Source organism: Passer domesticus, chromosome 9, assembly GCF_036417665.1.
Source record: "Passer domesticus isolate bPasDom1 chromosome 9, bPasDom1.hap1, whole genome shotgun sequence".
Lineage (NCBI taxonomy): Eukaryota > Metazoa > Chordata > Aves > Passeriformes > Passeridae > Passer > Passer domesticus.
Window position 1 is genome coordinate 10780481 of NC_087482.1, and position 285964 is coordinate 11066444.

The following is a 285964-nucleotide window of genomic DNA, read 5'->3' on the forward strand; positions in this document are numbered from 1 at the left end:
GTGTGGCGAACCCAAATTCAGCACTGGCCTTTGCCCAACATCTGGATGCCAATGTCTGCACAGAGCAGCCCTGGCCAGGAATGCTGCAACTGCAGCAGCAGCTGGAGAAGCCCCTGGCAGTCATCTGGAAGAACAGCTGCGAGCGGAGGCTGTGCTGGACCATCTCTAGGGCTCCCTGCAGGAGCTGTGAAATGGAGTGGGCCTGCAGCAGGACTCTGACTGAGTGCTTCTGCCTGTCCAGGATACAGCACATGCCTACAGGAAGCAAAAGCTCAGCTTCCCGGCTGCCAGGGTTAACAGAGTGGGATATACTAACCAGATGGGGCTTCATGCAAGGCTGCCAGGAGCTCCTCTGGAACATCCGGCAATCCTTCAGGGAACTCTTCAGGAACCTTGTCATCCTTCATCCCTATTGTTAGATTTACAAAAGCACGTTAACCTATGACGGTATTTTTCTCGTGAATAAAACAGGGAAAAGGGGCGCTCCTTTTTGTGAAGGCAGGACAGACTGACTACTCACGCTTGAGGTACCAGCTCGGAGTCAGCACGGTATCTGCCCCTCGCTCAGGGGCTGAAAGAGCACTCTCTGTGTCCACAACTACAACCAAACACCCACAAGAAGTTACCATCACGTGCATAGCCCTCATGGGCACACCTCAAGGCCTGGATGTGGAAGGCACTGATAGGGCACGCTCAAGCAGGTCTGCATCCTCACAGCTGCAGGGGGGTCTGGCTGCCCTTGGGACACTGAGCTGGCAGCTCCCACATGAAGGGAAAAGCCGTGGCGTGCCCACATGATCTGTGTGCGGGTCAGCCCTGGAGCCGGGCCAGAAGGCTGGACACCCAGAGCGGAGGGACGGACAGCCACTGCTGAGTGATGGAGAACTGGTGCTGAGCTTCCGGGCCTGACCCGACCCTCCCCACATCCTTGCTCCTTAGGAAGCTCTCTCCATGCTGCACCCTAAAGCAGCTGCAGCCCCTCACACCTCCCCTGGAGCCTCTGCCCCTCTGCCTGCCCCGTGCTGCCTTCCTGGCTCAGCCATCCCTGCTCCCGGCCCCGCTGCTGCCAGCCAGGGCTGTGTGCTGGCCCCTGCCTGCCTACCTGCTCCCTGCCCAGCTGCTGGAGCACTCTGGGCATTCTGGGCTGGCAGGGCCATGAGAAAGAGCAGCAGGAGGTAGCGGCTCAGGACCATGATCCCCCCTGCTAGCAACACTCTGCTGCTGCTGCTGCTGCTGCAGTGTTGCCCAGAGCGAGCACTGAAGAGCACAGTGGGGCTCTGGAACCTGACATCAAACAGAGCTCTGTGACCTCAGAACAAAGTGATGGCTGTGAAGGCCCCAATGTACGCCCACGTTGCCTGTGAATTCCTGCACCTCCCCTCTACTGAATTTCCTTATTCTGCACAGGAATGGAAGGAGCCAAATGGAGAAGGGCTGGAGTATTTTGGAGGCAGCATTGTGCATGGGAATGCAGAGGCACTCATGTCTTATTCCTCAGAAATTCCCTAGAAGAAGACCTGGATGAAGGCTGCTGTAAAAAGCCCAAATTCAAGAGTGTTTCTTTGCTAGTATTTTTGTCTGAAAGAATTGTGGCAAAAACCTGCTTTTCCCATGACTTCTGCTACACTTTCATGACCTTTGATGGCAGCACTGCTTCCATCCTCCACTGTCACCCAAACATGGCTGTGCAGTGCTCACGCATCTCCCCCGTCAGCCTGGTTTACTCCCTTTATCACTTCCAATGCTACTTAAAGCTCTCTCAAGGAGCCCTGCTAACTCTGGAGCCAAGAGCCTTTTTCCCTTTCAGGCAGATGTAGCCCATGTGCCACCATCAGGCCTGCTGTCCTGTAGAGTAACCCACGGTCAAACTCCCACACTGTTGCTGGGAACACCGGGCTGCCGCCTATTCACCTCTAGAGCCTTCCTGGGTCTGGCTCACTGCACGTGGCAGAAGAAAATACCACATGCGCCCCAGATCCCTCAAGCAGTCATCCAGAGCCCCTGAGCTCCCTCTGCCTTGTCCTCGGACACCATCAGGCACCGCCACGGGACACACACAAATGTCTTGGTTGCTGCAGATATCAGGTAACACTGCTGGCCTTTTAGCCGAGCAGCTCTTCTGGCAAATAAATGTGCATGACTTATGTGTGCCAGGCAACCTACGCTCAGAAGCTCTTGGACAGCCTTCTAGAGCACCTTTGGTACGGTTGTCCCTGAAGCACCACTTAAGCCCCAGGTGTTTCCAGCTGCAAGCAAAGAGGCACTGACAGATTTCCACCCCTCGGGTCTCTCTCCAAGGCTCGTAAGAGTCCTATGCAGCTGACAAGCTGCAGAAACTCGGCGCATGGCATCCTCTGGAATCAAGCACACATCACTGCCCACCGTGAAGGCCGCAGCCCATAATGAGCAGAGGGCCAGAGCAGGCTGGAGGGTGTCTTGGTGACATCTCCTTCCTACGTAGGACCCAGGCAGGCTGCCCAGCTGCCTCGGCCTTGGCTCTGAGCGCCATCTCGGGCCCTCCATTCCTGCCCGAGGGGAGGCACCGATGAACACGGCCCTCCTTTGTTCCTTAAGGGGCCACACGCCCAGGCTCTCCCTTACCGCGCTCCGCGCCACTGTGCTGCTCGGCGGCCCGTCACCAGCTGTGGCACCTGAAATAAATGGGCAGGAGATCTTTCTCCTTTTTAATGCCTTTATTAAGAAGAATCAGCTCAGGTGGGGAGAAATCGACGGGTTGCGCCCTCGCCGCCGCTGCTCCCAGGCATGGCACGAAGCAGGAGGATGATGCAGTTTTGTCCGCTGGTCTGCAGACAGAGCTGGGGACTCTGTCCTCACGGGAGAGTCGTGGAGTCCTTGGTTTGTTTTGTTCACAAACCCGGGGGGTCTCTTTAATCAGTTTCTTTTGAGGTTAGGGTGAGAAAGTAAAAAGGTCCAAACAGGTACGGGACTATGCTCCCATTCTTAGACCACTTAAGTCACTTGCTGGCTCGTGATTTTAGGGGTTTTTTTCTTGTAAAAACTGTAAAACTGTAAAAACCCAGGGTGCACTGCATTTCTTATTTGCATGTTGTCTCTGGTGTCACTGCCCATTCTCTTTACCCTGGAGGGTTTCCCTTGGTATCTTCTTGGCATACGGCCAGCATCAGGGAAACGATCAGTTAATCACCTGCCATCAACGGGTGATAAAAGGCTTTTCTTCGGCAGCGAAACCAAAGGAGTCTGACTCCGTCTGGCTTGGTTTTTTTAACTCTGAAACTTAAAAAAAAATACAATTTTCTATTCATAACAGCACCAGTGTCCCCAGAGCTCCTGTGCTGCTGCTGAAGCCGCCCGCGGCGTGTGGCCCAGCGGGGCGGCAGCGCTGCCCGCAGCCCGCGGCCTCCTCGTCCCCTGCTGCCGCCATTGCGCACGGGGCTCTGAGGGGCGGGCACGGGGCTGCGGGGCTGTGCCGGCCCTGCTTGCCGGGCCTCAGCCCCAGCTGCTGCCGCTGGCTCGCAGCGACCACTGCAGCAGGAAAACACCTCGGGGTTTACTGGAGTGCATACAAAAACTGCCCCTGGGCTTCTCCTTGTGTGTTGCTCTAGCCACTTGCCAGTCCCTTGCTTGCCCGCTATAGCCCAGTTCTTTGCCACTCGCTCTCTATTTTGTTGTCCCTGCAAAGCTTCTTCAACAGTCTCCATCCCGCCCCAGCCCAGCGTTCGCTCTCTCCTGCTCCCTCCTGCTCATTCTGCGTCTCTTCCTCTGTCCCTGCTGCCCCTTCCCGCAGCTCCAGCCCCGTTCCCTGGCCCTCTTTTGCTCCCCTTGTCTCTCCGTTCTGCTTCCTGCCCCTGTCTCTTCGGTCTCTATTTCTCGGCTCCGCTCCCTGGGCCATGCTCGCTTCAGACTCCCAGGCGAACCGCCCCGGCAGCCGCTCTCTGCAGCCGGGACACGGCGGGGAGCTCTCCTGCGGCGGCACGACAGCGGCCAATGGGGCCCGGCACCGGCGCCTCGGCCCTCGCGCCGGAGCGGGGCCGCTCCGAGGCAGCGGCGGCAGCTGGAGCTGCGGCCCGGGAAGCGGGGCCAGCACAGCCCTACAGCCCCGGGCCCGCCCCTCCCGGCCCCAGTGGCAGAGAGCAGGGATGAGGTGGCAAACCAAGGCACTGGCCACTGGACAGAGCAACACACAAGGCAAATGCCAGGCACGCTTTTTGCCGGACCCCATTGAATCCAGAGCTCTTTTGCTCCTGCAGTGGCATGTCAGCTCCCTCAGAAGCAGCCGAGGCATTTCAGAAAGGGCACTGCAGGGCATGAGCATGCATATGTCCCACAGCTCTCAGTTGTGCATCTGGAAGGCTGCAAGTGTGGGTGTCTATATGAGAAGAGTTTGTGAGGCTTGCTTCAAGGCTTGAGGCACAGCTCTCTTCTGAACAGAGCCTTGGGCTGCCCTCTCAGGAGGTGGCTATCTCAGAGCTGCTGCTATCTCAGAGAGGCCCATGAGAGACGGCGCAGAGGCGCAGCTGGAGCTGCTGTGGAGAGCAGAGGAGAGGAACAAGGGTGAGGAGCTCAGTGGTTCCTCTTCATCACTTCAAAGGGAAGAGCATTGTCTTGGGACAGTCTTTACCGCCCGAGCAAGAAGTAGAAGGACCCCCCCAAAAGCCCACTGTCCAGAGATGCCTTCAAGCATCTCTCTGGCAATTGCTGCCGGCAATATCCTCCCCACACACTGCAGGCAACAGTCAGCCTCAACAGCAGCTGTGCTGCGTTCCTTGGACAGCAGCTTTGCTGCACTCACACCTCCAGCTTTGGCTGCAGATGGCCCAGCTGGAGCAGGCATGGGCAAAGGCCTGCAGGACCACCGTCAGTCGGACTCGTGAGCCCAGGACAGCAGTTCCCTGGCATGCTGGTTTCTTGCAGTGCCTCGCTTTCTTCATCTGAGACAGGCACTCCGTCACTTCTTTCCACCTGGAAGGCCTTCCTACATTCCATCACTTGAGAAATCCAGCAGGAAATACCCCCATCTATATTGCCTGAGTCTTAATCTCCCTGAACTAAAAGTTAAGTCAAGTCCAAAAACAGGAATAAAGGAGCCTGCATCTGCCACACTCGCTCAAGCAAAAGATCACATCAAAGTTTGTGGTAATCGGCGGAAGAAATGCGGCACTCAATATGAGTGATCAGCAAATCTCAAAACTTTATTGGTAGGCACATACATTTATATTGGTGTTAATGAGGCCAATACATATTGCAAAAGGTGAGCTCATTATTGGTTAGTTACTTATCAGCTAACTACGCCTACCTTAGCATTCTTGTGGCTACTATGTTGCAGCTGTCCACATCTTTTCTTCATATTTCTAACTAACCATCCTCTCCCCCATCCTGATGTTGCACCAAGGGCTCAGTGCCCTTGCCAGGTTTGGACACTGTCCGCTGACTCCTATCCTCATCTCCTTCTTGCTTAACTAACGGTATTATATCAGTGTGACCTTTGTCAACTAGCTAGCTGTTCACAAAATCCTCCACAAAAGTTCTCGGTTCTATTCCAGCTCTGGGCTTTTTTCCCATACTGCGTGCGACAAGACTGTAATTTTTATTATAATTATAGTCGCTGTTATCCATCTAATTTTTAAGAAGGCTCCTGTGATTGATAGGACATTCCTTCCCCTCTCACACAGCCCGGCTCCAGCTTTCTGCTCCTTGATTCTCCTCTCTTGAAGCTCTTCGGGGAGGGACTGCCACGACCTGAGTCACCATCTCGGGTCTCTTGATGTGCTCACTGCTGGACAGCCATCCCTCGCAGAACATCTTTCCCTCTCTGCCCAGACCTTCCTGATTCAGGGCAGCATCCCAAATGAGCTCCCAGAGAAGTTTCTGCATGTCACTGCTAGCCAGCGTGTCCCCGTGCTGGTGCAGGAAAGCTTTGTGAACGGCCACTGCTGGGAAAGCAGGCTGAGGTGGCACAAGCAGCTCCTGCACTGCAGTGCAAGTTTCTCAGAGCTCCTGTCACAGCCCCAGCCCTGCTCCCAGCTCTGTGCATTCTGCCCCAACAGAAACAGCCACACCAGGCAAGAACTTACTGCTTTTGGAAAAATATTTATTTATCAAGATCAAGAAAACAATAATTGTCTGCTAATACCAAGTATCACTATCACTAAATGTACCACTATCACAAAAACAATCACCATCCTCCAATATTAACTATCACTATCGCTAATACAATCATTGTCCTCTAATATCAAATAACGCTATCATTAAAACAATCACTATCCTCTAATATTAACTATCACTATCATTAAAACAACCACCACCCTCTAATATCAAGTATCCCTATCACTATCACTAAAAGAATCACTACCACTATCACTGTTTATGACTATCACTATCACTAATACAATCACCCTCCTCTAATATCAAGTAACGCTATCATTGAAACAATCACTATCCCCTAATATTAACTAACGCTATCATTAAAACCATCACTATCCTCTAATATTAACTATCACTATCATTAAAACAACCACCACCCTCTAATATCAAGTGTCCCTATCACTATCACTAAAAGAATCACTACCACTATCACTATTTATGGCTATCACTATCACTAACCATCTATCACTATCACTAATCTTCATCCTCTAACAGATAGTAGTCCTGCAGGTATTGGTAGGAGGGCCAAGAGGATGCTGTGGGCTGAGGTGACTCCAGGGAAATCCAGTGGTCCCGTGAAGAGGCGTTGTCAGCCAGAGCACAGAAGGAGCAGGTGGGCAGAGGTGACGGGTCTGCGCTCATGTTCTTGCACAGCTGGGCGAGCTCTGCTGCAAAGAGCTCAGGAAACAGGCGGCAGCTGTCCCTGAACCCGTTGCCTTGGGCTCTCTCGCTGCTTCCCGCTCCTTCTCCTGACTCTGCTTCACCTCTAGGCTGACCACAGCTTTCCCAGGAAGAGTCCCAGTCCTGTCCTGTTGCCTCTTTGTCCTCCTGGCTCCTCCTGTAGAAACAGATTTCCAAGAAGACTCCTCACAGATAGGAATTTGGAGCACAGTTTCCTCAGAGCCCTGCTAGGAGCCGCCTGGGCGCTCCTGCATGCTGCAAAGACTTCCTTGCCAATGGCAGCAATTAATAACTCACCTGTCTCTCTTCAGCAGCTGATGCATGACTAGATAGCCAGACACTGCCCCAAGCAGAAGCAAAGCTGAGGCTGCTACTGTCCCTACTAGGATGTAGTACTTGCTCGGGTCACAGTGTCCAGCAGTCTCGGCTTTTTGCCCACCGGATGACCCTGGCAGGAGAAGAGACAATGCAAGAGTCAGCGTTTGTGCTCTGCACTAGGCATAACCCCACAGTGTGCTTTAGCTGCCCAAGGACTGGCACTGCTAGTGGATCAGAACTGACATCTGATGTTGTCTTCAGAGATGGCTTCCTCTGGCTCTGGTGTCTTAGCATCAGGGACCAAGAGGGATCCCATCAAGCTCTCATGCACAAGAGCCCAGTGTGTGCCAGGGAGCAGCACTGCCCCATCTACTCCTCCGGGCTGCAGGCCCGGGCTGCGTGCTGGGCACCTGCAATTCACCCATGGAGAGCGCTGCAGGGATACAGCAGAAATGCTGCTCTTTGCCCAAGACAGCATCTAGCAAGCACTCACCTGAATATTCCTCAGGCTCAGCAAGTGTCCTGGTGTCCTCTATTGGTTCTCTTTTTTCATGTGAGCCTGGCACACTGTCACTTTCTTCCACAGCTAAGGTCTCCGGCACAGTCTCAGAATCTGTCTCTTCAGAAAAACAAAACATTGCACACATTAACCAGAAGCCACTGCCCCTCAGCACAAGCACGGTACCATGGCCTGGGCATTCCGGCAAGCGGCGCTGACGAGGCCGCTGTCCCCCCCAAGACAGGAGGAATCGACAGCTGGATTTTCTGCAGTGCAACAAGAAGTGCAGACCCAAACCAGCCAAGACTTAACCAAATGACCCACAGAAGGAGTACCTTCAGGTTCCCCCTCACCCTTGGACTCCAGCTTCAACCCGTCCCTGAGCCTGAGCTTTGCAAGGGGCAGCCAAGGCTTGCTCTGATGTCATTGCTGCCTCCATGCTGTGCTGAGCGTGTGGCGAACCCAAATTCAGCACTGGCCTTTGCCCAACATCTGGATGCCAATGTCTGCACAGAGCAGCCCTGGCCAGGAATGCTGCAACTGCAGCAGCAGCTGGAGAAGCCCCTGGCAGTCATCTGGAAGAACAGCTGCGAGCGGAGGCTGTGCTGGACCATCTCTAGGGCTCCCTGCAGGAGCTGTGAAATGGAGTGGGCCTGCAGCAGGACTCTGACTGAGTGCTTCTGCCTGTCCAGGATACAGCACATGCCTACAGGAAGCAAAAGCTCAGCTTCCCGGCTGCCAGGGTTAACAGAGTGGGATATACTAACCAGATGGGGCTTCATGCAAGGCTGCCAGGAGCTCCTCTGGAACATCCGGCAATCCTTCAGGGAACTCTTCAGGAACCTTGTCATCCTTCATCCCTATTGTTAGATTTACAAAAGCACGTTAACCTATGACGGTATTTTTCTCGTGAATAAAACAGGGAAAAGGGGCGCTCCTTTTTGTGAAGGCAGGACAGACTGACTACTCACGCTTGAGGTACCAGCTCGGAGTCAGCACGGTATCTGCCCCTCGCTCAGGGGCTGAAAGAGCACTCTCTGTGTCCACAACTACAACCAAACACCCACAAGAAGTTACCATCACGTGCATAGCCCTCATGGGCACACCTCAAGGCCTGGATGTGGAAGGCACTGATAGGGCACGCTCAAGCAGGTCTGCATCCTCACAGCTGCAGGGGGGTCTGGCTGCCCTTGGGACACTGAGCTGGCAGCTCCCACATGAAGGGAAAAGCCGTGGCGTGCCCACATGATCTGTGTGCGGGTCAGCCCTGGAGCCGGGCCAGAAGGCTGGACACCCAGAGCGGAGGGACGGACAGCCACTGCTGAGTGATGGAGAACTGGTGCTGAGCTTCCGGGCCTGACCCGACCCTCCCCACATCCTTGCTCCTTAGGAAGCTCTCTCCATGCTGCACCCTAAAGCAGCTGCAGCCCCTCACACCTCCCCTGGAGCCTCTGCCCCTCTGCCTGCCCCGTGCTGCCTTCCTGGCTCAGCCATCCCTGCTCCCGGCCCCGCTGCTGCCAGCCAGGGCTGTGTGCTGGCCCCTGCCTGCCTACCTGCTCCCTGCCCAGCTGCTGGAGCACTCTGGGCATTCTGGGCTGGCAGGGCCATGAGAAAGAGCAGCAGGAGGTAGCGGCTCAGGACCATGATCCCCCCTGCTAGCAACACTCTGCTGCTGCTGCTGCTGCTGCAGTGTTGCCCAGAGCGAGCACTGAAGAGCACAGTGGGGCTCTGGAACCTGACATCAAACAGAGCTCTGTGACCTCAGAACAAAGTGATGGCTGTGAAGGCCCCAATGTACGCCCACGTTGCCTGTGAATTCCTGCACCTCCCCTCTACTGAATTTCCTTATTCTGCACAGGAATGGAAGGAGCCAAATGGAGAAGGGCTGGAGTATTTTGGAGGCAGCATTGTGCATGGGAATGCAGAGGCACTCATGTCTTATTCCTCAGAAATTCCCTAGAAGAAGACCTGGATGAAGGCTGCTGTAAAAAGCCCAAATTCAAGAGTGTTTCTTTGCTAGTATTTTTGTCTGAAAGAATTGTGGCAAAAACCTGCTTTTCCCATGACTTCTGCTACACTTTCATGACCTTTGATGGCAGCACTGCTTCCATCCTCCACTGTCACCCAAACATGGCTGTGCAGTGCTCACGCATCTCCCCCGTCAGCCTGGTTTACTCCCTTTATCACTTCCAATGCTACTTAAAGCTCTCTCAAGGAGCCCTGCTAACTCTGGAGCCAAGAGCCTTTTTCCCTTTCAGGCAGATGTAGCCCATGTGCCACCATCAGGCCTGCTGTCCTGTAGAGTAACCCACGGTCAAACTCCCACACTGTTGCTGGGAACACCGGGCTGCCGCCTATTCACCTCTAGAGCCTTCCTGGGTCTGGCTCACTGCACGTGGCAGAAGAAAATACCACATGCGCCCCAGATCCCTCAAGCAGTCATCCAGAGCCCCTGAGCTCCCTCTGCCTTGTCCTCGGACACCATCAGGCACCGCCACGGGACACACACAAATGTCTTGGTTGCTGCAGATATCAGGTAACACTGCTGGCCTTTTAGCCGAGCAGCTCTTCTGGCAAATAAATGTGCATGACTTATGTGTGCCAGGCAACCTACGCTCAGAAGCTCTTGGACAGCCTTCTAGAGCACCTTTGGTACGGTTGTCCCTGAAGCACCACTTAAGCCCCAGGTGTTTCCAGCTGCAAGCAAAGAGGCACTGACAGATTTCCACCCCTCGGGTCTCTCTCCAAGGCTCGTAAGAGTCCTATGCAGCTGACAAGCTGCAGAAACTCGGCGCATGGCATCCTCTGGAATCAAGCACACATCACTGCCCACCGTGAAGGCCGCAGCCCATAATGAGCAGAGGGCCAGAGCAGGCTGGAGGGTGTCTTGGTGACATCTCCTTCCTACGTAGGACCCAGGCAGGCTGCCCAGCTGCCTCGGCCTTGGCTCTGAGCGCCATCTCGGGCCCTCCATTCCTGCCCGAGGGGAGGCACCGATGAACACGGCCCTCCTTTGTTCCTTAAGGGGCCACACGCCCAGGCTCTCCCTTACCGCGCTCCGCGCCACTGTGCTGCTCGGCGGCCCGTCACCAGCTGTGGCACCTGAAATAAATGGGCAGGAGATCTTTCTCCTTTTTAATGCCTTTATTAAGAAGAATCAGCTCAGGTGGGGAGAAATCGACGGGTTGCGCCCTCGCCGCCGCTGCTCCCAGGCATGGCACGAAGCAGGAGGATGATGCAGTTTTGTCCGCTGGTCTGCAGACAGAGCTGGGGACTCTGTCCTCACGGGAGAGTCGTGGAGTCCTTGGTTTGTTTTGTTCACAAACCCGGGGGGTCTCTTTAATCAGTTTCTTTTGAGGTTAGGGTGAGAAAGTAAAAAGGTCCAAACAGGTACGGGACTATGCTCCCATTCTTAGACCACTTAAGTCACTTGCTGGCTCGTGATTTTAGGGGTTTTTTTCTTGTAAAAACTGTAAAACTGTAAAAACCCAGGGTGCACTGCATTTCTTATTTGCATGTTGTCTCTGGTGTCACTGCCCATTCTCTTTACCCTGGAGGGTTTCCCTTGGTATCTTCTTGGCATACGGCCAGCATCAGGGAAACGATCAGTTAATCACCTGCCATCAACGGGTGATAAAAGGCTTTTCTTCGGCAGCGAAACCAAAGGAGTCTGACTCCGTCTGGCTTGGTTTTTTTAACTCTGAAACTTAAAAAAAAATACAATTTTCTATTCATAACAGCACCAGTGTCCCCAGAGCTCCTGTGCTGCTGCTGAAGCCGCCCGCGGCGTGTGGCCCAGCGGGGCGGCAGCGCTGCCCGCAGCCCGCGGCCTCCTCGTCCCCTGCTGCCGCCATTGCGCACGGGGCCCTGAGGGGCGGGCACGGGGCTGCGGGGCTGTGCCGGCCCTGCTTGCCGGGCCTCAGCCCCAGCTGCTGCCGCTGGCTCGCAGCGACCACTGCAGCAGGAAAACACCTCGGGGTTTACTGGAGTGCATACAAAAACTGCCCCTGGGCTTCTCCTTGTGTGTTGCTCTAGCCACTTGCCAGTCCCTTGCTTGCCCGCTATAGCCCAGTTCTTTGCCACTCGCTCTCTATTTTGTTGTCCCTGCAAAGCTTCTTCAACAGTCTCCATCCCGCCCCAGCCCAGCGTTCGCTCTCTCCTGCTCCCTCCTGCTCATTCTGCGTCTCTTCCTCTGTCCCTGCTGCCCCTTCCCGCAGCTCCAGCCCCGTTCCCTGGCCCTCTTTTGCTCCCCTTGTCTCTCCGTTCTGCTTCCTGCCCCTGTCTCTTCGGTCTCTATTTCTCGGCTCCGCTCCCTGGGCCATGCTCGCTTCAGACTCCCAGGCGAACCGCCCCGGCAGCCGCTCTCTGCAGCCGGGACACGGCGGGGAGCTCTCCTGCGGCGGCACGACAGCGGCCAATGGGGCCCGGCACCGGCGCCTCGGCCCTCGCGCCGGAGCGGGGCCGCTCCGAGGCAGCGGCGGCAGCTGGAGCTGCGGCCCGGGAAGCGGGGCCAGCACAGCCCTACAGCCCCGGGCCCGCCCCTCCCGGCCCCAGTGGCAGAGAGCAGGGATGAGGTGGCAAACCAAGGCACTGGCCACTGGACAGAGCAACACACAAGGCAAATGCCAGGCACGCTTTTTGCCGGACCCCATTGAATCCAGAGCTCTTTTGCTCCTGCAGTGGCATGTCAGCTCCCTCAGAAGCAGCCGAGGCATTTCAGAAAGGGCACTGCAGGGCATGAGCATGCATATGTCCCACAGCTCTCAGTTGTGCATCTGGAAGGCTGCAAGTGTGGGTGTCTATATGAGAAGAGTTTGTGAGGCTTGCTTCAAGGCTTGAGGCACAGCTCTCTTCTGAACAGAGCCTTGGGCTGCCCTCTCAGGAGGTGGCTATCTCAGAGCTGCTGCTATCTCAGAGAGGCCCATGAGAGACGGCGCAGAGGCGCAGCTGGAGCTGCTGTGGAGAGCAGAGGAGAGGAACAAGGGTGAGGAGCTCAGTGGTTCCTCTTCATCACTTCAAAGGGAAGAGCATTGTCTTGGGACAGTCTTTACCGCCCGAGCAAGAAGTAGAAGGACCCCCCCAAAAGCCCACTGTCCAGAGATGCCTTCAAGCATCTCTCTGGCAATTGCTGCCGGCAATATCCTCCCCACACACTGCAGGCAACAGTCAGCCTCAACAGCAGCTGTGCTGCGTTCCTTGGACAGCAGCTTTGCTGCACTCACACCTCCAGCTTTGGCTGCAGATGGCCCAGCTGGAGCAGGCATGGGCAAAGGCCTGCAGGACCACCGTCAGTCGGACTCGTGAGCCCAGGACAGCAGTTCCCTGGCATGCTGGTTTCTTGCAGTGCCTCGCTTTCTTCATCTGAGACAGGCACTCCGTCACTTCTTTCCACCTGGAAGGCCTTCCTACATTCCATCACTTGAGAAATCCAGCAGGAAATACCCCCATCTATATTGCCTGAGTCTTAATCTCCCTGAACTAAAAGTTAAGTCAAGTCCAAAAACAGGAATAAAGGAGCCTGCATCTGCCACACTCGCTCAAGCAAAAGATCACATCAAAGTTTGTGGTAATCGGCGGAAGAAATGCGGCACTCAATATGAGTGATCAGCAAATCTCAAAACTTTATTGGTAGGCACATACATTTATATTGGTGTTAATGAGGCCAATACATATTGCAAAAGGTGAGCTCATTATTGGTTAGTTACTTATCAGCTAACTACGCCTACCTTAGCATTCTTGTGGCTACTATGTTGCAGCTGTCCACATCTTTTCTTCATATTTCTAACTAACCATCCTCTCCCCCATCCTGATGTTGCACCAAGGGCTCAGTGCCCTTGCCAGGTTTGGACACTGTCCGCTGACTCCTATCCTCATCTCCTTCTTGCTTAACTAACGGTATTATATCAGTGTGACCTTTGTCAACTAGCTAGCTGTTCACAAAATCCTCCACAAAAGTTCTCGGTTCTATTCCAGCTCTGGGCTTTTTTCCCATACTGCGTGCGACAAGACTGTAATTTTTATTATAATTATAGTCGCTGTTATCCATCTAATTTTTAAGAAGGCTCCTGTGATTGATAGGACATTCCTTCCCCTCTCACACAGCCCGGCTCCAGCTTTCTGCTCCTTGATTCTCCTCTCTTGAAGCTCTTCGGGGAGGGACTGCCACGACCTGAGTCACCATCTCGGGTCTCTTGATGTGCTCACTGCTGGACAGCCATCCCTCGCAGAACATCTTTCCCTCTCTGCCCAGACCTTCCTGATTCAGGGCAGCATCCCAAATGAGCTCCCAGAGAAGTTTCTGCATGTCACTGCTAGCCAGCGTCTCCCCGTGCTGGTGCAGGAAAGCTTTGTGAACGGCCACTGCTGGGAAAGCAGGCTGAGGTGGCACAAGCAGCTCCTGCACTGCAGTGCAAGTTTCTCAGAGCTCCTGTCACAGCCCCAGCCCTGCTCCCAGCTCTGTGCATTCTGCCCCAACAGAAACAGCCACACCAGGCAAGAACTTACTGCTTTTGGAAAAATATTTATTTATCAAGATCAAGAAAACAATAATTGTCTGCTAATACCAAGTATCACTATCACTAAATGTACCACTATCACAAAAACAATCACCATCCTCCAATATTAACTATCACTATCGCTAATACAATCATTGTCCTCTAATATCAAATAACGCTATCATTAAAACAATCACTATCCTCTAATATTAACTATCACTATCATTAAAACAACCACCACCCTCTAATATCAAGTATCCCTATCACTATCACTAAAAGAATCACTACCACTATCACTGTTTATGACTATCACTATCACTAATACAATCACCCTCCTCTAATATCAAGTAACGCTATCATTGAAACAATCACTATCCCCTAATATTAACTAACGCTATCATTAAAACCATCACTATCCTCTAATATTAACTATCACTATCATTAAAACAACCACCACCCTCTAATATCAAGTGTCCCTATCACTATCACTAAAAGAATCACTACCACTATCACTATTTATGGCTATCACTATCACTAACCATCTATCACTATCACTAATCTTCATCCTCTAACAGATAGTAGTCCTGCAGGTATTGGTAGGAGGGCCAAGAGGATGCTGTGGGCTGAGGTGACTCCAGGGAAATCCAGTGGTCCCGTGAAGAGGCGTTGTCAGCCAGAGCACAGAAGGAGCAGGTGGGCAGAGGTGACGGGTCTGCGCTCATGTTCTTGCACAGCTGGGCGAGCTCTGCTGCAAAGAGCTCAGGAAACAGGCGGCAGCTGTCCCTGAACCCGTTGCCTTGGGCTCTCTCGCTGCTTCCCGCTCCTTCTCCTGACTCTGCTTCACCTCTAGGCTGACCACAGCTTTCCCAGGAAGAGTCCCAGTCCTGTCCTGTTGCCTCTTTGTCCTCCTGGCTCCTCCTGTAGAAACAGATTTCCAAGAAGACTCCTCACAGATAGGAATTTGGAGCACAGTTTCCTCAGAGCCCTGCTAGGAGCCGCCTGGGCGCTCCTGCATGCTGCAAAGACTTCCTTGCCAATGGCAGCAATTAATAACTCACCTGTCTCTCTTCAGCAGCTGATGCATGACTAGATAGCCAGACACTGCCCCAAGCAGAAGCAAAGCTGAGGCTGCTACTGTCCCTACTAGGATGTAGTACTTGCTCGGGTCACAGTGTCCAGCAGTCTCGGCTTTTTGCCCACCGGATGACCCTGGCAGGAGAAGAGACAATGCAAGAGTCAGCGTTTGTGCTCTGCACTAGGCATAACCCCACAGTGTGCTTTAGCTGCCCAAGGACTGGCACTGCTAGTGGATCAGAACTGACATCTGATGTTGTCTTCAGAGATGGCTTCCTCTGGCTCTGGTGTCTTAGCATCAGGGACCAAGAGGGATCCCATCAAGCTCTCATGCACAAGAGCCCAGTGTGTGCCAGGGAGCAGCACTGCCCCATCTACTCCTCCGGGCTGCAGGCCCGGGCTGCGTGCTGGGCACCTGCAATTCACCCATGGAGAGCGCTGCAGGGATACAGCAGAAATGCTGCTCTTTGCCCAAGACAGCATCTAGCAAGCACTCACCTGAATATTCCTCAGGCTCAGCAAGTGTCCTGGTGTCCTCTATTGGTTCTCTTTTTTCATGTGAGCCTGGCACACTGTCACTTTCTTCCACAGCTAAGGTCTCCGGCACAGTCTCAGAATCTGTCTCTTCAGAAAAACAAAACATTGCACACATTAACCAGAAGCCACTGCCCCTCAGCACAAGCACGGTACCATGGCCTGGGCATTCCGGCAAGCGGCGCTGACGAGGCCGCTGTCCTCCCCAAGACAGGAGGAATCGACAGCTGGATTTTCTGCAGTGCAACAAGAAGTGCAGACCCAAACCAGCCAAGACTTAACCAAATGACCCACAGAAGGAGTACCTTCAGGTTCCCCCTCACCCTTGGACTCCAGCTTCAACCCGTCCCTGAGCCTGAGCTTTGCAAGGGGCAGCCAAGGCTTGCTCTGATGTCATTGCTGCTTCCATGCTGTGCTGAGCATGTGGCGAACCCAAATTCAGCACTGGCCTTTGCCCAACATCTGGATGCCAATGTCTGCACAGAGCAGCCCTGGCCAGGAATGCTGCAACTGAAGCAGCAGCTGGAGAAGCCCCTGGCAGTCATCTGGAAGAACAGCTGCGAGCGGAGGCTGTGCTGGACCATCTCTAGGGCTCCCTGCAGGAGCTGTGAAATGGAGTGGGCCTGCAGCAGGACTCTGACTGAGTGCTTCTGCCTGTCCAGGACACAGCACATGCCTACAGGAAGCAAAAGCTCAGCTTCCCGGCTGCCAGGGTTAACAGAGTGGGATATACTAACCAGATGGGGCTTCATGCAAGGCTGCCAGGAGCTCCTCTGGAACATCCGGCAATCCTTCAGGGAACTCTTCAGGAACCATGTCATCCTTCATCCCTATTGTTAGATTTACAAAAGCACGTTAACCTATGACGGTATTTTTCTCGTGAATAAAACAGGGAAAAGGGGCGCTCCTTTTTGTGAAGGCAGGACAGACTGACTACTCACGCTTGAGGTACCAGCTCGGAGTCAGCACGGTATCTGCCCCTCGCTCAGGGGCTGAAAGAGCACTCTCTGTGTCCACAACTACAACCAAACACCCACAAGAAGTTACCATCACGTGCACTGCCCTCATGGGCACACCTCAAGGCCTGGATGTGGAAGGCACTGCTAGGGCACGCTCAAGCAGGTCTGCATCCTCACAGCTGCAGGGGGGTCTGGCTGCCCTTGGGACACTGAGCTGGCAGCTCCCACATGAAGGGAAAAGCCGTGGCGTGCCCACATGATCTGTGTGCAGGTCAGCCCTGGAGCCGGGCCAGAAGGCTGGACACCCAGAGCGGAGGGACGGACAGCCACTGCTGAGTGATGGAGAACTGGTGCTGAGCTTCCGGGCCTGGCCCGACCCTCCCCACATCCTTGCTCCTTAGGAAGCTCTCTCCATGCTGCACCCTAAAGCAGCTGCAGCCCCTCACACCTCCCCTGGAGCCTCTGCCCCTCTGCCTGCCCCGTGCTGCCTTCCTGGCTCAGCCATCCCTGCTCCCGGCCCCGCTGCTGCCAGCCAGGGCTGTGTGCTGGCCCCTGCCTGCCTACCTGCTCCCTGCCCAGCTGCTGGAGCACTCTGGGCATTCTGGGCTGGCAGGGCCACGAGAAAGAGCAGCAGGAGGTAGCGGCTCAGGACCATGATCCCCCCTGCTATCTGCTGCTGCTGCTGCTGCTGCAGTGTTGCCCAGAGCGAGCACTGAAGAGCACAGTGGGGCTCTGGAACCTGACATCAAACAGAGCTCTGTGACCTCAGAACAAAGTGATGGCTGTGAAGGCCCCAATGTACGCCCACGTTGCCTGTGAATTCCTGCACCTCCCCTCTACTGAATTTCCTTATTCTGCACAGGAATGGAAGGAGCCAAATGGAGAAGGGCTGGAGTATTTTGGAGGCAGCATTGTGCATGGGAATGCAGAGGCACTCATGTCTTATTCCTCAGAAATTCCCTAGAAGAAGACCTGGATGAAGGCTGCTGTAAAAAGCCCAAATTCAAGAGTGTTTCTTTGCTAGTATTTTTGTCTGAAAGAATTGTGGCAAAAACCTGCTTTTCCCATGACTTCTGCTACACTTTCATGACCTTTGATGGCAGCACTGCTTCCATCCTCCACTGTCACGCAAACATGGCTGTGCAGTGCTCACGCATCTCCCCCGTCAGCCTGGTTTACTCCCTTTATCACTTCCAATGCTACTTAAAGCTCTCTCAAGGAGCCCTGCTAACTCTGGAGCCAAGAGCCTTTTTCCCTTTCAGGCAGATGTAGCCCATGTGCCACCATCAGGCCTGCTGTCCTGTAGAGTAACCCACGGTCAAACTCCCACACTGTTGCTGGGAACACCGGGCTGCCGCCTATTCACCTCTAGAGCCTTCCTGGGTCTGGCTCACTGCACGTGGCAGAAGAAAATACCACATGCGCCCCAGATCCCTCAAGCAGTCATCCAGAGCCCCTGAGCTCCCTCTGCCTTGTCCTCGGACACCATCAGGCACTGCCACGGGACACACACAAATGTCTTGGTTGCTGCAGATATCAGGTAACACTGCTGGCCTTTTAGCCGAGCAGCTCTTCTGGCAAATAAATGTGCATGACTTATGTGTGCCAGGCAACCTACGCTCAGAAGCTCTTGGACAGCCTTCTAGAACACCTTTGGTACGGTTGTCCCTGAAGCACTACTTAAGCCCTAGGTGTTTCCAGCTGTAAGCAAAGAGGCACTGACAGATTTCCACCCCTCGGGTCTCTCTCCAAGGCTCGTAAGAGTCCTATGCAGCTGACAAGCTGCAGAAACTCGGCCCATGGCATCCTCTGGAATCAAGCACACATCACTGCCCACTGTGAAGGCCGCAGCCCAAAATGAGCAGAGGGCCAGAGCAGGCTGGAGGGTGTCTTGGTGACATCTCCTTCCTACGTAGGACCCAGGCAGGCTGCCCAGCTGCCTCGGCCTTGGCTCTGAGCGCCATCTCGGGCCCTCCATTCCTGCCCCAGGGGAGGCACCGATGAACACGGCCCTCCTTTTTTCCTTAAGGGGCCACACGCCCAGGCTCTCCCTTACCGCGCTCCGCGCCATTGTGCTGCTCGGCGGCCCGTCACCAGCTGCGGCACCAGTGTCCCCAGAGCTCCTGTGCTGCTGCTGAAGCCGCCCGCGGCGTGTGGCCCGGCGGGGCGGCAGCGCTGCTTGCAGCCCGCGGCCTCCTCGTCCCCTGCTGCCGCCATTGTGCACGGGGCCCTGAGGGGCGGGCACGGGGCTGCGGAGCTGTGCCGGCCCCGCTTGCCGGGCCTCAGCCCCAGCTGCTGCCGCTGGCTGGCAGCGACCACTGCAGCAGGAAAACACCTCGGGGTTTACTGGAGTGCATACAAAAACTGCCCCTGGGCTTCTCCTTGTGTGTTGCTCTAGCCACTTGCCAGTCCCTTGCTTGCCCGCTATAGCCCTGTTCTTTGCCACTCGCTCTCTATTTTGTTGTCCCTGCAAAGCTTCTTCAACAGTCTCCATCCCGCCCCAGCCCAGCGTTCGCTCTCTCCTGCTCCCTCCTGCTCATTCTGCGTCTCTTCCTCTGTCCCTGCTGCCCCTTCCCGCAGCTCCGGCCCCGTTCCCTGGCCCTCTTTTGCTCCCGTTGTCTCTCCGTTCTGCTTCCTGCCCCTGTCTCTTCGGTCTCTATTTCTCGGCTCCGCTCCCTGGGCCATGCTCGCTTCAGACTCCCAGGCGAACTGCCCCGGCAGCCGCTCTCTGCAGTCGGGACACGGCGGGGAGCTCTCCTGCGGCGGCACGACAGCGGCCAATGGGGCCCGACACCGGCGCCTCGGCCCTCGCGCCGGAGCGGGGCCGCTCCGAGGCAGCGGCGGCAGCTGGAGCTGCGGCCCGGGAAGCGGGGCCGGCACAGCCCCACAGCCCCGGGCCCGCCCCTCCCGGCCCCAGTGGCAGAGAGCAGGGATGAGGTGGCAAACCAAGGCACTGGCCACTGGACAGAGCAACACACAAGGCAAATGCCAGGCACGCTTTTTGCCGGACCCCATTGAATCCAGAGCTCTTTTGCTGCTGCAGTGGCATGTCAGCTCCCTCAGAAGCAGCCGAGGCATTTCAGAAAGGGCACTGCAGGGCATGAGCGTGCATATGTCCCACAGCTCTCAGTTGTGCATCTGGAAGGCTGCAAGTGTGGGTGTCTATATGAGAAGAGTTTGTGAGGCTTGCTTCAAGGCTTGAGGCACAGCTCTCTTCTGAACAGAGCCTTGGGCTGCCCTCTCAGGAGGTGGCTATCTCAGAGCTGCTGCTATCTCAGAGAGGCCCATGAGAGACGGCGCAGAGGCGCAGCTGGAGCTGCTGTAGAGAGCAGAGGAGAGGAACAAGGGTGAGGAGCTCAGTGGTTCCTCTTCATCACTTCAAAGGGAAGAGCATTGTCTTGGGACAGTCTTTACCGCCCGAGCAAGAAGTAGAAGGACCCCCCCAAAAGCCCACTGTCCAGAGATGCCTTCAAGCATCTCTCTGGCAATTGCTGCCGGCAATATCCTCCCCACACACTGCAGGCAACAGTCAGCCTCAACAGCAGCTGTGCTGCGTTCCTTGGACAGCAGCTTTGCTGCACTCACACCTCCAGCTTTGGCTGCAGATGGCCCAGCTGGAGCAGGCATGGGCAAAGGCCTGCAGGACCACCGTCAGTCGGACTCGTGAGCCCAGGACAGCAGTTCCCTGGCATGCTGGTTTCTTGCAGTGCCTCGCTTTCTTCATCTGAGACAGGCACTCCGTCACTTCTTTCCACCTGGAAGGCCTTCCTACATTCCATCACTTGAGAAATCCAGCAGGAAATACCCCCATCTATATTGCCTGAGTCTTAATCTCCCTGAACTAAAAGTTAAGTCAAGTCCAAAAACAGGAATAAATGAGCCTGCATCTGCCACACTCCCTCAAGCAAAAGATCACATCAAAGTTTGTGGTAATCGGCGGAAGAAATGCGGCACTCAATATGAGTGATCAGCAAATCTCAAAACTTTATTGGTAGGCACATACATTTATATTGGTGTTAATGAGGCCAATACATATTGCAAAAGGTGAGCTCATTATTGGTTAGTTACTTATCAGCTAACTACGCCTACCTTAGCATGCTTGTGGCTACTATGTTGCAGCTGTCCACATCTTTTCTTCATATTTCTAACTAACCATCCTCTCCCCCATCCTGATGTTGCACCAAGGGCTCAGTGCCCTTGCCAGGTTTGGACACTGTCCGCTGACTCCTATCCTCATCTCCTTCTTGCTTAACTAACGGTATTATATCAGTGTGACCTTTGTCAACTAGCTAGCTGTTCACAAAATCCTCCACAAAAGTTCTCTGTTCTATCCCAGCTCTGGGCTTTTTTCCCATACTGCGTGCGACAAGACTGTAATTTTTATTATAATTATAGTCGCTGTTATCCATCTAATTTTTAAGAAGGCTTCTGTGATTGATAGGACATTCCTTCCCCTCTCACACAGCCCGGCTCCAGCTTTCTGCTCCTTGATGCTCCTCTCTTGAAGCTCTTCGGGGAGGGACTGCCACGACCTAAGTCACCACCTCGGGTCTCTTGATGTGCTCACTGCTGGACAGCCATCCCTCGCAGAACATCTTTCCCTCTCTGCCCAGACCTTCCTGATTCAGGGCAGCATCCCAAATGAGCTCCCAGAGAAGTTTCTGCATGTCACTGCTAGCCAGCGTCTCCCCGTGCTGGTGCAGGAAAGCTTTGTGAACGGCCACTGCTGGGAAAGCAGGCTGAGGTGGCACAAGCAGCTCCTGCACTGCAGTGCAAGTTTCTCAGAGCTCCTGTCACAGCCCCAGCCCTGCTCCCAGCTCTGTGCATTCTACCCCAACAGAAACAGCCACACCAGGCAAGAACTTACTGCTTTTGGAAAAATATTTATTTATCAAGATCAAGAAAACAATAATTGTCTGCTAATACCAAGTATCACTATCACTAAATGTACCACTATCACAAAAACAATCACCATCCTCCAATATTAACTATCACTATCGCTAATACAATCATTGTCCTCTAATATCAAATAACGCTATCATTAAAACAATCACTATCCTCTAATATTAACTATCACTATCATTAAAACAACCACCACCCTCTAATATCAAGTATCCCTATCACTATCACTAAAAGAATCACTACCACTATCACTATTTATGACTATCACTATCACTAATACAATCACCCTCCTCTAATATCAAGTAACGCTATCATTGAAACAATCACTATCCCCTAATATTAACTAACGCTATCATTAAAACCATCACTATCCTCTAATATTAACTATCACTATCATTAAAACAACCACCACCCTCTAATATCAAGTGTCCCTATCACTATCACTAAAAGAATCACTACCGCTATCACTATTTATGGCTATCACTATCACTAACCATCTATCACTATCACTAATCTTCATCCTCTAACAGATAGTAGTCCTGCAGGTATTGGTAGGAGGGCCAAGAGGATGCTGTGGGCTGAGGTGACTCCAGGGAAATCCAGTGGTCCCGTGAAGAGGCGTTGTCAGCCAGAGCACAGAAGGAGCAGGTGGGCAGAGGTGACGGGTCTGCGCTCATGTTCTTGTACAGCTGGGCGAGCTCTGCTGCAAAGAGCTCAGGAAACAGGCGGCAGCTGTCCCTGAACCCGTTGCCTTGGGCTCTCTCGCTGCTTCCCGCTCCTTCTCCTGACTCTGCTTCACCTCTAGGCTGACCACAGCTTTCCCAGGAAGAGTCCCAGTCCTGTCCTGTTGCCTCTTTGTCCTCCTGGCTCCTCCTGTAGAAACAGATTTCCAAGAAGACTCCTCACAGATAGGAATTTGGAGCACAGTTTCCTCAGAGCCCTGCTAGGAGCCGCCTGGGCGCTCCTGCATGCTGCAAAGACTTCCTTGCCAATGGCAGCAATTAATAACTCACCTGTCTCTCTTCAGCAGCTGATGCATGACTAGATAGCCAGACACTGCCCCAAGCAGAAGCAAAGCTGAGGCTGCTACTGTCCCTACTAGGATGTAGTACTTGCTCGGGTCACAGTGTCCAGCAGTCTCGGCTTTTTGCCCACCGGATGACCCTGGCAGGAGAAGAGACAATGCAAGAGTCAGCGTTTGTGCTCTGCACTAGGCATAACCCCACAGTGTGCTTCAGCTGCCCAAGGACTGGCACTGCTAGTGGATCAGAACTGACATCTGATGTTGTCTTCAGAGATGGCTTCCTCTGGCTCTGGTGTCTTAGCATCAGGGACCAAGAGGGATCCCATCAAGCTCTCATGCACAAGAGCCCAGTGTGTGCCAGGGAGCAGCACTGCCCCATCTACTCCTCCGGGCTGCAGGCCCGGGCTGCGTGCTGGGCACCTGCAATTCACCCATGGAGAGCGCTGCAGGGATACAGCAGAAATGCTGCTCTTTGCCCAAGACAGCATCTAGCAAGCACTCACCTGAATATTCCTCAGGCTCAGCAAGTGTCCTGGTGTCCTCTATTGGTTCTCTTTTTTCATGTGAGCCTGGCACACTGTCACTTTCTTCCACAGCTAAGGTCTCCGGCACAGTCTCAGAATCTGTCTCTTCAGAAAAACAAAACATTGCACACATTAACCAGAAGCCACTGCCCCTCAGCACAAGCACGGTACCATGGCCTGGGCATTCCGGCAAGCGGCGCCGACGAGGCCGCTGTCCTCCCCAAGACAGGAGGAATCGACAGCTGGATTTTCTGCAGTGCAACAAGAAGTGCAGACCCAAACCAGCCAAGACTTAACCAAATGACCCACAGAAGGAGTACCTTCAGGTTCCCCCTCACCCTTGGACTCCAGCTTCAACCCGTCCCTGAGCCTGAGCTTTGCAAGGGGCAGCCAAGGCTTGCTCTGATGTCATTGCTGCCTCCATGCTGTGCTGAGCGTGTGGCGAACCCAAATTCAGCACTGGCCTTTGCCCAACATCTGGATGCCAATGTCTGCACAGAGCAGCCCTGGCCAGGAATGCTGCAACTGCAGCAGCAGCTGGAGAAGCCCCTGGCAGTCATCTGGAAGAACAGCTGCGAGCGGAGGCTGTGCTGGACCATCTCTAGGGCTCCCTGCAGGAGCTGTGAAATGGAGTGGGCCTGCAGCAGGACTCTGACTGAGTGCTTCTGCCTGTCCAGGATACAGCACATGCCTACAGGAAGCAAAAGCTCAGCTTCCCGGCTGCCAGGGTTAACAGAGTGGGATATACTAACCAGATGGGGCTTCATGCAAGGCTGCCAGGAGCTCCTCTGGAACATCCGGCAATCCTTCAGGGAACTCTTCAGGAACCTTGTCATCCTTCATCCCTATTGTTAGATTTACAAAAGCACGTTAACCTATGACGGTATTTTTCTCGTGAATAAAACAGGGAAAAGGGGCGCTCCTTTTTGTGAAGGCAGGACAGACTGACTACTCACGCTTGAGGTACCAGCTCGGAGTCAGCACGGTATCTGCCCCTCGCTCAGGGGCTGAAAGAGCACTCTCTGTGTCCACAACTACAACCAAACACCCACAAGAAGTTACCATCACGTGCATAGCCCTCATGGGCACACCTCAAGGCCTGGATGTGGAAGGCACTGATAGGGCACGCTCAAGCAGGTCTGCATCCTCACAGCTGCAGGGGGGTCTGGCTGCCCTTGGGACACTGAGCTGGCAGCTCCCACATGAAGGGAAAAGCCGTGGCGTGCCCACATGATCTGTGTGCGGGTCAGCCCTGGAGCCGGGCCAGAAGGCTGGACACCCAGAGCGGAGGGACGGACAGCCACTGCTGAGTGATGGAGAACTGGTGCTGAGCTTCCGGGCCTGACCCGACCCTCCCCACATCCTTGCTCCTTAGGAAGCTCTCTCCATGCTGCACCCTAAAGCAGCTGCAGCCCCTCACACCTCCCCTGGAGCCTCTGCCCCTCTGCCTGCCCCGTGCTGCCTTCCTGGCTCAGCCATCCCTGCTCCCGGCCCCGCTGCTGCCAGCCAGGGCTGTGTGCTGGCCCCTGCCTGCCTACCTGCTCCCTGCCCAGCTGCTGGAGCACTCTGGGCATTCTGGGCTGGCAGGGCCATGAGAAAGAGCAGCAGGAGGTAGCGGCTCAGGACCATGATCCCCCCTGCTAGCAACACTCTGCTGCTGCTGCTGCTGCTGCAGTGTTGCCCAGAGCGAGCACTGAAGAGCACAGTGGGGCTCTGGAACCTGACATCAAACAGAGCTCTGTGACCTCAGAACAAAGTGATGGCTGTGAAGGCCCCAATGTACGCCCACGTTGCCTGTGAATTCCTGCACCTCCCCTCTACTGAATTTCCTTATTCTGCACAGGAATGGAAGGAGCCAAATGGAGAAGGGCTGGAGTATTTTGGAGGCAGCATTGTGCATGGGAATGCAGAGGCACTCATGTCTTATTCCTCAGAAATTCCCTAGAAGAAGACCTGGATGAAGGCTGCTGTAAAAAGCCCAAATTCAAGAGTGTTTCTTTGCTAGTATTTTTGTCTGAAAGAATTGTGGCAAAAACCTGCTTTTCCCATGACTTCTGCTACACTTTCATGACCTTTGATGGCAGCACTGCTTCCATCCTCCACTGTCACCCAAACATGGCTGTGCAGTGCTCACGCATCTCCCCCGTCAGCCTGGTTTACTCCCTTTATCACTTCCAATGCTACTTAAAGCTCTCTCAAGGAGCCCTGCTAACTCTGGAGCCAAGAGCCTTTTTCCCTTTCAGGCAGATGTAGCCCATGTGCCACCATCAGGCCTGCTGTCCTGTAGAGTAACCCACGGTCAAACTCCCACACTGTTGCTGGGAACACCGGGCTGCCGCCTATTCACCTCTAGAGCCTTCCTGGGTCTGGCTCACTGCACGTGGCAGAAGAAAATACCACATGCGCCCCAGATCCCTCAAGCAGTCATCCAGAGCCCCTGAGCTCCCTCTGCCTTGTCCTCGGACACCATCAGGCACCGCCACGGGACACACACAAATGTCTTGGTTGCTGCAGATATCAGGTAACACTGCTGGCCTTTTAGCCGAGCAGCTCTTCTGGCAAATAAATGTGCATGACTTATGTGTGCCAGGCAACCTACGCTCAGAAGCTCTTGGACAGCCTTCTAGAGCACCTTTGGTACGGTTGTCCCTGAAGCACCACTTAAGCCCCAGGTGTTTCCAGCTGCAAGCAAAGAGGCACTGACAGATTTCCACCCCTCGGGTCTCTCTCCAAGGCTCGTAAGAGTCCTATGCAGCTGACAAGCTGCAGAAACTCGGCGCATGGCATCCTCTGGAATCAAGCACACATCACTGCCCACCGTGAAGGCCGCAGCCCATAATGAGCAGAGGGCCAGAGCAGGCTGGAGGGTGTCTTGGTGACATCTCCTTCCTACGTAGGACCCAGGCAGGCTGCCCAGCTGCCTCGGCCTTGGCTCTGAGCGCCATCTCGGGCCCTCCATTCCTGCCCGAGGGGAGGCACCGATGAACACGGCCCTCCTTTGTTCCTTAAGGGGCCACACGCCCAGGCTCTCCCTTACCGCGCTCCGCGCCACTGTGCTGCTCGGCGGCCCGTCACCAGCTGTGGCACCTGAAATAAATGGGCAGGAGATCTTTCTCCTTTTTAATGCCTTTATTAAGAAGAATCAGCTCAGGTGGGGAGAAATCGACGGGTTGCGCCCTCGCCGCCGCTGCTCCCAGGCATGGCACGAAGCAGGAGGATGATGCAGTTTTGTCCGCTGGTCTGCAGACAGAGCTGGGGACTCTGTCCTCACGGGAGAGTCGTGGAGTCCTTGGTTTGTTTTGTTCACAAACCCGGTGGGTCTCTTTAATCAGTTTCTTTTGAGGTTAGGGTGAGAAAGTAAAAAGGTCCAAACAGGTACGGGACTATGCTCCCATTCTTAGACCACTTAAGTCACTTGCTGGCTCGTGATTTTAGGGGTTTTTTTCTTGTAAAAACTGTAAAACTGTAAAAACCCAGGGTGCACTGCATTTCTTATTTGCATGTTGTCTCTGGTGTCACTGCCCATTCTCTTTACCCTGGAGGGTTTCCCTTGGTATCTTCTTGGCATACGGCCAGCATCAGGGAAACGATCAGTTAATCACCTGCCATCAACGGGTGATAAAAGGCTTTTCTTCGGCAGCGAAACCAAAGGAGTCTGACTCCGTCTGGCTTGGTTTTTTTAACTCTGAAACTTAAAAAAAAATACAATTTTCTATTCATAACAGCACCAGTGTCCCCAGAGCTCCTGTGCTGCTGCTGAAGCCGCCCGCGGCGTGTGGCCCAGCGGGGCGGCAGCGCTGCCCGCAGCCCGCGGCCTCCTCGTCCCCTGCTGCCGCCATTGCGCACGGGGCCCTGAGGGGCGGGCACGGGGCTGCGGGGCTGTGCCGGCCCTGCTTGCCGGGCCTCAGCCCCAGCTGCTGCCGCTGGCTCGCAGCGACCACTGCAGCAGGAAAACACCTCGGGGTTTACTGGAGTGCATACAAAAACTGCCCCTGGGCTTCTCCTTGTGTGTTGCTCTAGCCACTTGCCAGTCCCTTGCTTGCCCGCTATAGCCCAGTTCTTTGCCACTCGCTCTCTATTTTGTTGTCCCTGCAAAGCTTCTTCAACAGTCTCCATCCCGCCCCAGCCCAGCGTTCGCTCTCTCCTGCTCCCTCCTGCTCATTCTGCGTCTCTTCCTCTGTCCCTGCTGCCCCTTCCCGCAGCTCCAGCCCCGTTCCCTGGCCCTCTTTTGCTCCCCTTGTCTCTCCGTTCTGCTTCCTGCCCCTGTCTCTTCGGTCTCTATTTCTCGGCTCCGCTCCCTGGGCCATGCTCGCTTCAGACTCCCAGGCGAACCGCCCCGGCAGCCGCTCTCTGCAGCCGGGACACGGCGGGGAGCTCTCCTGCGGCGGCACGACAGCGGCCAATGGGGCCCGGCACCGGCGCCTCGGCCCTCGCGCCGGAGCGGGGCCGCTCCGAGGCAGCGGCGGCAGCTGGAGCTGCGGCCCGGGAAGCGGGGCCAGCACAGCCCTACAGCCCCGGGCCCGCCCCTCCCGGCCCCAGTGGCAGAGAGCAGGGATGAGGTGGCAAACCAAGGCACTGGCCACTGGACAGAGCAACACACAAGGCAAATGCCAGGCACGCTTTTTGCCGGACCCCATTGAATCCAGAGCTCTTTTGCTCCTGCAGTGGCATGTCAGCTCCCTCAGAAGCAGCCGAGGCATTTCAGAAAGGGCACTGCAGGGCATGAGCATGCATATGTCCCACAGCTCTCAGTTGTGCATCTGGAAGGCTGCAAGTGTGGGTGTCTATATGAGAAGAGTTTGTGAGGCTTGCTTCAAGGCTTGAGGCACAGCTCTCTTCTGAACAGAGCCTTGGGCTGCCCTCTCAGGAGGTGGCTATCTCAGAGCTGCTGCTATCTCAGAGAGGCCCATGAGAGACGGCGCAGAGGCGCAGCTGGAGCTGCTGTGGAGAGCAGAGGAGAGGAACAAGGGTGAGGAGCTCAGTGGTTCCTCTTCATCACTTCAAAGGGAAGAGCATTGTCTTGGGACAGTCTTTACCGCCCGAGCAAGAAGTAGAAGGACCCCCCCAAAAGCCCACTGTCCAGAGATGCCTTCAAGCATCTCTCTGGCAATTGCTGCCGGCAATATCCTCCCCACACACTGCAGGCAACAGTCAGCCTCAACAGCAGCTGTGCTGCGTTCCTTGGACAGCAGCTTTGCTGCACTCACACCTCCAGCTTTGGCTGCAGATGGCCCAGCTGGAGCAGGCATGGGCAAAGGCCTGCAGGACCACCGTCAGTCGGACTCGTGAGCCCAGGACAGCAGTTCCCTGGCATGCTGGTTTCTTGCAGTGCCTCGCTTTCTTCATCTGAGACAGGCACTCCGTCACTTCTTTCCACCTGGAAGGCCTTCCTACATTCCATCACTTGAGAAATCCAGCAGGAAATACCCCCATCTATATTGCCTGAGTCTTAATCTCCCTGAACTAAAAGTTAAGTCAAGTCCAAAAACAGGAATAAAGGAGCCTGCATCTGCCACACTCGCTCAAGCAAAAGATCACATCAAAGTTTGTGGTAATCGGCGGAAGAAATGCGGCACTCAATATGAGTGATCAGCAAATCTCAAAACTTTATTGGTAGGCACATACATTTATATTGGTGTTAATGAGGCCAATACATATTGCAAAAGGTGAGCTCATTATTGGTTAGTTACTTATCAGCTAACTACGCCTACCTTAGCATTCTTGTGGCTACTATGTTGCAGCTGTCCACATCTTTTCTTCATATTTCTAACTAACCATCCTCTCCCCCATCCTGATGTTGCACCAAGGGCTCAGTGCCCTTGCCAGGTTTGGACACTGTCCGCTGACTCCTATCCTCATCTCCTTCTTGCTTAACTAACGGTATTATATCAGTGTGACCTTTGTCAACTAGCTAGCTGTTCACAAAATCCTCCACAAAAGTTCTCGGTTCTATTCCAGCTCTGGGCTTTTTTCCCATACTGCGTGCGACAAGACTGTAATTTTTATTATAATTATAGTCGCTGTTATCCATCTAATTTTTAAGAAGGCTCCTGTGATTGATAGGACATTCCTTCCCCTCTCACACAGCCCGGCTCCAGCTTTCTGCTCCTTGATTCTCCTCTCTTGAAGCTCTTCGGGGAGGGACTGCCACGACCTGAGTCACCATCTCGGGTCTCTTGATGTGCTCACTGCTGGACAGCCATCCCTCGCAGAACATCTTTCCCTCTCTGCCCAGACCTTCCTGATTCAGGGCAGCATCCCAAATGAGCTCCCAGAGAAGTTTCTGCATGTCACTGCTAGCCAGCGTCTCCCCGTGCTGGTGCAGGAAAGCTTTGTGAACGGCCACTGCTGGGAAAGCAGGCTGAGGTGGCACAAGCAGCTCCTGCACTGCAGTGCAAGTTTCTCAGAGCTCCTGTCACAGCCCCAGCCCTGCTCCCAGCTCTGTGCATTCTGCCCCAACAGAAACAGCCACACCAGGCAAGAACTTACTGCTTTTGGAAAAATATTTATTTATCAAGATCAAGAAAACAATAATTGTCTGCTAATACCAAGTATCACTATCACTAAATGTACCACTATCACAAAAACAATCACCATCCTCCAATATTAACTATCACTATCGCTAATACAATCATTGTCCTCTAATATCAAATAACGCTATCATTAAAACAATCACTATCCTCTAATATTAACTATCACTATCATTAAAACAACCACCACCCTCTAATATCAAGTATCCCTATCACTATCACTAAAAGAATCACTACCACTATCACTATTTATGACTATCACTATCACTAATACAATCACCCTCCTCTAATATCAAGTAACGCTATCATTGAAACAATCACTATCCCCTAATATTAACTATCACTATCATTAAAACAACCACCACCCTCTAATATCAAGTGTCCCTATCACTATCACTAAAAGAATCACTACCACTATCACTATTTATGGCTATCACTATCACTAACCATCTATCACTATCACTAATCTTCATCCTCTAACAGATAGTAGTCCTGCAGGTATTGGTAGGAGGGCCAAGAGGATGCTGTGGGCTGAGGTGACTCCAGGGAAATCCAGTGGTCCCGTGAAGAGGCGTTGTCAGCCAGAGCACAGAAGGAGCAGGTGGGCAGAGGTGACGGGTCTGCGCTCATGTTCTTGTACAGCTGGGCGAGCTCTGCTGCAAAGAGCTCAGGAAACAGGCGGCAGCTGTCCCTGAACCCGTTGCCTTGGGCTCTCTCGCTGCTTCCCGCTCCTTCTCCTGACTCTGCTTCACCTCTAGGCTGACCACAGCTTTCCCAGGAAGAGTCCCAGTCCTGTCCTGTTGCCTCTTTGTCCTCCTGGCTCCTCCTGTAGAAACAGATTTCCAAGAAGACTCCTCACAGATAGGAATTTGGAGCACAGTTTCCTCAGAGCCCTGCTAGGAGCCGCCTGGGCGCTCCTGCATGCTGCAAAGACTTCCTTGCCAATGGCAGCAATTAATAACTCACCTGTCTCTCTTCAGCAGCTGATGCATGACTAGATAGCCAGACACTGCCCCAAGCAGAAGCAAAGCTGAGGCTGCTACTGTCCCTACTAGGATGTAGTACTTGCTCGGGTCACAGTGTCCAGCAGTCTCGGCTTTTTGCCCACCGGATGACCCTGGCAGGAGAAGAGACAATGCAAGAGTCAGCGTTTGTGCTCTGCACTAGGCATAACCCCACAGTGTGCTTCAGCTGCCCAAGGACTGGCACTGCTAGTGGATCAGAACTGACATCTGATGTTGTCTTCAGAGATGGCTTCCTCTGGCTCTGGTGTCTTAGCATCAGGGACCAAGAGGGATCCCATCAAGCTCTCATGCACAAGAGCCCAGTGTGTGCCAGGGAGCAGCACTGCCCCATCTACTCCTCCGGGCTGCAGGCCCGGGCTGCGTGCTGGGCACCTGCAATTCACCCATGGAGAGCGCTGCAGGGATACAGCAGAAATGCTGCTCTTTGCCCAAGACAGCATCTAGCAAGCACTCACCTGAATATTCCTCAGGCTCAGCAAGTGTCCTGGTGTCCTCTATTGGTTCTCTTTTTTCATGTGAGCCTGGCACACTGTCACTTTCTTCCACAGCTAAGGTCTCCGGCACAGTCTCAGAATCTGTCTCTTCAGAAAAACAAAACATTGCACACATTAACCAGAAGCCACTGCCCCTCAGCACAAGCACGGTACCATGGCCTGGGCATTCCGGCAAGCGGCGCTGACGAGGCCGCTGTCCTCCCCAAGACAGGAGGAATCGACAGCTGGATTTTCTGCAGTGCAACAAGAAGTGCAGACCCAAACCAGCCAAGACTTAACCAAATGACCCACAGAAGGAGTACCTTCAGGTTCCCCCTCACCCTTGGACTCCAGCTTCAACCCGTCCCTGAGCCTGAGCTTTGCAAGGGGCAGCCAAGGCTTGCTCTGATGTCATTGCTGCTTCCATGCTGTGCTGAGCATGTGGCGAACCCAAATTCAGCACTGGCCTTTGCCCAACATCTGGATGCCAATGTCTGCACAGAGCAGCCCTGGCCAGGAATGCTGCAACTGAAGCAGCAGCTGGAGAAGCCCCTGGCAGTCATCTGGAAGAACAGCTGCGAGCGGAGGCTGTGCTGGACCATCTCTAGGGCTCCCTGCAGGAGCTGTGAAATGGAGTGGGCCTGCAGCAGGACTCTGACTGAGTGCTTCTGCCTGTCCAGGACACAGCACATGCCTACAGGAAGCAAAAGCTCAGCTTCCCGGCTGCCAGGGTTAACAGAGTGGGATATACTAACCAGATGGGGCTTCATGCAAGGCTGCCAGGAGCTCCTCTGGAACATCCGGCAATCCTTCAGGGAACTCTTCAGGAACCATGTCATCCTTCATCCCTATTGTTAGATTTACAAAAGCACGTTAACCTATGACGGTATTTTTCTCGTGAATAAAACAGGGAAAAGGGGCGCTCCTTTTTGTGAAGGCAGGACAGACTGACTACTCACGCTTGAGGTACCAGCTCGGAGTCAGCACGGTATCTGCCCCTCGCTCAGGGGCTGAAAGAGCACTCTCTGTGTCCACAACTACAACCAAACACCCACAAGAAGTTACCATCACGTGCACTGCCCTCATGGGCACACCTCAAGGCCTGGATGTGGAAGGCACTGCTAGGGCACGCTCAAGCAGGTCTGCATCCTCACAGCTGCAGGGGGGTCTGGCTGCCCTTGGGACACTGAGCTGGCAGCTCCCACATGAAGGGAAAAGCCGTGGCGTGCCCACATGATCTGTGTGCAGGTCAGCCCTGGAGCCGGGCCAGAAGGCTGGACACCCAGAGCGGAGGGACGGACAGCCACTGCTGAGTGATGGAGAACTGGTGCTGAGCTTCCGGGCCTGGCCCGACCCTCCCCACATCCTTGCTCCTTAGGAAGCTCTCTCCATGCTGCACCCTAAAGCAGCTGCAGCCCCTCACACCTCCCCTGGAGCCTCTGCCCCTCTGCCTGCCCCGTGCTGCCTTCCTGGCTCAGCCATCCCTGCTCCCGGCCCCGCTGCTGCCAGCCAGGGCTGTGTGCTGGCCCCTGCCTGCCTACCTGCTCCCTGCCCAGCTGCTGGAGCACTCTGGGCATTCTGGGCTGGCAGGGCCACGAGAAAGAGCAGCAGGAGGTAGCGGCTCAGGACCATGATCCCCCCTGCTATCTGCTGCTGCTGCTGCTGCTGCAGTGTTGCCCAGAGCGAGCACTGAAGAGCACAGTGGGGCTCTGGAACCTGACATCAAACAGAGCTCTGTGACCTCAGAACAAAGTGATGGCTGTGAAGGCCCCAATGTACGCCCACGTTGCCTGTGAATTCCTGCACCTCCCCTCTACTGAATTTCCTTATTCTGCACAGGAATGGAAGGAGCCAAATGGAGAAGGGCTGGAGTATTTTGGAGGCAGCATTGTGCATGGGAATGCAGAGGCACTCATGTCTTATTCCTCAGAAATTCCCTAGAAGAAGACCTGGATGAAGGCTGCTGTAAAAAGCCCAAATTCAAGAGTGTTTCTTTGCTAGTATTTTTGTCTGAAAGAATTGTGGCAAAAACCTGCTTTTCCCATGACTTCTGCTACACTTTCATGACCTTTGATGGCAGCACTGCTTCCATCCTCCACTGTCACGCAAACATGGCTGTGCAGTGCTCACGCATCTCCCCCGTCAGCCTGGTTTACTCCCTTTATCACTTCCAATGCTACTTAAAGCTCTCTCAAGGAGCCCTGCTAACTCTGGAGCCAAGAGCCTTTTTCCCTTTCAGGCAGATGTAGCCCATGTGCCACCATCAGGCCTGCTGTCCTGTAGAGTAACCCACGGTCAAACTCCCACACTGTTGCTGGGAACACCGGGCTGCCGCCTATTCACCTCTAGAGCCTTCCTGGGTCTGGCTCACTGCACGTGGCAGAAGAAAATACCACATGCGCCCCAGATCCCTCAAGCAGTCATCCAGAGCCCCTGAGCTCCCTCTGCCTTGTCCTCGGACACCATCAGGCACTGCCACGGGACACACACAAATGTCTTGGTTGCTGCAGATATCAGGTAACACTGCTGGCCTTTTAGCCGAGCAGCTCTTCTGGCAAATAAATGTGCATGACTTATGTGTGCCAGGCAACCTACGCTCAGAAGCTCTTGGACAGCCTTCTAGAACACCTTTGGTACGGTTGTCCCTGAAGCACTACTTAAGCCCTAGGTGTTTCCAGCTGTAAGCAAAGAGGCACTGACAGATTTCCACCCCTCGGGTCTCTCTCCAAGGCTCGTAAGAGTCCTATGCAGCTGACAAGCTGCAGAAACTCGGCCCATGGCATCCTCTGGAATCAAGCACACATCACTGCCCACTGTGAAGGCCGCAGCCCAAAATGAGCAGAGGGCCAGAGCAGGCTGGAGGGTGTCTTGGTGACATCTCCTTCCTACGTAGGACCCAGGCAGGCTGCCCAGCTGCCTCGGCCTTGGCTCTGAGCGCCATCTCGGGCCCTCCATTCCTGCCCCAGGGGAGGCACCGATGAACACGGCCCTCCTTTTTTCCTTAAGGGGCCACACGCCCAGGCTCTCCCTTACCGCGCTCCGCGCCATTGTGCTGCTCGGCGGCCCGTCACCAGCTGCGGCACCAGTGTCCCCAGAGCTCCTGTGCTGCTGCTGAAGCCGCCCGCGGCGTGTGGCCCGGCGGGGCGGCAGCGCTGCTTGCAGCCCGCGGCCTCCTCGTCCCCTGCTGCCGCCATTGTGCACGGGGCCCTGAGGGGCGGGCACGGGGCTGCGGAGCTGTGCCGGCCCCGCTTGCCGGGCCTCAGCCCCAGCTGCTGCCGCTGGCTGGCAGCGACCACTGCAGCAGGAAAACACCTCGGGGTTTACTGGAGTGCATACAAAAACTGCCCCTGGGCTTCTCCTTGTGTGTTGCTCTAGCCACTTGCCAGTCCCTTGCTTGCCCGCTATAGCCCTGTTCTTTGCCACTCGCTCTCTATTTTGTTGTCCCTGCAAAGCTTCTTCAACAGTCTCCATCCCGCCCCAGCCCAGCGTTCGCTCTCTCCTGCTCCCTCCTGCTCATTCTGCGTCTCTTCCTCTGTCCCTGCTGCCCCTTCCCGCAGCTCCGGCCCCGTTCCCTGGCCCTCTTTTGCTCCCGTTGTCTCTCCGTTCTGCTTCCTGCCCCTGTCTCTTCGGTCTCTATTTCTCGGCTCCGCTCCCTGGGCCATGCTCGCTTCAGACTCCCAGGCGAACTGCCCCGGCAGCCGCTCTCTGCAGTCGGGACACGGCGGGGAGCTCTCCTGCGGCGGCACGACAGCGGCCAATGGGGCCCGACACCGGCGCCTCGGCCCTCGCGCCGGAGCGGGGCCGCTCCGAGGCAGCGGCGGCAGCTGGAGCTGCGGCCCGGGAAGCGGGGCCGGCACAGCCCCACAGCCCCGGGCCCGCCCCTCCCGGCCCCAGTGGCAGAGAGCAGGGATGAGGTGGCAAACCAAGGCACTGGCCACTGGACAGAGCAACACACAAGGCAAATGCCAGGCACGCTTTTTGCCGGACCCCATTGAATCCAGAGCTCTTTTGCTCCTGCAGTGGCATGTCAGCTCCCTCAGAAGCAGCCGAGGCATTTCAGAAAGGGCACTGCAGGGCATGAGCGTGCATATGTCCCACAGCTCTCAGTTGTGCATCTGGAAGGCTGCAAGTGTGGGTGTCTATATGAGAAGAGTTTGTGAGGCTTGCTTCAAGGCTTGAGGCACAGCTCTCTTCTGAACAGAGCCTTGGGCTGCCCTCTCAGGAGGTGGCTATCTCAGAGCTGCTGCTATCTCAGAGAGGCCCATGAGAGACGGCGCAGAGGCGCAGCTGGAGCTGCTGTAGAGAGCAGAGGAGAGGAACAAGGGTGAGGAGCTCAGTGGTTCCTCTTCATCACTTCAAAGGGAAGAGCATTGTCTTGGGACAGTCTTTACCGCCCGAGCAAGAAGTAGAAGGACCCCCCCAAAAGCCCACTGTCCAGAGATGCCTTCAAGCATCTCTCTGGCAATTGCTGCCGGCAATATCCTCCCCACACACTGCAGGCAACAGTCAGCCTCAACAGCAGCTGTGCTGCGTTCCTTGGACAGCAGCTTTGCTGCACTCACACCTCCAGCTTTGGCTGCAGATGGCCCAGCTGGAGCAGGCATGGGCAAAGGCCTGCAGGACCACCGTCAGTCGGACTCGTGAGCCCAGGACAGCAGTTCCCTGGCATGCTGGTTTCTTGCAGTGCCTCGCTTTCTTCATCTGAGACAGGCACTCCGTCACTTCTTTCCACCTGGAAGGCCTTCCTACATTCCATCACTTGAGAAATCCAGCAGGAAATACCCCCATCTATATTGCCTGAGTCTTAATCTCCCTGAACTAAAAGTTAAGTCAAGTCCAAAAACAGGAATAAATGAGCCTGCATCTGCCACACTCCCTCAAGCAAAAGATCACATCAAAGTTTGTGGTAATCGGCGGAAGAAATGCGGCACTCAATATGAGTGATCAGCAAATCTCAAAACTTTATTGGTAGGCACATACATTTATATTGGTGTTAATGAGGCCAATACATATTGCAAAAGGTGAGCTCATTATTGGTTAGTTACTTATCAGCTAACTACACCTACCTTAGCATGCTTGTGGCTACTATGTTGCAGCTGTCCACATCTTTTCTTCATATTTCTAACTAACCATCCTCTCCCCCATCCTGATGTTGCACCAAGGGCTCAGTGCCCTTGCCAGGTTTGGACACTGTCCGCTGACTCCTATCCTCATCTCCTTCTTGCTTAACTAACGGTATTATATCAGTGTGACCTTTGTCAACTAGCTAGCTGTTCACAAAATCCTCCACAAAAGTTCTCTGTTCTATCCCAGCTCTGGGCTTTTTTCCCATACTGCGTGCGACAAGACTGTAATTTTTATTATAATTATAGTCGCTGTTATCCATCTAATTTTTAAGAAGGCTTCTGTGATTGATAGGACATTCCTTCCCCTCTCACACAGCCCGGCTCCAGCTTTCTGCTCCTTGATGCTCCTCTCTTGAAGCTCTTCGGGGAGGGACTGCCACGACCTAAGTCACCACCTCGGGTCTCTTGATGTGCTCACTGCTGGACAGCCATCCCTCGCAGAACATCTTTCCCTCTCTGCCCAGACCTTCCTGATTCAGGGCAGCATCCCAAATGAGCTCCCAGAGAAGTTTCTGCATGTCACTGCTAGCCAGCGTGTCCCCGTGCTGGTGCAGGAAAGCTTTGTGAACGGCCACTGCTGGGAAAGCAGGCTGAGGTGGCACAAGCAGCTCCTGCACTGCAGTGCAAGTTTCTCAGAGCTCCTGTCACAGCCCCAGCCCTGCTCCCAGCTCTGTGCATTCTACCCCAACAGAAACAGCCACACCAGGCAAGAACTTACTGCTTTTGGAAAAATATTTATTTATCAAGATCAAGAAAACAATAATTGTCTGCTAATACCAAGTATCACTATCACTAAATGTACCACTATCACAAAAACAATCACCATCCTCCAATATTAACTATCACTATCGCTAATACAATCATTGTCCTCTAATATCAAATAACGCTATCATTAAAACAATCACTATCCTCTAATATTAACTATCACTATCATTAAAACAACCACCACCCTCTAATATCAAGTATCCCTATCACTATCACTAAAAGAATCACTACCACTATCACTATTTATGACTATCACTATCACTAATACAATCACCCTCCTCTAATATCAAGTAACGCTATCATTGAAACAATCACTATCCCCTAATATTAACTAACGCTATCATTAAAACCATCACTATCCTCTAATATTAACTATCACTATCATTAAAACAACCACCACCCTCTAATATCAAGTGTCCCTATCACTATCACTAAAAGAATCACTACCGCTATCACTATTTATGGCTATCACTATCACTAACCATCTATCACTATCACTAATCTTCATCCTCTAACAGATAGTAGTCCTGCAGGTATTGGTAGGAGGGCCAAGAGGATGCTGTGGGCTGAGGTGACTCCAGGGAAATCCAGTGGTCCCGTGAAGAGGCGTTGTCAGCCAGAGCACAGAAGGAGCAGGTGGGCAGAGGTGACGGGTCTGCGCTCATGTTCTTGTACAGCTGGGCGAGCTCTGCTGCAAAGAGCTCAGGAAACAGGCGGCAGCTGTCCCTGAACCCGTTGCCTTGGGCTCTCTCGCTGCTTCCCGCTCCTTCTCCTGACTCTGCTTCACCTCTAGGCTGACCACAGCTTTCCCAGGAAGAGTCCCAGTCCTGTCCTGTTGCCTCTTTGTCCTCCTGGCTCCTCCTGTAGAAACAGATTTCCAAGAAGACTCCTCACAGATAGGAATTTGGAGCACAGTTTCCTCAGAGCCCTGCTAGGAGCCGCCTGGGCGCTCCTGCATGCTGCAAAGACTTCCTTGCCAATGGCAGCAATTAATAACTCACCTGTCTCTCTTCAGCAGCTGATGCATGACTAGATAGCCAGACACTGCCCCAAGCAGAAGCAAAGCTGAGGCTGCTACTGTCCCTACTAGGATGTAGTACTTGCTCGGGTCACAGTGTCCAGCAGTCTCGGCTTTTTGCCCACCGGATGACCCTGGCAGGAGAAGAGACAATGCAAGAGTCAGCGTTTGTGCTCTGCACTAGGCATAACCCCACAGTGTGCTTCAGCTGCCCAAGGACTGGCACTGCTAGTGGATCAGAACTGACATCTGATGTTGTCTTCAGAGATGGCTTCCTCTGGCTCTGGTGTCTTAGCATCAGGGACCAAGAGGGATCCCATCAAGCTCTCATGCACAAGAGCCCAGTGTGTGCCAGGGAGCAGCACAGCCCCATCTACTCCTCCGGGCTGCAGGCCCGGGCTGCGTGCTGGGCACCTGCAATTCACCCATGGAGAGCGCTGCAGGGATACAGCAGAAATGCTGCTCTTTGCCCAAGACAGCATCTAGCAAGCACTCACCTGAATATTCCTCAGGCACAGCAAGTGTCCTGGTGTCCTCTATTGGTTCTCTTTTTTCATGTGAGCCTGGCACACTGTCACTTTCTTCCACAGCTAAGGTCTCCGGCACAGTCTCAGAATCTGTCTCTTCAGAAAAACAAAACATTGCACACATTAACCAGAAGCCACTGCCCCTCAGCACAAGCACGGTACCATGGCCTGGGCATTCCGGCAAGCGGCGCCGACGAGGCCGCTGTCCTCCCCAAGACAGGAGGAATCGACAGCTGGATTTTCTGCAGTGCAACAAGAAGTGCAGACCCAAACCAGCCAAGACTTAACCAAATGACCCACAGAAGGAGTACCTTCAGGTTCCCCCTCACCCTTGGACTCCAGCTTCAACCCGTCCCTGAGCCTGAGCTTTGCAAGGGGCAGCCAAGGCTTGCTCTGATGTCATTGCTGCCTCCATGCTGTGCTGAGCGTGTGGCGAACCCAAATTCAGCACTGGCCTTTGCCCAACATCTGGATGCCAATGTCTGCACAGAGCAGCCCTGGCCAGGAATGCTGCAACTGCAGCAGCAGCTGGAGAAGCCCCTGGCAGTCATCTGGAAGAACAGCTGCGAGCGGAGGCTGTGCTGGACCATCTCTAGGGCTCCCTGCAGGAGCTGTGAAATGGAGTGGGCCTGCAGCAGGACTCTGACTGAGTGCTTCTGCCTGTCCAGGATACAGCACATGCCTACAGGAAGCAAAAGCTCAGCTTCCCGGCTGCCAGGGTTAACAGAGTGGGATATACTAACCAGATGGGGCTTCATGCAAGGCTGCCAGGAGCTCCTCTGGAACATCCGGCAATCCTTCAGGGAACTCTTCAGGAACCTTGTCATCCTTCATCCCTATTGTTAGATTTACAAAAGCACGTTAACCTATGACGGTATTTTTCTCGTGAATAAAACAGGGAAAAGGGGCGCTCCTTTTTGTGAAGGCAGGACAGACTGACTACTCACGCTTGAGGTACCAGCTCGGAGTCAGCACGGTATCTGCCCCTCGCTCAGGGGCTGAAAGAGCACTCTCTGTGTCCACAACTACAACCAAACACCCACAAGAAGTTACCATCACGTGCATAGCCCTCATGGGCACACCTCAAGGCCTGGATGTGGAAGGCACTGATAGGGCACGCTCAAGCAGGTCTGCATCCTCACAGCTGCAGGGGGGTCTGGCTGCCCTTGGGACACTGAGCTGGCAGCTCCCACATGAAGGGAAAAGCCGTGGCGTGCCCACATGATCTGTGTGCGGGTCAGCCCTGGAGCCGGGCCAGAAGGCTGGACACCCAGAGCGGAGGGACGGACAGCCACTGCTGAGTGATGGAGAACTGGTGCTGAGCTTCCGGGCCTGACCCGACCCTCCCCACATCCTTGCTCCTTAGGAAGCTCTCTCCATGCTGCACCCTAAAGCAGCTGCAGCCCCTCACACCTCCCCTGGAGCCTCTGCCCCTCTGCCTGCCCCGTGCTGCCTTCCTGGCTCAGCCATCCCTGCTCCCGGCCCCGCTGCTGCCAGCCAGGGCTGTGTGCTGGCCCCTGCCTGCCTACCTGCTCCCTGCCCAGCTGCTGGAGCACTCTGGGCATTCTGGGCTGGCAGGGCCATGAGAAAGAGCAGCAGGAGGTAGCGGCTCAGGACCATGATCCCCCCTGCTAGCAACACTCTGCTGCTGCTGCTGCTGCTGCAGTGTTGCCCAGAGCGAGCACTGAAGAGCACAGTGGGGCTCTGGAACCTGACATCAAACAGAGCTCTGTGACCTCAGAACAAAGTGATGGCTGTGAAGGCCCCAATGTACGCCCACGTTGCCTGTGAATTCCTGCACCTCCCCTCTACTGAATTTCCTTATTCTGCACAGGAATGGAAGGAGCCAAATGGAGAAGGGCTGGAGTATTTTGGAGGCAGCATTGTGCATGGGAATGCAGAGGCACTCATGTCTTATTCCTCAGAAATTCCCTAGAAGAAGACCTGGATGAAGGCTGCTGTAAAAAGCCCAAATTCAAGAGTGTTTCTTTGCTAGTATTTTTGTCTGAAAGAATTGTGGCAAAAACCTGCTTTTCCCATGACTTCTGCTACACTTTCATGACCTTTGATGGCAGCACTGCTTCCATCCTCCACTGTCACCCAAACATGGCTGTGCAGTGCTCACGCATCTCCCCCGTCAGCCTGGTTTACTCCCTTTATCACTTCCAATGCTACTTAAAGCTCTCTCAAGGAGCCCTGCTAACTCTGGAGCCAAGAGCCTTTTTCCCTTTCAGGCAGATGTAGCCCATGTGCCACCATCAGGCCTGCTGTCCTGTAGAGTAACCCACGGTCAAACTCCCACACTGTTGCTGGGAACACCGGGCTGCCGCCTATTCACCTCTAGAGCCTTCCTGGGTCTGGCTCACTGCACGTGGGGGAAGAAAATACCACATGCGCCCCAGATCCCTCAAGCAGTCATCCAGAGCCCCTGAGCTCCCTCTGCCTTGTCCTCGGACACCATCAGGCACCGCCACGGGACACACACAAATGTCTTGGTTGCTGCAGATATCAGGTAACACTGCTGGCCTTTTAGCCGAGCAGCTCTTCTGGCAAATAAATGTGCATGACTTATGTGTGCCAGGCAACCTACGCTCAGAAGCTCTTGGACAGCCTTCTAGAGCACCTTTGGTACGGTTGTCCCTGAAGCACCACTTAAGCCCCAGGTGTTTCCAGCTGCAAGCAAAGAGGCACTGACAGATTTCCACCCCTCGGGTCTCTCTCCAAGGCTCGTAAGAGTCCTATGCAGCTGACAAGCTGCAGAAACTCGGCGCATGGCATCCTCTGGAATCAAGCACACATCACTGCCCACCGTGAAGGCCGCAGCCCATAATGAGCAGAGGGCCAGAGCAGGCTGGAGGGTGTCTTGGTGACATCTCCTTCCTACGTAGGACCCAGGCAGGCTGCCCAGCTGCCTCGGCCTTGGCTCTGAGCGCCATCTCGGGCCCTCCATTCCTGCCCGAGGGGAGGCACCGATGAACACGGCCCTCCTTTGTTCCTTAAGGGGCCACACGCCCAGGCTCTCCCTTACCGCGCTCCGCGCCACTGTGCTGCTCGGCGGCCCGTCACCAGCTGTGGCACCTGAAATAAATGGGCAGGAGATCTTTCTCCTTTTTAATGCCTTTATTAAGAAGAATCAGCTCAGGTGGGGAGAAATCGACGGGTTGCGCCCTCGCCGCCGCTGCTCCCAGGCATGGCACGAAGCAGGAGGATGATGCAGTTTTGTCCGCTGGTCTGCAGACAGAGCTGGGGACTCTGTCCTCACGGGAGAGTCGTGGAGTCCTTGGTTTGTTTTGTTCACAAACCCGGTGGGTCTCTTTAATCAGTTTCTTTTGAGGTTAGGGTGAGAAAGTAAAAAGGTCCAAACAGGTACGGGACTATGCTCCCATTCTTAGACCACTTAAGTCACTTGCTGGCTCGTGATTTTAGGGGTTTTTTTCTTGTAAAAACTGTAAAACTGTAAAAACCCAGGGTGCACTGCATTTCTTATTTGCATGTTGTCTCTGGTGTCACTGCCCATTCTCTTTACCCTGGAGGGTTTCCCTTGGTATCTTCTTGGCATACGGCCAGCATCAGGGAAACGATCAGTTAATCACCTGCCATCAACGGGTGATAAAAGGCTTTTCTTCGGCAGCGAAACCAAAGGAGTCTGACTCCGTCTGGCTTGGTTTTTTTAACTCTGAAACTTAAAAAAAAATACAATTTTCTATTCATAACAGCACCAGTGTCCCCAGAGCTCCTGTGCTGCTGCTGAAGCCGCCCGCGGCGTGTGGCCCGGCGGGGCGGCAGCGCTGCCCGCAGCCCGCGGCCTCCTCGTCCCCTGCTGCCGCCATTGTGCACGGGGCCCTGAGGGGCGGGCACGGGGCTGCGGAGCTGTGCCGGCCCCGCTTGCCGGGCCTCAGCCCCAGCTGCTGCCGCTGGCTGGCAGCGACCACTGCAGCAGGAAAACACCTCGGGGTTTACTGGAGTGCATACAAAAACTGCCCCTGGGCTTCTCCTTGTGTGTTGCTCTAGCCACTTGCCAGTCCCTTGCTTGCCCGCTATAGCCCTGTTCTTTGCCACTCGCTCTCTATTTTGTTGTCCCTGCAAAGCTTCTTCAACAGTCTCCATCCCGCCCCAGCCCAGCGTTCGCTCTCTCCTGCTCCCTCCTGCTCATTCTGCGTCTCTTCCTCTGTCCCTGCTGCCCCTTCCCGCAGCTCCGGCCCCGTTCCCTGGCCCTCTTTTGCTCCCGTTGTCTCTCCGTTCTGCTTCCTGCCCCTGTCTCTTCGGTCTCTATTTCTCGGCTCCGCTCCCTGGGCCATGCTCGCTTCAGACTCCCAGGCGAACTGCCCCGGCAGCCGCTCTCTGCAGTCGGGACACGGCGGGGAGCTCTCCTGCGGCGGCACGACAGCGGCCAATGGGGCCCGACACCGGCGCCTCGGCCCTCGCGCCGGAGCGGGGCCGCTCCGAGGCAGCGGCGGCAGCTGGAGCTGCGGCCCGGGAAGCGGGGCCGGCACAGCCCCACAGCCCCGGGCCCGCCCCTCCCGGCCCCAGTGGCAGAGAGCAGGGATGAGGTGGCAAACCAAGGCACTGGCCACTGGACAGAGCAACACACAAGGCAAATGCCAGGCACGCTTTTTGCCGGACCCCATTGAATCCAGAGCTCTTTTGCTGCTGCAGTGGCATGTCAGCTCCCTCAGAAGCAGCCGAGGCATTTCAGAAAGGGCACTGCAGGGCATGAGCGTGCATATGTCCCACAGCTCTCAGTTGTGCATCTGGAAGGCTGCAAGTGTGGGTGTCTATATGAGAAGAGTTTGTGAGGCTTGCTTCAAGGCTTGAGGCACAGCTCTCTTCTGAACAGAGCCTTGGGCTGCCCTCTCAGGAGGTGGCTATCTCAGAGCTGCTGCTATCTCAGAGAGGCCCATGAGAGACGGCGCAGAGGCGCAGCTGGAGCTGCTGTAGAGAGCAGAGGAGAGGAACAAGGGTGAGGAGCTCAGTGGTTCCTCTTCATCACTTCAAAGGGAAGAGCATTGTCTTGGGACAGTCTTTACCGCCCGAGCAAGAAGTAGAAGGACCCCCCCAAAAGCCCACTGTCCAGAGATGCCTTCAAGCATTTCTCTGGCAATTGCTGCCGGCAATATCCTCCCCACACACTGCAGGCAACAGTCAGCCTCAACAGCAGCTGTGCTGCGTTCCTTGGACAGCAGCTTTGCTGCACTCACACCTCCAGCTTTGGCTGCAGATGGCCCAGCTGGAGCAGGCATGGGCAAAGGCCTGCAGGACCACCGTCAGTCGGACTCGTGAGCCCAGGACAGCAGTTCCCTGGCATGCTGGTTTCTTGCAGTGCCTCGCTTTCTTCATCTGAGACAGGCACTCCGTCACTTCTTTCCACCTGGAAGGCCTTCCTACATTCCATCACTTGAGAAATCCAGCAGGAAATACCCCCATCTATATTGCCTGAGTCTTAATCTCCCTGAACTAAAAGTTAAGTCAAGTCCAAAAACAGGAATAAATGAGCCTGCATCTGCCACACTCCCTCAAGCAAAAGATCACATCAAAGTTTGTGGTAATCGGCGGAAGAAATGCGGCACTCAATATGAGTGATCAGCAAATCTCAAAACTTTATTGGTAGGCACATACATTTATATTGGTGTTAATGAGGCCAATACATATTGCAAAAGGTGAGCTCATTATTGGTTAGTTACTTATCAGCTAACTACACCTACCTTAGCATGCTTGTGGCTACTATGTTGCAGCTGTCCACATCTTTTCTTCATATTTCTAACTAACCATCCTCTCCCCCATCCTGATGTTGCACCAAGGGCTCAGTGCCCTTGCCAGGTTTGGACACTGTCCGCTGACTCCTATCCTCATCTCCTTCTTGCTTAACTAACGGTATTATATCAGTGTGACCTTTGTCAACTAGCTAGCTGTTCACAAAATCCTCCACAAAAGTTCTCTGTTCTATCCCAGCTCTGGGCTTTTTTCCCATACTGCGTGCGACAAGACTGTAATTTTTATTATAATTATAGTCGCTGTTATCCATCTAATTTTTAAGAAGGCTTCTGTGATTGATAGGACATTCCTTCCCCTCTCACACAGCCCGGCTCCAGCTTTCTGCTCCTTGATGCTCCTCTCTTGAAGCTCTTCGGGGAGGGACTGCCACGACCTAAGTCACCACCTCGGGTCTCTTGATGTGCTCACTGCTGGACAGCCATCCCTCGCAGAACATCTTTCCCTCTCTGCCCAGACCTTCCTGATTCAGGGCAGCATCCCAAATGAGCTCCCAGAGAAGTTTCTGCATGTCACTGCTAGCCAGCGTGTCCCCGTGCTGGTGCAGGAAAGCTTTGTGAACGGCCACTGCTGGGAAAGCAGGCTGAGGTGGCACAAGCAGCTCCTGCACTGCAGTGCAAGTTTCTCAGAGCTCCTGTCACAGCCCCAGCCCTGCTCCCAGCTCTGTGCATTCTACCCCAACAGAAACAGCCACACCAGGCAAGAACTTACTGCTTTTGGAAAAATATTTATTTATCAAGATCAAGAAAACAATAATTGTCTGCTAATACCAAGTATCACTATCACTAAATGTACCACTATCACAAAAACAATCACCATCCTCCAATATTAACTATCACTATCGCTAATACAATCATTGTCCTCTAATATCAAATAACGCTATCATTAAAACAATCACTATCCTCTAATATTAACTATCACTATCATTAAAACAACCACCACCCTCTAATATCAAGTATCCCTATCACTATCACTAAAAGAATCACTACCACTATCACTATTTATGACTATCACTATCACTAATACAATCACCCTCCTCTAATATCAAGTAACGCTATCATTGAAACAATCACTATCCCCTAATATTAACTAACGCTATCATTAAAACCATCACTATCCTCTAATATTAACTATCACTATCATTAAAACAACCACCACCCTCTAATATCAAGTGTCCCTATCACTATCACTAAAAGAATCACTACCGCTATCACTATTTATGGCTATCACTATCACTAACCATCTATCACTATCACTAATCTTCATCCTCTAACAGATAGTAGTCCTGCAGGTATTGGTAGGAGGGCCAAGAGGATGCTGTGGGCTGAGGTGACTCCAGGGAAATCCAGTGGTCCCGTGAAGAGGCGTTGTCAGCCAGAGCACAGAAGGAGCAGGTGGGCAGAGGTGACGGGTCTGCGCTCATGTTCTTGTACAGCTGGGCGAGCTCTGCTGCAAAGAGCTCAGGAAACAGGCGGCAGCTGTCCCTGAACCCGTTGCCTTGGGCTCTCTCGCTGCTTCCCGCTCCTTCTCCTGACTCTGCTTCACCTCTAGGCTGACCACAGCTTTCCCAGGAAGAGTCCCAGTCCTGTCCTGTTGCCTCTTTGTCCTCCTGGCTCCTCCTGTAGAAACAGATTTCCAAGAAGACTCCTCACAGATAGGAATTTGGAGCACAGTTTCCTCAGAGCCCTGCTAGGAGCCGCCTGGGCGCTCCTGCATGCTGCAAAGACTTCCTTGCCAATGGCAGCAATTAATAACTCACCTGTCTCTCTTCAGCAGCTGATGCATGACTAGATAGCCAGACACTGCCCCAAGCAGAAGCAAAGCTGAGGCTGCTACTGTCCCTACTAGGATGTAGTACTTGCTCGGGTCACAGTGTCCAGCAGTCTCGGCTTTTTGCCCACCGGATGACCCTGGCAGGAGAAGAGACAATGCAAGAGTCAGCGTTTGTGCTCTGCACTAGGCATAACCCCACAGTGTGCTTCAGCTGCCCAAGGACTGGCACTGCTAGTGGATCAGAACTGACATCTGATGTTGTCTTCAGAGATGGCTTCCTCTGGCTCTGGTGTCTTAGCATCAGGGACCAAGAGGGATCCCATCAAGCTCTCATGCACAAGAGCCCAGTGTGTGCCAGGGAGCAGCACAGCCCCATCTACTCCTCCGGGCTGCAGGCCCGGGCTGCGTGCTGGGCACCTGCAATTCACCCATGGAGAGCGCTGCAGGGATACAGCAGAAATGCTGCTCTTTGCCCAAGACAGCATCTAGCAAGCACTCACCTGAATATTCCTCAGGCTCAGCAAGTGTCCTGGTGTCCTCTATTGGTTCTCTTTTTTCATGTGAGCCTGGCACACTGTCACTTTCTTCCACAGCTAAGGTCTCCGGCACAGTCTCAGAATCTGTCTCTTCAGAAAAACAAAACATTGCACACATTAACCAGAAGCCACTGCCCCTCAGCACAAGCACGGTACCATGGCCTGGGCATTCCGGCAAGCGGCGCCGACGAGGCCGCTGTCCTCCCCAAGACAGGAGGAATCGACAGCTGGATTTTCTGCAGTGCAACAAGAAGTGCAGACCCAAACCAGCCAAGACTTAACCAAATGACCCACAGAAGGAGTACCTTCAGGTTCCCCCTCACCCTTGGACTCCAGCTTCAACCCGTCCCTGAGCCTGAGCTTTGCAAGGGGCAGCCAAGGCTTGCTCTGATGTCATTGCTGCCTCCATGCTGTGCTGAGCGTGTGGCGAACCCAAATTCAGCACTGGCCTTTGCCCAACATCTGGATGCCAATGTCTGCACAGAGCAGCCCTGGCCAGGAATGCTGCAACTGCAGCAGCAGCTGGAGAAGCCCCTGGCAGTCATCTGGAAGAACAGCTGCGAGCGGAGGCTGTGCTGGACCATCTCTAGGGCTCCCTGCAGGAGCTGTGAAATGGAGTGGGCCTGCAGCAGGACTCTGACTGAGTGCTTCTGCCTGTCCAGGATACAGCACATGCCTACAGGAAGCAAAAGCTCAGCTTCCCGGCTGCCAGGGTTAACAGAGTGGGATATACTAACCAGATGGGGCTTCATGCAAGGCTGCCAGGAGCTCCTCTGGAACATCCGGCAATCCTTCAGGGAACTCTTCAGGAACCTTGTCATCCTTCATCCCTATTGTTAGATTTACAAAAGCACGTTAACCTATGACGGTATTTTTCTCGTGAATAAAACAGGGAAAAGGGGCGCTCCTTTTTGTGAAGGCAGGACAGACTGACTACTCACGCTTGAGGTACCAGCTCGGAGTCAGCACGGTATCTGCCCCTCGCTCAGGGGCTGAAAGAGCACTCTCTGTGTCCACAACTACAACCAAACACCCACAAGAAGTTACCATCACGTGCATAGCCCTCATGGGCACACCTCAAGGCCTGGATGTGGAAGGCACTGATAGGGCACGCTCAAGCAGGTCTGCATCCTCACAGCTGCAGGGGGGTCTGGCTGCCCTTGGGACACTGAGCTGGCAGCTCCCACATGAAGGGAAAAGCCGTGGCGTGCCCACATGATCTGTGTGCGGGTCAGCCCTGGAGCCGGGCCAGAAGGCTGGACACCCAGAGCGGAGGGACGGACAGCCACTGCTGAGTGATGGAGAACTGGTGCTGAGCTTCCGGGCCTGACCCGACCCTCCCCACATCCTTGCTCCTTAGGAAGCTCTCTCCATGCTGCACCCTAAAGCAGCTGCAGCCCCTCACACCTCCCCTGGAGCCTCTGCCCCTCTGCCTGCCCCGTGCTGCCTTCCTGGCTCAGCCATCCCTGCTCCCGGCCCCGCTGCTGCCAGCCAGGGCTGTGTGCTGGCCCCTGCCTGCCTACCTGCTCCCTGCCCAGCTGCTGGAGCACTCTGGGCATTCTGGGCTGGCAGGGCCATGAGAAAGAGCAGCAGGAGGTAGCGGCTCAGGACCATGATCCCCCCTGCTAGCAACACTCTGCTGCTGCTGCTGCTGCTGCAGTGTTGCCCAGAGCGAGCACTGAAGAGCACAGTGGGGCTCTGGAACCTGACATCAAACAGAGCTCTGTGACCTCAGAACAAAGTGATGGCTGTGAAGGCCCCAATGTACGCCCACGTTGCCTGTGAATTCCTGCACCTCCCCTCTACTGAATTTCCTTATTCTGCACAGGAATGGAAGGAGCCAAATGGAGAAGGGCTGGAGTATTTTGGAGGCAGCATTGTGCATGGGAATGCAGAGGCACTCATGTCTTATTCCTCAGAAATTCCCTAGAAGAAGACCTGGATGAAGGCTGCTGTAAAAAGCCCAAATTCAAGAGTGTTTCTTTGCTAGTATTTTTGTCTGAAAGAATTGTGGCAAAAACCTGCTTTTCCCATGACTTCTGCTACACTTTCATGACCTTTGATGGCAGCACTGCTTCCATCCTCCACTGTCACCCAAACATGGCTGTGCAGTGCTCACGCATCTCCCCCGTCAGCCTGGTTTACTCCCTTTATCACTTCCAATGCTACTTAAAGCTCTCTCAAGGAGCCCTGCTAACTCTGGAGCCAAGAGCCTTTTTCCCTTTCAGGCAGATGTAGCCCATGTGCCACCATCAGGCCTGCTGTCCTGTAGAGTAACCCACGGTCAAACTCCCACACTGTTGCTGGGAACACCGGGCTGCCGCCTATTCACCTCTAGAGCCTTCCTGGGTCTGGCTCACTGCACGTGGCAGAAGAAAATACCACATGCGCCCCAGATCCCTCAAGCAGTCATCCAGAGCCCCTGAGCTCCCTCTGCCTTGTCCTCGGACACCATCAGGCACCGCCACGGGACACACACAAATGTCTTGGTTGCTGCAGATATCAGGTAACACTGCTGGCCTTTTAGCCGAGCAGCTCTTCTGGCAAATAAATGTGCATGACTTATGTGTGCCAGGCAACCTACGCTCAGAAGCTCTTGGACAGCCTTCTAGAGCACCTTTGGTACGGTTGTCCCTGAAGCACCACTTAAGCCCCAGGTGTTTCCAGCTGCAAGCAAAGAGGCACTGACAGATTTCCACCCCTCGGGTCTCTCTCCAAGGCTCGTAAGAGTCCTATGCAGCTGACAAGCTGCAGAAACTCGGCGCATGGCATCCTCTGGAATCAAGCACACATCACTGCCCACCGTGAAGGCCGCAGCCCATAATGAGCAGAGGGCCAGAGCAGGCTGGAGGGTGTCTTGGTGACATCTCCTTCCTACGTAGGACCCAGGCAGGCTGCCCAGCTGCCTCGGCCTTGGCTCTGAGCGCCATCTCGGGCCCTCCATTCCTGCCCGAGGGGAGGCACCGATGAACACGGCCCTCCTTTGTTCCTTAAGGGGCCACACGCCCAGGCTCTCCCTTACCGCGCTCCGCGCCACTGTGCTGCTCGGCGGCCCGTCACCAGCTGTGGCACCTGAAATAAATGGGCAGGAGATCTTTCTCCTTTTTAATGCCTTTATTAAGAAGAATCAGCTCAGGTGGGGAGAAATCGACGGGTTGCGCCCTCGCCGCCGCTGCTCCCAGGCATGGCACGAAGCAGGAGGATGATGCAGTTTTGTCCGCTGGTCTGCAGACAGAGCTGGGGACTCTGTCCTCACGGGAGAGTCGTGGAGTCCTTGGTTTGTTTTGTTCACAAACCCGGGGGGTCTCTTTAATCAGTTTCTTTTGAGGTTAGGGTGAGAAAGTAAAAAGGTCCAAACAGGTACGGGACTATGCTCCCATTCTTAGACCACTTAAGTCACTTGCTGGCTCGTGATTTTAGGGGTTTTTTTCTTGTAAAAACTGTAAAACTGTAAAAACCCAGGGTGCACTGCATTTCTTATTTGCATGTTGTCTCTGGTGTCACTGCCCATTCTCTTTACCCTGGAGGGTTTCCCTTGGTATCTTCTTGGCATACGGCCAGCATCAGGGAAACGATCAGTTAATCACCTGCCATCAACGGGTGATAAAAGGCTTTTCTTCGGCAGCGAAACCAAAGGAGTCTGACTCCGTCTGGCTTGGTTTTTTTAACTCTGAAACTTAAAAAAAAATACAATTTTCTATTCATAACAGCACCAGTGTCCCCAGAGCTCCTGTGCTGCTGCTGAAGCCGCCCGCGGCGTGTGGCCCGGCGGGGCGGCAGCGCTGCCCGCAGCCCGCGGCCTCCTCGTCCCCTGCTGCCGCCATTGCGCACGGGGCCCTGAGGGGCGGGCACGGGGCTGCGGGGCTGTGCCGGCCCTGCTTGCCGGGCCTCAGCCCCAGCTGCTGCCGCTGGCTCGCAGCGACCACTGCAGCAGGAAAACACCTCGGGGTTTACTGGAGTGCATACAAAAACTGCCCCTGGGCTTCTCCTTGTGTGTTGCTCTAGCCACTTGCCAGTCCCTTGCTTGCCCGCTATAGCCCAGTTCTTTGCCACTCGCTCTCTATTTTGTTGTCCCTGCAAAGCTTCTTCAACAGTCTCCATCCCGCCCCAGCCCAGCGTTCGCTCTCTCCTGCTCCCTCCTGCTCATTCTGCGTCTCTTCCTCTGTCCCTGCTGCCCCTTCCCGCAGCTCCAGCCCCGTTCCCTGGCCCTCTTTTGCTCCCCTTGTCTCTCCGTTCTGCTTCCTGCCCCTGTCTCTTCGGTCTCTATTTCTCGGCTCCGCTCCCTGGGCCATGCTCGCTTCAGACTCCCAGGCGAACCGCCCCGGCAGCCGCTCTCTGCAGCCGGGACACGGCGGGGAGCTCTCCTGCGGCGGCACGACAGCGGCCAATGGGGCCCGGCACCGGCGCCTCGGCCCTCGCGCCGGAGCGGGGCCGCTCCGAGGCAGCGGCGGCAGCTGGAGCTGCGGCCCGGGAAGTGGGGCCAGCACAGCCCTACAGCCCCGGGCCCGCCCCTCCCGGCCCCAGTGGCAGAGAGCAGGGATGAGGTGGCAAACCAAGGCACTGGCCACTGGACAGAGCAACACACAAGGCAAATGCCAGGCACGCTTTTTGCCGGACCCCATTGAATCCAGAGCTCTTTTGCTCCTGCAGTGGCATGTCAGCTCCCTCAGAAGCAGCCGAGGCATTTCAGAAAGGGCACTGCAGGGCATGAGCATGCATATGTCCCACAGCTCTCAGTTGTGCATCTGGAAGGCTGCAAGTGTGGGTGTCTATATGAGAAGAGTTTGTGAGGCTTGCTTCAAGGCTTGAGGCACAGCTCTTTTCTGAACAGAGCCTTGGGCTGCCCTCTCAGGAGGTGGCTATCTCAGAGCTGCTGCTATCTCAGAGAGGCCCATGAGAGACGGCGCAGAGGCGCAGCTGGAGCTGCTGTGGAGAGCAGAGGAGAGGAACAAGGGTGAGGAGCTCAGTGGTTCCTCTTCATCACTTCAAAGGGAAGAGCATTGTCTTGGGACAGTCTTTACCGCCCGAGCAAGAAGTAGAAGGACCCCCCCAAAAGCCCACTGTCCAGAGATGCCTTCAAGCATCTCTCTGGCAATTGCTGCCGGCAATATCCTCCCCACACACTGCAGGCAACAGTCAGCCTCAACAGCAGCTGTGCTGCGTTCCTTGGACAGCAGCTTTGCTGCACTCACACCTCCAGCTTTGGCTGCAGATGGCCCAGCTGGAGCAGGCATGGGCAAAGGCCTGCAGGACCACCGTCAGTCGGACTCGTGAGCCCAGGACAGCAGTTCCCTGGCATGCTGGTTTCTTGCAGTGCCTCGCTTTCTTCATCTGAGACAGGCACTCCGTCACTTCTTTCCACCTGGAAGGCCTTCCTACATTCCATCACTTGAGAAATCCAGCAGGAAATACCCCCATCTATATTGCCTGAGTCTTAATCTCCCTGAACTAAAAGTTAAGTCAAGTCCAAAAACAGGAATAAAGGAGCCTGCATCTGCCACACTCGCTCAAGCAAAAGATCACATCAAAGTTTGTGGTAATCGGCGGAAGAAATGCGGCACTCAATATGAGTGATCAGCAAATCTCAAAACTTTATTGGTAGGCACATACATTTATATTGGTGTTAATGAGGCCAATACATATTGCAAAAGGTGAGCTCATTATTGGTTAGTTACTTATCAGCTAACTACGCCTACCTTAGCATTCTTGTGGCTACTATGTTGCAGCTGTCCACATCTTTTCTTCATATTTCTAACTAACCATCCTCTCCCCCATCCTGATGTTGCACCAAGGGCTCAGTGCCCTTGCCAGGTTTGGACACTGTCCGCTGACTCCTATCCTCATCTCCTTCTTGCTTAACTAACGGTATTATATCAGTGTGACCTTTGTCAACTAGCTAGCTGTTCACAAAATCCTCCACAAAAGTTCTCTGTTCTATTCCAGCTCTGGGCTTTTTTCCCATACTGCGTGCGACAAGACTGTAATTTTTATTATAATTATAGTCGCTGTTATCCATCTAATTTTTAAGAAGGCTCCTGTGATTGATAGGACATTCCTTCCCCTCTCACACAGCCCGGCTCCAGCTTTCTGCTCCTTGATTCTCCTCTCTTGAAGCTCTTCGGGGAGGGACTGCCACGACCTGAGTCACCATCTCGGGTCTCTTGATGTGCTCACTGCTGGACAGCCATCCCTCGCAGAACATCTTTCCCTCTCTGCCCAGACCTTCCTGATTCAGGGCAGCATCCCAAATGAGCTCCCAGAGAAGTTTCTGCATGTCACTGCTAGCCAGCGTCTCCCCGTGCTGGTGCAGGAAAGCTTTGTGAACGGCCACTGCTGGGAAAGCAGGCTGAGGTGGCACAAGCAGCTCCTGCACTGCAGTGCAAGTTTCTCAGAGCTCCTGTCACAGCCCCAGCCCTGCTCCCAGCTCTGTGCATTCTGCCCCAACAGAAACAGCCACACCAGGCAAGAACTTACTGCTTTTGGAAAAATATTTATTTATCAAGATCAAGAAAACAATAATTGTCTGCTAATACCAAGTATCACTATCACTAAATGTACCACTATCACAAAAACAATCACCATCCTCCAATATTAACTATCACTATCGCTAATACAATCATTGTCCTCTAATATCAAATAACGCTATCATTAAAACAATCACTATCCTCTAATATTAACTATCACTATCATTAAAACAACCACCACCCTCTAATATCAAGTATCCCTATCACTATCACTAAAAGAATCACTACCACTATCACTGTTTATGACTATCACTATCACTAATACAATCACCCTCCTCTAATATCAAGTAACGCTATCATTGAAACAATCACTATCCCCTAATATTAACTAACGCTATCATTAAAACCATCACTATCCTCTAATATTAACTATCACTATCATTAAAACAACCACCACCCTCTAATATCAAGTGTCCCTATCACTATCACTAAAAGAATCACTACCACTATCACTATTTATGGCTATCACTATCACTAACCATCTATCACTATCACTAATCTTCATCCTCTAACAGATAGTAGTCCTGCAGGTATTGGTAGGAGGGCCAAGAGGATGCTGTGGGCTGAGGTGACTCCAGGGAAATCCAGTGGTCCCGTGAAGAGGCGTTGTCAGCCAGAGCACAGAAGGAGCAGGTGGGCAGAGGTGACGGGTCTGCGCTCATGTTCTTGCACAGCTGGGCGAGCTCTGCTGCAAAGAGCTCAGGAAACAGGCGGCAGCTGTCCCTGAACCCGTTGCCTTGGGCTCTCTCGCTGCTTCCCGCTCCTTCTCCTGACTCTGCTTCACCTCTAGGCTGACCACAGCTTTCCCAGGAAGAGTCCCAGTCCTGTCCTGTTGCCTCTTTGTCCTCCTGGCTCCTCCTGTAGAAACAGATTTCCAAGAAGACTCCTCACAGATAGGAATTTGGAGCACAGTTTCCTCAGAGCCCTGCTAGGAGCCGCCTGGGCGCTCCTGCATGCTGCAAAGACTTCCTTGCCAATGGCAGCAATTAATAACTCACCTGTCTCTCTTCAGCAGCTGATGCATGACTAGATAGCCAGACACTGCCCCAAGCAGAAGCAAAGCTGAGGCTGCTACTGTCCCTACTAGGATGTAGTACTTGCTCGGGTCACAGTGTCCAGCAGTCTCGGCTTTTTGCCCACCGGATGACCCTGGCAGGAGAAGAGACAATGCAAGAGTCAGCGTTTGTGCTCTGCACTAGGCATAACCCCACAGTGTGCTTTAGCTGCCCAAGGACTGGCACTGCTAGTGGATCAGAACTGACATCTGATGTTGTCTTCAGAGATGGCTTCCTCTGGCTCTGGTGTCTTAGCATCAGGGACCAAGAGGGATCCCATCAAGCTCTCATGCACAAGAGCCCAGTGTGTGCCAGGGAGCAGCACTGCCCCATCTACTCCTCCGGGCTGCAGGCCCGGGCTGCGTGCTGGGCACCTGCAATTCACCCATGGAGAGCGCTGCAGGGATACAGCAGAAATGCTGCTCTTTGCCCAAGACAGCATCTAGCAAGCACTCACCTGAATATTCCTCAGGCTCAGCAAGTGTCCTGGTGTCCTCTATTGGTTCTCTTTTTTCATGTGAGCCTGGCACACTGTCACTTTCTTCCACAGCTAAGGTCTCCGGCACAGTCTCAGAATCTGTCTCTTCAGAAAAACAAAACATTGCACACATTAACCAGAAGCCACTGCCCCTCAGCACAAGCACGGTACCATGGCCTGGGCATTCCGGCAAGCGGCGCTGACGAGGCCGCTGTCCCCCCCAAGACAGGAGGAATCGACAGCTGGATTTTCTGCAGTGCAACAAGAAGTGCAGACCCAAACCAGCCAAGACTTAACCAAATGACCCACAGAAGGAGTACCTTCAGGTTCCCCCTCACCCTTGGACTCCAGCTTCAACCCGTCCCTGAGCCTGAGCTTTGCAAGGGGCAGCCAAGGCTTGCTCTGATGTCATTGCTGCCTCCATGCTGTGCTGAGCGTGTGGCGAACCCAAATTCAGCACTGGCCTTTGCCCAACATCTGGATGCCAATGTCTGCACAGAGCAGCCCTGGCCAGGAATGCTGCAACTGCAGCAGCAGCTGGAGAAGCCCCTGGCAGTCATCTGGAAGAACAGCTGCGAGCGGAGGCTGTGCTGGACCATCTCTAGGGCTCCCTGCAGGAGCTGTGAAATGGAGTGGGCCTGCAGCAGGACTCTGACTGAGTGCTTCTGCCTGTCCAGGATACAGCACATGCCTACAGGAAGCAAAAGCTCAGCTTCCCGGCTGCCAGGGTTAACAGAGTGGGATATACTAACCAGATGGGGCTTCATGCAAGGCTGCCAGGAGCTCCTCTGGAACATCCGGCAATCCTTCAGGGAACTCTTCAGGAACCTTGTCATCCTTCATCCCTATTGTTAGATTTACAAAAGCACGTTAACCTATGACGGTATTTTTCTCGTGAATAAAACAGGGAAAAGGGGCGCTCCTTTTTGTGAAGGCAGGACAGACTGACTACTCACGCTTGAGGTACCAGCTCGGAGTCAGCACGGTATCTGCCCCTCGCTCAGGGGCTGAAAGAGCACTCTCTGTGTCCACAACTACAACCAAACACCCACAAGAAGTTACCATCACGTGCATAGCCCTCATGGGCACACCTCAAGGCCTGGATGTGGAAGGCACTGCTAGGGCACGCTCAAGCAGGTCTGCATCCTCACAGCTGCAGGGGGGTCTGGCTGCCCTTGGGACACTGAGCTGGCAGCTCCCACATGAAGGGAAAAGCCGTGGCGTGCCCACATGATCTGTGTGCGGGTCAGCCCTGGAGCCGGGCCAGAAGGCTGGACACCCAGAGCGGAGGGACGGACAGCCACTGCTGAGTGATGGAGAACTGGTGCTGAGCTTCCGGGCCTGACCCGACCCTCCCCACATCCTTGCTCCTTAGGAAGCTCTCTCCATGCTGCACCCTAAAGCAGCTGCAGCCCCTCACACCTCCCCTGGAGCCTCTGCCCCTCTGCCTGCCCCGTGCTGCCTTCCTGGCTCAGCCATCCCTGCTCCCGGCCCCGCTGCTGCCAGCCAGGGCTGTGTGCTGGCCCCTGCCTGCCTACCTGCTCCCTGCCCAGCTGCTGGAGCACTCTGGGCATTCTGGGCTGGCAGGGCCATGAGAAAGAGCAGCAGGAGGTAGCGGCTCAGGACCATGATCCCCCCTGCTAGCAACACTCTGCTGCTGCTGCTGCTGCTGCAGTGTTGCCCAGAGCGAGCACTGAAGAGCACAGTGGGGCTCTGGAACCTGACATCAAACAGAGCTCTGTGACCTCAGAACAAAGTGATGGCTGTGAAGGCCCCAATGTACGCCCACGTTGCCTGTGAATTCCTGCACCTCCCCTCTACTGAATTTCCTTATTCTGCACAGGAATGGAAGGAGCCAAATGGAGAAGGGCTGGAGTATTTTGGAGGCAGCATTGTGCATGGGAATGCAGAGGCACTCATGTCTTATTCCTCAGAAATTCCCTAGAAGAAGACCTGGATGAAGGCTGCTGTAAAAAGCCCAAATTCAAGAGTGTTTCTTTGCTAGTATTTTTGTCTGAAAGAATTGTGGCAAAAACCTGCTTTTCCCATGACTTCTGCTACACTTTCATGACCTTTGATGGCAGCACTGCTTCCATCCTCCACTGTCACCCAAACATGGCTGTGCAGTGCTCACGCATCTCCCCCGTCAGCCTGGTTTACTCCCTTTATCACTTCCAATGCTACTTAAAGCTCTCTCAAGGAGCCCTGCTAACTCTGGAGCCAAGAGCCTTTTTCCCTTTCAGGCAGATGTAGCCCATGTGCCACCATCAGGCCTGCTGTCCTGTAGAGTAACCCACGGTCAAACTCCCACACTGTTGCTGGGAACACCGGGCTGCCGCCTATTCACCTCTAGAGCCTTCCTGGGTCTGGCTCACTGCACGTGGCAGAAGAAAATACCACATGCGCCCCAGATCCCTCAAGCAGTCATCCAGAGCCCCTGAGCTCCCTCTGCCTTGTCCTCGGACACCATCAGGCACCGCCACGGGACACACACAAATGTCTTGGTTGCTGCAGATATCAGGTAACACTGCTGGCCTTTTAGCCGAGCAGCTCTTCTGGCAAATAAATGTGCATGACTTATGTGTGCCAGGCAACCTACGCTCAGAAGCTCTTGGACAGCCTTCTAGAGCACCTTTGGTACGGTTGTCCCTGAAGCACCACTTAAGCCCCAGGTGTTTCCAGCTGCAAGCAAAGAGGCACTGACAGATTTCCACCCCTCGGGTCTCTCTCCAAGGCTCGTAAGAGTCCTATGCAGCTGACAAGCTGCAGAAACTCGGCGCATGGCATCCTCTGGAATCAAGCACACATCACTGCCCACCGTGAAGGCCGCAGCCCATAATGAGCAGAGGGCCAGAGCAGGCTGGAGGGTGTCTTGGTGACATCTCCTTCCTACGTAGGACCCAGGCAGGCTGCCCAGCTGCCTCGGCCTTGGCTCTGAGCGCCATCTCGGGCCCTCCATTCCTGCCCGAGGGGAGGCACCGATGAACACGGCCCTCCTTTGTTCCTTAAGGGGCCACACGCCCAGGCTCTCCCTTACCGCGCTCCGCGCCACTGTGCTGCTCGGCGGCCCGTCACCAGCTGTGGCACCTGAAATAAATGGGCAGGAGATCTTTCTCCTTTTTAATGCCTTTATTAAGAAGAATCAGCTCAGGTGGGGAGAAATCGACGGGTTGCGCCCTCGCCGCCGCTGCTCCCAGGCATGGCACGAAGCAGGAGGATGATGCAGTTTTGTCCGCTGGTCTGCAGACAGAGCTGGGGACTCTGTCCTCACGGGAGAGTCGTGGAGTCCTTGGTTTGTTTTGTTCACAAACCCGGGGGGTCTCTTTAATCAGTTTCTTTTGAGGTTAGGGTGAGAAAGTAAAAAGGTCCAAACAGGTACGGGACTATGCTCCCATTCTTAGACCACTTAAGTCACTTGCTGGCTCGTGATTTTAGGGGTTTTTTTCTTGTAAAAACTGTAAAACTGTAAAAACCCAGGGTGCACTGCATTTCTTATTTGCATGTTGTCTCTGGTGTCACTGCCCATTCTCTTTACCCTGGAGGGTTTCCCTTGGTATCTTCTTGGCATACGGCCAGCATCAGGGAAACGATCAGTTAATCACCTGCCATCAACGGGTGATAAAAGGCTTTTCTTCGGCAGCGAAACCAAAGGAGTCTGACTCCGTCTGGCTTGGTTTTTTTAACTCTGAAACTTAAAAAAAAATACAATTTTCTATTCATAACAGCACCAGTGTCCCCAGAGCTCCTGTGCTGCTGCTGAAGCCGCCCGCGGCGTGTGGCCCAGCGGGGCGGCAGCGCTGCCCGCAGCCCGCGGCCTCCTCGTCCCCTGCTGCCGCCATTGCGCACGGGGCCCTGAGGGGCGGGCACGGGGCTGCGGGGCTGTGCCGGCCCCGCTTGCCGGGCCTCAGCCCCAGCTGCTGCCGCTGGCTGGCAGCGACCACTGCAGCAGGAAAACACCTCGGGGTTTACTGGAGTGCATACAAAAACTGCCCCTGGGCTTCTCCTTGTGTGTTGCTCTAGCCACTTGCCAGTCCCTTGCTTGCCCGCTATAGCCCAGTTCTTTGCCACTCGCTCTCTATTTTGTTGTCCCTGCAAAGCTTCTTCAACAGTCTCCATCCCGCCCCAGCCCAGCGTTCGCTCTCTCCTGCTCCCTCCTGCTCATTCTGCGTCTCTTCCTCTGTCCCTGCTGCCCCTTCCCGCAGCTCCAGCCCCGTTCCCTGGCCCTCTTTTGCTCCCCTTGTCTCTCCGTTCTGCTTCCTGCCCCTGTCTCTTCGGTCTCTATTTCTCGGCTCCGCTCCCTGGGCCATGCTCGCTTCAGACTCCCAGGCGAACCGCCCCGGCAGCCGCTCTCTGCAGCCGGGACACGGCGGGGAGCTCTCCTGCGGCGGCACGACAGCGGCCAATGGGGCCCGGCACCGGCGCCTCGGCCCTCGCGCCGGAGCGGGGCCGCTCCGAGGCAGCGGCGGCAGCTGGAGCTGCGGCCCGGGAAGCGGGGCCAGCACAGCCCTACAGCCCCGGGCCCGCCCCTCCCGGCCCCAGTGGCAGAGAGCAGGGATGAGGTGGCAAACCAAGGCACTGGCCACTGGACAGAGCAACACACAAGGCAAATGCCAGGCACGCTTTTTGCCGGACCCCATTGAATCCAGAGCTCTTTTGCTCCTGCAGTGGCATGTCAGCTCCCTCAGAAGCAGCCGAGGCATTTCAGAAAGGGCACTGCAGGGCATGAGCATGCATATGTCCCACAGCTCTCAGTTGTGCATCTGGAAGGCTGCAAGTGTGGGTGTCTATATGAGAAGAGTTTGTGAGGCTTGCTTCAAGGCTTGAGGCACAGCTCTCTTCTGAACAGAGCCTTGGGCTGCCCTCTCAGGAGGTGGCTATCTCAGAGCTGCTGCTATCTCAGAGAGGCCCATGAGAGACGGCGCAGAGGCGCAGCTGGAGCTGCTGTGGAGAGCAGAGGAGAGGAACAAGGGTGAGGAGCTCAGTGGTTCCTCTTCATCACTTCAAAGGGAAGAGCATTGTCTTGGGACAGTCTTTACCGCCCGAGCAAGAAGTAGAAGGACCCCCCCAAAAGCCCACTGTCCAGAGATGCCTTCAAGCATCTCTCTGGCAATTGCTGCCGGCAATATCCTCCCCACACACTGCAGGCAACAGTCAGCCTCAACAGCAGCTGTGCTGCGTTCCTTGGACAGCAGCTTTGCTGCACTCACACCTCCAGCTTTGGCTGCAGATGGCCCAGCTGGAGCAGGCATGGGCAAAGGCCTGCAGGACCACCGTCAGTCGGACTCGTGAGCCCAGGACAGCAGTTCCCTGGCATGCTGGTTTCTTGCAGTGCCTCGCTTTCTTCATCTGAGACAGGCACTCCGTCACTTCTTTCCACCTGGAAGGCCTTCCTACATTCCATCACTTGAGAAATCCAGCAGGAAATACCCCCATCTATATTGCCTGAGTCTTAATCTCCCTGAACTAAAAGTTAAGTCAAGTCCAAAAACAGGAATAAAGGAGCCTGCATCTGCCACACTCGCTCAAGCAAAAGATCACATCAAAGTTTGTGGTAATCGGCGGAAGAAATGCGGCACTCAATATGAGTGATCAGCAAATCTCAAAACTTTATTGGTAGGCACATACATTTATATTGGTGTTAATGAGGCCAATACATATTGCAAAAGGCGAGCTCATTATTGGTTAGTTACTTATCAGCTAACTACGCCTACCTTAGCATTCTTGTGGCTACTATGTTGCAGCTGTCCACATCTTTTCTTCATATTTCTAACTAACCATCCTCTCCCCCATCCTGATGTTGCACCAAGGGCTCAGTGCCCTTGCCAGGTTTGGACACTGTCCGCTGACTCCTATCCTCATCTCCTTCTTGCTTAACTAACGGTATTATATCAGTGTGACCTTTGTCAACTAGCTAGCTGTTCACAAAATCCTCCACAAAAGTTCTCGGTTCTATTCCAGCTCTGGGCTTTTTTCCCATACTGCGTGCGACAAGACTGTAATTTTTATTATAATTATAGTCGCTGTTATCCATCTAATTTTTAAGAAGGCTCCTGTGATTGATAGGACATTCCTTCCCCTCTCACACAGCCCGGCTCCAGCTTTCTGCTCCTTGATTCTCCTCTCTTGAAGCTCTTCGGGGAGGGACTGCCACGACCTGAGTCACCATCTCGGGTCTCTTGATGTGCTCACTGCTGGACAGCCATCCCTCGCAGAACATCTTTCCCTCTCTGCCCAGACCTTCCTGATTCAGGGCAGCATCCCAAATGAGCTCCCAGAGAAGTTTCTGCATGTCACTGCTAGCCAGCGTCTCCCCGTGCTGGTGCAGGAAAGCTTTGTGAACGGCCACTGCTGGGAAAGCAGGCTGAGGTGGCACAAGCAGCTCCTGCACTGCAGTGCAAGTTTCTCAGAGCTCCTGTCACAGCCCCAGCCCTGCTCCCAGCTCTGTGCATTCTGCCCCAACAGAAACAGCCACACCAGGCAAGAACTTACTGCTTTTGGAAAAATATTTATTTATCAAGATCAAGAAAACAATAATTGTCTGCTAATACCAAGTATCACTATCACTAAATGTACCACTATCACAAAAACAATCACCATCCTCCAATATTAACTATCACTATCGCTAATACAATCATTGTCCTCTAATATCAAATAACGCTATCATTAAAACAATCACTATCCTCTAATATTAACTATCACTATCATTAAAACAACCACCACCCTCTAATATCAAGTATCCCTATCACTATCACTAAAAGAATCACTACCACTATCACTGTTTATGACTATCACTATCACTAATACAATCACCCTCCTCTAATATCAAGTAACGCTATCATTGAAACAATCACTATCCCCTAATATTAACTAACGCTATCATTAAAACCATCACTATCCTCTAATATTAACTATCACTATCATTAAAACAACCACCACCCTCTAATATCAAGTGTCCCTATCACTATCACTAAAAGAATCACTACCACTATCACTATTTATGGCTATCACTATCACTAACCATCTATCACTATCACTAATCTTCATCCTCTAACAGATAGTAGTCCTGCAGGTATTGGTAGGAGGGCCAAGAGGATGCTGTGGGCTGAGGTGACTCCAGGGAAATCCAGTGGTCCCGTGAAGAGGCGTTGTCAGCCAGAGCACAGAAGGAGCAGGTGGGCAGAGGTGACGGGTCTGCGCTCATGTTCTTGCACAGCTGGGCGAGCTCTGCTGCAAAGAGCTCAGGAAACAGGCGGCAGCTGTCCCTGAACCCGTTGCCTTGGGCTCTCTCGCTGCTTCCCGCTCCTTCTCCTGACTCTGCTTCACCTCTAGGCTGACCACAGCTTTCCCAGGAAGAGTCCCAGTCCTGTCCTGTTGCCTCTTTGTCCTCCTGGCTCCTCCTGTAGAAACAGATTTCCAAGAAGACTCCTCACAGATAGGAATTTGGAGCACAGTTTCCTCAGAGCCCTGCTAGGAGCCGCCTGGGCGCTCCTGCATGCTGCAAAGACTTCCTTGCCAATGGCAGCAATTAATAACTCACCTGTCTCTCTTCAGCAGCTGATGCATGACTAGATAGCCAGACACTGCCCCAAGCAGAAGCAAAGCTGAGGCTGCTACTGTCCCTACTAGGATGTAGTACTTGCTCGGGTCACAGTGTCCAGCAGTCTCGGCTTTTTGCCCACCGGATGACCCTGGCAGGAGAAGAGACAATGCAAGAGTCAGCGTTTGTGCTCTGCACTAGGCATAACCCCACAGTGTGCTTTAGCTGCCCAAGGACTGGCACTGCTAGTGGATCAGAACTGACATCTGATGTTGTCTTCAGAGATGGCTTCCTCTGGCTCTGGTGTCTTAGCATCAGGGACCAAGAGGGATCCCATCAAGCTCTCATGCACAAGAGCCCAGTGTGTGCCAGGGAGCAGCACTGCCCCATCTACTCCTCCGGGCTGCAGGCCCGGGCTGCGTGCTGGGCACCTGCAATTCACCCATGGAGAGCGCTGCAGGGATACAGCAGAAATGCTGCTCTTTGCCCAAGACAGCATCTAGCAAGCACTCACCTGAATATTCCTCAGGCTCAGCAAGTGTCCTGGTGTCCTCTGTTGGTTCTCTTTTTTCATGTGAGCCTGGCACACTGTCACTTTCTTCCACAGCTAAGGTCTCCGGCACAGTCTCAGAATCTGTCTCTTCAGAAAAACAAAACATTGCACACATTAACCAGAAGCCACTGCCCCTCAGCACAAGCACGGTACCATGGCCTGGGCATTCCGGCAAGCGGCGCTGACGAGGCCGCTGTCCCCCCCAAGACAGGAGGAATCGACAGCTGGATTTTCTGCAGTGCAACAAGAAGTGCAGACCCAAACCAGCCAAGACTTAACCAAATGACCCACAGAAGGAGTACCTTCAGGTTCCCCCTCACCCTTGGACTCCAGCTTCAACCCGTCCCTGAGCCTGAGCTTTGCAAGGGGCAGCCAAGGCTTGCTCTGATGTCATTGCTGCCTCCATGCTGTGCTGAGCGTGTGGCGAACCCAAATTCAGCACTGGCCTTTGCCCAACATCTGGACGCCAATGTCTGCACAGAGCAGCCCTGGCCAGGAATGCTGCAACTGCAGCAGCAGCTGGAGAAGCCCCTGGCAGTCATCTGGAAGAACAGCTGCGAGCGGAGGCTGTGCTGGACCATCTCTAGGGCTCCCTGCAGGAGCTGTGAAATGGAGTGGGCCTGCAGCAGGACTCTGACTGAGTGCTTCTGCCTGTCCAGGATACAGCACATGCCTACAGGAAGCAAAAGCTCAGCTTCCCGGCTGCCAGGGTTAACAGAGTGGGATATACTAACCAGATGGGGCTTCATGCAAGGCTGCCAGGAGCTCCTCTGGAACATCCGGCAATCCTTCAGGGAACTCTTCAGGAACCTTGTCATCCTTCATCCCTATTGTTAGATTTACAAAAGCACGTTAACCTATGACGGTATTTTTCTCGTGAATAAAACAGGGAAAAGGGGCGCTCCTTTTTGTGAAGGCAGGACAGACTGACTACTCACGCTTGAGGTACCAGCTCGGAGTCAGCACGGTATCTGCCCCTCGCTCAGGGGCTGAAAGAGCACTCTCTGTGTCCACAACTACAAGCAAACACCCACAAGAAGTTACCATCACGTGCACTGCCCTCATGGGCACACCTCAAGGCCTGGATGTGGAAGGCACTGCTAGGGCACGCTCAAGCAGGTCTGCATCCTCACAGCTGCAGGGGGGTCTGGCTGCCCTTGGGACACTGAGCTGGCAGCTCCCACATGAAGGGAAAAGCCGTGGCGTGCCCACACGATCTGTGTGCGGGTCAGCCCTGGAGCCGGGCCAGAAGGCTGGACACCCAGAGCGGAGGGACGGACAGCCACTGCTGAGTGATGGAGAACTGGTGCTGAGCTTCCGGGCCTGGCCCGACCCTCCCCACATCCTTGCTCCTTAGGAAGCTCTCTCCATGCTGCACCCTAAAGCAGCTGCAGCCCCTCACACCTCCCCTGGAGCCTCTGCCCCTCTGCCTGCCCCGTGCTGCCTTCCTGGCTCAGCCATCCCTGCTCCCGGCCCCGCTGCTGCCAGCCAGGGCTGTGCGCTGGCCCCTGCCTGCCTACCTGCTCCCTGCCCAGCTGCTGGAGCACTCTGGGCATTCTGGGCTGGCAGGGCCACGAGAAAGAGCAGCAGGAGGTAGCGGCTCAGGACCATGATCCCCCCTGCTATCTGCTGCTGCTGCTGCTGCTGCTGCTGCTGCTGCTGCTGCTGCTGCTGCAGTGTTGCCCAGAGCGAGCACTGAAGAGCACAGTGGGGCTCTGGAACCTGACATCAAACAGAGCTCTGTGACCTCAGAACAAAGTGATGGCTGTGAAGGCCCCAATGTACGCCCACGTTGCCTGTGAATTCCTGCACCTCCCCTCTACTGAATTTCCTTATTCTGCACAGGAATGGAAGGAGCCAAATGGAGAAGGGCTGGAGTATTTTGGAGGCAGCATTGTGCATGGGAATGCAGAGGCACTCATGTCTTATTCCTCAGAAATTCCCTAGAAGAAGACCTGGATGAAGGCTGCTGTAAAAAGCCCAAATTCAAGAGTGTTTCTTTGCTAGTATTTTTGTCTGAAAGAATTGTGGCAAAAACCTGCTTTTCCCATGACTTCTGCTACACTTTCATGACCTTTGATGGCAGCACTGCTTCCATCCTCCACTGTCACCCAAACATGGCTGTGCAGTGCTCACGCATCTCCCCCGTCAGCCTGGTTTACTCCCTTTATCACTTCCAATGCTACTTAAAGCTCTCTCAAGGAGCCCTGCTAACTCTGGAGCCAAGAGCCTTTTTCCCTTTCAGGCAGATGTAGCCCATGTGCCACCATCAGGCCTGCTGTCCTGTAGAGTAACCCACGGTCAAACTCCCACACTGTTGCTGGGAACACCGGGCTGCCGCCTATTCACCTCTAGAGCCTTCCTGGGTCTGGCTCACTGCACGTGGGGGAAGAAAATACCACATGTGCCCCAGATCCCTCAAGCAGTCATCCAGAGCCCCTGAGCTCCCTCTGCCTTGTCCTCGGACACCATCAGGCACCGCCACGGGACACACACAAATGTCTTGGTTGCTGCAGATATCAGGTAACACTGCTGGCCTTTTAGCCGAGCAGCTCTTCTGGCAAATAAATATGCATGACTTATGTGTGCCAGGCAACCTACGCTCAGAAGCTCTTGGACAGCCTTCTAGAACACCTTTGGTACGGTTGTCCCTGAAGCACTACTTAAGCCCCAGGTGTTTCCAGCTGCAAGCAAAGAGGCACTGACAGATTTCCACCCCTCGGGTCTCTCTCCAAGGCTCGTAAGAGTCCTATGCAGCTGACAAGCTGCAGAAACTCGGCCCATGGCATCCTCTGGAATCAAGCACACATCACTGCCCACCGTGAAGGCCGCAGCCCATAATGAGCAGAGGGCCAGAGCAGGCTGGAGGGTGTCTTGGTGACATCTCCTTCCTACGTAGGACCCAGGCAGGCTGCCCAGCTGCCTCGGCCTTGGCTCTGAGCGCCATCTCGGGCCCTCCATTCCTGCCCCAGGGGAGGCACCGATGAACACGGCCCTCCTTTTTTCCTTAAGGGGCCACACGCCCAGGCTCTCCCTTACCGCGCTCCGCGCCACTGTGCTGCTCGGCGGCCCGTCACCAGCTGTGGCACCTGAAATAAATGGGCAGGAGATCTTTCTCCTTTTTAATGCCTTTATTAAGAAGAATCAGCTCAGGTGGGGAGAAATCGACGGGTTGCGCCCTCGCCGCCGCTGCTCCCAGGCGTGGCACGAAGGAGGAGGATGATGCAGTTTTGTCCACTGGTCTGCAGACAGATCTGGGGACTCTGTCCTCACGGGAGAGTCGTGGAGTCCTTGGTTTGTTTTGTTTACAAACCCGGTGGGTCTCTTTAATCAGTTTCTTTTGAGGTTAGGGTGAGAAAATAAAAAGGTCCAAACAGGTACGGGACTATGCTCCCATTCTTAGACCACTTAAGTCACTTGCTGGCTCGTGATTTTAGGGGTTTTTTTCCTGTAAAAACTGTAAAACTGTAAAAACCCAGGGTGCACTGCATTTCTTATTTGCATGTTGTCTCTGGTGTCACTGCCCATTCTCTTTACCCTGGAGGGTTTCCCTTGGTATCTTCTTGGCATACGGCCAGCATCAGGGAAACGATCAGTTAATCACCCCCCATCAACGGGTGATAAAAGGCTTTTCTTCGGCAGCGAAACCAAAGGAGTCTGACTCGGTCTGGCTTGGTTTTTTTAACTCTGAAACTTAAAAAAAAATAAAATTTTCTATTCATAACAAGCACCGGTGTCCCCAGAGCTCCTGTGCTGCTGCTGAAGCCGCCCGCGGCGTGTGGCCCGGCGGGGCGGCAGCGCTGCCCGCAGCCCGCGGCCTCCTCGTCCCCTGCTGCCGCCATTGCGCACGGGGCCCTGAGGGGCGGGCACGGGGCTGCGGAGCTGTGCCGGCCCCGCTTGCCGGGCCTCAGCCCCAGCTGCTGCCGCTGGCTGGCAGCGACCACTGCAGCAGGAAAACACCTCGGGGTTTACTGGAGTGCATACAAAAACTGCCCCTGGGCTTCTCCTTGTGTGTTGCTCTAGCCACTTGCCAGTCCCTTGCTTGCCCGCTATAGCCCTGTTCTTTGCCACTCGCTCTCTATTTTGTTGTCCCTGCAAAGCTTCTTCAACAGTCTCCATCCCGCCCCAGCCCAGCGTTCGCTCTCTCCTGCTCCCTCCTGCTCATTCTGCGTCTCTTCCTCTGTCCCTGCTGCCCCTTCCCGCAGCTCCGGCCCCGTTCCCTGGCCCTCTTTTGCTCCCGTTGTCTCTCCGTTCTGCTTCCTGCCCCTTTCTCTTCGGTCTCTATTTCTCGGCTCCGCTCCCTGGGCCATGCTGGCTTCAGACTCCCAGGCGAACCGCCCCGGCAGCCGCTCTCTGCAGCCGGGACACGGCGGGGAGCTCTCCTGCGGCGGCACGACAGCGGCCAATGGGGCCCGACACCGGCGCCTCGGCCCTCGCGCCGGAGCGGGGCCGCTCCGAGGCAGCGGCGGCAGCTGGAGCTGCGGCCCGGGAAGCGGGGCCGGCACAGCCCCACAGCCCCGGGCCCGCCCCTCCCGGCCCCAGTGGTAGAGAGCAGGGATGAGGTGGCAAACCAAGGCACTGGCCACTGGACAGAGCAACACACAAGGCAAATGCCAGGCACGCTTTTTGCCGGACCCCATTGAATCCAGAGCTCTTTTGCTGCTGCAGTGGCATGTCAGCTCCCTCAGAAGCAGCCGAGGCATTTCAGAAAGGGCACTGCAGGGCATGAGCGTGCATATGTCCCACAGCTCTCAGTTGTGCATCTGGAAGGCTGCAAGTGTGGGTGTCTATATGAGAAGAGTTTGTGAGGCTTGCTTCAAGGCTTGAGGCACAGCTCTCTTCTGAACAGAGCCTTGGGCTGCCCTCTCAGGAGGTGGCTATCTCAGAGCTGCTGCTATCTCAGAGAGGCCCATGAGAGACGGCGCAGAGGCGCAGCTGGAGCTGCTGTAGAGAGCAGAGGAGAGGAACAAGGGTGAGGAGCTCAGTGGTTCCTCTTCATCACTTCAAAGGGAAGAGCATTGTCTTGGGACAGTCTTTACCGCCCGAGCAAGAAGTAGAAGGACCCCCCCAAAAGCCCACTGTCCAGAGATGCCTTCAAGCATCTCTCTGGCAATTGCTGCCGGCCATATCCTCCCCACACACTGCAGGCAACAGTCAGCCTCAACAGCAGCTGTGCTGCGTTCCTTGGACAGCAGCTTTGCTGCACTCACACCTCCAGCTTTGGCTGCAGATGGCCCAGCTGGAGCAGGCATGGGCAAAGGCCTGCAGGACCACCGTCAGTCGGACTCGTGAGCCCAGGACAGCAGTTCCCTGGCATGCTGGTTTCTTGCAGTGCCTCGCTTTCTTCATCTGAGACAGGCACTCCGTCACTTCTTTCCACCTGGAAGGCCTTCCTACATTCCATCACTTGAGAAATCCAGCAGGAAATACCCCCATCTATATTGCCTGAGTCTTAATCTCCCTGAACTAAAAGTTAAGTCAAGTCCAAAAACAGGAATAAAGGAGCCTGCATCTGCCACACTCGCTCAAGCAAAAGATCACATCAAAGTTTGTGGTAATCGGCGGAAGAAATGCGGCACTCAATATGAGTGATCAGCAAATCTCAAAACTTTATTGGTAGGCACATACATTTATATTGGTGTTAATGAGGCCAATACATATTGCAAAAGGCGAGCTCATTATTGGTTAGTTACTTATCAGCTAACTACACCTACCTTAGCATTCTTGTGGCTACTATGTTGCAGCTGTCCACATCTTTTCTTCATATTTCTAACTAACCATCCTCTCCCCCATCCTGATGTTGCACCAAGGGCTCAGTGCCCTTGCCAGGTTTGGACACTGTCCGCTGACTCCTATCCTCATCTCCTTCTTGCTTAACTAACGGTATTATATCAGTGTGACCTTTGTCAACTAGCTAGCTGTTCACAAAATCCTCCACAAAAGTTCTCTGTTCTATTCCAGCTCTGGGCTTTTTTCCCATACTGCGTGCGACAAGACTGTAATTTTTATTATAATTATAGTCGCTGTTATCCATCTAATTTTTAAGAAGGCTCCTGTGATTGATAGGACATTCCTTCCCCTCTCACACAGCCCGGCTCCAGCTTTCTGCTCCTTGATGCTCCTCTCTTGAAGCTCTTCGGGGAGGGACTGCCACGACCTAAGTCACCACCTCGGGTCTCTTGATGTGCTCACTGCTGGACAGCCATCCCTCGCAGAACATCTTTCCCTCTCTGCCCAGACCTTCCTGATTCAGGGCAGCATCCCAAATGAGCTCCCAGAGAAGTTTCTGCATGTCACTGCTAGCCAGCGTGTCCCCGTGCTGGTGCAGGAAAGCTTTGTGAACGGCCACTGCTGGGAAAGCAGGCTGAGGTGGCACAAGCAGCTCCTGCACTGCAGTGCAAGTTTCTCAGAGCTCCTGTCACAGCCCCAGCCCTGCTCCCAGCTCTGTGCATTCTACCCCAACAGAAACAGCCACACCAGGCAAGAACTTACTGCTTTTGGAAAAATATTTATTTATCAAGATCAAGAAAACAATAATTGTCTGCTAATACCAAGTATCACTATCACTAAATGTACCACTATCACAAAAACAATCACCATCCTCCAATATTAACTATCACTATCGCTAATACAATCATTGTCCTCTAATATCAAATAACGCTATCATTAAAACAACCACCACCCTCTAATATCAAGTATCCCTATCACTATCACTAAAAGAATCACTACCACTATCACTATTTATGACTATCACTATCACTAATACAATCACCCTCCTCTAATATCAAGTAACGCTATCATTGAAACAATCACTATCCCCTAATATTAACTAACGCTATCATTAAAACCATCACTATCCTCTAATATTAACTATCACTATCATTAAAACAACCACCACCCTCTAATATCAAGTGTCCCTATCACTATCACTAAAAGAATCACTACCACTATCACTATTTATGGCTATCACTATCACTAACCATCTATCACTATCACTAATCTTCATCCTCTAACAGATAGTAGTCCTGCAGGTATTGGTAGGAGGGCCAAGAGGATGCTGTGGGCTGAGGTGACTCCAGGGAAATCCAGTGGTCCCGTGAAGAGGCGTTGTCAGCCAGAGCACAGAAGGAGCAGGTGGGCAGAGGTGACGGGTCTGCGCTCATGTTCTTGCACAGCTGGGCGAGCTCTGCTGCAAAGAGCTCAGGAAACAGGCGGCAGCTGTCCCTGTACCCCTTTGCCTTGGGCTCTCTCGCTGCTTCCCGCTCCTTCTCCTGACTCTGCTTCACCTCTAGGCTGACCACAGCTTTCCCAGGAAGAGTCCCAGTCCTGTCCTGTTGCCTCTTTGTCCTCCTGGCTCCTCCTGTAGAAACAGATTTCCAAGAAGACTCCTCACAGATAGGAATTTGGAGCACAGTTTCCTCAGAGCCCTGCTAGGAGCCGCCTGGGCGCTCCTGCATGCTGCAAAGACTTCCTTGCCAATGGCAGCAATTAATAACTCACCTGTCTCTCTTCAGCAGCTGATGCATGACTAGATAGCCAGACACTGCCCCAAGCAGAAGCAAAGCTGAGGCTGCTACTGTCCCTACTAGGATGTAGTACTTGCTCGGGTCACAGTGTCCAGCAGTCTCGGCTTTTTGCCCACCGGATGACCCTGGCAGGAGAAGAGACAATGCAAGAGTCAGCGTTTGTGCTCTGCACTAGGCATAACCCCACAGTGTGCTTCAGCTGCCCAAGGACTGGCACTGCTAGTGGATCAGAACTGACATCTGATGTTGTCTTCAGAGATGGCTTCCTCTGGCTCTGGTGTCTTAGCATCAGGGACCAAGAGGGATCCCATCAAGCTCTCATGCACAAGAGCCCAGTGTGTGCCAGGGAGCAGCACTGCCCCATCTACTCCTCCGGGCTGCAGGCCCGGGCTGCGTGCTGGGCACCTGCAATTCACCCATGGAGAGCGCTGCAGGGATACAGCAGAAATGCTGCTCTTTGCCCAAGACAGCATCTAGCAAGCACTCACCTGAATATTCCTCAGGCTCAGCAAGTGTCCTGGTGTCCTCTGTTGGTTCTCTTTTTTCATGTGAGCCTGGCACACTGTCACTTTCTTCCACAGCTAAGGTCTCCGGCACAGTCTCAGAATCTGTCTCTTCAGAAAAACAAAACATTGCACACATTAACCAGAAGCCACTGCCCCTCAGCACAAGCACGGTACCATGGCCTGGGCATTCCGGCAAGCGGCGCTGACGAGGCCGCTGTCCCCCCCAAGACAGGAGGAATCGACAGCTGGATTTTCTGCAGTGCAACAAGAAGTGCAGACCCAAACCAGCCAAGACTTAACCAAATGACCCACAGAAGGAGTACCTTCAGGTTCCCCCTCACCCTTGGACTCCAGCTTCAACCCGTCCCTGAGCCTGAGCTTTGCAAGGGGCAGCCAAGGCTTGCTCTGATGTCATTGCTGCCTCCATGCTGTGCTGAGCGTGTGGCGAACCCAAATTCAGCACTGGCCTTTGCCCAACATCTGGATGCCAATGTCTGCACAGAGCAGCCCTGGCCAGGAATGCTGCAACTGCAGCAGCAGCTGGAGAAGCCCCTGGCAGTCATCTGGAAGAACAGCTGCGAGCGGAGGCTGTGCTGGACCATCTCTAGGGCTCCCTGCAGGAGCTGTGAAATGGAGTGGGCCTGCAGCAGGACTCTGACTGAGTGCTTCTGCCTGTCCAGGATACAGCACATGCCTACAGGAAGCAAAAGCTCAGCTTCCCAGCTGCCAGGGTTAACAGAGTGGGATATACTAACCAGATGGGGCTTCATGCAAGGCTGCCAGGAGCTCCTCTGGAACATCCGGCAATCCTTCAGGGAACTCTTCAGGAACCTTGTCATCCTTCATCCCTATTGTTAGATTTACAAAAGCACGTTAACCTATGACGGTATTTTTCTCGTGAATAAAACAGGGAAAAGGGGCGCTCCTTTTTGTGAAGGCAGGACAGACTGACTACTCACGCTTGAGGTACCAGCTCGGAGTCAGCACGGTATCTGCCCCTCGCTCAGGGGCTGAAAGAGCACTCTCTGTGTCCACAACTACAAGCAAACACCCACAAGAAGTTACCATCACGTGCACTGCCCTCATGGGCACACCTCAAGGCCTGGATGTGGAAGGCACTGCTAGGGCACGCTCAAGCAGGTCTGCATCCTCACAGCTGCAGGGGGGTCTGGCTGCCCTTGGGACACTGAGCTGGCAGCTCCCACATGAAGGGAAAAGCCGTGGCGTGCCCACACGATCTGTGTGCGGGTCAGCCCTGGAGCCGGGCCAGAAGGCTGGACACCCAGAGCGGAGGGACGGACAGCCACTGCTGAGTGATGGAGAACTGGTGCTGAGCTTCCGGGCCTGGCCCGACCCTCCCCACATCCTTGCTCCTTAGGAAGCTCTCTCCATGCTGCACCCTAAAGCAGCTGCAGCCCCTCACACCTCCCCTGGAGCCTCTGCCCCTCTGCCTGCCCCGTGCTGCCTTCCTGGCTCAGCCATCCCTGCTCCCGGCCCCGCTGCTGCCAGCCAGGGCTGTGTGCTGGCCCCTGCCTGCCTACCTGCTCCCTGCCCAGCTGCTGGAGCACTCTGGGCATTCTGGGCTGGCAGGGCCACGAGAAAGAGCAGCAGGAGGTAGCGGCTCAGGACCATGATCCCCCCTGCTAGCAACACTCTGCTGCTGCTGCTGCTGCTGCTGCTGCTGCTGCTGCTGCTGCTGCTGCTGCTGCTGCAGTGTTGCCCAGAGCGAGCACTGAAGAGCACAGTGGGGCTCTGGAACCTGACATCAAACAGAGCTCTGTGACCTCAGAACAAAGTGATGGCTGTGAAGGCCCCAATGTACGCCCACGTTGCCTGTGAATTCCTGCACCTCCCCTCTACTGAATTTCCTTATTCTGCACAGGAATGGAAGGAGCCAAATGGAGAAGGGCTGGAGTATTTTGGAGGCAGCATTGTGCATGGGAATGCAGAGGCACTCAGAAAATTCCCTAGAAGAAGACCTGGATGAAGGCTGCTGTAAAAAGCCCAAATTCAAGAGTGTTTCTTTGGTAGTATTTTTGTCTGAAAGAATTGTGGCAAAAACCTGCTTTTCCCATGACTTCTGCTACACTTTCATGACCTTTGATGGCAGCACTGCTTCCATCCTCCACTGTCACCCAAACATGGCTGTGCAGTGCTGACGCATCTCCCCCGTCAGCCTGGTTTACTCCCTTTTCCACTTCCAATGCTACTTAAAGCTCTCTCAAGGAGCCCTGCTAACTCTGGAGCCAAGAGCCTTTTTCCCTTTCAGGCAGATGTAGCCCATGTGCCACCATCAGGCCTGCTGTCCTGTAGAGTAACCCACGGTCAAACTCCCACACTGTTGCTGGGAACACCGGGCTGCCGCCTATTCACCTCTAGAGCCTTCCTGGGTCTGGCTCACTGCACGTGGGGGAAGAAAATACCACATGCGCCCCAGATCCCTCAAGCAGTCATCCAGAGCCCCTGAGCTCCCTCTGCCTTGTCCTCGGACACCATCAGGCACCGCCACGGGACACACACAAATGTCTTGGTTGCTGCAGATATCAGGTAACACTGCTGGCCTTTTAGCCGAACAGCTCTTCTGGCAAATAAATATGCATGACTTATGTGTGCCAGGCAACCTACGCTCAGAAGCTCTTGGACAGCCTTCTAGAACACCTTTGGTACGGTTGTCCCTGAAGCACTACTTAAGCCCCAGGTGTTTCCAGCTGCAAGCAAAGAGGCACTGACAGATTTCCACCCCTCGGGTCTCTCTCCAAGGCTCGTAAGAGTCCTATGCAGCTGACAAGCTGCAGAAACTCGGCCCATGGCATCCTCTGGAATCAAGCACACATCACTGCCCACCGTGAAGGCCGCAGCCCATAATGAGCAGAGGGCCAGAGCAGGCTGGAGGGTGTCTTGGTGACATCTCCTTCCTACGTAGGACCCAGGCAGGCTGCCCAGCTGCCTCGGCCTTGGCTCTGAGCGCCATCTCGGGCCCTCCATTCCTGCCCCAGGGGAGGCACCGATGAACACGGCCCTCCTTTTTTCCTTAAGGGGCCACACGCCCAGGCTCTCCCTTACCGCGCTCCGCGCCACTGTGCTGCTCGGCGGCCCGTCACCAGCTGTGGCACCTGAAATAAATGGGCAGGAGATCTTTCTCCTTTTTAATGCCTTTATTAAGAAGAATCAGCTCAGGTGGGGAGAAATCGACGGGTTGCGCCCTCGCCGCCGCTGCTCCCAGGCGTGGCACGAAGGAGGAGGATGATGCAGTTTTGTCCGCTGGTCTGCAGACAGATCTGGGGACTCTGTCCTCACGGGAGAGTCGTGGAGTCCTTGGTTTGTTTTGTTTACAAACCCGGTGGGTCTCTTTAATCAGTTTCTTTTGAGGTTAGGGTGAGAAAATAAAAAGGTCCAAACAGGTACGGGACTATGCTCCCATTCTTAGACCACTTAAGTCACTTGCTGGCTCGTGATTTTAGGGGTTTTTTTCCTGTAAAAACTGTAAAACTGTAAAAACCCAGGGTGCACTGCATTTCTTATTTGCATGTTGTCTCTGGTGTCACTGCCCATTCTCTTTACCCTGGAGGGTTTCCCTTGGTATCTTCTTGGCATACGGCCAGCATCAGGGAAACGATCAGTTAATCACCTGCCATCAACGGGTGATAAAAGGCTTTTCTTCGGCAGCGAAACCAAAGGAGTCTGACTCGGTCTGGCTTGGTTTTTTTAACTCTGAAACTTAAAAAAAAATAAAATTTTCTATTCATAACAAGCACCGGTGTCCCCAGAGCTCCTGTGCTGCTGCTGAAGCCGCCCGCGGCGTGTGGCCCGGCGGGGCGGCAGCGCTGCCCGCAGCCCGCGGCCTCCTCGTCCCCTGCTGCCGCCATTGCGCACGGGGCCCTGAGGGGCGGGCACGGGGCTGCGGAGCTGTGCCGGCCCCGCTTGCCGGGCCTCAGCCCCAGCTGCTGCCGCTGGCTGGCAGCGACCACTGCAGCAGGAAAACACCTCGGGGTTTACTGGAGTGCATACAAAAACTGCCCCTGGGCTTCTCCTTGTGTGTTGCTCTAGCCACTTGCCAGTCCCTTGCTTGCCCGCTATAGCCCTGTTCTTTGCCACTCGCTCTCTATTTTGTTGTCCCTGCAAAGCTTCTTCAACAGTCTCCATCCCGCCCCAGCCCAGCGTTCGCTCTCTCCTGCTCCCTCCTGCTCATTCTGCGTCTCTTCCTCTGTCCCTGCTGCCCCTTCCCGCAGCTCCGGCCCCGTTCCCTGGCCCTCTTTTGCTCCCGTTGTCTCTCCGTTCTGCTTCCTGCCCCTTTCTCTTCGGTCTCTATTTCTCGGCTCCGCTCCCTGGGCCATGCTTGCTTCAGACTCCCAGGCGAACCGCCCCGGCAGCCGCTCTCTGCAGCCGGGACACGGCGGGGAGCTCTCCTGCGGCGGCACGACAGCGGCCAATGGGGCCCGACACCGGCGCCTCGGCCCTCGCGCCGGAGCGGGGCCGCTCCGAGGCAGCGGCGGCAGCTGGAGCTGCGGCCCGGGAAGCGGGGCCGGCACAGCCCCACAGCCCCGGGCCCGCCCCTCCCGGCCCCAGTGGTAGAGAGCAGGGATGAGGTGGCAAACCAAGGCACTGGCCACTGGACAGAGCAACACACAAGGCAAATGCCAGGCATGCTTTTTGCCGGACCCCATTGAATCCAGAGCTCTTTTGCTGCTGCAGTGGCATGTCAGCTCCCTCAGAAGCAGCCGAGGCATTTCAGAAAGGGCACTGCAGGGCATGAGCGTGCATATGTCCCACAGCTCTCAGTTGTGCATCTGGAAGGCTGCAAGTGTGGGTGTCTATATGAGAAGAGTTTGTGAGGCTTGCTTCAAGGCTTGAGGCACAGCTCTCTTCTGAACAGAGACTTGGGCTGCCCTCTCAGGAGGTGGCTATCTCAGAGCTGCTGCTATCTCAGAGAGGCCCATGAGAGACGGCGCAGAGGCGCAGCTGGAGCTGCTGTAGAGAGCAGAGGAGAGGAACAAGGGTGAGGAGCTCAGTGGTTCCTCTTCATCACTTCAAAGGGAAGAGCATTGTCTTGGGACAGTCTTTACCGCCCGAGCAAGAAGTAGAAGGACCCCCCCAAAAGCCCACTGTCCAGAGATGCCTTCAAGCATCTCTCTGGCAATTGCTGCCGGCAATATCCTCCCCACACACTGCAGGCAACAGTCAGCCTCAACAGCAGCTGTGCTGCGTTCCTTGGACAGCAGCTTTGCTGCACTCACACCTCCAGCTTTGGCTGCAGATGGCCCAGCTGGAGCAGGCATGGGCAAAGGCCTGCAGGACCACCGTCAGTCGGACTCGTGAGCCCAGGACAGCAGTTCCCTGGCATGCTGGTTTCTTGCAGTGCCTCGCTTTCTTCATCTGAGACAGGCACTCCGTCACTTCTTTCCACCTGGAAGGCCTTCCTACATTCCATCACTTGAGAAATCCAGCAGGAAATACCCCCATCTATATTGCCTGAGTCTTAATCTCCCTGAACTAAAAGTTAAGTCAAGTCCAAAAACAGGAATAAATGAGCCTGCATCTGCCACACTCCCTCAAGCAAAAGATCACATCAAAGTTTGTGGTAATCGGCGGAAGAAATGCGGCACTCAATATGAGTGATCAGCAAATCTCAAAACTTTATTGGTAGGCACATACATTTATATTGGTGTTAATGAGGCCAATACATATTGCAAAAGGCGAGCTCATTATTGGTTAGTTACTTATCAGCTAACTACACCTACCTTAGCATTCTTGTGGCTACTATGTTGCAGCTGTCCACATCTTTTCTTCATATTTCTAACTAACCATCCTCTCCCCCATCCTGATGTTGCACCAAGGGCTCAGTGCCCTTGCCAGGTTTGGACACTGTCCGCTGACTCCTATCCTCATCTCCTTCTTGCTTAACTAACGGTATTATATCAGTGTGACCTTTGTCAACTAGCTAGCTGTTCACAAAATCCTCCACAAAAGTTCTCTGTTCTATTCCAGCTCTGGGCTTTTTTCCCATACTGCGTGCGACAAGACTGTAATTTTTATTATAATTATAGTCGCTGTTATCCATCTAATTTTTAAGAAGGCTCCTGTGATTGATAGGACATTCCTTCCCCTCTCACACAGCCCGGCTCCAGCTTTCTGCTCCTTGATGCTCCTCTCTTGAAGCTCTTCAGGGAGGGACTGCCACGACCTAAGTCACCACCTCGGGTCTCTTGATGTGCTCACTGCTGGACAGCCATCCCTCGCAGAACATCTTTCCCTCTCTGCCCAGACCTTCCTGATTCAGGGCAGCATCCCAAATGAGCTCCCAGAGAAGTTTCTGCATGTCACTGCTAGCCAGCGTGTCCCCGCGCTGGTGCAGGAAAGCTTTGTGAACGGCCACTGCTGGGAAAGCAGGCTGAGGTGGCACAAGCAGCTCCTGCACTGCAGTGCAAGTTTCTCAGAGCTCCTGTCACAGCCCCAGCCCTGCTCCCAGCTCTGTGCATTCTACCCCAACAGAAACAGCCACACCAGGCAAGAACTTACTGCTTTTGGAAAAATATTTATTTATCAAGATCAAGAAAACAATAATTGTCTGCTAATACCAAGTATCACTATCACTAAATGTACCACTATCACAAAAACAATCACCATCCTCCAATATTAACTATCACTATCGCTAATACAATCATTGTCCTCTAATATCAAATAACGCTATCATTAAAACAACCACCACCCTCTAATATCAAGTATCCCTATCACTATCACTAAAAGAATCACTACCACTATCACTATTTATGACTATCACTATCACTAATACAATCACCCTCCTCTAATATCAAGTAACGCTATCATTGAAACAATCACTATCCCCTAATATTAACTAACGCTATCATTAAAACCATCACTATCCTCTAATATTAACTATCACTATCATTAAAACAACCACCACCCTCTAATATCAAGTGTCCCTATCACTATCACTAAAAGAATCACTACCGCTATCACTATTTATGGCTATCACTATCACTAACCATCTATCACTATCACTAATCTTCATCCTCTAACAGATAGTAGTCCTGCAGGTATTGGTAGGAGGGCCAAGAGGATGCTGTGGGCTGAGGTGACTCCAGGGAAATCCAGTGGTCCCGTGAAGAGGCGTTGTCAGCCAGAGCACAGAAGGAGCAGGTGGGCAGAGGTGACGGGTCTGCGCTCATGTTCTTGCACAGCTCGGCGAGCTCTGCTGCAAAGAGCTCAGGAAACAGGCGGCAGCTGTCCCTGAACCCGTTGCCTTGGGCTCTCTCGCTGCTTCCCGCTCCTTCTCCTGACTCTGCTTCACCTCTAGGCTGACCACAGCTTTCCCAGGAAGAGTCCCAGTCCTGTCCTGTTGCCTCTTTGTCCTCCTGGCTCCTCCTGTAGAAACAGATTTCCAAGAAGACTCCTCACAGATAGGAATTTGGAGCACAGTTTCCTCAGAGCCCTGCTAGGAGCCGCCTGGGCGCTCCTGCATGCTGCAAAGACTTCCTTGCCAATGGCAGCAATTAATAACTCACCTGTCTCTCTTCAGCAGCTGATGCATGACTAGATAGCCAGACACTGCCCCAAGCAGAAGCAAAGCTGAGGCTGCTACTGTCCCTACTAGGATGTAGTACTTGCTCGGGTCACAGTGTCCAGCAGTCTGGGCTTTTTGCCCACCGGATGACCCTGGCAGGAGAAGAGACAATGCAAGAGTCAGCGTTTGTGCTCTGCACTAGGCATAACCCCACAGTGTGCTTCAGCTGCCCAAGGACTGGCACTGCTAGTGGATCAGAACTGACATCTGATGTTGTCTTCAGAGATGGCTTCCTCTGGCTCTGGTGTCTTAGCATCAGGGACCAAGAGGGATCCCATCAAGCTCTCATGCACAAGAGCCCAGTGTGTGCCAGGGAGCAGCACTGCCCCATCTACTCCTCCGGGCTGCAGGCCCGGGCTGCGTGCTGGGCACCTGCAATTCACCCATGGAGAGCACTGCAGGGATACAGCAGAAATGCTGCTCTTTGCCCAAGACAGCATCTAGCAAGCACTCACCTGAATATTCCTCAGGCTCAGCAAGTGTCCTGGTGTCCTCTGTTGGTTCTCTTTTTTCATGTGAGCCTGGCACACTGTCACTTTCTTCCACAGCTAAGGTCTCCGGCACAGTCTCAGAATCTGTCTCTTCAGAAAAACAAAACATTGCACACATTAACCAGAAGCCACTGCCCCTCAGCACAAGCACGGTACCATGGCCTGGGCATTCCGGCAAGCGGCGCTGACGAGGCCGCTGTCCCCCCCAAGACAGGAGGAATCGACAGCTGGATTTTCTGCAGTGCAACAAGAAGTGCAGACCCAAACCAGCCAAGACTTAACCAAATGACCCACAGAAGGAGTACCTTCAGGTTCCCCCTCACCCTTGGACTCCAGCTTCAACCCGTCCCTGAGCCTGAGCTTTGCAAGGGGCAGCCAAGGCTTGCTCTGATGTCATTGCTGCCTCCATGCTGTGCTGAGCGTGTGGCGAACCCAAATTCAGCACTGGCCTTTGCCCAACATCTGGATGCCAATGTCTGCACAGAGCAGCCCTGGCCAGGAATGCTGCAACTGCAGCAGCAGCTGGAGAAGCCCCTGGCAGTCATCTGGAAGAACAGCTGCGAGCGGAGGCTGTGCTGGACCATCTCTAGGGCTCCCTGCAGGAGCTGTGAAATGGAGTGGGCCTGCAGCAGGACTCTGACTGAGTGCTTCTGCCTGTCCAGGATACAGCACATGCCTACAGGAAGCAAAAGCTCAGCTTCCCAGCTGCCAGGGTTAACAGAGTGGGATATACTAACCAGATGGGGCTTCATGCAAGGCTGCCAGGAGCTCCTCTGGAACATCCGGCAATCCTTCAGGGAACTCTTCAGGAACCTTGTCATCCTTCATCCCTATTGTTAGATTTACAAAAGCACGTTAACCTATGACGGTATTTTTCTCGTGAATAAAACAGGGAAAAGGGGCGCTCCTTTTTGTGAAGGCAGGACAGACTGACTACTCACGCTTGAGGTACCAGCTCGGAGTCAGCACGGTATCTGCCCCTCGCTCAGGGGCTGAAAGAGCACTCTCTGTGTCCACAACTACAAGCAAACACCCACAAGAAGTTACCATCACGTGCACTGCCCTCATGGGCACACCTCAAGGCCTGGATGTGGAAGGCACTGCTAGGGCACGCTCAAGCAGGTCTGCATCCTCACAGCTGCAGGGGGGTCTGGCTGCCCTTGGGACACTGAGCTGGCAGCTCCCACATGAAGGGAAAAGCCGTGGCGTGCCCACACGATCTGTGTGCGGGTCAGCCCTGGAGCCGGGCCAGAAGGCTGGACACCCAGAGCGGAGGGACGGACAGCCACTGCTGAGTGATGGAGAACTGGTGCTGAGCTTCCGGGCCTGGCCCGACCCTCCCCACATCCTTGCTCCTTAGGAAGCTCTCTCCATGCTGCACCCTAAAGCAGCTGCAGCCCCTCACACCTCCCCTGGAGCCTCTGCCCCTCTGCCTGCCCCGTGCTGCCTTCCTGGCTCAGCCATCCCTGCTCCCGGCCCCGCTGCTGCCAGCCAGGGCTGTGTGCTGGCCCCTGCCTGCCTACCTGCTCCCTGCCCAGCTGCTGGAGCACTCTGGGCATTCTGGGCTGGCAGGGCCACGAGAAAGAGCAGCAGGAGGTAGCGGCTCAGGACCATGATCCCCCCTGCTAGCAACACTCTGCTGCTGCTGCTGCTGCTGCTGCTGCTGCTGCTGCTGCTGCTGCTGCTGCTGCTGCTGCTGCTGCTGCAGTGTTGCCCAGAGCGAGCACTGAAGAGCACAGTGGGGCTCTGGAACCTGACATCAAACAGAGCTCTGTGACCTCAGAACAAAGTGATGGCTGTGAAGGCCCCAATGTACGCCCACGTTGCCTGTGAATTCCTGCACCTCCCCTCTACTGAATTTCCTTCTTCTGCACAGGAATGGAAGGAGCCAAATGGAGAAGGGCTGGAGTATTTTGGAGGCAGCATTGTGCATGGGAATGCAGAGGCACTCAGAAAATTCCCTAGAAGAAGACCTGGATGAAGGCTGCTGTAAAAAGCCCAAATTCAAGAGTGTTTCTTTGGTAGTATTTTTGTCTGAAAGAATTGTGGCAAAAACCTGCTTTTCCCATGACTTCTGCTACACTTTCATGACCTTTGATGGCAGCACTGCTTCCATCCTCCACTGTCACCCAAACATGGCTGTGCAGTGCTGACGCATCTCCCCCGTCAGCCTGGTTTACTCCCTTTTCCACTTCCAATGCTACTTAAAGCTCTCTCAAGGAGCCCTGCTAACTCTGGAGCCAAGAGCCTTTTTCCCTTTCAGGCAGATGTAGCCCATGTGCCACCATCAGGCCTGCTGTCCTGTAGAGTAACCCACGGTCAAACTCCCACACTGTTGCTGGGAACACCGGGCTGCCGCCTATTCACCTCTAGAGCCTTCCTGGGTCTGGCTCACTGCACGTGGGGGAAGAAAATACCACATGTGCCCCAGATCCCTCAAGCAGTCATCCAGAGCCCCTGAGCTCCCTCTGCCTTGTCCTCGGACACCATCAGGCACCGCCACGGGACACACACAAATGTCTTGGTTGCTGCAGATATCAGGTAACACTGCTGGCCTTTTAGCCGAGCAGCTCTTCTGGCAAATAAATATGCATGACTTATGTGTGCCAGGCAACCTACGCTCAGAAGCTCTTGGACAGCCTTCTAGAACACCTTTGGTACGGTTGTCCCTGAAGCACTACTTAAGCCCCAGGTGTTTCCAGCTGCAAGCAAAGAGGCACTGACAGATTTCCACCCCTCGGGTCTCTCTCCAAGGCTCGTAAGAGTCCTATGCAGCTGACAAGCTGCAGAAACTCGGCCCATGGCATCCTCTGGAATCAAGCACACATCACTGCCCACCGTGAAGGCCGCAGCCCATAATGAGCAGAGGGCCAGAGCAGGCTGGAGGGTGTCTTGGTGACATCTCCTTCCTACGTAGGACCCAGGCAGGCTGCCCAGCTGCCTCGGCCTTGGCTCTGAGCGCCATCTCGGGCCCTCCATTCCTGCCCGAGGGGAGGCACCGATGAACACGGCCCTCCTTTGTTCCTTAAGGGGCCACACGCCCAGGCTCTCCCTTACCGCGCTCCGCGCCACTGTGCTGCTCGGCGGCCCGTCACCAGCTGTGGCACCTGAAATAAATGGGCAGGAGATCTTTCTCCTTTTTAATGCCTTTATTAAGAAGAATCAGCTCAGGTGGGGAGAAATCGACGGGTTGCGCCCTCGCCGCCGCTGCTCCCAGGCGTGGCACGAAGGAGGAGGATGATGCAGTTTTGTCCGCTGGTCTGCAGACAGATCTGGGGACTCTGTCCTCACGGGAGAGTCGTGGAGTCCTTGGTTTGTTTTGTTTACAAACCCGGTGGGTCTCTTTAATCAGTTTCTTTTGAGGTTAGGGTGAGAAAATAAAAAGGTCCAAACAGGTACGGGCCTATGCTCCCATTCTTAGACCACTTAAGTCACTTGCTGGCTCGTGATTTAGGGGTTTTTTTCCTGTAAAAACTGTAAAACTGTAAAAACCCTGCATTTCTTATTTGCATGTTGTCTCTGGTGTCACTGCCCATTCTCTTTACCCTGGAGGGTTTCCCTTGGTATCTTCTTGGCATACGGCCAGCATCAGGGAAACGATCAGTTAATCACCTGCCATCAACGGGTGATAAAAGGCTTTTCTTCGGCAGCGAAACCAAAGGAGTCTGACTCGGTCTGGCTTGGTTTTTTTAACTCTGAAACTTAAAAAAAAATAAAATTTTCTATTCATAACAAGCACCGGTGTCCCCAGAGCTCCTGTGCTGCTGCTGAAGCCGCCCGCGGCGTGTGGCCCGGCGGGGCGGCAGCGCTGCCCGCAGCCCGCGGCCTCCTCGTCCCCTGCTGCCGCCATTGTGCACGGGGCCCTGAGGGGCGGGCACGGGGCTGCGGAGCTGTGCCGGCCCCGCTTGCCGGGCCTCAGCCCCAGCTGCTGCCGCTGGCTCGCAGCGACCACTGCAGCAGGAAAACACCTCGGGGTTTACTGGAGTGCATACAAAAACTGCCCCTGGGCTTCTCCTTGTGTGTTGCTCTAGCCACTTGCCAGTCCCTTGCTTGCCCGCTATAGCCCTGTTCTTTGCCACTCGCTCTCTATTTTGTTGTCCCTGCAAAGCTTCTTCAACAGTCTCCATCCCGCCCCAGCCCAGCGTTCGCTCTCTCCTGCTCCCTCCTGCTCATTCTGCATCTCTTCCTCTGTCCCTGCTGCCCCTTCCCGCAGCTCCAGCCCCGTTCCCTGGCCCTCTTTTGCTCCCGTTGTCTCTCCGTTCTGCTTCCTGCCCCTGTCTCTTCGGTCTCTATTTCTCGGCTCCGCTCCCTGGGCCATGCTCACTTCAGACTCCCAGGCGAACTGCCCCGGCAGCCGCTCTCTGCAGCCGGGACACGGCGGGGAGCTCTCCTGCGGCGGCACGACAGCGGCCAATGGGGCCCGACACCGGCGCCTCGGCCCTCACGCCGGAGCGGGGCCGCTCCCAGGCAGCGGCGGCAGCTGGAGCTGCGGCCCGGGAAGCGGGGCCGGCACAGCCCCACAGCCCCGGGCCCGCCCCTCCCGGCCCCAGTGGCAGAGAGCAGGGATGAGGTGGCAAACCAAGGCACTGGCCACTGGACAGAGCAACACACAAGGCAAATGCCAGGCACGCTTTTTGCCGGACCCCATTGAATCCAGAGCTCTTTTGCTGCTGCAGTGGCATGTCAGCTCCCTCAGAAGCAGCCGAGGCATTTCAGAAAGGGCACTGCAGGGCATGAGCGTGCATATGTCCCACAGCTCTCAGTTGTGCATCTGGAAGGCTGCAAGTGTGGGTGTCTATATGAGAAGAGTTTGTGAGGCTTGCTTCAAGGCTTGAGGCACAGCTCTCTTCTGAACAGAGCCTTGGGCTGCCCTCTCAGGAGGTGGCTATCTCAGAGCTGCTGCTATCTCAGAGAGGCCCATGAGAGACGGCGCAGAGGCGCAGCTGGAGCTGCTGTAGAGAGCAGAGGAGAGGAACAAGGGTGAGGAGCTCAGTGGTTCCTCTTCATCACTTCAAAGGGAAGAGCATTGTCTTGGGACAGTCTTTACCGCCCGAGCAAGAAGTAGAAGGACCCCCCCAAAAGCCCACTGTCCAGAGATGCCTTCAAGCATCTCTCGGGCAATTGCTGCCGGCAATATCCTCCCCACACACTGCAGGCAACAGTCAGCCTCAACAGCAGCTGTGCTGCGTTCCTTGGACAGCAGCTTTGCTGCACTCACACCTCCAGCTTTGGCTGCAGATGGCCCAGCTGGAGCAGGCATGGGCAAAGGCCTGCAGGACCACCGTCAGTCGGACTCGTGAGCCCAGGACAGCAGTTCCCTGGCATGCTGGTTTCTTGCAGTGCCTCGCTTTCTTCATCTGAGACAGGCACTCCGTCACTTCTTTCCACCTGGAAGGCCTTCCTACATTCCATCACTTGAGAAATCCAGCAGGAAATACCCCCATCTATATTGCCTGAGTCTTAATCTCCCTGAACTAAAAGTTAAGTCAAGTCCAAAAACAGGAATAAAGGAGCCTGCATCTGCCACACTCGCTCAAGCAAAAGATCACATCAAAGTTTGTGGTAATCGGCGGAAGAAATGCGGCACTCAATATGAGTGATCAGCAAATCTCAAAACTTTATTGGTAGGCACATACATTTATATTGGTGTTAATGAGGCCAATACGTATTGCAAAAGGCGAGCTCATTATTGGTTAGTTACTTATCAGCTAACTACACCTACCTTAGCATGCTTGTGGCTACTATGTTGCAGCTGTCCACATCTTTTCTTCATATTTCTAACTAACCATCCTCTCCCCCATCCTGATGTTGCACCAAGGGCTCAGTGCCCTTGCCAGGTTTGGACACTGTCCGCTGACTCCTATCCTCATCTCCTTCTTGCTTAACTAACGGTATTATATCAGTGTGACCTTTGTCAACTAGCTAGCTGTTCACAAAATCCTCCACAAAAGTTCTCTGTTCTATCCCAGCTCTGGGCTTTTTTCCCATACTGCGTGCGACAAGACTGTAATTTTTATTATAATTATAGTCGCTGTTATCCATCTAATTTTTAAGAAGGCTCCTGTGATTGATAGGACATTCCTTCCCCTCTCACACAGCCCGGCTCCAGCTTTCTGCTCCTTGATGCTCCCCTCTTGAAGCTCTTCAGGGAGGGACTGCCACGACCTAAGTCACCACCTCGGGTCTCTTGATGTGCTCACTGCTGGACAGCCATCCCTCGCAGAACATCTTTCCCTCTCTGCCCAGACCTTCCTGATTCAGGGCAGCATCCCAAATGAGCTCCCAGAGAAGTTTCTGCATGTCACTGCTAGCCAGCGTGTCCCCGTGCTGGTGCAGGAAAGCTTTGTGAACGGCCACTGCTGGGAAAGCAGGCTGAGGTGGCACAAGCAGCTCCTGCACTGCAGTGCAAGTTTCTCAGAGCTCCTGTCACAGCCCCAGCCCTGCTCCCAGCTCTGTGCATTCTACCCCAACAGAAACAGCCACACCAGGCAAGAACTTACTGCTTTTGGAAAAATATTTATTTATCAAGATCAAGAAAACAATAATTGTCTGCTAATACCAAGTATCACTATCACTAAATGTACCACTATCACAAAAACAATCACCATCCTCCAATATTAACTATCACTATCGCTAATACAATCATTGTCCTCTAATATCAAATAACGCTATCATTAAAACAATCACTATCCTCTAATATTAACTATCACTATCATTAAAACAACCACCACCCTCTAATATCAAGTATCCCTATCACTATCACTAAAAGAATCACTACCACTATCACTATTTATGACTATCACTATCACTAATACAATCACCCTCCTCTAATATCAAGTAATGCTATCATTGAAACAATCACTATCCCCTAATATTAACTAACGCTATCATTAAAACCATCACTATCCTCTAATATTAACTATCACTATCATTAAAACAACCACCACCCTCTAATATCAAGTGTCCCTATCACTATCACTAAAAGAATCACTACCGCTATCACTATTTATGGCTATCACTATCACTAACCATCTATCACTATCACTAATCTTCATCCTCTAACAGATAGTAGTCCTGCAGGTATTGGTAGGAGGGCCAAGAGGATGCTGTGGGCTGAGGTGACTCCAGGGAAATCCAGTGGTCCCGTGAAGAGGCGTTGTCAGCCAGAGCACAGAAGGAGCAGGTGGGCAGAGGTGACGGGTCTGCGCTCATGTTCTTGTACAGCTGGGCGAGCTCTGCTGCAAAGAGCTCAGGAAACAGGCGGCAGCTGTCCCTGAACCCGTTGCCTTGGGCTCTCTCGCTGCTTCCTGCTCCTTCTCCTGACTCTGCTTCACCTCTAGGCTGACCACAGCTTTCCCAGGAAGAGTCCCAGTCCTGTCCTGTTGCCTCTTTGTCCTCCTGGCTCCTCCTGTAGAAACAGATTTCCAAGAAGACTCCTCACAGATAGGAATTTGGAGCACAGTTTCCTCAGAGCCCTGCTAGGAGCCGCCTGGGCGCTCCTGCATGCTGCAAAGACTTCCTTGCCAATGGCAGCAATTAATAACTCACCTGTCTCTCTTCAGCAGCTGATGCATGACTAGATAGCCAGACACTGCCCCAAGCAGAAGCAAAGCTGAGGCTGCTACTGTCCCTACTAGGATGTAGTACTTGCTCGGGTCACAGTGTCCAGCAGTCTCGGCTTTTTGCCCACCGGATGACCCTGGCAGGAGAAGAGACAATGCAAGAGTCAGCGTTTGTGCTCTGCACTAGGCATAACCCCACAGTGTGCTTCAGCTGCCCAAGGACTGGCACTGCTAGTGGATCAGAACTGACATCTGATGTTGTCTTCAGAGATGGCTTCCTCTGGCTCTGGTGTCTTAGCATCAGGGACCAAGAGGGATCCCATCAAGCTCTCATGCACAAGAGCCCAGTGTGTGCCAGGGAGCAGCACTGCCCCATCTACTCCTCCGGGCTGCAGGCCCGGGCTGCGTGCTGGGCACCTGCAATTCACCCATGGAGAGCGCTGCAGGGATACAGCAGAAATGCTGCTCTTTGCCCAAGACAGCATCTAGCAAGCACTCACCTGAATATTCCTCAGGCTCAGCAAGTGTCCTGGTGTCCTCTGTTGGTTCTCTTTTTTCATGTGAGCCTGGCACACTGTCACTTTCTTCCACAGCTAAGGTCTCCGGCACAGTCTCAGAATCTGTCTCTTCAGAAAAACAAAACATTGCACACATTAACCAGAAGCCACTGCCCCTCAGCACAAGCACGGTACCATGGCCTGGGCATTCCGGCAAGCGGCGCTGACGAGGCCGCTGTCCCCCCCAAGACAGGAGGAATCGACAGCTGGATTTTCTGCAGTGCAACAAGAAGTGCAGACCCAAACCAGCCAAGACTTAACCAAATGACCCACAGAAGGAGTACCTTCAGGTTCCCCCTCACCCTTGGACTCCAGCTTCAACCCGTCCCTGAGCCTGAGCTTTGCAAGGGGCAGCCAAGGCTTGCTCTGATGTCATTGCTGCCTCCATGCTGTGCTGAGCGTGTGGCGAACCCAAATTCAGCACTGGCCTTTGCCCAACATCTGGATGCCAATGTCTGCACAGAGCAGCCCTGGCCAGGAATGCTGCAACTGCAGCAGCAGCTGGAGAAGCCCCTGGCAGTCATCTGGAAGAACAGCTGCGAGCGGAGGCTGTGCTGGACCATCTCTAGGGCTCCCTGCAGGAGCTGTGAAATGGAGTGGGCCTGCAGCAGGACTCTGACTGAGTGCTTCTGCCTGTCCAGGATACAGCACATGCCTACAGGAAGCAAAAGCTCAGCTTCCCAGCTGCCAGGGTTAACAGAGTGGGATATACTAACCAGATGGGGCTTCATGCAAGGCTGCCAGGAGCTCCTCTGGAACATCCGGCAATCCTTCAGGGAACTCTTCAGGAACCTTGTCATCCTTCATCCCTATTGTTAGATTTACAAAAGCACGTTAACCTATGACGGTATTTTTCTCGTGAATAAAACAGGGAAAAGGGGCGCTCCTTTTTGTGAAGGCAGGACAGACTGACTACTCACGCTTGAGGTACCAGCTCGGAGTCAGCACGGTATCTGCCCCTCGCTCAGGGGCTGAAAGAGCACTCTCTGTGTCCACAACTACAAGCAAACACCCACAAGAAGTTACCATCACGTGCACTGCCCTCATGGGCACACCTCAAGGCCTGGATGTGGAAGGCACTGCTAGGGCACGCTCAAGCAGGTCTGCATCCTCACAGCTGCAGGGGGGTCTGGCTGCCCTTGGGACACTGAGCTGGCAGCTCCCACATGAAGGGAAAAGCCGTGGCGTGCCCACACGATCTGTGTGCGGGTCAGCCCTGGAGCCGGGCCAGAAGGCTGGACACCCAGAGCGGAGGGACGGACAGCCACTGCTGAGTGATGGAGAACTGGTGCTGAGCTTCCGGGCCTGGCCCGACCCTCCCCACATCCTTGCTCCTTAGGAAGCTCTCTCCATGCTGCACCCTAAAGCAGCTGCAGCCCCTCACACCTCCCCTGGAGCCTCTGCCCCTCTGCCTGCCCCGTGCTGCCTTCCTGGCTCAGCCATCCCTGCTCCCGGCCCCGCTGCTGCCAGCCAGGGCTGTGTGCTGGCCCCTGCCTGCCTACCTGCTCCCTGCCCAGCTGCTGGAGCACTCTGGGCATTCTGGGCTGGCAGGGCCACGAGAAAGAGCAGCAGGAGGTAGCGGCTCAGGACCATGATCCCCCCTGCTAGCAACACTCTGCTGCTGCTGCTGCTGCTGCTGCTGCAGTGTTGCCCAGAGCGAGCACTGAAGAGCACAGTGGGGCTCTGGAACCTGACATCAAACAGAGCTCTGTGACCTCAGAACAAAGTGATGGCTGTGAAGGCCCCAATGTACGCCCACGTTGCCTGTGAATTCCTGCACCTCCCCTCTACTGAATTTCCTTATTCTGCACAGGAATGGAAGGAGCCAAATGGAGAAGGGCTGGAGTATTTTGGAGGCAGCATTGTGCATGGGAATGCAGAGGCACTCAGAAAATTCCCTAGAAGAAGACCTGGATGAAGGCTGCTGTAAAAAGCCCAAATTCAAGAGTGTTTCTTTGGTAGTATTTTTGTCTGAAAGAATTGTGGCAAAAACCTGCTTTTCCCATGACTTCTGCTACACTTTCATGACCTTTGATGGCAGCACTGCTTCCATCCTCCACTGTCACCCAAACATGGCTGTGCAGTGCTGACGCATCTCCCCCGTCAGCCTGGTTTACTCCCTTTTCCACTTCCAATGCTACTTAAAGCTCTCTCAAGGAGCCCTGCTAACTCTGGAGCCAAGAGCCTTTTTCCCTTTCAGGCAGATGTAGCCCATGTGCCACCATCAGGCCTGCTGTCCTGTAGAGTAACCCACGGTCAAACTCCCACACTGTTGCTGGGAACACCGGGCTGCCGCCTATTCACCTCTAGAGCCTTCCTGGGTCTGGCTCACTGCACGTGGGGGAAGAAAATACCACATGCGCCCCAGATCCCTCAAGCAGTCATCCAGAGCCCCTGAGCTCCCTCTGCCTTGTCCTCGGACACCATCAGGCACCGCCACGGGACACACACAAATGTCTTGGTTGCTGCAGATATCAGGTAACACTGCTGGCCTTTTAGCCGAACAGCTCTTCTGGCAAATAAATATGCATGACTTATGTGTGCCAGGCAACCTACGCTCAGAAGCTCTTGGACAGCCTTCTAGAACACCTTTGGTACGGTTGTCCCTGAAGCACTACTTAAGCCCCAGGTGTTTCCAGCTGCAAGCAAAGAGGCACTGACAGATTTCCACCCCTCGGGTCTCTCTCCAAGGCTCGTAAGAGTCCTATGCAGCTGACAAGCTGCAGAAACTCGGCCCATGGCATCCTCTGGAATCAAGCACACATCACTGCCCACCGTGAAGGCCGCAGCCCATAATGAGCAGAGGGCCAGAGCAGGCTGGAGGGTGTCTTGGTGACATCTCCTTCCTACGTAGGACCCAGGCAGGCTGCCCAGCTGCCTCGGCCTTGGCTCTGAGCGCCATCTCGGGCCCTCCATTCCTGCCCCAGGGGAGGCACCGATGAACACGGCCCTCCTTTTTTCCTTAAGGGGCCACACGCCCAGGCTCTCCCTTACCGCGCTCCGCGCCACTGTGCTGCTCGGCGGCCCGTCACCAGCTGTGGCACCTGAAATAAATGGGCAGGAGATCTTTCTCCTTTTTAATGCCTTTATTAAGAAGAATCAGCTCAGGTGGGGAGAAATCGACGGGTTGCGCCCTCGCCGCCGCTGCTCCCAGGCGTGGCACGAAGGAGGAGGATGATGCAGTTTTGTCCGCTGGTCTGCAGACAGATCTGGGGACTCTGTCCTCACGGGAGAGTCGTGGAGTCCTTGGTTTGTTTTGTTTACAAACCCGGTGGGTCTCTTTAATCAGTTTCTTTTGAGGTTAGGGTGAGAAAATAAAAAGGTCCAAACAGGTACGGGACTATGCTCCCATTCTTAGACCACTTAAGTCACTTGCTGGCTCGTGATTTTAGGGGTTTTTTTCCTGTAAAAACTGTAAAACTGTAAAAACCCAGGGTGCACTGCATTTCTTATTTGCATGTTGTCTCTGGTGTCACTGCCCATTCTCTTTACCCTGGAGGGTTTCCCTTGGTATCTTCTTGGCATACGGCCAGCATCAGGGAAACGATCAGTTAATCACCTGCCATCAACGGGTGATAAAAGGCTTTTCTTCGGCAGCGAAACCAAAGGAGTCTGACTCGGTCTGGCTTGGTTTTTTTAACTCTGAAACTTAAAAAAAAATAAAATTTTCTATTCATAACAAGCACCGGTGTCCCCAGAGCTCCTGTGCTGCTGCTGAAGCCGCCCGCGGCGTGTGGCCCGGCGGGGCGGCAGCGCTGCCCGCAGCCCGCGGCCTCCTCGTCCCCTGCTGCCGCCATTGTGCACGGGGCCCTGAGGGGCGGGCACGGGGCTGCGGAGCTGTGCCGGCCCCGCTTGCCGGGCCTCAGCCCCAGCTGCTGCCGCTGGCTGGCAGCGACCACTGCAGCAGGAAAACACCTCGGGGTTTACTGGAGTGCATACAAAAACTGCCCCTGGGCTTCTCCTTGTGTGTTGCTCTAGCCACTTGCCAGTCCCTTGCTTGCCCGCTATAGCCCTGTTCTTTGCCACTCGCTCTCTATTTTGTTGTCCCTGCAAAGCTTCTTCAACAGTCTCCATCCCGCCCCAGCCCAGCGTTCGCTCTCTCCTGCTCCCTCCTGCTCATTCTGCGTCTCTTCCTCTGTCCCTGCTGCCCCTTCCCGCAGCTCCGGCCCCGTTCCCTGGCCCTCTTTTGCTCCCGTTGTCTCTCCGTTCTGCTTCCTGCCCCTTTCTCTTCGGTCTCTATTTCTCGGCTCCGCTCCCTGGGCCATGCTTGCTTCAGACTCCCAGGCGAACCGCCCCGGCAGCCGCTCTCTGCAGCCGGGACACGGCGGGGAGCTCTCCTGCGGCGGCACGACAGCGGCCAATGGGGCCCGACACCGGCGCCTCGGCCCTCGCGCCGGAGCGGGGCCGCTCCGAGGCAGCGGCGGCAGCTGGAGCTGCGGCCCGGGAAGCGGGGCCGGCACAGCCCCACAGCCCCGGGCCCGCCCCTCCCGGCCCCAGTGGTAGAGAGCAGGGATGAGGTGGCAAACCAAGGCACTGGCCACTGGACAGAGCAACACACAAGGCAAATGCCAGGCATGCTTTTTGCCGGACCCCATTGAATCCAGAGCTCTTTTGCTGCTGCAGTGGCATGTCAGCTCCCTCAGAAGCAGCCGAGGCATTTCAGAAAGGGCACTGCAGGGCATGAGCGTGCATATGTCCCACAGCTCTCAGTTGTGCATCTGGAAGGCTGCAAGTGTGGGTGTCTATATGAGAAGAGTTTGTGAGGCTTGCTTCAAGGCTTGAGGCACAGCTCTCTTCTGAACAGAGACTTGGGCTGCCCTCTCAGGAGGTGGCTATCTCAGAGCTGCTGCTATCTCAGAGAGGCCCATGAGAGACGGCGCAGAGGCGCAGCTGGAGCTGCTGTAGAGAGCAGAGGAGAGGAACAAGGGTGAGGAGCTCAGTGGTTCCTCTTCATCACTTCAAAGGGAAGAGCATTGTCTTGGGACAGTCTTTACCGCCCGAGCAAGAAGTAGAAGGACCCCCCCAAAAGCCCACTGTCCAGAGATGCCTTCAAGCATCTCTCTGGCAATTGCTGCCGGCAATATCCTCCCCACACACTGCAGGCAACAGTCAGCCTCAACAGCAGCTGTGCTGCGTTCCTTGGACAGCAGCTTTGCTGCACTCACACCTCCAGCTTTGGCTGCAGATGGCCCAGCTGGAGCAGGCATGGGCAAAGGCCTGCAGGACCACCGTCAGTCGGACTCGTGAGCCCAGGACAGCAGTTCCCTGGCATGCTGGTTTCTTGCAGTGCCTCGCTTTCTTCATCTGAGACAGGCACTCCGTCACTTCTTTCCACCTGGAAGGCCTTCCTACATTCCATCACTTGAGAAATCCAGCAGGAAATACCCCCATCTATATTGCCTGAGTCTTAATCTCCCTGAACTAAAAGTTAAGTCAAGTCCAAAAACAGGAATAAATGAGCCTGCATCTGCCACACTCCCTCAAGCAAAAGATCACATCAAAGTTTGTGGTAATCGGCGGAAGAAATGCGGCACTCAATATGAGTGATCAGCAAATCTCAAAACTTTATTGGTAGGCACATACATTTATATTGGTGTTAATGAGGCCAATACATATTGCAAAAGGCGAGCTCATTATTGGTTAGTTACTTATCAGCTAACTACACCTACCTTAGCATTCTTGTGGCTACTATGTTGCAGCTGTCCACATCTTTTCTTCATATTTCTAACTAACCATCCTCTCCCCCATCCTGATGTTGCACCAAGGGCTCAGTGCCCTTGCCAGGTTTGGACACTGTCCGCTGACTCCTATCCTCATCTCCTTCTTGCTTAACTAACGGTATTATATCAGTGTGACCTTTGTCAACTAGCTAGCTGTTCACAAAATCCTCCACAAAAGTTCTCTGTTCTATTCCAGCTCTGGGCTTTTTTCCCATACTGCGTGCGACAAGACTGTAATTTTTATTATAATTATAGTCGCTGTTATCCATCTAATTTTTAAGAAGGCTCCTGTGATTGATAGGACATTCCTTCCCCTCTCACACAGCCCGGCTCCAGCTTTCTGCTCCTTGATGCTCCTCTCTTGAAGCTCTTCAGGGAGGGACTGCCACGACCTAAGTCACCACCTCGGGTCTCTTGATGTGCTCACTGCTGGACAGCCATCCCTCGCAGAACATCTTTCCCTCTCTGCCCAGACCTTCCTGATTCAGGGCAGCATCCCAAATGAGCTCCCAGAGAAGTTTCTGCATGTCACTGCTAGCCAGCGTGTCCCCGCGCTGGTGCAGGAAAGCTTTGTGAACGGCCACTGCTGGGAAAGCAGGCTGAGGTGGCACAAGCAGCTCCTGCACTGCAGTGCAAGTTTCTCAGAGCTCCTGTCACAGCCCCAGCCCTGCTCCCAGCTCTGTGCATTCTACCCCAACAGAAACAGCCACACCAGGCAAGAACTTACTGCTTTTGGAAAAATATTTATTTATCAAGATCAAGAAAACAATAATTGTCTGCTAATACCAAGTATCACTATCACTAAATGTACCACTATCACAAAAACAATCACCATCCTCCAATATTAACTATCACTATCGCTAATACAATCATTGTCCTCTAATATCAAATAACGCTATCATTAAAACAACCACCACCCTCTAATATCAAGTATCCCTATCACTATCACTAAAAGAATCACTACCACTATCACTATTTATGACTATCACTATCACTAATACAATCACCCTCCTCTAATATCAAGTAACGCTATCATTGAAACAATCACTATCCCCTAATATTAACTAACGCTATCATTAAAACCATCACTATCCTCTAATATTAACTATCACTATCATTAAAACAACCACCACCCTCTAATATCAAGTGTCCCTATCACTATCACTAAAAGAATCACTACCGCTATCACTATTTATGGCTATCACTATCACTAACCATCTATCACTATCACTAATCTTCATCCTCTAACAGATAGTAGTCCTGCAGGTATTGGTAGGAGGGCCAAGAGGATGCTGTGGGCTGAGGTGACTCCAGGGAAATCCAGTGGTCCCGTGAAGAGGCGTTGTCAGCCAGAGCACAGAAGGAGCAGGTGGGCAGAGGTGACGGGTCTGCGCTCATGTTCTTGCACAGCTGGGCGAGCTCTGCTGCAAAGAGCTCAGGAAACAGGCGGCAGCTGTCCCTGAACCCGTTGCCTTGGGCTCTCTCGCTGCTTCCCGCTCCTTCTCCTGACTCTGCTTCACCTCTAGGCTGACCACAGCTTTCCCAGGAAGAGTCCCAGTCCTGTCCTGTTGCCTCTTTGTCCTCCTGGCTCCTCCTGTAGAAACAGATTTCCAAGAAGACTCCTCACAGATAGGAATTTGGAGCACAGTTTCCTCAGAGCCCTGCTAGGAGCCGCCTGGGCGCTCCTGCATGCTGCAAAGACTTCCTTGCCAATGGCAGCAATTAATAACTCACCTGTCTCTCTTCAGCAGCTGATGCATGACTAGATAGCCAGACACTGCCCCAAGCAGAAGCAAAGCTGAGGCTGCTACTGTCCCTACTAGGATGTAGTACTTGCTCGGGTCACAGTGTCCAGCAGTCTGGGCTTTTTGCCCACCGGATGACCCTGGCAGGAGAAGAGACAATGCAAGAGTCAGCGTTTGTGCTCTGCACTAGGCATAACCCCACAGTGTGCTTCAGCTGCCCAAGGACTGGCACTGCTAGTGGATCAGAACTGACATCTGATGTTGTCTTCAGAGATGGCTTCCTCTGGCTCTGGTGTCTTAGCATCAGGGACCAAGAGGGATCCCATCAAGCTCTCATGCACAAGAGCCCAGTGTGTGCCAGGGAGCAGCACTGCCCCATCTACTCCTCCGGGCTGCAGGCCCGGGCTGCGTGCTGGGCACCTGCAATTCACCCATGGAGAGCACTGCAGGGATACAGCAGAAATGCTGCTCTTTGCCCAAGACAGCATCTAGCAAGCACTCACCTGAATATTCCTCAGGCTCAGCAAGTGTCCTGGTGTCCTCTGTTGGTTCTCTTTTTTCATGTGAGCCTGGCACACTGTCACTTTCTTCCACAGCTAAGGTCTCCGGCACAGTCTCAGAATCTGTCTCTTCAGAAAAACAAAACATTGCACACATTAACCAGAAGCCACTGCCCCTCAGCACAAGCACGGTACCATGGCCTGGGCATTCCGGCAAGCGGCGCTGACGAGGCCGCTGTCCCCCCCAAGACAGGAGGAATCGACAGCTGGATTTTCTGCAGTGCAACAAGAAGTGCAGACCCAAACCAGCCAAGACTTAACCAAATGACCCACAGAAGGAGTACCTTCAGGTTCCCCCTCACCCTTGGACTCCAGCTTCAACCCGTCCCTGAGCCTGAGCTTTGCAAGGGGCAGCCAAGGCTTGCTCTGATGTCATTGCTGCCTCCATGCTGTGCTGAGCGTGTGGCGAACCCAAATTCAGCACTGGCCTTTGCCCAACATCTGGATGCCAATGTCTGCACAGAGCAGCCCTGGCCAGGAATGCTGCAACTGCAGCAGCAGCTGGAGAAGCCCCTGGCAGTCATCTGGAAGAACAGCTGCGAGCGGAGGCTGTGCTGGACCATCTCTAGGGCTCCCTGCAGGAGCTGTGAAATGGAGTGGGCCTGCAGCAGGACTCTGACTGAGTGCTTCTGCCTGTCCAGGATACAGCACATGCCTACAGGAAGCAAAAGCTCAGCTTCCCAGCTGCCAGGGTTAACAGAGTGGGATATACTAACCAGATGGGGCTTCATGCAAGGCTGCCAGGAGCTCCTCTGGAACATCCGGCAATCCTTCAGGGAACTCTTCAGGAACCTTGTCATCCTTCATCCCTATTGTTAGATTTACAAAAGCACGTTAACCTATGACGGTATTTTTCTCGTGAATAAAACAGGGAAAAGGGGCGCTCCTTTTTGTGAAGGCAGGACAGACTGACTACTCACGCTTGAGGTACCAGCTCGGAGTCAGCACGGTATCTGCCCCTCGCTCAGGGGCTGAAAGAGCACTCTCTGTGTCCACAACTACAAGCAAACACCCACAAGAAGTTACCATCACGTGCACTGCCCTCATGGGCACACCTCAAGGCCTGGATGTGGAAGGCACTGCTAGGGCACGCTCAAGCAGGTCTGCATCCTCACAGCTGCAGGGGGGTCTGGCTGCCCTTGGGACACTGAGCTGGCAGCTCCCACATGAAGGGAAAAGCCGTGGCGTGCCCACACGATCTGTGTGCGGGTCAGCCCTGGAGCCGGGCCAGAAGGCTGGACACCCAGAGCGGAGGGACGGACAGCCACTGCTGAGTGATGGAGAACTGGTGCTGAGCTTCCGGGCCTGGCCCGACCCTCCCCACATCCTTGCTCCTTAGGAAGCTCTCTCCATGCTGCACCCTAAAGCAGCTGCAGCCCCTCACACCTCCCCTGGAGCCTCTGCCCCTCTGCCTGCCCCGTGCTGCCTTCCTGGCTCAGCCATCCCTGCTCCCGGCCCCGCTGCTGCCAGCCAGGGCTGTGTGCTGGCCCCTGCCTGCCTACCTGCTCCCTGCCCAGCTGCTGGAGCACTCTGGGCATTCTGGGCTGGCAGGGCCACGAGAAAGAGCAGCAGGAGGTAGCGGCTCAGGACCATGATCCCCCCTGCTAGCAACACTCTGCTGCTGCTGCTGCTGCTGCTGCTGCTGCTGCTGCTGCTGCTGCTGCTGCTGCTGCTGCTGCAGTGTTGCCCAGAGCGAGCACTGAAGAGCACAGTGGGGCTCTGGAACCTGACATCAAACAGAGCTCTGTGACCTCAGAACAAAGTGATGGCTGTGAAGGCCCCAATGTACGCCCACGTTGCCTGTGAATTCCTGCACCTCCCCTCTACTGAATTTCCTTATTCTGCACAGGAATGGAAGGAGCCAAATGGAGAAGGGCTGGAGTATTTTGGAGGCAGCATTGTGCATGGGAATGCAGAGGCACTCAGAAAATTCCCTAGAAGAAGACCTGGATGAAGGCTGCTGTAAAAAGCCCAAATTCAAGAGTGTTTCTTTGGTAGTATTTTTGTCTGAAAGAATTGTGGCAAAAACCTGCTTTTCCCATGACTTCTGCTACACTTTCATGACCTTTGATGGCAGCACTGCTTCCATCCTCCACTGTCACCCAAACATGGCTGTGCAGTGCTGACGCATCTCCCCCGTCAGCCTGGTTTACTCCCTTTTCCACTTCCAATGCTACTTAAAGCTCTCTCAAGGAGCCCTGCTAACTCTGGAGCCAAGAGCCTTTTTCCCTTTCAGGCAGATGTAGCCCATGTGCCACCATCAGGCCTGCTGTCCTGTAGAGTAACCCACGGTCAAACTCCCACACTGTTGCTGGGAACACCAGGCTGCCGCCTATTCACCTCTAGAGCCTTCCTGGGTCTGGCTCACTGCACGTGGGGGAAGAAAATACCACATGTGCCCCAGATCCCTCAAGCAGTCATCCAGAGCCCCTGAGCTCCCTCTGCCTTGTCCTCGGACACCATCAGGCACCGCCACGGGACACACACAAATGTCTTGGTTGCTGCAGATATCAGGTAACACTGCTGGCCTTTTAGCCGAGCAGCTCTTCTGGCAAATAAATATGCATGACTTATGTGTGCCAGGCAACCTACGCTCAGAAGCTCTTGGACAGCCTTCTAGAACACCTTTGGTACGGTTGTCCCTGAAGCACTACTTAAGCCCCAGGTGTTTCCAGCTGCAAGCAAAGAGGCACTGACAGATTTCCACCCCTCGGGTCTCTCTCCAAGGCTCGTAAGAGTCCTATGCAGCTGACAAGCTGCAGAAACTCGGCCCATGGCATCCTCTGGAATCAAGCACACATCACTGCCCACCGTGAAGGCCGCAGCCCATAATGAGCAGAGGGCCAGAGCAGGCTGGAGGGTGTCTTGGTGACATCTCCTTCCTACGTAGGACCCAGGCAGGCTGCCCAGCTGCCTCGGCCTTGGCTCTGAGCGCCATCTCGGGCCCTCCATTCCTGCCCCAGGGGAGGCACCGATGAACACGGCCCTCCTTTTTTCCTTAAGGGGCCACACGCCCAGGCTCTCCCTTACCGCGCTCCGCGCCACTGTGCTGCTCGGCGGCCCGTCACCAGCTGTGGCACCTGAAATAAATGGGCAGGAGATCTTTCTCCTTTTTAATGCCTTTATTAAGAAGAATCAGCTCAGGTGGGGAGAAATCGACGGGTTGCGCCCTCGCCGCCGCTGCTCCCAGGCGTGGCACGAAGGAGGAGGATGATGCAGTTTTGTCCGCTGGTCTGCAGACAGATCTGGGGACTCTGTCCTCACGGGAGAGTCGTGGAGTCCTTGGTTTGTTTTGTTTACAAACCCGGTGGGTCTCTTTAATCAGTTTCTTTTGAGGTTAGGGTGAGAAAATAAAAAGGTCCAAACAGGTACGGGCCTATGCTCCCATTCTTAGACCACTTAAGTCACTTGCTGGCTCGTGATTTAGGGGTTTTTTTCCTGTAAAAACTGTAAAACTGTAAAAACCCTGCATTTCTTATTTGCATGTTGTCTCTGGTGTCACTGCCCATTCTCTTTACCCTGGAGGGTTTCCCTTGGTATCTTCTTGGCATACGGCCAGCATCAGGGAAACGATCAGTTAATCACCTGCCATCAACGGGTGATAAAAGGCTTTTCTTCGGCAGCGAAACCAAAGGAGTCTGACTCGGTCTGGCTTGGTTTTTTTAACTCTGAAACTTAAAAAAAAATAAAATTTTCTATTCATAACAAGCACCGGTGTCCCCAGAGCTCCTGTGCTGCTGCTGAAGCCGCCCGCGGCGTGTGGCCCGGCGGGGCGGCAGCGCTGCCCGCAGCCCGCGGCCTCCTCGTCCCCTGCTGCCGCCATTGTGCACGGGGCCCTGAGGGGCGGGCACGGGGCTGCGGAGCTGTGCCGGCCCCGCTTGCCGGGCCTCAGCCCCAGCTGCTGCCGCTGGCTGGCAGCGACCACTGCAGCAGGAAAACACCTCGGGGTTTACTGGAGTGCATACAAAAACTGCCCCTGGGCTTCTCCTTGTGTGTTGCTCTAGCCACTTGCCAGTCCCTTGCTTGCCCGCTATAGCCCTGTTCTTTGCCACTCGCTCTCTATTTTGTTGTCCCTGCAAAGCTTCTTCAACAGTCTCCATCCCGCCCCAGCCCAGCGTTCGCTCTCTCCTGCTCCCTCCTGCTCATTCTGCATCTCTTCCTCTGTCCCTGCTGCCCCTTCCCGCAGCTCCGGCCCCATTCCCTGGCCCTCTTTTGCTCCCGTTGTCTCTCCGTTCTGCTTCCTGCCCCTGTCTCTTCGGTCTCTATTTCTCGGCTCCGCTCCCTGGGCCATGCTCACTTCAGACTCCCAGGCGAACTGCCCCGGCAGCCGCTCTCTGCAGCCGGGACACGGCGGGGAGCTCTCCTGTGGCGGCACGACAGCGGCCAATGGGGCCCGACACCGGCGCCTCGGCCCTCACGCCGGAGCGGGGCCGCTCCCAGGCAGCGGCGGCAGCTGGAGCTGCGGCCCGGGAAGCGGGGCCGGCACAGCCCCACAGCCCCGGGCCCGCCCCTCCCGGCCCCAGTGGCAGAGAGCAGGGATGAGGTGGCAAACCAAGGCACTGGCCACTGGACAGAGCAACACACAAGGCAAATGCCAGGCACGCTTTTTGCCGGACCCCATTGAATCCAGAGCTCTTTTGCTGCTGCAGTGGCATGTCAGCTCCCTCAGAAGCAGCCGAGGCATTTCAGAAAGGGCACTGCAGGGCATGAGCGTGCATATGTCCCACAGCTCTCAGTTGTGCATCTGGAAGGCTGCAAGTGTGGGTGTCTATATGAGAAGAGTTTGTGAGGCTTGCTTCAAGGCTTGAGGCACAGCTCTCTTCTGAACAGAGCCTTGGGCTGCCCTCTCAGGAGGTGGCTATCTCAGAGCTGCTGCTATCTCAGAGAGGCCCATGAGAGACGGCGCAGAGGCGCAGCTGGAGCTGCTGTAGAGAGCAGAGGAGAGGAACAAGGGTGAGGAGCTCAGTGGTTCCTCTTCATCACTTCAAAGGGAAGAGCATTGTCTTGGGACAGTCTTTACCGCCCGAGCAAGAAGTAGAAGGACCCCCCCAAAAGCCCACTGTCCAGAGATGCCTTCAAGCATCTCTCTGGCAATTGCTGCCGGCAATATCCTCCCCACACACTGCAGGCAACAGTCAGCCTCAACAGCAGCTGTGCTGCGTTCCTTGGACAGCAGCTTTGCTGCACTCACACCTCCAGCTTTGGCTGCAGATGGCCCAGCTGGAGCAGGCATGGGCAAAGGCCTGCAGGACCACCGTCAGTCGGACTCGTGAGCCCAGGACAGCAGTTCCCTGGCATGCTGGTTTCTTGCAGTGCCTCGCTTTCTTCATCTGAGACAGGCACTCCGTCACTTCTTTCCACCTGGAAGGCCTTCCTACATTCCATCACTTGAGAAATCCAGCAGGAAATACCCCCATCTATATTGCCTGAGTCTTAATCTCCCTGAACTAAAAGTTAAGTCAAGTCCAAAAACAGGAATAAAGGAGCCTGCATCTGCCACACTCGCTCAAGCAAAAGATCACATCAAAGTTTGTGGTAATCGGCGGAAGAAATGCGGCACTCAATATGAGTGATCAGCAAATCTCAAAACTTTATTGGTAGGCACATACATTTATATTGGTGTTAATGAGGCCAATACGTATTGCAAAAGGCGAGCTCATTATTGGTTAGTTACTTATCAGCTAACTACACCTACCTTAGCATGCTTGTGGCTACTATGTTGCAGCTGTCCACATCTTTTCTTCATATTTCTAACTAACCATCCTCTCCCCCATCCTGATGTTGCACCAAGGGCTCAGTGCCCTTGCCAGGTTTGGACACTGTCCGCTGACTCCTATCCTCATCTCCTTCTTGCTTAACTAACGGTATTATATCAGTGTGACCTTTGTCAACTAGCTAGCTGTTCACAAAATCCTCCACAAAAGTTCTCTGTTCTATCCCAGCTCTGGGCTTTTTTCCCATACTGCGTGCGACAAGACTGTAATTTTTATTATAATTATAGTCGCTGTTATCCATCTAATTTTTAAGAAGGCTCCTGTGATTGATAGGACATTCCTTCCCCTCTCACACAGCCCGGCTCCAGCTTTCTGCTCCTTGATGCTCCTCTCTTGAAGCTCTTCAGGGAGGGACTGCCACGACCTAAGTCACCACCTCGGGTCTCTTGATGTGCTCACTGCTGGACAGCCATCCCTCGCAGAACATCTTTCCCTCTCTGCCCAGACCTTCCTGATTCAGGGCAGCATCCCAAATGAGCTCCCAGAGAAGTTTCTGCATGTCACTGCTAGCCAGCGTGTCCCCGTGCTGGTGCAGGAAAGCTTTGTGAACGGCCACTGCTGGGAAAGCAGGCTGAGGTGGCACAAGCAGCTCCTGCACTGCAGTGCAAGTTTCTCAGAGCTCCTGTCACAGCCCCAGCCCTGCTCCCAGCTCTGTGCATTCTACCCCAACAGAAACAGCCACACCAGGCAAGAACTTACTGCTTTTGGAAAAATATTTATTTATCAAGATCAAGAAAACAATAATTGTCTGCTAATACCAAGTATCACTATCACTAAATGTACCACTATCACAAAAACAATCACCATCCTCCAATATTAACTATCACTATCGCTAATACAATCATTGTCCTCTAATATCAAATAACGCTATCATTAAAACAATCACTATCCTCTAATATTAACTATCACTATCATTAAAACAACCACCACCCTCTAATATCAAGTATCCCTATCACTATCACTAAAAGAATCACTACCACTATCACTATTTATGACTATCACTATCACTAATACAATCACCCTCCTCTAATATCAAGTAATGCTATCATTGAAACAATCACTATCCCCTAATATTAACTAACGCTATCATTAAAACCATCACTATCCTCTAATATTAACTATCACTATCATTAAAACAACCACCACCCTCTAATATCAAGTGTCCCTATCACTATCACTAAAAGAATCACTACCGCTATCACTATTTATGGCTATCACTATCACTAACCATCTATCACTATCACTAATCTTCATCCTCTAACAGATAGTAGTCCTGCAGGTATTGGTAGGAGGGCCAAGAGGATGCTGTGGGCTGAGGTGACTCCAGGGAAATCCAGTGGTCCCGTGAAGAGGCGTTGTCAGCCAGAGCACAGAAGGAGCAGGTGGGCAGAGGTGACGGGTCTGCGCTCATGTTCTTGTACAGCTGGGCGAGCTCTGCTGCAAAGAGCTCAGGAAACAGGCGGCAGCTGTCCCTGAACCCGTTGCCTTGGGCTCTCTCGCTGCTTCCTGCTCCTTCTCCTGACTCTGCTTCACCTCTAGGCTGACCACAGCTTTCCCAGGAAGAGTCCCAGTCCTGTCCTGTTGCCTCTTTGTCCTCCTGGCTCCTCCTGTAGAAACAGATTTCCAAGAAGACTCCTCACAGATAGGAATTTGGAGCACAGTTTCCTCAGAGCCCTGCTAGGAGCCGCCTGGGCGCTCCTGCATGCTGCAAAGACTTCCTTGCCAATGGCAGCAATTAATAACTCACCTGTCTCTCTTCAGCAGCTGATGCATGACTAGATAGCCAGACACTGCCCCAAGCAGAAGCAAAGCTGAGGCTGCTACTGTCCCTACTAGGATGTAGTACTTGCTCGGGTCACAGTGTCCAGCAGTCTGGGCTTTTTGCCCACCGGATGACCCTGGCAGGAGAAGAGACAATGCAAGAGTCAGCGTTTGTGCTCTGCACTAGGCATAACCCCACAGTGTGCTTCAGCTGCCCAAGGACTGGCACTGCTAGTGGATCAGAACTGACATCTGATGTTGTCTTCAGAGATGGCTTCCTCTGGCTCTGGTGTCTTAGCATCAGGGACCAAGAGGGATCCCATCAAGCTCTCATGCACAAGAGCCCAGTGTGTGCCAGGGAGCAGCACTGCCCCATCTACTCCTCCGGGCTGCAGGCCCGGGCTGCGTGCTGGGCACCTGCAATTCACCCATGGAGAGCACTGCAGGGATACAGCAGAAATGCTGCTCTTTGCCCAAGACAGCATCTAGCAAGCACTCACCTGAATATTCCTCAGGCTCAGCAAGTGTCCTGGTGTCCTCTGTTGGTTCTCTTTTTTCATGTGAGCCTGGCACACTGTCACTTTCTTCCACAGCTAAGGTCTCCGGCACAGTCTCAGAATCTGTCTCTTCAGAAAAACAAAACATTGCACACATTAACCAGAAGCCACTGCCCCTCAGCACAAGCACGGTACCATGGCCTGGGCATTCCGGCAAGCGGCGCTGACGAGGCCGCTGTCCCCCCCAAGACAGGAGGAATCGACAGCTGGATTTTCTGCAGTGCAACAAGAAGTGCAGACCCAAACCAGCCAAGACTTAACCAAATGACCCACAGAAGGAGTACCTTCAGGTTCCCCCTCACCCTTGGACTCCAGCTTCAACCCGTCCCTGAGCCTGAGCTTTGCAAGGGGCAGCCAAGGCTTGCTCTGATGTCATTGCTGCCTCCATGCTGTGCTGAGCGTGTGGCGAACCCAAATTCAGCACTGGCCTTTGCCCAACATCTGGATGCCAATGTCTGCACAGAGCAGCCCTGGCCAGGAATGCTGCAACTGCAGCAGCAGCTGGAGAAGCCCCTGGCAGTCATCTGGAAGAACAGCTGCGAGCGGAGGCTGTGCTGGACCATCTCTAGGGCTCCCTGCAGGAGCTGTGAAATGGAGTGGGCCTGCAGCAGGACTCTGACTGAGTGCTTCTGCCTGTCCAGGATACAGCACATGCCTACAGGAAGCAAAAGCTCAGCTTCCCAGCTGCCAGGGTTAACAGAGTGGGATATACTAACCAGATGGGGCTTCATGCAAGGCTGCCAGGAGCTCCTCTGGAACATCCGGCAATCCTTCAGGGAACTCTTCAGGAACCTTGTCATCCTTCATCCCTATTGTTAGATTTACAAAAGCACGTTAACCTATGACGGTATTTTTCTCGTGAATAAAACAGGGAAAAGGGGCGCTCCTTTTTGTGAAGGCAGGACAGACTGACTACTCACGCTTGAGGTACCAGCTCGGAGTCAGCACGGTATCTGCCCCTCGCTCAGGGGCTGAAAGAGCACTCTCTGTGTCCACAACTACAAGCAAACACCCACAAGAAGTTACCATCACGTGCACTGCCCTCATGGGCACACCTCAAGGCCTGGATGTGGAAGGCACTGCTAGGGCACGCTCAAGCAGGTCTGCATCCTCACAGCTGCAGGGGGGTCTGGCTGCCCTTGGGACACTGAGCTGGCAGCTCCCACATGAAGGGAAAAGCCGTGGCGTGCCCACACGATCTGTGTGCGGGTCAGCCCTGGAGCCGGGCCAGAAGGCTGGACACCCAGAGCGGAGGGACGGACAGCCACTGCTGAGTGATGGAGAACTGGTGCTGAGCTTCCGGGCCTGGCCCGACCCTCCCCACATCCTTGCTCCTTAGGAAGCTCTCTCCATGCTGCACCCTAAAGCAGCTGCAGCCCCTCACACCTCCCCTGGAGCCTCTGCCCCTCTGCCTGCCCCGTGCTGCCTTCCTGGCTCAGCCATCCCTGCTCCCGGCCCCGCTGCTGCCAGCCAGGGCTGTGTGCTGGCCCCTGCCTGCCTACCTGCTCCCTGCCCAGCTGCTGGAGCACTCTGGGCATTCTGGGCTGGCAGGGCCACGAGAAAGAGCAGCAGGAGGTAGCGGCTCAGGACCATGATCCCCCCTGCTAGCAACACTCTGCTGCTGCTGCTGCTGCTGCTGCTGCTGCTGCTGCTGCTGCTGCTGCAGTGTTGCCCAGAGCGAGCACTGAAGAGCACAGTGGGGCTCTGGAACCTGACATCAAACAGAGCTCTGTGACCTCAGAACAAAGTGATGGCTGTGAAGGCCCCAATGTACGCCCACGTTGCCTGTGAATTCCTGCACCTCCCCTCTACTGAATTTCCTTATTCTGCACAGGAATGGAAGGAGCCAAATGGAGAAGGGCTGGAGTATTTTGGAGGCAGCATTGTGCATGGGAATGCAGAGGCACTCATGTCTTATTCCTCAGAAATTCCCTAGAAGAAGACCTGGATGAAGGTTGCTGTAAAAAGCCCAAATTCAAGAGTGTTTCTTTGGTAGTATTTTTGTCTGAAAGAATTGTGGCAAAAACCTGCTTTTCCCATGACTTCTGCTACACTTTCATGACCTTTGATGGCAGCACTGCTTCCATCCTCCACTGTCACCCAAACATGGCTGTGCAGTGCTGACGCATCTCCCCCGTCAGCCTGGTTTACTCCCTTTTCCACTTCCAATGCTACTTAAAGCTCTCTCAAGGAGCCCTGCTAACTCTGGAGCCAAGAGCCTTTTTCCCTTTCAGGCAGATGTAGCCCATGTGCCACCATCAGGCCTGCTGTCCTGTAGAGTAACCCACGGTCAAACTCCCACACTGTTGCTGGGAACACCGGGCTGCCGCCTATTCACCTCTAGAGCCTTCCTGGGTCTGGCTCACTGCACGTGGCGGAAGTAAATACCACATGTGCCCCAGATCCCTCAAGCAGTCATCCAGAGCCCTTGAGCTCCCTCTGCCTTGTCCTCGGACACCATCAGGCACCGCCACGGGACACACACAAATGTCTTGGTTGCTGCAGATATCAGGTAACACTGCTGGCCTTTTAGCCGAGCAGCTCTTCTGGCAAATAAATATGCATGACTTATGTGTGCCAGGCAACCTACGCTCAGAAGCTCTTGGACAGCCTTCTAGAGCACCTTTGGTACGGTTGTCCCTGAAGCACCACTTAAGCCCCAGGTGTTTCCAGCTGCAAGCAAAGAGGCACTGACAGATTTCCACCCCTCGGGTCTCTCTCCAAGGCTCGTAAGAGTCCTATGCAGCTGACAAGCTGCAGAAACTCGGCCCATGGCATCCTCTGGAATCAAGCACACATCACTGCCCACCGTGAAGGCCGCAGCCCATAATGAGCAGAGGGCCAGAGCAGGCTGGAGGGTGTCTTGGTGACATCTCCTTCCTACGTAGGACCCAGGCAGGCTGCCCAGCTGCCTCGGCCTTGGCTCTGAGCGCCATCTCGGGCCCTCCATTCCTGCCCCAGGGGAGGCACCGATGAACACGGCCCTCCTTTTTTCCTTAAGGGGCCACACGCCCAGGCTCTCCCTTACCGCGCTCCGCGCCACTGTGCTGCTCGGCGGCCCGTCACCAGCTGTGGCACCTGAAATAAATGGGCAGGAGATCTTTCTCCATTTTAATGCCTTTATTAAGAAGAATCAGCTCAGGTGGGGAGAAATCGACGGGTTGCGCCCTCGCCGCCGCTGCTCCCAGGCGTGGCACGAAGGAGGAGGATGATGCAGTTTTGTCCGCTGGTCTGCAGACAGAGCTGGGGACTCTGTCCTCACGGGAGAGTCGTGGAGTCCTTGGTTTGTTTTGTTTACAAACCCGGGGGGTCTCTTTAATCAGTTTCTTTTGAGGTTAGGGTGAGAAAATAAAAAGGTCCAAACAGGTACGGGACTATGCTCCCATTCTTAGACCACTTAAGTCACTTGCTGGCTCGTGATTTTAGGGGTTTTTTTCCTGTAAAAACTGTAAAACTGTAAAAACCCAGGGTGCACTGCATTTCTTATTTGCATGTTGTCTCTGGTGTCACTGCCCATTCTCTTTACCCTGGAGGGTTTCCCTTGGTATCTTCTTGGCATACGGCCAGCATCAGGGAAACGATCAGTTAATCACCTGCCATCAACGGGTGATAAAAGGCTTTTCTTCGGCAGCGAAACCAAAGGAGTCTGACTCGGTCTGGCTTGGTTTTTTTAACTCTGAAACTTAAAAAAAAATAAAATTTTCTATTCATAACAAGCACCGGTGTCCCCAGAGCTCCTGTGCTGCTGCTGAAGCCGCCCGCGGCGTGTGGCCCGGCGGGGCGGCAGCGCTGCCCGCAGCCCGCGGCCTCCTCGTCCCCTGCTGCCGCCATTGCGCACGGGGCCCTGAGGGGCGGGCACGGGGCTGCGGGGCTGTGCCGGCCCCGCTTGCCGGGCCTCAGCCCCAGCTGCTGCCGCTGGCTGGCAGCGACCACTGCAGCAGGAAAACACCTCGGGGTTTACTGGAGTGCATACAAAAACTGCCCCTGGGCTTCTCCTTGTGTGTTGCTCTAGCCACTTGCCAGTCCCTTGCTTGCCCGCTATAGCCCTGTTCTTTGCCACTCGCTCTCTATTTTGTTGTCCCTGCAAAGCTTCTTCAACAGTCTCCATCCCGCCCCAGCCCAGCGTTCGCTCTCTCCTGCTCCCTCCTGCTCATTCTGCATCTCTTCCTCTGTCCCTGCTGCCCTTTCCCGCAGCTCCGGCCCCGTTCCCTGGCCCTCTTTTGCTCCCGTTGTCTCTCCGTTCTGCTTCCTGCCCCTTTCTCTTCGGTCTCTATTTCTCGGCTCCGCTCCCTGGGCCATGCTTGCTTCAGACTCCCAGGCGAACCGTCCCGGCAGCCGCTCTCTGCAGCCGGGACACGGCGGGAAGCTCTCCTGCGGCGGCACGACAGCGGCCAATGGGGCCCGGCACCGGCGCCTCGGCCCTCGCGCCGGAGCGGGGCCGCTCCGAGGCAGCGGCGGCAGCTGGAGCTGCGGCCCGGGAAGCGGGGCCGGCACAGCCCCGGGCCCGCCCCTCCCGGCCCCAGTGGCAGAGAGCAGGGATGAGGTGGCAAACCAAGGCACTGGCCACTGGACAGAGCAACACACAAGGCAAATGCCAGGCACGCTTTTTGCCGGACCCCATTGAATCCAGAGCTCTTTTGCTGCTGCAGTGGCATGTCAGCTCCCTCAGAAGCAGCCGAGGCATTTCAGAAAGGGCACTGCAGGGCATGAGCGTGCATATGTCCCACAGCTCTCAGTTGTGCATCTGGAAGGCTGCAAGTGTGGGTGTCTATATGAGAAGAGTTTGTGAGGCTTGCTTCAAGGCTTGAGGCACAGCTCTCTTCTGAACAGAGCCTTGGGCTGCCCTCTCAGGAGGTGGCTATCTCAGAGCTGCTGCTATCTCAGAGAGGCCCATGAGAGACAGCGCAGAGGCGCAGCTGGAGCTGCTGTGGAGAGCAGAGGAGAGGAACAAGGGTGAGGAGCTCAGTGGTTCCTCTTCATCACTTCAAAGGGAAGAGCATTGTCTTGGGACAGTCTTTACCGCCCGAGCAAGAAGTAGAAGGACCCCCCCAAAAGCCCACTGTCCAGAGATGCCTTCAAGCATCTCTCTGGCAATTGCTGCCGGCAATATCCTCCCCACACACTGCAGGCAACAGTCAGCCTCAACAGCAGCTGTGCTGCGTTCCTTGGACAGCAGCTTTGCTGCACTCACACCTCCAGCTTTGGCTGCAGATGGCCCAGCTGGAGCAGGCATGGGCAAAGGCCTGCAGGACCACCGTCAGTCGGACTCGTGAGCCCAGGACAGCAGTTCCCTGGCATGCTGGTTTCTTGCAGTGCCTCGCTTTCTTCATCTGAGACAGGCACTCCGTCACTTCTTTCCACCTGGAAGGCCTTCCTACATTCCATCACTTGAGAAATCCAGCAGGAAATACCCCCATCTATATTGCCTGAGTCTTAATCTCCCTGAACTAAAAGTTAAGTCAAGTCCAAAAACAGGAATAAAGGAGCCTGCATCTGCCACACTCGCTCAAGCAAAAGATCACATCAAAGTTTGTGGTAATCGGCGGAAGAAATGCGGCACTCAATATGAGTGATCAGCAAATCTCAAAACTTTATTGGTAGGCACATACATTTATATTGGTGTTAATGAGGCCAATACATATTGCAAAAGGCGAGCTCATTATTGGTTAGTTACTTATCAGCTAACTACACCTACCTTAGCATTCTTGTGGCTACTATGTTGCAGCTGTCCACATCTTTTCTTCATATTTCTAACTAACCATCCTCTCCCCCATCCTGATGTTGCACCAAGGGCTCAGTGCCCTTGCCAGGTTTGGACACTGTCCGCTGACTCCTATCCTCATCTCCTTCTTGCTTAACTAACGGTATTATATCAGTGTGACCTTTGTCAACTAGCTAGCTGTTCACAAAATCCTCCACAAAAGTTCTCTGTTCTATTCCAGCTCTGGGCTTTTTTCCCATACTGCGTGCGACAAGACTGTAATTTTTATTATAATTATAGTCGCTGTTATCCATCTAATTTTTAAGAAGGCTCCTGTGATTGATAGGACATTCCTTCCCCTCTCACACAGCCCGGCTCCAGCTTTCTGCTCCTTGATGCTCCTCTCTTGAAGCTCTTCGGGGAGGGACTGCCACGACCTAAGTCACCACCTCGGGTCTCTTGATGTGCTCACTGCTGGACAGCCATCCCTCGCAGAACATCTTTCCCTCTCTGCCCAGACCTTCCTGATTCAGGGCAGCATCCCAAATGAGCTCCCAGAGAAGTTTCTGCATGTCACTGCTAGCCAGCGTGTCCCCGTGCTGGTGCAGGAAAGCTTTGTGAACGGCCACTGCTGGGAAAGCAGGCTGAGGTGGCACAAGCAGCTCCTGCACTGCAGTGCAAGTTTCTCAGAGCTCCTGTCACAGCCCCAGCCCTGCTCCCAGCTCTGTGCATTCTACCCCAACAGAAACAGCCACACCAGGCAAGAACTTACTGCTTTTGGAAAAATATTTATTTATCAAGATCAAGAAAACAATAATTGTCTGCTAATACCAAGTATCACTATCACTAAATGTACCACTATCACAAAAACAATCACCATCCTCCAATATTAACTATCACTATCGCTAATACAATCATTGTCCTCTAATATCAAATAACGCTATCATTAAAACAATCACTATCCTCTAATATTAACTATCACTATCATTAAAACAACCACCACCCTCTAATATCAAGTATCCCTATCACTATCACTAAAAGAATCACTACCACTATCACTATTTATGACTATCACTATCACTAATACAATCACCCTCCTCTAATATCAAGTAACGCTATCATTGAAACAATCACTATCCCCTAATATTAACTATCACTATCATTAAAACAACCACCACCCTCTAATATCAAGTGTCCCTATCACTATCACTAAAAGAATCACTACCACTATCACTATTTATGGCTATCACTATCACTAACCATCTATCACTATCACTAATCTTCATCCTCTAACAGATAGTAGTCCTGCAGGTATTGGTAGGAGGGCCAAGAGGATGCTGTGGGCTGAGGTGACTCCAGGGAAATCCAGTGGTCCCGTGAAGAGGCGTTGTCAGCCAGAGCACAGAAGGAGCAGGTGGGCAGAGGTGACGGGTCTGCGCTCATGTTCTTGCACAGCTGGGCGAGCTCTGCTGCAAAGAGCTCAGGAAACAGGCGGCAGCTGTCCCTGAACCCGTTGCCTTGGGCTCTCTCGCTGCTTCCTGCTCCTTCTCCTGACTCTGCTTCACCTCTAGGCTGACCACAGCTTTCCCAGGAAGAGTCCCAGTCCTGTCCTGTTGCCTCTTTGTCCTCCTGGCTCCTCCTGTAGAAACAGATTTCCAAGAAGACTCCTCACAGATAGGAATTTGGAGCACAGTTTCCTCAGAGCCCTGGTAGGAGCCGCCTGGGCGCTCCTGCATGCTGCAAAGACTTCCTTGCCAATGGCAGCAATTAATAACTCACCTGTCTCTCTTCAGCAGCTGATGCATGACTAGATAGCCAGACACTGCCCCAAGCAGAAGCAAAGCTGAGGCTGCTACTGTCCCTACTAGGATGTAGTACTTGCTCGGGTCACAGTGTCCAGCAGTCTGGGCTTTTTGCCCACCGGATGACCCTGGCAGGAGAAGAGACAATGCAAGAGTCAGCGTTTGTGCTCTGCACTAGGCATAACCCCACAGTGTGCTTCAGCTGCCCAAGGACTGGCACTGCTAGTGGATCAGAACTGACATCTGATGTTGTCTTCAGAGATGGCTTCCTCTGGCTCTGGTGTCTTAGCATCAGGGACCAAGAGGGATCCCATCAAGCTCTCATGCACAAGAGCCCAGTGTGTGCCAGGGAGCAGCACTGCCCCATCTACTCCTCCGGGCTGCAGGCCCGGGCTGCGTGCTGGGCACCTGCAATTCACCCATGGAGAGCACTGCAGGGATACAGCAGAAATGCTGCTCTTTGCCCAAGACAGCATCTAGCAAGCACTCACCTGAATATTCCTCAGGCTCAGCAAGTGTCCTGGTGTCCTCTGTTGGTTCTCTTTTTTCATGTGAGCCTGGCACACTGTCACTTTCTTCCACAGCTAAGGTCTCCGGCACAGTCTCAGAATCTGTCTCTTCAGAAAAACAAAACATTGCACACATTAACCAGAAGCCACTGCCCCTCAGCACAAGCACGGTACCATGGCCTGGGCATTCCGGCAAGCGGCGCTGACGAGGCCGCTGTCCCCCCCAAGACAGGAGGAATCGACAGCTGGATTTTCTGCAGTGCAACAAGAAGTGCAGACCCAAACCAGCCAAGACTTAACCAAATGACCCACAGAAGGAGTACCTTCAGGTTCCCCCTCACCCTTGGACTCCAGCTTCAACCCGTCCCTGAGCCTGAGCTTTGCAAGGGGCAGCCAAGGCTTGCTCTGATGTCATTGCTGCCTCCATGCTGTGCTGAGCGTGTGGCGAACCCAAATTCAGCACTGGCCTTTGCCCAACATCTGGATGCCAATGTCTGCACAGAGCAGCCCTGGCCAGGAATGCTGCAACTGCAGCAGCAGCTGGAGAAGCCCCTGGCAGTCATCTGGAAGAACAGCTGCGAGCGGAGGCTGTGCTGGACCATCTCTAGGGCTCCCTGCAGGAGCTGTGAAATGGAGTGGGCCTGCAGCAGGACTCTGACTGAGTGCTTCTGCCTGTCCAGGATACAGCACATGCCTACAGGAAGCAAAAGCTCAGCTTCCCAGCTGCCAGGGTTAACAGAGTGGGATATACTAACCAGATGGGGCTTCATGCAAGGCTGCCAGGAGCTCCTCTGGAACATCCGGCAATCCTTCAGGGAACTCTTCAGGAACCTTGTCATCCTTCATCCCTATTGTTAGATTTACAAAAGCACGTTAACCTATGACGGTATTTTTCTCGTGAATAAAACAGGGAAAAGGGGCGCTCCTTTTTGTGAAGGCAGGACAGACTGACTACTCACGCTTGAGGTACCAGCTCGGAGTCAGCACGGTATCTGCCCCTCGCTCAGGGGCTGAAAGAGCACTCTCTGTGTCCACAACTACAAGCAAACACCCACAAGAAGTTACCATCACGTGCACTGCCCTCATGGGCACACCTCAAGGCCTGGATGTGGAAGGCACTGCTAGGGCACGCTCAAGCAGGTCTGCATCCTCACAGCTGCAGGGGGGTCTGGCTGCCCTTGGGACACTGAGCTGGCAGCTCCCACATGAAGGGAAAAGCCGTGGCGTGCCCACACGATCTGTGTGCGGGTCAGCCCTGGAGCCGGGCCAGAAGGCTGGACACCCAGAGCGGAGGGACGGACAGCCACTGCTGAGTGATGGAGAACTGGTGCTGAGCTTCCGGGCCTGGCCCGACCCTCCCCACATCCTTGCTCCTTAGGAAGCTCTCTCCATGCTGCACCCTAAAGCAGCTGCAGCCCCTCACACCTCCCCTGGAGCCTCTGCCCCTCTGCCTGCCCCGTGCTGCCTTCCTGGCTCAGCCATCCCTGCTCCCGGCCCCGCTGCTGCCAGCCAGGGCTGTGTGCTGGCCCCTGCCTGCCTACCTGCTCCCTGCCCAGCTGCTGGAGCACTCTGGGCATTCTGGGCTGGCAGGGCCACGAGAAAGAGCAGCAGGAGGTAGCGGCTCAGGACCATGATCCCCCCTGCTAGCAACACTCTGCTGCTGCTGCTGCTGCTGCTGCTGCTGCTGCTGCTGCTGCTGCTGCAGTGTTGCCCAGAGCGAGCACTGAAGAGCACAGTGGGGCTCTGGAACCTGACATCAAACAGAGCTCTGTGACCTCAGAACAAAGTGATGGCTGTGAAGGCCCCAATGTACGCCCACGTTGCCTGTGAATTCCTGCACCTCCCCTCTACTGAATTTCCTTATTCTGCACAGGAATGGAAGGAGCCAAATGGAGAAGGGCTGGAGTATTTTGGAGGCAGCATTGTGCATGGGAATGCAGAGGCACTCATGTCTTATTCCTCAGAAATTCCCTAGAAGAAGACCTGGATGAAGGTTGCTGTAAAAAGCCCAAATTCAAGAGTGTTTCTTTGGTAGTATTTTTGTCTGAAAGAATTGTGGCAAAAACCTGCTTTTCCCATGACTTCTGCTACACTTTCATGACCTTTGATGGCAGCACTGCTTCCATCCTCCACTGTCACCCAAACATGGCTGTGCAGTGCTGACGCATCTCCCCCGTCAGCCTGGTTTACTCCCTTTTCCACTTCCAATGCTACTTAAAGCTCTCTCAAGGAGCCCTGCTAACTCTGGAGCCAAGAGCCTTTTTCCCTTTCAGGCAGATGTAGCCCATGTGCCACCATCAGGCCTGCTGTCCTGTAGAGTAACCCACGGTCAAACTCCCACACTGTTGCTGGGAACACCGGGCTGCCGCCTATTCACCTCTAGAGCCTTCCTGGGTCTGGCTCACTGCACGTGGCGGAAGTAAATACCACATGTGCCCCAGATCCCTCAAGCAGTCATCCAGAGCCCTTGAGCTCCCTCTGCCTTGTCCTCGGACACCATCAGGCACCGCCACGGGACACACACAAATGTCTTGGTTGCTGCAGATATCAGGTAACACTGCTGGCCTTTTAGCCGAGCAGCTCTTCTGGCAAATAAATATGCATGACTTATGTGTGCCAGGCAACCTACGCTCAGAAGCTCTTGGACAGCCTTCTAGAACACCTTTGGTACGGTTGTCCCTGAAGCACCACTTAAGCCCCAGGTGTTTCCAGCTGCAAGCAAAGAGGCACTGACAGATTTCCACCCCTCGGGTCTCTCTCCAAGGCTCGTAAGAGTCCTATGCAGCTGACAAGCTGCAGAAACTCGGCCCATGGCATCCTCTGGAATCAAGCACACATCACTGCCCACCGTGAAGGCCGCAGCCCATAATGAGCAGAGGGCCAGAGCAGGCTGGAGGGTGTCTTGGTGACATCTCCTTCCTACGTAGGACCCAGGCAGGCTGCCCAGCTGCCTCGGCCTTGGCTCTGAGCGCCATCTCGGGCCCTCCATTCCTGCCCCAGGGGAGGCACCGATGAACACGGCCCTCCTTTTTTCCTTAAGGGGCCACACGCCCAGGCTCTCCCTTACCGCGCTCCGCGCCACTGTGCTGCTCGGCGGCCCGTCACCAGCTGTGGCACCTGAAATAAATGGGCAGGAGATCTTTCTCCATTTTAATGCCTTTATTAAGAAGAATCAGCTCAGGTGGGGAGAAATCGACGGGTTGCGCCCTCGCCGCCGCTGCTCCCAGGCGTGGCACGAAGGAGGAGGATGATGCAGTTTTGTCCGCTGGTCTGCAGACAGAGCTGGGGACTCTGTCCTCACGGGAGAGTCGTGGAGTCCTTGGTTTGTTTTGTTTACAAACCCGGGGGGTCTCTTTAATCAGTTTCTTTTGAGGTTAGGGTGAGAAAATAAAAAGGTCCAAACAGGTACGGGACTATGCTCCCATTCTTAGACCACTTAAGTCACTTGCTGGCTCGTGATTTTAGGGGTTTTTTTCCTGTAAAAACTGTAAAACTGTAAAAACCCAGGGTGCACTGCATTTCTTATTTGCATGTTGTCTCTGGTGTCACTGCCCATTCTCTTTACCCTGGAGGGTTTCCCTTGGTATCTTCTTGGCATACGGCCAGCATCAGGGAAACGATCAGTTAATCACCTGCCATCAACGGGTGATAAAAGGCTTTTCTTCGGCAGCGAAACCAAAGGAGTCTGACTCGGTCTGGCTTGGTTTTTTTAACTCTGAAACTTAAAAAAAAATAAAATTTTCTATTCATAACAAGCACCGGTGTCCCCAGAGCTCCTGTGCTGCTGCTGAAGCCGCCCGCGGCGTGTGGCCCGGCGGGGCGGCAGCGCTGCCCGCAGCCCGCGGCCTCCTCGTCCCCTGCTGCCGCCATTGCGCACGGGGCCCTGAGGGGCGGGCACGGGGCTGCGGGGCTGTGCCGGCCCCGCTTGCCGGGCCTCAGCCCCAGCTGCTGCCGCTGGCTGGCAGCGACCACTGCAGCAGGAAAACACCTCGGGGTTTACTGGAGTGCATACAAAAACTGCCCCTGGGCTTCTCCTTGTGTGTTGCTCTAGCCACTTGCCAGTCCCTTGCTTGCCCGCTATAGCCCTGTTCTTTGCCACTCGCTCTCTATTTTGTTGTCCCTGCAAAGCTTCTTCAACAGTCTCCAACCCGCCCCAGCCCAGCGTTCGCTCTCTCCTGCTCCCTCCTGCTCATTCTGCATCTCTTCCTCTGTCCCTGCTGCCCTTTCCCGCAGCTCCGGCCCCGTTCCCTGGCCCTCTTTTGCTCCCGTTGTCTCTCCGTTCTGCTTCCTGCCCCTTTCTCTTCGGTCTCTATTTCTCGGCTCCGCTCCCTGGGCCATGCTTGCTTCAGACTCCCAGGCGAACCGTCCCGGCAGCCGCTCTCTGCAGCCGGGACACGGCGGGAAGCTCTCCTGCGGCGGCACGACAGCGGCCAATGGGGCCCGGCACCGGCGCCTCGGCCCTCGCGCCGGAGCGGGGCCGCTCCGAGGCAGCGGCGGCAGCTGGAGCTGCGGCCCGGGAAGCGGGGCCGGCACAGCCCCACAGCCCCGGGCCCGCCCCTCCCGGCCCCAGTGGCAGAGAGCAGGGATGAGGTGGCAAACCAAGGCACTGGCCACTGGACAGAGCAACACACAAGGCAAATGCCAGGCACGCTTTTTGCCGGACCCCATTGAATCCAGAGCTCTTTTGCTGCTGCAGTGGCATGTCAGCTCCCTCAGAAGCAGCCGAGGCATTTCAGAAAGGGCACTGCAGGGCATGAGCGTGCATATGTCCCACAGCTCTCAGTTGTGCATCTGGAAGGCTGCAAGTGTGGGTGTCTATATGAGAAGAGTTTGTGAGGCTTGCTTCAAGGCTTGAGGCACAGCTCTCTTCTGAACAGAGCCTTGGGCTGCCCTCTCAGGAGGTGGCTATCTCAGAGCTGCTGCTATCTCAGAGAGGCCCATGAGAGACAGCGCAGAGGCGCAGCTGGAGCTGCTGTGGAGAGCAGAGGAGAGGAACAAGGGTGAGGAGCTCAGTGGTTCCTCTTCATCACTTCAAAGGGAAGAGCATTGTCTTGGGACAGTCTTTACCGCCCGAGCAAGAAGTAGAAGGACCCCCCCAAAAGCCCACTGTCCAGAGATGCCTTCAAGCATCTCTCTGGCAATTGCTGCCGGCAATATCCTCCCCACACACTGCAGGCAACAGTCAGCCTCAACAGCAGCTGTGCTGCGTTCCTTGGACAGCAGCTTTGCTGCACTCACACCTCCAGCTTTGGCTGCAGATGGCCCAGCTGGAGCAGGCATGGGCAAAGGCCTGCAGGACCACCGTCAGTCGGACTCGTGAGCCCAGGACAGCAGTTCCCTGGCATGCTGGTTTCTTGCAGTGCCTCGCTTTCTTCATCTGAGACAGGCACTCCGTCACTTCTTTCCACCTGGAAGGCCTTCCTACATTCCATCACTTGAGAAATCCAGCAGGAAATACCCCCATCTATATTGCCTGAGTCTTAATCTCCCTGAACTAAAAGTTAAGTCAAGTCCAAAAACAGGAATAAAGGAGCCTGCATCTGCCACACTCGCTCAAGCAAAAGATCACATCAAAGTTTGTGGTAATCGGCGGAAGAAATGCGGCACTCAATATGAGTGATCAGCAAATCTCAAAACTTTATTGGTAGGCACATACATTTATATTGGTGTTAATGAGGCCAATACATATTGCAAAAGGCGAGCTCATTATTGGTTAGTTACTTATCAGCTAACTACACCTACCTTAGCATTCTTGTGGCTACTATGTTGCAGCTGTCCACATCTTTTCTTCATATTTCTAACTAACCATCCTCTCCCCCATCCTGATGTTGCACCAAGGGCTCAGTGCCCTTGCCAGGTTTGGACACTGTCCGCTGACTCCTATCCTCATCTCCTTCTTGCTTAACTAACGGTATTATATCAGTGTGACCTTTGTCAACTAGCTAGCTGTTCACAAAATCCTCCACAAAAGTTCTCTGTTCTATTCCAGCTCTGGGCTTTTTTCCCATACTGCGTGCGACAAGACTGTAATTTTTATTATAATTATAGTCGCTGTTATCCATCGAATTTTTAAGAAGGCTCCTGTGATTGATAGGACATTCCTTCCCCTCTCACACAGCCCGGCTCCAGCTTTCTGCTCCTTGATGCTCCTCTCTTGAAGCTCTTCGGGGAGGGACTGCCACGACCTAAGTCACCACCTCGGGTCTCTTGATGTGCTCACTGCTGGACAGCCATCCCTCGCAGAACATCTTTCCCTCTCTGCCCAGACCTTCCTGATTCAGGGCAGCATCCCAAATGAGCTCCCAGAGAAGTTTCTGCATGTCACTGCTAGCCAGCGTGTCCCCGTGCTGGTGCAGGAAAGCTTTGTGAACGGCCACTGCTGGGAAAGCAGGCTGAGGTGGCACAAGCAGCTCCTGCACTGCAGTGCAAGTTTCTCAGAGCTCCTGTCACAGCCCCAGCCCTGCTCCCAGCTCTGTGCATTCTACCCCAACAGAAACAGCCACACCAGGCAAGAACTTACTGCTTTTGGAAAAATATTTATTTATCAAGATCAAGAAAACAATAATTGTCTGCTAATACCAAGTATCACTATCACTAAATGTACCACTATCACAAAAACAATCACCATCCTCCAATATTAACTATCACTATCGCTAATACAATCATTGTCCTCTAATATCAAATAACGCTATCATTAAAACAATCACTATCCTCTAATATTAACTATCACTATCATTAAAACAACCACCACCCTCTAATATCAAGTATCCCTATCACTATCACTAAAAGAATCACTACCACTATCACTATTTATGACTATCACTATCACTAATACAATCACCCTCCTCTAATATCAAGTAACGCTATCATTGAAACAATCACTATCCCCTAATATTAACTATCACTATCATTAAAACAACCACCACCCTCTAATATCAAGTGTCCCTATCACTATCACTAAAAGAATCACTACCACTATCACTATTTATGGCTATCACTATCACTAACCATCTATCACTATCACTAATCTTCATCCTCTAACAGATAGTAGTCCTGCAGGTATTGGTAGGAGGGCCAAGAGGATGCTGTGGGCTGAGGTGACTCCAGGGAAATCCAGTGGTCCCGTGAAGAGGCGTTGTCAGCCAGAGCACAGAAGGAGCAGGTGGGCAGAGGTGACGGGTCTGCGCTCATGTTCTTGCACAGCTGGGCGAGCTCTGCTGCAAAGAGCTCAGGAAACAGGCGGCAGCTGTCCCTGAACCCGTTGCCTTGAGCTCTCTCGCTGCTTCCTGCTCCTTCTCCTGACTCTGCTTCACCTCTAGGCTGACCACAGCTTTCCCAGGAAGAGTCCCAGTCCTGTCCTGTTGCCTCTTTGTCCTCCTGGCTCCTCCTGTAGAAACAGATTTCCAAGAAGACTCCTCACAGATAGGAATTTGGAGCACAGTTTCCTCAGAGCCCTGCTAGGAGCCGCCTGGGCGCTCCTGCATGCTGCAAAGACTTCCTTGCCAATGGCAGCAATTAATAACTCACCTGTCTCTCTTCAGCAGCTGATGCATGACTAGATAGCCAGACACTGCCCCAAGCAGAAGCAAAGCTGAGGCTGCTACTGTCCCTACTAGGATGTAGTACTTGCTCGGGTCACAGTGTCCAGCAGTCTCGGCTTTTTGCCCACCGGATGACCCTGGCAGGAGAAGAGACAATGCAAGAGTCAGCGTTTGTGCTCTGCACTAGGCATAACCCCACAGTGTGCTTCAGCTGCCCAAGGACTGGCACTGCTAGTGGATCAGAACTGACATCTGATGTTGTCTTCAGAGATGGCTTCCTCTGGCTCTGGTGTCTTAGCATCAGGGACCAAGAGGGATCCCATCAAGCTCTCATGCACAAGAGCCCAGTGTGTGCCAGGGAGCAGCACTGCCCCATCTACTCCTCCGGGCTGCAGGCCCGGGCTGCGTGCTGGGCACCTGCAATTCACCCATGGAGAGCACTGCAGGGATACAGCAGAAATGCTGCTCTTTGCCCAAGACAGCATCTAGCAAGCACTCACCTGAATATTCCTCAGGCTCAGCAAGTGTCCTGGTGTCCTCTGTTGGTTCTCTTTTTTCATGTGAGCCTGGCACACTGTCACTTTCTTCCACAGCTAAGGTCTCCGGCACAGTCTCAGAATCTGTCTCTTCAGAAAAACAAAACATTGCACACATTAACCAGAAGCCACTGCCCCTCAGCACAAGCACGGTACCATGGCCTGGGCATTCCGGCAAGCGGCGCTGACGAGGCCGCTGTCCTCCCCAAGACAGGAGGAATCGACAGCTGGATTTTCTGCAGTGCAACAAGAAGTGCAGACCCAAACCAGCCAAGACTTAACCAAATGACCCACAGAAGGAGTACCTTCAGGTTCCCCCTCACCCTTGGACTCCAGCTTCAACCCGTCCCTGAGCCTGAGCTTTGCAAGGGGCAGCCAAGGCTTGCTCTGATGTCATTGCTGCCTCCATGCTGTGCTGAGCGTGTGGCGAACCCAAATTCAGCACTGGCCTTTGCCCAACATCTGGATGCCAATGTCTGCACAGAGCAGCCCTGGCCAGGAATGCTGCAACTGCAGCAGCAGCTGGAGAAGCCCCTGGCAGTCATCTGGAAGAACAGCTGCGAGCGGAGGCTGTGCTGGACCATCTCTAGGGCTCCCTGCAGGAGCTGTGAAATGGAGTGGGCCTGCAGCAGGACTCTGACTGAGTGCTTCTGCCTGTCCAGGATACAGCACATGCCTACAGGAAGCAAAAGCTCAGCTTCCCAGCTGCCAGGGTTAACAGAGTGGGATATACTAACCAGATGGGGCTTCATGCAAGGCTGCCAGGAGCTCCTCTGGAACATCCGGCAATCCTTCAGGGAACTCTTCAGGAACCTTGTCATCCTTCATCCCTATTGTTAGATTTACAAAAGCACGTTAACCTATGACGGTATTTTTCTCGTGAATAAAACAGGGAAAAGGGGCGCTCCTTTTTGTGAAGGCAGGACAGACTGACTACTCACGCTTGAGGTACCAGCTCGGAGTCAGCACGGTATCTGCCCCTCGCTCAGGGGCTGAAAGAGCACTCTCTGTGTCCACAACTACAAGCAAACACCCACAAGAAGTTACCATCACGTGCACTGCCCTCATGGGCACACCTCAAGGCCTGGATGTGGAAGGCACTGCTAGGGCACGCTCAAGCAGGTCTGCATCCTCACAGCTGCAGGGGGGTCTGGCTGCCCTTGGGACACTGAGCTGGCAGCTCCCACATGAAGGGAAAAGCCGTGGCGTGCCCACACGATCTGTGTGCGGGTCAGCCCTGGAGCCGGGCCAGAAGGCTGGACACCCAGAGCGGAGGGACGGACAGCCACTGCTGAGTGATGGAGAACTGGTGCTGAGCTTCCGGGCCTGGCCCGACCCTCCCCACATCCTTGCTCCTTAGGAAGCTCTCTCCATGCTGCACCCTAAAGCAGCTGCAGCCCCTCACACCTCCCCTGGAGCCTCTGCCCCTCTGCCTGCCCCGTGCTGCCTTCCTGGCTCAGCCATCCCTGCTCCCGGCCCCGCTGCTGCCAGCCAGGGCTGTGTGCTGGCCCCTGCCTGCCTACCTGCTCCCTGCCCAGCTGCTGGAGCACTCTGGGCATTCTGGGCTGGCAGGGCCACGAGAAAGAGCAGCAGGAGGTAGCGGCTCAGGACCATGATCCCCCCTGCTAGCAACACTCTGCTGCTGCTGCTGCTGCTGCTGCTGCTGCTGCTGCTGCTGCAGTGTTGCCCAGAGCGAGCACTGAAGAGCACAGTGGGGCTCTGGAACCTGACATCAAACAGAGCTCTGTGACCTCAGAACAAAGTGATGGCTGTGAAGGCCCCAATGTACGCCCACGTTGCCTGTGAATTCCTGCACCTCCCCTCTACTGAATTTCCTTATTCTGCACAGGAATGGAAGGAGCCAAATGGAGAAGGGCTGGAGTATTTTGGAGGCAGCATTGTGCATGGGAATGCAGAGGCACTCATGTCTTATTCCTCAGAAATTCCCTAGAAGAAGACCTGGATGAAGGCTGCTGTAAAAAGCCCAAATTCAAGAGTGTTTCTTTGGTAGTATTTTTGTCTGAAAGAATTGTGGCAAAAACCTGCTTTTCCCATGACTTCTGCTACACTTTCATGACCTTTGATGGCAGCACTGCTTCCATCCTCCACTGTCACCCAAACATGGCTGTGCAGTGCTGACGCATCTCCCCCGTCAGCCTGGTTTACTCCCTTTTCCACTTCCAATGCTACTTAAAGCTCTCTCAAGGAGCCCTGCTAACTCTGGAGCCAAGAGCCTTTTTCCCTTTCAGGCAGATGTAGCCCATGTGCCACCATCAGGCCTGCTGTCCTGTAGAGTAACCCACGGTCAAACTCCCACACTGTTGCTGGGAACACCGGGCTGCCGCCTATTCACCTCTAGAGCCTTCCTGGGTCTGGCTCACTGCACGTGGCGGAAGTAAATACCACATGTGCCCCAGATCCCTCAAGCAGTCATCCAGAGCCCTTGAGCTCCCTCTGCCTTGTCCTCGGACACCATCAGGCACCGCCACGGGACACACACAAATGTCTTGGTTGCTGCAGATATCAGGTAACACTGCTGGCCTTTTAGCCGAGCAGCTCTTCTGGCAAATAAATATGCATGACTTATGTGTGCCAGGCAACCTACGCTCAGAAGCTCTTGGACAGCCTTCTAGAACACCTTTGGTACGGTTGTCCCTGAAGCACCACTTAAGCCCCAGGTGTTTCCAGCTGCAAGCAAAGAGGCACTGACAGATTTCCACCCCTCGGGTCTCTCTCCAAGGCTCGTAAGAGTCCTATGCAGCTGACAAGCTGCAGAAACTCGGCCCATGGCATCCTCTGGAATCAAGCACACATCACTGCCCACCGTGAAGGCCGCAGCCCATAATGAGCAGAGGGCCAGAGCAGGCTGGAGGGTGTCTTGGTGACATCTCCTTCCTACGTAGGACCCAGGCAGGCTGCCCAGCTGCCTCGGCCTTGGCTCTGAGCGCCATCTCGGGCCCTCCATTCCTGCCCCAGGGGAGGCACCGATGAACACGGCCCTCCTTTTTTCCTTAAGGGGCCACACGCCCAGGCTCTCCCTTACCGCGCTCCGCGCCACTGTGCTGCTCGGCGGCCCGTCACCAGCTGTGGCACCTGAAATAAATGGGCAGGAGATCTTTCTCCTTTTTAATGCCTTTATTAAGAAGAATCAGCTCAGGTGGGGAGAAATCGACGGGTTGCGCCCTCGCCGCCGCTGCTCCCAGGCGTGGCACGAAGGAGGAGGATGATGCAGTTTTGTCCGCTGGTCTGCAGACAGATCTGGGGACTCTGTCCTCACGGGAGAGTCGTGGAGTCCTTGGTTTGTTTTGTTTACAAACCCGGGGGGTCTCTTTAATCAGTTTCTTTTGAGGTTAGGGTGAGAAAATAAAAAGGTCCAAACAGGTACGGGACTATGCTCCCATTCTTAGACCACTTAAGTCACTTGCTGGCTCGTGATTTTAGGGGTTTTTTTCCTGTAAAAACTGTAAAACTGTAAAAACCCAGGGTGCACTGCATTTCTTATTTGCATGTTGTCTCTGGTGTCACTGCCCATTCTCTTTACCCTGGAGGGTTTCCCTTGGTATCTTCTTGGCATACGGCCAGCATCAGGGAAACGATCAGTTAATCACCTGCCATCAACGGGTGATAAAAGGCTTTTCTTCGGCAGCGAAACCAAAGGAGTCTGACTCGGTCTGGCTTGGTTTTTTTAACTCTGAAACTTAAAAAAAAATAAAATTTTCTATTCATAACAAGCACCGGTGTCCCCAGAGCTCCTGTGCTGCTGCTGAAGCCGCCCGCGGCGTGTGGCCCGGCGGGGCGGCAGCGCTGCCCGCAGCCCGCGGCCTCCTCGTCCCCTGCTGCCGCCATTGCGCACGGGGCCCTGAGGGGCGGGCACGGGGCTGCGGGGCTGTGCCGGCCCCGCTTGCCGGGCCTCAGCCCCAGCTGCTGCCGCTGGCTGGCAGCGACCACTGCAGCAGGAAAACACCTCGGGGTTTACTGGAGTGCATACAAAAACTGCCCCTGGGCTTCTCCTTGTGTGTTGCTCTAGCCACTTGCCAGTCCCTTGCTTGCCCGCTATAGCCCTGTTCTTTGCCACTCGCTCTCTATTTTGTTGTCCCTGCAAAGCTTCTTCAACAGTCTCCATCCCGCCCCAGCCCAGCGTTCGCTCTCTCCTGCTCCCTCCTGCTCATTCTGCATCTCTTCCTCTGTCCCTGCTGCCCTTTCCCGCAGCTCCGGCCCCGTTCCCTGGCCCTCTTTTGCTCCCGTTGTCTCTCCGTTCTGCTTCCTGCCCCTTTCTCTTCGGTCTCTATTTCTCGGCTCCGCTCCCTGGGCCATGCTTGCTTCAGACTCCCAGGCGAACCGTCCCGGCAGCCGCTCTCTGCAGCCGGGACACGGCGGGAAGCTCTCCTGCGGCGGCACGACAGCGGCCAATGGGGCCCGGCACCGGCGCCTCGGCCCTCGCGCCGGAGCGGGGCCGCTCCGAGGCAGCGGCGGCAGCTGGAGCTGCGGCCCGGGAAGCGGGGCCGGCACAGCCCCACAGCCCCGGGCCCGCCCCTCCCGGCCCCAGTGGCAGAGAGCAGGGATGAGGTGGCAAACCAAGGCACTGGCCACTGGACAGAGCAACACACAAGGCAAATGCCAGGCACGCTTTTTGCCGGACCCCATTGAATCCAGAGCTCTTTTGCTGCTGCAGTGGCATGTCAGCTCCCTCAGAAGCAGCCGAGGCATTTCAGAAAGGGCACTGCAGGGCATGAGCGTGCATATGTCCCACAGCTCTCAGTTGTGCATCTGGAAGGCTGCAAGTGTGGGTGTCTATATGAGAAGAGTTTGTGAGGCTTGCTTCAAGGCTTGAGGCACAGCTCTCTTCTGAACAGAGCCTTGGGCTGCCCTCTCAGGAGGTGGCTATCTCAGAGCTGCTGCTATCTCAGAGAGGCCCATGAGAGACAGCGCAGAGGCGCAGCTGGAGCTGCTGTGGAGAGCAGAGGAGAGGAACAAGGGTGAGGAGCTCAGTGGTTCCTCTTCATCACTTCAAAGGGAAGAGCATTGTCTTGGGACAGTCTTTACCGCCCGAGCAAGAAGTAGAAGGACCCCCCCAAAAGCCCACTGTCCAGAGATGCCTTCAAGCATCTCTCTGGCAATTGCTGCCGGCAATATCCTCCCCACACACTGCAGGCAACAGTCAGCCTCAACAGCAGCTGTGCTGCGTTCCTTGGACAGCAGCTTTGCTGCACTCACACCTCCAGCTTTGGCTGCAGATGGCCCAGCTGGAGCAGGCATGGGCAAAGGCCTGCAGGACCACCGTCAGTCGGACTCGTGAGCCCAGGACAGCAGTTCCCTGGCATGCTGGTTTCTTGCAGTGCCTCGCTTTCTTCATCTGAGACAGGCACTCCGTCACTTCTTTCCACCTGGAAGGCCTTCCTACATTCCATCACTTGAGAAATCCAGCAGGAAATACCCCCATCTATATTGCCTGAGTCTTAATCTCCCTGAACTAAAAGTTAAGTCAAGTCCAAAAACAGGAATAAAGGAGCCTGCATCTGCCACACTCGCTCAAGCAAAAGATCACATCAAAGTTTGTGGTAATCGGCGGAAGAAATGCGGCACTCAATATGAGTGATCAGCAAATCTCAAAACTTTATTGGTAGGCACATACATTTATATTGGTGTTAATGAGGCCAATACATATTGCAAAAGGCGAGCTCATTATTGGTTAGTTACTTATCAGCTAACTACACCTACCTTAGCATTCTTGTGGCTACTATGTTGCAGCTGTCCACATCTTTTCTTCATATTTCTAACTAACCATCCTCTCCCCCATCCTGATGTTGCACCAAGGGCTCAGTGCCCTTGCCAGGTTTGGACACTGTCCGCTGACTCCTATCCTCATCTCCTTCTTGCTTAACTAACGGTATTATATCAGTGTGACCTTTGTCAACTAGCTAGCTGTTCACAAAATCCTCCACAAAAGTTCTCTGTTCTATCCCAGCTCTGGGCTTTTTTCCCATACTGCGTGCGACAAGACTGTAATTTTTATTATAATTATAGTCGCTGTTATCCATCTAATTTTTAAGAAGGCTCCTGTGATTGATAGGACATTCCTTCCCCTCTCACACAGCCCGGCTCCAGCTTTCTGCTCCTTGATGCTCCTCTCTTGAAGCTCTTCGGGGAGGGACTGCCACGACCTAAGTCACCACCTCGGGTCTCTTGATGTGCTCACTGCTGGACAGCCATCCCTCGCAGAACATCTTTCCCTCTCTGCCCAGACCTTCCTGATTCAGGGCAGCATCCCAAATGAGCTCCCAGAGAAGTTTCTGCATGTCACTGCTAGCCAGCGTGTCCCCGTGCTGGTGCAGGAAAGCTTTGTGAACGGCCACTGCTGGGAAAGCAGGCTGAGGTGGCACAAGCAGCTCCTGCACTGCAGTGCAAGTTTCTCAGAGCTCCTGTCACAGCCCCAGCCCTGCTCCCAGCTCTGTGCATTCTAGCCCAACAGAAACAGCCACACCAGGCAAGAACTTACTGCTTTTGGAAAAATATTTATTTATCAAGATCAAGAAAACAATAATTGTCTGCTAATACCAAGTATCACTATCACTAAATGTACCACTATCACAAAAACAATCACCATCCTCCAATATTAACTATCACTATCGCTAATACAATCATTGTCCTCTAATATCAAATAACGCTATCATTAAAACAATCACTATCCTCTAATATTAACTATCACTATCATTAAAACAACCACCACCCTCTAATATCAAGTATCCCTATCACTATCACTAAAAGAATCACTACCACTATCACTATTTATGACTATCACTATCATTAATACAATCACCCTCCTCTAATATCAAGTAACGCTATCATTGAAACAATCACTATCCCCTAATATTAACTAACGCTATCATTAAAACCATCACTATCCTCTAATATTAACTATCACTATCATTAAAACAACCACCACCCTCTAATATCAAGTGTCCCTATCACTATCACTAAAAGAATCACTACCGCTATCACTATTTATGGCTATCACTATCACTAACCATCTATCACTATCACTAATCTTCATCCTCTAACAGATAGTAGTCCTGCAGGTATTGGTAGGAGGGCCAAGAGGATGCTGTGGGCTGAGGTGACTCCAGGGAAATCCAGTGGTCCCGTGAAGAGGTGTTGTCAGCCAGAGCACAGAAGGAGCAGGTGGGCAGAGGTGACGGGTCTGCGCTCATGTTCTTGTGCAGCTGGGCGAGCTCTGCTGCAAAGAGCTCAGGAAACAGGCGGCAGCTGTCCCTGAACCCGTTGCCTTGGGCTCTCTCGCTGCTTCCCGCTCCTTCTCCTGACTCTGCTTCACCTCTAGGCTGACCACAGCTTTCCCAGGAAGAGTCCCAGTCCTGTCCTGTTGCCTCTTTGTCCTCCTGGCTCCTCCTGTAGAAACAGATTTCCAAGAAGACTCCTCACAGATAGGAATTTGGAGCACAGTTTCCTCAGAGCCCTGCTAGGAGCCGCCTGGGCGCTCCTGCATGCTGCAAAGACTTCCTTGCCAATGGCAGCAATTAATAACTCACCTGTCTCTCTTCAGCAGCTGATGCATGACTAGATAGCCAGACACTGCCCCAAGCAGAAGCAAAGCTGAGGCTGCTACTGTCCCTACTAGGATGTAGTACTTGCTCGGGTCACAGTGTCCAGCAGTCTCGGCTTTTTGCCCACCGGATGACCCTGGCAGGAGAAGAGACAATGCAAGAGTCAGCGTTTGTGCTCTGCACTAGGCATAACCCCACAGTGTGCTTCAGCTGCCCAAGGACTGGCACTGCTAGTGGATCAGAACTGACATCTGATGTTGTCTTCAGAGATGGCTTCCTCTGGCTCTGGTGTCTTAGCATCAGGGACCAAGAGGGATCCCATCAAGCTCTCATGCACAAGAGCCCAGTGTGTGCCAGGGAGCAGCACTGCCTCATCTACTCCTCCGGGCTGCAGGCCCGGGCTGCGTGCTGGGCACCTGCAATTCACCCATGGAGAGCACTGCAGGGATACAGCAGAAATGCTGCTCTTTGCCCAAGACAGCATCTAGCAAGCACTCACCTGAATATTCCTCAGGCTCAGCAAGTGTCCTGGTGTCCTCTGTTGGTTCTCTTTTTTCATGTGAGCCTGGCACACTGTCACTTTCTTCCACAGCTAAGGTCTCCGGCACAGTCTCAGAATCTGTCTCTTCAGAAAAACAAAACATTGCACACATTAACCAGAAGCCACTGCCCCTCAGCACAAGCACGGTACCATGGCCTGGGCATTCCGGCAAGCGGCGCTGACGAGGCCGCTGTCCCCCCCAAGACAGGAGGAATCGACAGCTGGATTTTCTGCAGTGCAACAAGAAGTGCAGACCCAAACCAGCCAAGACTTAACCAAATGACCCACAGAAGGAGTACCTTCAGGTTCCCCCTCACCCTTGGACTCCAGCTTCAACCCGTCCCTGAGCCTGAGCTTTGCAAGGGGCAGCCAAGGCTTGCTCTGATGTCATTGCTGCCTCCATGCTGTGCTGAGCGTGTGGCGAACCCAAATTCAGCACTGGCCTTTGCCCAACATCTGGATGCCAATGTCTGCACAGAGCAGCCCTGGCCAGGAATGCTGCAACTGCAGCAGCAGCTGGAGAAGCCCCTGGCAGTCATCTGGAAGAACAGCTGCGAGCGGAGGCTGTGCTGGACCATCTCTAGGGCTCCCTGCAGGAGCTGTGAAATGGAGTGGGCCTGCAGCAGGACTCTGACTGAGTGCTTCTGCCTGTCCAGGATACAGCACATGCCTACAGGAAGCAAAAGCTCAGCTTCCCAGCTGCCAGGGTTAACAGAGTGGGATATACTAACCAGATGGGGCTTCATGCAAGGCTGCCAGGAGCTCCTCTGGAACATCCGGCAATCCTTCAGGGAACTCTTCAGGAACCTTGTCATCCTTCATCCCTATTGTTAGATTTACAAAAGCACGTTAACCTATGACGGTATTTTTCTCGTGAATAAAACAGGGAAAAGGGGCGCTCCTTTTTGTGAAGGCAGGACAGACTGACTACTCACGCTTGAGGTACCAGCTCGGAGTCAGCACGGTATCTGCCCCTCGCTCAGGGGCTGAAAGAGCACTCTCTGTGTCCACAACTACAAGCAAACACCCACAAGAAGTTACCATCACGTGCACTGCCCTCATGGGCACACCTCAAGGCCTGGATGTGGAAGGCACTGCTAGGGCACGCTCAAGCAGGTCTGCATCCTCACAGCTGCAGGGGGGTCTGGCTGCCCTTGGGACACTGAGCTGGCAGCTCCCACATGAAGGGAAAAGCCGTGGCGTGCCCACACGATCTGTGTGCGGGTCAGCCCTGGAGCCGGGCCAGAAGGCTGGACACCCAGAGCGGAGGGACGGACAGCCACTGCTGAGTGATGGAGAACTGGTGCTGAGCTTCCGGGCCTGGCCCGACCCTCCCCACATCCTTGCTCCTTAGGAAGCTCTCTCCATGCTGCACCCTAAAGCAGCTGCAGCCCCTCACACCTCCCCTGGAGCCTCTGCCCCTCTGCCTGCCCCGTGCTGCCTTCCTGGCTCAGCCATCCCTGCTCCCGGCCCCGCTGCTGCCAGCCAGGGCTGTGTGCTGGCCCCTGCCTGCCTACCTGCTCCCTGCCCAGCTGCTGGAGCACTCTGGGCATTCTGGGCTGGCAGGGCCACGAGAAAGAGCAGCAGGAGGTAGCGGCTCAGGACCATGATCCCCCCTGCTAGCAACACTCTGCTGCTGCTGCTGCTGCTGCTGCTGCTGCTGCTGCTGCTGCTGCTGCTGCTGCAGTGTTGCCCAGAGCGAGCACTGAAGAGCACAGTGGGGCTCTGGAACCTGACATCAAACAGAGCTCTGTGACCTCAGAACAAAGTGATGGCTGTGAAGGCCCCAATGTACGCCCACGTTGCCTGTGAATTCCTGCACCTCCCCTCTACTGAATTTCCTTATTCTGCACAGGAATGGAAGGAGCCAAATGGAGAAGGGCTGGAGTATTTTGGAGGCAGCATTGTGCATGGGAATGCAGAGGCACTCATGTCTTATTCCTCAGAAATTCCCTAGAAGAAGACCTGGATGAAGGTTGCTGTAAAAAGCCCAAATTCAAGAGTGTTTCTTTGGTAGTATTTTTGTCTGAAAGAATTGTGGCAAAAACCTGCTTTTCCCATGACTTCTGCTACACTTTCATGACCTTTGATGGCAGCACTGCTTCCATCCTCCACTGTCACCCAAACATGGCTGTGCAGTGCTGACGCATCTCCCCCGTCAGCCTGGTTTACTCCCTTTTCCACTTCCAATGCTACTTAAAGCTCTCTCAAGGAGCCCTGCTAACTCTGGAGCCAAGAGCCTTTTTCCCTTTCAGGCAGATGTAGCCCATGTGCCACCATCAGGCCTGCTGTCCTGTAGAGTAACCCACGGTCAAACTCCCACACTGTTGCTGGGAACACCGGGCTGCCGCCTATTCACCTCTAGAGCCTTCCTGGGTCTGGCTCACTGCACGTGGCGGAAGTAAATACCACATGTGCCCCAGATCCCTCAAGCAGTCATCCAGAGCCCTTGAGCTCCCTCTGCCTTGTCCTCGGACACCATCAGGCACCGCCACGGGACACACACAAATGTCTTGGTTGCTGCAGATATCAGGTAACACTGCTGGCCTTTTAGCCGAGCAGCTCTTCTGGCAAATAAATATGCATGACTTATGTGTGCCAGGCAACCTACGCTCAGAAGCTCTTGGACAGCCTTCTAGAGCACCTTTGGTACGGTTGTCCCTGAAGCACTACTTAAGCCCCAGGTGTTTCCAGCTGCAAGCAAAGAGGCACTGACAGATTTCCACCCCTCGGGTCTCTCTCCAAGGCTCGTAAGAGTCCTATGCAGCTGACAAGCTGCAGAAACTCGGCCCATGGCATCCTCTGGAATCAAGCACACATCACTGCCCACCGTGAAGGCCGCAGCCCATAATGAGCAGAGGGCCAGAGCAGGCTGGAGGGTGTCTTGGTGACATCTCCTTCCTACGTAGGACCCAGGCAGGCTGCCCAGCTGCCTCGGCCTTGGCTCTGAGCGCCATCTCGGGCCCTCCATTCCTGCCCGAGGGGAGGCACCGATGAACACGGCCCTCCTTTTTTCCTTAAGGGGCCACACGCCCAGGCTCTCCCTTACCGCGCTCCGCGCCACTGTGCTGCTCGGCGGCCCGTCACCAGCTGTGGCACCTGAAATAAATGGGCAGGAGATCTTTCTCCTTTTTAATGCCTTTATTAAGAAGAATCAGCTCAGGTGGGGAGAAATCGACGGGTTGCGCCCTCGCCGCCGCTGCTCCCAGGCGTGGCACGAAGGAGGAGGATGATGCAGTTTTGTCCGCTGGTCTGCAGACAGAGCTGGGGACTCTGTCCTCACGGGAGAGTCGTGGAGTCCTTGGTTTGTTTTGTTTACAAACCCGGGGGGTCTCTTTAATCAGTTTCTTTTGAGGTTAGGGTGAGAAAATAAAAAGGTCCAAACAGGTACGGGACTATGCTCCCATTCTTAGACCACTTAAGTCACTTGCTGGCTCGTGATTTTAGGGGTTTTTTTCCTGTAAAAACTGTAAAACTGTAAAAACCCAGGGTGCACTGCATTTCTTATTTGCATGTTGTCTCTGGTGTCACTGCCCATTCTCTTTACCCTGGAGGGTTTCCCTTGGTATCTTCTTGGCATACGGCCAGCATCAGGGAAACGATCAGTTAATCACCTGCCATCAACGGGTGATAAAAGGCTTTTCTTCGGCAGCGAAACCAAAGGAGTCTGACTCGGTCTGGCTTGGTTTTTTTAACTCTGAAACTTAAAAAAAAATAAAATTTTCTATTCATAACAAGCACCGGTGTCCCCAGAGCTCCTGTGCTGCTGCTGAAGCCGCCCGCGGCGTGTGGCCCGGCGGGGCGGCAGCGCTGCCCGCAGCCCGCGGCCTCCTCGTCCCCTGCTGCCGCCATTGCGCACGGGGCCCTGAGGGGCGGGCACGGGGCTGCGGGGCTGTGCCGGCCCCGCTTGCCGGGCCTCAGCCCCAGCTGCTGCCGCTGGCTGGCAGCGACCACTGCAGCAGGAAAACACCTCGGGGTTTACTGGAGTGCATACAAAAACTGCCCCTGGGCTTCTCCTTGTGTGTTGCTCTAGCCACTTGCCAGTCCCTTGCTTGCCCGCTATAGCCCTGTTCTTTGCCACTCGCTCTCTATTTTGTTGTCCCTGCAAAGCTTCTTCAACAGTCTCCATCCCGCCCCAGCCCAGCGTTCGCTCTCTCCTGCTCCCTCCTGCTCATTCTGCATCTCTTCCTCTGTCCCTGCTGCCCTTTCCCGCAGCTCCGGCCCCGTTCCCTGGCCCTCTTTTGCTCCCGTTGTCTCTCCGTTCTGCTTCCTGCCCCTTTCTCTTCGGTCTCTATTTCTCGGCTCCGCTCCCTGGGCCATGCTTGCTTCAGACTCCCAGGCGAACCGTCCCGGCAGCCGCTCTCTGCAGCCGGGACACGGCGGGAAGCTCTCCTGCGGCGGCACGACAGCGGCCAATGGGGCCCGGCACCGGCGCCTCGGCCCTCGCGCCGGAGCGGGGCCGCTCCGAGGCAGCGGCGGCAGCTGGAGCTGCGGCCCGGGAAGCGGGGCCGGCACAGCCCCGGGCCCGCCCCTCCCGGCCCCAGTGGCAGAGAGCAGGGATGAGGTGGCAAACCAAGGCACTGGCCACTGGACAGAGCAACACACAAGGCAAATGCCAGGCACGCTTTTTGCCGGACCCCATTGAATCCAGAGCTCTTTTGCTGCTGCAGTGGCATGTCAGCTCCCTCAGAAGCAGCCGAGGCATTTCAGAAAGGGCACTGCAGGGCATGAGCGTGCATATGTCCCACAGCTCTCAGTTGTGCATCTGGAAGGCTGCAAGTGTGGGTGTCTATATGAGAAGAGTTTGTGAGGCTTGCTTCAAGGCTTGAGGCACAGCTCTCTTCTGAACAGAGCCTTGGGCTGCCCTCTCAGGAGGTGGCTATCTCAGAGCTGCTGCTATCTCAGAGAGGCCCATGAGAGACAGCGCAGAGGCGCAGCTGGAGCTGCTGTGGAGAGCAGAGGAGAGGAACAAGGGTGAGGAGCTCAGTGGTTCCTCTTCATCACTTCAAAGGGAAGAGCATTGTCTTGGGACAGTCTTTACCGCCCGAGCAAGAAGTAGAAGGACCCCCCCAAAAGCCCACTGTCCAGAGATGCCTTCAAGCATCTCTCGGGCAATTGCTGCCGGCAATATCCTCCCCACACACTGCAGGCAACAGTCAGCCTCAACAGCAGCTGTGCTGCGTTCCTTGGACAGCAGCTTTGCTGCACTCACACCTCCAGCTTTGGCTGCAGATGGCCCAGCTGGAGCAGGCATGGGCAAAGGCCTGCAGGACCACCGTCAGTCGGACTCGTGAGCCCAGGACAGCAGTTCCCTGGCATGCTGGTTTCTTGCAGTGCCTCGCTTTCTTCATCTGAGACAGGCACTCCGTCACTTCTTTCCACCTGGAAGGCCTTCCTACATTCCATCACTTGAGAAATCCAGCAGGAAATACCCCCATCTATATTGCCTGAGTCTTAATCTCCCTGAACTAAAAGTTAAGTCAAGTCCAAAAACAGGAATAAAGGAGCCTGCATCTGCCACACTCGCTCAAGCAAAAGATCACATCAAAGTTTGTGGTAATCGGCGGAAGAAATGCGGCACTCAATATGAGTGATCAGCAAATCTCAAAACTTTATTGGTAGGCACATACATTTATATTGGTGTTAATGAGGCCAATACATATTGCAAAAGGCGAGCTCATTATTGGTTAGTTACTTATCAGCTAACTACACCTACCTTAGCATTCTTGTGGCTACTATGTTGCAGCTGTCCACATCTTTTCTTCATATTTCTAACTAACCATCCTCTCCCCCATCCTGATGTTGCACCAAGGGCTCAGTGCCCTTGCCAGGTTTGGACACTGTCCGCTGACTCCTATCCTCATCTCCTTCTTGCTTAACTAACGGTATTATATCAGTGTGACCTTTGTCAACTAGCTAGCTGTTCACAAAATCCTCCACAAAAGTTCTCTGTTCTATTCCAGCTCTGGGCTTTTTTCCCATACTGCGTGCGACAAGACTGTAATTTTTATTATAATTATAGTCGCTGTTATCCATCTAATTTTTAAGAAGGCTCCTGTGATTGATAGGACATTCCTTCCCCTCTCACACAGCCCGGCTCCAGCTTTCTGCTCCTTGATGCTCCTCTCTTGAAGCTCTTCGGGGAGGGACTGCCACGACCTAAGTCACCACCTCGGGTCTCTTGATGTGCTCACTGCTGGACAGCCATCCCTCGCAGAACATCTTTCCCTCTCTGCCCAGACCTTCCTGATTCAGGGCAGCATCCCAAATGAGCTCCCAGAGAAGTTTCTGCATGTCACTGCTAGCCAGCGTGTCCCCGTGCTGGTGCAGGAAAGCTTTGTGAACGGCCACTGCTGGGAAAGCAGGCTGAGGTGGCACAAGCAGCTCCTGCACTGCAGTGCAAGTTTCTCAGAGCTCCTGTCACAGCCCCAGCCCTGCTCCCAGCTCTGTGCATTCTACCCCAACAGAAACAGCCACACCAGGCAAGAACTTACTGCTTTTGGAAAAATATTTATTTATCAAGATCAAGAAAACAATAATTGTCTGCTAATACCAAGTATCACTATCACTAAATGTACCACTATCACAAAAACAATCACCATCCTCCAATATTAACTATCACTATCGCTAATACAATCATTGTCCTCTAATATCAAATAACGCTATCATTAAAACAATCACTATCCTCTAATATTAACTATCACTATCATTAAAACAACCACCACCCTCTAATATCAAGTATCCCTATCACTATCACTAAAAGAATCACTACCACTATCACTATTTATGACTATCACTATCACTAATACAATCACCCTCCTCTAATATCAAGTAACGCTATCATTGAAACAATCACTATCCCCTAATATTAACTATCACTATCATTAAAACAACCACCACCCTCTAATATCAAGTGTCCCTATCACTATCACTAAAAGAATCACTACCACTATCACTATTTATGGCTATCACTATCACTAACCATCTATCACTATCACTAATCTTCATCCTCTAACAGATAGTAGTCCTGCAGGTATTGGTAGGAGGGCCAAGAGGATGCTGTGGGCTGAGGTGACTCCAGGGAAATCCAGTGGTCCCGTGAAGAGGCGTTGTCAGCCAGAGCACAGAAGGAGCAGGTGGGCAGAGGTGACGGGTCTGCGCTCATGTTCTTGTACAGCTGGGCGAGCTCTGCTGCAAAGAGCTCAGGAAACAGGCGGCAGCTGTCCCTGAACCCGTTGCCTTGGGCTCTCTCGCTGCTTCCTGCTCCTTCTCCTGACTCTGCTTCACCTCTAGGCTGACCACAGCTTTCCCAGGAAGAGTCCCAGTCCTGTCCTGTTGCCTCTTTGTCCTCCTGGCTCCTCCTGTAGAAACAGATTTCCAAGAAGACTCCTCACAGATAGGAATTTGGAGCACAGTTTCCTCAGAGCCCTGCTAGGAGCCGCCTGGGCGCTCCTGCATGCTGCAAAGACTTCCTTGCCAATGGCAGCAATTAATAACTCACCTGTCTCTCTTCAGCAGCTGATGCATGACTAGATAGCCAGACACTGCCCCAAGCAGAAGCAAAGCTGAGGCTGCTACTGTCCCTACTAGGATGTAGTACTTGCTCGGGTCACAGTGTCCAGCAGTCTCGGCTTTTTGCCCACCGGATGACCCTGGCAGGAGAAGAGACAATGCAAGAGTCAGCGTTTGTGCTCTGCACTAGGCATAACCCCACAGTGTGCTTCAGCTGCCCAAGGACTGGCACTGCTAGTGGATCAGAACTGACATCTGATGTTGTCTTCAGAGATGGCTTCCTCTGGCTCTGGTGTCTTAGCATCAGGGACCAAGAGGGATCCCATCAAGCTCTCATGCACAAGAGCCCAGTGTGTGCCAGGGAGCAGCACTGCCCCATCTACTCCTCCGGGCTGCAGGCCCGGGCTGCGTGCTGGGCACCTGCAATTCACCCATGGAGAGCACTGCAGGGATACAGCAGAAATGCTGCTCTTTGCCCAAGACAGCATCTAGCAAGCACTCACCTGAATATTCCTCAGGCTCAGCAAGTGTCCTGGTGTCCTCTGTTGGTTCTCTTTTTTCATGTGAGCCTGGCACACTGTCACTTTCTTCCACAGCTAAGGTCTCCGGCACAGTCTCAGAATCTGTCTCTTCAGAAAAACAAAACATTGCACACATTAACCAGAAGCCACTGCCCCTCAGCACAAGCACGGTACCATGGCCTGGGCATTCCGGCAAGCGGCGCTGACGAGGCCGCTGTCCCCCCCAAGACAGGAGGAATCGACAGCTGGATTTTCTGCAGTGCAACAAGAAGTGCAGACCCAAACCAGCCAAGACTTAACCAAATGACCCACAGAAGGAGTACCTTCAGGTTCCCCCTCACCCTTGGACTCCAGCTTCAACCCGTCCCTGAGCCTGAGCTTTGCAAGGGGCAGCCAAGGCTTGCTCTGATGTCATTGCTGCCTCCATGCTGTGCTGAGCGTGTGGCGAACCCAAATTCAGCACTGGCCTTTGCCCAACATCTGGATGCCAATGTCTGCACAGAGCAGCCCTGGCCAGGAATGCTGCAACTGCAGCAGCAGCTGGAGAAGCCCCTGGCAGTCATCTGGAAGAACAGCTGCGAGCGGAGGCTGTGCTGGACCATCTCTAGGGCTCCCTGCAGGAGCTGTGAAATGGAGTGGGCCTGCAGCAGGACTCTGACTGAGTGCTTCTGCCTGTCCAGGATACAGCACATGCCTACAGGAAGCAAAAGCTCAGCTTCCCAGCTGCCAGGGTTAACAGAGTGGGATATACTAACCAGATGGGGCTTCATGCAAGGCTGCCAGGAGCTCCTCTGGAACATCCGGCAATCCTTCAGGGAACTCTTCAGGAACCTTGTCATCCTTCATCCCTATTGTTAGATTTACAAAAGCACGTTAACCTATGACGGTATTTTTCTCGTGAATAAAACAGGGAAAAGGGGCGCTCCTTTTTGTGAAGGCAGGACAGACTGACTACTCACGCTTGAGGTACCAGCTCGGAGTCAGCACGGTATCTGCCCCTCGCTCAGGGGCTGAAAGAGCACTCTCTGTGTCCACAACTACAAGCAAACACCCACAAGAAGTTACCATCACGTGCACTGCCCTCATGGGCACACCTCAAGGCCTGGATGTGGAAGGCACTGCTAGGGCACGCTCAAGCAGGTCTGCATCCTCACAGCTGCAGGGGGGTCTGGCTGCCCTTGGGACACTGAGCTGGCAGCTCCCACATGAAGGGAAAAGCCGTGGCGTGCCCACACGATCTGTGTGCGGGTCAGCCCTGGAGCCGGGCCAGAAGGCTGGACACCCAGAGCGGAGGGACGGACAGCCACTGCTGAGTGATGGAGAACTGGTGCTGAGCTTCCGGGCCTGGCCCGACCCTCCCCACATCCTTGCTCCTTAGGAAGCTCTCTCCATGCTGCACCCTAAAGCAGCTGCAGCCCCTCACACCTCCCCTGGAGCCTCTGCCCCTCTGCCTGCCCCGTGCTGCCTTCCTGGCTCAGCCATCCCTGCTCCCGGCCCCGCTGCTGCCAGCCAGGGCTGTGTGCTGGCCCCTGCCTGCCTACCTGCTCCCTGCCCAGCTGCTGGAGCACTCTGGGCATTCTGGGCTGGCAGGGCCACGAGAAAGAGCAGCAGGAGGTAGCGGCTCAGGACCATGATCCCCCCTGCTAGCAACACTCTGCTGCTGCTGCTGCTGCTGCTGCTGCTGCTGCTGCTGCTGCTGCTGCAGTGTTGCCCAGAGCGAGCACTGAAGAGCACAGTGGGGCTCTGGAACCTGACATCAAACAGAGCTCTGTGACCTCAGAACAAAGTGATGGCTGTGAAGGCCCCAATGTACGCCCACGTTGCCTGTGAATTCCTGCACCTCCCCTCTACTGAATTTCCTTATTCTGCACAGGAATGGAAGGAGCCAAATGGAGAAGGGCTGGAGTATTTTGGAGGCAGCATTGTGCATGGGAATGCAGAGGCACTCATGTCTTATTCCTCAGAAATTCCCTAGAAGAAGACCTGGATGAAGGCTGCTGTAAAAAGCCCAAATTCAAGAGTGTTTCTTTGGTAGTATTTTTGTCTGAAAGAATTGTGGCAAAAACCTGCTTTTCCCATGACTTCTGCTACACTTTCATGACCTTTGATGGCAGCACTGCTTCCATCCTCCACTGTCACCCAAACATGGCTGTGCAGTGCTGACGCATCTCCCCCGTCAGCCTGGTTTACTCCCTTTTCCACTTCCAATGCTACTTAAAGCTCTCTCAAGGAGCCCTGCTAACTCTGGAGCCAAGAGCCTTTTTCCCTTTCAGGCAGATGTAGCCCATGTGCCACCATCAGGCCTGCTGTCCTGTAGAGTAACCCACGGTCAAACTCCCACACTGTTGCTGGGAACACCGGGCTGCCGCCTATTCACCTCTAGAGCCTTCCTGGGTCTGGCTCACTGCACGTGGCGGAAGTAAATACCACATGTGCCCCAGATCCCTCAAGCAGTCATCCAGAGCCCTTGAGCTCCCTCTGCCTTGTCCTCGGACACCATCAGGCACCGCCACGGGACACACACAAATGTCTTGGTTGCTGCAGATATCAGGTAACACTGCTGGCCTTTTAGCCGAGCAGCTCTTCTGGCAAATAAATATGCATGACTTATGTGTGCCAGGCAACCTACGCTCAGAAGCTCTTGGACAGCCTTCTAGAACACCTTTGGTACGGTTGTCCCTGAAGCACCACTTAAGCCCCAGGTGTTTCCAGCTGCAAGCAAAGAGGCACTGACAGATTTCCACCCCTCGGGTCTCTCTCCAAGGCTCGTAAGAGTCCTATGCAGCTGACAAGCTGCAGAAACTCGGCCCATGGCATCCTCTGGAATCAAGCACACATCACTGCCCACCGTGAAGGCCGCAGCCCATAATGAGCAGAGGGCCAGAGCAGGCTGGAGGGTGTCTTGGTGACATCTCCTTCCTACGTAGGACCCAGGCAGGCTGCCCAGCTGCCTCGGCCTTGGCTCTGAGCGCCATCTCGGGCCCTCCATTCCTGCCCCAGGGGAGGCACCGATGAACACGGCCCTCCTTTTTTCCTTAAGGGGCCACACGCCCAGGCTCTCCCTTACCGCGCTCCGCGCCACTGTGCTGCTCGGCGGCCCGTCACCAGCTGTGGCACCTGAAATAAATGGGCAGGAGATCTTTCTCCATTTTAATGCCTTTATTAAGAAGAATCAGCTCAGGTGGGGAGAAATCGACGGGTTGCGCCCTCGCCGCCGCTGCTCCCAGGCGTGGCACGAAGGAGGAGGATGATGCAGTTTTGTCCGCTGGTCTGCAGACAGAGCTGGGGACTCTGTCCTCACGGGAGAGTCGTGGAGTCCTTGGTTTGTTTTGTTTACAAACCCGGGGGGTCTCTTTAATCAGTTTCTTTTGAGGTTAGGGTGAGAAAATAAAAAGGTCCAAACAGGTACGGGACTATGCTCCCATTCTTAGACCACTTAAGTCACTTGCTGGCTCGTGATTTTAGGGGTTTTTTTCCTGTAAAAACTGTAAAACTGTAAAAACCCAGGGTGCACTGCATTTCTTATTTGCATGTTGTCTCTGGTGTCACTGCCCATTCTCTTTACCCTGGAGGGTTTCCCTTGGTATCTTCTTGGCATACGGCCAGCATCAGGGAAACGATCAGTTAATCACCTGCCATCAACGGGTGATAAAAGGCTTTTCTTCGGCAGCGAAACCAAAGGAGTCTGACTCGGTCTGGCTTGGTTTTTTTAACTCTGAAACTTAAAAAAAAATAAAATTTTCTATTCATAACAAGCACCGGTGTCCCCAGAGCTCCTGTGCTGCTGCTGAAGCCGCCCGCGGCGTGTGGCCCGGCGGGGCGGCAGCGCTGCCCGCAGCCCGCGGCCTCCTCGTCCCCTGCTGCCGCCATTGCGCACGGGGCCCTGAGGGGCGGGCACGGGGCTGCGGGGCTGTGCCGGCCCCGCTTGCCGGGCCTCAGCCCCAGCTGCTGCCGCTGGCTGGCAGCGACCACTGCAGCAGGAAAACACCTCGGGGTTTACTGGAGTGCATACAAAAACTGCCCCTGGGCTTCTCCTTGTGTGTTGCTCTAGCCACTTGCCAGTCCCTTGCTTGCCCGCTATAGCCCTGTTCTTTGCCACTCGCTCTCTATTTTGTTGTCCCTGCAAAGCTTCTTCAACAGTCTCCATCCCGCCCCAGCCCAGCGTTCGCTCTCTCCTGCTCCCTCCTGCTCATTCTGCATCTCTTCCTCTGTCCCTGCTGCCCTTTCCCGCAGCTCCGGCCCCGTTCCCTGGCCCTCTTTTGCTCCCGTTGTCTCTCCGTTCTGCTTCCTGCCCCTTTCTCTTCGGTCTCTATTTCTCGGCTCCGCTCCCTGGGCCATGCTTGCTTCAGACTCCCAGGCGAACCGTCCCGGCAGCCGCTCTCTGCAGCCGGGACACGGCGGGAAGCTCTCCTGCGGCGGCACGACAGCGGCCAATGGGGCCCGGCACCGGCGCCTCGGCCCTCGCGCCGGAGCGGGGCCGCTCCGAGGCAGCGGCGGCAGCTGGAGCTGCGGCCCGGGAAGCGGGGCCGGCACAGCCCCACAGCCCCGGGCCCGCCCCTCCCGGCCCCAGTGGCAGAGAGCAGGGATGAGGTGGCAAACCAAGGCACTGGCCACTGGACAGAGCAACACACAAGGCAAATGCCAGGCACGCTTTTTGCCGGACCCCATTGAATCCAGAGCTCTTTTGCTGCTGCAGTGGCATGTCAGCTCCCTCAGAAGCAGCCGAGGCATTTCAGAAAGGGCACTGCAGGGCATGAGCGTGCATATGTCCCACAGCTCTCAGTTGTGCATCTGGAAGGCTGCAAGTGTGGGTGTCTATATGAGAAGAGTTTGTGAGGCTTGCTTCAAGGCTTGAGGCACAGCTCTCTTCTGAACAGAGCCTTGGGCTGCCCTCTCAGGAGGTGGCTATCTCAGAGCTGCTGCTATCTCAGAGAGGCCCATGAGAGACAGCGCAGAGGCGCAGCTGGAGCTGCTGTGGAGAGCAGAGGAGAGGAACAAGGGTGAGGAGCTCAGTGGTTCCTCTTCATCACTTCAAAGGGAAGAGCATTGTCTTGGGACAGTCTTTACTGCCCGAGCAAGAAGTAGAAGGACCCCCCCAAAAGCCCACTGTCCAGAGATGCCTTCAAGCATCTCTCTGGCAATTGCTGCCGGCAATATCCTCCCCACACACTGCAGGCAACAGTCAGCCTCAACAGCAGCTGTGCTGCGTTCCTTGGACAGCAGCTTTGCTGCACTCACACCTCCAGCTTTGGCTGCAGATGGCCCAGCTGGAGCAGGCATGGGCAAAGGCCTGCAGGACCACCGTCAGTCAGACTCGTGAGCCCAGGACAGCAGTTCCCTGGCATGCTGGTTTCTTGCAGTGCCTCGCTTTCTTCATCTGAGACAGGCACTCCGTCACTTCTTTCCACCTGGAAGGCCTTCCTACATTCCATCACTTGAGAAATCCAGCAGGAAATACCCCCATCTATATTGCCTGAGTCTTAATCTCCCTGAACTAAAAGTTAAGTCAAGTCCAAAAACAGGAATAAATGAGCCTGCATCTGCCACACTCGCTCAAGCAAAAGATCACATCAAAGTTTGTGGTAATCGGCGGAAGAAATGCGGCACTCAATAGGAGTGATCAGCAAATCTCAAAACTTTATTGGTAGGCACATACATTTATATTGGTGTTAATGAGGCCAATACATATTGCAAAAGGTGAGCTCATTATTGGTTAGTTACTTATCAGCTAACTACACCTACCTTAGCATTCTTGTGGCTACTATGTTGCAGCTGTCCACATCTTTTCTTCATATTTCTAACTAACCATCCTCTCCCCCATCCTGATGTTGCACCAAGGGCTCAGTGCCCTTGCCAGGTTTGGACACTGTCCGCTGACTCCTATCCTCATCTCCTTCTTGCTTAACTAACGGTATTATATCAGTGTGACCTTTGTCAACTAGCTAGCTGTTCACAAAATCCTCCACAAAAGTTCTCTGTTCTATCCCAGCTCTGGGCTTTTTTCCCATACTGCGTGCGACAAGACTGTAATTTTTATTATAATTATAGTCGCTGTTATCCATCTAATTTTTAAGAAGGCTCCTGTGATTGATAGGACATTCCTTCCCCTCTCACACAGCCCGGCTCCAGCTTTCTGCTCCTTGATGCTCCTCTCTTGAAGCTCTTCAGGGAGGGACTGCCACGACCTAAGTCACCACCTCGGGTCTCTTGATGTGCTCACTGCTGGACAGCCATCCCTCGCAGAACATCTTTCCCTCTCTGCCCAGACCTTCCTGATTCAGGGCAGCATCCCAAATGAGCTCCCAGAGAAGTTTCTGCATGTCACTGCTAGCCAGCGTGTCCCCGCGCTGGTGCAGGAAAGCTTTGTGAACGGCCACTGCTGGGAAAGCAGGCTGAGGTGGTACAAGCAGCTCCTGCACTGCAGTGCAAGTTTCTCAGAGCTCCTGTCACAGCCCCAGCCCTGCTCCCAGCTCTGTGCATTCTACCCCAACAGAAACAGCCACACCAGGCAAGAACTTACTGCTTTTGGAAAAATATTTATTTATCAAGATCAAGAAAACAATAATTGTCTGCTAATACCAAGTATCACTATCACTAAATGTACCACTATCACAAAAACAATCACCATCCTCCAATATTAACTATCACTATCGCTAATACAATCATTGTCCTCTAATATCAAATAACGCTATCATTAAAACAATCACTATCCTCTAATATTAACTATCACTATCATTAAAACAACCACCACCCTCTAATATCAAGTATCCCTATCACTATCACTAAAAGAATCACTACCACTATCACTATTTATGACTATCACTATCACTAATACAATCACCCTCCTCTAATATCAAGTAACGCTATCATTGAAACAATCACTATCCCCTAATATTAACTAACGCTATCATTAAAACCATCACTATCCTCTAATATTAACTATCACTATCATTAAAACAACCACCACCCTCTAATATCAAGTGTCCCTATCACTATCACTAAAAGAATCACTACCACTATCACTATTTATGGCTATCACTATCACTAACCATCTATCACTATCACTAATCTTCTTCCTCTAACAGATAGTAGTCCTGCAGGTATTGGTAGGAGGGCCAAGAGGATGCTGCGGGCTGAGGTGACTCCAGGGAAATCCAGTGGTCCCGTGAAGAGGTGTTGTCAGCCAGAGCACAGAAGGAGCAGGTGGGCAGAGGTGACGGGTCTGCGCTCATGTTCTTGTGCAGCTGGGCGAGCTCTGCTGCAAAGAGCTCAGGAAACAGGCGGCAGCTGTCCCTGAACCCGTTGCCTTGGGCTCTCTCGCTGCTTCCTGCTCCTTCTCCTGACTCTGCTTCACCTCTAGGCTGACCACAGCTTTCCCAGGAAGAGTCCCAGTCCTGTCCTGTTGCCTCTTTGTCCTCCTGGCTCCTCCTGTAGAAACAGATTTCCAAGAAGACTCCTCACAGATAGGAATTTGGAGCACAGTTTCCTCAGAGCCCTGCTAGGAGCCGCCTGGGCGCTCCTGCATGCTGCAAAGACTTCCTTGCCAATGGCAGCAATTAATAACTCACCTGTCTCTCTTCAGCAGCTGATGCATGACTAGATAGCCAGACGCTGCCCCAAGCAGAAGCAAAGCTGAGGCTGCTACTGTCCCTACTAGGATGTAGTACTTGCTCGGGTCACAGTGTCCAGCAGTCTGGGCTTTTTGCCCACCGGATGACCCTGGCAGGAGAAGAGACAATGCAAGAGTCAGCGTTTGTGCTCTGCACTAGGCATAACCCCACAGTGTGCTTCAGCTGCCCAAGGACTGGCACTGCTAGTGGATCAGAACTGACATCTGATGTTGTCTTCAGAGATGGCTTCCTCTGGCTCTGGTGTCTTAGCATCAGGGACCAAGAGGGATCCCATCAAGCTCTCATGCACAAGAGCCCAGTGTGTGCCAGGGAGCAGCACTGCCCCATCTACTCCTCCGGGCTGCAGGCCCGGGCTGCGTGCTGGGCACCTGCAATTCACCCATGGAGAGCACTGCAGGGATACAGCAGAAATGCTGCTCTTTGCCCAAGACAGCATCTAGCAAGCACTCACCTGAATATTCCTCAGGCTCAGCAAGTGTCCTGGTGTCCTCTGTTGGTTCTCTTTTTTCATGTGAGCCTGGCACACTGTCACTTTCTTCCACAGCTAAGGTCTCCGGCACAGTCTCAGAATCTGTCTCTTCAGAAAAACAAAACATTGCACACATTAACCAGAAGCCACTGCCCCTCAGCACAAGCACGGTACCATGGCCTGGGCATTCCGGCAAGCGGCGCTGACGAGGCCGCTGTCCCCCCCAAGACAGGAGGAATCGACAGCTGGATTTTCTGCAGTGCAACAAGAAGTGCAGACCCAAACCAGCCAAGACTTAACCAAATGACCCACAGAAGGAGTACCTTCAGGTTCCCCCTCACCCTTGGACTCCAGCTTCAACCCGTCCCTGAGCCTGAGCTTTGCAAGGGGCAGCCAAGGCTTGCTCTGATGTCACTGCTGCCTCCATGCTGTGCTGAGCGTGTGGCGAACCCAAATTCAGCACTGGCCTTTGCCCAACATCTGGATGCCAATGTCTGCACAGAGCAGCCCTGGCCAGGAATGCTGCAACTGCAGCAGCAGCTGGAGAAGCCCCTGGCAGTCATCTGGAAGAACAGCTGCGAGCGGAGGCTGTGCTGGACCATCTCTAGGGCTCCCTGCAGGAGCTGTGAAATGGAGTGGGCCTGCAGCAGGACTCTGACTGAGTGCTTCTGCCTGTCCAGGATACAGCACATGCCTACAGGAAGCAAAAGCTCAGCTTCCCGGCTGCCAGGGTTAACAGAGTGGGATATACTAACCAGATGGGGCTTCATGCAAGGCTGCCAGGAGCTCCTCTGGAACATCCGGCAATCCTTCAGGGAACTCTTCAGGAACCTTGTCATCCTTCATCCCTATTGTTAGATTTACAAAAGCACGTTAACCTATGACGGTATTTTTCTCGTGAATAAAACAGGGAAAAGGGGCGCTCCTTTTTGTGAAGGCAGGACAGACTGACTACTCACGCTTGAGGTACCAGCTCGGAGTCAGCACGGTATCTGCCCCTCGCTCAGGGGCTGAAAGAGCACTCTCTGTGTCCACAACTACAAGCAAACACCCACAAGAAGTTACCATCACGTGCACTGCCCTCATGGGCACACCTCAAGGCCTGGATGTGGGAGGCACTGCTAGGGCACGCTCAGGCAGGTCTGCATCCTCACAGCTGCAGGGGGGTCTGGCTGCCCTTGGGACACTGAGCTGGCAGCTCCCACATGAAGGGAAAAGCCGTGGCGTGCCCACACGATCTGTGTGCGGGTCAGCCCTGGAGCCGGGCCAGAAGGCTGGACACCCAGAGCGGAGGGACGGACAGCCACTGCTGAGTGATGGAGAACTGGTGCTGAGCTTCCGGGCCTGGCCCGACCCTCCCCACATCCTTGCTCCTTAGGAAGCTCTCTCCATGCTGCACCCTAAAGCAGCTGCAGCCCCTCACACCTCCCCTGGAGCCTCTGCCCCTCTGCCTGCCCCGTGCTGCCTTCCTGGCTCAGCCATCCCTGCTCCCGGCCCCGCTGCTGCCAGCCAGGGCTGTGTGCTGGCCCCTGCCTGCCTACCTGCTCCCTGCCCAGCTGCTGGAGCACTCTGGGCATTCTGGGCTGGCAGGGCCACGAGAAAGAGCAGCAGGAGGTAGCGGCTCAGGACCATGATCCCCCCTGCTAGCAACACTCTGCTGCTGCTGCTGCTGCTGCTGCTGCTGCTGCTGCTGCTGCTGCTGCTGCTGCAGTGTTGCCCAGAGCGAGCACTGAAGAGCACAGTGGGGCTCTGGAACCTGACATCAAACAGAGCTCTGTGACCTCAGAACAAAGTGATGGCTGTGAAGGCCCCAATGTACGCCCACGTTGCCTGTGAATTCCTGCACCTCCCCTCTACTGAATTTCCTTCTTCTGCACAGGAATGGAAGGAGCCAAATGGAGAAGGGCTGGAGTATTTTGGAGGCAGCATTGTGCATGGGAATGCAGAGGCACTCATGTCTTATTCCTCAGAAATTCCCTAGAAGAAGACCTGGATGAAGGCTGCTGTAAAAAGCCCAAATTCAAGAGTGTTTCTTTGCTAGTATTTTTGTCTGAAAGAATTGTGGCAAAAACCTGCTTTTCCCATGACTTCTGCTACACTTTCATGACCTTTGATGGCAGCACTGCTTCCATCCTCCACTGTCACCCAAACATGGCTGTGCAGTGCTGACGCATCTCCCCCGTCAGCCTGGTTTACTCCCTTTTCCACTTCCAATGCTACTTAAAGCTCTCTCAAGGAGCCCTGCTAACTCTGGAGCCAAGAGCCTTTTTCCCTTTCAGGCAGATGTAGCCCATGTGCCACCATCAGGCCTGCTGTCCTGTAGAGTAACCCACGGTCAAACTCCCACACTGTTGCTGGGAACACCGGGCTGCCGCCTATTCACCTCTAGAGCCTTCCTGGGTCTGGCTCACTGCACGTGGCGGAAGAAAATACCACATGTGCCCCAGATCCCTCAAGCAGTCATCCAGAGCCCCTGAGCTCCCTCTGCCTTGTCCTTGGACACCATCAGGCACCGCCACGGGACACACACAAATGTCTTGGTTGCTGCAGATATCAGGTAACACTGCTGGCCTTTTAGCCGAGCAGCTCTTCTGGCAAATAAATATGCATGACTTATGTGTGCCAGGCAACCTACGCTCAGAAGCTCTTGGACAGCCTTCTAGAGCACCTTTGGTACGGTTGTCCCTGAAGCACCACTTAAGCCCCAGGTGTTTCCAGCTGCAAGCAAAGAGGCACTGACAGATTTCCACCCCTCGGGTCTCTCTCCAAGGCTCGTAAGAGTCCTATGCAGCTGACAAGCTGCAGAAACTCGGCCCATGGCATCCTCTGGAATCAAGCACACATCACTGCCCACCGTGAAGGCCGCAGCCCATAATGAGCAGAGGGCCAGAGCAGGCTGGAGGGTGTCTTGGTGACATCTCCTTCCTACGTAGGACCCAGGCAGGCTGCCCAGCTGCCTCGGCCTTGGCTCTGAGCGCCATCTCGGGCCCTCCATTCCTGCCCCAGGGGAGGCACCGATGAACACGGCCCTCCTTTTTTCCTTAAGGGGCCACACGCCCAGGCTCTCCCTTACCGCGCTCCGCGCCACTGTGCTGCTCGGCGGCCCGTCACCAGCTGCGGCACCAGTGTCCCCAGAGCTCCTGTGCTGCTGCTGAAGCCGCCCGCGGCGTGTGGCCCGGCGGGGCGGCAGCGCTGCCCGCAGCCCGCGGCCTCCTCGTCCCCTGCTGCCGCCATTGTGCACGGGGCCCTGAGGGGCGGGCACGGGGCTGCGGGGCTGTGCCGGCCCCGCTTGCCGGGCCTCAGCCCCAGCTGCTGCCGCTGGCTGGCAGCGACCACTGCAGCAGGAAAACACCTCGGGGTTTACTGGAGTGCATACAAAAACTGCCCCTGGGCTTCTCCTTGTGTGTTGCTCTAGCCACTTGCCAGTCCCTTGCTTGCCCGCTATAGCCCTGTTCTTTGCCACTCGCTCTCTATTTTGTTGTCCCTGCAAAGCTTCTTCAACAGTCTCCATCCCGCCCCAGCCCAGCGTTCGCTCTCTCCCGCTCCCTCCTGCTCATTCTGCGTCTCTTCCTCTGTCCCTGCTGCCCCTTCCCGCAGCTCCGGCCCCGTTCCCTGGCCCTCTTTTGCTCCCGTTGTCTCTCCGTTCTGCTTCCTGCCCCTTTCTCTTCGGTCTCTATTTCTCGGCTCCGCTCCCTGGGCCATGCTCGCTTCAGACTCCCAGGCGAACCGTCCCGGCAGCCGCTCTCTGCAGCCGGGACACGGCGGGGAGCTCTCCTGCGGCGGCACGACAGCGGCCAATGGGGCCCGGCACTGGCGCCTCGGCCCTCACGCCGGAGCGGGGCCGCTCCCAGGCAGCGGCGGCAGCTGGAGCTGCGGCCCGGGAAGCGGGGCCGGCACAGCCCCACAGCCCCGGGCCCGCCCCTCCCGGCCCCAGTGGCAGAGAGCAGGGATGAGGTGGCAAACCAAGGCACTGGCCACTGGACAGAGCAACACACAAGGCAAATGCCAGGCACGCTTTTTGCCGGACCCCATTGAATCCAGAGCTCTTTTGCTGCTGCAGTGGCATGTCAGCTCCCTCAGAAGCAGCCGAGGCATTTCAGAAAGGGCACTGCAGGGCATGAGCGTGCATATGTCCCACAGCTCTCAGTTGTGCATCTGGAAGGCTGCAAGTGTGGGTGTCTATATGAGAAGAGTTTGTGAGGCTTGCTTCAAGGCTTGAGGCACAGCTCTCTTCTGAACAGAGCCTTGGGCTGCCCTCTCAGGAGGTGGCTATCTCAGAGCTGCTGCTATCTCAGAGAGGCCCATGAGAGACAGCGCAGAGGCGCAGCTGGAGCTGCTGTGGAGAGCAGAGGAGAGGAACAAGGGTGAGGAGCTCAGTGGTTCCTCTTCATCACTTCAAAGGGAAGAGCATTGTCTTGGGACAGTCTTTACTGCCCGAGCAAGAAGTAGAAGGACCCCCCCAAAAGCCCACTGTCCAGAGATGCCTTCAAGCATCTCTCTGGCAATTGCTGCCGGCAATATCCTCCCCACACACTGCAGGCAACAGTCAGCCTCAACAGCAGCTGTGCTGCGTTCCTTGGACAGCAGCTTTGCTGCACTCACACCTCCAGCTTTGGCTGCAGATGGCCCAGCTGGAGCAGGCATGGGCAAAGGCCTGCAGGACCACCGTCAGTCAGACTCGTGAGCCCAGGACAGCAGTTCCCTGGCATGCTGGTTTCTTGCAGTGCCTCGCTTTCTTCATCTGAGACAGGCACTCCGTCACTTCTTTCCACCTGGAAGGCCTTCCTACATTCCATCACTTGAGAAATCCAGCAGGAAATACCCCCATCTATATTGCCTGAGTCTTAATCTCCCTGAACTAAAAGTTAAGTCAAGTCCAAAAACAGGAATAAATGAGCCTGCATCTGCCACACTCGCTCAAGCAAAAGATCACATCAAAGTTTGTGGTAATCGGCGGAAGAAATGCGGCACTCAATAGGAGTGATCAGCAAATCTCAAAACTTTATTGGTAGGCACATACATTTATATTGGTGTTAATGAGGCCAATACATATTGCAAAAGGTGAGCTCATTATTGGTTAGTTACTTATCAGCTAACTACACCTACCTTAGCATTCTTGTGGCTACTATGTTGCAGCTGTCCACATCTTTTCTTCATATTTCTAACTAACCATCCTCTCCCCCATCCTGATGTTGCACCAAGGGCTCAGTGCCCTTGCCAGGTTTGGACACTGTCCGCTGACTCCTATCCTCATCTCCTTCTTGCTTAACTAACGGTATTATATCAGTGTGACCTTTGTCAACTAGCTAGCTGTTCACAAAATCCTCCACAAAAGTTCTCTGTTCTATCCCAGCTCTGGGCTTTTTTCCCATACTGCGTGCGACAAGACTGTAATTTTTATTATAATTATAGTCGCTGTTATCCATCTAATTTTTAAGAAGGCTCCTGTGATTGATAGGACATTCCTTCCCCTCTCACACAGCCCGGCTCCAGCTTTCTGCTCCTTGATGCTCCTCTCTTGAAGCTCTTCAGGGAGGGACTGCCACGACCTAAGTCACCACCTCGGGTCTCTTGATGTGCTCACTGCTGGACAGCCATCCCTCGCAGAACATCTTTCCCTCTCTGCCCAGACCTTCCTGATTCAGGGCAGCATCCCAAATGAGCTCCCAGAGAAGTTTCTGCATGTCACTGCTAGCCAGCGTGTCCCCGCGCTGGTGCAGGAAAGCTTTGTGAACGGCCACTGCTGGGAAAGCAGGCTGAGGTGGCACAAGCAGCTCCTGCACTGCAGTGCAAGTTTCTCAGAGCTCCTGTCACAGCCCCAGCCCTGCTCCCAGCTCTGTGCATTCTACCCCAACAGAAACAGCCACACCAGGCAAGAACTTACTGCTTTTGGAAAAATATTTATTTATCAAGATCAAGAAAACAATAATTGTCTGCTAATACCAAGTATCACTATCACTAAATGTACCACTATCACAAAAACAATCACCATCCTCCAATATTAACTATCACTATCGCTAATACAATCATTGTCCTCTAATATCAAATAACGCTATCATTAAAACAATCACTATCCTCTAATATTAACTATCACTATCATTAAAACAACCACCACCCTCTAATATCAAGTATCCCTATCACTATCACTAAAAGAATCACTACCACTATCACTATTTATGACTATCACTATCACTAATACAATCACCCTCCTCTAATATCAAGTAACGCTATCATTGAAACAATCACTATCCCCTAATATTAACTAACGCTATCATTAAAACCATCACTATCCTCTAATATTAACTATCACTATCATTAAAACAACCACCACCCTCTAATATCAAGTGTCCCTATCACTATCACTAAAAGAATCACTACCACTATCACTATTTATGGCTATCACTATCACTAACCATCTATCACTATCACTAATCTTCATCCTCTAACAGATAGTAGTCCTGCAGGTATTGGTAGGAGGGCCAAGAGGATGCTGCGGGCTGAGGTGACTCCAGGGAAATCCAGTGGTCCCGTGAAGAGGTGTTGTCAGCCAGAGCACAGAAGGAGCAGGTGGGCAGAGGTGACGGGTCTGCGCTCATGTTCTTGTGCAGCTGGGCGAGCTCTGCTGCAAAGAGCTCAGGAAACAGGCGGCAGCTGTCCCTGAACCCGTTGCCTTGGGCTCTCTCGCTGCTTCCCGCTCCTTCTCCTGACTCTGCTTCACCTCTAGGCTGACCACAGCTTTCCCAGGAAGAGTCCCAGTCCTGTCCTGTTGCCTCTTTGTCCTCCTGGCTCCTCCTGTAGAAACAGATTTCCAAGAAGACTCCTCACAGATAGGAATTTGGAGCACAGTTTCCTCAGAGCCCTGCTAGGAGCCGCCTGGGCGCTCCTGCATGCTGCAAAGACTTCCTTGCCAATGGCAGCAATTAATAACTCACCTGTCTCTCTTCAGCAGCTGATGCATGACTAGATAGCCAGACGCTGCCCCAAGCAGAAGCAAAGCTGAGGCTGCTACTGTCCCTACTAGGATGTAGTACTTGCTCGGGTCACAGTGTCCAGCAGTCTGGGCTTTTTGCCCACCGGATGACCCTGGCAGGAGAAGAGACAATGCAAGAGTCAGCGTTTGTGCTCTGCACTAGGCATAACCCCACAGTGTGCTTCAGCTGCCCAAGGACTGGCACTGCTAGTGGATCAGAACTGACATCTGATGTTGTCTTCAGAGATGGCTTCCTCTGGCTCTGGTGTCTTAGCATCAGGGACCAAGAGGGATCCCATCAAGCTCTCATGCACAAGAGCCCAGTGTGTGCCAGGGAGCAGCACTGCCCCATCTACTCCTCCGGGCTGCAGGCCCGGGCTGCGTGCTGGGCACCTGCAATTCACCCATGGAGAGCACTGCAGGGATACAGCAGAAATGCTGCTCTTTGCCCAAGACAGCATCTAGCAAGCACTCACCTGAATATTCCTCAGGCTCAGCAAGTGTCCTGGTGTCCTCTATTGGTTCTCTTTTTCCATGTGAGCCTGGCACACTGTCACTTTCTTCCACAGCTAAGGTCTCCGGCACAGTCTCAGAATCTGTCTCTTCAGAAAAACAAAACATTGCACACATTAACCAGAAGCCACTGCCCCTCAGCACAAGCACGGTACCATGGCCTGGGCATTCCGGCAAGCGGCGCTGACGAGGCCGCTGTCCCCCCCAAGACAGGAGGAATCGACAGCTGGATTTTCTGCAGTGCAACAAGAAGTGCAGACCCAAACCAGCCAAGACTTAACCAAATGACCCACAGAAGGAGTACCTTCAGGTTCCCCCTCACCCTTGGACTCCAGCTTCAACCCGTCCCTGAGCCTGAGCTTTGCAAGGGGCAGCCAAGGCTTGCTCTGATGTCATTGCTGCCTCCATGCTGTGCTGAGCGTGTGGCGAACCCAAATTCAGCACTGGCCTTTGCCCAACATCTGGATGCCAATGTCTGCACAGAGCAGCCCTGGCCAGGAATGCTGCAACTGCAGCAGCAGCTGGAGAAGCCCCTGGCAGTCATCTGGAAGAACAGCTGCGAGCGGAGGCTGTGCTGGACCATCTCTAGGGCTCCCTGCAGGAGCTGTGAAATGGAGTGGGCCTGCAGCAGGACTCTGACTGAGTGCTTCTGCCTGTCCAGGATACAGCACATGCCTACAGGAAGCAAAAGCTCAGCTTCCCGGCTGCCAGGGTTAACAGAGTGGGATATACTAACCAGATGGGGCTTCATGCAAGGCTGCCAGGAGCTCCTCTGGAACATCCGGCAATCCTTCAGGGAACTCTTCAGGAACCTTGTCATCCTTCATCCCTATTGTTAGATTTACAAAAGCACGTTAACCTATGACGGTATTTTTCTCGTGAATAAAACAGGGAAAAGGGGCGCTCCTTTTTGTGAAGGCAGGACAGACTGACTACTCACGCTTGAGGTACCAGCTCGGAGTCAGCACGGTATCTGCCCCTCGCTCAGGGGCTGAAAGAGCACTCTCTGTGTCCACAACTACAAGCAAACACCCACAAGAAGTTACCATCACGTGCACTGCCCTCATGGGCACACCTCAAGGCCTGGATGTGGGAGGCACTGCTAGGGCACGCTCAGGCAGGTCTGCATCCTCACAGCTGCAGGGGGGTCTGGCTGCCCTTGGGACACTGAGCTGGCAGCTCCCACATGAAGGGAAAAGCCGTGGCGTGCCCACACGATCTGTGTGCGGGTCAGCCCTGGAGCCGGGCCAGAAGGCTGGACACCCAGAGCGGAGGGACGGACAGCCACTGCTGAGTGATGGAGAACTGGTGCTGAGCTTCCGGGCCTGGCCCGACCCTCCCCACATCCTTGCTCCTTAGGAAGCTCTCTCCATGCTGCACCCTAAAGCAGCTGCAGCCCCTCACACCTCCCCTGGAGCCTCTGCCCCTCTGCCTGCCCCGTGCTGCCTTCCTGGCTCAGCCATCCCTGCTCCCGGCCCCGCTGCTGCCAGCCAGGGCTGTGTGCTGGCCCCTGCCTGCCTACCTGCTCCCTGCCCAGCTGCTGGAGCACTCTGGGCATTCTGGGCTGGCAGGGCCACGAGAAAGAGCAGCAGGAGGTAGCGGCTCAGGACCATGATCCCCCCTGCTAGCAACACTCTGCTGCTGCTGCTGCTGCTGCTGCTGCTGCTGCTGCTGCTGCTGCTGCTGCTGCAGTGTTGCCCAGAGCGAGCACTGAAGAGCACAGTGGGGCTCTGGAACCTGACATCAAACAGAGCTCTGTGACCTCAGAACAAAGTGATGGCTGTGAAGGCCCCAATGTACGCCCACGTTGCCTGTGAATTCCTGCACCTCCCCTCTACTGAATTTCCTTCTTCTGCACAGGAATGGAAGGAGCCAAATGGAGAAGGGCTGGAGTATTTTGGAGGCAGCATTGTGCATGGGAATGCAGAGGCACTCATGTCTTATTCCTCAGAAATTCCCTAGAAGAAGACCTGGATGAAGGCTGCTGTAAAAAGCCCAAATTCAAGAGTGTTTCTTTGGTAGTATTTTTGTCTGAAAGAATTGTGGCAAAAACCTGCTTTTCCCATGACTTCTGCTACACTTTCATGACCTTTGATGGCAGCACTGCTTCCATCCTCCACTGTCACCCAAACATGGCTGTGCAGTGCTGACGCATCTCCCCCGTCAGCCTGGTTTACTCCCTTTTCCACTTCCAATGCTACTTAAAGCTCTCTCAAGGAGCCCTGCTAACTCTGGAGCCAAGAGCCTTTTTCCCTTTCAGGCAGATGTAGCCCATGTGCCACCATCAGGCCTGCTGTCCTGTAGAGTAACCCACGGTCAAACTCCCACACTGTTGCTGGGAACACCGGGCTGCCGCCTATTCACCTCTAGAGCCTTCCTGGGTCTGGCTCACTGCACGTGGCGGAAGAAAATACCACATGTGCCCCAGATCCCTCAAGCAGTCATCCAGAGCCCCTGAGCTCCCTCTGCCTTGTCCTTGGACACCATCAGGCACCGCCACGGGACACACACAAATGTCTTGGTTGCTGCAGATATCAGGTAACACTGCTGGCCTTTTAGCCGAGCAGCTCTTCTGGCAAATAAATATGCATGACTTATGTGTGCCAGGCAACCTACGCTCAGAAGCTCTTGGACAGCCTTCTAGAGCACCTTTGGTACGGTTGTCCCTGAAGCACCACTTAAGCCCCAGGTGTTTCCAGCTGCAAGCAAAGAGGCACTGACAGATTTCCACCCCTCGGGTCTCTCTCCAAGGCTCGTAAGAGTCCTATGCAGCTGACAAGCTGCAGAAACTCGGCCCATGGCATCCTCTGGAATCAAGCACACATCACTGCCCACCGTGAAGGCCGCAGCCCATAATGAGCAGAGGGCCAGAGCAGGCTGGAGGGTGTCTTGGTGACATCTCCTTCCTACGTAGGACCCAGGCAGGCTGCCCAGCTGCCTCGGCCTTGGCTCTGAGCGCCATCTCGGGCCCTCCATTCCTGCCCCAGGGGAGGCACCGATGAACACGGCCCTCCTTTTTTCCTTAAGGGGCCACACGCCCAGGCTCTCCCTTACCGCGCTCCGCGCCACTGTGCTGCTCGGCGGCCCGTCACCAGCTGTGGCACCAGTGTCCCCAGAGCTCCTGTGCTGCTGCTGAAGCCGCCCGCGGCGTGTGGCCCGGCGGGGCGGCAGCGCTGCCCGCAGCCCGCGGCCTCCTCGTCCCCTGCTGCCGCCATTGCGCACGGGGCCCTGAGGGGCGGGCACGGGGCTGCGGGGCTGTGCCGGCCCCGCTTGCCGGGCCTCAGCCCCAGCTGCTGCCGCTGGCTGGCAGCGACCACTGCAGCAGGAAAACACCTCGGGGTTTACTGGAGTGCATACAAAAACTGCCCCTGGGCTTCTCCTTGTGTGTTGCTCTAGCCACTTGCCAGTCCCTTGCTTGCCCGCTATAGCCCTGTTCTTTGCCACTCGCTCTCTATTTTGTTGTCCCTGCAAAGCTTCTTCAACAGTCTCCATCCCGCCCCAGCCCAGCGTTCGCTCTCTCCCGCTCCCTCCTGCTCATTCTGCGTCTCTTCCTCTGTCCCTGCTGCCCCTTCCCGCAGCTCCGGCCCCGTTCCCTGGCCCTCTTTTGCTCCCGTTGTCTCTCCGTTCTGCTTCCTGCCCCTTTCTCTTCGGTCTCTATTTCTCGGCTCCGCTCCCTGGGCCATGCTCGCTTCAGACTCCCAGGCGAACCGTCCCGGCAGCCGCTCTCTGCAGCCGGGACACGGCGGGGAGCTCTCCTGCGGCGGCACGACAGCGGCCAATGGGGCCCGGCACTGGCGCCTCGGCCCTCACGCCGGAGCGGGGCCGCTCCCAGGCAGCGGCGGCAGCTGGAGCTGCGGCCCGGGAAGCGGGGCCGGCACAGCCCCACAGCCCCGGGCCCGCCCCTCCCGGCCCCAGTGGCAGAGAGCAGGGATGAGGTGGCAAACCAAGGCACTGGCCACTGGACAGAGCAACACACAAGGCAAATGCCAGGCACGCTTTTTGCCGGACCCCATTGAATCCAGAGCTCTTTTGCTGCTGCAGTGGCATGTCAGCTCCCTCAGAAGCAGCCGAGGCATTTCAGAAAGGGCACTGCAGGGCATGAGCGTGCATATGTCCCACAGCTCTCAGTTGTGCATCTGGAAGGCTGCAAGTGTGGGTGTCTATATGAGAAGAGTTTGTGAGGCTTGCTTCAAGGCTTGAGGCACAGCTCTCTTCTGAACAGAGCCTTGGGCTGCCCTCTCAGGAGGTGGCTATCTCAGAGCTGCTGCTATCTCAGAGAGGCCCATGAGAGACAGCGCAGAGGCGCAGCTGGAGCTGCTGTGGAGAGCAGAGGAGAGGAACAAGGGTGAGGAGCTCAGTGGTTCCTCTTCATCACTTCAAAGGGAAGAGCATTGTCTTGGGACAGTCTTTACTGCCCGAGCAAGAAGTAGAAGGACCCCCCCAAAAGCCCACTGTCCAGAGATGCCTTCAAGCATCTCTCTGGCAATTGCTGCCGGCAATATCCTCCCCACACACTGCAGGCAACAGTCAGCCTCAACAGCAGCTGTGCTGCGTTCCTTGGACAGCAGCTTTGCTGCACTCACACCTCCAGCTTTGGCTGCAGATGGCCCAGCTGGAGCAGGCATGGGCAAAGGCCTGCAGGACCACCGTCAGTCAGACTCGTGAGCCCAGGACAGCAGTTCCCTGGCATGCTGGTTTCTTGCAGTGCCTCGCTTTCTTCATCTGAGACAGGCACTCCGTCACTTCTTTCCACCTGGAAGGCCTTCCTACATTCCATCACTTGAGAAATCCAGCAGGAAATACCCCCATCTATATTGCCTGAGTCTTAATCTCCCTGAACTAAAAGTTAAGTCAAGTCCAAAAACAGGAATAAATGAGCCTGCATCTGCCACACTCGCTCAAGCAAAAGATCACATCAAAGTTTGTGGTAATCGGCGGAAGAAATGCGGCACTCAATAGGAGTGATCAGCAAATCTCAAAACTTTATTGGTAGGCACATACATTTATATTGGTGTTAATGAGGCCAATACATATTGCAAAAGGTGAGCTCATTATTGGTTAGTTACTTATCAGCTAACTACACCTACCTTAGCATTCTTGTGGCTACTATGTTGCAGCTGTCCACATCTTTTCTTCATATTTCTAACTAACCATCCTCTCCCCCATCCTGATGTTGCACCAAGGGCTCAGTGCCCTTGCCAGGTTTGGACACTGTCCGCTGACTCCTATCCTCATCTCCTTCTTGCTTAACTAACGGTATTATATCAGTGTGACCTTTGTCAACTAGCTAGCTGTTCACAAAATCCTCCACAAAAGTTCTCTGTTCTATCCCAGCTCTGGGCTTTTTTCCCATACTGCGTGCGACAAGACTGTAATTTTTATTATAATTATAGTCGCTGTTATCCATCTAATTTTTAAGAAGGCTCCTGTGATTGATAGGACATTCCTTCCCCTCTCACACAGCCCGGCTCCAGCTTTCTGCTCCTTGATGCTCCTCTCTTGAAGCTCTTCAGGGAGGGACTGCCACGACCTAAGTCACCACCTCGGGTCTCTTGATGTGCTCACTGCTGGACAGCCATCCCTCGCAGAACATCTTTCCCTCTCTGCCCAGACCTTCCTGATTCAGGGCAGCATCCCAAATGAGCTCCCAGAGAAGTTTCTGCATGTCACTGCTAGCCAGCGTGTCCCCGCGCTGGTGCAGGAAAGCTTTGTGAACGGCCACTGCTGGGAAAGCAGGCTGAGGTGGTACAAGCAGCTCCTGCACTGCAGTGCAAGTTTCTCAGAGCTCCTGTCACAGCCCCAGCCCTGCTCCCAGCTCTGTGCATTCTACCCCAACAGAAACAGCCACACCAGGCAAGAACTTACTGCTTTTGGAAAAATATTTATTTATCAAGATCAAGAAAACAATAATTGTCTGCTAATACCAAGTATCACTATCACTAAATGTACCACTATCACAAAAACAATCACCATCCTCCAATATTAACTATCACTATCGCTAATACAATCATTGTCCTCTAATATCAAATAACGCTATCATTAAAACAATCACTATCCTCTAATATTAACTATCACTATCATTAAAACAACCACCACCCTCTAATATCAAGTATCCCTATCACTATCACTAAAAGAATCACTACCACTATCACTATTTATGACTATCACTATCACTAATACAATCACCCTCCTCTAATATCAAGTAACGCTATCATTGAAACAATCACTATCCCCTAATATTAACTAACGCTATCATTAAAACCATCACTATCCTCTAATATTAACTATCACTATCATTAAAACAACCACCACCCTCTAATATCAAGTGTCCCTATCACTATCACTAAAAGAATCACTACCACTATCACTATTTATGGCTATCACTATCACTAACCATCTATCACTATCACTAATCTTCATCCTCTAACAGATAGTAGTCCTGCAGGTATTGGTAGGAGGGCCAAGAGGATGCTGCGGGCTGAGGTGACTCCAGGGAAATCCAGTGGTCCCGTGAAGAGGTGTTGTCAGCCAGAGCACAGAAGGAGCAGGTGGGCAGAGGTGACGGGTCTGCGCTCATGTTCTTGTGCAGCTGGGCGAGCTCTGCTGCAAAGAGCTCAGGAAACAGGCGGCAGCTGTCCCTGAACCCGTTGCCTTGGGCTCTCTCGCTGCTTCCCGCTCCTTCTCCTGACTCTGCTTCACCTCTAGGCTGACCACAGCTTTCCCAGGAAGAGTCCCAGTCCTGTCCTGTTGCCTCTTTGTCCTCCTGGCTCCTCCTGTAGAAACAGATTTCCAAGAAGACTCCTCACAGATAGGAATTTGGAGCACAGTTTCCTCAGAGCCCTGCTAGGAGCCGCCTGGGCGCTCCTGCATGCTGCAAAGACTTCCTTGCCAATGGCAGCAATTAATAACTCACCTGTCTCTCTTCAGCAGCTGATGCATGACTAGATAGCCAGACGCTGCCCCAAGCAGAAGCAAAGCTGAGGCTGCTACTGTCCCTACTAGGATGTAGTACTTGCTCGGGTCACAGTGTCCAGCAGTCTGGGCTTTTTGCCCACCGGATGACCCTGGCAGGAGAAGAGACAATGCAAGAGTCAGCGTTTGTGCTCTGCACTAGGCATAACCCCACAGTGTGCTTCAGCTGCCCAAGGACTGGCACTGCTAGTGGATCAGAACTGACATCTGATGTTGTCTTCAGAGATGGCTTCCTCTGGCTCTGGTGTCTTAGCATCAGGGACCAAGAGGGATCCCATCAAGCTCTCATGCACAAGAGCCCAGTGTGTGCCAGGGAGCAGCACTGCCCCATCTACTCCTCCGGGCTGCAGGCCCGGGCTGCGTGCTGGGCACCTGCAATTCACCCATGGAGAGCACTGCAGGGATACAGCAGAAATGCTGCTCTTTGCCCAAGACAGCATCTAGCAAGCACTCACCTGAATATTCCTCAGGCTCAGCAAGTGTCCTGGTGTCCTCTATTGGTTCTCTTTTTCCATGTGAGCCTGGCACACTGTCACTTTCTTCCACAGCTAAGGTCTCCGGCACAGTCTCAGAATCTGTCTCTTCAGAAAAACAAAACATTGCACACATTAACCAGAAGCCACTGCCCCTCAGCACAAGCACGGTACCATGGCCTGGGCATTCCGGCAAGCGGCGCTGACGAGGCCGCTGTCCCCCCCAAGACAGGAGGAATCGACAGCTGGATTTTCTGCAGTGCAACAAGAAGTGCAGACCCAAACCAGCCAAGACTTAACCAAATGACCCACAGAAGGAGTACCTTCAGGTTCCCCCTCACCCTTGGACTCCAGCTTCAACCCGTCCCTGAGCCTGAGCTTTGCAAGGGGCAGCCAAGGCTTGCTCTGATGTCATTGCTGCCTCCATGCTGTGCTGAGCGTGTGGCGAACCCAAATTCAGCACTGGCCTTTGCCCAACATCTGGATGCCAATGTCTGCACAGAGCAGCCCTGGCCAGGAATGCTGCAACTGCAGCAGCAGCTGGAGAAGCCCCTGGCAGTCATCTGGAAGAACAGCTGCGAGCGGAGGCTGTGCTGGACCATCTCTAGGGCTCCCTGCAGGAGCTGTGAAATGGAGTGGGCCTGCAGCAGGACTCTGACTGAGTGCTTCTGCCTGTCCAGGATACAGCACATGCCTACAGGAAGCAAAAGCTCAGCTTCCCGGCTGCCAGGGTTAACAGAGTGGGATATACTAACCAGATGGGGCTTCATGCAAGGCTGCCAGGAGCTCCTCTGGAACATCCGGCAATCCTTCAGGGAACTCTTCAGGAACCTTGTCATCCTTCATCCCTATTGTTAGATTTACAAAAGCACGTTAACCTATGACGGTATTTTTCTCGTGAATAAAACAGGGAAAAGGGGCGCTCCTTTTTGTGAAGGCAGGACAGACTGACTACTCACGCTTGAGGTACCAGCTCGGAGTCAGCACGGTATCTGCCCCTCGCTCAGGGGCTGAAAGAGCACTCTCTGTGTCCACAACTACAAGCAAACACCCACAAGAAGTTACCATCACGTGCACTGCCCTCATGGGCACACCTCAAGGCCTGGATGTGGGAGGCACTGCTAGGGCACGCTCAGGCAGGTCTGCATCCTCACAGCTGCAGGGGGGTCTGGCTGCCCTTGGGACACTGAGCTGGCAGCTCCCACATGAAGGGAAAAGCCGTGGCGTGCCCACACGATCTGTGTGCGGGTCAGCCCTGGAGCCGGGCCAGAAGGCTGGACACCCAGAGCGGAGGGACGGACAGCCACTGCTGAGTGATGGAGAACTGGTGCTGAGCTTCCGGGCCTGGCCCGACCCTCCCCACATCCTTGCTCCTTAGGAAGCTCTCTCCATGCTGCACCCTAAAGCAGCTGCAGCCCCTCACACCTCCCCTGGAGCCTCTGCCCCTCTGCCTGCCCCGTGCTGCCTTCCTGGCTCAGCCATCCCTGCTCCCGGCCCCGCTGCTGCCAGCCAGGGCTGTGTGCTGGCCCCTGCCTGCCTACCTGCTCCCTGCCCAGCTGCTGGAGCACTCTGGCCATTCTGGGCTGGCAGGGCCACGAGAAAGAGCAGCAGGAGGTAGCGGCTCAGGACCATGATCCCCCCTGCTAGCAACACTCTGCTGCTGCTGCTGCTGCTGCTGCTGCTGCTGCTGCTGCTGCTGCTGCTGCTGCAGTGTTGCCCAGAGCGAGCACTGAAGAGCACAGTGGGGCTCTGGAACCTGACATCAAACAGAGCTCTGTGACCTCAGAACAAAGTGATGGCTGTGAAGGCCCCAATGTACGCCCACGTTGCCTGTGAATTCCTGCACCTCCCCTCTACTGAATTTCCTTCTTCTGCACAGGAATGGAAGGAGCCAAATGGAGAAGGGCTGGAGTATTTTGGAGGCAGCATTGTGCATGGGAATGCAGAGGCACTCATGTCTTATTCCTCAGAAATTCCCTAGAAGAAGACCTGGATGAAGGCTGCTGTAAAAAGCCCAAATTCAAGAGTGTTTCTTTGCTAGTATTTTTGTCTGAAAGAATTGTGGCAAAAACCTGCTTTTCCCATGACTTCTGCTACACTTTCATGACCTTTGATGGCAGCACTGCTTCCATCCTCCACTGTCACCCAAACATGGCTGTGCAGTGCTGACGCATCTCCCCCGTCAGCCTGGTTTACTCCCTTTTCCACTTCCAATGCTACTTAAAGCTCTCTCAAGGAGCCCTGCTAACTCTGGAGCCAAGAGCCTTTTTCCCTTTCAGGCAGATGTAGCCCATGTGCCACCATCAGGCCTGCTGTCCTGTAGAGTAACCCACGGTCAAACTCCCACACTGTTGCTGGGAACACCGGGCTGCCGCCTATTCACCTCTAGAGCCTTCCTGGGTCTGGCTCACTGCACGTGGCGGAAGAAAATACCACATGTGCCCCAGATCCCTCAAGCAGTCATCCAGAGCCCCTGAGCTCCCTCTGCCTTGTCCTCGGACACCATCAGGCACCGCCACGGGACACACACAAATGTCTTGGTTGCTGCAGATATCAGGTAACACTGCTGGCCTTTTAGCCGAGCAGCTCTTCTGGCAAATAAATATGCATGACTTATGTGTGCCAGGCAACCTACGCTCAGAAGCTCTTGGACAGCCTTCTAGAGCACCTTTGGTACGGTTGTCCCTGAAGCACCACTTAAGCCCCAGGTGTTTCCAGCTGCAAGCAAAGAGGCACTGACAGATTTCCACCCCTCGGGTCTCTCTCCAAGGCTCGTAAGAGTCCTATGCAGCTGACAAGCTGCAGAAACTCGGCCCATGGCATCCTCTGGAATCAAGCACACATCACTGCCCACCGTGAAGGCCGCAGCCCATAATGAGCAGAGGGCCAGAGCAGGCTGGAGGGTGTCTTGGTGACATCTCCTTCCTACGTAGGACCCAGGCAGGCTGCCCAGCTGCCTCGGCCTTGGCTCTGAGCGCCATCTCGGGCCCTCCATTCCTGCCCCAGGGGAGGCACCGATGAACACGGCCCTCCTTTTTTCCTTAAGGGGCCACACGCCCAGGCTCTCCCTTACCGCGCTCCGCGCCACTGTGCTGCTCGGCGGCCCGTCACCAGCTGCGGCACCAGTGTCCCCAGAGCTCCTGTGCTGCTGCTGAAGCCGCCCGCGGCGTGTGGCCCGGCGGGGCGGCAGCGCTGCCCGCAGCCCGCGGCCTCCTCGTCCCCTGCTGCCGCCATTGTGCACGGGGCCCTGAGGGGCGGGCACGGGGCTGCGGGGCTGTGCCGGCCCCGCTTGCCGGGCCTCAGCCCCAGCTGCTGCCGCTGGCTGGCAGCGACCACTGCAGCAGGAAAACACCTCGGGGTTTACTGGAGTGCATACAAAAACTGCCCCTGGGCTTCTCCTTGTGTGTTGCTCTAGCCACTTGCCAGTCCCTTGCTTGCCCGCTATAGCCCTGTTCTTTGCCACTCGCTCTCTATTTTGTTGTCCCTGCAAAGCTTCTTCAACAGTCTCCATCCCGCCCCAGCCCAGCGTTCGCTCTCTCCCGCTCCCTCCTGCTCATTCTGCGTCTCTTCCTCTGTCCCTGCTGCCCCTTCCCGCAGCTCCGGCCCCGTTCCCTGGCCCTCTTTTGCTCCCGTTGTCTCTCCGTTCTGCTTCCTGCCCCTTTCTCTTCGGTCTCTATTTCTCGGCTCCGCTCCCTGGGCCATGCTCGCTTCAGACTCCCAGGCGAACCGTCCCGGCAGCCGCTCTCTGCAGCCGGGACACGGCGGGGAGCTCTCCTGCGGCGGCACGACAGCGGCCAATGGGGCCCGGCACTGGCGCCTCGGCCCTCACGCCGGAGCGGGGCCGCTCCCAGGCAGCGGCGGCAGCTGGAGCTGCGGCCCGGGAAGCGGGGCCGGCACAGCCCCACAGCCCCGGGCCCGCCCCTCCCGGCCCCAGTGGCAGAGAGCAGGGATGAGGTGGCAAACCAAGGCACTGGCCACTGGACAGAGCAACACACAAGGCAAATGCCAGGCACGCTTTTTGCCGGACCCCATTGAATCCAGAGCTCTTTTGCTGCTGCAGTGGCATGTCAGCTCCCTCAGAAGCAGCCGAGGCATTTCAGAAAGGGCACTGCAGGGCATGAGCGTGCATATGTCCCACAGCTCTCAGTTGTGCATCTGGAAGGCTGCAAGTGTGGGTGTCTATATGAGAAGAGTTTGTGAGGCTTGCTTCAAGGCTTGAGGCACAGCTCTCTTCTGAACAGAGCCTTGGGCTGCCCTCTCAGGAGGTGGCTATCTCAGAGCTGCTGCTATCTCAGAGAGGCCCATGAGAGACAGCGCAGAGGCGCAGCTGGAGCTGCTGTGGAGAGCAGAGGAGAGGAACAAGGGTGAGGAGCTCAGTGGTTCCTCTTCATCACTTCAAAGGGAAGAGCATTGTCTTGGGACAGTCTTTACTGCCCGAGCAAGAAGTAGAAGGACCCCCCCAAAAGCCCACTGTCCAGAGATGCCTTCAAGCATCTCTCTGGCAATTGCTGCCGGCAATATCCTCCCCACACACTGCAGGCAACAGTCAGCCTCAACAGCAGCTGTGCTGCGTTCCTTGGACAGCAGCTTTGCTGCACTCACACCTCCAGCTTTGGCTGCAGATGGCCCAGCTGGAGCAGGCATGGGCAAAGGCCTGCAGGACCACCGTCAGTCAGACTCGTGAGCCCAGGACAGCAGTTCCCTGGCATGCTGGTTTCTTGCAGTGCCTCGCTTTCTTCATCTGAGACAGGCACTCCGTCACTTCTTTCCACCTGGAAGGCCTTCCTACATTCCATCACTTGAGAAATCCAGCAGGAAATACCCCCATCTATATTGCCTGAGTCTTAATCTCCCTGAACTAAAAGTTAAGTCAAGTCCAAAAACAGGAATAAATGAGCCTGCATCTGCCACACTCGCTCAAGCAAAAGATCACATCAAAGTTTGTGGTAATCGGCGGAAGAAATGCGGCACTCAATAGGAGTGATCAGCAAATCTCAAAACTTTATTGGTAGGCACATACATTTATATTGGTGTTAATGAGGCCAATACATATTGCAAAAGGTGAGCTCATTATTGGTTAGTTACTTATCAGCTAACTACACCTACCTTAGCATTCTTGTGGCTACTATGTTGCAGCTGTCCACATCTTTTCTTCATATTTCTAACTAACCATCCTCTCCCCCATCCTGATGTTGCACCAAGGGCTCAGTGCCCTTGCCAGGTTTGGACACTGTCCGCTGACTCCTATCCTCATCTCCTTCTTGCTTAACTAACGGTATTATATCAGTGTGACCTTTGTCAACTAGCTAGCTGTTCACAAAATCCTCCACAAAAGTTCTCTGTTCTATCCCAGCTCTGGGCTTTTTTCCCATACTGCGTGCGACAAGACTGTAATTTTTATTATAATTATAGTCGCTGTTATCCATCTAATTTTTAAGAAGGCTCCTGTGATTGATAGGACATTCCTTCCCCTCTCACACAGCCCGGCTCCAGCTTTCTGCTCCTTGATGCTCCTCTCTTGAAGCTCTTCAGGGAGGGACTGCCACGACCTAAGTCACCACCTCGGGTCTCTTGATGTGCTCACTGCTGGACAGCCATCCCTCGCAGAACATCTTTCCCTCTCTGCCCAGACCTTCCTGATTCAGGGCAGCATCCCAAATGAGCTCCCAGAGAAGTTTCTGCATGTCACTGCTAGCCAGCGTGTCCCCGCGCTGGTGCAGGAAAGCTTTGTGAACGGCCACTGCTGGGAAAGCAGGCTGAGGTGGCACAAGCAGCTCCTGCACTGCAGTGCAAGTTTCTCAGAGCTCCTGTCACAGCCCCAGCCCTGCTCCCAGCTCTGTGCATTCTACCCCAACAGAAACAGCCACACCAGGCAAGAACTTACTGCTTTTGGAAAAATATTTATTTATCAAGATCAAGAAAACAATAATTGTCTGCTAATACCAAGTATCACTATCACTAAATGTACCACTATCACAAAAACAATCACCATCCTCCAATATTAACTATCACTATCGCTAATACAATCATTGTCCTCTAATATCAAATAACGCTATCATTAAAACAATCACTATCCTCTAATATTAACTATCACTATCATTAAAACAACCACCACCCTCTAATATCAAGTATCCCTATCACTATCACTAAAAGAATCACTACCACTATCACTATTTATGACTATCACTATCACTAATACAATCACCCTCCTCTAATATCAAGTAACGCTATCATTGAAACAATCACTATCCCCTAATATTAACTAACGCTATCATTAAAACCATCACTATCCTCTAATATTAACTATCACTATCATTAAAACAACCACCACCCTCTAATATCAAGTGTCCCTATCACTATCACTAAAAGAATCACTACCACTATCACTATTTATGGCTATCACTATCACTAACCATCTATCACTATCACTAATCTTCATCCTCTAACAGATAGTAGTCCTGCAGGTATTGGTAGGAGGGCCAAGAGGATGCTGCGGGCTGAGGTGACTCCAGGGAAATCCAGTGGTCCCGTGAAGAGGTGTTGTCAGCCAGAGCACAGAAGGAGCAGGTGGGCAGAGGTGACGGGTCTGCGCTCATGTTCTTGTGCAGCTGGGCGAGCTCTGCTGCAAAGAGCTCAGGAAACAGGCGGCAGCTGTCCCTGAACCCGTTGCCTTGGGCTCTCTCGCTGCTTCCCGCTCCTTCTCCTGACTCTGCTTCACCTCTAGGCTGACCACAGCTTTCCCAGGAAGAGTCCCAGTCCTGTCCTGTTGCCTCTTTGTCCTCCTGGCTCCTCCTGTAGAAACAGATTTCCAAGAAGACTCCTCACAGATAGGAATTTGGAGCACAGTTTCCTCAGAGCCCTGCTAGGAGCCGCCTGGGCGCTCCTGCATGCTGCAAAGACTTCCTTGCCAATGGCAGCAATTAATAACTCACCTGTCTCTCTTCAGCAGCTGATGCATGACTAGATAGCCAGACGCTGCCCCAAGCAGAAGCAAAGCTGAGGCTGCTACTGTCCCTACTAGGATGTAGTACTTGCTCGGGTCACAGTGTCCAGCAGTCTGGGCTTTTTGCCCACCGGATGACCCTGGCAGGAGAAGAGACAATGCAAGAGTCAGCGTTTGTGCTCTGCACTAGGCATAACCCCACAGTGTGCTTCAGCTGCCCAAGGACTGGCACTGCTAGTGGATCAGAACTGACATCTGATGTTGTCTTCAGAGATGGCTTCCTCTGGCTCTGGTGTCTTAGCATCAGGGACCAAGAGGGATCCCATCAAGCTCTCATGCACAAGAGCCCAGTGTGTGCCAGGGAGCAGCACTGCCCCATCTACTCCTCCGGGCTGCAGGCCCGGGCTGCGTGCTGGGCACCTGCAATTCACCCATGGAGAGCACTGCAGGGATACAGCAGAAATGCTGCTCTTTGCCCAAGACAGCATCTAGCAAGCACTCACCTGAATATTCCTCAGGCTCAGCAAGTGTCCTGGTGTCCTCTATTGGTTCTCTTTTTTCATGTGAGCCTGGCACACTGTCACTTTCTTCCACAGCTAAGGTCTCCGGCACAGTCTCAGAATCTGTCTCTTCAGAAAAACAAAACATTGCACACATTAACCAGAAGCCACTGCCCCTCAGCACAAGCACGGTACCATGGCCTGGGCATTCCGGCAAGCGGCGCTGACGAGGCCGCTGTCCCCCCCAAGACAGGAGGAATCGACAGCTGGATTTTCTGCAGTGCAACAAGAAGTGCAGACCCAAACCAGCCAAGACTTAACCAAATGACCCACAGAAGGAGTACCTTCAGGTTCCCCCTCACCCTTGGACTCCAGCTTCAACCCGTCCCTGAGCCTGAGCTTTGCAAGGGGCAGCCAAGGCTTGCTCTGATGTCATTGCTGCCTCCATGCTGTGCTGAGCGTGTGGCGAACCCAAATTCAGCACTGGCCTTTGCCCAACATCTGGATGCCAATGTCTGCACAGAGCAGCCCTGGCCAGGAATGCTGCAACTGCAGCAGCAGCTGGAGAAGCCCCTGGCAGTCATCTGGAAGAACAGCTGCGAGCGGAGGCTGTGCTGGACCATCTCTAGGGCTCCCTGCAGGAGCTGTGAAATGGAGTGGGCCTGCAGCAGGACTCTGACTGAGTGCTTCTGCCTGTCCAGGATACAGCACATGCCTACAGGAAGCAAAAGCTCAGCTTCCCGGCTGCCAGGGTTAACAGAGTGGGATATACTAACCAGATGGGGCTTCATGCAAGGCTGCCAGGAGCTCCTCTGGAACATCCGGCAATCCTTCAGGGAACTCTTCAGGAACCTTGTCATCCTTCATCCCTATTGTTAGATTTACAAAAGCACGTTAACCTATGACGGTATTTTTCTCGTGAATAAAACAGGGAAAAGGGGCGCTCCTTTTTGTGAAGGCAGGACAGACTGACTACTCACGCTTGAGGTACCAGCTCGGAGTCAGCACGGTATCTGCCCCTCGCTCAGGGGCTGAAAGAGCACTCTCTGTGTCCACAACTACAAGCAAACACCCACAAGAAGTTACCATCACGTGCACTGCCCTCATGGGCACACCTCAAGGCCTGGATGTGGGAGGCACTGCTAGGGCACGCTCAGGCAGGTCTGCATCCTCACAGCTGCAGGGGGGTCTGGCTGCCCTTGGGACACTGAGCTGGCAGCTCCCACATGAAGGGAAAAGCCGTGGCGTGCCCACACGATCTGTGTGCGGGTCAGCCCTGGAGCCGGGCCAGAAGGCTGGACACCCAGAGCGGAGGGACGGACAGCCACTGCTGAGTGATGGAGAACTGGTGCTGAGCTTCCGGGCCTGGCCCGACCCTCCCCACATCCTTGCTCCTTAGGAAGCTCTCTCCATGCTGCACCCTAAAGCAGCTGCAGCCCCTCACACCTCCCCTGGAGCCTCTGCCCCTCTGCCTGCCCCGTGCTGCCTTCCTGGCTCAGCCATCCCTGCTCCCGGCCCCGCTGCTGCCAGCCAGGGCTGTGTGCTGGCCCCTGCCTGCCTACCTGCTCCCTGCCCAGCTGCTGGAGCACTCTGGGCATTCTGGGCTGGCAGGGCCACGAGAAAGAGCAGCAGGAGGTAGCGGCTCAGGACCATGATCCCCCCTGCTAGCAACACTCTGCTGCTGCTGCTGCTGCTGCTGCTGCTGCTGCTGCTGCTGCTGCTGCTGCTGCAGTGTTGCCCAGAGCGAGCACTGAAGAGCACAGTGGGGCTCTGGAACCTGACATCAAACAGAGCTCTGTGACCTCAGAACAAAGTGGTGGCTGTGAAGGCCCCAATGTACGCCCACGTTGCCTGTGAATTCCTGCACCTCCCCTCTACTGAATTTCCTTCTTCTGCACAGGAATGGAAGGAGCCAAATGGAGAAGGGCTGGAGTATTTTGGAGGCAGCATTGTGCATGGGAATGCAGAGGCACTCATGTCTTATTCCTCAGAAATTCCCTAGAAGAAGACCTGGATGAAGGCTGCTGTAAAAAGCCCAAATTCAAGAGTGTTTCTTTGGTAGTATTTTTGTCTGAAAGAATTGTGGCAAAAACCTGCTTTTCCCATGACTTCTGCTACACTTTCATGACCTTTGATGGCAGCACTGCTTCCATCCTCCACTGTCACCCAAACATGGCTGTGCAGTGCTGACGCATCTCCCCCGTCAGCCTGGTTTACTCCCTTTTCCACTTCCAATGCTACTTAAAGCTCTCTCAAGGAGCCCTGCTAACTCTGGAGCCAAGAGCCTTTTTCCCTTTCAGGCAGATGTAGCCCATGTGCCACCATCAGGCCTGCTGTCCTGTAGAGTAACCCACGGTCAAACTCCCACACTGTTGCTGGGAACACCGGGCTGCCGCCTATTCACCTCTAGAGCCTTCCTGGGTCTGGCTCACTGCACGTGGCGGAAGAAAATACCACATGTGCCCCAGATCCCTCAAGCAGTCATCCAGAGCCCCTGAGCTCCCTCTGCCTTGTCCTTGGACACCATCAGGCACCGCCACGGGACACACACAAATGTCTTGGTTGCTGCAGATATCAGGTAACACTGCTGGCCTTTTAGCCGAGCAGCTCTTCTGGCAAATAAATATGCATGACTTATGTGTGCCAGGCAACCTACGCTCAGAAGCTCTTGGACAGCCTTCTAGAGCACCTTTGGTACGGTTGTCCCTGAAGCACCACTTAAGCCCCAGGTGTTTCCAGCTGCAAGCAAAGAGGCACTGACAGATTTCCACCCCTCGGGTCTCTCTCCAAGGCTCGTAAGAGTCCTATGCAGCTGACAAGCTGCAGAAACTCGGCCCATGGCATCCTCTGGAATCAAGCACACATCACTGCCCACCGTGAAGGCCGCAGCCCATAATGAGCAGAGGGCCAGAGCAGGCTGGAGGGTGTCTTGGTGACATCTCCTTCCTACGTAGGACCCAGGCAGGCTGCCCAGCTGCCTCGGCCTTGGCTCTGAGCGCCATCTCGGGCCCTCCATTCCTGCCCCAGGGGAGGCACCGATGAACACGGCCCTCCTTTTTTCCTTAAGGGGCCACACGCCCAGGCTCTCCCTTACCGCGCTCCGCGCCACTGTGCTGCTCGGCGGCCCGTCACCAGCTGTGGCACCAGTGTCCCCAGAGCTCCTGTGCTGCTGCTGAAGCCGCCCGCGGCGTGTGGCCCGGCGGGGCGGCAGCGCTGCCCGCAGCCCGCGGCCTCCTCGTCCCCTGCTGCCGCCATTGCGCACGGGGCCCTGAGGGGCGGGCACGGGGCTGCGGGGCTGTGCCGGCCCCGCTTGCCGGGCCTCAGCCCCAGCTGCTGCCGCTGGCTGGCAGCGACCACTGCAGCAGGAAAACACCTCGGGGTTTACTGGAGTGCATACAAAAACTGCCCCTGGGCTTCTCCTTGTGTGTTGCTCTAGCCACTTGCCAGTCCCTTGCTTGCCCGCTATAGCCCTGTTCTTTGCCACTCGCTCTCTATTTTGTTGTCCCTGCAAAGCTTCTTCAACAGTCTCCATCCCGCCCCAGCCCAGCGTTCGCTCTCTCCCGCTCCCTCCTGCTCATTCTGCGTCTCTTCCTCTGTCCCTGCTGCCCCTTCCCGCAGCTCCGGCCCCGTTCCCTGGCCCTCTTTTGCTCCCGTTGTCTCTCCGTTCTGCTTCCTGCCCCTTTCTCTTCGGTCTCTATTTCTCGGCTCCGCTCCCTGGGCCATGCTCGCTTCAGACTCCCAGGCGAACCGTCCCGGCAGCCGCTCTCTGCAGCCGGGACACGGCGGGGAGCTCTCCTGCGGCGGCACGACAGCGGCCAATGGGGCCCGGCACTGGCGCCTCGGCCCTCACGCCGGAGCGGGGCCGCTCCCAGGCAGCGGCGGCAGCTGGAGCTGCGGCCCGGGAAGCGGGGCCGGCACAGCCCCACAGCCCCGGGCCCGCCCCTCCCGGCCCCAGTGGCAGAGAGCAGGGATGAGGTGGCAAACCAAGGCACTGGCCACTGGACAGAGCAACACACAAGGCAAATGCCAGGCACGCTTTTTGCCGGACCCCATTGAATCCAGAGCTCTTTTGCTGCTGCAGTGGCATGTCAGCTCCCTCAGAAGCAGCCGAGGCATTTCAGAAAGGGCACTGCAGGGCATGAGCGTGCATATGTCCCACAGCTCTCAGTTGTGCATCTGGAAGGCTGCAAGTGTGGGTGTCTATATGAGAAGAGTTTGTGAGGCTTGCTTCAAGGCTTGAGGCACAGCTCTCTTCTGAACAGAGCCTTGGGCTGCCCTCTCAGGAGGTGGCTATCTCAGAGCTGCTGCTATCTCAGAGAGGCCCATGAGAGACAGCGCAGAGGCGCAGCTGGAGCTGCTGTGGAGAGCAGAGGAGAGGAACAAGGGTGAGGAGCTCAGTGGTTCCTCTTCATCACTTCAAAGGGAAGAGCATTGTCTTGGGACAGTCTTTACTGCCCGAGCAAGAAGTAGAAGGACCCCCCCAAAAGCCCACTGTCCAGAGATGCCTTCAAGCATCTCTCTGGCAATTGCTGCCGGCAATATCCTCCCCACACACTGCAGGCAACAGTCAGCCTCAACAGCAGCTGTGCTGCGTTCCTTGGACAGCAGCTTTGCTGCACTCACACCTCCAGCTTTGGCTGCAGATGGCCCAGCTGGAGCAGGCATGGGCAAAGGCCTGCAGGACCACCGTCAGTCAGACTCGTGAGCCCAGGACAGCAGTTCCCTGGCATGCTGGTTTCTTGCAGTGCCTCGCTTTCTTCATCTGAGACAGGCACTCCGTCACTTCTTTCCACCTGGAAGGCCTTCCTACATTCCATCACTTGAGAAATCCAGCAGGAAATACCCCCATCTATATTGCCTGAGTCTTAATCTCCCTGAACTAAAAGTTAAGTCAAGTCCAAAAACAGGAATAAATGAGCCTGCATCTGCCACACTCGCTCAAGCAAAAGATCACATCAAAGTTTGTGGTAATCGGCGGAAGAAATGCGGCACTCAATAGGAGTGATCAGCAAATCTCAAAACTTTATTGGTAGGCACATACATTTATATTGGTGTTAATGAGGCCAATACATATTGCAAAAGGTGAGCTCATTATTGGTTAGTTACTTATCAGCTAACTACACCTACCTTAGCATTCTTGTGGCTACTATGTTGCAGCTGTCCACATCTTTTCTTCATATTTCTAACTAACCATCCTCTCCCCCATCCTGATGTTGCACCAAGGGCTCAGTGCCCTTGCCAGGTTTGGACACTGTCCGCTGACTCCTATCCTCATCTCCTTCTTGCTTAACTAACGGTATTATATCAGTGTGACCTTTGTCAACTAGCTAGCTGTTCACAAAATCCTCCACAAAAGTTCTCTGTTCTATCCCAGCTCTGGGCTTTTTTCCCATACTGCGTGCGACAAGACTGTAATTTTTATTATAATTATAGTCGCTGTTATCCATCTAATTTTTAAGAAGGCTCCTGTGATTGATAGGACATTCCTTCCCCTCTCACACAGCCCGGCTCCAGCTTTCTGCTCCTTGATGCTCCTCTCTTGAAGCTCTTCAGGGAGGGACTGCCACGACCTAAGTCACCACCTCGGGTCTCTTGATGTGCTCACTGCTGGACAGCCATCCCTCGCAGAACATCTTTCCCTCTCTGCCCAGACCTTCCTGATTCAGGGCAGCATCCCAAATGAGCTCCCAGAGAAGTTTCTGCATGTCACTGCTAGCCAGCGTGTCCCCGCGCTGGTGCAGGAAAGCTTTGTGAACGGCCACTGCTGGGAAAGCAGGCTGAGGTGGTACAAGCAGCTCCTGCACTGCAGTGCAAGTTTCTCAGAGCTCCTGTCACAGCCCCAGCCCTGCTCCCAGCTCTGTGCATTCTACCCCAACAGAAACAGCCACACCAGGCAAGAACTTACTGCTTTTGGAAAAATATTTATTTATCAAGATCAAGAAAACAATAATTGTCTGCTAATACCAAGTATCACTATCACTAAATGTACCACTATCACAAAAACAATCACCATCCTCCAATATTAACTATCACTATCGCTAATACAATCATTGTCCTCTAATATCAAATAACGCTATCATTAAAACAATCACTATCCTCTAATATTAACTATCACTATCATTAAAACAACCACCACCCTCTAATATCAAGTATCCCTATCACTATCACTAAAAGAATCACTACCACTATCACTATTTATGACTATCACTATCACTAATACAATCACCCTCCTCTAATATCAAGTAACGCTATCATTGAAACAATCACTATCCCCTAATATTAACTAACGCTATCATTAAAACCATCACTATCCTCTAATATTAACTATCACTATCATTAAAACAACCACCACCCTCTAATATCAAGTGTCCCTATCACTATCACTAAAAGAATCACTACCACTATCACTATTTATGGCTATCACTATCACTAACCATCTATCACTATCACTAATCTTCATCCTCTAACAAATAGTAGTCCTGCAGGTATTGGTAGGAGGGCCAAGAGGATGCTGTGGGCTGAGGTGACTCCAGGGAAATCCAGTGGTCCCGTGAAGAGGTGTTGTCAGCCAGAGCACAGAAGGAGCAGGTGGGCAGAGGTGACGGGTCTGCGCTCATGTTCTTGTGCAGCTGGGCGAGCTCTGCTGCAAAGAGCTCAGGAAACAGGCGGCAGCTGTCCCTGAACCCGTTGCCTTGGGCTCTCTCGCTGCTTCCCGCTCCTTCTCCTGACTCTGCTTCACCTCTAGGCTGACCACAGCTTTCCCAGGAAGAGTCCCAGTCCTGTCCTGTTGCCTCTTTGTCCTCCTGGCTCCTCCTGTAGAAACAGATTTCCAAGAAGACTCCTCACAGATAGGAATTTGGAGCACAGTTTCCTCAGAGCCCTGCTAGGAGCCGCCTGGGCGCTCCTGCATGCTGCAAAGACTTCCTTGCCAATGGCAGCAATTAATAACTCACCTGTCTCTCTTCAGCAGCTGATGCATGACTAGATAGCCAGACACTGCCCCAAGCAGAAGCAAAGCTGAGGCTGCTACTGTCCCTACTAGGATGTAGTACTTGCTCGGGTCACAGTGTCCAGCAGTCTGGGCTTTTTGCCCACCGGATGACCCTGGCAGGAGAAGAGACAATGCAAGAGTCAGCGTTTGTGCTCTGCACTAGGCATAACCCCACAGTGTGCTTCAGCTGCCCAAGGACTGGCACTGCTAGTGGATCAGAACTGACATCTGATGTTGTCTTCAGAGATGGCTTCCTCTGGCTCTGGTGTCTTAGCATCAGGGACCAAGAGGGATCCCATCAAGCTCTCATGCACAAGAGCCCAGTGTGTGCCAGGGAGCAGCACTGCCCCATCTACTCCTCCGGGCTGCAGGCCCGGGCTGCGTGCTGGGCACCTGCAATTCACCCATGGAGAGCACTGCAGGGATACAGCAGAAATGCTGCTCTTTGCCCAAGACAGCATCTAGCAAGCACTCACCTGAATATTCCTCAGGCTCAGCAAGTGTCCTGGTGTCCTCTATTGGTTCTCTTTTTTCATGTGAGCCTGGCACACTGTCACTTTCTTCCACAGCTAAGGTCTCCGGCACAGTCTCAGAATCTGTCTCTTCAGAAAAACAAAACATTGCACACATTAACCAGAAGCCACTGCCCCTCAGCACAAGCACGGTACCATGGCCTGGGCATTCCGGCAAGCGGCGCTGACGAGGCCGCTGTCCCCCCCAAGACAGGAGGAATCGACAGCTGGATTTTCTGCAGTGCAACAAGAAGTGCAGACCCAAACCAGCCAAGACTTAACCAAATGACCCACAGAAGGAGTACCTTCAGGTTCCCCCTCACCCTTGGACTCCAGCTTCAACCCGTCCCTGAGCCTGAGCTTTGCAAGGGGCAGCCAAGGCTTGCTCTGATGTCATTGCTGCCTCCATGCTGTGCTGAGCGTGTGGCGAACCCAAATTCAGCACTGGCCTTTGCCCAACATCTGGATGCCAATGTCTGCACAGAGCAGCCCTGGCCAGGAATGCTGCAACTGCAGCAGCAGCTGGAGAAGCCCCTGGCAGTCATCTGGAAGAACAGCTGCGAGCGGAGGCTGTGCTGGACCATCTCTAGGGCTCCCTGCAGGAGCTGTGAAATGGAGTGGGCCTGCAGCAGGACTCTGACTGAGTGCTTCTGCCTGTCCAGGATACAGCACATGCCTACAGGAAGCAAAAGCTCAGCTTCCCGGCTGCCAGGGTTAACAGAGTGGGATATACTAACCAGATGGGGCTTCATGCAAGGCTGCCAGGAGCTCCTCTGGAACATCCGGCAATCCTTCAGGGAACTCTTCAGGAACCTTGTCATCCTTCATCCCTATTGTTAGATTTACAAAAGCACGTTAACCTATGACGGTATTTTTCTCGTGAATAAAACAGGGAAAAGGGGCGCTCCTTTTTGTGAAGGCAGGACAGACTGACTACTCACGCTTGAGGTACCAGCTCGGAGTCAGCACGGTATCTGCCCCTCGCTCAGGGGCTGAAAGAGCACTCTCTGTGTCCACAACTACAAGCAAACACCCACAAGAAGTTACCATCACGTGCACTGCCCTCATGGGCACACCTCAAGGCCTGGATGTGGGAGGCACTGCTAGGGCACGCTCAGGCAGGTCTGCATCCTCACAGCTGCAGGGGGGTCTGGCTGCCCTTGGGACACTGAGCTGGCAGCTCCCACATGAAGGGAAAAGCCGTGGCGTGCCCACACGATCTGTGTGCGGGTCAGCCCTGGAGCCGGGCCAGAAGGCTGGACACCCAGAGCGGAGGGACGGACAGCCACTGCTGAGTGATGGAGAACTGGTGCTGAGCTTCCGGGCCTGGCCCGACCCTCCCCACATCCTTGCTCCTTAGGAAGCTCTCTCCATGCTGCACCCTAAAGCAGCTGCAGCCCCTCACACCTCCCCTGGAGCCTCTGCCCCTCTGCCTGCCCCGTGCTGCCTTCCTGGCTCAGCCATCCCTGCTCCCGGCCCCGCTGCTGCCAGCCAGGGCTGTGTGCTGGCCCCTGCCTGCCTACCTGCTCCCTGCCCAGCTGCTGGAGCACTCTGGCCATTCTGGGCTGGCAGGGCCACGAGAAAGAGCAGCAGGAGGTAGCGGCTCAGGACCATGATCCCCCCTGCTAGCAACACTCTGCTGCTGCTGCTGCTGCTGCTGCTGCTGCTGCTGCTGCTGCTGCTGCAGTGTTGCCCAGAGCGAGCACTGAAGAGCACAGTGGGGCTCTGGAACCTGACATCAAACAGAGCTCTGTGACCTCAGAACAAAGTGATGGCTGTGAAGGCCCCAATGTACGCCCACGTTGCCTGTGAATTCCTGCACCTCCCCTCTACTGAATTTCCTTCTTCTGCACAGGAATGGAAGGAGCCAAATGGAGAAGGGCTGGAGTATTTTGGAGGCAGCATTGTGCATGGGAATGCAGAGGCACTCATGTCTTATTCCTCAGAAATTCCCTAGAAGAAGACCTGGATGAAGGCTGCTGTAAAAAGCCCAAATTCAAGAGTGTTTCTTTGCTAGTATTTTTGTCTGAAAGAATTGTGGCAAAAACCTGCTTTTCCCATGACTTCTGCTACACTTTCATGACCTTTGATGGCAGCACTGCTTCCATCCTCCACTGTCACCCAAACATGGCTGTGCAGTGCTGACGCATCTCCCCCGTCAGCCTGGTTTACTCCCTTTTCCACTTCCAATGCTACTTAAAGCTCTCTCAAGGAGCCCTGCTAACTCTGGAGCCAAGAGCCTTTTTCCCTTTCAGGCAGATGTAGCCCATGTGCCACCATCAGGCCTGCTGTCCTGTAGAGTAACCCACGGTCAAACTCCCACACTGTTGCTGGGAACACCGGGCTGCCGCCTATTCACCTCTAGAGCCTTCCTGGGTCTGGCTCACTGCACGTGGCGGAAGAAAATACCACATGTGCCCCAGATCCCTCAAGCAGTCATCCAGAGCCCCTGAGCTCCCTCTGCCTTGTCCTTGGACACCATCAGGCACCGCCACGGGACACACACAAATGTCTTGGTTGCTGCAGATATCAGGTAACACTGCTGGCCTTTTAGCCGAGCAGCTCTTCTGGCAAATAAATATGCATGACTTATGTGTGCCAGGCAACCTACGCTCAGAAGCTCTTGGACAGCCTTCTAGAGCACCTTTGGTACGGTTGTCCCTGAAGCACCACTTAAGCCCCAGGTGTTTCCAGCTGCAAGCAAAGAGGCACTGACAGATTTCCACCCCTCGGGTCTCTCTCCAAGGCTCGTAAGAGTCCTATGCAGCTGACAAGCTGCAGAAACTCGGCCCATGGCATCCTCTGGAATCAAGCACACATCACTGCCCACCGTGAAGGCCGCAGCCCATAATGAGCAGAGGGCCAGAGCAGGCTGGAGGGTGTCTTGGTGACATCTCCTTCCTACGTAGGACCCAGGCAGGCTGCCCAGCTGCCTCGGCCTTGGCTCTGAGCGCCATCTCGGGCCCTCCATTCCTGCCCCAGGGGAGGCACCGATGAACACGGCCCTCCTTTTTTCCTTAAGGGGCCACACGCCCAGGCTCTCCCTTACCGCGCTCCGCGCCACTGTGCTGCTCGGCGGCCCGTCACCAGCTGCGGCACCAGTGTCCCCAGAGCTCCTGTGCTGCTGCTGAAGCCGCCCGCGGCGTGTGGCCCGGCGGGGCGGCAGCGCTGCCCGCAGCCCGCGGCCTCCTCGTCCCCTGCTGCCGCCATTGTGCACGGGGCCCTGAGGGGCGGGCACGGGGCTGCGGGGCTGTGCCGGCCCCGCTTGCCGGGCCTCAGCCCCAGCTGCTGCCGCTGGCTGGCAGCGACCACTGCAGCAGGAAAACACCTCGGGGTTTACTGGAGTGCATACAAAAACTGCCCCTGGGCTTCTCCTTGTGTGTTGCTCTAGCCACTTGCCAGTCCCTTGCTTGCCCGCTATAGCCCTGTTCTTTGCCACTCGCTCTCTATTTTGTTGTCCCTGCAAAGCTTCTTCAACAGTCTCCATCCCGCCCCAGCCCAGCGTTCGCTCTCTCCTGCTCCCTCCTGCTCATTCTGCGTCTCTTCCTCTGTCCCTGCTGCCCCTTCCCGCAGCTCCGGCCCTGTTCCCTGGCCCTCTTTTGCTCCCGTTGTCTCTCCGTTCTGCTTCCTGCCCCTTTCTCTTCGGTCTCTATTTCTCGGCTCCGCTCCCTGGGCCATGCTCGCTTCAGACTCCCAGGCGAACCGTCCCGGCAGCCGCTCTCTGCAGCCGGGACACGGCGGGGAGCTCTCCTGCGGCGGCACGACAGCGGCCAATGGGGCCCGGCACCGGCGCCTCGGCCCTCACGCCGGAGCGGGGCCGCTCCCAGGCAGCGGCGGCAGCTGGAGCTGCGGCCCGGGAAGCGGGGCCGGCACAGCCCCACAGCCCCGGGCCCGCCCCTCCCGGCCCCAGTGGCAGAGAGCAGGGATGAGGTGGCAAACCAAGGCACTGGCCACTGGACAGAGCAACACACAAGGCAAATGCCAGGCACGCTTTTTGCCGGACCCCATTGAATCCAGAGCTCTTTTGCTGCTGCAGTGGCATGTCAGCTCCCTCAGAAGCAGCCGAGGCATTTCAGAAAGGGCACTGCAGGGCATGAGCGTGCATATGTCCCACAGCTCTCAGTTGTGCATCTGGAAGGCTGCAAGTGTGGGTGTCTATATGAGAAGAGTTTGTGAGGCTTGCTTCAAGGCTTGAGGCACAGCTCTCTTCTGAACAGAGCCTTGGGCTGCCCTCTCAGGAGGTGGCTATCTCAGAGCTGCTGCTATCTCAGAGAGGCCCATGAGAGACAGCGCAGAGGCGCAGCTGGAGCTGCTGTGGAGAGCAGAGGAGAGGAACAAGGGTGAGGAGCTCAGTGGTTCCTCTTCATCACTTCAAAGGGAAGAGCATTGTCTTGGGACAGTCTTTACTGCCCGAGCAAGAAGTAGAAGGACCCCCCCAAAAGCCCACTGTCCAGAGATGCCTTCAAGCATCTCTCTGGCAATTGCTGCCGGCAATATCCTCCCCACACACTGCAGGCAACAGTCAGCCTCAACAGCAGCTGTGCTGCGTTCCTTGGACAGCAGCTTTGCTGCACTCACACCTCCAGCTTTGGCTGCAGATGGCCCAGCTGGAGCAGGCATGGGCAAAGGCCTGCAGGACCACCGTCAGTCAGACTCGTGAGCCCAGGACAGCAGTTCCCTGGCATGCTGGTTTCTTGCAGTGCCTCGCTTTCTTCATCTGAGACAGGCACTCCGTCACTTCTTTCCACCTGGAAGGCCTTCCTACATTCCATCACTTGAGAAATCCAGCAGGAAATACCCCCATCTATATTGCCTGAGTCTTAATCTCCCTGAACTAAAAGTTAAGTCAAGTCCAAAAACAGGAATAAATGAGCCTGCATCTGCCACACTCGCTCAAGCAAAAGATCACATCAAAGTTTGTGGTAATCGGCGGAAGAAATGCGGCACTCAATAGGAGTGATCAGCAAATCTCAAAACTTTATTGGTAGGCACATACATTTATATTGGTGTTAATGAGGCCAATACATATTGCAAAAGGTGAGCTCATTATTGGTTAGTTACTTATCAGCTAACTACACCTACCTTAGCATTCTTGTGGCTACTATGTTGCAGCTGTCCACATCTTTTCTTCATATTTCTAACTAACCATCCTCTCCCCCATCCTGATGTTGCACCAAGGGCTCAGTGCCCTTGCCAGGTTTGGACACTGTCCGCTGACTCCTATCCTCATCTCCTTCTTGCTTAACTAACGGTATTATATCAGTGTGACCTTTGTCAACTAGCTAGCTGTTCACAAAATCCTCCACAAAAGTTCTCTGTTCTATCCCAGCTCTGGGCTTTTTTCCCATACTGCGTGCGACAAGACTGTAATTTTTATTATAATTATAGTCGCTGTTATCCATCTAATTTTTAAGAAGGCTCCTGTGATTGATAGGACATTCCTTCCCCTCTCACACAGCCCGGCTCCAGCTTTCTGCTCCTTGATGCTCCTCTCTTGAAGCTCTTCAGGGAGGGACTGCCACGACCTAAGTCACCACCTCGGGTCTCTTGATGTGCTCACTGCTGGACAGCCATCCCTCGCAGAACATCTTTCCCTCTCTGCCCAGACCTTCCTGATTCAGGGCAGCATCCCAAATGAGCTCCCAGAGAAGTTTCTGCATGTCACTGCTAGCCAGCGTGTCCCCGCGCTGGTGCAGGAAAGCTTTGTGAACGGCCACTGCTGGGAAAGCAGGCTGAGGTGGCACAAGCAGCTCCTGCACTGCAGTGCAAGTTTCTCAGAGCTCCTGTCACAGCCCCAGCCCTGCTCCCAGCTCTGTGCATTCTACCCCAACAGAAACAGCCACACCAGGCAAGAACTTACTGCTTTTGGAAAAATATTTATTTATCAAGATCAAGAAAACAATAATTGTCTGCTAATACCAAGTATCACTATCACTAAATGTACCACTATCACAAAAACAATCACCATCCTCCAATATTAACTATCACTATCGCTAATACAATCATTGTCCTCTAATATCAAATAACGCTATCATTAAAACAATCACTATCCTCTAATATTAACTATCACTATCATTAAAACAACCACCACCCTCTAATATCAAGTATCCCTATCACTATCACTAAAAGAATCACTACCACTATCACTATTTATGACTATCACTATCACTAATACAATCACCCTCCTCTAATATCAAGTAACGCTATCATTGAAACAATCACTATCCCCTAATATTAACTAACGCTATCATTAAAACCATCACTATCCTCTAATATTAACTATCACTATCATTAAAACAACCACCACCCTCTAATATCAAGTGTCCCTATCACTATCACTAAAAGAATCACTACCACTATCACTATTTATGGCTATCACTATCACTAACCATCTATCACTATCACTAATCTTCATCCTCTAACAGATAGTAGTCCTGCAGGTATTGGTAGGAGGGCCAAGAGGATGCTGTGGGCTGAGGTGACTCCAGGGAAATCCAGTGGTCCCGTGAAGAGGTGTTGTCAGCCAGAGCACAGAAGGAGCAGGTGGGCAGAGGTGACGGGTCTGCGCTCATGTTCTTGTGCAGCTGGGCGAGCTCTGCTGCAAAGAGCTCAGGAAACAGGCGGCAGCTGTCCCTGAACCCGTTGCCTTGGGCTCTCTCGCTGCTTCCCGCTCCTTCTCCTGACTCTGCTTCACCTCTAGGCTGACCACAGCTTTCCCAGGAAGAGTCCCAGTCCTGTCCTGTTGCCTCTTTGTCCTCCTGGCTCCTCCTGTAGAAACAGATTTCCAAGAAGACTCCTCACAGATAGGAATTTGGAGCACAGTTTCCTCAGAGCCCTGCTAGGAGCCGCCTGGGCGCTCCTGCATGCTGCAAAGACTTCCTTGCCAATGGCAGCAATTAATAACTCACCTGTCTCTCTTCAGCAGCTGATGCATGACTAGATAGCCAGACACTGCCCCAAGCAGAAGCAAAGCTGAGGCTGCTACTGTCCCTACTAGGATGTAGTACTTGCTCGGGTCACAGTGTCCAGCAGTCTGGGCTTTTTGCCCACCGGATGACCCTGGCAGGAGAAGAGACAATGCAAGAGTCAGCGTTTGTGCTCTGCACTAGGCATAACCCCACAGTGTGCTTCAGCTGCCCAAGGACTGGCACTGCTAGTGGATCAGAACTGACATCTGATGTTGTCTTCAGAGATGGCTTCCTCTGGCTCTGGTGTCTTAGCATCAGGGACCAAGAGGGATCCCATCAAGCTCTCATGCACAAGAGCCCAGTGTGTGCCAGGGAGCAGCACTGCCCCATCTACTCCTCCGGGCTGCAGGCCCGGGCTGCGTGCTGGGCACCTGCAATTCACCCATGGAGAGCACTGCAGGGATACAGCAGAAATGCTGCTCTTTGCCCAAGACAGCATCTAGCAAGCACTCACCTGAATATTCCTCAGGCTCAGCAAGTGTCCTGGTGTCCTCTATTGGTTCTCTTTTTTCATGTGAGCCTGGCACACTGTCACTTTCTTCCACAGCTAAGGTCTCCGGCACAGTCTCAGAATCTGTCTCTTCAGAAAAACAAAACATTGCACACATTAACCAGAAGCCACTGCCCCTCAGCACAAGCACGGTACCATGGCCTGGGCATTCCGGCAAGCGGCGCTGACGAGGCCGCTGTCCCCCCCAAGACAGGAGGAATCGACAGCTGGATTTTCTGCAGTGCAACAAGAAGTGCAGACCCAAACCAGCCAAGACTTAACCAAATGACCCACAGAAGGAGTACCTTCAGGTTCCCCCTCACCCTTGGACTCCAGCTTCAACCCGTCCCTGAGCCTGAGCTTTGCAAGGGGCAGCCAAGGCTTGCTCTGATGTCATTGCTGCCTCCATGCTGTGCTGAGCGTGTGGCGAACCCAAATTCAGCACTGGCCTTTGCCCAACATCTGGATGCCAATGTCTGCACAGAGCAGCCCTGGCCAGGAATGCTGCAACTGCAGCAGCAGCTGGAGAAGCCCCTGGCAGTCATCTGGAAGAACAGCTGCGAGCGGAGGCTGTGCTGGACCATCTCTAGGGCTCCCTGCAGGAGCTGTGAAATGGAGTGGGCCTGCAGCAGGACTCTGACTGAGTGCTTCTGCCTGTCCAGGATACAGCACATGCCTACAGGAAGCAAAAGCTCAGCTTCCCGGCTGCCAGGGTTAACAGAGTGGGATATACTAACCAGATGGGGCTTCATGCAAGGCTGCCAGGAGCTCCTCTGGAACATCCGGCAATCCTTCAGGGAACTCTTCAAGAACCTTGTCATCCTTCATCCCTATTGTTAGATTTACAAAAGCACGTTAACCTATGACGGTATTTTTCTCGTGAATAAAACAGGGAAAAGGGGCGCTCCTTTTTGTGAAGGCAGGACAGACTGACTACTCACGCTTGAGGTACCAGCTCGGAGTCAGCACGGTATCTGCCCCTCGCTCAGGGGCTGAAAGAGCACTCTCTGTGTCCACAACTACAAGCAAACACCCACAAGAAGTTACCATCACGTGCACTGCCCTCATGGGCACACCTCAAGGCCTGGATGTGGGAGGCACTGCTAGGGCACGCTCAGGCAGGTCTGCATCCTCACAGCTGCAGGGGGGTCTGGCTGCCCTTGGGACACTGAGCTGGCAGCTCCCACATGAAGGGAAAAGCCGTGGCGTGCCCACACGATCTGTGTGCGGGTCAGCCCTGGAGCCGGGCCAGAAGGCTGGACACCCAGAGCGGAGGGACGGACAGCCACTGCTGAGTGATGGAGAACTGGTGCTGAGCTTCCGGGCCTGGCCCGACCCTCCCCACATCCTTGCTCCTTAGGAAGCTCTCTCCATGCTGCACCCTAAAGCAGCTGCAGCCCCTCACACCTCCCCTGGAGCCTCTGCCCCTCTGCCTGCCCCGTGCTGCCTTCCTGGCTCAGCCATCCCTGCTCCCGGCCCCGCTGCTGCCAGCCAGGGCTGTGTGCTGGCCCCTGCCTGCCTACCTGCTCCCTGCCCAGCTGCTGGAGCACTCTGGCCATTCTGGGCTGGCAGGGCCACGAGAAAGAGCAGCAGGAGGTAGCGGCTCAGGACCATGATCCCCCCTGCTAGCAACACTCTGCTGCTGCTGCTGCTGCTGCTGCTGCTGCTGCTGCTGCTGCTGCAGTGTTGCCCAGAGCGAGCACTGAAGAGCACAGTGGGGCTCTGGAACCTGACATCAAACAGAGCTCTGTGACCTCAGAACAAAGTGATGGCTGTGAAGGCCCCAATGTACGCCCACGTTGCCTGTGAATTCCTGCACCTCCCCTCTACTGAATTTCCTTCTTCTGCACAGGAATGGAAGGAGCCAAATGGAGAAGGGCTGGAGTATTTTGGAGGCAGCATTGTGCATGGGAATGCAGAGGCACTCATGTCTTATTCCTCAGAAATTCCCTAGAAGAAGACCTGGATGAAGGCTGCTGTAAAAAGCCCAAATTCAAGAGTGTTTCTTTGGTAGTATTTTTGTCTGAAAGAATTGTGGCAAAAACCTGCTTTTCCCATGACTTCTGCTACACTTTCATGACCTTTGATGGCAGCACTGCTTCCATCCTCCACTGTCACCCAAACATGGCTGTGCAGTGCTGACGCATCTCCCCCGTCAGCCTGGTTTACTCCCTTTTCCACTTCCAATGCTACTTAAAGCTCTCTCAAGGAGCCCTGCTAACTCTGGAGCCAAGAGCCTTTTTCCCTTTCAGGCAGATGTAGCCCATGTGCCACCATCAGGCCTGCTGTCCTGTAGAGTAACCCACGGTCAAACTCCCACACTGTTGCTGGGAACACCGGGCTGCCGCCTATTCACCTCTAGAGCCTTCCTGGGTCTGGCTCACTGCACGTGGCGGAAGAAAATACCACATGTGCCCCAGATCCCTCAAGCAGTCATCCAGAGCCCCTGAGCTCCCTCTGCCTTGTCCTTGGACACCATCAGGCACCGCCACGGGACACACACAAATGTCTTGGTTGCTGCAGATATCAGGTAACACTGCTGGCCTTTTAGCCGAGCAGCTCTTCTGGCAAATAAATATGCATGACTTATGTGTGCCAGGCAACCTACGCTCAGAAGCTCTTGGACAGCCTTCTAGAGCACCTTTGGTACGGTTGTCCCTGAAGCACCACTTAAGCCCCAGGTGTTTCCAGCTGCAAGCAAAGAGGCACTGACAGATTTCCACCCCTCGGGTCTCTCTCCAAGGCTCGTAAGAGTCCTATGCAGCTGACAAGCTGCAGAAACTCGGCCCATGGCATCCTCTGGAATCAAGCACACATCACTGCCCACCGTGAAGGCCGCAGCCCATAATGAGCAGAGGGCCAGAGCAGGCTGGAGGGTGTCTTGGTGACATCTCCTTCCTACGTAGGACCCAGGCAGGCTGCCCAGCTGCCTCGGCCTTGGCTCTGAGCGCCATCTCGGGCCCTCCATTCCTGCCCCAGGGGAGGCACCGATGAACACGGCCCTCCTTTTTTCCTTAAGGGGCCACACGCCCAGGCTCTCCCTTACCGCGCTCCGCGCCACTGTGCTGCTCGGCGGCCCGTCACCAGCTGCGGCACCAGTGTCCCCAGAGCTCCTGTGCTGCTGCTGAAGCCGCCCGCGGCGTGTGGCCCGGCGGGGCGGCAGCGCTGCCCGCAGCCCGCGGCCTCCTCGTCCCCTGCTGCCGCCATTGTGCACGGGGCCCTGAGGGGCGGGCACGGGGCTGCGGGGCTGTGCCGGCCCCGCTTGCCGGGCCTCAGCCCCAGCTGCTGCCGCTGGCTGGCAGCGACCACTGCAGCAGGAAAACACCTCGGGGTTTACTGGAGTGCATACAAAAACTGCCCCTGGGCTTCTCCTTGTGTGTTGCTCTAGCCACTTGCCAGTCCCTTGCTTGCCCGCTATAGCCCTGTTCTTTGCCACTCGCTCTCTATTTTGTTGTCCCTGCAAAGCTTCTTCAACAGTCTCCATCCCGCCCCAGCCCAGCGTTCGCTCTCTCCTGCTCCCTCCTGCTCATTCTGCGTCTCTTCCTCTGTCCCTGCTGCCCCTTCCCGCAGCTCCGGCCCTGTTCCCTGGCCCTCTTTTGCTCCCGTTGTCTCTCCGTTCTGCTTCCTGCCCCTTTCTCTTCGGTCTCTATTTCTCGGCTCCGCTCCCTGGGCCATGCTCGCTTCAGACTCCCAGGCGAACCGTCCCGGCAGCCGCTCTCTGCAGCCGGGACACGGCGGGGAGCTCTCCTGCGGCGGCACGACAGCGGCCAATGGGGCCCGGCACCGGCGCCTCGGCCCTCACGCCGGAGCGGGGCCGCTCCCAGGCAGCGGCGGCAGCTGGAGCTGCGGCCCGGGAAGCGGGGCCGGCACAGCCCCACAGCCCCGGGCCCGCCCCTCCCGGCCCCAGTGGCAGAGAGCAGGGATGAGGTGGCAAACCAAGGCACTGGCCACTGGACAGAGCAACACACAAGGCAAATGCCAGGCACGCTTTTTGCCGGACCCCATTGAATCCAGAGCTCTTTTGCTGCTGCAGTGGCATGTCAGCTCCCTCAGAAGCAGCCGAGGCATTTCAGAAAGGGCACTGCAGGGCATGAGCGTGCATATGTCCCACAGCTCTCAGTTGTGCATCTGGAAGGCTGCAAGTGTGGGTGTCTATATGAGAAGAGTTTGTGAGGCTTGCTTCAAGGCTTGAGGCACAGCTCTCTTCTGAACAGAGCCTTGGGCTGCCCTCTCAGGAGGTGGCTATCTCAGAGCTGCTGCTATCTCAGAGAGGCCCATGAGAGACAGCGCAGAGGCGCAGCTGGAGCTGCTGTGGAGAGCAGAGGAGAGGAACAAGGGTGAGGAGCTCAGTGGTTCCTCTTCATCACTTCAAAGGGAAGAGCATTGTCTTGGGACAGTCTTTACTGCCCGAGCAAGAAGTAGAAGGACCCCCCCAAAAGCCCACTGTCCAGAGATGCCTTCAAGCATCTCTCTGGCAATTGCTGCCGGCAATATCCTCCCCACACACTGCAGGCAACAGTCAGCCTCAACAGCAGCTGTGCTGCGTTCCTTGGACAGCAGCTTTGCTGCACTCACACCTCCAGCTTTGGCTGCAGATGGCCCAGCTGGAGCAGGCATGGGCAAAGGCCTGCAGGACCACCGTCAGTCAGACTCGTGAGCCCAGGACAGCAGTTCCCTGGCATGCTGGTTTCTTGCAGTGCCTCGCTTTCTTCATCTGAGACAGGCACTCCGTCACTTCTTTCCACCTGGAAGGCCTTCCTACATTCCATCACTTGAGAAATCCAGCAGGAAATACCCCCATCTATATTGCCTGAGTCTTAATCTCCCTGAACTAAAAGTTAAGTCAAGTCCAAAAACAGGAATAAATGAGCCTGCATCTGCCACACTCGCTCAAGCAAAAGATCACATCAAAGTTTGTGGTAATCGGCGGAAGAAATGCGGCACTCAATAGGAGTGATCAGCAAATCTCAAAACTTTATTGGTAGGCACATACATTTATATTGGTGTTAATGAGGCCAATACATATTGCAAAAGGTGAGCTCATTATTGGTTAGTTACTTATCAGCTAACTACACCTACCTTAGCATTCTTGTGGCTACTATGTTGCAGCTGTCCACATCTTTTCTTCATATTTCTAACTAACCATCCTCTCCCCCATCCTGATGTTGCACCAAGGGCTCAGTGCCCTTGCCAGGTTTGGACACTGTCCGCTGACTCCTATCCTCATCTCCTTCTTGCTTAACTAACGGTATTATATCAGTGTGACCTTTGTCAACTAGCTAGCTGTTCACAAAATCATCCACAAAAGTTCTCTGTTCTATCCCAGCTCTGGGCTTTTTTCCCATACTGCGTGCGACAAGACTGTAATTTTTATTATAATTATAGTCGCTGTTATCCATCTAATTTTTAAGAAGGCTCCTGTGATTGATAGGACATTCCTTCCCCTCTCACACAGCCCGGCTCCAGCTTTCTGCTCCTTGATGCTCCTCTCTTGAAGCTCTTCAGGGAGGGACTGCCACGACCTAAGTCACCACCTCGGGTCTCTTGATGTGCTCACTGCTGGACAGCCATCCCTCGCAGAACATCTTTCCCTCTCTGCCCAGACCTTCCTGATTCAGGGCAGCATCCCAAATGAGCTCCCAGAGAAGTTTCTGCATGTCACTGCTAGCCAGCGTGTCCCCGCGCTGGTGCAGGAAAGCTTTGTGAACGGCCACTGCTGGGAAAGCAGGCTGAGGTGGCACAAGCAGCTCCTGCACTGCAGTGCAAGTTTCTCAGAGCTCCTGTCACAGCCCCAGCCCTGCTCCCAGCTCTGTGCATTCTACCCCAACAGAAACAGCCACACCAGGCAAGAACTTACTGCTTTTGGAAAAATATTTATTTATCAAGATCAAGAAAACAATAATTGTCTGCTAATACCAAGTATCACTATCACTAAATGTACCACTATCACAAAAACAATCACCATCCTCCAATATTAACTATCACTATCGCTAATACAATCATTGTCCTCTAATATCAAATAACGCTATCATTAAAACAATCACTATCCTCTAATATTAACTATCACTATCATTAAAACAACCACCACCCTCTAATATCAAGTATCCCTATCACTATCACTAAAAGAATCACTACCACTATCACTATTTATGACTATCACTATCACTAATACAATCACCCTCCTCTAATATCAAGTAACGCTATCATTGAAACAATCACTATCCCCTAATATTAACTAACGCTATCATTAAAACCATCACTATCCTCTAATATTAACTATCACTATCATTAAAACAACCACCACCCTCTAATATCAAGTGTCCCTATCACTATCACTAAAAGAATCACTACCACTATCACTATTTATGGCTATCACTATCACTAACCATCTATCACTATCACTAATCTTCATCCTCTAACAGATAGTAGTCCTGCAGGTATTGGTAGGAGGGCCAAGAGGATGCTGTGGGCTGAGGTGACTCCAGGGAAATCCAGTGGTCCCGTGAAGAGGTGTTGTCAGCCAGAGCACAGAAGGAGCAGGTGGGCAGAGGTGACGGGTCTGCGCTCATGTTCTTGCGCAGCTGGGCGAGCTCTGCTGCAAAGAGCTCAGGAAACAGGCGGCAGCTGTCCCTGAACCCGTTGCCTTGGGCTCTCTCGCTGCTTCCCGCTCCTTCTCCTGACTCTGCTTCACCTCTAGGCTGACCACAGCTTTCCCAGGAAGAGTCCCAGTCCTGTCCTGTTGCCTCTTTGTCCTCCTGGCTCCTCCTGTAGAAACAGATTTCCAAGAAGACTCCTCACAGATAGGAATTTGGAGCACAGTTTCCTCAGAGCCCTGCTAGGAGCCGCCTGGGCGCTCCTGCATGCTGCAAAGACTTCCTTGCCAATGGCAGCAATTAATAACTCACCTGTCTCTCTTCAGCAGCTGATGCATGACTAGATAGCCAGACACTGCCCCAAGCAGAAGCAAAGCTGAGGCTGCTACTGTCCCTACTAGGATGTAGTACTTGCTCGGGTCACAGTGTCCAGCAGTCTGGGCTTTTTGCCCACCGGATGACCCTGGCAGGAGAAGAGACAATGCAAGAGTCAGCGTTTGTGCTCTGCACTAGGCATAACCCCACAGTGTGCTTCAGCTGCCCAAGGACTGGCACTGCTAGTGGATCAGAACTGACATCTGATGTTGTCTTCAGAGATGGCTTCCTCTGGCTCTGGTGTCTTAGCATCAGGGACCAAGAGGGATCCCATCAAGCTCTCATGCACAAGAGCCCAGTGTGTGCCAGGGAGCAGCACTGCCCCATCTACTCCTCCGGGCTGCAGGCCCGGGCTGCGTGCTGGGCACCTGCAATTCACCCATGGAGAGCACTGCAGGGATACAGCAGAAATGCTGCTCTTTGCCCAAGACAGCATCTAGCAAGCACTCACCTGAATATTCCTCAGGCTCAGCAAGTGTCCTGGTGTCCTCTATTGGTTCTCTTTTTTCATGTGAGCCTGGCACACTGTCACTTTCTTCCACAGCTAAGGTCTCCGGCACAGTCTCAAAATCTGTCTCTTCAGAAAAACAAAACATTGCACACATTAACCAGAAGCCACTGCCCCTCAGCACAAGCACGGTACCATGGCCTGGGCATTCCGGCAAGCGGCGCTGACGAGGCCGCTGTCCCCCCCAAGACAGGAGGAATCGACAGCTGGATTTTCTGCAGTGCAACAAGAAGTGCAGACCCAAACCAGCCAAGACTTAACCAAATGACCCACAGAAGGAGTACCTTCAGGTTCCCCCTCACCCTTGGACTCCAGCTTCAACCCGTCCCTGAGCCTGAGCTTTGCAAGGGGCAGCCAAGGCTTGCTCTGATGTCATTGCTGCCTCCATGCTGTGCTGAGCGTGTGGCGAACCCAAATTCAGCACTGGCCTTTGCCCAACATCTGGATGCCAATGTCTGCACAGAGCAGCCCTGGCCAGGAATGCTGCAACTGCAGCAGCAGCTGGAGAAGCCCCTGGCAGTCATCTGGAAGAACAGCTGCGAGCGGAGGCTGTGCTGGACCATCTCTAGGGCTCCCTGCAGGAGCTGTGAAATGGAGTGGGCCTGCAGCAGGACTCTGACTGAGTGCTTCTGCCTGTCCAGGATACAGCACATGCCTACAGGAAGCAAAAGCTCAGCTTCCCGGCTGCCAGGGTTAACAGAGTGGGATATACTAACCAGATGGGGCTTCATGCAAGGCTGCCAGGAGCTCTTCTGGAACATCCGGCAATCCTTCAGGGAACTCTTCAGGAACCTTGTCATCCTTCATCCCTATTGTTAGATTTACAAAAGCACGTTAACCTATGACGGTATTTTTCTCGTGAATAAAACAGGGAAAAGGGGCGCTCCTTTTTGTGAAGGCAGGACAGACTGACTACTCACGCTTGAGGTACCAGCTCGGAGTCAGCACGGTATCTGCCCCTCGCTCAGGGGCTGAAAGAGCACTCTCTGTGTCCACAACTACAAGCAAACACCCACAAGAAGTTACCATCACGTGCACTGCCCTCATGGGCACACCTCAAGGCCTGGATGTGGGAGGCACTGCTAGGGCACGCTCAGGCAGGTCTGCATCCTCACAGCTGCAGGGGGGTCTGGCTGCCCTTGGGACACTGAGCTGGCAGCTCCCACATGAAGGGAAAAGCCGTGGCGTGCCCACACGATCTGTGTGCGGGTCAGCCCTGGAGCCGGGCCAGAAGGCTGGACACCCAGAGCGGAGGGACGGACAGCCACTGCTGAGTGATGGAGAACTGGTGCTGAGCTTCCGGGCCTGGCCCGACCCTCCCCACATCCTTGCTCCTTAGGAAGCTCTCTCCATGCTGCACCCTAAAGCAGCTGCAGCCCCTCACACCTCCCCTGGAGCCTCTGCCCCTCTGCCTGCCCCGTGCTGCCTTCCTGGCTCAGCCATCCCTGCTCCCGGCCCCGCTGCTGCCAGCCAGGGCTGTGTGCTGGCCCCTGCCTGCCTACCTGCTCCCTGCCCAGCTGCTGGAGCACTCTGGGCATTCTGGGCTGGCAGGGCCACGAGAAAGAGCAGCAGGAGGTAGCGGCTCAGGACCATGATCCCCCCTGCTAGCAACACTCTGCTGCTGCTGCTGCTGCTGCTGCTGCTGCTGCAGTGTTGCCCAGAGCGAGCACTGAAGAGCACAGTGGGGCTCTGGAACCTGACATCAAACAGAGCTCTGTGACCTCAGAACAAAGTGATGGCTGTGAAGGCCCCAATGTACGCCCACGTTGCCTGTGAATTCCTGCACCTCCCCTCTACTGAATTTCCTTCTTCTGCACAGGAATGGAAGGAGCCAAATGGAGAAGGGCTGGAGTATTTTGGAGGCAGCATTGTGCATGGGAATGCAGAGGCACTCATGTCTTATTCCTCAGAAATTCCCTAGAAGAAGACCTGGATGAAGGCTGCTGTAAAAAGCCCAAATTCAAGAGTGTTTCTTTGGTAGTATTTTTGTCTGAAAGAATTGTGGCAAAAACCTGCTTTTCCCATGACTTCTGCTACACTTTCATGACCTTTGATGGCAGCACTGCTTCCATCCTCCACTGTCACCCAAACATGGCTGTGCAGTGCTGACGCATCTCCCCCGTCAGCCTGGTTTACTCCCTTTTCCACTTCCAATGCTACTTAAAGCTCTCTCAAGGAGCCCTGCTAACTCTGGAGCCAAGAGCCTTTTTCCCTTTCAGGCAGATGTAGCCCATGTGCCACCATCAGGCCTGCTGTCCTGTAGAGTAACCCACGGTCAAACTCCCACACTGTTGCTGGGAACACCGGGCTGCCGCCTATTCACCTCTAGAGCCTTCCTGGGTCTGGCTCACTGCACGTGGCGGAAGAAAATACCACATGTGCCCCAGATCCCTCAAGCAGTCATCCAGAGCCCCTGAGCTCCCTCTGCCTTGTCCTCGGACACCATCAGGCACCGCCACGGGACACACACAAATGTCTTGGTTGCTGCAGATATCAGGTAACACTGCTGGCCTTTTAGCCGAGCAGCTCTTCTGGCAAATAAATATGCATGACTTATGTGTGCCAGGCAACCTACGCTCAGAAGCTCTTGGACAGCCTTCTAGAGCACCTTTGGTACGGTTGTCCCTGAAGCACCACTTAAGCCCCAGGTGTTTCCAGCTGCAAGCAAAGAGGCACTGACAGATTTCCACCCCTCGGGTCTCTCTCCAAGGCTCGTAAGAGTCCTATGCAGCTGACAAGCTGCAGAAACTCGGCCCATGGCATCCTCTGGAATCAAGCACACATCACTGCCCACCGTGAAGGCCGCAGCCCATAATGAGCAGAGGGCCAGAGCAGGCTGGAGGGTGTCTTGGTGACATCTCCTTCCTACGTAGGACCCAGGCAGGCTGCCCAGCTGCCTCGGCCTTGGCTCTGAGCGCCATCTCGGGCCCTCCATTCCTGCCCCAGGGGAGGCACCGATGAACACGGCCCTCCTTTTTTCCTTAAGGGGCCACACGCCCAGGCTCTCCCTTACCGCGCTCCGCGCCACTGTGCTGCTCGGCGGCCCGTCACCAGCTGCGGCACCAGTGTCCCCAGAGCTCCTGTGCTGCTGCTGAAGCCGCCCGCGGCGTGTGGCCCGGCGGGGCGGCAGCGCTGCCCGCAGCCCGCGGCCTCCTCGTCCCCTGCTGCCGCCATTGTGCACGGGGCCCTGAGGGGCGGGCACGGGGCTGCGGGGCTGTGCCGGCCCCGCTTGCCGGGCCTCAGCCCCAGCTGCTGCCGCTGGCTGGCAGCGACCACTGCAGCAGGAAAACACCTCGGGGTTTACTGGAGTGCATACAAAAACTGCCCCTGGGCTTCTCCTTGTGTGTTGCTCTAGCCACTTGCCAGTCCCTTGCTTGCCCGCTATAGCCCTGTTCTTTGCCACTCGCTCTCTATTTTGTTGTCCCTGCAAAGCTTCTTCAACAGTCTCCATCCCGCCCCAGCCCAGCGTTCGCTCTCTCCTGCTCCCTCCTGCTCATTCTGCGTCTCTTCCTCTGTCCCTGCTGCCCCTTCCCGCAGCTCCGGCCCCGTTCCCTGGCCCTCTTTTGCTCCCGTTGTCTCTCCGTTCTGCTTCCTGCCCCTTTCTCTTCGGTCTCTATTTCTCGGCTCCGCTCCCTGGGCCATGCTCGCTTCAGACTCCCAGGCGAACCGTCCCGGCAGCCGCTCTCTGCAGCCGGGACACGGCGGGGAGCTCTCCTGCGGCGGCACGACAGCGGCCAATGGGGCCCGGCACCGGCGCCTCGGCCCTCGCGCCGGAGCGGGGCCGCTCCGAGGCAGCGGCGGCAGCTGGAGCTGCGGCCCGGGAAGCGGGGCCGGCACAGCCCCACAGCCCCGGGCCCGCCCCTCCCGGCCCCAGTGGCAGAGAGCAGGGATGAGGTGGCAAACCAAGGCACTGGCCACTGGACAGAGCAACACACAAGGCAAATGCCAGGCACGCTTTTTGCCGGACCCCATTGAATCCAGAGCTCTTTTGCTGCTGCAGTGGCATGTCAGCTCCCTCAGAAGCAGCCGAGGCATTTCAGAAAGGGCACTGCAGGGCATGAGCGTGCATATGTCCCACAGCTCTCAGTTGTGCATCTGGAAGGCTGCAAGTGTGGGTGTCTATATGAGAAGAGTTTGTGAGGCTTGCTTCAAGGCTTGAGGCACAGCTCTCTTCTGAACAGAGCCTTGGGCTGCCCTCTCAGGAGGTGGCTATCTCAGAGCTGCTGCTATCTCAGAGAGGCCCATGAGAGACAGCGCAGAGGCGCAGCTGGAGCTGCTGTGGAGAGCAGAGGAGAGGAACAAGGGTGAGGAGCTCAGTGGTTCCTCTTCATCACTTCAAAGGGAAGAGCATTGTCTTGGGACAGTCTTTACTGCCCGAGCAAGAAGTAGAAGGACCCCCCCAAAAGCCCACTGTCCAGAGATGCCTTCAAGCATCTCTCTGGCAATTGCTGCCGGCAATATCCTCCCCACACACTGCAGGCAACAGTCAGCCTCAACAGCAGCTGTGCTGCGTTCCTTGGACAGCAGCTTTGCTGCACTCACACCTCCAGCTTTGGCTGCAGATGGCCCAGCTGGAGCAGGCATGGGCAAAGGCCTGCAGGACCACCGTCAGTCAGACTCGTGAGCCCAGGACAGCAGTTCCCTGGCATGCTGGTTTCTTGCAGTGCCTCGCTTTCTTCATCTGAGACAGGCACTCCGTCACTTCTTTCCACCTGGAAGGCCTTCCTACATTCCATCACTTGAGAAATCCAGCAGGAAATACCCCCATCTATATTGCCTGAGTCTTAATCTCCCTGAACTAAAAGTTAAGTCAAGTCCAAAAACAGGAATAAATGAGCCTGCATCTGCCACACTCGCTCAAGCAAAAGATCACATCAAAGTTTGTGGTAATCGGCGGAAGAAATGCGGCACTCAATAGGAGTGATCAGCAAATCTCAAAACTTTATTGGTAGGCACATACATTTATATTGGTGTTAATGAGGCCAATACATATTGCAAAAGGTGAGCTCATTATTGGTTAGTTACTTATCAGCTAACTACACCTACCTTAGCATTCTTGTGGCTACTATGTTGCAGCTGTCCACATCTTTTCTTCATATTTCTAACTAACCATCCTCTCCCCCATCCTGATGTTGCACCAAGGGCTCAGTGCCCTTGCCAGGTTTGGACACTGTCCGCTGACTCCTATCCTCATCTCCTTCTTGCTTAACTAACGGTATTATATCAGTGTGACCTTTGTCAACTAGCTAGCTGTTCACAAAATCCTCCACAAAAGTTCTCTGTTCTATCCCAGCTCTGGGCTTTTTTCCCATACTGCGTGCGACAAGACTGTAATTTTTATTATAATTATAGTCGCTGTTATCCATCTAATTTTTAAGAAGGCTCCTGTGATTGATAGGACATTCCTTCCCCTCTCACACAGCCCGGCTCCAGCTTTCTGCTCCTTGATGCTCCTCTCTTGAAGCTCTTCAGGGAGGGACTGCCACGACCTAAGTCACCACCTCGGGTCTCTTGATGTGCTCACTGCTGGACAGCCATCCCTCGCAGAACATCTTTCCCTCTCTGCCCAGACCTTCCTGATTCAGGGCAGCATCCCAAATGAGCTCCCAGAGAAGTTTCTGCATGTCACTGCTAGCCAGCGTGTCCCCGCGCTGGTGCAGGAAAGCTTTGTGAACGGCCACTGCTGGGAAAGCAGGCTGAGGTGGCACAAGCAGCTCCTGCACTGCAGTGCAAGTTTCTCAGAGCTCCTGTCACAGCCCCAGCCCTGCTCCCAGCTCTGTGCATTCTACCCCAACAGAAACAGCCACACCAGGCAAGAACTTACTGCTTTTGGAAAAATATTTATTTATCAAGATCAAGAAAACAATAATTGTCTGCTAATACCAAGTATCACTATCACTAAATGTACCACTATCACAAAAACAATCACCATCCTCCAATATTAACTATCACTATCGCTAATACAATCATTGTCCTCTAATATCAAATAACGCTATCATTAAAACAATCACTATCCTCTAATATTAACTATCACTATCATTAAAACAACCACCACCCTCTAATATCAAGTATCCCTATCACTATCACTAAAAGAATCACTACCACTATCACTATTTATGACTATCACTATCACTAATACAATCACCCTCCTCTAATATCAAGTAACGCTATCATTGAAACAATCACTATCCCCTAATATTAACTAACGCTATCATTAAAACCATCACTATCCTCTAATATTAACTATCACTATCATTAAAACAACCACCACCCTCTAATATCAAGTGTCCCTATCACTATCACTAAAAGAATCACTACCACTATCACTATTTATGGCTATCACTATCACTAACCATCTATCACTATCACTAATCTTCATCCTCTAACAGATAGTAGTCCTGCAGGTATTGGTAGGAGGGCCAAGAGGATGCTGCGGGCTGAGGTGACTCCAGGGAAATCCAGTGGTCCCGTGAAGAGGTGTTGTCAGCCAGAGCACAGAAGGAGCAGGTGGGCAGAGGTGACGGGTCTGCGCTCATGTTCTTGTGCAGCTGGGCGAGCTCTGCTGCAAAGAGCTCAGGAAACAGGCGGCAGCTGTCCCTGAACCCGTTGCCTTGGGCTCTCTCGCTGCTTCCCGCTCCTTCTCCTGACTCTGCTTCACCTCTAGGCTGACCACAGCTTTCCCAGGAAGAGTCCCAGTCCTGTCCTGTTGCCTCTTTGTCCTCCTGGCTCCTCCTGTAGAAACAGATTTCCAAGAAGACTCCTCACAGATAGGAATTTGGAGCACAGTTTCCTCAGAGCCCTGCTAGGAGCCGCCTGGGCGCTCCTGCATGCTGCAAAGACTTCCTTGCCAATGGCAGCAATTAATAACTCACCTGTCTCTCTTCAGCAGCTGATGCATGACTAGATAGCCAGACGCTGCCCCAAGCAGAAGCAAAGCTGAGGCTGCTACTGTCCCTACTAGGATGTAGTACTTGCTCGGGTCACAGTGTCCAGCAGTCTGGGCTTTTTGCCCACCGGATGACCCTGGCAGGAGAAGAGACAATGCAAGAGTCAGCGTTTGTGCTCTGCACTAGGCATAACCCCACAGTGTGCTTCAGCTGCCCAAGGACTGGCACTGCTAGTGGATCAGAACTGACATCTGATGTTGTCTTCAGAGATGGCTTCCTCTGGCTCTGGTGTCTTAGCATCAGGGACCAAGAGGGATCCCATCAAGCTCTCATGCACAAGAGCCCAGTGTGTGCCAGGGAGCAGCACTGCCCCATCTACTCCTCCGGGCTGCAGGCCCGGGCTGCGTGCTGGGCACCTGCAATTCACCCATGGAGAGCACTGCAGGGATACAGCAGAAATGCTGCTCTTTGCCCAAGACAGCATCTAGCAAGCACTCACCTGAATATTCCTCAGGCTCAGCAAGTGTCCTGGTGTCCTCTATTGGTTCTCTTTTTTCATGTGAGCCTGGCACACTGTCACTTTCTTCCACAGCTAAGGTCTCCGGCACAGTCTCAGAATCTGTCTCTTCAGAAAAACAAAACATTGCACACATTAACCAGAAGCCACTGCCCCTCAGCACAAGCACGGTACCATGGCCTGGGCATTCCGGCAAGCGGCGCTGACGAGGCCGCTGTCCCCCCCAAGACAGGAGGAATCGACAGCTGGATTTTCTGCAGTGCAACAAGAAGTGCAGACCCAAACCAGCCAAGACTTAACCAAATGACCCACAGAAGGAGTACCTTCAGGTTCCCCCTCACCCTTGGACTCCAGCTTCAACCCGTCCCTGAGCCTGAGCTTTGCAAGGGGCAGCCAAGGCTTGCTCTGATGTCATTGCTGCCTCCATGCTGTGCTGAGCGTGTGGCGAACCCAAATTCAGCACTGGCCTTTGCCCAACATCTGGATGCCAATGTCTGCACAGAGCAGCCCTGGCCAGGAATGCTGCAACTGCAGCAGCAGCTGGAGAAGCCCCTGGCAGTCATCTGGAAGAACAGCTGCGAGCGGAGGCTGTGCTGGACCATCTCTAGGGCTCCCTGCAGGAGCTGTGAAATGGAGTGGGCCTGCAGCAGGACTCTGACTGAGTGCTTCTGCCTGTCCAGGATACAGCACATGCCTACAGGAAGCAAAAGCTCAGCTTCCCGGCTGCCAGGGTTAACAGAGTGGGATATACTAACCAGATGGGGCTTCATGCAAGGCTGCCAGGAGCTCCTCTGGAACATCCGGCAATCCTTCAGGGAACTCTTCAGGAACCTTGTCATCCTTCATCCCTATTGTTAGATTTACAAAAGCACGTTAACCTATGACGGTATTTTTCTCGTGAATAAAACAGGGAAAAGGGGCGCTCCTTTTTGTGAAGGCAGGACAGACTGACTACTCACGCTTGAGGTACCAGCTCGGAGTCAGCACGGTATCTGCCCCTCGCTCAGGGGCTGAAAGAGCACTCTCTGTGTCCACAACTACAAGCAAACACCCACAAGAAGTTACCATCACGTGCACTGCCCTCATGGGCACACCTCAAGGCCTGGATGTGGGAGGCACTGCTAGGGCACGCTCAGGCAGGTCTGCATCCTCACAGCTGCAGGGGGGTCTGGCTGCCCTTGGGACACTGAGCTGGCAGCTCCCACATGAAGGGAAAAGCCGTGGCGTGCCCACACGATCTGTGTGCGGGTCAGCCCTGGAGCCGGGCCAGAAGGCTGGACACCCAGAGCGGAGGGACGGACAGCCACTGCTGAGTGATGGAGAACTGGTGCTGAGCTTCCGGGCCTGGCCCGACCCTCCCCACATCCTTGCTCCTTAGGAAGCTCTCTCCATGCTGCACCCTAAAGCAGCTGCAGCCCCTCACACCTCCCCTGGAGCCTCTGCCCCTCTGCCTGCCCCGTGCTGCCTTCCTGGCTCAGCCATCCCTGCTCCCGGCCCCGCTGCTGCCAGCCAGGGCTGTGTGCTGGCCCCTGCCTGCCTACCTGCTCCCTGCCCAGCTGCTGGAGCACTCTGGCCATTCTGGGCTGGCAGGGCCACGAGAAAGAGCAGCAGGAGGTAGCGGCTCAGGACCATGATCCCCCCTGCTAGCAACACTCTGCTGCTGCTGCTGCTGCTGCTGCTGCTGCTGCTGCTGCTGCTGCTGCTGCTGCTGCAGTGTTGCCCAGAGCGAGCACTGAAGAGCACAGTGGGGCTCTGGAACCTGACATCAAACAGAGCTCTGTGACCTCAGAACAAAGTGATGGCTGTGAAGGCCCCAATGTACGCCCACGTTGCCTGTGAATTCCTGCACCTCCCCTCTACTGAATTTCCTTCTTCTGCACAGGAATGGAAGGAGCCAAATGGAGAAGGGCTGGAGTATTTTGGAGGCAGCATTGTGCATGGGAATGCAGAGGCACTCATGTCTTATTCCTCAGAAATTCCCTAGAAGAAGACCTGGATGAAGGCTGCTGTAAAAAGCCCAAATTCAAGAGTGTTTCTTTGCTAGTATTTTTGTCTGAAAGAATTGTGGCAAAAACCTGCTTTTCCCATGACTTCTGCTACACTTTCATGACCTTTGATGGCAGCACTGCTTCCATCCTCCACTGTCACCCAAACATGGCTGTGCAGTGCTGACGCATCTCCCCCGTCAGCCTGGTTTACTCCCTTTTCCACTTCCAATGCTACTTAAAGCTCTCTCAAGGAGCCCTGCTAACTCTGGAGCCAAGAGCCTTTTTCCCTTTCAGGCAGATGTAGCCCATGTGCCACCATCAGGCCTGCTGTCCTGTAGAGTAACCCACGGTCAAACTCCCACACTGTTGCTGGGAACACCGGGCTGCCGCCTATTCACCTCTAGAGCCTTCCTGGGTCTGGCTCACTGCACGTGGCGGAAGAAAATACCACATGTGCCCCAGATCCCTCAAGCAGTCATCCAGAGCCCCTGAGCTCCCTCTGCCTTGTCCTCGGACACCATCAGGCACCGCCACGGGACACACACAAATGTCTTGGTTGCTGCAGATATCAGGTAACACTGCTGGCCTTTTAGCCGAGCAGCTCTTCTGGCAAATAAATATGCATGACTTATGTGTGCCAGGCAACCTACGCTCAGAAGCTCTTGGACAGCCTTCTAGAGCACCTTTGGTACGGTTGTCCCTGAAGCACCACTTAAGCCCCAGGTGTTTCCAGCTGCAAGCAAAGAGGCACTGACAGATTTCCACCCCTCGGGTCTCTCTCCAAGGCTCGTAAGAGTCCTATGCAGCTGACAAGCTGCAGAAACTCGGCCCATGGCATCCTCTGGAATCAAGCACACATCACTGCCCACCGTGAAGGCCGCAGCCCATAATGAGCAGAGGGCCAGAGCAGGCTGGAGGGTGTCTTGGTGACATCTCCTTCCTACGTAGGACCCAGGCAGGCTGCCCAGCTGCCTCGGCCTTGGCTCTGAGCGCCATCTCGGGCCCTCCATTCCTGCCCCAGGGGAGGCACCGATGAACACGGCCCTCCTTTTTTCCTTAAGGGGCCACACGCCCAGGCTCTCCCTTACCGCGCTCCGCGCCACTGTGCTGCTCGGCGGCCCGTCACCAGCTGCGGCACCAGTGTCCCCAGAGCTCCTGTGCTGCTGCTGAAGCCGCCCGCGGCGTGTGGCCCGGCGGGGCGGCAGCGCTGCCCGCAGCCCGCGGCCTCCTCGTCCCCTGCTGCCGCCATTGTGCACGGGGCCCTGAGGGGCGGGCACGGGGCTGCGGGGCTGTGCCGGCCCCGCTTGCCGGGCCTCAGCCCCAGCTGCTGCCGCTGGCTGGCAGCGACCACTGCAGCAGGAAAACACCTCGGGGTTTACTGGAGTGCATACAAAAACTGCCCCTGGGCTTCTCCTTGTGTGTTGCTCTAGCCACTTGCCAGTCCCTTGCTTGCCCGCTATAGCCCTGTTCTTTGCCACTCGCTCTCTATTTTGTTGTCCCTGCAAAGCTTCTTCAACAGTCTCCATCCCGCCCCAGCCCAGCGTTCGCTCTCTCCCGCTCCCTCCTGCTCATTCTGCGTCTCTTCCTCTGTCCCTGCTGCCCCTTCCCGCAGCTCCGGCCCCGTTCCCTGGCCCTCTTTTGCTCCCGTTGTCTCTCCGTTCTGCTTCCTGCCCCTTTCTCTTCGGTCTCTATTTCTCGGCTCCGCTCCCTGGGCCATGCTCGCTTCAGACTCCCAGGCGAACCGTCCCGGCAGCCGCTCTCTGCAGCCGGGACACGGCGGGGAGCTCTCCTGCGGCGGCACGACAGCGGCCAATGGGGCCCGGCACTGGCGCCTCGGCCCTCACGCCGGAGCGGGGCCGCTCCCAGGCAGCGGCGGCAGCTGGAGCTGCGGCCCGGGAAGCGGGGCCGGCACAGCCCCACAGCCCCGGGCCCGCCCCTCCCGGCCCCAGTGGCAGAGAGCAGGGATGAGGTGGCAAACCAAGGCACTGGCCACTGGACAGAGCAACACACAAGGCAAATGCCAGGCACGCTTTTTGCCGGACCCCATTGAATCCAGAGCTCTTTTGCTGCTGCAGTGGCATGTCAGCTCCCTCAGAAGCAGCCGAGGCATTTCAGAAAGGGCACTGCAGGGCATGAGCGTGCATATGTCCCACAGCTCTCAGTTGTGCATCTGGAAGGCTGCAAGTGTGGGTGTCTATATGAGAAGAGTTTGTGAGGCTTGCTTCAAGGCTTGAGGCACAGCTCTCTTCTGAACAGAGCCTTGGGCTGCCCTCTCAGGAGGTGGCTATCTCAGAGCTGCTGCTATCTCAGAGAGGCCCATGAGAGACAGCGCAGAGGCGCAGCTGGAGCTGCTGTGGAGAGCAGAGGAGAGGAACAAGGGTGAGGAGCTCAGTGGTTCCTCTTCATCACTTCAAAGGGAAGAGCATTGTCTTGGGACAGTCTTTACTGCCCGAGCAAGAAGTAGAAGGACCCCCCCAAAAGCCCACTGTCCAGAGATGCCTTCAAGCATCTCTCTGGCAATTGCTGCCGGCAATATCCTCCCCACACACTGCAGGCAACAGTCAGCCTCAACAGCAGCTGTGCTGCGTTCCTTGGACAGCAGCTTTGCTGCACTCACACCTCCAGCTTTGGCTGCAGATGGCCCAGCTGGAGCAGGCATGGGCAAAGGCCTGCAGGACCACCGTCAGTCAGACTCGTGAGCCCAGGACAGCAGTTCCCTGGCATGCTGGTTTCTTGCAGTGCCTCGCTTTCTTCATCTGAGACAGGCACTCCGTCACTTCTTTCCACCTGGAAGGCCTTCCTACATTCCATCACTTGAGAAATCCAGCAGGAAATACCCCCATCTATATTGCCTGAGTCTTAATCTCCCTGAACTAAAAGTTAAGTCAAGTCCAAAAACAGGAATAAATGAGCCTGCATCTGCCACACTCGCTCAAGCAAAAGATCACATCAAAGTTTGTGGTAATCGGCGGAAGAAATGCGGCACTCAATAGGAGTGATCAGCAAATCTCAAAACTTTATTGGTAGGCACATACATTTATATTGGTGTTAATGAGGCCAATACATATTGCAAAAGGTGAGCTCATTATTGGTTAGTTACTTATCAGCTAACTACACCTACCTTAGCATTCTTGTGGCTACTATGTTGCAGCTGTCCACATCTTTTCTTCATATTTCTAACTAACCATCCTCTCCCCCATCCTGATGTTGCACCAAGGGCTCAGTGCCCTTGCCAGGTTTGGACACTGTCCGCTGACTCCTATCCTCATCTCCTTCTTGCTTAACTAACGGTATTATATCAGTGTGACCTTTGTCAACTAGCTAGCTGTTCACAAAATCCTCCACAAAAGTTCTCTGTTCTATCCCAGCTCTGGGCTTTTTTCCCATACTGCGTGCGACAAGACTGTAATTTTTATTATAATTATAGTCGCTGTTATCCATCTAATTTTTAAGAAGGCTCCTGTGATTGATAGGACATTCCTTCCCCTCTCACACAGCCCGGCTCCAGCTTTCTGCTCCTTGATGCTCCTCTCTTGAAGCTCTTCAGGGAGGGACTGCCACGACCTAAGTCACCACCTCGGGTCTCTTGATGTGCTCACTGCTGGACAGCCATCCCTCGCAGAACATCTTTCCCTCTCTGCCCAGACCTTCCTGATTCAGGGCAGCATCCCAAATGAGCTCCCAGAGAAGTTTCTGCATGTCACTGCTAGCCAGCGTGTCCCCGCGCTGGTGCAGGAAAGCTTTGTGAACGGCCACTGCTGGGAAAGCAGGCTGAGGTGGCACAAGCAGCTCCTGCACTGCAGTGCAAGTTTCTCAGAGCTCCTGTCACAGCCCCAGCCCTGCTCCCAGCTCTGTGCATTCTACCCCAACAGAAACAGCCACACCAGGCAAGAACTTACTGCTTTTGGAAAAATATTTATTTATCAAGATCAAGAAAACAATAATTGTCTGCTAATACCAAGTATCACTATCACTAAATGTACCACTATCACAAAAACAATCACCATCCTCCAATATTAACTATCACTATCGCTAATACAATCATTGTCCTCTAATATCAAATAACGCTATCATTAAAACAATCACTATCCTCTAATATTAACTATCACTATCATTAAAACAACCACCACCCTCTAATATCAAGTATCCCTATCACTATCACTAAAAGAATCACTACCACTATCACTATTTATGACTATCACTATCACTAATACAATCACCCTCCTCTAATATCAAGTAACGCTATCATTGAAACAATCACTATCCCCTAATATTAACTAACGCTATCATTAAAACCATCACTATCCTCTAATATTAACTATCACTATCATTAAAACAACCACCACCCTCTAATATCAAGTGTCCCTATCACTATCACTAAAAGAATCACTACCACTATCACTATTTATGGCTATCACTATCACTAACCATCTATCACTATCACTAATCTTCATCCTCTAACAGATAGTAGTCCTGCAGGTATTGGTAGGAGGGCCAAGAGGATGCTGCGGGCTGAGGTGACTCCAGGGAAATCCAGTGGTCCCGTGAAGAGGTGTTGTCAGCCAGAGCACAGAAGGAGCAGGTGGGCAGAGGTGACGGGTCTGCGCTCATGTTCTTGTGCAGCTGGGCGAGCTCTGCTGCAAAGAGCTCAGGAAACAGGCGGCAGCTGTCCCTGAACCCGTTGCCTTGGGCTCTCTCGCTGCTTCCCGCTCCTTCTCCTGACTCGGCTTCACCTCTAGGCTGACCACAGCTTTCCCAGGAAGAGTCCCAGTCCTGTCCTGTTGCCTCTTTGTCCTCCTGGCTCCTCCTGTAGAAACAGATTTCCAAGAAGACTCCTCACAGATAGGAATTTGGAGCACAGTTTCCTCAGAGCCCTGCTAGGAGCCGCCTGGGCGCTCCTGCATGCTGCAAAGACTTCCTTGCCAATGGCAGCAATTAATAACTCACCTGTCTCTCTTCAGCAGCTGATGCATGACTAGATAGCCAGACGCTGCCCCAAGCAGAAGCAAAGCTGAGGCTGCTACTGTCCCTACTAGGATGTAGTACTTGCTCGGGTCACAGTGTCCAGCAGTCTGGGCTTTTTGCCCACCGGATGACCCTGGCAGGAGAAGAGACAATGCAAGAGTCAGCGTTTGTGCTCTGCACTAGGCATAACCCCACAGTGTGCTTCAGCTGCCCAAGGACTGGCACTGCTAGTGGATCAGAACTGACATCTGATGTTGTCTTCAGAGATGGCTTCCTCTGGCTCTGGTGTCTTAGCATCAGGGACCAAGAGGGATCCCATCAAGCTCTCATGCACAAGAGCCCAGTGTGTGCCAGGGAGCAGCACTGCCCCATCTACTCCTCCGGGCTGCAGGCCCGGGCTGCGTGCTGGGCACCTGCAATTCACCCATGGAGAGCACTGCAGGGATACAGCAGAAATGCTGCTCTTTGCCCAAGACAGCATCTAGCAAGCACTCACCTGAATATTCCTCAGGCTCAGCAAGTGTCCTGGTGTCCTCTATTGGTTCTCTTTTTTCATGTGAGCCTGGCACACTGTCACTTTCTTCCACAGCTAAGGTCTCCGGCACAGTCTCAGAATCTGTCTCTTCAGAAAAACAAAACATTGCACACATTAACCAGAAGCCACTGCCCCTCAGCACAAGCACGGTACCATGGCCTGGGCATTCCGGCAAGCGGCGCTGACGAGGCCGCTGTCCCCCCCAAGACAGGAGGAATCGACAGCTGGATTTTCTGCAGTGCAACAAGAAGTGCAGACCCAAACCAGCCAAGACTTAACCAAATGACCCACAGAAGGAGTACCTTCAGGTTCCCCCTCACCCTTGGACTCCAGCTTCAACCCGTCCCTGAGCCTGAGCTTTGCAAGGGGCAGCCAAGGCTTGCTCTGATGTCATTGCTGCCTCCATGCTGTGCTGAGCGTGTGGCGAACCCAAATTCAGCACTGGCCTTTGCCCAACATCTGGATGCCAATGTCTGCACAGAGCAGCCCTGGCCAGGAATGCTGCAACTGCAGCAGCAGCTGGAGAAGCCCCTGGCAGTCATCTGGAAGAACAGCTGCGAGCGGAGGCTGTGCTGGACCATCTCTAGGGCTCCCTGCAGGAGCTGTGAAATGGAGTGGGCCTGCAGCAGGACTCTGACTGAGTGCTTCTGCCTGTCCAGGATACAGCACATGCCTACAGGAAGCAAAAGCTCAGCTTCCCGGCTGCCAGGGTTAACAGAGTGGGATATACTAACCAGATGGGGCTTCATGCAAGGCTGCCAGGAGCTCCTCTGGAACATCCGGCAATCCTTCAGGGAACTCTTCAGGAACCTTGTCATCCTTCATCCCTATTGTTAGATTTACAAAAGCACGTTAACCTATGACGGTATTTTTCTCGTGAATAAAACAGGGAAAAGGGGCGCTCCTTTTTGTGAAGGCAGGACAGACTGACTACTCACGCTTGAGGTACCAGCTCGGAGTCAGCACGGTATCTGCCCCTCGCTCAGGGGCTGAAAGAGCACTCTCTGTGTCCACAACTACAAGCAAACACCCACAAGAAGTTACCATCACGTGCACTGCCCTCATGGGCACACCTCAAGGCCTGGATGTGGGAGGCACTGCTAGGGCACGCTCAGGCAGGTCTGCATCCTCACAGCTGCAGGGGGGTCTGGCTGCCCTTGGGACACTGAGCTGGCAGCTCCCACATGAAGGGAAAAGCCGTGGCGTGCCCACACGATCTGTGTGCGGGTCAGCCCTGGAGCCGGGCCAGAAGGCTGGACACCCAGAGCGGAGGGACGGACAGCCACTGCTGAGTGATGGAGAACTGGTGCTGAGCTTCCGGGCCTGGCCCGACCCTCCCCACATCCTTGCTCCTTAGGAAGCTCTCTCCATGCTGCACCCTAAAGCAGCTGCAGCCCCTCACACCTCCCCTGGAGCCTCTGCCCCTCTGCCTGCCCCGTGCTGCCTTCCTGGCTCAGCCATCCCTGCTCCCGGCCCCGCTGCTGCCAGCCAGGGCTGTGTGCTGGCCCCTGCCTGCCTACCTGCTCCCTGCCCAGCTGCTGGAGCACTCTGGGCATTCTGGGCTGGCAGGGCCACGAGAAAGAGCAGCAGGAGGTAGCGGCTCAGGACCATGATCCCCCCTGCTAGCAACACTCTGCTGCTGCTGCTGCTGCTGCTGCTGCTGCTGCTGCTGCTGCTGCTGCTGCTGCAGTGTTGCCCAGAGCGAGCACTGAAGAGCACAGTGGGGCTCTGGAACCTGACATCAAACAGAGCTCTGTGACCTCAGAACAAAGTGATGGCTGTGAAGGCCCCAATGTACGCCCACGTTGCCTGTGAATTCCTGCACCTCCCCTCTACTGAATTTCCTTCTTCTGCACAGGAATGGAAGGAGCCAAATGGAGAAGGGCTGGAGTATTTTGGAGGCAGCATTGTGCATGGGAATGCAGAGGCACTCATGTCTTATTCCTCAGAAATTCCCTAGAAGAAGACCTGGATGAAGGCTGCTGTAAAAAGCCCAAATTCAAGAGTGTTTCTTTGGTAGTATTTTTGTCTGAAAGAATTGTGGCAAAAACCTGCTTTTCCCATGACTTCTGCTACACTTTCATGACCTTTGATGGCAGCACTGCTTCCATCCTCCACTGTCACCCAAACATGGCTGTGCAGTGCTGACGCATCTCCCCCGTCAGCCTGGTTTACTCCCTTTTCCACTTCCAATGCTACTTAAAGCTCTCTCAAGGAGCCCTGCTAACTCTGGAGCCAAGAGCCTTTTTCCCTTTCAGGCAGATGTAGCCCATGTGCCACCATCAGGCCTGCTGTCCTGTAGAGTAACCCACGGTCAAACTCCCACACTGTTGCTGGGAACACCGGGCTGCCGCCTATTCACCTCTAGAGCCTTCCTGGGTCTGGCTCACTGCACGTGGCGGAAGAAAATACCACATGTGCCCCAGATCCCTCAAGCAGTCATCCAGAGCCCCTGAGCTCCCTCTGCCTTGTCCTTGGACACCATCAGGCACCGCCACGGGACACACACAAATGTCTTGGTTGCTGCAGATATCAGGTAACACTGCTGGCCTTTTAGCCGAGCAGCTCTTCTGGCAAATAAATATGCATGACTTATGTGTGCCAGGCAACCTACGCTCAGAAGCTCTTGGACAGCCTTCTAGAGCACCTTTGGTACGGTTGTCCCTGAAGCACCACTTAAGCCCCAGGTGTTTCCAGCTGCAAGCAAAGAGGCACTGACAGATTTCCACCCCTCGGGTCTCTCTCCAAGGCTCGTAAGAGTCCTATGCAGCTGACAAGCTGCAGAAACTCGGCCCATGGCATCCTCTGGAATCAAGCACACATCACTGCCCACCGTGAAGGCCGCAGCCCATAATGAGCAGAGGGCCAGAGCAGGCTGGAGGGTGTCTTGGTGACATCTCCTTCCTACGTAGGACCCAGGCAGGCTGCCCAGCTGCCTCGGCCTTGGCTCTGAGCGCCATCTCGGGCCCTCCATTCCTGCCCCAGGGGAGGCACCGATGAACACGGCCCTCCTTTTTTCCTTAAGGGGCCACACGCCCAGGCTCTCCCTTACCGCGCTCCGCGCCACTGTGCTGCTCGGCGGCCCGTCACCAGCTGTGGCACCAGTGTCCCCAGAGCTCCTGTGCTGCTGCTGAAGCCGCCCGCGGCGTGTGGCCCGGCGGGGCGGCAGCGCTGCCCGCAGCCCGCGGCCTCCTCGTCCCCTGCTGCCGCCATTGCGCACGGGGCCCTGAGGGGCGGGCACGGGGCTGCGGGGCTGTGCCGGCCCCGCTTGCCGGGCCTCAGCCCCAGCTGCTGCCGCTGGCTGGCAGCGACCACTGCAGCAGGAAAACACCTCGGGGTTTACTGGAGTGCATACAAAAACTGCCCCTGGGCTTCTCCTTGTGTGTTGCTCTAGCCACTTGCCAGTCCCTTGCTTGCCCGCTATAGCCCTGTTCTTTGCCACTCGCTCTCTATTTTGTTGTCCCTGCAAAGCTTCTTCAACAGTCTCCATCCCGCCCCAGCCCAGCGTTCGCTCTCTCCCGCTCCCTCCTGCTCATTCTGCGTCTCTTCCTCTGTCCCTGCTGCCCCTTCCCGCAGCTCCGGCCCCGTTCCCTGGCCCTCTTTTGCTCCCGTTGTCTCTCCGTTCTGCTTCCTGCCCCTTTCTCTTCGGTCTCTATTTCTCGGCTCCGCTCCCTGGGCCATGCTCGCTTCAGACTCCCAGGCGAACCGTCCCGGCAGCCGCTCTCTGCAGCCGGGACACGGCGGGGAGCTCTCCTGCGGCGGCACGACAGCGGCCAATGGGGCCCGGCACTGGCGCCTCGGCCCTCACGCCGGAGCGGGGCCGCTCCCAGGCAGCGGCGGCAGCTGGAGCTGCGGCCCGGGAAGCGGGGCCGGCACAGCCCCACAGCCCCGGGCCCGCCCCTCCCGGCCCCAGTGGCAGAGAGCAGGGATGAGGTGGCAAACCAAGGCACTGGCCACTGGACAGAGCAACACACAAGGCAAATGCCAGGCACGCTTTTTGCCGGACCCCATTGAATCCAGAGCTCTTTTGCTGCTGCAGTGGCATGTCAGCTCCCTCAGAAGCAGCCGAGGCATTTCAGAAAGGGCACTGCAGGGCATGAGCGTGCATATGTCCCACAGCTCTCAGTTGTGCATCTGGAAGGCTGCAAGTGTGGGTGTCTATATGAGAAGAGTTTGTGAGGCTTGCTTCAAGGCTTGAGGCACAGCTCTCTTCTGAACAGAGCCTTGGGCTGCCCTCTCAGGAGGTGGCTATCTCAGAGCTGCTGCTATCTCAGAGAGGCCCATGAGAGACAGCGCAGAGGCGCAGCTGGAGCTGCTGTGGAGAGCAGAGGAGAGGAACAAGGGTGAGGAGCTCAGTGGTTCCTCTTCATCACTTCAAAGGGAAGAGCATTGTCTTGGGACAGTCTTTACTGCCCGAGCAAGAAGTAGAAGGACCCCCCCAAAAGCCCACTGTCCAGAGATGCCTTCAAGCATCTCTCTGGCAATTGCTGCCGGCAATATCCTCCCCACACACTGCAGGCAACAGTCAGCCTCAACAGCAGCTGTGCTGCGTTCCTTGGACAGCAGCTTTGCTGCACTCACACCTCCAGCTTTGGCTGCAGATGGCCCAGCTGGAGCAGGCATGGGCAAAGGCCTGCAGGACCACCGTCAGTCAGACTCGTGAGCCCAGGACAGCAGTTCCCTGGCATGCTGGTTTCTTGCAGTGCCTCGCTTTCTTCATCTGAGACAGGCACTCCGTCACTTCTTTCCACCTGGAAGGCCTTCCTACATTCCATCACTTGAGAAATCCAGCAGGAAATACCCCCATCTATATTGCCTGAGTCTTAATCTCCCTGAACTAAAAGTTAAGTCAAGTCCAAAAACAGGAATAAATGAGCCTGCATCTGCCACACTCGCTCAAGCAAAAGATCACATCAAAGTTTGTGGTAATCGGCGGAAGAAATGCGGCACTCAATAGGAGTGATCAGCAAATCTCAAAACTTTATTGGTAGGCACATACATTTATATTGGTGTTAATGAGGCCAATACATATTGCAAAAGGTGAGCTCATTATTGGTTAGTTACTTATCAGCTAACTACACCTACCTTAGCATTCTTGTGGCTACTATGTTGCAGCTGTCCACATCTTTTCTTCATATTTCTAACTAACCATCCTCTCCCCCATCCTGATGTTGCACCAAGGGCTCAGTGCCCTTGCCAGGTTTGGACACTGTCCGCTGACTCCTATCCTCATCTCCTTCTTGCTTAACTAACGGTATTATATCAGTGTGACCTTTGTCAACTAGCTAGCTGTTCACAAAATCCTCCACAAAAGTTCTCTGTTCTATCCCAGCTCTGGGCTTTTTTCCCATACTGCGTGCGACAAGACTGTAATTTTTATTATAATTATAGTCGCTGTTATCCATCTAATTTTTAAGAAGGCTCCTGTGATTGATAGGACATTCCTTCCCCTCTCACACAGCCCGGCTCCAGCTTTCTGCTCCTTGATGCTCCTCTCTTGAAGCTCTTCAGGGAGGGACTGCCACGACCTAAGTCACCACCTCGGGTCTCTTGATGTGCTCACTGCTGGACAGCCATCCCTCGCAGAACATCTTTCCCTCTCTGCCCAGACCTTCCTGATTCAGGGCAGCATCCCAAATGAGCTCCCAGAGAAGTTTCTGCATGTCACTGCTAGCCAGCGTGTCCCCGCGCTGGTGCAGGAAAGCTTTGTGAACGGCCACTGCTGGGAAAGCAGGCTGAGGTGGTACAAGCAGCTCCTGCACTGCAGTGCAAGTTTCTCAGAGCTCCTGTCACAGCCCCAGCCCTGCTCCCAGCTCTGTGCATTCTACCCCAACAGAAACAGCCACACCAGGCAAGAACTTACTGCTTTTGGAAAAATATTTATTTATCAAGATCAAGAAAACAATAATTGTCTGCTAATACCAAGTATCACTATCACTAAATGTACCACTATCACAAAAACAATCACCATCCTCCAATATTAACTATCACTATCGCTAATACAATCATTGTCCTCTAATATCAAATAACGCTATCATTAAAACAATCACTATCCTCTAATATTAACTATCACTATCATTAAAACAACCACCACCCTCTAATATCAAGTATCCCTATCACTATCACTAAAAGAATCACTACCACTATCACTATTTATGACTATCACTATCACTAATACAATCACCCTCCTCTAATATCAAGTAACGCTATCATTGAAACAATCACTATCCCCTAATATTAACTAACGCTATCATTAAAACCATCACTATCCTCTAATATTAACTATCACTATCATTAAAACAACCACCACCCTCTAATATCAAGTGTCCCTATCACTATCACTAAAAGAATCACTACCACTATCACTATTTATGGCTATCACTATCACTAACCATCTATCACTATCACTAATCTTCATCCTCTAACAAATAGTAGTCCTGCAGGTATTGGTAGGAGGGCCAAGAGGATGCTGTGGGCTGAGGTGACTCCAGGGAAATCCAGTGGTCCCGTGAAGAGGTGTTGTCAGCCAGAGCACAGAAGGAGCAGGTGGGCAGAGGTGACGGGTCTGCGCTCATGTTCTTGTGCAGCTGGGCGAGCTCTGCTGCAAAGAGCTCAGGAAACAGGCGGCAGCTGTCCCTGAACCCGTTGCCTTGGGCTCTCTCGCTGCTTCCCGCTCCTTCTCCTGACTCTGCTTCACCTCTAGGCTGACCACAGCTTTCCCAGGAAGAGTCCCAGTCCTGTCCTGTTGCCTCTTTGTCCTCCTGGCTCCTCCTGTAGAAACAGATTTCCAAGAAGACTCCTCACAGATAGGAATTTGGAGCACAGTTTCCTCAGAGCCCTGCTAGGAGCCGCCTGGGCGCTCCTGCATGCTGCAAAGACTTCCTTGCCAATGGCAGCAATTAATAACTCACCTGTCTCTCTTCAGCAGCTGATGCATGACTAGATAGCCAGACACTGCCCCAAGCAGAAGCAAAGCTGAGGCTGCTACTGTCCCTACTAGGATGTAGTACTTGCTCGGGTCACAGTGTCCAGCAGTCTGGGCTTTTTGCCCACCGGATGACCCTGGCAGGAGAAGAGACAATGCAAGAGTCAGCGTTTGTGCTCTGCACTAGGCATAACCCCACAGTGTGCTTCAGCTGCCCAAGGACTGGCACTGCTAGTGGATCAGAACTGACATCTGATGTTGTCTTCAGAGATGGCTTCCTCTGGCTCTGGTGTCTTAGCATCAGGGACCAAGAGGGATCCCATCAAGCTCTCATGCACAAGAGCCCAGTGTGTGCCAGGGAGCAGCACTGCCCCATCTACTCCTCCGGGCTGCAGGCCCGGGCTGCGTGCTGGGCACCTGCAATTCACCCATGGAGAGCACTGCAGGGATACAGCAGAAATGCTGCTCTTTGCCCAAGACAGCATCTAGCAAGCACTCACCTGAATATTCCTCAGGCTCAGCAAGTGTCCTGGTGTCCTCTATTGGTTCTCTTTTTTCATGTGAGCCTGGCACACTGTCACTTTCTTCCACAGCTAAGGTCTCCGGCACAGTCTCAGAATCTGTCTCTTCAGAAAAACAAAACATTGCACACATTAACCAGAAGCCACTGCCCCTCAGCACAAGCACGGTACCATGGCCTGGGCATTCCGGCAAGCGGCGCTGACGAGGCCGCTGTCCCCCCCAAGACAGGAGGAATCGACAGCTGGATTTTCTGCAGTGCAACAAGAAGTGCAGACCCAAACCAGCCAAGACTTAACCAAATGACCCACAGAAGGAGTACCTTCAGGTTCCCCCTCACCCTTGGACTCCAGCTTCAACCCGTCCCTGAGCCTGAGCTTTGCAAGGGGCAGCCAAGGCTTGCTCTGATGTCATTGCTGCCTCCATGCTGTGCTGAGCGTGTGGCGAACCCAAATTCAGCACTGGCCTTTGCCCAACATCTGGATGCCAATGTCTGCACAGAGCAGCCCTGGCCAGGAATGCTGCAACTGCAGCAGCAGCTGGAGAAGCCCCTGGCAGTCATCTGGAAGAACAGCTGCGAGCGGAGGCTGTGCTGGACCATCTCTAGGGCTCCCTGCAGGAGCTGTGAAATGGAGTGGGCCTGCAGCAGGACTCTGACTGAGTGCTTCTGCCTGTCCAGGATACAGCACATGCCTACAGGAAGCAAAAGCTCAGCTTCCCGGCTGCCAGGGTTAACAGAGTGGGATATACTAACCAGATGGGGCTTCATGCAAGGCTGCCAGGAGCTCCTCTGGAACATCCGGCAATCCTTCAGGGAACTCTTCAGGAACCTTGTCATCCTTCATCCCTATTGTTAGATTTACAAAAGCACGTTAACCTATGACGGTATTTTTCTCGTGAATAAAACAGGGAAAAGGGGCGCTCCTTTTTGTGAAGGCAGGACAGACTGACTACTCACGCTTGAGGTACCAGCTCGGAGTCAGCACGGTATCTGCCCCTCGCTCAGGGGCTGAAAGAGCACTCTCTGTGTCCACAACTACAAGCAAACACCCACAAGAAGTTACCATCACGTGCACTGCCCTCATGGGCACACCTCAAGGCCTGGATGTGGGAGGCACTGCTAGGGCACGCTCAGGCAGGTCTGCATCCTCACAGCTGCAGGGGGGTCTGGCTGCCCTTGGGACACTGAGCTGGCAGCTCCCACATGAAGGGAAAAGCCGTGGCGTGCCCACACGATCTGTGTGCGGGTCAGCCCTGGAGCCGGGCCAGAAGGCTGGACACCCAGAGCGGAGGGACGGACAGCCACTGCTGAGTGATGGAGAACTGGTGCTGAGCTTCCGGGCCTGGCCCGACCCTCCCCACATCCTTGCTCCTTAGGAAGCTCTCTCCATGCTGCACCCTAAAGCAGCTGCAGCCCCTCACACCTCCCCTGGAGCCTCTGCCCCTCTGCCTGCCCCGTGCTGCCTTCCTGGCTCAGCCATCCCTGCTCCCGGCCCCGCTGCTGCCAGCCAGGGCTGTGTGCTGGCCCCTGCCTGCCTACCTGCTCCCTGCCCAGCTGCTGGAGCACTCTGGCCATTCTGGGCTGGCAGGGCCACGAGAAAGAGCAGCAGGAGGTAGCGGCTCAGGACCATGATCCCCCCTGCTAGCAACACTCTGCTGCTGCTGCTGCTGCTGCTGCTGCTGCTGCTGCTGCTGCTGCAGTGTTGCCCAGAGCGAGCACTGAAGAGCACAGTGGGGCTCTGGAACCTGACATCAAACAGAGCTCTGTGACCTCAGAACAAAGTGATGGCTGTGAAGGCCCCAATGTACGCCCACGTTGCCTGTGAATTCCTGCACCTCCCCTCTACTGAATTTCCTTCTTCTGCACAGGAATGGAAGGAGCCAAATGGAGAAGGGCTGGAGTATTTTGGAGGCAGCATTGTGCATGGGAATGCAGAGGCACTCATGTCTTATTCCTCAGAAATTCCCTAGAAGAAGACCTGGATGAAGGCTGCTGTAAAAAGCCCAAATTCAAGAGTGTTTCTTTGCTAGTATTTTTGTCTGAAAGAATTGTGGCAAAAACCTGCTTTTCCCATGACTTCTGCTACACTTTCATGACCTTTGATGGCAGCACTGCTTCCATCCTCCACTGTCACCCAAACATGGCTGTGCAGTGCTGACGCATCTCCCCCGTCAGCCTGGTTTACTCCCTTTTCCACTTCCAATGCTACTTAAAGCTCTCTCAAGGAGCCCTGCTAACTCTGGAGCCAAGAGCCTTTTTCCCTTTCAGGCAGATGTAGCCCATGTGCCACCATCAGGCCTGCTGTCCTGTAGAGTAACCCACGGTCAAACTCCCACACTGTTGCTGGGAACACCGGGCTGCCGCCTATTCACCTCTAGAGCCTTCCTGGGTCTGGCTCACTGCACGTGGCGGAAGAAAATACCACATGTGCCCCAGATCCCTCAAGCAGTCATCCAGAGCCCCTGAGCTCCCTCTGCCTTGTCCTTGGACACCATCAGGCACCGCCACGGGACACACACAAATGTCTTGGTTGCTGCAGATATCAGGTAACACTGCTGGCCTTTTAGCCGAGCAGCTCTTCTGGCAAATAAATATGCATGACTTATGTGTGCCAGGCAACCTACGCTCAGAAGCTCTTGGACAGCCTTCTAGAGCACCTTTGGTACGGTTGTCCCTGAAGCACCACTTAAGCCCCAGGTGTTTCCAGCTGCAAGCAAAGAGGCACTGACAGATTTCCACCCCTCGGGTCTCTCTCCAAGGCTCGTAAGAGTCCTATGCAGCTGACAAGCTGCAGAAACTCGGCCCATGGCATCCTCTGGAATCAAGCACACATCACTGCCCACCGTGAAGGCCGCAGCCCATAATGAGCAGAGGGCCAGAGCAGGCTGGAGGGTGTCTTGGTGACATCTCCTTCCTACGTAGGACCCAGGCAGGCTGCCCAGCTGCCTCGGCCTTGGCTCTGAGCGCCATCTCGGGCCCTCCATTCCTGCCCCAGGGGAGGCACCGATGAACACGGCCCTCCTTTTTTCCTTAAGGGGCCACACGCCCAGGCTCTCCCTTACCGCGCTCCGCGCCACTGTGCTGCTCGGCGGCCCGTCACCAGCTGCGGCACCAGTGTCCCCAGAGCTCCTGTGCTGCTGCTGAAGCCGCCCGCGGCGTGTGGCCCGGCGGGGCGGCAGCGCTGCCCGCAGCCCGCGGCCTCCTCGTCCCCTGCTGCCGCCATTGTGCACGGGGCCCTGAGGGGCGGGCACGGGGCTGCGGGGCTGTGCCGGCCCCGCTTGCCGGGCCTCAGCCCCAGCTGCTGCCGCTGGCTGGCAGCGACCACTGCAGCAGGAAAACACCTCGGGGTTTACTGGAGTGCATACAAAAACTGCCCCTGGGCTTCTCCTTGTGTGTTGCTCTAGCCACTTGCCAGTCCCTTGCTTGCCCGCTATAGCCCTGTTCTTTGCCACTCGCTCTCTATTTTGTTGTCCCTGCAAAGCTTCTTCAACAGTCTCCATCCCGCCCCAGCCCAGCGTTCGCTCTCTCCTGCTCCCTCCTGCTCATTCTGCGTCTCTTCCTCTGTCCCTGCTGCCCCTTCCCGCAGCTCCGGCCCTGTTCCCTGGCCCTCTTTTGCTCCCGTTGTCTCTCCGTTCTGCTTCCTGCCCCTTTCTCTTCGGTCTCTATTTCTCGGCTCCGCTCCCTGGGCCATGCTCGCTTCAGACTCCCAGGCGAACCGTCCCGGCAGCCGCTCTCTGCAGCCGGGACACGGCGGGGAGCTCTCCTGCGGCGGCACGACAGCGGCCAATGGGGCCCGGCACCGGCGCCTCGGCCCTCACGCCGGAGCGGGGCCGCTCCCAGGCAGCGGCGGCAGCTGGAGCTGCGGCCCGGGAAGCGGGGCCGGCACAGCCCCACAGCCCCGGGCCCGCCCCTCCCGGCCCCAGTGGCAGAGAGCAGGGATGAGGTGGCAAACCAAGGCACTGGCCACTGGACAGAGCAACACACAAGGCAAATGCCAGGCACGCTTTTTGCCGGACCCCATTGAATCCAGAGCTCTTTTGCTGCTGCAGTGGCATGTCAGCTCCCTCAGAAGCAGCCGAGGCATTTCAGAAAGGGCACTGCAGGGCATGAGCGTGCATATGTCCCACAGCTCTCAGTTGTGCATCTGGAAGGCTGCAAGTGTGGGTGTCTATATGAGAAGAGTTTGTGAGGCTTGCTTCAAGGCTTGAGGCACAGCTCTCTTCTGAACAGAGCCTTGGGCTGCCCTCTCAGGAGGTGGCTATCTCAGAGCTGCTGCTATCTCAGAGAGGCCCATGAGAGACAGCGCAGAGGCGCAGCTGGAGCTGCTGTGGAGAGCAGAGGAGAGGAACAAGGGTGAGGAGCTCAGTGGTTCCTCTTCATCACTTCAAAGGGAAGAGCATTGTCTTGGGACAGTCTTTACTGCCCGAGCAAGAAGTAGAAGGACCCCCCCAAAAGCCCACTGTCCAGAGATGCCTTCAAGCATCTCTCTGGCAATTGCTGCCGGCAATATCCTCCCCACACACTGCAGGCAACAGTCAGCCTCAACAGCAGCTGTGCTGCGTTCCTTGGACAGCAGCTTTGCTGCACTCACACCTCCAGCTTTGGCTGCAGATGGCCCAGCTGGAGCAGGCATGGGCAAAGGCCTGCAGGACCACCGTCAGTCAGACTCGTGAGCCCAGGACAGCAGTTCCCTGGCATGCTGGTTTCTTGCAGTGCCTCGCTTTCTTCATCTGAGACAGGCACTCCGTCACTTCTTTCCACCTGGAAGGCCTTCCTACATTCCATCACTTGAGAAATCCAGCAGGAAATACCCCCATCTATATTGCCTGAGTCTTAATCTCCCTGAACTAAAAGTTAAGTCAAGTCCAAAAACAGGAATAAATGAGCCTGCATCTGCCACACTCGCTCAAGCAAAAGATCACATCAAAGTTTGTGGTAATCGGCGGAAGAAATGCGGCACTCAATAGGAGTGATCAGCAAATCTCAAAACTTTATTGGTAGGCACATACATTTATATTGGTGTTAATGAGGCCAATACATATTGCAAAAGGTGAGCTCATTATTGGTTAGTTACTTATCAGCTAACTACACCTACCTTAGCATTCTTGTGGCTACTATGTTGCAGCTGTCCACATCTTTTCTTCATATTTCTAACTAACCATCCTCTCCCCCATCCTGATGTTGCACCAAGGGCTCAGTGCCCTTGCCAGGTTTGGACACTGTCCGCTGACTCCTATCCTCATCTCCTTCTTGCTTAACTAACGGTATTATATCAGTGTGACCTTTGTCAACTAGCTAGCTGTTCACAAAATCCTCCACAAAAGTTCTCTGTTCTATCCCAGCTCTGGGCTTTTTTCCCATACTGCGTGCGACAAGACTGTAATTTTTATTATAATTATAGTCGCTGTTATCCATCTAATTTTTAAGAAGGCTCCTGTGATTGATAGGACATTCCTTCCCCTCTCACACAGCCCGGCTCCAGCTTTCTGCTCCTTGATGCTCCTCTCTTGAAGCTCTTCAGGGAGGGACTGCCACGACCTAAGTCACCACCTCGGGTCTCTTGATGTGCTCACTGCTGGACAGCCATCCCTCGCAGAACATCTTTCCCTCTCTGCCCAGACCTTCCTGATTCAGGGCAGCATCCCAAATGAGCTCCCAGAGAAGTTTCTGCATGTCACTGCTAGCCAGCGTGTCCCCGCGCTGGTGCAGGAAAGCTTTGTGAACGGCCACTGCTGGGAAAGCAGGCTGAGGTGGCACAAGCAGCTCCTGCACTGCAGTGCAAGTTTCTCAGAGCTCCTGTCACAGCCCCAGCCCTGCTCCCAGCTCTGTGCATTCTACCCCAACAGAAACAGCCACACCAGGCAAGAACTTACTGCTTTTGGAAAAATATTTATTTATCAAGATCAAGAAAACAATAATTGTCTGCTAATACCAAGTATCACTATCACTAAATGTACCACTATCACAAAAACAATCACCATCCTCCAATATTAACTATCACTATCGCTAATACAATCATTGTCCTCTAATATCAAATAACGCTATCATTAAAACAATCACTATCCTCTAATATTAACTATCACTATCATTAAAACAACCACCACCCTCTAATATCAAGTATCCCTATCACTATCACTAAAAGAATCACTACCACTATCACTATTTATGACTATCACTATCACTAATACAATCACCCTCCTCTAATATCAAGTAACGCTATCATTGAAACAATCACTATCCCCTAATATTAACTAACGCTATCATTAAAACCATCACTATCCTCTAATATTAACTATCACTATCATTAAAACAACCACCACCCTCTAATATCAAGTGTCCCTATCACTATCACTAAAAGAATCACTACCACTATCACTATTTATGGCTATCACTATCACTAACCATCTATCACTATCACTAATCTTCATCCTCTAACAGATAGTAGTCCTGCAGGTATTGGTAGGAGGGCCAAGAGGATGCTGTGGGCTGAGGTGACTCCAGGGAAATCCAGTGGTCCCGTGAAGAGGTGTTGTCAGCCAGAGCACAGAAGGAGCAGGTGGGCAGAGGTGACGGGTCTGCGCTCATGTTCTTGTGCAGCTGGGCGAGCTCTGCTGCAAAGAGCTCAGGAAACAGGCGGCAGCTGTCCCTGAACCCGTTGCCTTGGGCTCTCTCGCTGCTTCCCGCTCCTTCTCCTGACTCTGCTTCACCTCTAGGCTGACCACAGCTTTCCCAGGAAGAGTCCCAGTCCTGTCCTGTTGCCTCTTTGTCCTCCTGGCTCCTCCTGTAGAAACAGATTTCCAAGAAGACTCCTCACAGATAGGAATTTGGAGCACAGTTTCCTCAGAGCCCTGCTAGGAGCCGCCTGGGCGCTCCTGCATGCTGCAAAGACTTCCTTGCCAATGGCAGCAATTAATAACTCACCTGTCTCTCTTCAGCAGCTGATGCATGACTAGATAGCCAGACACTGCCCCAAGCAGAAGCAAAGCTGAGGCTGCTACTGTCCCTACTAGGATGTAGTACTTGCTCGGGTCACAGTGTCCAGCAGTCTCGGCTTTTTGCCCACCGGATGACCCTGGCAGGAGAAGAGACAATGCAAGAGTCAGCGTTTGTGCTCTGCACTAGGCATAACCCCACAGTGTGCTTCAGCTGCCCAAGGACTGGCACTGCTAGTGGATCAGAACTGACATCTGATGTTGTCTTCAGAGATGGCTTCCTCTGGCTCTGGTGTCTTAGCATCAGGGACCAAGAGGGATCCCATCAAGCTCTCATGCACAAGAGCCCAGTGTGTGCCAGGGAGCAGCACTGCCCCATCTACTCCTCCGGGCTGCAGGCCCGGGCTGCGTGCTGGGCACCTGCAATTCACCCATGGAGAGCACTGCAGGGATACAGCAGAAATGCTGCTCTTTGCCCAAGACAGCATCTAGCAAGCACTCACCTGAATATTCCTCAGGCTCAGCAAGTGTCCTGGTGTCCTCTATTGGTTCTCTTTTTTCATGTGAGCCTGGCACACTGTCACTTTCTTCCACAGCTAAGGTCTCCGGCACAGTCTCAGAATCTGTCTCTTCAGAAAAACAAAACATTGCACACATTAACCAGAAGCCACTGCCCCTCAGCACAAGCACGGTACCATGGCCTGGGCATTCCGGCAAGCGGCGCTGACGAGGCCGCTGTCCCCCCCAAGACAGGAGGAATCGACAGCTGGATTTTCTGCAGTGCAACAAGAAGTGCAGACCCAAACCAGCCAAGACTTAACCAAATGACCCACAGAAGGAGTACCTTCAGGTTCCCCCTCACCCTTGGACTCCAGCTTCAACCCGTCCCTGAGCCTGAGCTTTGCAAGGGGCAGCCAAGGCTTGCTCTGATGTCATTGCTGCCTCCATGCTGTGCTGAGCGTGTGGCGAACCCAAATTCAGCACTGGCCTTTGCCCAACATCTGGATGCCAATGTCTGCACAGAGCAGCCCTGGCCAGGAATGCTGCAACTGCAGCAGCAGCTGGAGAAGCCCCTGGCAGTCATCTGGAAGAACAGCTGCGAGCGGAGGCTGTGCTGGACCATCTCTAGGGCTCCCTGCAGGAGCTGTGAAATGGAGTGGGCCTGCAGCAGGACTCTGACTGAGTGCTTCTGCCTGTCCAGGATACAGCACATGCCTACAGGAAGCAAAAGCTCAGCTTCCCGGCTGCCAGGGTTAACAGAGTGGGATATACTAACCAGATGGGGCTTCATGCAAGGCTGCCAGGAGCTCCTCTGGAACATCCGGCAATCCTTCAGGGAACTCTTCAAGAACCTTGTCATCCTTCATCCCTATTGTTAGATTTACAAAAGCACGTTAACCTATGACGGTATTTTTCTCGTGAATAAAACAGGGAAAAGGGGCGCTCCTTTTTGTGAAGGCAGGACAGACTGACTACTCACGCTTGAGGTACCAGCTCGGAGTCAGCACGGTATCTGCCCCTCGCTCAGGGGCTGAAAGAGCACTCTCTGTGTCCACAACTACAAGCAAACACCCACAAGAAGTTACCATCACGTGCACTGCCCTCATGGGCACACCTCAAGGCCTGGATGTGGGAGGCACTGCTAGGGCACGCTCAGGCAGGTCTGCATCCTCACAGCTGCAGGGGGGTCTGGCTGCCCTTGGGACACTGAGCTGGCAGCTCCCACATGAAGGGAAAAGCCGTGGCGTGCCCACACGATCTGTGTGCGGGTCAGCCCTGGAGCCGGGCCAGAAGGCTGGACACCCAGAGCGGAGGGACGGACAGCCACTGCTGAGTGATGGAGAACTGGTGCTGAGCTTCCGGGCCTGGCCCGACCCTCCCCACATCCTTGCTCCTTAGGAAGCTCTCTCCATGCTGCACCCTAAAGCAGCTGCAGCCCCTCACACCTCCCCTGGAGCCTCTGCCCCTCTGCCTGCCCCGTGCTGCCTTCCTGGCTCAGCCATCCCTGCTCCCGGCCCCGCTGCTGCCAGCCAGGGCTGTGTGCTGGCCCCTGCCTGCCTACCTGCTCCCTGCCCAGCTGCTGGAGCACTCTGGCCATTCTGGGCTGGCAGGGCCACGAGAAAGAGCAGCAGGAGGTAGCGGCTCAGGACCATGATCCCCCCTGCTAGCAACACTCTGCTGCTGCTGCTGCTGCTGCTGCTGCTGCTGCTGCTGCTGCTGCAGTGTTGCCCAGAGCGAGCACTGAAGAGCACAGTGGGGCTCTGGAACCTGACATCAAACAGAGCTCTGTGACCTCAGAACAAAGTGATGGCTGTGAAGGCCCCAATGTACGCCCACGTTGCCTGTGAATTCCTGCACCTCCCCTCTACTGAATTTCCTTCTTCTGCACAGGAATGGAAGGAGCCAAATGGAGAAGGGCTGGAGTATTTTGGAGGCAGCATTGTGCATGGGAATGCAGAGGCACTCATGTCTTATTCCTCAGAAATTCCCTAGAAGAAGACCTGGATGAAGGCTGCTGTAAAAAGCCCAAATTCAAGAGTGTTTCTTTGCTAGTATTTTTGTCTGAAAGAATTGTGGCAAAAACCTGCTTTTCCCATGACTTCTGCTACACTTTCATGACCTTTGATGGCAGCACTGCTTCCATCCTCCACTGTCACCCAAACATGGCTGTGCAGTGCTGACGCATCTCCCCCGTCAGCCTGGTTTACTCCCTTTTCCACTTCCAATGCTACTTAAAGCTCTCTCAAGGAGCCCTGCTAACTCTGGAGCCAAGAGCCTTTTTCCCTTTCAGGCAGATGTAGCCCATGTGCCACCATCAGGCCTGCTGTCCTGTAGAGTAACCCACGGTCAAACTCCCACACTGTTGCTGGGAACACCGGGCTGCCGCCTATTCACCTCTAGAGCCTTCCTGGGTCTGGCTCACTGCACGTGGCGGAAGAAAATACCACATGTGCCCCAGATCCCTCAAGCAGTCATCCAGAGCCCCTGAGCTCCCTCTGCCTTGTCCTTGGACACCATCAGGCACCGCCACGGGACACACACAAATGTCTTGGTTGCTGCAGATATCAGGTAACACTGCTGGCCTTTTAGCCGAGCAGCTCTTCTGGCAAATAAATATGCATGACTTATGTGTGCCAGGCAACCTACGCTCAGAAGCTCTTGGACAGCCTTCTAGAGCACCTTTGGTACGGTTGTCCCTGAAGCACCACTTAAGCCCCAGGTGTTTCCAGCTGCAAGCAAAGAGGCACTGACAGATTTCCACCCCTCGGGTCTCTCTCCAAGGCTCGTAAGAGTCCTATGCAGCTGACAAGCTGCAGAAACTCGGCCCATGGCATCCTCTGGAATCAAGCACACATCACTGCCCACCGTGAAGGCCGCAGCCCATAATGAGCAGAGGGCCAGAGCAGGCTGGAGGGTGTCTTGGTGACATCTCCTTCCTACGTAGGACCCAGGCAGGCTGCCCAGCTGCCTCGGCCTTGGCTCTGAGCGCCATCTCGGGCCCTCCATTCCTGCCCCAGGGGAGGCACCGATGAACACGGCCCTCCTTTTTTCCTTAAGGGGCCACACGCCCAGGCTCTCCCTTACCGCGCTCCGCGCCACTGTGCTGCTCGGCGGCCCGTCACCAGCTGCGGCACCAGTGTCCCCAGAGCTCCTGTGCTGCTGCTGAAGCCGCCCGCGGCGTGTGGCCCGGCGGGGCGGCAGCGCTGCCCGCAGCCCGCGGCCTCCTCGTCCCCTGCTGCCGCCATTGTGCACGGGGCCCTGAGGGGCGGGCACGGGGCTGCGGGGCTGTGCCGGCCCCGCTTGCCGGGCCTCAGCCCCAGCTGCTGCCGCTGGCTGGCAGCGACCACTGCAGCAGGAAAACACCTCGGGGTTTACTGGAGTGCATACAAAAACTGCCCCTGGGCTTCTCCTTGTGTGTTGCTCTAGCCACTTGCCAGTCCCTTGCTTGCCCGCTATAGCCCTGTTCTTTGCCACTCGCTCTCTATTTTGTTGTCCCTGCAAAGCTTCTTCAACAGTCTCCATCCCGCCCCAGCCCAGCGTTCGCTCTCTCCTGCTCCCTCCTGCTCATTCTGCGTCTCTTCCTCTGTCCCTGCTGCCCCTTCCCGCAGCTCCGGCCCTGTTCCCTGGCCCTCTTTTGCTCCCGTTGTCTCTCCGTTCTGCTTCCTGCCCCTTTCTCTTCGGTCTCTATTTCTCGGCTCCGCTCCCTGGGCCATGCTCGCTTCAGACTCCCAGGCGAACCGTCCCGGCAGCCGCTCTCTGCAGCCGGGACACGGCGGGGAGCTCTCCTGCGGCGGCACGACAGCGGCCAATGGGGCCCGGCACCGGCGCCTCGGCCCTCACGCCGGAGCGGGGCCGCTCCCAGGCAGCGGCGGCAGCTGGAGCTGCGGCCCGGGAAGCGGGGCCGGCACAGCCCCACAGCCCCGGGCCCGCCCCTCCCGGCCCCAGTGGCAGAGAGCAGGGATGAGGTGGCAAACCAAGGCACTGGCCACTGGACAGAGCAACACACAAGGCAAATGCCAGGCACGCTTTTTGCCGGACCCCATTGAATCCAGAGCTCTTTTGCTGCTGCAGTGGCATGTCAGCTCCCTCAGAAGCAGCCGAGGCATTTCAGAAAGGGCACTGCAGGGCATGAGCGTGCATATGTCCCACAGCTCTCAGTTGTGCATCTGGAAGGCTGCAAGTGTGGGTGTCTATATGAGAAGAGTTTGTGAGGCTTGCTTCAAGGCTTGAGGCACAGCTCTCTTCTGAACAGAGCCTTGGGCTGCCCTCTCAGGAGGTGGCTATCTCAGAGCTGCTGCTATCTCAGAGAGGCCCATGAGAGACAGCGCAGAGGCGCAGCTGGAGCTGCTGTGGAGAGCAGAGGAGAGGAACAAGGGTGAGGAGCTCAGTGGTTCCTCTTCATCACTTCAAAGGGAAGAGCATTGTCTTGGGACAGTCTTTACTGCCCGAGCAAGAAGTAGAAGGACCCCCCCAAAAGCCCACTGTCCAGAGATGCCTTCAAGCATCTCTCTGGCAATTGCTGCCGGCAATATCCTCCCCACACACTGCAGGCAACAGTCAGCCTCAACAGCAGCTGTGCTGCGTTCCTTGGACAGCAGCTTTGCTGCACTCACACCTCCAGCTTTGGCTGCAGATGGCCCAGCTGGAGCAGGCATGGGCAAAGGCCTGCAGGACCACCGTCAGTCAGACTCGTGAGCCCAGGACAGCAGTTCCCTGGCATGCTGGTTTCTTGCAGTGCCTCGCTTTCTTCATCTGAGACAGGCACTCCGTCACTTCTTTCCACCTGGAAGGCCTTCCTACATTCCATCACTTGAGAAATCCAGCAGGAAATACCCCCATCTATATTGCCTGAGTCTTAATCTCCCTGAACTAAAAGTTAAGTCAAGTCCAAAAACAGGAATAAATGAGCCTGCATCTGCCACACTCGCTCAAGCAAAAGATCACATCAAAGTTTGTGGTAATCGGCGGAAGAAATGCGGCACTCAATAGGAGTGATCAGCAAATCTCAAAACTTTATTGGTAGGCACATACATTTATATTGGTGTTAATGAGGCCAATACATATTGCAAAAGGTGAGCTCATTATTGGTTAGTTACTTATCAGCTAACTACACCTACCTTAGCATTCTTGTGGCTACTATGTTGCAGCTGTCCACATCTTTTCTTCATATTTCTAACTAACCATCCTCTCCCCCATCCTGATGTTGCACCAAGGGCTCAGTGCCCTTGCCAGGTTTGGACACTGTCCGCTGACTCCTATCCTCATCTCCTTCTTGCTTAACTAACGGTATTATATCAGTGTGACCTTTGTCAACTAGCTAGCTGTTCACAAAATCATCCACAAAAGTTCTCTGTTCTATCCCAGCTCTGGGCTTTTTTCCCATACTGCGTGCGACAAGACTGTAATTTTTATTATAATTATAGTCGCTGTTATCCATCTAATTTTTAAGAAGGCTCCTGTGATTGATAGGACATTCCTTCCCCTCTCACACAGCCCGGCTCCAGCTTTCTGCTCCTTGATGCTCCTCTCTTGAAGCTCTTCAGGGAGGGACTGCCACGACCTAAGTCACCACCTCGGGTCTCTTGATGTGCTCACTGCTGGACAGCCATCCCTCGCAGAACATCTTTCCCTCTCTGCCCAGACCTTCCTGATTCAGGGCAGCATCCCAAATGAGCTCCCAGAGAAGTTTCTGCATGTCACTGCTAGCCAGCGTGTCCCCGCGCTGGTGCAGGAAAGCTTTGTGAACGGCCACTGCTGGGAAAGCAGGCTGAGGTGGCACAAGCAGCTCCTGCACTGCAGTGCAAGTTTCTCAGAGCTCCTGTCACAGCCCCAGCCCTGCTCCCAGCTCTGTGCATTCTACCCCAACAGAAACAGCCACACCAGGCAAGAACTTACTGCTTTTGGAAAAATATTTATTTATCAAGATCAAGAAAACAATAATTGTCTGCTAATACCAAGTATCACTATCACTAAATGTACCACTATCACAAAAACAATCACCATCCTCCAATATTAACTATCACTATCGCTAATACAATCATTGTCCTCTAATATCAAATAACGCTATCATTAAAACAATCACTATCCTCTAATATTAACTATCACTATCATTAAAACAACCACCACCCTCTAATATCAAGTATCCCTATCACTATCACTAAAAGAATCACTACCACTATCACTATTTATGACTATCACTATCACTAATACAATCACCCTCCTCTAATATCAAGTAACGCTATCATTGAAACAATCACTATCCCCTAATATTAACTAACGCTATCATTAAAACCATCACTATCCTCTAATATTAACTATCACTATCATTAAAACAACCACCACCCTCTAATATCAAGTGTCCCTATCACTATCACTAAAAGAATCACTACCACTATCACTATTTATGGCTATCACTATCACTAACCATCTATCACTATCACTAATCTTCATCCTCTAACAGATAGTAGTCCTGCAGGTATTGGTAGGAGGGCCAAGAGGATGCTGTGGGCTGAGGTGACTCCAGGGAAATCCAGTGGTCCCGTGAAGAGGTGTTGTCAGCCAGAGCACAGAAGGAGCAGGTGGGCAGAGGTGACGGGTCTGCGCTCATGTTCTTGCGCAGCTGGGCGAGCTCTGCTGCAAAGAGCTCAGGAAACAGGCGGCAGCTGTCCCTGAACCCGTTGCCTTGGGCTCTCTCGCTGCTTCCCGCTCCTTCTCCTGACTCTGCTTCACCTCTAGGCTGACCACAGCTTTCCCAGGAAGAGTCCCAGTCCTGTCCTGTTGCCTCTTTGTCCTCCTGGCTCCTCCTGTAGAAACAGATTTCCAAGAAGACTCCTCACAGATAGGAATTTGGAGCACAGTTTCCTCAGAGCCCTGCTAGGAGCCGCCTGGGCGCTCCTGCATGCTGCAAAGACTTCCTTGCCAATGGCAGCAATTAATAACTCACCTGTCTCTCTTCAGCAGCTGATGCATGACTAGATAGCCAGACACTGCCCCAAGCAGAAGCAAAGCTGAGGCTGCTACTGTCCCTACTAGGATGTAGTACTTGCTCGGGTCACAGTGTCCAGCAGTCTGGGCTTTTTGCCCACCGGATGACCCTGGCAGGAGAAGAGACAATGCAAGAGTCAGCGTTTGTGCTCTGCACTAGGCATAACCCCACAGTGTGCTTCAGCTGCCCAAGGACTGGCACTGCTAGTGGATCAGAACTGACATCTGATGTTGTCTTCAGAGATGGCTTCCTCTGGCTCTGGTGTCTTAGCATCAGGGACCAAGAGGGATCCCATCAAGCTCTCATGCACAAGAGCCCAGTGTGTGCCAGGGAGCAGCACTGCCCCATCTACTCCTCCGGGCTGCAGGCCCGGGCTGCGTGCTGGGCACCTGCAATTCACCCATGGAGAGCACTGCAGGGATACAGCAGAAATGCTGCTCTTTGCCCAAGACAGCATCTAGCAAGCACTCACCTGAATATTCCTCAGGCTCAGCAAGTGTCCTGGTGTCCTCTATTGGTTCTCTTTTTTCATGTGAGCCTGGCACACTGTCACTTTCTTCCACAGCTAAGGTCTCCGGCACAGTCTCAAAATCTGTCTCTTCAGAAAAACAAAACATTGCACACATTAACCAGAAGCCACTGCCCCTCAGCACAAGCACGGTACCATGGCCTGGGCATTCCGGCAAGCGGCGCTGACGAGGCCGCTGTCCCCCCCAAGACAGGAGGAATCGACAGCTGGATTTTCTGCAGTGCAACAAGAAGTGCAGACCCAAACCAGCCAAGACTTAACCAAATGACCCACAGAAGGAGTACCTTCAGGTTCCCCCTCACCCTTGGACTCCAGCTTCAACCCGTCCCTGAGCCTGAGCTTTGCAAGGGGCAGCCAAGGCTTGCTCTGATGTCATTGCTGCCTCCATGCTGTGCTGAGCGTGTGGCGAACCCAAATTCAGCACTGGCCTTTGCCCAACATCTGGATGCCAATGTCTGCACAGAGCAGCCCTGGCCAGGAATGCTGCAACTGCAGCAGCAGCTGGAGAAGCCCCTGGCAGTCATCTGGAAGAACAGCTGCGAGCGGAGGCTGTGCTGGACCATCTCTAGGGCTCCCTGCAGGAGCTGTGAAATGGAGTGGGCCTGCAGCAGGACTCTGACTGAGTGCTTCTGCCTGTCCAGGATACAGCACATGCCTACAGGAAGCAAAAGCTCAGCTTCCCGGCTGCCAGGGTTAACAGAGTGGGATATACTAACCAGATGGGGCTTCATGCAAGGCTGCCAGGAGCTCCTCTGGAACATCCGGCAATCCTTCAGGGAACTCTTCAGGAACCTTGTCATCCTTCATCCCTATTGTTAGATTTACAAAAGCACGTTAACCTATGACGGTATTTTTCTCGTGAATAAAACAGGGAAAAGGGGCGCTCCTTTTTGTGAAGGCAGGACAGACTGACTACTCACGCTTGAGGTACCAGCTCGGAGTCAGCACGGTATCTGCCCCTCGCTCAGGGGCTGAAAGAGCACTCTCTGTGTCCACAACTACAAGCAAACACCCACAAGAAGTTACCATCACGTGCACTGCCCTCATGGGCACACCTCAAGGCCTGGATGTGGGAGGCACTGCTAGGGCACGCTCAGGCAGGTCTGCATCCTCACAGCTGCAGGGGGGTCTGGCTGCCCTTGGGACACTGAGCTGGCAGCTCCCACATGAAGGGAAAAGCCGTGGCGTGCCCACACGATCTGTGTGCGGGTCAGCCCTGGAGCCGGGCCAGAAGGCTGGACACCCAGAGCGGAGGGACGGACAGCCACTGCTGAGTGATGGAGAACTGGTGCTGAGCTTCCGGGCCTGGCCCGACCCTCCCCACATCCTTGCTCCTTAGGAAGCTCTCTCCATGCTGCACCCTAAAGCAGCTGCAGCCCCTCACACCTCCCCTGGAGCCTCTGCCCCTCTGCCTGCCCCGTGCTGCCTTCCTGGCTCAGCCATCCCTGCTCCCGGCCCCGCTGCTGCCAGCCAGGGCTGTGTGCTGGCCCCTGCCTGCCTACCTGCTCCCTGCCCAGCTGCTGGAGCACTCTGGGCATTCTGGGCTGGCAGGGCCACGAGAAAGAGCAGCAGGAGGTAGCGGCTCAGGACCATGATCCCCCCTGCTAGCAACACTCTGCTGCTGCTGCTGCTGCTGCTGCTGCTGCTGCAGTGTTGCCCAGAGCGAGCACTGAAGAGCACAGTGGGGCTCTGGAACCTGACATCAAACAGAGCTCTGTGACCTCAGAACAAAGTGATGGCTGTGAAGGCCCCAATGTACGCCCACGTTGCCTGTGAATTCCTGCACCTCCCCTCTACTGAATTTCCTTCTTCTGCACAGGAATGGAAGGAGCCAAATGGAGAAGGGCTGGAGTATTTTGGAGGCAGCATTGTGCATGGGAATGCAGAGGCACTCATGTCTTATTCCTCAGAAATTCCCTAGAAGAAGACCTGGATGAAGGCTGCTGTAAAAAGCCCAAATTCAAGAGTGTTTCTTTGGTAGTATTTTTGTCTGAAAGAATTGTGGCAAAAACCTGCTTTTCCCATGACTTCTGCTACACTTTCATGACCTTTGATGGCAGCACTGCTTCCATCCTCCACTGTCACCCAAACATGGCTGTGCAGTGCTGACGCATCTCCCCCGTCAGCCTGGTTTACTCCCTTTTCCACTTCCAATGCTACTTAAAGCTCTCTCAAGGAGCCCTGCTAACTCTGGAGCCAAGAGCCTTTTTCCCTTTCAGGCAGATGTAGCCCATGTGCCACCATCAGGCCTGCTGTCCTGTAGAGTAACCCACGGTCAAACTCCCACACTGTTGCTGGGAACACCGGGCTGCCGCCTATTCACCTCTAGAGCCTTCCTGGGTCTGGCTCACTGCACGTGGCGGAAGAAAATACCACATGTGCCCCAGATCCCTCAAGCAGTCATCCAGAGCCCCTGAGCTCCCTCTGCCTTGTCCTCGGACACCATCAGGCACCGCCACGGGACACACACAAATGTCTTGGTTGCTGCAGATATCAGGTAACACTGCTGGCCTTTTAGCCGAGCAGCTCTTCTGGCAAATAAATATGCATGACTTATGTGTGCCAGGCAACCTACGCTCAGAAGCTCTTGGACAGCCTTCTAGAGCACCTTTGGTACGGTTGTCCCTGAAGCACCACTTAAGCCCCAGGTGTTTCCAGCTGCAAGCAAAGAGGCACTGACAGATTTCCACCCCTCGGGTCTCTCTCCAAGGCTCGTAAGAGTCCTATGCAGCTGACAAGCTGCAGAAACTCGGCCCATGGCATCCTCTGGAATCAAGCACACATCACTGCCCACCGTGAAGGCCGCAGCCCATAATGAGCAGAGGGCCAGAGCAGGCTGGAGGGTGTCTTGGTGACATCTCCTTCCTACGTAGGACCCAGGCAGGCTGCCCAGCTGCCTCGGCCTTGGCTCTGAGCGCCATCTCGGGCCCTCCATTCCTGCCCCAGGGGAGGCACCGATGAACACGGCCCTCCTTTTTTCCTTAAGGGGCCACACGCCCAGGCTCTCCCTTACCGCGCTCCGCGCCACTGTGCTGCTCGGCGGCCCGTCACCAGCTGCGGCACCAGTGTCCCCAGAGCTCCTGTGCTGCTGCTGAAGCCGCCCGCGGCGTGTGGCCCGGCGGGGCGGCAGCGCTGCCCGCAGCCCGCGGCCTCCTCGTCCCCTGCTGCCGCCATTGTGCACGGGGCCCTGAGGGGCGGGCACGGGGCTGCGGGGCTGTGCCGGCCCCGCTTGCCGGGCCTCAGCCCCAGCTGCTGCCGCTGGCTGGCAGCGACCACTGCAGCAGGAAAACACCTCGGGGTTTACTGGAGTGCATACAAAAACTGCCCCTGGGCTTCTCCTTGTGTGTTGCTCTAGCCACTTGCCAGTCCCTTGCTTGCCCGCTATAGCCCTGTTCTTTGCCACTCGCTCTCTATTTTGTTGTCCCTGCAAAGCTTCTTCAACAGTCTCCATCCCGCCCCAGCCCAGCGTTCGCTCTCTCCTGCTCCCTCCTGCTCATTCTGCGTCTCTTCCTCTGTCCCTGCTGCCCCTTCCCGCAGCTCCGGCCCCGTTCCCTGGCCCTCTTTTGCTCCCGTTGTCTCTCCGTTCTGCTTCCTGCCCCTTTCTCTTCGGTCTCTATTTCTCGGCTCCGCTCCCTGGGCCATGCTCGCTTCAGACTCCCAGGCGAACCGTCCCGGCAGCCGCTCTCTGCAGCCGGGACACGGCGGGGAGCTCTCCTGCGGCGGCACGACAGCGGCCAATGGGGCCCGGCACCGGCGCCTCGGCCCTCGCGCCGGAGCGGGGCCGCTCCGAGGCAGCGGCGGCAGCTGGAGCTGCGGCCCGGGAAGCGGGGCCGGCACAGCCCCACAGCCCCGGGCCCGCCCCTCCCGGCCCCAGTGGCAGAGAGCAGGGATGAGGTGGCAAACCAAGGCACTGGCCACTGGACAGAGCAACACACAAGGCAAATGCCAGGCACGCTTTTTGCCGGACCCCATTGAATCCAGAGCTCTTTTGCTGCTGCAGTGGCATGTCAGCTCCCTCAGAAGCAGCCGAGGCATTTCAGAAAGGGCACTGCAGGGCATGAGCGTGCATATGTCCCACAGCTCTCAGTTGTGCATCTGGAAGGCTGCAAGTGTGGGTGTCTATATGAGAAGAGTTTGTGAGGCTTGCTTCAAGGCTTGAGGCACAGCTCTCTTCTGAACAGAGCCTTGGGCTGCCCTCTCAGGAGGTGGCTATCTCAGAGCTGCTGCTATCTCAGAGAGGCCCATGAGAGACAGCGCAGAGGCGCAGCTGGAGCTGCTGTGGAGAGCAGAGGAGAGGAACAAGGGTGAGGAGCTCAGTGGTTCCTCTTCATCACTTCAAAGGGAAGAGCATTGTCTTGGGACAGTCTTTACTGCCCGAGCAAGAAGTAGAAGGACCCCCCCAAAAGCCCACTGTCCAGAGATGCCTTCAAGCATCTCTCTGGCAATTGCTGCCGGCAATATCCTCCCCACACACTGCAGGCAACAGTCAGCCTCAACAGCAGCTGTGCTGCGTTCCTTGGACAGCAGCTTTGCTGCACTCACACCTCCAGCTTTGGCTGCAGATGGCCCAGCTGGAGCAGGCATGGGCAAAGGCCTGCAGGACCACCGTCAGTCAGACTCGTGAGCCCAGGACAGCAGTTCCCTGGCATGCTGGTTTCTTGCAGTGCCTCGCTTTCTTCATCTGAGACAGGCACTCCGTCACTTCTTTCCACCTGGAAGGCCTTCCTACATTCCATCACTTGAGAAATCCAGCAGGAAATACCCCCATCTATATTGCCTGAGTCTTAATCTCCCTGAACTAAAAGTTAAGTCAAGTCCAAAAACAGGAATAAATGAGCCTGCATCTGCCACACTCGCTCAAGCAAAAGATCACATCAAAGTTTGTGGTAATCGGCGGAAGAAATGCGGCACTCAATAGGAGTGATCAGCAAATCTCAAAACTTTATTGGTAGGCACATACATTTATATTGGTGTTAATGAGGCCAATACATATTGCAAAAGGTGAGCTCATTATTGGTTAGTTACTTATCAGCTAACTACACCTACCTTAGCATTCTTGTGGCTACTATGTTGCAGCTGTCCACATCTTTTCTTCATATTTCTAACTAACCATCCTCTCCCCCATCCTGATGTTGCACCAAGGGCTCAGTGCCCTTGCCAGGTTTGGACACTGTCCGCTGACTCCTATCCTCATCTCCTTCTTGCTTAACTAACGGTATTATATCAGTGTGACCTTTGTCAACTAGCTAGCTGTTCACAAAATCCTCCACAAAAGTTCTCTGTTCTATCCCAGCTCTGGGCTTTTTTCCCATACTGCGTGCGACAAGACTGTAATTTTTATTATAATTATAGTCGCTGTTATCCATCTAATTTTTAAGAAGGCTCCTGTGATTGATAGGACATTCCTTCCCCTCTCACACAGCCCGGCTCCAGCTTTCTGCTCCTTGATGCTCCTCTCTTGAAGCTCTTCAGGGAGGGACTGCCACGACCTAAGTCACCACCTCGGGTCTCTTGATGTGCTCACTGCTGGACAGCCATCCCTCGCAGAACATCTTTCCCTCTCTGCCCAGACCTTCCTGATTCAGGGCAGCATCCCAAATGAGCTCCCAGAGAAGTTTCTGCATGTCACTGCTAGCCAGCGTGTCCCCGCGCTGGTGCAGGAAAGCTTTGTGAACGGCCACTGCTGGGAAAGCAGGCTGAGGTGGCACAAGCAGCTCCTGCACTGCAGTGCAAGTTTCTCAGAGCTCCTGTCACAGCCCCAGCCCTGCTCCCAGCTCTGTGCATTCTACCCCAACAGAAACAGCCACACCAGGCAAGAACTTACTGCTTTTGGAAAAATATTTATTTATCAAGATCAAGAAAACAATAATTGTCTGCTAATACCAAGTATCACTATCACTAAATGTACCACTATCACAAAAACAATCACCATCCTCCAATATTAACTATCACTATCGCTAATACAATCATTGTCCTCTAATATCAAATAACGCTATCATTAAAACAATCACTATCCTCTAATATTAACTATCACTATCATTAAAACAACCACCACCCTCTAATATCAAGTATCCCTATCACTATCACTAAAAGAATCACTACCACTATCACTATTTATGACTATCACTATCACTAATACAATCACCCTCCTCTAATATCAAGTAACGCTATCATTGAAACAATCACTATCCCCTAATATTAACTAACGCTATCATTAAAACCATCACTATCCTCTAATATTAACTATCACTATCATTAAAACAACCACCACCCTCTAATATCAAGTGTCCCTATCACTATCACTAAAAGAATCACTACCACTATCACTATTTATGGCTATCACTATCACTAACCATCTATCACTATCACTAATCTTCATCCTCTAACAGATAGTAGTCCTGCAGGTATTGGTAGGAGGGCCAAGAGGATGCTGCGGGCTGAGGTGACTCCAGGGAAATCCAGTGGTCCCGTGAAGAGGTGTTGTCAGCCAGAGCACAGAAGGAGCAGGTGGGCAGAGGTGACGGGTCTGCGCTCATGTTCTTGTGCAGCTGGGCGAGCTCTGCTGCAAAGAGCTCAGGAAACAGGCGGCAGCTGTCCCTGAACCCGTTGCCTTGGGCTCTCTCGCTGCTTCCCGCTCCTTCTCCTGACTCTGCTTCACCTCTAGGCTGACCACAGCTTTCCCAGGAAGAGTCCCAGTCCTGTCCTGTTGCCTCTTTGTCCTCCTGGCTCCTCCTGTAGAAACAGATTTCCAAGAAGACTCCTCACAGATAGGAATTTGGAGCACAGTTTCCTCAGAGCCCTGCTAGGAGCCGCCTGGGCGCTCCTGCATGCTGCAAAGACTTCCTTGCCAATGGCAGCAATTAATAACTCACCTGTCTCTCTTCAGCAGCTGATGCATGACTAGATAGCCAGACGCTGCCCCAAGCAGAAGCAAAGCTGAGGCTGCTACTGTCCCTACTAGGATGTAGTACTTGCTCGGGTCACAGTGTCCAGCAGTCTGGGCTTTTTGCCCACCGGATGACCCTGGCAGGAGAAGAGACAATGCAAGAGTCAGCGTTTGTGCTCTGCACTAGGCATAACCCCACAGTGTGCTTCAGCTGCCCAAGGACTGGCACTGCTAGTGGATCAGAACTGACATCTGATGTTGTCTTCAGAGATGGCTTCCTCTGGCTCTGGTGTCTTAGCATCAGGGACCAAGAGGGATCCCATCAAGCTCTCATGCACAAGAGCCCAGTGTGTGCCAGGGAGCAGCACTGCCCCATCTACTCCTCCGGGCTGCAGGCCCGGGCTGCGTGCTGGGCACCTGCAATTCACCCATGGAGAGCACTGCAGGGATACAGCAGAAATGCTGCTCTTTGCCCAAGACAGCATCTAGCAAGCACTCACCTGAATATTCCTCAGGCTCAGCAAGTGTCCTGGTGTCCTCTATTGGTTCTCTTTTTTCATGTGAGCCTGGCACACTGTCACTTTCTTCCACAGCTAAGGTCTCCGGCACAGTCTCAGAATCTGTCTCTTCAGAAAAACAAAACATTGCACACATTAACCAGAAGCCACTGCCCCTCAGCACAAGCACGGTACCATGGCCTGGGCATTCCGGCAAGCGGCGCTGACGAGGCCGCTGTCCCCCCCAAGACAGGAGGAATCGACAGCTGGATTTTCTGCAGTGCAACAAGAAGTGCAGACCCAAACCAGCCAAGACTTAACCAAATGACCCACAGAAGGAGTACCTTCAGGTTCCCCCTCACCCTTGGACTCCAGCTTCAACCCGTCCCTGAGCCTGAGCTTTGCAAGGGGCAGCCAAGGCTTGCTCTGATGTCATTGCTGCCTCCATGCTGTGCTGAGCGTGTGGCGAACCCAAATTCAGCACTGGCCTTTGCCCAACATCTGGATGCCAATGTCTGCACAGAGCAGCCCTGGCCAGGAATGCTGCAACTGCAGCAGCAGCTGGAGAAGCCCCTGGCAGTCATCTGGAAGAACAGCTGCGAGCGGAGGCTGTGCTGGACCATCTCTAGGGCTCCCTGCAGGAGCTGTGAAATGGAGTGGGCCTGCAGCAGGACTCTGACTGAGTGCTTCTGCCTGTCCAGGATACAGCACATGCCTACAGGAAGCAAAAGCTCAGCTTCCCGGCTGCCAGGGTTAACAGAGTGGGATATACTAACCAGATGGGGCTTCATGCAAGGCTGCCAGGAGCTCCTCTGGAACATCCGGCAATCCTTCAGGGAACTCTTCAGGAACCTTGTCATCCTTCATCCCTATTGTTAGATTTACAAAAGCACGTTAACCTATGACGGTATTTTTCTCGTGAATAAAACAGGGAAAAGGGGCGCTCCTTTTTGTGAAGGCAGGACAGACTGACTACTCACGCTTGAGGTACCAGCTCGGAGTCAGCACGGTATCTGCCCCTCGCTCAGGGGCTGAAAGAGCACTCTCTGTGTCCACAACTACAAGCAAACACCCACAAGAAGTTACCATCACGTGCACTGCCCTCATGGGCACACCTCAAGGCCTGGATGTGGGAGGCACTGATAGGGCACGCTCAGGCAGGTCTGCATCCTCACAGCTGCAGGGGGGTCTGGCTGCCCTTGGGACACTGAGCTGGCAGCTCCCACATGAAGGGAAAAGCCGTGGCGTGCCCACACGATCTGTGTGCGGGTCAGCCCTGGAGCCGGGCCAGAAGGCTGGACACCCAGAGCGGAGGGACGGACAGCCACTGCTGAGTGATGGAGAACTGGTGCTGAGCTTCCGGGCCTGGCCCGACCCTCCCCACATCCTTGCTCCTTAGGAAGCTCTCTCCATGCTGCACCCTAAAGCAGCTGCAGCCCCTCACACCTCCCCTGGAGCCTCTGCCCCTCTGCCTGCCCCGTGCTGCCTTCCTGGCTCAGCCATCCCTGCTCCCGGCCCCGCTGCTGCCAGCCAGGGCTGTGTGCTGGCCCCTGCCTGCCTACCTGCTCCCTGCCCAGCTGCTGGAGCACTCTGGCCATTCTGGGCTGGCAGGGCCACGAGAAAGAGCAGCAGGAGGTAGCGGCTCAGGACCATGATCCCCCCTGCTAGCAACACTCTGCTGCTGCTGCTGCTGCTGCTGCTGCTGCTGCTGCTGCTGCTGCTGCAGTGTTGCCCAGAGCGAGCACTGAAGAGCACAGTGGGGCTCTGGAACCTGACATCAAACAGAGCTCTGTGACCTCAGAACAAAGTGATGGCTGTGAAGGCCCCAATGTACGCCCACGTTGCCTGTGAATTCCTGCACCTCCCCTCTACTGAATTTCCTTCTTCTGCACAGGAATGGAAGGAGCCAAATGGAGAAGGGCTGGAGTATTTTGGAGGCAGCATTGTGCATGGGAATGCAGAGGCACTCATGTCTTATTCCTCAGAAATTCCCTAGAAGAAGACCTGGATGAAGGCTGCTGTAAAAAGCCCAAATTCAAGAGTGTTTCTTTGCTAGTATTTTTGTCTGAAAGAATTGTGGCAAAAACCTGCTTTTCCCATGACTTCTGCTACACTTTCATGACCTTTGATGGCAGCACTGCTTCCATCCTCCACTGTCACCCAAACATGGCTGTGCAGTGCTGACGCATCTCCCCCGTCAGCCTGGTTTACTCCCTTTTCCACTTCCAATGCTACTTAAAGCTCTCTCAAGGAGCCCTGCTAACTCTGGAGCCAAGAGCCTTTTTCCCTTTCAGGCAGATGTAGCCCATGTGCCACCATCAGGCCTGCTGTCCTGTAGAGTAACCCACGGTCAAACTCCCACACTGTTGCTGGGAACACCGGGCTGCCGCCTATTCACCTCTAGAGCCTTCCTGGGTCTGGCTCACTGCACGTGGCGGAAGAAAATACCACATGTGCCCCAGATCCCTCAAGCAGTCATCCAGAGCCCCTGAGCTCCCTCTGCCTTGTCCTCGGACACCATCAGGCACCGCCACGGGACACACACAAATGTCTTGGTTGCTGCAGATATCAGGTAACACTGCTGGCCTTTTAGCCGAGCACCTCTTCTGGCAAATAAATATGCATGACTTATGTGTGCCAGGCAACCTACGCTCAGAAGCTCTTGGACAGCCTTCTAGAGCACCTTTGGTACGGTTGTCCCTGAAGCACCACTTAAGCCCCAGGTGTTTCCAGCTGCAAGCAAAGAGGCACTGAAAGATTTCCACCCCTCGGGTCTCTCTCCAAGGCTCATAAGAGTCCTATGCAGCTGACAAGCTGCAGAAACTTGGCCCATGGCATCCTCTGGAATCAAGCACACATCACTGCCCACCGTGAAGGCCGCAGCCCATAATGAGCAGAGGGCCAGAGCAGGCTGGAGGGTGTCTTGGTGACATCTCCTTCCTACGTAGGACCCAGGCAGGCTGCCCAGCTGCCTCGGCCTTGGCTCTGAGCGCCATCTCGGGCCCTCCATTCCTGCCCCAGGGGAGGCACCGATGAACACGGCCCTCCTTTTTTCCTTAAGGGGCCACACGCCCAGGCTCTCCCTTACCGCGCTCCGCGCCACTGTGCTGCTCGGCGGCCCGTCACCAGCTGCGGCACCAGTGTCCCCAGAGCTCCTGTGCTGCTGCTGAAGCCGCCCGCGGCGTGTGGCCCGGCGGGGCGGCAGCGCTGCCCGCAGCCCGCGGCCTCCTCGTCCCCTGCTGCCGCCATTGTGCACGGGGCCCTGAGGGGCGGGCACGGGGCTGCGGGGCTGTGCCGGCCCCGCTTGCCGGGCCTCAGCCCCAGCTGCTGCCGCTGGCTGGCAGCGACCACTGCAGCAGGAAAACACCTCGGGGTTTACTGGAGTGCATACAAAAACTGCCCCTGGGCTTCTCCTTGTGTGTTGCTCTAGCCACTTGCCAGTCCCTTGCTTGCCCGCTATAGCCCTGTTCTTTGCCACTCGCTCTCTATTTTGTTGTCCCTGCAAAGCTTCTTCAACAGTCTCCATCCCGCCCCAGCCCAGCGTTCGCTCTCTCCTGCTCCCTCCTGCTCATTCTGCGTCTCTTCCTCTGTCCCTGCTGCCCCTTCCCGCAGCTCCAGCCCCGTTCCCTGGCCCTCTTTTGCTCCCCTTGTCTCTCCGTTCTGCTTCCTGCCCCTTTCTCTTCGGTCTCTATTTCTTGGCTCCGCTCCCTGGGCCATGCTCGCTTCAGACTCCCAGGCGAACTGCCCCGGCAGCCGCTCTCTGCAGTCGGGACACGGCGGGGAGCTCTCCTGCGGCGGCACGACAGCGGCCAATGGGGCCCGACACCGGCGCCTCGGCCGGAGCGGGGCCGCTCCCAGGCAGCGGCGGCAGCTGGAGCTGCGGCCCGGGAAGCGGGGCCGGCACAGCCCCACAGCCCCGGGCCCGCCCCTCCCGGCCCCAGTGGCAGAGAGCAGGGATGAGGTGGCAAACCAAGGCACTGGCCACTGGACAGAGCAACACACAAGGCAAATGCCAGGCACGCTTTTTGCCGGACCCCATTGAATCCAGAGCTCTTTTGCTGCTGCAGTGGCATGTCAGCTCCCTCAGAAGCAGCCGAGGCATTTCAGAAAGGGCACTGCAGGGCATGAGCGTGCATATGTCCCACAGCTCTCAGTTGTGCATCTGGAAGGCTGCAAGTGTGGGTGTCTATATGAGAAGAGTTTGTGAGGCTTGCTTCAAGGCTTGAGGCACAGCTCTCTTCTGAACAGAGCCTTGGGCTGCCCTCTCAGGAGGTGGCTATCTCAGAGCTGCTGCTATCTCAGAGAGGCCCATGAGAGACAGCGCAGAGGCGCAGCTGGAGCTGCTGTGGAGAGCAGAGGAGAGGAACAAGGGTGAGGAGCTCAGTGGTTCCTCTTCATCACTTCAAAGGGAAGAGCATTGTCTTGGGACAGTCTTTACTGCCCGAGCAAGAAGTAGAAGGACCCCCCCAAAAGCCCACTGTCCAGAGATGCCTTCAAGCATCTCTCTGGCAATTGCTGCCGGCAATATCCTCCCCACACACTGCAGGCAACAGTCAGCCTCAACAGCAGCTGTGCTGCGTTCCTTGGACAGCAGCTTTGCTGCACTCACACCTCCAGCTTTGGCTGCAGATGGCCCAGCTGGAGCAGGCATGGGCAAAGGCCTGCAGGACCACCGTCAGTCAGACTCGTGAGCCCAGGACAGCAGTTCCCTGGCATGCTGGTTTCTTGCAGTGCCTCGCTTTCTTCATCTGAGACAGGCACTCCGTCACTTCTTTCCACCTGGAAGGCCTTCCTACATTCCATCACTTGAGAAATCCAGCAGGAAATACCCCCATCTATATTGCCTGAGTCTTAATCTCCCTGAACTAAAAGTTAAGTCAAGTCCAAAAACAGGAATAAATGAGCCTGCATCTGCCACACTCACTCAAGCAAAAGATCACATCAACGTTTGTGGTATTCCTCACTCTCCCACAATCCAAGCAATTATTGAAAGAGCACATCAAACATTAAAACGCATTTTAGATCAACAGAGAGGGGGAGCAGAGGTCACACCGCAGATGAGACTGAACAAAGCTTTGTATGTTTTTAATTTCCTAAACAGTTCGTTTTGCAGAACCTGATCCATCTATTTTTAGGCATTTTTCAAATAACACTCAGGCAAAACTGAAAGAAAATCCACCTGTTTTAATTAGAAACCCTGTATCTGGACAAATTGAAGGTCTTTTCCAATTAATAACCTGGGGCAAAGGGTATGCTTCTGTCTCTACAGGTGCTGGAATTAGGTGGGTCCCAGCCAAAAATGTCAAACCATATCGCACCCCAGAACGTGTTGACAAGCCCAGAACCGAGGAAGCACGTACGCAGATGTGAGCCGAGCACAGAGATCCCTGGTCACGCCTGACGTTCCTTGTTCATCGGTGGAACCTGCAAATTCTGGCTTTGTGTTAATGTTATTTATAAGTGTGTCAATTGTATGTCAAATGTTTGTTTTGTAGAGCTGACTTTTGGCAAAAGTTTGGGTTTTTGTTTTTGTTGAAAGCAAAATTTTAGAAATTGATATATATGTAAGGATTCTGCCAAAATTTAGCTCATGGATAAGATGAAGCAAATGCAAGTTGTATGTTGGTATTGGTGGGTTTTAATTCTTTTTTGTCGTGCAGATTTGCCTGTGGAACAACCAAAACCAAATGTTTGGGTGACCTTAGCCAAGGCAGCCGGCTCAGATACCATATGGTTGTCTAATTCGGAACCAGAAAAACCTTTCTCAACCTGTCTGGTTGGTGTGCCAGTAAAAGAGTTGCCTTTAGTCAAAAAACAATCCAATGGTAAGCCAGGTGAAATTGACAATGGAAACAATCCCACACTGAATTGGAACCTTTGGGCCAAAAAACTTCCGAGGTCAGCTTCTGAACCCCAAGAATTGGAAATCCTTGGTTCTTTAACAATAGATTTTTGCTTTACCTTCATAGCTAGTGCTTGGCGAAAAGGTGATCCTCCAAATTTCAATGTTACTCCCCATGACTTTGCATATAGAAATTTGAGGTTTTGGTGTAATTCTTCAAACAGTTGGGATGTGCTTCCTGAGACTGACCTACATCCCCGGCAATTGCCTAAGGGATATTGGTTCATTTGTGGAGACAGGGCTTGGCAAGGCATTCCAGCACACCTTGAAGGTGACCCTTGTGGCATTGGGATGCTCACTGTAATCGCACCCTCAGCTAAAGCGGTCATGAAAAGGAAACAAAGGAAAACAAGATCTGCTCATCATTACGATGAGAACTGTCAGAGTGATTTCATGCCTTGGAAAGCTGCAAGAAGGGTTTCAGCAAGTATATTTTTACCCCAATTGACTTCAGCAGTGGCTTTGAAACAATTAGATCGAGTTGGGTGTTGGCTGAGCAAGCAAACTAATGCCACATCCTCTGCCATTAGTGATATGTTGACCGATGTTGATAGTGTTGGACATGCTACCCTTCCAAACAGAGCAGCAATTGACTTTCTTTTACTGGCACATGGACATGGTTGTGAGGAATTTGAAGGACTGTGTTGTATGAACCTGTCTGATCATTCGGAATCCATTCACAAAAGCGTACAAAACTGAAAGATTTGACAGCCCAAATTAAAGAGGATGATGAATTCTGGTTGGATGATCTGTTCCAAGAATGGAGCTTTGCACCTTGGCTAAGGCAACTTTGCAAGATAGGTCTCTATATATTGGGTGTTTTGTTAATGCTTCATCATGGCCACACTGTGGGTCAGCAGCCTGTCTTTGAAAGTGGGAGAAGAAGGATGTTGTGCCACTGAGGCAAGAAAAGTGGTTTCCAAGGCTGTTCACAGGACACCCCAGGAGCTCGTCAGACAGCACAAGCTCCTGGGAGTGCTCAGTGTCTCTGACAAGCCCAGGAGGAGCTGGGCCCAGGGGCTGTTCAGCAAGGCCCAGGCCTCACAAGCCTTTCTCAGGCCACCGTGTGGCCGGACAAGGCCGGGGGCATTCACCACCACAACCTGAAGCACAAAGTTTTGATGTAGGATAAAAAGCCATGGCCCAGTGGAAGTGGGCTGTGTCCTCAGGCCTGTGGGAGAATCACAATGCAGATCCTGTGCACCTGATTCCATCTCTCCCACTTTTCTAAGTTCTTGGTGGCAAGGTCATTTAGGTTAGACACACAGCTCACTGTAGCTTTCTGCACAATGAATTAAAGTGAGATTACACATCCCAAATCGTGTTCTCTTACCGTTTAACTGACTGATTTAAGGAATTTCTGGAGCAGCAACTTGCTTCCTCAAATCATTACTGTGTGTGGCACAGAGAACAGAGGAAAGATTTAATGTCAAAGGCATCACCCAGGCAATGCTCTTTTGACAAGTTCTGCCCTGAGCTTTCCTGAGGAAGATCGGAAAGGTTCAGTGTCACTAGCACAAGCTCCTGCAATGGCTGCTGGCCAGCAGAGCAGGGCTGGCAGCTGGGAAACAAGTGTTGCCACAAGCAGCAGCTCAACCAGGGCAGCAAATCCAGAGCAGGGAAGGAGCTGATCTGAAAGCCAAACCCCCTTTTAGCTCCTCCCAAGAGGGCTGGAACAGTTCCTCATCCCAGTGAGGTGCAGTGCTGGACCCCACAGCTCTGTGTGAGCACTGGACAAAAGTTTGCTCCCACTGGCTGGTGTGATGGTTTCTGCAGGAGCTCTGGGCTCCTGTTTGTGCTGGACACAAGGAGGAGACGAGGAGCCAAGTGCACTGACACACCTTTGCCTTGAGCATAGCCCGGCCTGGACCAAACACACTGCAAGGGTTCCCCTTTGGCCCATGTCTCGAAACATCAGGTGCACTGTTTGATGACTCAGGTTGGTTTGGTGCCAAGGAATTTCCCTCAGAAATACTGGGTTTGTCTCTCTCTGTGCCTTCCCCTCAGCAGCATTGCGGATGTTCCTGTGTGAAGCCATCTATCCCATGCAGTTTGAGACAACTTAAAACAATAAGTTGTGTCCTCTAAACTGTTCCAACAATCCCCTTCCAGCAACAGGAAATGAAAACTAAAGAAAAAAGGCCAGTGACTTCTAGATATCAAACTGTCAGACCTCACTGTCCCCCCTCTGGAACAAAGGCCCAAAATGCCGGAGGACAATCCCCCCAGGACACGCGTCACAAGATGGCTCCGGGTTCTCCCTCAGGAAGAACAGGAGCTGTCACGGAGCAGTTCCAGCAGGAGATGAAAGTTCGGTGGCTCGTCTGGCATCTGGGACTTTCTCCCAATGGCAGAGCTCTGTGGAGTGGTCACGGCAGGGGAATCAGCTGGGCTGGAGACCCTCGTGTCTTTTCTGCCCAGCGTGGCACAGCTCACACTCTTGGGCTGGGAGCGGGACCGTTCCACTTCTGCCAGCACGATGTCCCTGGGCTTGGACAAGCAGTTTTCTGCTCAGAGAGCCCTGCAGACTGTTCCACATATCTTTCATAAAGCCCATAAAAACAACTACAAACACTCTGCCTATAGCAGCTTTCAGAAAGAGCTGCAGAAATCCAGGACAGCTTAAAGCGAGAGTCAGAAGGCTTTTGTCTTGTTCCTGCCTGCAGAATTATTGATGATCTGATGCAATTTTATTCAGATGTAACATGGGATCTGAGTTTTTCTATTAAAATATTTCATGATGAGTGCAAGCCTTGAGAGCATGCGGTATAGGAGTGATGTGTGAAACCATGAGCATATCCTCCAAAGTGGCCAGTTTAGTTGTCCATTTTACTATTCTTGTATTTATTCTATACTAATAAGCAAAATCAAGCTTTGCTTGGATGTAAAACAGGCATGGCATACACTACAGTCCCTCACAGGGTCACCAGGGCTGGCAGTGACAAAGCATGCAATCTGCTTCATTGTGAACCACTACAGAGCTACATCACAATGTGGGTTTAAGTAGCATGGTATTATTAAGACCTCCTTTTTTGCATGAGATACAAAAAGGAGGTCCCACATGACCTTCATGCAAGCATGCAGTAAAGAACTGATCCTGCTATCCTAACAAAGCTTTGGCTTTGGCATTTACACTCTTCCCATTCATCTTTTGACGCAGACACTCCAGGTTTTCCCCCACCCCTGCAAGGCTGGCAGTCGCTGTTTCCCATTTACTGTTCTTCCCTAGAGCCAGTCCAGCAGCTGCTGAAACTAAAAACCCAGAGATCTGGATATTGTGAAGGAGAATGAAATGCTAAATAAGTGTTCACATTAGTAATACCCAGGTGTCCTGGCTTGTAAAATAAGCATGTATTCTATTTTTGCCGTCTGTTGGGGGTTAGGCAGTTTTTCTTATCTCTTTCAAGAACAATGACACTGCCAGGAAGATAATCTCCTGCTAATGGCCTATTGAATTACTCACTGTGGCTGGTAAGATTAGTTACATCATCCCATTGGGAGATGCTCCACCCAGAGGGAGGAGCCAAGCATCCCTGCCACCATAAAACAAGCATTTCTGAGACCACAGACAGCCTTCTTCGCTGGATTTCCGAGAGGAATCAGGAACCGAGGCCCAGCTGCTCCTTTGCTGCATTTTCGGAAGGGATCTACACCCTTCTGCAGATCGCCGCTCCAGGAGGAGCAGCCACCATTTGGCTGGACTGCTATCAGCACCCTGACTTCTCAGGGTGTCAGGTTTTTCTCACTCTGCCAGTGGTTTTTTTTTTGCTTGTGCTAAATTACATTGTTATTTAGTTTTTTTTCTTCCTAGTAAAGAACTGTTATTCCCGTTCCCATATCTTTGCCTGAGAGCCCTTTTAATTCTGAAGTTGTGATAATTCGGAGGGAGGGGGTTTACCTTTTCCATTTCACAGGAGGCTTTTGCCTTCCTTCACAGGCTCCTGTCTTTTCAAACCAAGACACCAGGTCTGCCTTCCCAGTGCTCTGAAGCAGCAGCTGGAGGTCCTCGCATTGTTCCTGTTTGTGGATGTTCATGTTTCTGGTCTGCAACAGCAGTGGCTTTGAGGAGGGACAAGAATGCCCCTATTCAAACAGTGGCTTTGCAAGGAGATGTGAAGTTTCACTGCCCTTTTTAGAATATTTTAGAAAGATCTAAGAGAATATTGTGGCATGGAGCAGGTCCCTAATTGTGTCTCCAGAGAAAGCCCCAAAGCACACGTTCACTCTGCTGCTGATGGCAACCCCATAAGCACACGGACTTGTTTTCCCTGCAACATGCCACCCTGCCTGGGCTTTACTAGGCCAGGACTAGACTCATAGCTAAGCAAACACATGCAGCCACGTGACATAGAGTTTTTCCATCAGAAAACCTAATTAACACATTCACACGCAGTTTCTTCTGTAACATCAGAAGCTGGCAACCATGAGGACTTTGCTGTCAAGAGCTTGCAGTATGCATTGGGCCCAGGAAGTGTTTTCCCTTAAGGCAAAGCAAATTGAAATGTGAACTTTAAAAGCTTCAAAAGACTATGAAAGGAAACTGCAAAAGAATTTCTGGATAGGGAGTATTGTCAATGATTATGCAGCCCACCAAGCAATTCTGGAGCAGAATCCTGAATTGCTTGTTCCAGCTATGCAGGAATTCATTACCCTGGCAGGCAGTGGTCCATGGGAACAAATGATCCCTCAGCTCTGGGCTGAATGGCACACAGGCTGCACTTTAGGTTTGAGGAAACCTTGTCACTCGTTATTGGCCTCCCAGTCCACTCATCCTTCTGCAAACAAGTTGCAAACAACAAAGTTGGACTGCTGGCCTGGGTAAATCTATATACAGATGACTTTTCCAAAGCAGTGCATCGTTTCCCAGTGAAATACACGACCTCTTCTTACCTATGAAATTGTGATTGAAGACACCTGTGAGCCAGCTCTGTGCAAGATTGCAAAGGAGCAAAGCTTTGGCATTTGGGCACACTTCTCTTTGTTTCTTTGCTCAGGCCTTTGGTGAGCACAGAACTCATCTAGGTAGAAAACTTTTGACCATACAGGATCTTTTGGATCCATTGTCCCCCAAACATGTCAATGTGTGGCCCTGTTGTCATGACAAGTTAAAAACAGCAGCACAAGTGACACAAAGAAAACATGGCAAAAGAGGAAGAAGAGAGGCCCAGTGAAGAAAGGATTTGGTGAGACACTGTACTCCCATAATCTCCAGGAGATCCTGGTGTCACATTCTTCTTTTGGTTTATTTAAATTTAATTGATTCATTTAAGTTTTTTTAAATCATCAAAATAAAATATATACAATTAAAATATGTCATCAAAATTTAAATATACAATCAAACACATTTATTCAAAACTATCAGAACATAGATACATCTGCAACTATGAAGCCTAAACCTATTCCAAAATCCTAACTCCTATTGTTGATGAATCCTATAGTTGATGAATCCTATTCTTGATGAATCCTATTGTTGATGAATACTTTTCTTGATGAATCCTATTCTTAATGAATCCTATTCTTGATAATCCTAAAGCCTAAATCCTATTCTTGAAACATTCTTTGGACAGTTTACAGGTTCTTCCTGATCTTGGAGGAAAGAGCATTTCTGGACTGGAGGCAAGGACTTTCTTGGTAAGGGAATATCAGAAATGTCCAGAGAAAACTTCTTGGAAAGACTGTAGCCAGTCGTATCTGTGGAGACACAAAGTTTAACAGAGCCTGGAATGCAAACCTAAAGCATCTGAAGCTCCGTATTTAATGGGACAGATTCCTTGAAAATTTCTAAAGAGCTGCACAGGGAAACATGCTCCTGCTGGCTGCAACTTGAAGCAGACCAGAGGAAAACCCTGCCCCACTTCCACAGAGCTGCCACAGGAACAGCCTGGCCTCTGGGCTGCCCTGAGACAGCAGGGAGCCCAGAGCCCTGTGCTCTCCAGCCATGGCTCAGCTGCACATGCACCCTGCTGCTGCTCTCCCTGCCCCACAGCTGAGCAGCCCTACAGCTCCACGGGGCACTGCCGGCAGCACAGCTCATTGCAGGGCACATGCAGGGCACAATGTGTACAGCCATTGTGTAATTCAAGCCAATGTTCCCTGCCAATGTGCACAGCCTCTCTGGGCTGCCACAAGACCCTTCCTCCCAACAGAGAGCGGCCCAGCTCCCACCTCACCTCTGTGTGAGGCAGATCCATGCTTGGTCTTCACCTTGTCCTCAGTCTGCAGTTGCTTCAGGCTGATCCATGCTTAGTCTTCACCTTTTCCTCAGTCTGGGTTCACTTGAGGCTGATCCATACTTCATCTTTACCCTGTCATCAGTCTGCAGTTGCTTATGGCCCCCCATGTCATGACTAGGAAGGGCAATGCTGATAACAGAGCGGGGGCAGGTGCACACCCTTCCTTAGTATTTTGTCATTTCTGGCACAGCTGAAAAGTCACGTCCGGTGGTGTCCAGCTCAGAAACTTGTCCGCTTTCTGGAGAACATCAAACCTTCACCAGTCCAGAAGGCTGTTGAGGTTTTCCTGCACATGTGGAGGTGTGCTGTCAGCAAACTTAATGATCTGGCTGCCCAGTGCCTCGCAGAAGGCACAGGCCAGCTTGGTGACCACAGCGCAGACGTTGGCGCTTCGCACAGGCAGCGCCTTGTTCTCCAGGCAGGACCAGAGCACGGGCAGGGCGTAGCGCTCGACCGCTTCAGGGCTCCTGGCATGAGCCCATTCCACAAGCACTGCCGGGAGAGAGACACAGCTGCTTACCCACCAGCCTCCATGCAAACAGGGATCTACCTCTGCTCTTGCTTCTTGGAAGCCTCTCGGGCCAAGATCAGTGAAACAGCACACACAGCCCCACAACCCAGAAATGGGCAAAGCCGCTGATCATCCTTGAAACACAACCACCAACCCCTCGGGACTAATATCTCCAACCAGAGCCTTGTACCTGTGGCAGACTTTGTACCTTTACTCAATTATTGCACAATTTCTTTCTGCATGAACAATGAATGAAACGTCAAATAGCCTTCTATTTCCATTAACAAGTTGTCTAAACCCACCTAGAAGATTTGGAAATGCACCCTAGAGAGGCAATTGAGAGATTTCTAATAAAAGCAATGATTCCATTTTTGTAACTTTGATGTCAAGGGCCAAAAGTCTAATCTGGCTCTCCCCTTTGCTCCGTGGCCCACAGCAAAGGGCAGTATTAGAACACACTTCAAAACTCCAGCCCACCAGAGATGGCTGCTACTTGACAGCTGGATGAGAACCACCAGAGACTAGCCTGGTGTCTTTGGCAGAATGCTTTTGTGGCTTCCAACAAAGAGCTGTTTCAAACCTCAGGGTGTCTTGGAGAATTACCCAGACCCATTGCCCTTTGCATTTGCCCCGGCACTTGAGCATCTCCACATTTTAATGACATTTTCCCTCCCAATGTTAATAGCATTTCTTCTTACAACGTGCACTGAAATAGGGGCATAGAGACAGAAAAAAGCTACACAGGGGACTGAAATTTATCCAAAACACGAGGGTTTTCTCACATTGCCTCTGGAATCTGCTCTCTGCTCATTTTCTGAACTGAACTATATCAAACACAGACAAAAAGTGACTACCAACAGGCTCCTTGCATGGCAGATTTGGCTGAAAGATCAAAACCTGAAACGCTCAGGAGACCAGTCTTGTTTCCTGATCAGGCAAACTGTTATGTAGTAGCCATTTACTATTCTGTGGTGGAAGAAACTTCATTTCCTCTATGCTGTTAATCCACCAGCAGTCATCAACATTGAAAGAGCTCCTGAAAGTACCCAAAACCAATTTGGCTAAGCAGGAAAAGGGTTATGGTACCCATTCAAAAATGGGACTTCATTTGAGTTTAAATGCAATTAAAGACACTGGCCACTATGGGACTTGAGAAGGGCCCAAGTGAGAGCTCAGCACCTCCTGATGTGGAGGAGCTACTCTACTGTCTGTTCACTGGCATTCCCTGTAAATACTCCCTCGGAGACCTCTTGGCTTAGAAGGGGAGGCCGTACCTGTGATACGTTCCGTGACATCCAGCAGAGCTTGGCCTCTCAGTTGTCTCCATTGGTGGCAGAGCTCTTTCATCAGTGATACTTCATCTACAAGTGAAACACACGTTTCTGTTCACTCTTCTGAGGGCATAGGAGAGAGGACAGTGGTGAGGGAAAGGGCAGGGGCAACCCCATTTTATACAATAAAGTCCATTTCTGCTGATTTTTGAATCCTTTTCTTCTTTCCTTCCAGCCTACTTGTCGGTGTTTAAAATGCCAAAAGAAAAGCTCTCCTTTCACATTTGTAAATCCAAAGTTGTCTGCTCTATCAGGAGCTATGTTAAAACATTTCACATCAGGGTCCTTGAGAGTTCAGTCACATGGAAGCAATGAAAAGGTTCTGCATCCCAGAGCCAAAAGGAAGAAGCCCATACTTGGGACACAGAAAGGCACTGAGTCAGGCAGTCCATGACTTCGCAGAGCAGCTGAGGTGGAGAAAGTGGAAACTCCCCTTGAAGACCTGCCTCTTCAACACTCCATTGTTCAGCCATATTCCCCCAGTGTGGCATTTTCAGACCTGACATCAATCTGTGTGGCAGAAAAATTTACAGCTGCCCTTGCCTCTGTAGGTATTTGCCATTTCCTTCTTGTCCCATGCAAAACAACGTGTGGAACAAGGCATCATTGACAGATGGATTTTGACCCATGTGTTATAAAGAAATGAACTTGATGAATCCTATGGTCCCCTTTGAAAAAAGAAGACAAAGAAGAAAGGTGGAAAACAGGCAGCTACTGCCTATAATGTAGAGCCTTCCAGGTGGCTGCTGTGCAGAAGCTCTGATGGGCCGGTGTCCCTTCATGCCTACAGCAAAGCTGTTCATTTGGCAAGTCAGACGGGGCCCAAGCAAACTCCAAAACCCCTTTGCCTCTGAATTGCAGCAAAGCTGTAGTCCAGGACTTGCTCTTCAAACCAGCAGCACAGAGCCAAGGGCTCCTGGGACTGTTGGCAAATGCTGCTGCACATTCCAGCCAGTTGGGGATGGTGCATAAGGACTGCACCTGCACAGCTTCTGGTGGGTGTCAGCTGGAGCATTCCACAGACAGCAACAGCTACCAAGGCACTCAGCGTTCTCTTGTGTCGGAGAGACAGAGACACAGGTGAGGAGAATCCATGCCAGGGCTCAGCCTTACCTAAATGCACAACAGATTGGTCCAGAGGCGTCATAGCTGCGGCATGAACCCCAGGATCCTTTGAGTTTAGGTTCTTTGTTATGCCTTCAACCAAACGGATCATCAATGGGTTCATGGCATCCTGCAGGAGTCCTATGATTTCTGCCAGCGCCTCCAGCGCCTTCTGCTTCACTTTCTTATGTGTGTCACAGATTCTCAGGCCAAAATAATCAAAAATCTGTGAAGAGAACAAACAACATGAAAGCTTGATTAAAATGACCTTTTTTGAAGAAGCGATGTAGAAATGAGCACTCAGGAATCTAAAAGATGAAAGTGATCCTTTCTCTCAGGTCAGCCCTTGCTTGCACATTTTCACTGTTTTCCTGTGGGCCACTCACTGGAATGGTTGCACAACCTCATGCTGCTTGAAAGATTTTCATCTGTTTTTAAGAGGTTTGGGTGGGGACAGAAGAATTCCTATGGTGTTTCTCTCATCCTATAAATCATTGAATCAATTCCATTTATTAATTCAAAAGACTACCTTTGCTTTACAAGTATGGAAGCAGATGTTTACAATGCCCAGTTTTTTATACAGTTGCCTCAAGTATTGAGGGCAGCTATGATTTTGCCTAAACTATGGCTGGAGGAGATCTAAGTTTTATTTTCTCTGTCTCAGAACCTGTGTCTGGAGAAGGGCAGGGCTCAGATCAACTCCTCCAGGATCCAGACCATTGCTCTGACTAACAGGTGGACTTGTGAAATATAATGTGCTGTACAGCTCTCATTCCAGCAGGTTCAGTCCCTTGACAGCCACATTATCAGGCACACTTTTCTGGAAAAAGGGGAAAAGCAGCTACAGGGAGGAGAAGGGATGGATCTGTCCTTATTTGTTTTCTTCCTTTCCAAAGAGAAAAAAAGGCCCCCCAAGAAGGGTGAGCACCATCTTTACCAAGAGGAATAGGGACGAGGATGGAAATGAGTTTTACCTGTGCAAGACAAGATGGAGTTCACAGAAGTATCATTTTAAAAACATTTTGTTTAAACCAACCCAGCCTGATACTTCTCTTCCCCATGCAAACCCATTTTTTCTCTAGAAAATAATTGCCATGTCTTCAATGGCTCAATTCCCTCCACTTAACCCAACTGGGAGTAGGAGACAGCAGAGGTTACACCAGCAGAAAATTCTACCATCATCTGATGAACAGCAGCAATAGGCACCTGCCAGAAAAATACAGCTGGACTGAAATAACTTGTCCTGAAGCCTGGAGCTCAATTAATTTGTCTGGATAAGAAGGGCCAGTCTGTCCCAAACAGCCAGGATATAGTGCCAAGACACACTGAATTAACTTTACTTCCGCAGGCTTGGGAAAGGAGCTAAATGAAAGGAGCAATGAAGATATCCTACATACTTGGACAATGTTAGTGGAGATCAGCTGGGGTCTGGTTTTGGACAGGTCTAGGAGGAGTGCCACTCCTTCCATCCGTGTCTGGAACGCCTTGGCTTCCAGGAGATGGTAAAGCTTCTGGAGCAGCTCCCTTTCTTCCACAGATGCAGGTAATGTGACCTGGGCTCTTGCACGGTGTAGGCGGCGTCCACCAGTGGCAGACTTTGCCCTGGAAAACAAAGTCAAATTAGGATCTGTTTCTGATAATCCCTTCAGTTAATTGTGAGCCAAACATCTTGGGGAGCTTTCCTAATGATGTGATTTCAAGCTAGAAAATCATGAGGCTCTGAAGTGAAGAACAATGTGGACCTCATGACAATCATTATGGGAAACAATCTGCAAGTCACATTCTTCTAGTGCTCACGCAGGAAAACCAAGGATGAGATGCATCTGCTCTATCTTCAGATGGCTTCTAAGACACACAGGCCACGTTACTTTGTGGGGAAAGAGAGACACTGCTTCCAAGTTTAAATGCCTCCTCGTACGGGATGTGTGTGTCTTACAATAAGGAAACTCATCACTCTGGAGAAGTGTCTCTACAACCAGGCATGACAATCTGCAAAAGTAGCTCAGATGCATCTGAACAGATGAACAGGGGCATAGCTAAATGATCCAGAAAATCAGTAACAGAGAGAAAAACAGAAATCAGACATCCCAGAACTACGCTCACATTTCATTTGCTTCCCTAGAAACTAGATGCACAGCGTAACAAACCCACTGGGAATAATCCTCTTGGATCAACCTGCCTCTTCCATGAGAATGGGAAGATGCTAGCTATGCTACTGAGGCATGTGGTCACTTTCTTGCCACTGCTGAGCATGACAGAGCTAAATAAATCCCCCTCTGTTGTCAGAGGAAAACAGTACAAGTAGCTCTGCCACTGGCATGACGAGACAGCAAGGACCAAATTCCTGTCTTAAATGCTGATTGCAGCACAGGGGGAAATAAACCAAACACGCTGTCCATCAAGCAAACTGTAGGAAGGACAGGAATCACAAGACAAAAAGTCCACCTTGAGATACCTGTTGACCAAAATGGCTTAGGAATTGTCTTGCTCCTTACTACTCAAACTTGGTACTGCTGTTTGAGGGTAAGAAAACCAACAATCAGCTAGACCAAACCTCATGGAAGGGAACTGCTTGTTTGAGGAATGGCATCCTGCCTCTAGACTGGGACTTCTCATTAAAACACCCATCTAAAAAGGACTCCACTTGGATGAAAAAAACCCTGGTTGAATTTACTTGTCTCAAGTCAGGCAGCAGAGACTTGGCCCTCTCCTAGCCTCCACAGCCCTGCCCTTGCCACTGCACTGGATCATCTGAACTGCAAGCAATGGGTGACTTTTTGTCGCCCAGTATTTGTGGAAAGCCCTCCAGAGAAGCTGTGTTCAACACAATGCAGAAATAGATATTTTTTATCCTAGAGCATTTGTAGGGAAAGGAAACAATCTTTGACACTGGTCATCTCCATCAGAAAGATGTGCCTGAGGAAGAGGCATGTGAAGCATGTCATGGGCTTTGTCACATCTGGCAAAAGTGCTCAGTACCGTTTGCTAGGAGGTGATGTGGCCTGGGGCTCCTTGGAGCCTTCATTCCTCTTCTTCACCGGCTCCTGCACAGGTGGGTGTTCAGCCTTCTGGTTTTCCATCCCCTACAGAGACACAGAGAAACCCCATCAATCTTTAGAATAGAACTAGGAAATTCCCTCTTTAAAACACCAGTTAGAACCAGGATCACTGCTACCAAGGCCTAGGGAAACATTTCCTAACTTACAGAAATAAACAGACCAGAGATTCAGTGATGCCAGCTCTTTGTTTTTGGTAGCCCAAGGCAGGTTATGGGTGCTACCAGACTGAGCTGCTGTCTAAAATCCCAAATTTATGAGTTTTGACCATAAATGGGAATTATGCAAACTGGTAGGCAATGAGTGGTCTTAAAGGAAGCAGCAGAAAAAATTGGACTCTTTGGGGGTTGGCCCATTGTGTTGGAAGTTGATTTGGTTCAACACTTACTCTCCCTGCCCCTGCACAAAGAAAAACTCCCTTCTGTAATGTAGATAAAAAGAATAAAATCCCTCCCAATCAAAAAAATGATTTTCCACTGGATGCTGCTGAATTTACCAAGCTTCTTCCAGCTCCACAGGGCTTGACAGCAGGGCAGTAGTCCTAAAATAATTGTAGTATTTAGGATTGACTTGGACATCTTTTGTATATTTGGAAATTTTCTTGGTAGTACTAAGAGACTTAGAGTCTCTTTTGCAAAGACTCTGTTATGTTCAGAAGCACTATTGTCACTTAATTGCTTTACTGAGGGCAGGGTAGGGAGAGTGCTGTGGGGGCTTAAACATGAATGTAAACCCATTTTCTCCTCTCTCCCTTTCCTCTTTGTGACCCATATTCAAAGTATTCAAAACCCTACTTTTCCCCTAAGAATACAGTTCCTGTGTGGTCTGCAGAAGAACAGGCTGAGGATTAACAGCTCATTTTCAGGAATAAAATGATTCAGCAAAAGAGGAATGAGATACAGACACATTGGGTATATTTGATCTCCTATTAGCAGTGGCAATACTTGCACAAAGGAGACATTTGTCCTGCCAAGCACTTACTTTCTTCTTAATTCTCTTCAGGATATCTTCCAGGTCATGCGTGGAAAGAGATTGTTCCAAAAGCTTTTTAAATTTTTGATTACTAAGCAACATCTTCACCATCTCCTGTCCATAATGCCTAAGGAAGGAAGGAAGGAAACAAAAGAAAAGTGAACAAAGGAAAAGTGTTAACAGAAGAGGCTGATGCCTTAAACTCATCGGGTGCAATGTTTGCATGAGAAGGCGTTACCTAGACTCAGCAAAGAGGGGGATTTACCTCACTTGACACTGCACAGTGCTGTCAGCTGAACACAAGAGGCAAGAGGAGAATGTGGGCCAACAGAAAAATACCATTTCTCTCTGAAACTGAGGGTGTGCTTCTGTGGGATCAAAGGATCCCAGGCAACAAGGGAAACACATCTGCTTTGTTGTCAGAGCCTATTAGCAGTGTTCTGCTGCCCTTGCACATACATTTTCCTTCCTTTAACTGGCAGGGAAGCCAGGACAAAACACCTCATCCTTGCTTTTGACTATTCTATACTATCTGTATACACATGGGCAGCCAGTTGCTCTGGTGTTCTTGGCAGCTATTAATGGGAATTTCATCATCAAAGGAAGGGGATTTTGGTGGCTTGGGGTGATTTTGCCACTAGGAAACCACAATTGTCTTCAAGAAGAAATTTGGAGGTCACTGAGCCACAGATAATAGCACTCTAGAAATCTGCAGAAGAGGTTTAGAAAGACTGAATACATTGGCTAAAGACCTCTAAAATATTTCTAGGGAAGTCTTAAGTTAATGAGAAACAGATGTTTGGGATCCTTCAGTGATGAACATTAGCCTACACTTGGCTTTCTCTTGTGCGCCTAAGGCTAAACAAAACTGTTGGACTGGCTAATCAGAGCTCTTGTGAACTCAGTAAAGAATCTCGCAAGTCACAGGGAGCTGGCAATGCTCCTTGCTGCCAACCTCAGGTTACCCAGTACAGTCATTTCCCCAGACAACCCAGAGCAGTGGTCACAGCACCAAGCCTGACAGAGCTCAAGAAGCGTTTGGACAATGCTCTCAGGCACGTGGAGTGACTCTTGGGCTGTCCTGCACATGGCCGGGAGCTGGACTGGATGATCTACATGGTTCCCCTCCAACTCTGCATATTCCATGATTCTATGCCCCTTAGCCACACTGTGAGGTCACTTATTATTGCCTTGAGTTTCCACTCTTTCTGGTTTTAGCTTAAAGCCAAACACAAAACGGTTTTCCTGTTTTAGGAGGTGAAAGAAGATCATTACCTCGTGTCCTTGTGACTGTCCTGAGCGAGTGTCCCTGCCACCTGTGCCAGCCTCTCAGCCCTGGGTGTGCCTGCCAGCTTCGTGACTCCCATTTTCTCCATCAAGGACAGGAGGAGTTCGGCCGTACACTTCCGTGCCGGGACGTAGCAGCTCCTGGGAAGGAGAGAGCAAACCCTGGGACACAGGGAGAAGGAGCAGCAGCAGCACAGGCCTTGGCCACAGCCTGCTCCCTGTCCTTGCTGGGGGAAGGAGCCTGGCTTCTCCCTGCAGCTGCAGACACATGTAGAAGGTTCTGTCCTCAGATAAACACAAAGTTAGCATTGTACAGATGGGCTGTCTGCATGGAAAAGGGAAGCATTCAGTCTCCCTGCACTATTGGATGCTCAATTTCTTTCCCGAAGTTTACTCAGAGAAAGATTAAAGTAATAGGTTACATATGAATTATTTAGAAATTAAGGACAATTCGTGCTGACCCATCAGAGGGCACCCACTAGCCAGAGCTGCAGCAGGATGAGGCTCTTTCCACCCATTCATCCCCAAATCTGCAGACCCCTGGGAAAACACAAATGCAGAGAAAACACGCCGTGGGCCGTGAAGTTGAGGAACACCCAGCAATGCAGCCTGTTTCTTTTGTAAAGCTTGGCAAGGGATACGTCTGAGTGTTTTACCCTATTCCAAAGTTGAGGAAAGGGTGGCAGTCAGTTTATCCAGCTTGTCCTATTCTAGAGACTGTCTCTTGGGAACTATCAGGCCCAGCACCAACACTTAAGGCAGCATTTGCTTCAGCTGTCACATGGCACTCAGCCAGTGAGGGTGCCTGGAAAGTGCTTCATCATCTCAGGGCTAACATGAAACATCAGTTTGAATAGAAAACACAGCTCTAAGGCCAGGACAGTCACACAAGACTCCTTTTGGCAGGAGCTGCACCTGCTGTGCAGGCTGTGCCACACCCAGCACATTCTCCCTGATGTGCTCCATGCCCCAGCAAGTACCCTCCTTATTTCTCAGAAAGGAGAAATGAGGTTGATCAGAGAATCAAGTCACTGAGTCCACAGAAGATGCAGGATACAGGGCCCTTCCCTTCCACCATTCCCGTTCTCTCTGTCATCCCTTCCCTCAGCCACACACTAGAAGGTCAAGAATATCACAGAAAGAAGAAGAACCTACTTGACTCCATTGTCCAGGAGAGCAGTCATTGCTCGTGTAGGAGTCACGTTCTCTACCATCATGCCCAGGCTCTGACAGGCTGCCTTCTGAATAAACTCTGGGGAGTTCCGCAACATGTGGAGAAGGACTGCAGCAATCTGATCCACCTCGGAGTCCATGTCCTTCCCCAAGATCACAAAGAGCTCTCCCAGAGTGACAACTGCAGAGCAGGACACGTTGGACCGGAGGTTGGTCACCTGGGGAAGTCATGAGGGGAAACATAAGCATCACCTTGCAAAGAAAACCAGTTTCCTTAGACAAGACTCCCAGGAAATCACAACACGTCCCACTGTGTATAAAAGCACAGTAGGAGCAGAAGAGCCCAAGCATGAAAGACACTTACTCTGGCACCAGTTTCTGCCCACACACCTTCTTACTGCAGGCATGAAAAATAGGCTTCACTAAAGTGTTCCACTTAAACCTTCTACAATGTCTACTGCTTTGATTTTAGGCCCTTTTATTTGAAAAACATAGAAGCAAAATAAAGAAAGGGCTGCTTTCAAACCATAAAGGCACAAGGCATAAAGATAAAACAGTCAGATGCTCCTGTTCAAAAAAGCAACACCTGTAGTTGAAGCACCCAGGCAGAAAACAGAAAACACAGGCTCAGGTCTACAGACTCATTTGCAGTGTTCAATTACAGCTTGGGCAGAGATTGGGAATCTGGCATATCATGTTATTAGTGTCTCTTTTCTGCCTTGCATTATAATGGTACCTCACTCACAGACAAGTGTCAGATACCCGACCTGCCAGTAAATACAGCTACATGTACACACAGATCCTACAGATAGCTGACAGACACTAGAAATAGAAGGTCTAAAACCAGAATGAAGGCAGTCCCTGAGCACACATGGAGATGAACAAGCACATATTCTACTCTACAAGCCGTGTATCGAGTATGGGGGACAATTCAGAGCAATGTTCTCACCTCTCTGGTAACTGCCAAGCAAATCTCACGAAGCCGACAGAGCAGGACTTCTGAATGGGACTCAGCCAGCAGTGTGATGTTCAAGAGTCCCTTCTTCTTCCATTCCCTGAAAGGCAAGTACAAAAAAGATTGATTTTTCTCTCTACCCAAGCACTTGGCAGCACCCTTTCAAATCACCAGGCTGGCAGCTCAGTCAAAGCATGGCAGGTGCTTTTCAAGGAGTACTTAATGAAATCGTGGAACACATTGCCACAGGATGCTGTGGCTGTCAAAAGCATACACAAATCCAAGAGGCAAAGAGAGGGCTTTCAGAGTCTTCATTTGTGACCTTTCTGAAAATCTCTGCTATTAAGTCCTTCTGTCATCACTGCTTCCTAGAAGCTGTGAGGCCAGGCCATGCTGCTGGTTCTTGTCACCTCCCTGTACCTGTCCCTGAGACACAGTCCCATTGGGCTGTTACTGGGACATTTTCCTTCTTTGGCAGCCCCAGCAGGCAGTTCAGCACTGAGAGTCTGCACTGGCACTCTGGAGCAGAGTTTCCACTCTACAATCGAGGACTGTGTGTCACCCACTCCACCTCACACGTTCCCCAAAAAAGCAGCAGGATGTCCCAGAAGATTAAGATTCCACCGCTGGGCAAGAACTGTTAAAACTCTGGCTTTTCCCAGAACACTCCGACCTAAAACAATGCCCACAACAGCAAAGTGTTATTGAAAAGGTGCAAACAACTCCATCTCTCAGCACTTGCTTTGTGCAGGCCCTCAGCTACAGGAAGGTGTGTGAGGCATCAGGGCTGCAGCCAGGGCTGGCAACTGATCCCATGGGCACCCCTGAGTGTCATCAGGACCCCCACACCTGCAGAAGATCTCTGCACCTCCCAGGGCATCAAAGAGAAATGGGGAAGAGAAAGCAGAAGAGAAAGGGCAAAGCAAAGAAGACTGCACAAGGAGATGCAACGTGGCTAATTTTTCATGCTGTGAAATTTTTCATTCCCTGTGAGAATGAAGCATCCACCAGTGAGTGGATGCTAACCCAGACATCAAAAAGACAACCAATATCACCTAACATTTGGAAGGGTATCACCTCTGGGCCTCCTTCTGTCTGTGTAGAGTTTTGGGACACATTATGAGTATTGACAAAACATCTCAAGCCCGTATGATTCCTTGAGAAGGAAAAGTTGAATTGCAAAAGTGCAAGATTCCCAGAGGATTTTATTTCTCTTTCCTTCTCTTCTGCCATGAGCCCTTCAGGAGTAATGGTAGGCAGAAGGACTTGAAGGCACAACTCAGTCCATTTCTCAAAAAGAGGAGCTGCCTGGAGCAGCTTCTGGGACTCACATGCAGGAGTCCCTGCCATTGCTGTCAGCAGTGGGAGCAGAGAGGAATCTTACTCAGTCCCACTGGGCCAGTGGCCCAAGGCACCCAAATCTCTACACTCAAAACTGCTGCCATCCTGCTTCTGCCTTCAGCCAGCAAAGCATCTCGTCCCACAGCTTTCTCTCTTCCCTCAGCATTTCCTTTGCAGCTCCATGGAGCAGCAGCCAAAGCCAGGAAACAGCATGGACCTGCTGCAGTTGGAGCAGTGCTGCAGAGCAAGGCCAAGAAAAGGCTGCTCTCCACTCTTTATCCTCTCACAGCTCCACAGTGGTTTCAGCAGTGCCCTTTGGCCCTCTGGGCTCTCGGGGCTCAGAGGCACCAGCAAGACTCGCTTCTGACCGACCTTAACGCCAAGAGGGACACAGAGTGATGGGGCCTTTCTTACCAGTCATCACTGCCCAGCAAGGACAGTGCCTCCTGCAAGGCCTGCTGTGGGTCCGAAAAGGCTCTGTCCTTCTGCCTGAGCCCACGGAGCGGCTCCTCTCGGCGCAGGGCACCAGTGGCTGTCTGCGAGGTCACTGCAAGGACTTCCCTGCTCTCTGGATCCTGGGGCTCCCTGCTTTCTCTCAGCCTCCCCAGCTGAGCACAGCTCCAGGCTAAACCTGATAATTGCCCCACAGCCCCAGCTCCAAGTGCCACAGGTGCCACGGCCAGCGGCAGGCTCCTGAGGCCGCAGAGCTCCCGCTCCCTGCCAGACAGTGCCAACAGCAGGACTGGCCAGCCCAGGAGGGAACCCCTCAGGTGCCCCTCTTGTCTCAGCACCCTGATTTCCCACAGCCCTGAGGACAGGGGCTCTCGGCAAGTCCCTGAGGAGAGACCTGCAGCTGCCTCGTGACAGCACCAAGCCAAGCCTGAAGAACCCAGCCCTGCTGGGCCCAGCTCAATCCCCAGGGAGCAACAACCAGGGAACAGCCACACCTGACCCTTCACACCTGACAGTGCCTCTGTTTCCATTGACTTCAAATATTCTAGACTACCAAGCTGGAGTAACTCCAAAGTAGATTTGCTGTTCATTCTCAGGACACACTATGAACCCAAGATCCCGGCTGTGCTGGCTGAGGCAGGAGGCAGTTTGTGCTCCCTTTGCAAGGACAAACCCCTGCAGGAAAATGCTGCCATGGAGCAGGCTTACCCGAGGAGCTGCGTGGGAAGCTGCCATCTCCATGGAGGGTGGGCGTACTGGGCTGTAAGGGCACCGTGTCCTGCTTTCTCACGACCGTTTTCTTCATGGCGCTACCAGGGTCTTTTCTCTGTACACTGGGAGCTGTGCCATTGATAGGTGGTAGGCTGAAGCCTGCAGGCACCAAAGAGGAGCCTGTAAGTGGAGAGTGCTGGACGGGGTGACGATGGAAAAGGCCAGAGAAGTTGCTAGAGCTGGGTAACATTCTTTGTTGTCCCAAAGAACTACAAGTATAACAATGGCACACTAACATGGGACAGTGATCACAGAATCCCAGAGGAGTTTGGGCTGGAAGGCACCTTTAACCACCATCTAGTCCAACCCCTGTGAGCAGGGACGTTGTCTAGATCAGGTTTCTCAGAGCCCTACGTAAACTGGCCTTGAACACCTTCAAGGATAGACCAACAACAGCTTCCCTTGGCAAATCCTGCCAGCTTTTCATCCCCTTCATTTAAAAAAAAAATTCTCCTTAATATCTAATGTAAATCTGCCCTCTTCTAGTTTAAAAGCAAACTGCAGTGACGCTTCTCCTAAGAAACAAAGAAAACCCAGAGTATTGCTTTGCTTTTGTTCTTCTGTTCCAGAGGCAGGCAGGGAAGTTACCAAAGTGCAGATAGCCTGGTGTGATGCCCTCGGGCTGAGTGCTGCCCCTGAGGGCCCTGCTGCCGCCCTCGGGCAGCACTCACGGCCCTGCAGGCTGAGCCCCTCAGCCAGGATTCAGTTGGGAACACTGCTTGCTCCTGGGACGAAAACACAAGCACTGCCTGGGGCTTCAGCACAGCTCTACAGCGCCAGCTCCTCAGCAGGGAGCGGCAGGAGAAGGATCTCTGGTGCTTTCATCAGAAGGAATGGAATTTAGTTCCTTCCAGGTTGCAGCCTGGTTGAAAAGCATCCTTTTGGCCTCACCTTCCCTGGAGGCTGCTCTCCAGGAGAGAGTCTGAAGCCCCAGTGTACTTTGCAAGACAGAATTTTCTACTCTGAAAGACTTTACAAGTGGAGGTGGGAAGCTAATATTCTGTTACTGACTCAATGAAGCCATGGGCAAGACACTTCATGTCTCTCTATTTTTCTTTGGGAAACAGAATTAAATCCTAATGCAAGCTTCTTACTCAGATGCAAGCAGAACAGCCCCCCCAGTCTGATTGCAACATTGTGCAAAGGGTAAGCAAGTGGTCAAAAAGGAACACTATATATATATATATATAACGCCATACTAAGGTCATTGTCTTATCATAAGGGATATGATAAGACAAGTGGCGATATGAGACTGGGATCACAGGAATCCCCAAGGGACATGGGGGAACCAGAAGTGGCCAGATCAGAGGCTATCATGGAATGCTCAGAACGAGGAGGACCGGACAAAAATGATAGAACTGAGAAATATGGTAATACAGGGTGTAGGGAAAGCAGTGCCAAAAGAACAAAATATCAGTAAGGTATTCTGGGAATGCCAATGAAAAGATGAGACACCCACAGAATGGCTAGAGAGACTAAGGAAAGGACTTTGAATGCATTTGGGGACAGATCCGGACTCCCCTGTCAGGGAGGTTATGCTAAAAACACAATTCGTTGCGAAATCATGGGAGGATATATAGAGAAAACTAGAGAAAATAGAAGGCTGGCAGGAAAAAGGATTACAGAAATTACTAAGGAAGGCTCTAAAGGTTTATATGAGAAGAGACGCGGAACAACAAAAAGCACAGGCAAAGGTACTGGTGGCCGCCGTCAAGGAAGCCCAAAAGCAGGAACGGACTCAAGACTCTATGAAACCAACACAGAGTCATCCGCCTCCGAGAAAGCCAAACCTTCCTCAGAGAAGGCACTCGAACAGTAACAAGTACAACCCCGAGTGCTTTTACTGCAAGCCCAGGGAGCACCTTCGGAGGGAATGCAAGAAAAGAGTGAAGGATGAGAAAATCTTTCAGGAAGATTAGAGGTGTCAGGGGCTTTTTAATTTGGGGTCCAGAACATCCAACGAGCCCTTAATAAAATTAAAGACAAGACCCCGAAACAGGAATTAACTTTTCTAGTAGATTCAGGAGCAGAGCAGAGCACCATTCAGCGGCTGCCACCAGGATGTATAAGAAGCAAAGACACCATGGTGGTGATCGGATTGAAGGGAGACCTTTATTAAGGTACCTGTGATTAAAAATGTTAAGATAGAATCAAAGTTTTGCTTCGGGAATATGTTACTGGTGGAAGAGGCAGATTATAACCTACTAGGAAGGGATCTGATGGTAGCCCTGGGGATAAGTATAATTGCACAGGAGTCTCAACTCATGCTAAGTTTATATAAACTAACCACTGAGGACAAAAGCAAAATAAATTCAAAGGTTCGGCATACACAAGGAGAGGCTGGGAGGCTGCATATGGAGCCAATTTGTATTGAAATCGAAAGACCAGAGGATCCAGTTAGAATTAGAAATACCCTATACCTATGGAAGGTAGAAAAGGGCTGAAAGCAATAATAGAGGAATTCATCACAAAAGGAACACTAGAACCGTGCATGTCTAGACATAATACTCCTATTCTGGCAGTATGGAAACCAGTTGGAAATTACAGATTAGTACAGGATTTGAGGGCTGTGAATGGGAGGACAAAAATGCTATTCCCCACAGTTTCCAATCCTTACACTCTGCTAAATAATATTTCTCCTGAGGGTACATGGTATAGCGTAATAGATTTAGAAGATGCTTTTTGGACCCATCCTTTAGCTAAAGAAAGTAGGGACTATTTTGCATTTCAATGGGAGGATCCAGAGACGAATAGGAAGCAACAGCTCAGATGGACATCTGCCTCAGAGGTTCGTGGATTCACCAAACTTATTTGGACAGGCTCTTGAGCAATTTCTAAGCCAATTTGTACCGCCAGAGGGTATCAAGCTACTGCCGTATGCAGATGACTTACTGGTAGCAGGTCCTAAGGAGGAAGATGTAAGGGCCAGCACAATTTCATTGTTTCTTAGGAGACAAAGGATTAAAGGTCTCAAACTCCAAGTTACAGTTTACTGAGCCCGAGGTAAGATACTTGGGATGCTGGTTGTCCTGAAAGAGTGGCACGAATTGTTGCTTTACCCTCCCTGTGGACGAAGAGAGAAATCAGACAACTGTTGGGACTTTTAGGATATTGCAGGCAGTGGATCGAGGGATATAGTGAGAAGGTGAAGTTTTTCTATGAGAAATGGACCACTGATAGACTGAAATGGACACAGCAGGATGAGGAAGGATTTAAGCAGATAAAAGAGACCCTGACGGCAACTCCGGTGTTGAGTTTGCCTGATATAAAAAGACAATTTCAGTTGTTTGTGGACATGAGTAGCCATACTGCTCACGGGGTACTAATGCAGGATTGGGCAGGGGATAAGAAACCAGTAGGATATGTATCTAAGCCTTTAGACCCGGTGGTAGCCCACCTGTCTGCAAGCTATTGTAGCTGTGGCATTATTAGTGGAGGAAGCGAAAAAGGTAACTTTTGGAGCCCCACTAGTGGTATACACTCCTCATAGTGTGAGGAACATATTGCAACAAAAGGTCGAGAAATGGCTCACTGATGCCAGGCTTTTGAAATATGAAGCCATATTAATCCACTCCCGTGATCTTGAACTACAACTGACTACTGCAAAAAATCTGGCACAATCTTGTTCAGGGAAGCCTCAGGGGAACCAGCGTATGATTGCGTCGAGGTGGTGGAATTGCAGACCAAGATAAGACCTGACCTAGAGGAAGAGGAATTAGACGAGGGAGAGAAATGGTTTGTAGACGGCTCAGCCAGAGTCACAGAGGGGAATAGGAAATCTGGATATGCTGTAGTGGATGGTAAGATCAGAGAAGTAATAGAATCAGGACCCCTGAGTGTTAGCTGGTCAGCAGAAGCATGTGAATTATATGCAGTAATTACAGCCCTATGGAAATTAAAAGGCAAAAAGGGAACGGTTTTCATAGATTCTAAGCACTCGTTTGGGATAGTCCATACCTTCGGAAAAATTTGGGAGGAGCGAGGATTATTTAACACCAAGGGACGAGAACTAGTGCATGGAGAATTAATAAAGCAAATCTTAGAAGCCATCAGGGAGCCAGAGGCAATATCAATAGTCCATGTGAAAGGGCACCAAGCAGGAATGCAGTTCTGGACCCGAGGGAATAATCTAGCAGGGAAGCAAAAAACACTGCTCTATTGCAGGTAAGTACCCCAGAGATCAAAGAAAGCGGTACCCAGGAATATCCTCTGTATCCTTCTCCCAAAGAAATTGAAGGGTATGAGAAAATAGGGGGAAGATTAGAAGAAGGTAACTGGAAATTACCAGATGGGAGAGAATTACTGTCTAAAGACTATACCAGAAGGATATTGAAAAGATTAAACCAGCAGACGCTTTGGGGCGCTCAGGCCCTTGCAGAACAGTTTCTAAATTTTTTCAGGTGTAAGAGGATTTATGAATTAGCCAAACAAGGAATACAGGGATGTATGGTTTGCCAGAAAGTTAATTGAGCCAGGGCACGACAGGTAACATTGGGAAGGCGTCCAACAGCATACTGTCCTTTGGAGAGGATTCAGGTGGATTTTACAGAACTGCCTAAGGAAGGAAGATGCAAATTTTTACTAGTACTAGTGGACAAAATGACCCATTGGGTAAAGGCCTTTCCAAGCTCTAGGGCTATGACTCAGGCAGTATCAATATTTTTACTAGAAGAAATCATACCTCGATATGGGTTGGTGAAATATACAGATTCAGATCAAAATATATAGATTCAGATCAAATTCTAAAATCATTAAGCAACTAGCAGGAGCCTTGGGGATCAGGTGGGAACACCATACTCCATGGCACCCACAGAGTTTGGGACAGGTTGAAAGGATGAACCAGACGCTGAAGGCTCAATTATCAAAGCTGATACTTGAAACCAAGATGTCCTGGTCAAAGTGCCTCCCCTTAGCTTTGCTAAACATCAGGACCATGCCCCATTCAGAGACAGGGCTGTCACCTTTTGAAATGTAATATGGGATGCTGGTAGGACACCCAAGAAAAGAGGATGGCCAGATACAGCCATACCTGATAGAGATAAGAATCTGCAGGAATTACGAAAGCAGGATATAATAACTCAGGGCACCCCCTTGGGGTTTGCTGTACATAGGCTACAGCCCAGGGATTGAGTGCTCATAAAAACATGGAGAGAGGTCCCTCTCTCCTCACTGGGAAGGCCCTTTTCTCATCCTATTGACCACAGACACCGCCGTCGGGACAGCAGAGAAAGGCTGGACCCACGCGTCTCGAGTAAGAAAGATTGAGCACCGGGAGGAGATGCCTGAGTGGAAGGCTACCACTTCCCCTGGGGACCTAAAGATAACTTTATGTCGGCCAAGTAAATGACCAAACGGGATCAGATAAGTTGTGCAACTCCCAGGTGTAGATGTTATCCATTTGTGCATTTTAAGTGTGAATATTGTAACAAGGTGTGGGTGGTACATTGTAGAAGGGGATATCGACCAAAGGGCTTGTGTGATAAGTGCCTAGAGGACAAACTGTACCTGACTAGCCGTGTCTTAGAGCTCGCTACTGCTTTGGGTATAATAGAATTAGATTCCTGGGAATGGTTTCACCTGTTTCAAAACAGGATGGGAGGAAAATTAAACTCCAGAGCTCAAATTATAACGGTTGAGTGCCAGAGGTTAAAAAAAAGTTCCCTGCAGCGCTGATGCCATTAAACTTGTGAGGTGGGGCTCCTTTAAGAGGATGTATGCAGTTCGGTCCAGGACCCTGGAAGAATATTCCTGCTGCTGAAAAGATGGCTTATCTCGCTGTTGGTGGCAACCCAGTGGGCGCAGGCAGAGGCAGAGGGATACAAATATGGGGAGTTCTGATGAGCCTGAGTCTAGTCACGTGCCACTTGATTAGCCTGCACCAAGAGAATTCACCCAGCCAGAAAGGGTCAAGTCTCGATAAGGGGTGCGGGCAGTGTGTGGAAATTGTCCGGGGGAGGACAAGGAGAAGCGGAGACTCTGGCATACCCAGCCCCAGGAAATTGCAACATGAATAAGCAAAGCAGGTTCTGCTTTATAAATGGCACTCAATATGTGAGTTGAATGGAAAGATGATATGTTATTCACAAAAGGCAATCTAAGGACAGGCAGTCAGAACATAGACTACATAAACAGAATGTTGAACAGATGTCTATTCCTATCTGTAACAAATGCAATCACACGGTATGGGTAGGAGGAAAAACAGAGTCAGGATTTGTAGCTTACTTTCAGGTTAACAAACTATGTTATGATAATAGCCAACTGGAGATGTGTGCAATGGGAGGAAAACATATTGGGTTGGAAAGAACTTGAAATATGAAGGCAGGGTATCCCTCAGAAATGAACTGGTCTTTCTTGACCTCCTTAAGGAACATGATGACAGAGCCTGTCTACAGTTTGACAAAACATTCTGCCTTTCAAAGAATAAGGATGGTATAGACCCAGAGGGGAAAATGAAACAGGTAGCCCAAGAATTGAAAAGACAGGAATCAGAAATGAGGAAAAAGAGAATAGAGCAAGAAAGGCTAAGAACTCTAAGTGAACAATACAACCAATTGGAAAAGCAGTATACTGGCTGGGGGCTGCCTGCTTCCGAGAGAAATTTATTTATAGATCTAATGCAAGAAATTGCTACTGAACTGGGTTTATCAAATTGCTGGATTTGCAGAGGGCTTAAATCAGCGGACAAATGGCCTTGGAAAGGTGAGAGCTTAACTCCAGAGCAGCTGCTAAAATGGGATAACACTGAGATTTCAAGAACAATACAGAGGCCCCAGAGGTGGGTCTTGGACCAGTGGGGAATTGGGATGGTTTGTATCAGCCAAGAAGGGAGAGAATATAACAATGTTAAAAATTTGAACGAGGCCAGATTCCAGAGCAGGAATAGGTTCTCGTTTATTAAAAAAATAAGCCAGTAAGAACAAAGGGACCTGGGAAAAGCCCAGAATCCCCACACAACAGCTCAAAAACATCTAACAACGTGTGAGACACACGTTGGGTTCTTCCACAAAACAATACACCAACAACAACAAAACTGAAAGAACCCCCAAGGAACTGAAAACCCCGCTTTTTATTACTACCCTGGTCCAGGATTGGTGGGTTTTTGGATCCGCGCACCGATTGGTGGAATTCGGGCGCTTTGATTGGTCCTTACTGGTGTTCATTCTGGACCAATCATTTCCTCAGGGCGTCGAGTGATTGGTCAGTGCCCTGGTCCAATCACCATCCATCTCCAGCCCCCACCAAGTCCTGGACACTTCCCTTCCCCCACAACAAGCAAACCCCAACTTTATAAAAAAACCAAACTTATAACAACTCCCCCCTCTAAAACTTTGATCGGGCTTTAGCCCGCATCAACAACTCCATTCAGTCTTCTCTTAAACAGTCTCTTAGTAGTCCATTTTTGAACAGTTTTGAAACAGTTTTCTTTAGAAAGTCTTTTCAACAGTTCATTTTGAACTGTTTTTAAACAGTTTCTTCTTCTATGGTATATAATTTTCTTAATTTCTGGTATCTTCTATATGTTTCTGTTGCGGACTCATCCGTCTCTGCCATCGGGTTGGGTTCCACTCTTTGTTCTTGTAACATTAAAATGCTTTTAGCATCTTTGTCCTTGTCTCCACTTTTGAGGGTGAGTTTGAGGGAGTTGATCACTGTTTTTGTAATGACTCGGATGAAGCATGTGATCATACAGGGAAGAAAAATGATAATTATTAGAGCACCGCTTAAAACAATACTAGTTTCTCTCCCAGAGTTGAGATTTTTAGTCCCTTTTTAATTACTCCATTTATTTCTCTTTTTCTTTTATCAAATAAGATTTATCCTTCTCATATCTTACTTATCCTTTGGTAGGTTTCTTTGCAGAACAGATCCACTTTTCTTTTATAGGGCATTCCCCCAACAATTTCTGTTTAAAATTTCCTATATTTTCAAACAGCCAATATGTTTTTCCATCCTCTATGCATGTTGTTACCGATAAAAAGTTGATACAATTAGGACTCGGGTTAGTGTGTGTTCTGAGGACGGCAGTCCGAGATTCTCCTGCGTACAAAGGGTAGTAACACTTTTCACATGGTTCTGTCCATCCCTTATCAAGGATCATAAGTAGGAGGATACATAGGAACGGGGGTCCGGTACAAGCCACTCTCCCAATCATGTCTCCCCTCCGCAGAGGATCAGCAACTTTCTATGGCGAGAATGTAACTTGATCCGGTCTTGCCCCCCTTTCTCCTTTTCTTAAGGTGTTACTCTTACTAGTTACTGTAGCAGGAGTTCACTTTCCCTTTTGTATCAACTTCTTTCTTCTATCCTTTTTAGGGCCAGATTGCTACATGCGTGGGAGAATGCTCTATTTCTCTGCTTGGATCTTCTGATCTGCAACAAAAGATACCAGAAATTAATATTTCACAATTACTACATCTTTCACACCAAATATCCGTTTCACTTAAAAACATATTAACAACTTTTCACTCAAACATTTACATAACAACTCTCAGAAATTACAGTCTATGGGTTTTTCGGCAGTGTATCCGAGGTCTCTTTAGATTTTGCTAAGGTTGGTAGTAACTCTTTGGGTGCGGAAACTGGCCCTTTTACTCTAGTTATATGTGTCCACCCTCGTTCCTGTGTCCGGACAGCTGTTTCGGTAGTCAATAGCACTTGAAAAGGACCTTCCCACTTTGGGACTAAGGGTTGTTCTTTCCAAGCTCTGATTAGTACCCAATCACCAGGCTGAAATTTATGAATCTTGAAATCAATAGGAGTGGATTGAGGAAGATATCCTTTAACTCTCAGTTCTTCTAAAGTGCTGGTGATGGTCTTTATATATTTTCTTACACTCATTTCTCCTTCTTCGTATGTTCCTGCATGTCCTAGAGTTGTTAAAAATGGTAGTCCAAACATCATTTCATATGGGGAAACTCCTACATCTGCTCTTGGTCTTGTTCTTATTCTTAATAAGGCTAAAGGGAGACATTTTAGCCAATTCATTTTTGTCTCCTCTGTTAATTTGGTAAGTGTATTCTTGAGGGTTTGATTCATCCGTTCTGCTCTCCCAGAACTCTGGGGTCTCCAAGGTCTATGAAACTTCCATGTGATGTTAAGGGCTTCTACAAGCTGTTGTATTATTTTAGCTGTGAAGTGAGGACCTCTATCTGAATCGATGGTGTTTATAATTCCATACCGGGGTATGATGTGTTCTAATAAGATCTTACTTACAGTTTCTGCAGTTTCTCTGGTGGTCGGATAGGCTTCCACCCAGTGTGTCAGATGGTCTATTATTACCAATAGATATTTGTACCTTTGCACTTGCGGTAATTCTGTAAAATCTATTTGAATGCTTTGGAATGGTCTCTTTGCTAATTCTCTTCCCCCTTGAGGCGGTTTTCTCATTACTTTTCTATTTATTTTCTGACATATCATGCAGTCTCTAGTTATTATTCTGGCAATTTCCCATACTCCAATACATACATAGGTCCTCACAAAATGGTCATGTAACGCTTGAGTCCCCCAATGGGTTGATGCATGCAGGTCTTCCAATATCTTTCTGGTGAGTGCTTTGTTTAATATTTGCCTCCCATCTGGCATTTCCCATTTTCCTGTTTCCTTCAATATTGCACCTTGTTTTAGTAGCTCTTCCTGTTCTTTTTCATCAAAAACAGGAATTTCTTCTATTCCTTTATCCTCTTCCTTCCCATCTCCTATTTCATTCAACTTAAAGATCTTTTCTGTGTTCTCTAGAGCAGCCTGTTTTGCTGCCATATCAGCTAAATTATTTCCTTTTATCTCCTTAGTGTCCCCTCTTTGGTGTCCTTTCACATGAACAATAGCGATTTCCTTAGGTCCTTTCAGAGCTTCTAAAACTGCTTTTATGAGACCTTCGTGAATTAGGGTTTTCCCTTTTGTATTAATAAATCCTCTTTCTGCCCAAATCTTACCAAAGGTGTGGACTACTCCATAAGCATATTTAGAATCAGTATAAATAGTTCCACTTTTTCCTTCAAGCTGCTTCAATCCTCTCAATAGTGCATAGATTTCACAGCACTGAGCTGACCAGTTTACAGGTAATTTTCCTTGTTCTTTTATCATCATAGTATGGCCATCTACTACTGCATACCCTGATGCTCGCTTCCCATCCACCACTCGAGATGACCCATCTACAAAAAGTATTTCTCCTTCTGGTATTGGCTGTTCCTGTAAATCCTCTCTTACTTTTATTTGCATATCTATGGTCTCGAGGCAGTGGTGTTCGAGCTCTTCCTTAGGTTCTCCGTATAAAAATTGGGCAGGGTTTTGTATCCTGGTGGTGGATAATTCTATGTTGTTACTGTTATTTAAAATCAATTCATATTTTAACAGTCGGCTGTCGGAAATCCACTGACAGGCTCGTTTGCTCAGTAGGCTTTTTAAATCATGGGGTGTATACACTTTGATTTTATTCCCTAAGGTTAGTTTGTAGCCTTCTTCTACCAGGGTTACTGTGGCAGCTACAGCTTGAAGGCACGTAGGCCAGCCTCTGACAACTGGGTCCATTAGTTTTGAAAGATAGGCTATAGGTTTCCGTACCCCGCACCAATCTTGTGTTATAACACCATAGGCTATTCCATCTTCAACGTTAACAAACAATTCAAACAGTTTATTTAAGTCCGGTAAACCTAGAACTGGAGCATTCGCTAATTTCTCTTTGAGTTCTTCTAATTTTGCATCATCATCTTCATTCCAATTAATAGGTTCATCTTCAACTAATTTATTGTATAAAAATTTGACTAATTTTGTATGACCATCAATCCACAACTTACAATATCCAATTAGTCCCAATAATTTTCTTATGTCTGTTTTTGTTTTTGGTGCTGGTAACGAAAGTATCCCTTGAATTCTATCAGCATCTAATTTCTTATAACCTTTTCCAATTAAATGTCCTAAATATTTTACTTCGAGTTCCACAAATTGCAATTTTCTTTTTGATACTTTCAACCCTTTTTCACCTAAGAAGTTCAACAAGTTAACTGTTGTTTTCTCTACTTCCTCCTTTTGTTCTCCAGAAATTAATAAATCGTCCACATATTGCAGAACTTGGGTATTGTCCTCAGGTGTAAAGTGCTTTATTATTTCCTCCAAGGTCTGTCCAAACAAATTAGGTGACTCTGTAAACCCTTGTGGCAACCTTGTCCACTGTAATTGTTGTTTCCTTCCTGTCTCTTCATCTTCCCACTCAAACGCAAACCATTTCCTGCTTTCTTTCTCTAGTGGGCACGACCAAAATGCATCTTTTAAATCTATAACACTGAACCATGCATGGGTTGATGGTACTTTACTTAGTAAATTATATAGGTTGGCAACTACAGGATACCTTGTAATTGTTTGTTTATTTACTTCTCGTAAGTCTTGAACTAAACGGTATGTACCATCGGGTTTCCTGATAGGTAATATAGGTGTGTTGTGCGGTGACATGCATGGTTCTAATATACCTTCCTTCAGCAAATTTTTGATAACTGCTTTCAGTCCTTGTTTTCCTTCTACAGAAATTGGATACTGCTTAACTCTAATTGGAGGAAGGTTTGGTTTCATTTCAATCTGAATAGGTGTAATGTCCAGCAACCCATATCTTCCTTCCTCTGCCCACACATTTGCGTTAATTCCTTTTTCATCTTCATCTTTTAATAACATCATCTTTGCTACCATATGCTTTCCTTCTGGCACCACTCCTATTTTTAGTTGTACCTGTAAGTCCCGGCCTAGGAGATTCGAATCAAGTTCTGGCAAATATAGGAGGTCAGTACAGCCTTCTCTGAAACTTCCCTTCACTGTTACATCCTCTATGATAGGTACTTCAAAAGGATTATTTTCAGCACCTCTAACTTTGCAAGTCCTATTACTCAATTTGCATCCTTTTGGGATTTTTGAAACGCTTGATCGGTCTGCTCCAGTGTCTACTAAGAATTCAGTTTCCTCGCTCTGAGGGCCAATTTCCAAGTTTACCAGGGGCTCCTTTTGATAACCTAATCCATCCCTCAGAGCATAGAGCCCCCGACACCCCTAATCGTTCCCTCTAAGCTTTCTTTCTAATTCCTCTTGTTCTTGGGACATAGCAACATCTATTTTTCTCTTTTTACAAAAGTTCCTTGTGTGTCCTTTCTCTCCACAATAAAAACATGTAATCTCTGCCCATGGTGGTCTCCTTTCCATCCACGGTGTTCTACTGTCTTTAGTATATTCACTGTTTCCTCCAAATGGCTTTTTAAATTCATTTCCTCTAGGTCCAGTATACTTATCCCTTCCCTCTCTAGTCGATCCATCATTTCCAAATCCTGCACTTTCTCTTGCTACTGCTACCATGATTTTAGCCTTGGTTCTTGTCTTCTCCTCATCTCTCCTCAAATATACCTTCTGTGCTTCTCTTAACAGTTCATTCATACCCTTTTCTTGCCAATCATCTATCTTTTCTAGCTTCCTTCTTATATCCACCCATGCTTTCGTAACAAATTGTATTTTGACTAACACTTGCCCTTCCGGGCTATCTGGATCTACACTTGAATATAGTTGAAAATTTCTTTTTAACCTCTCCAACCAAGTACTTGGAGACTCATCCTTCTCCTGTTGGCTGTCAAAAGCTAGTCGGGCATTATTGGTTCTTGGTACCGCCTCTCGTATTCCTCTGATTATTAATGTCCTGTATTGTCTCATGTTTGCTCTTCCCTCCTCCTCGTTGGGATCCCAGTCTGGTACATTAAGTGGCATTTTGTCTTCCCCTTTAGGGCCACCTCGATTTTCTCTCTCCCATATTCTCATGCCTGCTGCTCTGATCATTTGTATTTCTTCTAAAGAAAATAGTATGTCCATAATTGAATTTAGTTCCTCCCACATGTAAATATTAGGTCCTAAAAACTGATCTAATTGTTGGGAGATACCTATAGGATCTTCCAGGAGGGGTTTAATTTCCTTCTTAAAGTTTCTGACCTCTGAAGCGGTTAAAGGAGCATTCACAAACCCTATACCTCCCCTGGCTCCACCCATAGGTACTTCCCTTAGAGGAAATAATTTCTCAGTCTTTTCTAGATTTTCCTTCATCTTCTTTACTTGGAACCTTGTGTTATATGGATGACCCTCAACATGTTTGTCCTGCTCAGTTATTTTATTTTCTTCTTTATCTTTACAACAACAGGTTGTTCCTACTCTTACATGCTCTTCCTCTATTTGACTTTTAGGGTTTTGGGGTACATGAGGTATATAGAAAGGAGTACCAAAAATGGGATTTTGGGGGATTGGTGGAAATATAGGGGAAAAATAAAAAGGGGGATTTTGGAAGGTTTTAGGAATTGCTATAGGGGTAGGGGTACTTTGGGTAGTATTTGAAGAATTTGATGCATTTGGCAAAATTAAAGATGAATTTGAGTGCTCAGGCTCAGGTGTTACTGGGAGGGGAGATGGCACAGAGGAAGATACATTTACAATATGGTGTTCTCTACTTAAGGAGGGAGGTGATTTTATTGTTTCTATATTTGTGCCTTGTCTCAATTTTTCCCTTGAGGTTGGTATTGTGGGGTATAACTCTGGGGGAGGTGGTGGCAAATCATGTATGGGTGAACTTGAGGAAGGAGGAGGTAATGGGAGGTATTCTATTGGATCTGGAGGAGGTGGAGGAGGAAGATGGTCTAATGGGTCCCACCTCCTTTCTGGTACCTTATTAACTTCTTTTTCCTTTTCTTTGGAAACCTTATACACTCTTATTTCTCCTTCTTGCTTCTCCTTTTCCAGCCAACATTTAGCATATTCAATTTCCTGTTGGCATGGCTCTACCCTGGTATTAACATATCTGTTTAAAGCCATACACAACCACTTTTCTTCAGTGCCATACCATGGCCAATATACTGGACCTTCAGCTATGCTTTCTTTAGGCCATATTTCTGTGCAATACTTTATCATTTGTATTCTATTTAATTCTTTTAAGTTCTCATTATCGTCCCAGTTATCTAACATTTTCCCCAATGGACTACTGGGAGGTATGCTCTTAAAGGTTTGCTTCACCTTTCTTTTCTTAGTTACACTCTTTCCTGCACACTGTCCCATTTTTAGCATTTAAACTTCTCCTCTTATTCTTTAATACACACCAGCAACACTGTTTAAAAAGATCAAATATAACTAAATATAGGCAACACCAAGCGTGGGAATTGAAATGCAATAAAATAAATATGACAACTTATGGTGGGAATTGAAATAAATATGGCGGGTTTTATAGAAATGAAATAAATATGATGATTTAAATAAAACAGATAAAATAACAGGGCACGGGAGTTAACTGTGGGAACCACTTAAACGTGGGAATTGAAATAAAGATGGCCGATTTTATGTAAATGAAATAAAATAAATATGGCTGTTTAAGGTGGGAATCAAAATAAAGATGGCGGATTTTATAGAAATAAAATAAAAATAAATATGGCGTCCTATGATAAATGAAATAAAGATATAATAAAGAAAATGACAGGATGTTGGAATTGAAATAAAGATGGCTGATTTTATATAAATGAATTTTAATAACTTTTACAATTTAAGTAAAACAGCTATAGGATAATAAATTAATCAAAATGGCAGGACGTAGGAATTAAAATAAAGATGTCGAATTTGGATTTTATTAATAAAATGGCAAAATGTAGGAATTACAACAAAATAATAAGTTTTAAAGAAATTAACTATATCTTAGATTTATAAGGAATTACAGTAAGTAATGGCTCCAATGTAATAAAATGGGAACCATTCAATTAAAGGAGTAAACTAATCTGTTTTAAGAGAATCAAAAATCTAAACAGCACTTTGTAAGGAAATTTAACTAACAATTTAATTCAACCTTTAATTAAAATAGCCACTTAGTTTTCTGGGTACTGTTTCACTTTCTCAAAATGGCCGCCGCTCGGCCAATAGCCACCACACAATAAGAACTTAAAATGGCTGCTCCACAGCCTTCACACCACAAAGCACACACTTAACTCAAAATGGCCGCCGCTCGGCTAATATCTGCCACACAGTAAGAACTCAAAATGGCTGCTTCACAGCCCACACACTTAAAAATCACCAGGACAAAGGAGCACTTAAAATGGCTGCCTACCAGCCCGCACTTAAAAAAAAATCACTTGGGAGTCGTCTGGGGACTTTTGGGCTAGCCCTCACCCCAGAACCTTACTCCTTATATCCCGAACGCAATTTAAATAATAATTAAAAAAATCTTTTCCCTAGTTCCAGGCCAGTTCTAACCTCCTTTCCAGTCCTAGTGACTGGAAAGGCCCTTCCACAGCTGGTGGCCCACCTCCCCCCTGTGGGTCACCACTCCTGTGAAGATATTTTCAGCTACCCCTACGACCCTCTTTGGCTAGGATCCTAGCTCGGGGTAGCCTACTTCCTCCTATGACCCCCTTCGACTGGGGTCCTAGTTCGGAGGTTCCTATTTCCCATAGGTGGGGCACCCTCCCCTTCCCTGGCCTGGAAAAAGGGGCACTCCCCCACACGGTGGCTGCTTTAAACACCCAGTCTCCGTGTGAGAGTATTCCTTCCCACACCTAAGGTCCTAGTTCCTCAGAGGTCAGACTTCTCTCTGTCTGCCTCTGAGGAACAGCCCTCCGGATGGTTTTAGTTAGTGGGCAGAAAAACCCCCCCACCGGGCAAATCTGCTTCACTAACCCCCACCCAGACACTCCTATGACCCCCCTCAACTGGGGTCCTAGTTCAGAGTGTCGGGCGTGCTCCCCTCTATGACCCCCTTTAACTGGGGTCCTAGTTCAAGGGGAGCAATTCGGGCCACTGCCTAAAACCACCCCTAGGAGTCTCCCTGCTCCCTCTCGGAGGGCTTACCCTTTTGAGCTGCTGCTGTTCTCACTGGCCTCGGGAGTCGGCGCCTTCCCCTCCTCGGTCCGATGTAGTCCAAAGCTCGGCAGCCAAAAATGTGGCTGGACGCGTCTTCGGGCTCCAGGCTACCCCAGACCACCTCAGGGTCGTGGCCGATCCCGGACGAGTCCCCAAAAGATGTTAAAAATTTGAACGAGGCCAGATTCCAGAGCAGGAACAGGTTCTCGTTTATTAAAAAAATAAGCCAGTAAGAACAAAGGGACCTGGGAAAAGCCCAGAATCCCCACACAACAGCTCAAAAACATCTAACAACGTGTGAGACACACGTTGGGTTCTTCCACAAAACAATACACCAACAACAACAAAACTGAAAGAACCCCCAAGTAACTGAAAACCCCGCTTTTTATTACTACCCTGGTCCAGGATTGGTGGGTTTTTGGATCCGCGCACCGATTGGTGGAATTCGGGCGCTTTGATTGGTCCTTACTGGTGTTCATTCTGGACCAATCATTTCCTCAGGGCGTCGAGTGATTGGTCAGTGCCCTGGTCCAATCACCATCCATCTCCAGCCCCCACCAAGTCCTGGACACTTCCCTTCCCCCACAACAAGCAAACCCCAACTTTATAAAAAAACCAAACTTATAACAACTAGGTAGTGGGATATACCTTATTTATCTCTACCTTATCAGTAAATTCAACTAATAAAAGCAGGACCTGGCAACCAGAACCTCCTGCTGGATATTGGAGCCGGGAAAAAGGGACCACTTGTGAGTGGAACAAAATAATTGCGCTCTGCTGGAACAAAGGCTCTGGAGTTAATCCTTACCAATCCTTGGGAGACCTAAAGGGATACTGGAACTCCCCAAAGGGAGCCAGAAAATACCGAGGGGAATTGGAAAAACCCCAAATGGTATATATTGGATCTGTGGGAGAAAAGCATACAAAAAATTACCCCTGAAATGGAAAGGGTCGTGCACCCTAGGAAAAATCAGGTTTTGTTCACACTCCCTATGTCAGAAAGTAGCTCATTGGGAGCACCCTTATATGAAACTTTAAGTAGGGGAAAAAGAGAAATAAAGAAGAAATTCCATGTGGTGGACGGTAGCCAGACATGGGGAGAGGAAGAGTGGCCTGCTGAGGGAATAATAGAATATTATGGCCCTGCCACGTAAGCCCCAGATGGAAGCTGGGGGTACAGAACCCTGATTTTTCTGTTGAACAGGCTAATATGACTTCAGGCTGTAGTTGAGATAATTTCAAAACATACATCAGATGCCCTTGAATTGTTATCTAGACAGCATTCCCAAATGCGGGTTTTGGTATATCAAAATCAGATAGCCCTGGATTATTTGTTAGCTGAAGAAGGGGGCATCTGTGGAAAATTTAACAAATCAGAATGTTGCATAGAAATTGGCCATTATGGGGAAACCATCTGAGGTCTGTCAGCAGAAATTAAGAGGGTAGCACATGTACCAGTTCAGAAATGGAATTCCATTCTCTAAGCATCCTGGTGGGATCACTTATTCGAAGGAGCCTGGTGGAAGAAAGTAGTATTCTTTATACTATGTTCAGTAGCCAGGGTTATATTCCTACCCTGTTTTAATACCTTGCTTTATTAGACTGCTGTACTCAGTTGTGTAAGGTATGTAAGTAGCAGCCATGCCCATAGACCTAGAATGTGCTGCAGGAAAAGTAAGTCAAGTGTCTAAAATAATGAAATTAGAGGAAAAAGATAATAAAGCAGCTGAGGCCCTGGCAACATTTGAAAAACAAGTGAAGGGAGACAGGGCTGTCTGTAAAGTATATCAGGAGATATCCCAGGACAAATAGGAAAAAGACAGAGAGGCTGGGGAAAATTAAAAAGGTAACTATATTTCCTAAAAACACAAAATAGCTAACACACATAGATATTAAAGAAGTTACATGGGCTAAGGGAAAATTCACTAAATGAATTAAAGGATATTAGGACTCTAGCATGAATTAATGTGTTTATATAGAAGGGGAGGGATTGTAATATGTGATACAGGTAATTTGTGCTTATGTAGAATATGAGAGGAAGATACGTTATAATGTTGAAAAGAAATACTCAAAAGCATTTTCAGCGGAAGCCAAGGAATTGCTTCATGTTTAGAGACTGCCACATGCCATTGCAAAACTGCATACAGCAGTGAGGAGGGGTCTAACTTGCAATTAAAAGAGCCTAGCTGGGGAAGGAGATGGATCCTTACTCAAATGCCACCTGGGCGGTCAACGCTCCTCAAGCTCTGAGATCAAGATAGCAGAAGTTATCAGGGAACTTGTATCCCAATACCAGGTTCCCCCTACCATCAGCATTCACAGCTTGCCAGGAACCACATTGTCCAGTGCAACTTGTAGAAAGAGGACATCATGAATGTGTTTGACTATGAAAAGAACAAGAGAGACGCTGCCTCGAGCGACAGAAAGGGTATAAAACCTGACTGTACCAGACTGCCTTAGTGAACAGAGCGGGCCTGATGCGATAGAGGTCAGATCAGTGTTCACCCAGTGTCCATCCAGGCTCAACGCTGTCCCTTTGATTGTGGATCTCAAGACTGTATATCAGTCATGCAATACATTCCATTCTTTTCTTTTTTAATTCTTATTAAATTGGCTTGATCAATTTCTATCTATAACAATTCCAACCACTTGACATTCAGCTGTGTGTAATGGAGATAGGTACTACAAGTATCCTATTCATACACAATTTGCTGTCTGAGAGCACTCAGTTCTCAAAGTCACAGGAGCTTGCAGGTCTGTGTCTGAGATGACTTTAAAAACAAAAACAACCTTTATGTGCTACACCTGTATATCAAAACTTCATAATAGAAATCACAAGCTGATTCTGCTGTTGAGTGGATTAAAAAAAACCCACAAAAAACTATAGCAAAACTGTGACCAAATAAAATAGGTAAACAAAACAACCACCAAGAAAAAGCCAAAACCAACAGAAAAATCCCCACAAATCCAGAAAAAGGTAAAAATCAGGTGAAGGAGGCAGAGATCCAAGAGCAACAAATGGGCAGAGCAACTACAGAAGTGCAGAAAGGAAAGATAATAAGAAAGGAGAGATAATAAGTGGGTATGACACCAAACTAGCCAGGGGATCTGAGATACTGTTCTCACCCTTCTGGAAACAATCTGACATCAAAATACACTGAAAATCAATGATGGTGATTGTGATAATGGGAATCTCTACGTTTAGCTTTCATATATGCATTGTGTGTGAGTTTTGTTTTCCTGTGAAGTCGCATCATCTGGCAAGGGGGCTTTTCTGTCCAAAGAAAAACACTGCAGTGGAAAAGGAGGCCAGTTTGGAAAAGATTAAAAATAAGAGGTAAAAATAAAGTAATTTTTAAAAATATGTTGTTTGGTTGGTTTGCTGTTTGTTCATGGGTTTTTTGCCTGTCTTTGAAAGCAGCCCCTCAGATCTTAATGCACACAGCAAGTCCTTTGTAACGGGCTGTCTTTGCAAAAAAATTGCAAATTTTGTTATGCAAGACAGAAACAGCTTCCCTTGGGCTACAGCTGGAAGGCTTAGAAATGTGTTCCAGAAACTCAGGATAGGGCAGAGTCTGAGTAAACGCAATTTAATGTCATGGAGTGCAAGATGCAAGTTACCCAATGAAGTAATCAGAGCTTGTAAATGCCAAGCAGCGGGAAAGGGCTGTGCATTGGAATGACAGGGAGCAGCCACAGAGGCAGGATGGACAAGTTTCCCAGCCAAAGCAGACCAGAAGTGTTATGAATAAAAAGTTATCTATGTTTTTAAGGTTGCAGAGTTAAAACAAGTTGGACCAGTTGCTGTTCAGTTAGCTTCATTGTTAAGAGTTCTTCTTCAATTACCTCTTAATGGTTGGCGATTAACCATTGTCCCCATGAGGCTTGCCAGGGAGTGACACAGGGACCCTGCAGGTACCAGGAGAATGGGAGTGGCATCAGAGCTGGTATGCAGATGAGAAATGCATTGCACCAAATTTTGCAGTTTTCCAGGAAAACCCCTAAAAACAAGGAGCCAACATAGAACTAGGGGACCTAGGTGATGTCTAAGGATGGGAGCGTAGTCCAGTGCCTGCTTGGATCCTTTTTGTTTTTCACCCTAACCCAAAAAGATGTTGATTAAAGAGAAGCCCCGGGGTGTTAGACAAAAAAGATAGGAATCTCCTAATCTCTGGTGAGGACGGAATCCCCAGCTCTGCCTGCAGACCAGTGGACACAGCTGCATCATCCTCCTCCTCCGTGCCACGCCTGGGAGCACCGGCGGCGTGGGCGCGACCTTTTGATTTCTCCCCACCTGAGCTGATTCTTTTTAATAAAGGCATTAAAAAGGAGAAAGATCTCCTGCCCCATTTATTTCAAGAAGCACTGGGAGCACAAAGGGACACAGCCAGGAGGCCCAGCAGCTCCTTGCTGAGGACCCACTTCATGCAAGAGCTCACACTCAGAATATTAAATGAATTTAAAATAAAAGGGTGGGGGGAGGCAGCAGGGAGGTGTCCTCAGAGGTTCAACTCTGCACTCTGCTTTTTCCAGCAACATTATCCAAGTTCCTGTGCTTGTTTTCCTGAAGAATTTGCACTCAACAGAGCTTCAGTGCCTTTGATCAAATCAGTCTTAAGAGCAGCTTGGGGCTGGTCAGTCATTTAGATGTGAGCACTGAAATAAATGGACAGGAGATCTTTCTACTTTTAATGCCTTTATTAAGAAGAATCAGCTCAGGTGGGGAGAAATCGACGGGTTGCGCCCACGCCGCCGTTGCTCCCAGGCATGGCACGGAGAAGGAGGGTGATGCAGCTTTGACCACTGGTCTGCAGACAGAGCTGGGGATTCCATCCTCACGGGAGATTAGCAGATTCCTGGCTTTTTTGTCTAACACCCCGGGGCTTCTCTTTAATCAACATCTTTTCAGGATAGGGTGAGAAGCAAAAAGGATCCAAGCAGTTCCAGGACAATGCTCCTATCCTTAGACGTCACTTAGGTCACTTGTTGGCTCGTAATTTTAGGGGTTTTTCCTGTAAAAAATGTAAAACTGTAAAAATTTGGGGCGCAATGCATTTCTCATCTGCATACTGGCTCTGATGTCACTCCTATTCTCTTCATACTTGGAGGGTCTGTCCCTGTGTCCGTCCCTGGCAAGAAGCCAGCATCAGGGGAACAATGGTTAATCACCGGACATTAACAGGTAATTGAAGAGCTTTTCTTTGGCAGTGAAACTAAAGAGGTCTGATGGTCTGACTTGTTGTTAACTCTGAAACTTAAAAAAAATACAAGTTTCTAATCATAACAAGCACTGACTGGGGTACAGGCAACAAAACAACATTAGCTGCAGGCTACCCATACAGCTTTTCATCTTAATGAGCACAAAGCCTTTATTTTTGCAAAGGGATGGATATTGGGAGGATTTTTGCACCATCAGGCCGAGACAGAAGGCTCTGGATTTACACAGCACTTTGGTAAGGAGGGGAACACAGGTGGGGGCAATCCAGGCTGTTAGCAGTGCCCCCACCCCCTGATTAGGGACAGCACAATTGCTTTTAGAGCTCATTAACCAGATGGTGAAACACTGATCTTCTTTTCCTGCCCCTTGCATACTGACAGGCAAGTTGAACAGAAAATCTGCCTCTTCCTCCATGATCTCTGAGCACCAAAGCAAAGAACCAAGGAAAAAAAAAAAACCAACAAAAAAACCCAAAAACACCCCAAGCAACTAAAACGCAAATATTATTTGCTCAGGCTAGGTTTTTTTAAGAGGCTTATAAGACTGACTAAGCCAGTGCTGATTTAAGAGTGGCACATGTTATGTGCCTTCCACAAAGTGTGGGACAGCTGCTGCAATGCAAAGTGGGTGCAGAGTCAGACCCTTTACTTCAGACCCAGCCCTGCCTTCCTGAGGGACAGAAATTCATCTGTTAGAATCCCTTGGAGCTTCTGGAGCTGCTCTTGGCCCTCCTGTGGATAACTGGGCTGCTGTGGAGCACTGGAGAACTTTCAGCTTGGTACCTGTTATATATATTATGGTAATTCGTGCTGATAGAATATATATATATATAGCTAGATAGATAGATAGATACATATATATATAATGGTAATTCATACTCATACTATATATATATATGTATATATATATATATATATAAGAATAAAATATAAAACTTGAAATCACAGTAGCAAGGGAAGAGGGGATTGCTTCACAGGGTGAGCAAACCGCAGCTGGCAGTCGGGTAGGAGGAGTGTCATTAACATAGGAAGTGAACCCAGCCGGCACAGGAGATTGTCGTTCTCACTGGTGTGAACAGGAGGAGGCCCAGCGATGATGGCCCATGGAGATGTTCCTCTTAGACAGAGGGGACCATCAACGACATACATCTGCATACGGGATTCCGGTAACCGAAGAGTGGATACACATCAGTTCCTGCACAAGGTTTTGTCCAGCACAGGACGGAGAATAGAGGCATCATGAATGTGAAGAACCCTGAGGAAAGACAAAGGGACTCTGCCATGGGCTAGAAAAAGAGTATAAGAACGGATTCTGCCAAGCGGCATTGGTGAACAGGGGGGATTGGGTGCGATAGAAGGCGGATCTGTGTTCACCCAGCTTCCATCCCGGGGTCGGTGCTGTCCTTGATTGTTGGCTGTCGTGGCTGCATATCGGTTGTGAATAAATTTATATTTTATTTTTATTAAATTGGCTGGATCGATTTTTACCTATAATAGTACCAGGGTATAGGGGCCTGCAGAATCTAAGCAGCATCTTCCTTGGCTAACAACAGACTGGAAAGGGAAAACCAGCATCAGAAACCTGTGAGATGGAAAACTTTGGGCTGTTTGAGATCAAAAATGTCACCTAAAAATCTCAATGGCGAAGAACAACCTTTCTCACAAGGATTCCAGTAGAATAAATGACACAGGTGTTGGAATAACAGCCAGTGCCCACAGCAATGACAATTCCTTGGTGAGGAGGGTCCCACGGAGAGTCGGCTGAGTAATGACACTCACAGCCAATGTGGCTACACGTCGTTCTCCTTTATTAAGCAACTTTGACATAGTTATCCTCCTCTATACACTGTCTCCTGCCACTAATGCTTAATGCTCATTGGTTAAGTAGCTACATTCACACATACATCTTAATTACTGATTGGTTGTCACACTATAAGCATCTTTAGCTAAGGTGTGCCAAATGAGCAGCTCCCACAACGTGCTTGGCGCATTTGGTTTCATCCTGGCACAATGCTCATTCTTTCTTGTTGTATTTGAGGACAGCACATGGTCTATCTTGTTCCTGTTTGAGGACGATACATGGTTTTCAGAGTAACTCTGTAATCTGCAGACCAGGGCTGTCCAATTCCCACAGGGGAATATCATGGCATTGTTCAGCCAAGAATCCTTCTACACCTTGGAATAAAAGGCAGTGCCCACTGCAAAGACATTTCCCTGTCCTGTGGGCTCCACAAACCACACATGAACATGGCACTTTTCCTGAGTGCTTCCCAAAGCTTCTCTGCGAGAAGCACTGGGGAAGTGCATGGGGTAAGAGTTCTGCAAGTGCCAGGCTCTTGTGCAGCAGAAAAGTCATAAAATATGAAAGATTCTAGCAACCTCAATAAATCCATCATTTATGGCTTGTAAATATTCCGCTGAATCTCAGTTACTTCAGGGCAAAAACAAACACAGGGCAAACTTGCCCAAGTATGGTTTCATCACAAGATTCCCGTTTGTCTGCTCCTGTCTGTGGGAGAAGACGAGATTACAAGCTGTCCAGCTGAAGAAGGAAAGGAGGATCTACACTTCCCTGTCATATTTTCCTACTGACTAAGGAATTAAGACCAAGAATTTGGGTAATGGAGGGATAAGACTGGAGTATGGATTAGGGTTTACATCCTAAGATACTTCATTTGCTGAAATAGAAGCACTTTTATTGTACATGGATCTCCTTGCTAAACCTCTTTGTCTACAAACTCCCTTCCTCCATGGCAGAACTGAACAAGCAACATATGTCAGAGCCTCAAGTTAAAAGCTCTGTGATGAGTTAGTTTTAATGGATCCATTACCATTCTGTGGGGTTGCTGTCATGAGGAGCTCAGGTGGCTTTTTGTTGAGATCAAAATCAATGAGCCATTTGTCCCAGCTCCACCTGTCCTGAGGCAGCACTGGCTCCACTGTGCCATTTCTAAATGAAAACAGAATCTCCTAAAGAAGCCAGGCCAAAATCACGAGGGAGTAGTCACAAAAAATAACTTAGGTCGTTTGCTGGGTATTCATCTAACAGATACCACCTTCCCAAAGTCCAGGCTACACTAAACAAGGCTCTTTGCTCTGTAATCAACCTTTCAATTGGTAGTGTTTCATACCCATGCAGAAGAACAAAAAGCCACTTCCACTGTAGAAACATGAGCTGCAGCTATGCAGTAAGTTGTGCTCAGTAGCTGACCTGCTGCTTTAGCTGTGAGGCAGGAGATACTGCCATAAAATTTCACAAGGAAACTATCAAGTATCTAAAATATGCCGTGTTATGTTATTTTCTACCTCCAATATTGCCTGCACATAGCTTAAGGAAGAAAGGTATTTACCAGCCACCATAGATGAAAAAAATTAAAATGAAAAAAGGGCTTTTAAGGATATCAGAGTGATGGCCACCAGTCATTTTCCAGCTTTGTAGGATTTCAGCTGAAAGTCAATCTAAACAAGCCAGCATATGTCTAGCAAGAAGGAAATCACAGATCATCTCTGCTCCTACACCCAAGCTTTTCTATATCAAAGATGGATGGTATTCTTTTCCAGCTCTCAAGAGATGTGTCATAATTTACGAATAAACAAAATATCATGCATAGAAATATTTCATGGATTGTAGCAGTTCCTTTGAGGGGAGCTCCCCAGGGAGTCCCCGGAGGGCCCCCTGGGCTGTGAGTTGGCTGGCAGCAGCAGGCACGCAAGGAGACTCCACACGGCTTCTGAGGGTGCTGATTAGATGAGGGTTTCTTGGGGGTCCCAGCCCCGGGAGTAACATGGTTTCAGAGGGAGAAGGGGGAAAGGGAAAGAGAGGGGGAGAGAGGGCGAGCCTAGGGGAGAGATGGGCCATGAGAGAATCTGGTCTTCCTCGCACAGCTTAAGAGGGAAATTCAATATAGGTGCGAAATAAGGTTTGGGCAAATGGGATTGTAGATTCATGGGACTTCAGGGGAGGAACAGAGCTTGGAATAAACCATATATTTTCAAGAGCTACATTTTTGAGACAGAGCATACCATTTGAATAAAATGCAACACCACAATAGATTATTAAGATAGATAGTTGATAGATAGATAGATGATGGATAGATAGATAGATAGATAGATAGATAGATAGATAGATAGATAGATAGATAGACAAGGCAGATAGAGATAGATGAATGCACTTGCCTGTATCACTTTGTATAGAAAGGGAGGGGGAATTGACAGGTTATTCTTTTCCACACATGGGAAACTATCTTTTTCCCAGAAAATTCAGCTTCCTTCTTCAGTGACCACCAGGGTATCTGAAGACCCCACCAAGAAGGCCCTGTGATGCCAATGGCCTGTGCATCCAGCAAGTCAAGAAAGTAAGGCCTGCCTCTTAATACTACAGTGGTGTTAAAGAGGTTTATTCTTGGTTTTTGGTACAAAGAGGAACAAACTGAAGCCACTTACTGTAAAATGCCTGCACAAGCACCAGTGCAAGTCACAGCCAAAGGAAGGATGAAGCCAAGTTGTCCCACAACCACTGCCCAATCTGCCAGAGATCCTCCTTCAACCGTGGCTGCATTGAAACCCCACTGACTGCCAAGAAGAAAAGCGCCCTACTGAGATCAGGCAAACTTAACCCTCTGCCAGGACACAAATTTAGAGGGAAAAAAATGTTAAAACCCCCACACCACCAGACACACTTCCCAGTGAGAAGGGTTGGAACTCTCTGCCCCGCAGCACTTGCCCAGCAGGCAGGTTCCCAAAGGTGCTGGGAGCTAAGCTGTGCCCTGCGAGGGAACAGAGCCAGCCTCCCTTCAGTGGGAGAAGGCGCGGCCTCAGCTGTAGCCCCGGGTGCCTGCGGTGGCCCAGGGCACGGCCATGGCTGTCAATGTGTTGGGCTGCAGCACAGGGCAGGCCGGAGCTCAGCAGCCTCAGCAGAGCCCAGGGCCGCGGCCCTTCCCTGCCGGGGCCCGAGCCTGGCCCGGCCCGGCGCGGCCTGAGCAGCCCGGACTGGCCCAGGGGATGGGCTGCGCCCGCCCGCTGTGCCCACAGGCTGGGCCCAAGCCTTTGCAAGAGGCTTTCTCCCAGCTCGGCAAAACCTCGGCCAAGTGTCCCTGTGCTGTGCTGAGAAGAGTAAAAAACCCCCTCAAATTTAACCCTGCTGCCCAACGCATGAGGGATCCCTGCACCCCTTAGGAGAGGCCATCAATACTCCTTTGTGCCTCATGAGGGATCCCTGCACCCCTCAGCAGGGACCCCAAAATATCCCTGTGTGCCTCTTCAGGTCCAGGCCGAGATGATCCCACAGAAGGAAATGTGCCCTCAGCCCAGGGACGCTCAGCTTGGGCTCCCCCATCCCCTCGGGGCGCCGCCGCTGGGCACAGCAGCCCCTGCCTGGCTCCTGCCTGCCCACACCGTGGCCATCCATGGCTGCTCCTGGGCATGGAGCTCAGCCAGTGCTTTTGCCGGGGGGGTTTGCTGCTGTTACCACACGGACATAATTGTGAAAACATTATTCTTTTATTTGAATATGAAATATGGGCCAAGCCCTGCACTGGCAGACAGGGGATGCCCACCTTCATTCCTGGCCGGGGAAGAGGACCAGGAGGCTCAGGGGCAGAGGGTCTCGTTGAGGAGGGTGGGTTTTGGGACGGCCTCCTGACGCTGCTGCAGCCACGGCAGGGCAGATAGGGGCAGAAGTGGAGAGCTGGGATAAACTGTCAAGCTCCCGCTGCCTGTGTTCTTAGGCTCATCTGCTGACGATGCACAGGAGCACCTGTGCAGAGAGGAGGTGGGTGAGGCCCCAGCTGCCAGTGGCGCACAGGGACCCTCGTGCACAGCAGGGCCCAGAGCTGGCAAGGCTCCCCAGCACGGCTGGAGCTGCTGGCACAGCTGGGCCCAGCTGGACAGCTGCCCCTCAAGGCCCCGGCCAGCAGGGCACGGCTCTGGGCAGGGTCTCTGGCCAGGAGCGGGCCCCAGAGCACCTCTGCCTTTCAAGGGCAACCTCGGCCCTGCGCTTTCTCTTCCCCACCTCCCTCTGCCTCTGCCCCGAGCCCCTGGGGCTGCTCTTGGCCAGGCAGCCTCAGTGGGAGCCAGCTCTGGCTGCAGCCCCAGCGGGGCCCCCAGGACAAGGCCCAGCAATTGAGAGGCCAATGGAAGCACTGCGCAGCAGCAGAACCCTCAGCAGAGTTATTTGGACAATCATGGACGGCCACAACTCCATTGCAGCCTCCCTGAGAATGTTTCCTGTCTGTATTAGATTTTCATAAGAAGCTGTTTCACAGAAAGATGAAGAAAACACTCACCATTTTCTCTTCCAATAATAATTAATGTAGACACAGCATAAGATGAAGGTGAATTCCAAAAAAAGCACGCCTGCCATTAACCTGGACCAGCAGGCTGCTCCCTTACAGAAGCCCCTTCCGAGGCCCTTCTGGGCATCAGGAACAGGTCTTGTGGTGCCGGCTGCATCTGTGGGAGCAATGGGGAGCGTGAGCCCTTGCTGTGCTGCACTGCTGAGCTGGCAGCACGGTGGATACGGGCAGGACGTTCTCTGTTTCCCCCAGAGCTGGGGCCTGCAGGCACCTTGCCGGCCCTTGGCACAGGCTGTGCCAGCCAACAAAGCCCAGCAGGCCGGGAGGAGAGCCCGGGGGCAGCGCAGCTGCTTGGGCAGTGGCTGCTGCCAGGGACACGGGCCAAAGCCATCCCTGAGCAGCCACTGCCACCCCTGGCCCTCCCTGCCCCGTGACAGCTCCCCCAGCCCCAGGGGACAGGCTCAGGCCCACTAAGGACCCAGCGCAGCCCCTGCCCAGTCGGGAGCCAGGGCTGGCTCTGGCCCTGGGCTGGCGGCAGGGCTCCCGCTCGGGACTGCTCC

General features: G+C 52.9%; 1 protein-coding gene and 1 long non-coding RNA gene across 2 annotated transcripts; both read right to left on the reverse strand.

Annotated features, from left to right (window-relative positions):
- Positions 1 to 244058: 244058 nt before the first annotated feature.
- LOC135307139 (uncharacterized) lies at positions 244059 to 245456 on the reverse strand. Its single transcript, XR_010367868.1, has 2 exons — positions 245032 to 245456; positions 244059 to 244552 (listed from the first exon to the last, which is right to left on the reverse strand). It is a non-coding gene; the product is annotated as an uncharacterized LOC135307139 (long non-coding RNA).
- A 121-nt stretch (positions 245457 to 245577) lies between these two features.
- LOC135307625 (TOG array regulator of axonemal microtubules protein 2-like) lies at positions 245578 to 253490 on the reverse strand. Its single transcript, XM_064432031.1, has 6 exons — positions 253344 to 253490; positions 252078 to 252195; positions 251020 to 251123; positions 249438 to 249642; positions 248050 to 248266; positions 245578 to 246966 (listed from the first exon to the last, which is right to left on the reverse strand). The coding sequence occupies exons 1-6, from the start codon at positions 253442 to 253444 to the stop codon at positions 246818 to 246820; spliced, it is 894 nt and encodes a 297-aa protein (XP_064288101.1). The 5' UTR covers positions 253445 to 253490; the 3' UTR covers positions 245578 to 246817.
- Positions 253491 to 285964: the final 32474 nt, after the last annotated feature.

Excerpts from the sequence above, each read along its gene's own strand:
- LOC135307625 (XM_064432031.1), bottom strand. The coding sequence starts at position 253,444 with ATGGAGAAAATGGGAGTCACGAAGCTGGCAGGCACACCCAGGGCTGAG. Across the intron at positions 248,267-249,437 it reads TCTCCACTAACATTGTCCAA|ATTTTTGATTATTTTGGCCT; the intron begins GTATGTAGGATA and ends TTCTCTTCACAG. Across the intron at positions 246,967-248,049 it reads CCAATCTGTTGTGCATTTAG|ATGAAGTATCACTGATGAAA; the intron begins GTAAGGCTGAGC and ends TTTCACTTGTAG.